At 39.7% G+C, this 227,705-nt stretch overlaps 3 protein-coding genes and 2 long non-coding RNA genes across 11 annotated transcripts; 3 read left to right on the forward strand and 2 right to left on the reverse strand.

The window, feature by feature from the left end:
* Nucleotides 1-32,978: 32,978 nt before the first annotated feature.
* On the reverse strand, nt 32,979-54,359 carry LOC121065656. The gene is made up of 5 exons (XR_005817228.1): nt 54,193-54,359; nt 53,460-53,610; nt 52,536-52,589; nt 37,102-37,302; nt 32,979-34,526 (listed from the first exon to the last, which is right to left on the reverse strand). It is a non-coding gene; the product is annotated as an uncharacterized LOC121065656 (long non-coding RNA).
* VWC2 (von Willebrand factor C domain containing 2) lies at nt 53,606-110,587 on the forward strand. 5 transcript variants are annotated; one of them, XM_040548588.1, is made up of 4 exons: nt 53,606-54,001; nt 54,962-55,743; nt 63,091-63,220; nt 110,122-110,587. In XM_040548588.1, exons 2-4 carry the CDS (start codon nt 55,030-55,032, stop codon nt 110,271-110,273), a joined length of 996 nt encoding a protein of 331 aa, XP_040404522.1. In that variant the 5' UTR covers nt 53,606-54,001; nt 54,962-55,029; the 3' UTR covers nt 110,274-110,587. The 5 variants fall into 5 exon arrangements, with proteins under 5 accessions (XP_040404522.1, XP_040404525.1, XP_040404523.1 ...); XM_040548591.1 differs by lacking the exon at nt 110,122-110,587 and adding an exon at nt 89,266-90,091; XM_040548589.1 differs by lacking the exon at nt 110,122-110,587 and adding an exon at nt 63,327-63,601.
* Nucleotides 110,588-118,947: 8,360 nt separating this feature from the next.
* LOC121065728 (zona pellucida binding protein) lies at nt 118,948-147,804 on the reverse strand. 3 transcript variants are annotated; one of them, XM_040548716.1, is made up of 8 exons: nt 147,686-147,795; nt 142,714-142,794; nt 138,283-138,408; nt 132,469-132,618; nt 130,078-130,296; nt 127,313-127,389; nt 124,391-124,568; nt 118,948-119,140 (listed from the first exon to the last, which is right to left on the reverse strand). In XM_040548716.1, exons 1-8 carry the CDS (start codon nt 147,765-147,767, stop codon nt 119,049-119,051), a joined length of 1,005 nt encoding a protein of 334 aa, XP_040404650.1. In that variant the 5' UTR covers nt 147,768-147,795; the 3' UTR covers nt 118,948-119,048. The 3 variants fall into 3 exon arrangements, with proteins under 3 accessions (XP_040404650.1, XP_040404652.1, XP_040404651.1); XM_040548717.1 differs by lacking the exon at nt 118,948-119,140 and adding an exon at nt 122,054-122,783 and having other exon boundaries at nt 147,686-147,804; XM_040548718.1 differs by lacking the exon at nt 130,078-130,296.
* A 1,852-nt stretch (nt 147,805-149,656) lies between these two features.
* SPATA48 (spermatogenesis associated 48) lies at nt 149,657-177,190 on the forward strand. The gene is given in 9 exon segments (XM_040548714.1): nt 149,657-150,508; nt 156,981-157,063; nt 158,780-158,853; nt 159,500-159,638; nt 160,134-160,201; nt 161,245-161,286; nt 161,829-161,936; nt 173,655-173,762; nt 176,943-177,190. Coding segments are annotated over 9 exon segments (1,260 nt in total). The 5' UTR covers nt 149,657-149,994; the 3' UTR covers nt 177,067-177,190.
* Nucleotides 177,191-188,029: 10,839 nt separating this feature from the next.
* Nucleotides 188,030-202,037, forward strand: LOC121065150. The gene is made up of 3 exons (XR_005816925.1): nt 188,030-188,110; nt 199,941-199,946; nt 202,027-202,037. It is a non-coding gene; the product is annotated as an uncharacterized LOC121065150 (long non-coding RNA).
* Nucleotides 202,038-227,705: the final 25,668 nt, after the last annotated feature.

Here is a 227,705-nt window from a genome sequence, read left to right on the forward strand (position 1 = left end):
ACTAAAACTTCAGCATGTTATCAACACTATTCTCATCCTAAACCCAAAACACAGCACCATACTGGCTGCTATGAGGAAAATTAACTATACCCTAGGTTAAACCAGAACAATGATATAAAAGATGTCAAACTTTAACCTAATATTTCTAAGATGGGACATGATTTTTGACAGAGAAAACAACAAAGGCAAACATTTATTTAAAAACAAAGTATTCTGACATGCTCTAGAGACGTGCTACCAACATGATGGCAAATCATTTCACTTCTTTTTCCTTTTAGTTAGAAACCTACAAATTGACCAAGCTGCTACTTAAGACATCTTTCCTTGTAAATTGCTTTAAGGTTTAAAACATTTAAAAGATTCACAGGGAGATTAAATAGTAATTATCATTGTAGACGGCTCAAACTGAAGAGAACTCTTCACTTCACAGCAGCAATTAAAGAAAGCAAACTTGGTAAGATGCATAATGAACAGGATATAAAGCACATAAGTATAATATTGGAAATCAATGGAACACTCCCTGCAGATTCGATCCCAAAAAGAATGAAGAAATAGAGCGTGTTCAGAAACAAGCAATGAGAATTATTAGGTGTATGTCATATAGAAAACTGTTTTATGAAGAGATGTTATGAGATCAAGTTTGACTAATTTTGGAAGATGATTCATATAAGTTACAAGCTACCCATTTAAACACATACAGCAGAGAAACACGAAATAGTTTAGGCTGAGGGGATCTTTGAAAATTGTCAGTCCAAGCCCCCTGTTCAATCATAGTAACCATGACCATTGAGGGGAGGAGGGAGACATGTATAGATACAGTTCTGGTATATAAATACATGCATATATACTTATCCTCATCCTGCAATCCTGGTATGTGTGTACAGGTAAGATTAAGTTTATCTAGGAATTCCTGCCTACTGAATTTTTGTTTCTTCCCGTCATTTTATATGGGAAACAGGTTATAAGCAGCTGTGCGTTAGCTAAGAAATTATTTTCAAGTTCCACTACCTATAAAGAAATATGATTTGTCAGAGGTGTATATTAATTAAATGAAAATATGATTGCTTGTTGAACTCATTCTCAGAAGATAACTGAGGTCAGAAGCATAGTAGGACACTAAGCAAAGTCATTGCTGATTTTATTATCATTTTGAATGGACGTTTGAATTGATAAAAGAACGTGTTTCAGAATCAGATTTAGAATTCTATTCTTTTAAGTTTGAAGATGAGTTCACATATTTTGAAGATAGAAGTAGTTTTTTCCTTAAAGCAGATCTCTCTGTGACTGATTACTGAAGGATTTCAGAATCTTCCCCTAAAATATCAGGTATACTTTACTACCAGAGGTTTGTCACTGGACTGTGAAAATGCTGTCTCTGCTCTGTTGCAGTCATTCCTAGAAAAGCACAAACATCACTGTGTTTTTTTTTTTTTTTTTCCAGAAAAATGTTCTATGTTACCACTTCTCTTAATTTCTGTCTGTAAATAGTGAGTTTAAAAAATATAACTATAAATTTTGCATAATGAGAAATGTCCAATGGCCACCTACCAGCATCTATTCTTAGTTAAGTATATGGAATTGGTTTAGCAGAATAATAAAAAGAAAGTGTACCTTTTTCAGTATTAAAAAAAAAAAAAATTCTCTTGTTTTGTTTTATGTTTCTTATGTATCCAAATTTATCTGGCCCAAATTCATCTCTGCAACCTCTCCTATTACTCTCAGGTCCTCTTTCTGACTCAGGACACATGAACATTTTCTTTAAAACAAATGTCCTGTTTGCAGTTCAGAAAGATGGAAAAGTATCCTGGGGTATTCCTTGCATATTAATTATACCTTTGGTTGGTTTCCAGGAACAGCTGTTTTAGAGACCTGCCTGTTGAAAATGACAATGGTGAAAGAATTTGTATTGAAAATACTACTTATAAAAAAAATCAGGTGGATTACTTTCTGAGAGGAAATAGAATAGTGGATGAAGGAATTTAGACATAATAGTAATGAAGAAAAAAGAAAGAAAGAAAGAAGAGAAACACTTGATAAATCTTTAGTGACTTAACAGGAGATGGATAGATACAAAGCATATACATAAAAACACACATCCACTCACACAAACATATCCTTCTACTTCTATTATTCTCTGGGTATTACTTATTATCTTGTCAAACATCACTGCAAAAGTCATGCAATATATTGTGTACTAAACTATCCTTTAGTCTAGAACTGTGTCATCAAGCTTGGTTACGTATTAAAATTTTTCCAGAGCAGTCTCCAATTTTTATGTTTGTCTCAGATTTTCAGTGTGCTGTTCTGTTTGAATCTGATTTCAAAATATATATATATATATTCTTATCCATGGGTAAAAAAAAAAAAAAAAAAGTTGCAGAATCTTAGAAACAGACTTTTATTAGGGATCAAACACAGGCTGGTAAGAGAAGAGCTTCTTGGCCCATGGAATCACCTTGCCATGCCAAGGTAACCCTAAAAACACAGACTCATCCAGAAGCTGTAGAGTGGATCTCAAGCAGTTTATGCTTCAGTCATGATTATTCAGGACTTCCCTCTGGGATTCAGAATAACCATAAGCCTTGATTTTAGAAAAAATTCCAAAACTACCACAACAGCTGGTTTCATCATTGTCAGACTAATGCTATTGGAGTGATTCTGCTGTAAGATCTTCATTAAGGAGTTCATGATACCACTGGTGACAGAAGGAGAATGACCACAAGTACAGTTATTGCAGCTTATTTGTTGTAGCTCTGCTGCAACAACATAACTAAATGTTTTGGGTATGTGCACTTAGTGTGTATGTTCTTATGTTCTATAACTCCCATAGATTACAATGGAAATACCAACTTCCCAACACTTCTGTTTGATTTTTGTCTAATTTTTTTAAGAACAACAATCACCTTATGTAAGTAAAAAGTTATGTCCCTCTTTTGCTCAGTTTTCACGTCTGCTGTATGAAACAAAGAGCTCTTGTCTGCCTCTTTGAGGGAGGATGAAAAGGTATTTTAGTAATTAGTGTTTGCAAAGTTCAAATAAATGAGAGTCCTAAATTTCAGACACCATGATCAAAATAAAATTTTCTCCTCCAGAACTTCTTTAAATGTCCCCAAGTGTGCACAGCTTTTGATCAAACAGTCAAGATGGTTCTGACGCTTTTACTCATGTGCAGATTATTGCACAATATAAATAGTCCTGTAGAGATTCCACTGAAAGTACTTCTGGTTTGCAGTAGTATTTGATGCAAACAAGTTTCTACTACCAATTGATAATGAGTAAAGAGGGTCCACTTCAATTTTAATTAAATCAATAGGAGTGTTTTCATTTGTTTCAGTAGATTGACACTTCTCCATTTTTACAAGCTTTCTAATAGTCCATTTTAAAATATGTTTCTCTCTAGTGAGATTAAAATGCATCCTGTACTGCCATAACAGAGCACATTCCTACTGCCATTCTTTGGATCAAAAAGAATTTTCATTGCAGTAGCAGTCATTGTGCTATTTTACAGTGTAGCATTTACAGCGTTTGGCACTTCTTTGGTCATTTGTGTGCCACTCAAATAATGAGACAGCCACACAGTGTGACATGCAAATAGTAAAGAATGTTTTCCTAAGCTATGGAACAGATAACAATATGGTCAACTCCTCTAAATAAAAAGCATCACCGTTTTTAACCATAAAAGAACAGGAAGAAGAAAAAAAAAAAGTAATGATGCTAGGTAATGTAAAGGATGCAGTACCTCTACCCCCTAGAGAGTTCTTACAAACAGATAGCCCTTGTAGCTTGCCAGAGCTTCAAACTATTTCAGTACATGGTGGTTTTTCTAACAACTGAAAAACCTTAGAACAGACTCATTAAAATTCATGCAAGTATTCAAACAGAACCTTCACCTAGTAGAGCTTTCTCTTTAAAATGTAAATGCTTTGCTGCTCATGAGGTTAGCAGTTTAGAAAAACAAAACAAAACCCTTGAACATTTTTAATAAAGATCTATATTATCTGAAAGTGATCGAGATAGATAGTGCTCAAAAGGAAAGACATTGACGGTGTGTATATATGCTAATACTTGTGCTATTTTAGCTCATACACATTCCTGCCAGCAAATCCTTATATTGTCTTTTCATATAATGCTTAAAATCATATTTAAAGGGAACTCATGTGTTGGCCTTTCAGACCCCATTGTGAAATACTGAACTCTATTAGGCCATCCATGCAGCTTCTTACTGCTAGATAACAGCCTGGCAAACATTTTTAAAAATTACTATATTTTCATAGCCAACAGTTTCTCCATTTAAGGTTAATTATTTTGACCCAAAATTTGAGCTTGCAATATATGAAATACAAGTCTACTAGCAACCTACTATGGTTTGGACATTTCCAATTTCAATAATGGCCTGATTTACTCTGCCACAAGTGCTGGAGTGAATCACTCAGTGGCCCAGTGTTGCAAAAGTTGCATCCATGTAAAGGAAAGACAATCTGGCCTGACTTCTGGGCTTTGCAGCCTAGAGATATGGATGTTTTGTTAACACAAACCAATATTGTTTTCCTATTCCATAGCAGGCTACTTACTACTATAGTTATTCATTGTCTGTAGCAAGCAAATAATTTCCAGTTTCTTTAGAACAGATTCACACAGCAGACAGACTGCAGTTCTTCAGCATAAAACCTGGGGAGAAAGCTTGCAAATGAGTACATTTTGTATATGATCACTATGTGCAAGCAAAAATGCTGCAGGAAAGATGACTCTAGTTCCTTGAAAGTTACAGGAATTTTTCAGTATATTCCATGAATACTAGATTCAAGTTCTAAATCTGGCTGCCTGTATTATTTTGGTAATTTAATTTAAAGCTTTTTAGATAATATAAGACCAGATTCTACAAAGAGACAATCTTTAAGAATGTGAATACTTTGATTGAGCTCAAATGAAGTAGATTACTGAAAATATTAACTATATATGTTTGCAGAACAAATAAAATAAAATAAAATAAAATAAAATAAAATAAAATAAAAAACCTCATTGACTAACTTGGTTATGAATGTACTTTTTCATAGTTACAGCTCAAAAAATAGTCCTGATCACACGCTGTAGCACTCTCATAAACTAATCCAGCATAGGTATTCCTTTAAAATGGACAGTGATAGTTCTCTTTTCTCAAGATAGAAAAGGTGAAGTCAATGTCAGCAATGTCACTGTAGAACTTCAGACCATTTATGAAATCCATCTGAAAACCCTGAGCAGACTCTCAGGTGAGTAATCCACACTGATCTCTGTTTTCTGCAAAAACACAGCTAACCGTTTTTAAGGTTAGTCCAGCTATATTTGCGTGTGCTGCAGGTGTGCAGTATAAAAATCTAGATCTAAAATATGTAAATGTGTGCGCAATATTATTTCAAATTACATGAAGGATTCTGAGATAGATTTTCAAAGCTGCCCTGATTAATTTTGTGCAACTTAAACTACATCATTTACAAGAGAGCAGACAAGCACAACCCAAATTAATACAAACAACTGTGGTAGTTTGGGGGTTTATAATATACCAAACCCTCTCCATAATTTGTGGGGCTTATAAAAAAGAACTCTCTTTCCTTAGACAGAGTGCTACTAACTCTTCCTTTTCCACTTCTCCTTGTAGTGACATTTGCTAGCTCTTTAAAATTTAAAAGAGACTACCAGCTGCAGCCCACAGGGAGCTGCTACATACTCTTGCAATTTAGTGGTGGAGTCTGTGATTTCTTTTCTTTCTATGCCATAAATGCTTGGACTTTTGATTGTGGTGGGGGTTTCTTCTTGGTTCTTATTCCCAGCAGCTGGTAACTATTTATGTTTTGATATAGCTATTTGGAAGTTTTAGGAATGGATAAGATTTTCCCTAGGGTGGTTTGAAGGCTTTGTTACTCTGATACATTTGGGGCAAATCTGATAAAGAGTCTTTGCTTCACTTCACTTCACTTTGCTATGCAGGGAATGTCTTCCTGCCATTTATGCCTGTGGCTGTTCTTCTTAGAGGTGTTGGACACTTGCTCTTCATTTTAGTACGTGCATAATTTACCTTGGGTTAAAGTAAACCCCAGGTTACCTCATGTGTCTGCCTGTGGAGGGGGAAGCATTTCACTGCTCACAGTTCTCTGCAAGACTTTCTACAGATTCAAACCAAGGAATAAACTGTATCTGGTCTTACTACTCAGCAAACTCTGTAGAAATCTTTACAGCCTTAAGGCTGAATATTTATGATTGAACTCCCTTTGTGCTGTACAAAAGTAAGAGTAGGACTAAAGGAGGCATGTTTAGTGTGATCGTTTCCTTCTATTGATTGCATCTCCTTTGTAGTTTCTCTTTCAGTTTAGTGTGGTTCCAGGTTGGCTTGGATTTTTGCTGTTGATTTTTTTGTCTTGATTTGGCAGGCACTTTTTTATTGTCTTAATTCTGTAGTGTAGGTTTGGGGGTTTTGATGTTACATGGTTTTGTTATTTTACTGATACCCTGTGATATATAAGCAGTCAAAAGAAAAAGAAAAACAGTAACATGGGCAGTAACAGAATATGCGTATTTTATATTATCTTAACTTCTGTGGTAAATGCATAGAAGAAGGCTGTTTCATATATTCACTGATAAATAGCAGCAGCTACACAGGTTTAGGTTGTTTATAGAGCTTCTGAAAGGCCAGTTTGTTTGTTTATTTTTTGAAATTCATTGAAAAGTTATTTTTGAAATGAATGGGAATCTAATTTTTTAACACATATGAATAGGAATTTTAATTGATGGAGTTCTACTTACTACCCTCTGACAGGCCCAGCCATAGTTTTTTTTTTTTCATCAAAGATGACATATTTATTAAGCCATTATAAATAGTCAGAAAGCATCTGAAGACTTGATTTAAATTCCACGGTCACTTTAATCTGGCATCTGTTTGTGCTGCTGCTGAAAAGGTCATTCCTATTCTTCTCTTTATGATGGAGTTAATGTGAATGTGGCCACAACATAAACTGACTGAAACAGTGTAGGGTGAAAATTTAAGGGAGGGAGGGAGAAAAAAAATGGAGCAGAAAAAAGCCTGTTCAGAGTGAGCAGCAGTTTTCCAAAGTTTACTGTATGGCTGCACGAATGCTAGGCCTAGCACATGGGGGTGCAGAGAAAAAGTTGCAGGGCACAAAGGCTGTGACTGCTTGTTCAGGTACTCACTTTTCCAGGATGTAAACTGTAAAAATACTGAACTACTTAAAGGCTGCATTTAACCCTCAGTTTCTGTAGCCTGTGCTGTGTTACTCATTTACTCCTCTGCCTCAGAGATATGCCTAAGGTTCTTTACCACTTAAACATGAAAACAAACAGCAGCCTGCCAAGAAGCAATTTCTTTCAAAGAAAAATAAAATGGAAGTTTTAATGTAGCACAGTATATTCCCCAAACCCTTAAGCTGGCTTTGTGACTTGTGACCTACCAGACAGCACTCTGTGTAATTTTCATTAATTTATTTGGGTTTTAACCACATCAGTTTTGGTTCATGGTAATCTAAACATATAATTTAACAGTCCTAAAAAGGGGAGGATCTGCAGAAACATAGCTGATATTGCTGTGACTCTTCATGAAACAGTGAAGATTATTTCTCCTAATATATTTGGTACACTAATTTGAGATAACACCATCTCTGCCCTCTGTGCTTATTCTTCTTATAACAAGTATAACTGATTTTTTTAGCTCTAAACTATTTACAAATTACAGGCATCTTCCTTTATCTTCCTTTGACAAATGTGCTGTTGTTGTTTACATTTAGATGGAATGAATGTGTGTTCTTTTTCTAAATCCTAATCCCACTCTTCTCTCCAAGACCCTGCATAGAAGTAGCATAGAAGTGTAGCGTTTCATACATTAAGAAGTATTCCTTTATCTTTCACCATGGTCTTCATAAGAATGAAGAAAAATGCCTGTTCTCTACACACTAAAATCCCTGGTGAGCTACATTTTTCCAGTTATAGTGCAGATTTGGAATGATTTATGGTCTATGGTGCATGGGTGGAAACACACAAGCAAATGTGGCAAAAAAACAAACAAACAAAAAAAAACAGGCCTGTTCCAAAACCTGAGTAACATTAAAAGGACTCAGTATGGGTTGCATGTACCATGTGCTGTGGTCAATGTTTCATGTGATGTGTAACAAGAGCCATTAATTTATGACAGTCAACACAATGTGTCCTGACTCACAGAAGTAAGTTTGTGGATTTTTGTGCCCACTATTCCAATAAAACATCTCTTTTAAGTCTTGCACCATGAACATACTTCTGGCTATGCTGGCAGTAGAGGCATCATCAATATAAATTTGTTTAAGCAAAATTTTTTACATGGTGAGGAAACACATAGGTTTTTCTCCATGCCAGTGTCTCCCACTTGACTCTTAGAGCCAACACAAGGCACTGTAATGCCAGTGACGTAAAAACATGGTTCTGCTCCAGCATGCTTTGTGCTGCTCCTGTTAGCCATGGGACAGCCTCTCACTGCTGTTTCTGCACAAACCAGCAACATATTAAGTGCAACATTTTCATCACTTTCTTTTTCTTTAAAGCACTGTGAATACTTAAATTTTTCTGATTATCTCTAAGAAACTGAAAGAGCCAAGCACGTGTACTTCCTTCTCTCACAGTTATTTATGACATATTCAATGAAAAGAAATGTATTTTCCACTTGGCTTGTAGAACTGATGGTTAAGGCTATGTCTATGTTTTTAGTGTCAAAAGATAGTATGCCACATAGTCTTTATTGCCTTACACACTTTTTCCTTTTAATACAGCCTTGCTGAAAAGGACAAGTAGCACAATAGATGAATACCAAATCAATGACATCTGAAAGGTGTAAAAAGAAACAAACAGATCTTAATTCATCAATCAGTTTTAATCAATACTTATTCCCACAAAAGTTTGTTTACATGATATATTAAAAAATAACAAATGACACATAGCCTCTGGATATTAACCACTTTTCCTAAAATACGGTGAAGTAGGATATACTGTGGTGCTGCAAGGCTAAAATCAGTGAGTACTTTTTAGTCTTCAAATAGGAGGTGCCATGCAAAAGCAGTATAGGATCTTAGATCTTATACCTTTTATGTAACTTTTAATGTTTATAATTTTGTGCTTCTATGGACAATATAAGCAATCTGTGCTTACAGCTTGTTTCTAACTGTGTCCACACACAGACACCTTGGGTCCAGTAGAAGCAATCTGTTGAAATGTACTCCTAAGAAATGCTAAGGAGCATTAATGAAGCTGGAGAATTCTGGTATTAAATACATGAACTGAACCCTCAGAGCTGTAGCAATTGCAAGCCTGTAATTGGTATTTCATTGATGATGCCATTTAGACAAGAGCTCAGAACAGAATGCGCTTCCATACTGCTATCGGGAAACAGATTAAAGTGCCCATAGCTGAACCTTGATTTGGGCCCATTACAATTACATGTACCATTTGCTTTTGCTTTTTGAATACAGTTATCAAATTGCTCTGTACAGATGGGAGGGGTATGAGCGTGAGAAGGAATTACCCACATCATTCCAGCCCATGAAGATGATCTATATTAATTTAAAGGCAAACTATGCTCTCATATAAATGTTCTCAGAGCTTAGGAGTTTAACAGAGCCTCCGCACATACATCCAGGATTCACAGTTGGGTCCCTTGCTTCAAAATTATAGCCAGATCATATGATTATAACTAAATTATTTTTATTTCTACATCAACAACAAAAAAATCCCTCCTGCCTTATATTTTTGATAAAGATTTCACTTCAGAAAAGCAGGGCTTCTTAAAGGCCTCAATGGCAGATGTTGCTGTTAATGAAATATCCCAAGGATACACACATTACGAAACAATCACCTGGAAAGGATATAAAATGAGCAAGGGAATTTCACTGCAGAGTCATAAATATCTCATTCTACATAGAATAGCTGCTTGTTACTGCTGTCTTTATAAAACTACGGCTGTAACACACAAAGAAAAACAAAAGTAAAACAAATTAGCCATAGACACCTCATCAATTAGAGGTATTGCTCTCAGGGCTAAAGCTAGTAAAGCAAAGCAGCAGGCAGGCCAAGAAAACTACCAACAGACCAGACCAGACCTGACAAGCCTCGGTCTTGAGGCCTTGCAAGCTCAATACAAAGCTTTTGGCCAGCTACTAGCCTTGGCAATACCCTATTGCAGGGCTACCCAGTTACATATGCAAACTAATCATATTAATGGCTGATATTTAGAAGTGCGTCAGGAGACCACGGAAGGAGCACTGACTCTTTCATAAATTAAATGAACTGATGAATGTTTCAATACATAATTTTATTTCTTGTTAATGGTAAATGTGAGGTCTTAAATTGATGCACGGAATTCTGACCCTACTGTTATTATTACAGTTGATTAACTCCTTAATACAAGTCATGGTCTTTCTTAAGTCTCTCTAGATGTGATTGAATGATTTTGCTTTTTTACATTAGCACTGCTAAAATATCTGGGGAGAAACAGAAGTCAACCCCATCTGTATTTCAGTGGATCTAAATAAACACATTGCAATTCTCTCCACTTGACCTGGTTTATAGGTTTATATCCTGCAGAAAGAGTGGTGTTTCAAGGCCTTTACCAAGTCAGAGGGTACTGGGAAAGTAATAAAGAGACTAGTCCTAGTCAGCTGAAAGCAAATCATCTGAACAGGAACATTAGTTTAATCTCATTAGCCTCTGTAAGCTCATGGGTCCTTCATGAGCTCGAGAGACTTCCTCTTATTCTTTAGAAATCAGTGACATTTATGTAAGGAAGCTTTACCTCTGTACAGTGTCTCCTTAAAAAAGTGACTGAGTTGGCACTCTTGTGACACACCTTGTCGGCATGCAGTTGCAGGTTCATACCCTTCATAGTTGGAATGAAGGAATTAAACTACGTAAAAGCTCTATGATGTGAGTTATTCTTTCACACCTGTCATTCTGCCTCTCTTTTCTGTACATGCTTCGTGGTCCAAGTTCATTAGCTTCTAATAGAAACCATTCTTATTAATTCTTTCAAAACTGCAGTTCAGTCAAATAGATACAAAATCTCCTTCTACATTTTGGCACGTTGTAAGATACCAAGAAAATGCTATTGTTTTGGTGTTCTGTGGTCTGTTCTTCTGTATGAATAATTCCAGAGCTTAAATTAATTTTCTTAATAAACATCTAGTTCTTGGCCTCCATCTCTCACACCTCTCTGCTTTCAGGACTGTTTTTATTAATATTTCACCATCCCTTTCATTTGGATGTCAACACTCCAAATATCTGTAACCTACTTCTATAGAAGTGGCCCCAATTCTTGAGCATTCTTTTTGCTGTGAGCTGAAAGTCTAAATTCAGTATTACAGCAGAAGTCCCATACACCAGAGCTATGATAGGTGTTTTAAAGTAACATGTTATGTCTCATGCATTAAGCAGGAGACTCACTCTTCCACATACTGCTTTGTGCTCTCCCTCAGTGAGGCTTTCAGTGCAGTATCTCTGCCCATGCCTTCTCTGGGACTCCATGTGCTAGACGAAGTTAATCAGCAGATCTGTGAGGCACCAATCAAAGGAGGATGGTTCAGGGAACATGAAACAAAGCAGAAAAAGTTGAAAGAATGTTTTAAAGAAAGCCACAGTAGCTTTACACAGTGAATCCTAGATATGATGCACAAACTTTTTCTTTCTGTCTTTCTGCAGCAAGACACAGAGCATTCCAAGGGAAGCCAGTGATGTAATCTTTTTGGATTTCAGCAAAGCTTTCAATGCTGTTTCTCACAGTATCATTCTGGACAAAATGTCCAGCATACAGCTAGACAAAAACATAATGTGATGGGTAAACAATTAGCTGATGGATCAGGCCCAAAGGGTTATAGAAAATGGTGTTACATCAGGCTGGCAGCCAGTCACTAGTGGGGTTCCCCAAGGCTCCATTTTAGGGCAGTTATCTTTAATGTTTTCATAAATGACTTGGATACAGGACAAGAGCAAGTCCAGGATTCTGTACCTGGGATGGGCAACCCAGGATATATATACAGACTAGGGGAAGAAAGGCTGGAGAGCAGCCCTGCAGAAAGAGAACTGGGGATTCTGGTTGTCAGCAAGTTGAACATGAGTCAGCCGTGTGCCCTGGCTGCCAAAAGGGCCAAACATACCCTGGGGTACATCAGACACAGCATGGCTAGCCGATCAAGGAAAGGGAATGTCCCTATCTGCTCTGCACTGGTGTGGCCTTGCCTTGAGTGCTGTGTGCAGTTTGGGGCACCAGAATATAAGAAGGACATAAAATTAATTAGAGAGTGCCCAACGGAGGGCTACAAAGATGGTGAAGACTCTAGAGGCAAGACGTATGAGGAGAGGCTGAGGTCCCTTGGTTTGTTCAGCCCAGAGCAGAGCAGGCTGAGGGGAAGCCTCATGGCAGCCTGCAGCTCCCTCACGAGGGGAGTGGAGCGGCAGGTGCTGAGCTCTGCTCTCTGGGGACAGCGACAGGACCCGAGGGAGGAGGGTCAGGCTGGGTGTTAGGAAAAGGTTCTGCACCCAGAGGGTGGTCAGGCACTGGGACAGGCTCCCCAGGGCAGTGGTCTTAGCACCGAGCCTGCCAAAGTTCAGGAAGCATTTGAACAATGCTCTCAGGCATAGGGCTTGATTTTTGGGTGGTCCTGTGTAGAGCCAGGAGTTGGACTTGATGATCCCTGTTGGTCCCATGCAGCTGAAGATATTCTATGATGATTCTGTGTTACTCTTCCAGTATTTCAAGAAGCATTGTCTTATATTCAGTTCTGTAAATGGATCGGTAGTACCTTCATCACCATGAGAAATGATGAGTGCCTCTCTCATCTTTTATGAGACCAATTTAATCTCTCTTGCGTGGGGTTAACTCATCCTTTCTCCATATGAAGCTTTTGTGTTTGAAATAGGGAACTCCTCACTGAGCTCACTTGCAAAATAGAAAGATATGGAAAGTGGAAACAGGGACAATCTGCCCAGGAGCATTATAGAAACATTGCCTGAGCATGCTGAGGAGGTGGCATGAACCTATGTAAAGTGGTCAATGTCATCATAAGGCTTCTGTCTGTCATCTTTCAAAAGTCCTGGCAACCAGGGAAAGATCCCAAAGACTGAAAGAAAACAGTTGTTACAAACATCTCCAAAAAGAACAAGAAAGATCCAGGTCAGTTCCTGCAAAGAGCATGGAGTAAACCCTCCTTAAAGCCATTTTTAGCTACGTGAAGGACAAGATTGTTGTAAATGGCGATCATAGAATCTGTGAGAGTAAGTCATGTCTGACTAACCAGATTACCTTTTGCAATGAGTCCAATGGCTCTGTGAAGAAGGGAAACAGTAGATATTGTATGCTTTGAATTTAGAAAGGCTATGGTTTTCCATATTGCCAAAGCGATGAACTATAGTTTGGGTAAGTGCCAGTAAATGCCACTTGCATAAGTGGACAATAAGGCAGATGGGAAGTTGGCTGAACCGTCAGACTCAAAGGGTGTTCATTAGTGTCACAAAATTCAGCTGTGCCTTTTACAAGTGGCATCCCTCAGAGATCAATACTAATGCCAACACTGTTTAATGGCTTTACTAATGACCTGCATAATTTTGCAAATTTGTGAATTACATTAAAATGGGGGCGTCAGGTCGTTATCCTGAGGGCAGGACTGCTATTTAGTGTGTCCTCCAGAAGCTTGAAAAATATACTCATGAGAAGCTGTCAAAATTTGATAAAGGCAAGTGCAAAGTCCTGCCTTTGGAGATGAATGACTGCATGCAGTAGGATATGCTGAGGGCTGAATGGATAGAAAGCATCTTTGCAGAAAATGACCTTTATGTCTTGGAGGACAAGTTAAGCCTGGGTCAGCAACATACTCTTTCAGCAAAGAAAGCCAACAATATCCTGGGCTGTGTTATGACAAGTGTAGTCAGTCTCGACCAGCAGGTCAGGGAGATTATTCCCCTTCAGTTTGGCACTTCCGAGACTGTGCTTGGTTGACTGTGTCCAGGTACTCAAATCCAACTCTATACAATCTGTTGTAATGGGATGTGCTTTGAGCAGGAGGTTGGGCTGGATACCCCCCAACAGTCACTTCCAGCCTATGTAAATCTCTAACCATAAATCTGAGGTAATCTTTCTCAGCCTATGTAAATCTCTAACCATAAATCTGAGGTAATCTTTCTCTGCATATGTTAAAATGTACTAACTGGAATATGCTTAGTCAAAATACAAAGTCCTTTGCACTTGTTTTTAATTTTCTAAAGCATTTTGGCTGGGTCTTGATTTTCCAAAAGCAACTCACCAAAGAAGAGAAATTTGAGTATTTTACAGATAACAATAACAAGGGAAAACAGCATTGCAGTTTAGCAAGAGCTGAGTCCAAAGTCAGCAGCAAAATTGATCCAGTTGTAATCCCTGAGGAACTGTAAGAAATTGTACCAGCAATTTTGGCCCTAGGAATGAATAAAATATCCCCTACTTCCCTTCTTCTCTTGCAAACATGACTTACTATCTTTTCTTTACGTGATGATGTGATGGGAGAGAGAGGAGAGCAAAAGTTTTCAAGGCTTCTTAATCCTGACCATTAGGGGAACTGGCTCAGCTCATTTCCTCCACTTCCCTACTCTTCTTCTTAGTCTCTGCTACCAAGAATTTCTTAGACTGGGAAGACAAACAAAACAACAACAACAAAAACATAACGTCAGATGAAAAACCTCTGGAAAGACATGATCTACTATTAAGGCTCAGAATAACCAGTATTCCTGAGCTAAATTGGGGATGAGAATACGTTTCGCTACTTTTACCGTCTTATGCATGATATCAGCTTTGCTTGGTTGCAATTAAATTTGATTATTTCTCTGATTATATTTATTCACAATGCAGGAAAAATACTTCTAAAAACTTTTGCTATAAAATTTAATCTTTAAACCAGAAGAAAACAGGTGCTATCATCCAGGGACTGTGTATCCATTTCTGTTCTAGGAGAAGAATGTCCAATTCATTACAGCATGTTTATGCAGATCTGAAACAATACCATTTGCAGCACAGTTTCATTACATGAATGATTTTGAGTCAATTATTATTTACTCTTGGAATGTGCCATTCAGCTGAAGGTTCTGAAGTCAGCCTCTGGAGAAATGTTGCCTCCATTCCACTCGCTTGGTGCTTGCTTATGTTTAATTTAATCAGCTTGTAGCATGCACTGTGGTAAAAACAGCAGTAAAGGATTCATGACACACAATTGGGCAAAATTCCAGCAATGCTTAATATCAGCATAGTGATATATTTGGGGATCAGCATAGTCCCTGTGTACAGGGGACAAAGTCAACAAGTGATTAGTAGGATAAGTACGCAAGGTCTGGGAGGAAAAGTTTTCAGGTGTGAAAAGAATACATCTGCAGAAGAAAGAGAGTTATAGAGAATCTCTCTGAACTGATGATGACCATTGATTTAGAGATGGAGATTGCAATTTAAGAAATAAGTCTTAAGAGGAGTGGTTGAGAGAACTGGGGTTATTTAGCCTAGAGAAAAGGAGGCTCAGGGGAGACCTTATCACTCTCTACAACTACCTCAAAGGAGATTGTAGCAGTGTGGGGGCCAGTCTCTTCTCCCAAGCAACAAGTGATAGGACAAGAGGAAATGGCCGCAATTTGTGCCAGGGGAGGTTTAGGTTGGATATTAGGAAAAACATCCTCACTGAAAGGGTTGTGAGGCATTGGAACAGGCTGCCCTGGGAAGTAGTTGAGTCACCATCCTTGGACATATTCAAAGGACATGTAGATGTGGTGCTTAAGGACATGGTCTAGTGGTAGACGTGGCAGCGCTAGATTAATGGTTGGATTGATGATATTAGAGGTCTTTTCCAACCCAAATGGTAAATGAAAGAAAAATAAAAATAAATAATTTAAAAAAAAAAAAAAAAAAGAAGAAGAAGAAGAAAAAAAGGAAATTAAATAGCAAACACAATGAGATTGTAAGGAAGACCCCCAAGGGACAGCATGGAGTAGTATACTTTTCCTAAGTAGTAGATGCAATTAGTATCATCCTGGCCAGAGCCTGCAGGTAAGCATGTGGTTCCCAGGACAGTGTCAGTAGTGCAGCAGGACAATGCTCATAGCAGCTAGAATGAATGTAGTTAGTTGTTCCTGTAGACCTGGCTGTCGTGAACCTGTACAAAATGGTACGTGGTAAGAAAATATGGAACTCTTGGAGGTAGTAACTCCAGGGCTGTGCGGGTGCTTTGGCTCTGTCTTCATTCATGTGACTGTGTGTTGCAATGCAGCCTTCAGCTCTATGTGTGTATGTACTTGGAAAAATGTTAAACACTTTACATTCAGAACAGCATTTGTCCTGTGTTGTACTTTTTCATTTACATCAATTTTGCTGTCATGGCATCATAGTGATTCAGTAATCTGACTTTCTCAATGCTTATGACCTAAACAGAAATTCAGTTACTCTTGTAAGTCAGGTTCTGTGTGGTATGGACACTTAGAGACCTCATTTACCTCAGCAGAAAACAAAAATGCTCATAATTTGTCAACATTTGGACCTCTTATTGATTGTCTATATGCCTTTCTCCCTTCTGCCTTTGATTTTCTAGTATTTTTTAATGCATATTTGAACTCAAAAGGATACTTAATACACTTGGAAACATAATTTATGGAGTTAAAATTAAGACACTGTCCCATTGTGCAATATGTATGTAGTGGGTAAACTTCAAGTATTTTCTATTTTAATGAATTCTTTTCATTCCATCCAGACTTAGTTCAAAGTGCTAAATTTCTTCTCTTGGCTATGAGTACCTTCAGTCCTAATAGTTTCCCAACACTGATATAACATAGCAGTATTCAATTGCATTTTACTTAATTCAGCAAGCAGAATATATGTTTCATTATGTGAAAATGTTTGGGGGCAGAACACGCTCGTATTTCTGTGATGACTGAGCTCAATAATATTTTCAGGTCAGGTATTCTCGATCTTGTGTCACCTTCTCAGAGATGTGCACTCCATACTCCTCGACCCTTTTCTATTAACAAGTGTTTACAGCGGCATGGTGTCAGGGACAGTGCCAAAGCTACTGTGGCTTAGAAGAGTCCCCATCATGCCTGTGTGTGCTTGTGCCTAAAAAACCTCCCTGAGAGCCAGGAGCTGCTGTCACACTCCCCGTAGCATACAGATAGCCCATGGGGAGCTCCTGCTGCAAGCTGCAATACAGACCGAGCATTTCTAGTAGAGCTGAATCATTCTGCGGATGATGAGAGAGCTCATCACTTCATGGGATGAGATTCCCTTTCCAGTGCTATCTTCTGCTTAAGAAGTCAGAAACCGACTGTGATGCTGTAAGCGCTGAGCTGTGATTGGAAGCGCTTGCTACATCTGTGCTCAAGGAGGGATGGCCAATATTTTAGAGCACAGTGCTGCTGTCCTGGGAAACAAATGGTGAGGAAGAGCAAGGAGCCTGGAACAGGTCCAAGGCAAAGAAGGTTGCAGTGGGCACAGCATTTCAAAGACAGGTGGAACAGAATGGACAATAGCAAGCTACTAGGAGTTAAATTAAAGAGAGGGGGAGGAAGATGAAGAGAAGGATGCCCAAAAACTGAAGAAAGGTGGAGAGTGTAAGTCAGCAGGGGATCTTCCTGGGAAGTGCAAGCCCCCTTGCAAAAAGAGAAGAGACACAGAAAATATGTTAGTCACAATCCCAGTTCCACAGATCTGTATTACTCTGTTTTTTAAGGATTTGGCTAAACCTGCAAGGACATTAAGCAAGCTGAGAACAGTTCTTAGGATAAACACTGAGCTTGGAGATTAGAAAAATCAGTATTGACAGTAGCTGTGTTCCTGACACTCTCTAGTATGCTAAGATATCTGTTCTCCCTCCCACCCCCCAGGCTTTAAACTTGCTTCAACACTTATTGTAATGGGTTGAATTGTATCAGAACAAGGAATATATGAAGATTTCAGGGATTTGGCTTTTTTTTTTTTTTTTGTTATCTTTCTTTAACAAGCCTCTCCTCATTGCTTGAAAATGTCATTCTAGCCAAAGATATTCTATAATTAAAGAGCAAAGTTGTCTAATGAATTAGAAGTTTTCTCTTGCCCTGAGCATAGCTCTGGGCATAGAAACAGGGAGTTTAATGCAAACTGCACAGCAGTAGGAGTAATTGAATTATTTAAAATGAATATCTACTTTCTGAACCATGTTCAGTGGGAAAAACAACAACAACAAAACAGGATCAGGAACAAGTGAAAAACAACATGGGATTTTCCTTAGCAAAGTTATCAAATAAAAAAAGATACAAAAATCCTCCCAAAACTGCATTGATACAGTGGGATTTTGTCAAAGCCACTGGCTGTCATGCCCCTTGGGCTTCTGAGCTTGATTATGGAATTGCTGCACATGTGTGACTAGTTGCCAGCAGTGGCTTTCCCAAGAAAATACTGCAATAAAATGCATGTTTAGGTGCTTTTAGTTCAAAAGATACTGCCTGTGGTAGAAATCCTTGAGTTCATCCTCGGTTTCTGTTGATGGAGGGAGAGAAGCACCTTGTCTAATTAGGTATATCTCATCCAAGATTCCTTCTTGCAAATCTCCCATCTCTGATAATGAGGTGTTCCTGCTCCCTCTGCAGGGGCTAAACAGGCTGCAGTCATAAAGCAGGCAGCTTTTGCATGCCTGAGAACCAGGTGACTTCACAACCTGGACCATAGCTGTCCTCTTGTTAGTGCAGCACTGAAAAATTTGTTCAACTGAATGTCTAGGGCAAGTATTATTCAGGGTTTTATAGTTGCTTTTTTCAATGATTTTACACTGTGGTAATGGTGAGAACATAATTTAATGTATTTTGTGTTTGTGCTGATTGCATTTTCATTTTTTTCTAGGCTGATTTTTAGGGTATGGGATGGTATGGCATCCTTGGGACCAGCAACCTACCTTCTCTCACTGCTGGAACATCAGTGCTATCAGTGCTGCTTTGTAGAAAGGATAATGTTAAATATTACAAGAACAAAGACAAGCAATATATAAGCACGTTTGTGCTAGCTGCAGCAAAAGTTCCTCATGACAAACTTGGAACAAAACTCTGCTTTGTGTGAAGAGTCCCGGACTACACCCATGCATTCCAATAGATTTTTGTTCCTATAATGAAGCTGCACTTCACTTATTTACCTTAAGATATTTACATGGCTGTCACCCAAGCGTTTGAAATAGAGGTAACACCTATTCCTCTTTCTTCTTCCTTGGAGAGAGAAGAAATGGCTTGATTAATTTATTACTGGTTTTTGTTTGCTTTATGTTTGTATGGAGGACTGGGCACAACGTGTTGGAGGCTGGTGAGAATAAATTATCAAAGGAGAGCTGTAGGAAAGCTGAAAAAAGGGGAGATCTGTGAATGTTCATTTCACCTGAGGGTGCTTTCTGCAACCTGAAGTCCTTCTCCTAGTGAGTTCTGTTACTAACAGGATGTATTGCTGCATTTGCTAGCAATTTTGACTTTTCAGGCTGTCTGGCTTCAGGTCTAAATTTTGTTTCCTACCATCAGTTCTGGCACCCATCGCGCATATTTTATTAGTTTATACTCTTCCTCACACTAATCACAATTTATTTTTTTTGTCACTTTAGTTCTTAGAGCAATCAATCATGTCAATATTCTCAGGGTTTTCATGAGAAAAGTCTTGCAATTAAATTCTTATTTTCTATGCTGTAAATATGGCTAAAAATGTGTCCTTTCTTGTAACACTTCAGCTGTAAGAACTGAAAGGGGAAAATAATTTCTTACTCTCCTTCATGGGAAAGGAAGAGGAGGTTTCCAGTAGAGAATGAAAATATGCCCATCTCCTAAGGGAATTTTTAGCTGGAAAAGGGAGATTTGAAACTGCTCGTTAAATGATACACCACAATTATTTGGACCCAAACTGGTGGAATTTAGTCAATAAACTCAGTGAAAACTTCAGCCATGGCTTTGAAGAAAACCTCTTCATCCAAATCTAATAGATCTCTTTCCAGTGGTGAACAGGCTGTAATGATGCCTCTAGGGCGAAGAGAAGTGTAAGCTGGCCAGAGAGGCCTTTCCCTATCGTTTTGGAATTGCAATGATAATGGGGGGAGATGGGCATGACCACAAACCACACTGCTGTAAGGGGGTATTCACTGCACTCAGAAAAAAAAATGTAAAAAATGGTTCTTGGCATTTCTGATGCCTCGTATGTGTGTACTGTTATCAGCCAGCTAGACACATGTGGCATGAGAGGCAAAAAGCCTAATCTGGCACTAGGAAGAGCCTGGAAGTGAATTTGTTAAAACACTGCTGAAAATTAATATTTGTGTCTCTTGGGGTTTCATAACACTTTCACGTCCCAAAGAACATGCACCTAAATGTCTGCACTGGTGCAAGATTTTAACTGTTTTAATATTTTCCTAAAAGAAGAGGCAGAGAGAGGAACTGATAACTGTTCAATGAACTCTCTCACCTGCTTTTTAAGATAGCAAAGATGAATGATTAGTATGAAATGGAATCATGAAACCTTATTAAAAAATTAGGATTTTGTAGCCTGGTTTATCTTTGTATTGCCCTTCAGATTAGCTTGTGAAATCCTTTAGTTCTATCCTGCATCATCAGTGTGCTTGTGTTCACTCTTGCTGTTTTTTTTTTTTCAACTCTCCTTGACCCTGATCCAATAGAATACAGAGCAATAAAACAAAAACTGTAAAATTTCAAAAATTGCAAGACTAAGAAAAGAGGCAACCAATGAGTTAATCTGGAAGGATGAGGCAGAAAACAGTAAGACTGCAAAAAAAGAAGGAAGGAGAAACTAAAATCATATTTTATTGCTAAATATATATAACTCACCAGACAGAACTGTTTTTATTTTTTTATTTTTTTACTTGGAAGCAAACAAACCTGCAGACTATGCTGGTAATTTTAGATGACCAACTGGAGATACCAGATAAGGACACAAGTTTTCAGGGACTATTGGCTAGGACCTTCTGAAAGGTTCAAATCTGATATCTGCATATAGAATCCCTAATTCGTTCTGAAAGTTTCAGGCCATGTATTTCTGACAGTGTATTATTGCTATTATTTTTTCATGGGCTATAAGTGGATTGGGGAAAACTATTCTGGGACACATAAAGGTTCTGTGCTTCCCTTCAGCCTTTTGGGGCTCAGAGACACACTCCAATTCAGGATGCTCATTTAAACAGCCATATTGAAACAGCTTGTAGCAAAACAGTTGATGGAGTGAGGGAGAATGTGGCCAACAGCAGGTTTTGGAGAAGTCACTTTTCCTTATTTCTTTCACTGGGTCTGAAAGACAACATAACACAGCAAACTAGCCGAAGACATGACTGCATTGATCTTGAAGGATTATGAAAATGTAGGTTCAGTTCCTCTTTTGTCTGTTTTACCTTTCCAGAGCAGTGTCTCCTTTGTGCTATGGATTGAATTCCCCTGAGAATACACTATGCACACCCCTATGAGGAGAAATTCCTGATTCTTAAATGCAGTTAATTTCCTAAAATTAATGTAGATTAGGCAGATAGCCTCCTGAAAGTGCCTGTTTCTCTCTAGTGACTGCAAAGGGAACCTAAAGGAGAAGCTTCGATGTAGACCCATGTACCTCATCTGTTCAACACTACATGGGAGAATTCCCACCTGAGCAATTCATACATATCTCGCGTCAGATGACACCAAACCTGTTTGAGGTCAGTAAGTATTTTCACAATGGACCACCATTCTATCTTGTTTGTTAAGTATGCTGGAAATATTTTATTGTTGGTGGTGGTTTTAATCTTGGTCCATCTGTTGGCCTCATTTTGTTTCTTGATCTCAAACGACTTGGGAATCTTGAGTAGCCTATGAGTTAGAGTTGCCTGTGATTTTCTGCCTGTGAGTTTTCAGATGTAATTCAGCCAGTACGTGTTCAGTTAATCTTTCTCAAAGGAGTGGAGATCTGCATTAACTGTGCATTAGAACCCCTTTGTGGAGAATCGAGGCACTTTATTTCTGATACATTTATTTTTCCCCTTGAGGAGTCAAAAGAGATCTATAGATCTTTTGGGGAAGTGTCTGGATTTATAAATTATTGAGGCATAACTGCAATAATTAGCTGGCTTTTGTCAGCACCAGGCTCCATATATAGTAGACCTGCTAATCTCTTACTGTTTTTCAGTGCTTTTGTCTCCTTATTAAATTACATCTCTATGACTGTTTTTGATCACTTTATAATGAATATTGTATTAGAGAGCGCTAAGTAGACTAGAATCAACATCTTACTTATTTCTTTAGGATTAAAATGTATCTTTTTTTTTTTTTTTTTTTCCAGAAGACTGGAAAAATCCAATGTTTTCCAAACAATTAGATTCTGCAGATTAGGACAGTCTTCTACTGTCTGATGCTACTCTGATGTTATTGGGCATAGTAGATCCGTGTGAAGCTGTTTCAGATCCAAATTTGCTCACAAAGACAATTCATCTCTGTCTTCTGTCATCTATTGTTTGCTTCAGGGGATGGTAGCAAGTATTTTATTACTGCTTTACAGATAAAGAAACTCAACAATGAGAGTGAAACATATTTATCAGATATCATGGTACAGGCCAAGTGAAGCAAAAAATGTAGCTATAGGACACAGATATCCTAACCATTAGCAGTGTGGAAAAAGTTGCGTAAAGTTGCATCTTCATTTTATTTAATTAACCAGACTTAGCTTTTGAGAATTTCTGGCTGAGAAACTAACCTTATTTTTGTCAGCATACGAATAGCTGCAAGTGTTTCACATGTAACTCACTACATCCACTCTCCTGGCTTTTCTCTGTTGCTTTTTGTGCTATTCAGTATTAGCTTGGTTTAGCATACTAAAAACTCCTAGGGCACGTGCAATTTCTTTTCTGTGGCAGATGGTGCTAGGTTTGCACATTGCGGGGATGATCTTGCTGAGCATGGCTGTGTAATGTTTTGGTGGTTTGTTCCTCCAGCCACCATGCTCCAACTGGCCTGAGGAAATAGCTGTGGGTAACCTGCTGGCCAACCCTCACGTGCTGAAATATGGTAGAGGGTAAAGAGTCAAATGTCAGATATGATGCCCTGTAACCCCCTAAAGCACCTGACAGATAAAGATGAGGCCCATGAAACATTGGTTAATGTGTGCTGAACTGATCCTCCAGCTTGGGTATCTGGTTTGGATGCTTTTCTACTGCGTTGAACAGACACTGAATCCCAAACAGCAGAGCCACTTGTCACTATCATCAGAGCCATTCTTTCAGTGCAGAAAGCCTGCAAAATGAATCAAAATGCTGCACTCAAACTCTTGAAAGCATTTCACACACCAAGCATTGCTCTGCTTAACACATTTCAAACTACAGTAACTGCTAATAAGATAAAAAGCAGTGACAAATCAGAGAGTATTGCCTCCAACAATCATGCATGACTTACCATGGCAAACAAATCCAATCTGAGGAAAGAGAAAGCTCAGCGTCCGTATTGGGCCTCCTGCTGCAGCCTTTTATGCTTTTTATTTTTATCCTGTTTGTCAAAATAACAGCCCTTTATCACCACTGATTGCAGAGATTTTGACTCCTCGCCTGCTGGGTTCTCCCTTTGCTCCATAGGGGTTTCCTAATTGAATATTTCCCCTGTGACTAGAAAAGCTTTGAATAAGAATAGGAAAGAAAATTATAAGCAGAGTCTTGAAAACTCCCCTGAACCTTCCACCCTGGTCTTGCTCACAAGTTGTTTTTCTCTCCCAAAAGTGCAGAGCATTCTTCTTTCAGTGAGCAGCCTCAGCTGTTTTTCTGAAGCTGGTTGCATCTGTTATACACTGAACATTGTAAATGAACTGCAGCAGATCCTAACGTGGTGGGGAGTGAAAAGAGAGACTCATTCCACATAAGTTGTAGGAGGCTAGTGGCTTGGCTGGAATCACCAGTGCTTTCTTTCTCACCTTTTTGAGTCAAAAGCAAGGAACTGCTGACTGCCTGTGTTGAGATCTTGCATGAGCAACTTCTGCCCGTGTACTGGTGGATAGCATGGGATTTGGTGGATGGCTCAGAAGTTTGAATGCATTGAAGGATGAATGGTAAACTCTTTTTCCTGGCACTGTTACTCCTATTAAAGCACCAGCAGGCTGCAAGCCGTGGTTTACTGAAGGAAGGACCAAAAACTTGTGTTTCAGCTCTCAGTGAGTGTGGGAGCTGGTGTTCTGGATTGAGACAGAAGGAGGAGTTTATTTGCCAAGTTCTTATCCTGACTGTGCCAGCACAGCGCACAAGCTCACATTTTCTCCTGTCTCATCAGAAGCGACTGCTCAGGTGTTCTCACTGCACCCTTTAGCAGAGGGGTCATGAAAAGCTTCAAGACCAGCTATGCAAAGTGGAACCTGCCTGGCTTGCACATGAGCACACAAACAAAAGATGTCCATGGGGCTGTTGTACACACCTGGCTTCTTCAAGTCAAGGCAGACTTTTCTAGAAGAGGAAATATCTGCTCTATTGTTCCCTGAGATTTCTCAGCTAGGTGTTGCCAGAGTTTCAGAAAGCTCTCTACCCCTTTCCACACACACAAAAAAAAAATTGTAAAATGGATGGGGAGGATGGGTGAACAAGGAGGGAATCAGAGGGGGTAGATAAGCATGAGAAGGACTTAAATGGTCTGAAAGGAAATTCCCCTCTCTATGTCTGTACTTCCTCACTCTATACCATCATGGTTGTTTTTCTTATTTTTAAAGGGGGTTTATTCTTCAGATGCTCATGGAACAGAAATAGTCACAGATGTTGCTTGTTATTTTTAAGTTGCATTAGCTCGCAGTAATGACAAAACCCGAGGTCAGGCCAGTAATATGCCATTGAGGAAGAGCAGACTGTACATTTTGTTCCAGCTTTCTGACTTTCAGGGTTGTACATCTTTTAGTGCTTTTCCCATATAATTTTCCAAACGTGTGCAGCAGGTTGGTGAATCCAGTTGTTACCCAGCTGCATGTGCTGCAAGAAGACTGTAGCTGGGAGTCATCTCTCTTCGTAAGACCAAGTAAAAGGGCACCCCTCAGTACCAGCCTTCTAAAATCAGCTGCTTCCTTACCAAGTGACCTGCTGCTGAATTTTAGCTTTGAAGTAACAAAATCTTGAGAGGAATGCCTGTTAGGGATAGTCAGCTGGACTGCAGTGCTCCCCATAGATCCGTAACAGAAGGTTAATTTCTAATTCCTTGTACAAACTAGCTGTAAAAGATGTATTTCAGCAAGTTTTCTTCCGTGTGTACTTTAGTCTGCAAAGCCAATACTGGCAAAACAGAAAGGAAAGACCCAAACAAAACTGAATCGTCACCAGAGCAGGCTCAAGTGTTTTCAGGTGGGTAGACAGCATGGGATTTTGGATGAGGGGTGGATTCAACCATCACCCAAGGAGGAGGATGTCCTGGGTGGGGGTGTCCTACAGCAGCAGGCTGAAACTGCTGTTGACAGTCAGGTTTTGGGGGAACACCTGGACAGATGAGTCTGCTCCTATCCGCATGAGGGTAGGAGACAGGTCGTGATCGCTGCTGGGAAGCTGCCATCCTATTCCTCAGAACTGCTTCTGTCCCTTATCTGAGCAAGGCAGCAGTGCGTTTGGCTTTGTAAGGTGCTGTCATAAGCAATGGGAGAGAAGGAGGTCCTGGGTATTTAGCTGCTCCTGAGAGCTTGGTGCCAGCTTTCATTGTGCCTGGAAACAGCCCTGGCTGTAGGCAGTAAAACATGAATCATTCTTTTGTAAGTGAAGCAGCTGTGACAGAGCTAGGTACAGAGACTAAAGGTGGGACAGGAGCTGCTTGAATTCCCACAGCTGCCCTTTAGGGTAGCGTGCATCTTTTTATGAGGCCCCATCAGGTCCGTGGAAGAGCACAGCAAACATGTTTCGCACTGTGTGCTTGAATACGCTGAGTGGCAGAGAGATGGTTAAAGGCCGTAGCAGACGCGTGTGCAGCACTGTGTCACTGCCGTTCAGAAAGCACAGCACTGGGCCGCGAGATATTAATAGTTGTGCTCATCATGGCTGCTCCTGGAGCCACCATAATCCCAGCATGAGCTAACAGGCGAGCCACGGACCACAAAGCAAAAACTTCAGGCCCAGAAGGCAGCAGGGAAACTATGAAATAGTTAAAAAAAAGAGGGAAAAAATATATATTTTAGTAGCTGTTATTTGTGAAAATGCTCCTGCATTAAATGCAATCTAAATGAAGCTTTGCACCTGAGCCAGAGAGCAGAGTGTTCCAGCTCACTTTGCAAACGCATGTTTTTGTGAACAGATCAATTAAAGTTTTTGGCATACGGGTGCCTAATAAATATTGTATGTGCTGGAACACGTTCATCTCTTTTTGATACAAATCCATGTCTTCATTAAGGTTCATGTGTGCTACAATTTAATTCTACAAGTCATGTTTTTAGAAATTGCTGGCAGACTGAATTTTTGTCAAAAGCACTGATCAAAAATGCATATGCATTTAGTTTGACAGAGTCCTCAGATAGTTAGTAATTTTCAGCGAGTCAGTGATAAAATAGTATATCTCAATTATTTGCAGATGCCGAATGCTTACGTAAATACATATCTGATTTTAGTGCATAAAGGGTATTGACAATTTCCTGAAATTACCAGTGCTACAATCATGGCTCTCAGATAGGCAAGAAGAAGAAAACACTATTAGTGCGTTCCCACAGAGAAAAATGGTACATTTTGAACTAAGTAGCTATTGAAGACCTTGAAGATAATCTATGTAGGACATAATATTTGAGTAAATATCACAACATTTGTATGTGAGTTTTATGCAGCATAACTATGAAGAAACCTTCTCTGTTAAATGCTTATATCTTCATTAGATCCTGTGAAAAGTCTTAAGTATATTTCCAGACGTATCTCTATCACCACTTTACAACATTTGGATTACTTGTATTCAGAAGGTACATAAATAGCTTTAGCTGGTTCATCCTTAAGCTGGTATTTTTAACAAATATAATGCCATGGGGCATTCCTCTTGTCAGAACCCATTTAGTTCATCATCTGTTATTATGGCTGTATTATTTTCCTCAAATATTCCACCCTCATGATATGCTGAATTCTCAGATTTTCAACAAATGCTTATGATGTAATTGCTTATGATGCAACTTTTTATCAAAATTTACAAAATGGAAACAAATCAGTTATGGGTTATGGTCCTTCTACATAGGTAGAACTATTATTGATGTTAGGCCAAAATATTGTCATAAGTGTTAAAAAAGTGTATAATAAAGCATGGAAATCTTCACATAGATGGTGGAGAAAAGATAAAGCCATAGGTTATTTATTTCAATATTTCCATTTTAATTAAGAATAACGATTCTAATTTATAGGAAATGTTATTGTAGATGTATTTGTTTTGATTCAAGGTGTAGAAGAAAATGGAAAAACAATTTCTACCTTAGAAAAAGGGGGCTTGAATGTGAGCTCTCACCCTCTCAAGATGTTTTATTAATCAAGCCCCAGTGCTATTTCTATTACTGCTTTAACATGAACCATCACTGGGAAAAAGAAAGAAGCAGGTACTTGAAATCCTGTCTCCCACATCCTAGCTTACCAGCACTTCAGCTGCAAGGGTAATAACTTATATTTAGTGTTTCTCATGTTTCCCATTCTCTCAGCTTTCTAATAAGGTTTTGTCAAAATTGTTCTTGTTTTTATTTTTATTTTTTATTTTATTTCATTGTCTTCGCTCTCTAAATACATCAACACTGCAGTTTGAAAAATAGCGAGACTAGGAAGGAAATACATCAGTAGTGCAGATTGTAAATTATCTTCGGTCTGGTTTATCAGAATAGAAAGCACAGGATTATAAAGAATGAAAATTAAGAAGCAGAGTCTTTCTGAGTCACCATGATCCTCTGGAAATAGCTTATTTGTAATGAACAGGAAAAGAAGTGTAATTTAAGTAATGAATATCAAATTCACTTAAATCTTGTGTCGATAACTTCATAATGTGATTAATATACTGTAAATGTTGTTATGGTTGTGAAAAAGACCATCAAGTAATTAATCCTTCTATGATGAGTGATAAGCACAATGAGCCAAATCTGCCTGGACCAAAGCCTGGACAGTCTGGCTGCAGGAGAGGACCTGTCAGCAGGGCTGCTGTAGTGCCGGTGTGGGAGATGCTCCAAATGGGCACCAAACAACCGCTACCCTAATCCAGTGCTTGACCTTATAACCACGTCAGGGGGTTATTGGTCTCCTACATGGAAAATGTATTACATGCATATACTTAAACTTTGTCATTTTATGAGTACTTTGTCAGTTTGCTACAGACAGTATGAAAATACTGGGAAAAGCAAAGTGTGCAATGATATCAGAGCCAGGTGAACAATGCAGAAATGGATCCTGGGTGCCTGGATCTCTAACCATGACTGCAAAGCATAAAGGCTCTGTGGATGGTACCGCAAGGCTACATTTCTGGGCAATCCAGTCTCTGGCCTCAGCTACTGAAAAACATTCCTATAAGCAAGAAGAGTTATTTTGAATGTGCTGTGCTTTTTTTCACGTTGGTGATACTGCCATCCTTTTACTTCCTGAGCACCTCGTGCTGTTGGATTCAGGAGGAGCACAGAAGAGGACAAATGAGGATGTGTCTGTACAGGGCAGCACCTCTGTGGGTGGGGGACGATGCATGTGGCTGGCAGCATCTGGCTTTGTGCGGCTGCCCTGCATGGGCATGGTCCCTGGGAACTGACAGGAGAGGGGCTGTCACCATCTGGAAAGGGGCAGGGCATCTGGCAAATACCTGCCCTCCTTCCTTCAGTTGCATTTCCTTTTTTTTTTCCAGAAGAAAACTTTCTCTAGAAGAATACACAAGCCCTAAATATTCACCTGTTAGCAACATAATCAACAACAAAAGAATTATTTTAATAGTGTAGATGTATTAATACCAGTAGCTTAGAGTGATATCAGTCGTTTCCACACTTTATGGAGGGGAGGGGAGGGGAAGGGAAGGGAAGGGAAGGGAAGGGAAGGGAAGGGAAGGGAAGGGAAGGGAAGGGAAGGGAAGGGAAGGGAAGGGAAGGGAAGGGAAGGGAAGGGAAGGGAAGGGAAGGGAAGGGAAGGGAAGGGAAGGGAAGGGAAGGGAAGGGAAGGAAAAAATAAGCTATCAAGCTTGAGCCAATCCCTCTCAGCAAAGCTTACTGTTACGTGATGTTAGCCAACAAGGGAAGAACAGCCACAGAACTGCTTTAATTACTTGACCTGTTCACCTAAAACTCCAGAAAAACTGATGCTCCAAAGAGAAGGAAATCACTATTTTTTCTGCTACTGGAAAGGGAAATGTTGGGCTAAATAAAAAGTTCATTCTGGGTTTCTACCCAGATTTCCTCCCACAACAGTTGGATAGGGGAAGTGAATATACAAGAGGCACAAAAAAGGGATCCCATTTTTGGCAGGAAAGCTAATGCCAGCAGTACCTCATGTACTCCAGCCCTGATCTTCTGTCTTAAGGGGAGAAGAGATGTGAAGCTGGCACATCTGTGTGCTAACATGTAATACTGCTTTTTTTTTTTTTGTCACAACATTCCTGGATAGACTGCCCTACATAGCTGCTAAAGAAATTTGGAATCATGAGAGCAGGACTAGCCTTTTCCCAAGGGACTGGAGAGACCTTTGCCTGAAGGCACCTGAGATCTGGAGAACCATCTACCGTGGTCTTGGAGAATTGACAGAGGCCACCAGGGTGCCCTGCTTAGCTGCTTTGAGGTAAAAAAAAAAAAAAGCAGCCCAGCTGTTTCTGCTCTGCCTTTTATCTCTGACTACCTGGGGACCGCCCGTTCTCTGCTTGAGTCCATACCTTTCCTGCCTGCAGTCAGGTCATACTGTGTTTTCACAACTATTTCACTTCTAGCCGTAAACTTGGAAGAACAACTCTCCTTTTCTGTGTAGCAGTGCAGAAGTTACCAGTTGATGAAGATATATCAGCAGACTTCAGCAGACCAGGCAAGAGAGACATGATGTTGCAAGGAGACATTTATTTACTGTAAGATAAACTGTAAAAGGGGGAAAAGGAGTTAATTGCTCTAAAACTGCTTCCGGTAAGCGGAGTGTTTTATTTCTCCTGTAACTAGTTACTACGTTTCTGCAACTGAGGCTGCACCTGCCATAGCAGAGTATTCCTGGATACTCTAGAAACTAGTGCAGAATTAATTTCAAAGAAATAACAAGATGTGGGGAGCTGAAGGCTATTGCTGCCATTGTGAAATCCTGTTTTTGTGCAAAATTAATCAACGTGGCTCAGCCTTTGAGTATAAAGCTTCCAACTAACTTTTCCATCAGAAGATGCTAGAAAAGACATGTCACATTTTGGAAATCTGCTAAGTACATGTCCTGGTTTCAGGTAGGACAGAGTTAATTTTCCCCCTAGTAGCTGGCAGGGTGCTATGTTTTGGATTAGAATGAGAAGAGCGCTGATAACATGCTGATGTTTTAATTGTTGTAGAGCAGTGCTTACACCAAGCCAAGGACTTTTCAGCTTCTCGCTAGCGAGCAGGCTAGGGATGCAGCAGGAGCTGGGAGGGGACAGACCCAGGACAGCTGACCCAAACTGGCCAAAGGGGTATTCCATACCATCTGACGTCATGCTGAACAATATATAGGGGTGGCTAGCCGGGGTGGAGGGGGGGCCGGCTGCTCGGGGATAGGCTGGGCATCGGTCAACGGGTGGTGAGCAATTGCATTGTGCATCACTTATTTCGTACACATTATTACTATTAATACTATTATTATTATTATTATTATTGTTATTATTATTATTGTTATTCTTTTCCCTGTCTTAATAAACTGTCTTTATCTCAACTCACAGACTTCACTTTCCCATTTCTCTCCCCCATCCCGGAGAGGGAGGGGGGAGGGTGAGCGAACGGCTGTGTGGTGTTTGACTGCCAGCCGGGCTAAACCACAACAGTACAATGCACAGGAGAGACAATTTCAAATCAAATTCAAATCACAGAGAATCCTGACTCTGGGGCTGAAGGGTTATGCGAGGCAAACTACCGAAGCCTACTGAGTCCCTTTGTCCCAAGGAGGCTGCCAGAGAGTCTCCTAGGCTGTCAAATGAAGCAGGGAAGAAAGTTGTGTTGTTGCCTCTTCAAGTTGATTGCTGCGAGAACAGGGGTAATTTTCTCACACTTGACAAAACAGACGCAGAAGGGTAAGAGAAAGGGTAGGAAAAAGTAGGGAAGCATGTTTTTGCACTCATGTTTTCAGGGTACGTGGCAGCTGGTCAGTCACAGATGGATGCTCTGGGCTGGCAGGTTGACCATGACAGCTGTTGCTTTAAACCTTGGCGTGCTTCCCTGGTCTGCAGCCTCATCAGGACAGGTTGAATAAAGCTCTTAGGCTAGGTCACAATGAAGGTATGCTCTGGGCTACGGCGTTGGTGTGGTTCAACACAGTTCACTGGATAAGACAGGAATGACAAGAGAGGGAACAGGAGGAGGTGGGAGGAGTGAAGGATGACGTACAGCCATGGGATGATGGAGCAAGAGCTCATGCAGCTCAGGGCATCCAAGCTGGATATCCCAACAGCTGAGACTTGTGCAGACAGGTCAGAGTTATCCAAGCCCTTCCAGTCTTATGCCAGTGCATCCTGCAGCAACTCCACACCTCTTTGTTCTGGTCCACGGTGTTGTGTTTCTTTTTGTATGTGTACATACAAAGCTCCTCAGACTCTAAACTGATGACTGGCATAATTAAAGAACTACATATTCAAGTCACCAATTATAGCTTTTTTTCTTTTTCCTTCACATAAAGGTTTTGATAATACCACTGTCCTTAAAATTCAATAGCTTATTGTGGTTGAATTATCCTGTATTTTTCTCTTCTTTCTACTCCTTCTGTCAGTAGCTGTTAGAGACTGTCGTAGCATGTGATGAACTTTCACTGATTTCCTGCAAGTGAGCTAGCAGGTCAGTAGCATCGATTAATTCCAGTATTCTATTCTATAACACATTAGTGCTACTTAGAATCAACCACTTGTTCATAAAACTACATCCACAAAAGGAAGAGATAAAGAAAATGCAACCGATAGCTCTGTATTCCTCAGCCCAGACCCCCCCCCCCAAAAAAAGTTAATTACCAAAGCTCAATGAATGTCCATTTTCCCTCCATCTTTTCAGCCCGGCACCCCTAGATCCAGCAGCTGCTGCCTGGATGCCACCAGGCAGGACTGGCTAAATGATCAGGGTTTTTAAGTCTCAGCTTAGGGGGCTAAGTACATGATATGCACCTTTGCAGTCTGATGGGGATGTTTGATGTGAAGCCATTGCTAAAAATATCAGCTAGCTGTGCTTCCTGAGTAGGAATTCTCATGAGGAGAAACTTCCTCCTGTAGATGTAGAGCTGCAGCTTCTTTATTGCTTTGGGACCACAAGAGCAACTGTGAGCACCTGTGGCAGGGAAGATGTAAGGCAGAGACAACTAAATGAACCTTCTCTTGGAGGTATAAGACATTGATGTCCCATGTGTCGACCCCTGCTGAACAGAATCAGGAGGTATCTGTGCAGACTGAGCTCAACGTTTTATTCGGGATTTCTACTGATGTCTGAGAGCATACGCTGCAGAACAGAAGGAGCACTGTTGCCTCCAGGAAATTCCAAAAAACTTCTGGATCACAGTGAAATCACGACTGGGAAGTCTTGAAGGAGGTTTGCTTCAGTACTCTGTGACAAGGGACGAATTCAACTGTGGTGTGCTTACTTCCTCCACCTAAAAGGTCACCTGTCCTACTGCTCTGGTTGTACGAAATTGCTTGGGTATAGGTACAATCACAGTCAACATCTTATAAAAAGATTACACAGATGCCAATCTGCATATGAAACAGTGTGACAACATGTTTAGTACTGAATGAAATAATGTTCACAGTCTCGTGCTGGTTTGGAATTGGAACATATTTATTAATTTATATTATTTAAAACATTCTTTTTTACACAAATGCACTCATTAAAGATAGAACATTCTGTATGGCTGAAAAAATAAAAGGATCCTTAGCAATTAATTTTTAAAATGGGATACATATGTATCTAATGCATGTATGCATAATATTTATATAAGTTCATGTGTATACCTTTATTATATATGCAGATTTTAACATGGGTATTCAGCAATGACATAGTGGCTTCAGTTCAAATAGCATGAGCATATTACATCTGAAAGCACAGACTAGAGCAAAATACAGTATTTGGTCTTATAAACCTGAGAAAATATTCCAGTTAAAAGGAAATGAGGAGCCAAAGCTTTTCAGCATTTGGAAAATGCAACATATCATGTAGCTAATTTACTCTGCACAAATGAGCAGCATTTCCTAGAGGGCAGGGCCTCTCTCTAGGCTAAAACATGCACAGATTAGACCAAGCTTGCATTTATGAGAAGGCAAATTCATTTAGAAAAACATTATTTTTTCCTTGTATAAAGAAGACAACCCCTGGAATGCTTCTCACGGTGCTATTTGTTTACTGAATACAGGGATTTTCCTGCGCGCAAAGAAAGGATGTCTTCTACTTTCATTATGCACGCTCTTTGCTGTGCTGGGAGTCAGGAGCTAAGCAGTGTATTTCACTGCTGCTCCGGCCCTGGCCCCCAAGGCACTCGAGGAGATCCTGAGAACCTGTCAGCTCCTTGGGGGATGCTGCCGAGATGAGGGGCCAGTTTTGCAGCCTAGCACGGATATAATAAAAACGGAACAGCAATGTGGAATTCTTTGGAGAGCAAATTGGATAAGCTGGCCCTGATGACAGCAGAGATTTGTGCCTCCAGCATGTGTTACAGCCATGCTGCCCTGCAGCGAGGAAGGCAGGGACCTGCTCTTCACCCAAATATGCATGAGTTGCTCAGCATGGCTGCCCTGAGGAGCTGCCCAAACGAGGGGGTGCAGCTTCCACTTTGCCCTCTGTTGAGAAAAGCACACAAGGGATGATCAGCTCCTCCCTCCATGACTTCAGAGCTCTGCTGACAAGAAAAATAAGGCGTCAATGCTTCAGTTTGGCAAAGCTTTGGCTAGGCACCAGGAGAACGATGCTTCCCACAAAGCAAGGCCTCCTTTACCCTTTCTCTGCAGGTTTTGTGCGGAAAATGTGTTTCTTTATGTAAAAGTAAACCTAGATTAACTTTTGGGAAGAAAATGAGATTGTGCAGGGTTAATAGCAGTCTATTTCAGACAGGAAGATGAACTGAAACATGCTGACAGTGAATACATGTATAAGAATTTCTTCAGGGTATACAGCCCTCTATGGCAGATTGTTGTGCCAGGCTGTGTGTAGGACTGTGCCTGCTGAGGCTGTGCTTTTCTCAGTTTTATTTTCAGTAGCATCCATAGAAAATCTTTGCCAAACCAGCCTGTGATGCCAACTGATTTGCTGTGTATGGCCTGAGGTGCTGGGCTATCAAAGGTTTTGTTTAGGCACAGGGAGAAGAAAAACTTTGTTTTGGGTCATGCGCAGCATCCCCGGATCCTCTCATTTCTCTGAGCTTTCAGGAAATGAACCTCTTGGTCTTGGGTTGTGTCACCTGTAATGAGAAGAGCAGCTCAAAATGCAGGCAAGACATTCACATGCTTGTGCCTAGCACAGAAAGAATATTTTCAACATGAGCCAAAGGATTCAGGTATTTCATTCAGGAAGACAGAACTCAGATTTGGGTACCTGGCACTGCCAGCACCTTTTTGAAAGCCATGAAACAGCCTTGCGAGTAGAAAACAGCCATGAAATTGCCTTGTCAGTACTTCATGCGAGTTTAAACATGGAAGTGATAAGTGTAGGATGTGACAGATGGGCATCAAAGTATACACTTTTAGGCCAAGTGCACATGGGGCCAAATGCTACATGGGGCAGCACCAGGGAGATGACTGAAGATTAAACATCCTCAAAGTTGCCCAAATTGCGTGGGCACCAGAGTGGACTGAAACACCCAAGTATTTACACCCCACATTTATGACTTAATCTCAGTTTCAGAGCCTCAATGTTCTGCCTACCTATGGAAGCAGAATGAAACTCACTAAGATTTTTATTTTCCTATAGGGATTTTCTGGCTGGAAAAGGGAAAAAAAATCAAATGTGCTGCAGTATATTATGTAACTTGTTTTTTCTTTATCTTTTTTTTTTCTTTTTTTTTTTTTTCTCCCAGATGAAGAAGTGTTGATTCTTTCCTTTTTCACAGGCTGGCTTCCCAGCTGCTGGCTTCCCCACATTACAAAGCTCTGCCACTTTAATTTGATTCTTTCTCTGTGCTACACAATTCTCTCACTTTGTGAAGTTTTTTCCAAGTGGACTTCATTCTCTTTAAATGAATCGACTGCTTTCAGCTTTAACCCGATCAAAGCTGTGATTGTGTGTAGTTTACCTGCAGCATGAAGAGGAAAAAATCAGTTTGCTTGGTAGAGATCTGAGGAGATCATTTAGCCTGGACTGTCTCTACCCCCAGGACTTCCCTAGGTAAGACTGCTGACAAGTGGAACATCACTTTATTTACTCATCTGCATTTTTTCTTCTGTCTGTTTTAATACTATCTGTCAAGGTTATAAACTACTATCCTGAGATGTGCTTTGTTTGCTGCTGCAAATGGTTACAGGTTCTGCAACACCCTGCACTATTTCTTCATTCCTTTCAGACACAAGGTGGTACTTTTTTTTCCAACAGTTGTGCTGTTTTTTAGCTGAGAGCTTTCCATCAACACAGCTGCTTTCTGTGCAGCTACACACATTTGAAAGCATAAGGCTTATGTATAGCAGCCAGAGCCACTTGCGAGAGGTGCTTCATGGCCCATTAACAAAGCTGTCATATATGGCTTGCCTTTAATTAAATATTGATAGGGATTTAGTCTTGGTGTAACATCTCAGGATAATAAGGAAAAATCCTTTTAATCTGCATAACAGATCAACGTGCCACTACACCCCTATACTTCTGGCTGGCTGAAGATGACATACACAAAATGAGAAGGCCGCTCAGCTTCCAGTGCCAGCTGAATCCCTACTGTCATCACTAACACCATAATTAAGGATGCCAGTTAACGTCAATGGCAGTTTATATGAATGGAGGCTTATCCAGTATGGGATTTTCATTCCCACGATGAAAATCACCAACCTGTTTCACAACAGTTTATCAATATAGTGTTTTTTTTTCCTGAGTTTGAATCTATTTTTGAAAAAATTAAGACATCTGCAAAAGTCTCACAGCTCAATATTGACCTTATGCAATTCAATAAATAAATAGTTTTCCAATTGAACGGTTATCATCCTGAGAATTTCATTGCATGCTGCCCACTCCCTTGTCTACCCAAAAGATTGCACATCTCTGGAATGCTTGCCTGTAAGTTGTCTTTGTGTGCAATCGCCAAAATTGCCGAAGGGTTTTAAGTGCCTTAGATGGCCAATGCCATTGTGTATAAGAAAGACAGGTAACTACTTTTTTTAAGCTGTAGCCTTTGTATTTAGAGATTATTTCACTTTTAGCCCTGCCTTTTTCCATTAGCCTTTTAATAAGTACTTGTAACTAGTGAACTCTAAACTTCCTTTTATTGCTCAAATAAGAAAAAAAGAAAAAAAAGATAATGTGCTGACTGTCAATTTGAGTGCAGTATTTAAGACTTCTTTTCAGTTTTTAAGAACACATTTCAGGCTCAGGAGACATTCCACAGAATCAGCAAATTCTGACAAGTATGAATGATTCACTTACACTGTATTTTTCTATTGTGTGGTGCTCCTTTCTTCTGATACTCAATTTTACAGGCAAAATTGTCTTTGAAGAGTACAAATGAATGTCTACCTGGATATACAACAATCTTTGTATTGCAACATTGTGTGAATAGATTAGACTACTTCTAACATGGATTTCTTCTGAATTTAGTTTTCTTCACCACATTCAATATTACTTACATATTTTTTTTTCTGAATTGATAGAGAATGTAATGCAATAAAAACATTAACATGCTTTATTCTATCACTTAGACCATTTTTATTCCCTTCATACCTCATCCATAAGAACAGTATACTTTTCACACCTCCCTTCTTCCACCGAGGAGCCTAGTCTATTTAAAGAGACAATCTTTAATGCCATGGTCAATGGACTCTTTTTCTTTGTGCACTTACCATGTGGTTTTCAGTTGTATGGAATGAAAGAATCCTATAGCATTGGATCTTCTTCCAGGATCTAAGCACTGGCTGGAGTCAAATCCAGCTCTGAAGGTGTTTTCTTCTAGCCGGGCTTATATTGATAACAAGAGCACTTCAATTATCAGGGAAACTTCTTCCAGCACTCAGTTCTGAGTTTTTAGTTTGTGGAATCCTGTCCTAAGATAGAAAAAGTCATTACTTTATTGTCAAATCCTTGAACAATGGGTAGTCTTTGTAATTGTTTCCAAACACTCTCACATTTGTGCTCTGGAGTTATACAGAAGGGAAAAAAAAATAGAAACCCAAACTGAAATTAAACTAATCCAAAGTAGAACCGCCATCACCAAAATACAAGATGCTCCAAGCAACAAAGAAAATGGAGCAAATGAATAAGTGGTAGTTAAGCATTAGTTTTTGTTGGAGAATGGTTTGGAGAACAAGCATGACATGAACATATCTAATAATTCTGCAAGGCATAATGGTAAGGTTGGCCTATTTGGCAGCTATTGCAGAGCAAGAAAGCTGAAACTCATAGGAAGGAAAAAAAGTGGTAGCAAATTCTCCAAGAATCACAGAATCCCACCTATTCTACAAAAACAAACTCTATTGAGTGATGCTGAATTGTACCTTTACAGTAGAAGATTTTTCAGCAAGAAAGGATAAATGTTACAGCTTCAAGAATGTATTTATTACTGCAGCAACAAGAGAAGGCTGTGCCAGTGGAACTCTGATATGTTCACTCTTCTGAAACCAAATAATGGGATCATGTATTGTGTCTTTGCAGGAAGTATTTGAGCATATGTAACATTTACTAATCCGTCTCTGTCATCCTCAAACATATATGGGATAGATAAAAAATTTCCCTATTCTGTACGTGTAGAATTGAAATGTAGGCTAGATTAAGAGACTTGCCCAAGGGCATAGAGGAAGTCTGAGTCTAACCATTGCTCTTGTCAACTGAAGCACCATTTATCAGGTTGCTGATTAAGTGGAGGCTCCTACATTCTATTATTGGTGATGCTGGTCTGACAAGAAGGATGCATTAGTCCTGGTAAGGTGGCATACAAATGAACCATGTTAATTTAGGTACTATTAGAAACACAAGACAGAAGGAAAAAAATCAATGCTTTGTTTTATAGTAAAGAAAAAATCAATAAGGAAAGAAATGCTTTTTTTTCTAGTATCTCAGAAAATGTGCTGGACAATAGGGAATAGTTAGAGCAGATTAAAACTATTTAATATAAGTTGGTGGTGTCCTTTTAGAAAACAATGGTCTAGAGCTGACATTCTGTAATAAAAACCTGAGTAATATCCAAAAGTAAAAATCTGTGAGAAAGAAATAATATCAAGTACAGGCTGTTATTTTTTTAATTAAACTCGTAGCCAGCTGCAGTGAATCTGTGAAAATTGCAGAAAAGATGCTAACAAATAGAATTCAAAAATAAACATGTACAGCAAATGAGATGCCACATGTAATCCCCCAAACCATGAGGCAGGTTTACGTAAGAAACCTGACAGAGGTTCATTTCTAGTGTTGTTTTTCTGTCTCTGACAGTAGCTCATGGCAGATAGCAAGGGAAAAAAATGTAAAAACAGAACAGAAATGGAATAAAGTTTTCATGGTGTTCACTATTGCTCTTGGCAGTCTGCAGTTTAGAGACTTCCTAAACCAGAGGTTGCATCTGGGCCATCCTATTTAATAACCTTTGACATTTCTTTCATAATTTTTAACTGCTCTTTAAACACGAAATATTCTGTAGAAATTGACTCCACCATATAGGTATGTATTATATAAAAAAACAGTGGTTTGGGTTCACTTTAAACTTGCTCAAACTTGTTTTAAACTTGATCATTGGGTGTTCCTACTTCCTCTAGCACAACAAATGCAGAAAAATTGTTCCCTTACTCTTCCTCATATTGTTACATAGTTATCTGGCAGATTTCTGTTTCCCCTTGCTCTCTGTCATCTTTGATATTTACTTTCCCTCAAATTCAAATCATTCAATACCTCTAAATATCATTTTGCTCTTCTTTGCATCTTCATAGGTACTTTTGGTCAGAACCATACAAAACATTCAAGATGTAAATTTATGCACTGCCATGATGATAGTCTCCTATTTGCTTTCTACTTTTCCCTAATAGTTCCTAATATTTCTTTTTTTTTTTCTTTTTGACTGTCAGTTAGCCTGGGGCACTAGATTTCAAACTATGTCTGTATACCTAATGTTAAGTCTGTCAGCTGTTTAACTTTTTTTTTTTTAAACATTGATTGTCATATTATATGAAGCTTTGTTATTCCTCTTTTCACCCCGTTTCCAGATCCTTTCATATTATGGTTAAAAATAAAAAAGAAAAAGAAGAAATTAAAAAAAAAAAAAAAAAGCTGACTCTGGGGAATTCTACCACTCCTATCTGTCCATGGAAAAAACAGGTTCTTTGTTTCCCACCTTCCAGATAGTTTTCTGTACATGAGGGGATCTTTCTCCTGAATCACAACAATTCAATTTTGAGTGTCTTTTTGTGAAGGGCTTTGTCTAAAATTTTACGTAAAACTGCAATTTAGTCCATTTCACTAGCTGGGTCATTCTTCACCATATTTTCAGTGACTTAAGAATTTTAAGAAATTTGTGATGCATGGTTCATTCCTTGCTGTAACATATTTGCCATGCGTTTATAAATTCATCTATGTTTTATGGCCTCACCAAATTTGCATGTCAGCCAAATGAAAGTTGTTGATTTACAAGTACTTATTATTTCATAAGAAATGCTTCCTTCTCAGACATATTAAAGTCTTCTAGGAAAGAATTTTATAAGATCTCTTTCCTCTTGATTATTGGGTCACATTTATCCCCATACTTGTTGATTTCCTCAAAGAACACCAACAGGTTTGTGAAGCGTAAATGTCTTGCTTGACTCTCCTATAATATATTATTTTCTTCATATGCCTACTATTTTTATTCATCATTATTTTTCAGCCAATATGTATAAGTCAGATTTTCTTCTATAGATTTTCGCACTACAGATGTCATACTTTTCTGTAACTACTATCTCTGGAACCCCATGAAACCCTTAAATCAGTTGATGTTACATTCTTCTGATAACAAGGCTGATGTGAGAAATTGCACATTACTGTTCTATTTCAGTATTAAGCTAGATATCTTGGAAGAATCCTGAGAAATCATTGCTGATTTTTATATCAATTTTGTTTTAAAACCTTCAGTTTGAGACACATGCTTTGATGCACCACTGTAAAGAAAGATTCTCGCACAGCAACCAGACACAAAGAATTCATTTAGCTTCCCTGTTATGGCCTTGTTTCCTCCAAGAGCTCCTCATGTAGTTTGTTTCAAAGAGATGGCTAGGTTTCTTCTTCCCTTGCAAAACTAAAGTACGTTATTCTTCAGTGACAGGAATCAAAGAACAGAATATGTTGGGTAATATTTTCTGGTCGGTACCAAGAACATATGTGTACTGACACACACACACGATCTTGGGCTGCATTTTGGATACTGTGGAAGAGAAGCCCAGACACTCAAAGAACAGTGGAAGAGAAAAGGTCTGGTAGGTCTATCCTGAGCAAGAAGTGAAAGCAAAAAGAAGTGACTTTTCTCCTCCAAATCAAAGCCTCAAAAGAACATCCCAGATATTTCAACAGTCTTAGCAGTTATGATACGTACCAGTTGTGACTATGCTTTACTGGTGTAGTCCTTTTGAAGGTGGAACAAAATAAGCATGCAAGGACAAGGCTGTGTTTGTGATGTACTTTATTTGAAGGCAGTCCTTTGGGAAACAGGTAAATTCTCTAACTTCCTGTTTGCTGTATAGCTTTTAAATAGTTTTGTACACAGTTAAAAAGTCTGACAGATTTTTGTTTTGTTTTTATTTTTCACCTGGGATTTTAAGATTGATACAGGCTGCCTGTACTCTGCACTCTGCCAGATGGAAATTTTTTGATGAGAGTTTCTGTTAAGCAGTACCCCTTGAGGGAAACTGGACATAGCTATGGGAGTGTAGCTGCTTCACTGGAATTTTCAAAGGGGGCAATTGGGCAGCAGGACAATAACTGTTATCCAGTGGCTGAGCCAATTCAATAGGATGCAGGAAATTTCCACGTCTATGCTTTTGCCACGTCTATGCCTGTGAGTCATTCCCATTGGGTGATCTTTGATGGATGTATTTCTTTCTCCACACTTATGTAAATAATCCTTGACCTGGAGAGAGATGTTGAGATCTATAAATCATAGATACTGGGCTAGGCAATATAAGATGCAGCACTGAGAATGCTACTGGAATAACCGTGGCTTTTGGGAATGAAAGTTACATATTCTGGGCTCTTTATCATCAAATACAATTTAATATGAATTATTTAATTTGAGCACAATTCAACTTTCTACTCCTTAAAAAGAATGGAAAATCACTTTACTTATCATATGTCAGTGATCCAGAAACACTTCAAAAGTCTCTCTCAGATGTCTTCTCCCTCCTGAACACACCCGTTCATATTCTAACTCATAGTGTGATGATCTCAAATGTAAGTCTAAATCGAGAAAATGTAAAATCTCTGAAAGAAGATTGGGATAGTTCAGTAAATGTTCTAACCATACTTTACTATGGATCTGCACACACAGTGTAATGATGTTGAAATTCCAACCCAACCCATCCCCAAAACCTGCCACTGACTCTCTGAATTCTTCCCTGCTGTTCTCCTTGGCAGGCCACTTACTGCACTGCCAGAGCAATTCTCCAGGCAGAGCCGAGATATCTTTTATTTTTCATTCCAATGAGCCTTTATTGTGAGGGGGCAGGAACAGATCAGACGAAGGAAGAGGATTTATTGGCTTGGGTTTTGTGTGTACTTTTTTATTTTATTTTTATAGTGTGCAGTTCTGGGATGACATATACCCCTTTAGGTCTATTTTCCAGATTCTTCTTATATGCTTATAGTTAAAATGAATCATTATTTCTTTATGCTAGTTCTTTTCTGAGTATGTAAAACCCAAGTTTCGTCCCCCCCTGAAAGTTGGATACAGTGTTCCAGTTTTGCCTGTGTCACTACTACATTCTGTCCCTGATGCAGCATCAGTGCTGTTTGCAATATATTGCATATATCTGTGACGAGAAATTTGACCTGAGGCTCGTCATCAAGCTCCTACGGCCTTGATATAATCGACTGTTTGGCTTTTGACAGCCCTCTTCAGCAATTGTATCAATTAACCCTGTGGACTGAGGGATCCTCACTCCAGCACAACACTAAATTTCTCCCCTCTGGACAAAAAAATTAATGGATCATTTAAAGCAGGTTTCTTCCTGAGTCACCTACTGAAACCTCTGTTGAAGATGAAGAAGAATTGTGGTACCTATTTGCCATAAACTCAACAACCAAATAATAAAACACTTCTAATACATCAAGAGCCCTTGACTGTCCAGCTGCCAACTGGCAAGTAAAAGAGTAATGTATCTACCCATGTGGCTTCTTTATCCTGTGGCATGTTTGGCAATCTTAAATTATTATAGTGGTTTCACACCAGTAGGTTGCTCAGCACCACCATGCCACTCTCTCACTCCAACTCCTCAAAAAGGCCGGGGGAGAAAATATGTTGAAAAAAGTCAAGGGTTGAGACAAGGGCAAGGAGATCCCTCACCAAGTACTGCAACAGGCAAAACAGACTCAGCATAGGGAGATTAATATACTTTCTTGCCTATCACTCACAGACTAGAACAGTGAGAAAATGAAAGCAAACTAAAAACACCTCCCCTCCACAAGTGGTACAGGGGAACAGGGAATGGGGGCTGCGGTCAGTCCCTGACCCCTCGTCTCCGCCGCTCCTTCTCGGTCACTCCCTGCCCCTGCTCCAGGTGGGGTCCCTCCCACGGGATGCCGTCCTTCCCAAACTGATCCGGCATGGGCTTCCCGCAGGCAGCAGCTCTTCAAGGACTGCTCCAGATACGGGTCCTTACCACGGGGTCCATCCATCCCCCAGGAGCAAACTGCTCCAGCACGGGTCCCCCACGGGCGGCAGCTCCCCCCAGACCCCCTGCTCCTGCGTGGGCTCCTCTCCACGGGCTGCAGCTCCGGCCCGGGGCCTGCTCCTGCGGGGGCTCTCCATGGGCCGCAGCCTCCTCCAGGCCACATCCACCTGCTCCACCAGGGGCTCCTCCACGGGGGGGCTGCAGCGTGGAGATCTGCTCCATGTGGGACCCATGGGCTGCAGGGGGACAGCCTGCTCCACCAGGGGCCTCTCCACAGGCCGCAGGGGAACTGCTGCTCTGTAGCACCTCCTGCCCTCCTACTGCACTGACCTTGAGGTCTGCAGTTTCTCACGCCTCCCTCCCAGGTGCTGTGGTGCAGCAGTTTTTTTTCCCTTCCTTAAATCTGCTCTCCCAGAGGTCCAACAGGGTTGCTCCCTGGCTCAGCCCTGGCCAGCAGCAGGTCCCTTTTGGAGCCGGGCTGGAGCTGACTATGATCTGACTGGGCTCTACTCACAGAAGCCACCCTGCAGACCCTTGCTACCAAAACCATGCCACGTAAAATTAATACAATCATAAAGCTTGAGGGCAAAGTGGTATTCTTTAATTTGAACCCAAGTTCCTGGCAAATTAATATCTGTCAGGTACACATCAAAGTAGAGTAGGTTGATAGTGTAATCTGAGTATTGCAGCACAAAAGACTATAGAAATTAAATTACAGTTGTGATATGTGCAATGCAGACTCTAAAGTGCAATATACAACACCAAACCCGGAAACCAATCGTATGAACTAAGGCAGCAAAGGAAGCCGTGAACATATTCTCATTAAATTTTGCTTCTATCAAAAGCCCGAGTCAACCTGTCAAAGAAATCCCATTAGAACCAAAGCAAGAGCCTAGTGAACTACTACTGAAGTTTTGCCTCTGCTCCAGGGACTTTCTTCCATCTACAATTCACCATGGATTTGTTTAACAGCAGGAACTGTTTGTTTAAGACCTCAGGTGTGCTTGATATTTTCTTTTGCAAAAGCAGATATAACCTTCTCCATTTTTCTAAAGAAAAATTAATCCCAACTGAGAAAAAAAAGCACTGGAGAAAGAAGGATTTTTTTTCCTTCCTTTATCTCATTCAATTCTGATTAATTGAAAAAGTAAAAAAGTTCTGAGAGCCTATTCTTACACGTTTACACCTTACTTACAGCATCACTAGGAAAAAAAAAAAAAAGTTTTAAAATAAACTACAGGCAAAAGACTTTGAGGAAGAGAGTTGCAAGCCTGTGCCATAATCAGCTATGTCACTTCTGTGAAAGGCCCAAAAGTGTTTTTCACTAGGCTTTTACCCAAAGACAGCTAGCTAATATTAATAACATTCGTACTCTGGGAGAAATGCAGCCTAGGGGTCTGAGCTATAAGGGCTCCGGTCACCTGCAGCTCTGATCAACTTCAATGGGAAGTAGATATCTCTGTAGATCAGAATTTACTGTAACAGAAATTCAGCCTGAGGATAAAATGAGATTTTTTAAAGAAATTTAACTTACAGAGAGAAATGTGACTGGTTAAGGTGGCTGCAGGTTGCATGTCAGGGGGTCTCTCCAAAGGCCCCAGCTAGCGTTTGATGGAGTGGTGGCAAGGAATCTAACATTGTGACTACAACTCATCTCAATTATTCCTCTCCTTAATTAAAAAAAAAAAAAAAAAAAAAAAGCAATCGTAAATGATTGATTTCCATCTGATACAGGGGAAAATGAAACCCCAACAGAATATCAGACATAAAACAGTGAATGGTATGATAGCTTTATCTTTAGGGAATAACTGGTTCCCAGTTCTTTGAATGATCCTTATGTAGAAGTTAGTGGTGTGAAAAAAACCTAATTTCTTGAATAAAAGTTCTAGAATTCATCCCAATAGTCCATGAAAATTGTGAATGTGCAAATAAACATCTGTTCTCAAATCTGTCAGGAAATAGAAATTTAACTGGAGCATTGTAATAAAAGGAAGACAAAAGATGACATGAGGATAAAGAACTCTAATTATTTAAGTTTCAGAAATCAAACAGCTAGTGGAACAAAGCTCATTTCAACGTCAACACCTAGATTGCTTTCTCAGCTGATAGCTATTTTGCAGAAAATAGTGATGGGGGCTGAACTGCAGTTAAGAACCAAGGAAAAGAACTGGACAGTGTGCTTTTAGTGTATGGTAAGGGCTAAATTTTCAGAAGTCCTGGACATTCGTTTGTTTCCCCCGTGACACTAATTGCCATTTTTTTGAGAGCAGTTAAGTGCCCAGTAGGCTCAGGTTCCTTGACAATCTTGTTCACTGCTATCCTAGCTACCTGCTTGGCTAGGTAGGACTGTGGAAAGACTTCCCGAGTCTTATAGCCACCAGATTAACTGATTTGCTTGTTCTTTTTCTCTGCTGCTGCTGCTGTTTTTAGGCAGACCCAGGGTACAGCTCTTTATGAAATTACTGCACTTGTTCTACAGCCTGCGTCTGCTTGAGGAGTCAGTAATTGTGCTAAAGCCTCATTTAATTTTACTAATGGGGAAAGGAAGGTTTTATTTTGAAAACCTTTGAAGTTAAGAATTGAATGTCCTATGAGGATGGCCAAGTTAGGAGTGGTTGGTTCAACCAAACCAATTTATGGCTGATTTGGTGTAATATTCTTAAAGGTCTTCAACAACTGTTTTACTGCTAGAGCAAGACTTGACTTTTAACTTTTTTCAGCTAGAGCTTTGCTGGTTCGTGCTCTACGATAGCCTTTCTACAAACAAGTTAAATAGGCTTGCAGTAGCAGGGGCTGACACCTTGGAGCACAAGGCCCTGTTTATGTGAAATTTTGTTTGGGTCATGTTTAGGGAATACCTTCTAGTTAGGGTTAGATTTCACGGAACTATTAGGATTTGAGCCACGTTTTCTTCCATCTGTTTCTAAGCCCTGAACTGAGCTGTAGGGCAGTGTGAGATGAGGTTTGCTTAGTTCTTCTTGCTGGAGATGTTCTACTTTGAAAGTGGTGATGGCTCCTTCTCCAACAAAATGTGTTATGTGTATTAAACAGAATGGTATCATGTGAGAAATTAATTGCTGGTAGACCAGTGGTCAGGGTATTTTAATGGGAAGATGGGACCATGGGGTTAAATACGCTTAGGCAGGGGAGGGAGTGATCTTGTAGCTTGGCATGGCACATTCAATCCCTGATCTACTGGTCACCAGTGTCACAGAGGAGATCTTGGCAGCATCTAAGCTCTCCCCTTCTTCATTTATCTTATAACCACCTAATGCAAAAAGTCCATTACTTACAAGACTCTGCCGGAAATAACTCTCCGGCACGACTGTGGATAGCCAGGGAAATTGCTTTGTTTCTTATCTTCTTCCAACAAACAGTAAACTAAAGCAGCACAACCAACTTTCATTATCAAAATTACACAACGTGTCCATTTCGTTCCTGTCAGACCTGGTACCATTAGCACCCTGCTTGCTGCTGTTGTTCTAATGACATCAGTATAGCAAGGTCTGGTGATAACAACTGAACAAGGCATCAAGCTTTCGCATGAATGAACACCTAAATCTTGAACCCATAAAAGGGACCTAGTATATCAGCTATTCAGCTATGAACTCAGTATCTTACTAGGGAACAAAGGCAACGTGGAGCAAATGGAGTACTGAGAAGGGAAGAAGAGAGAGAACCGGGAGCTTTGTATTTCCCTCTCAGCTCTGTTACTGACCTGCTGTATGACTTCAGGATGCTCTCCCTTCCCTTCTTTCTTGATCACTGGAGGATGTGCAGTTCTAGGAATACTAATGCTTTAAGCATTTGTGCAGTGCCTACACATGGGGGTCCCAGTTTATTGGGGGTCTCTAGGCCCTGTATGCAAACATAGAAAAATAACTTTCATTTGTCTGTTTTCCAGCTCAAGTTTTAGCCCAAAGACTGCATACTCTGTTCTTTTTTTGTTGTTGTTAGTGGTGGTTTTCTTTTCCTCTGCTCTGATAGCTCATAGTCTAAATCATAATTTCTGAGCCATGTAACTTTTTTTCATTAAAAGCAGAGAGAAAACTATATCAGCAGCCTCTGTGATTGCAGAACTTACTGAATGTAATCATCTCCAGTAATTAGATCTAAAGACAGAACACTTGGGAATGTGCAATTCATGAAAGTTTCAATGTTACAAATTGTAATTTGTGCAGTTTTTTAAACTATGAAATTATCAAACTTATATGAATGACTTTAAAGGCCTTACAGGGCCTTTAATTTAAAAAAGGACAACAAAATAATCCATTGCATACCTGGTACCGTATCAAAAGTACTTGCTAAGAGGTACAGAGAATTCTATAATAATGTAAGGAAGGGTGATGTTCATAGAATCATAGAATCATAGAATATCCCACGTTGAAAGGGACCCATAAGGATCATCGAGTCCAACTCCTGGCACCACACAGGTCTACTCAAAAATTCAGACCATGTGACTAAGTGCACAGTCCAAACGCTTCTTAAACTCCGACAAGCGTGGTGCATGACTACTTCCCTGGGGAGCCTGTTCCAGTGTGTGACCACCCTCTTGGGAAAGCAAAGGGGTTTGAACAACAGAATTAGCAGAATTTTCTTATAGATTGATATCTTAATAATAGGTTTAAGTTCTGATTGTGTCAAGCATACATTGGGCATTAATGCAGGTGCTGCGTCGTACAGAGTCGCTGGTGTGCAGTAAGGGACAAGGTCACAGCACACCTTCAGTACCAACCAGTAAAAGGCTGTTCTTCTCTACCAAGCCATTTTTGTGAAGCTTTAAGGATTCAATTCCTCTACCAAGCTTGGCTGAGCCTGACCAACAAGTTCAAAAGGAGAGCAACAGGACCCTATGCATGTGCATTATATAGTATATGTCATTGTAAAAGATTCATTCTTTACAAACTACATAGTAATGATGAAACAAAGGAAGGGCAAAAAATAGGAAAAGTTTGAAGATGCACTCTGGAAAGCATTTCACTGAAGCTTTTATATCTAGAGGTGCACGCTCAGCGAGTTTTGGGGATTATCCCCTAAGATGCATGATGTTCTCTGAGTTTGCAAATCATTACATTACAGGATCAGCTGACTGGTGGTAATTTTAATTCTGTAAACTGTAGTGAGAAATGCAGGCTTTCACACACATTACTGTGAATCCCTAAACTTTCAAAGATTTGAATTTGCAATCTTCATTTCAACATATATTTCATTTGCTTCTCCAATACAAATGAAAAAAAAAAATCACTTGTGATACAAAGCATTTTACATGTTTGATGATGCAAATGCTGTAGAAGATAGATTTTTTTTTTTTTTTTTTTTAGATTTTAAGGGCTTGTCTTTGTGGGACATGAGTTATAATTACCACCTATCCATGGTCTTATTATACATTAATAACGTTGTCATGAGTATTTGCGTAAGAAAAAACATCTTTTTAAAACATTCTTTTTAATTTCAGATGCATACATATGTATGCATCATTCTGAAAATAACCTATGTTATTTCACAAATAATTTAAAGAAAAACAAATACTAAACCGTATAATTCCTGTTACGGAAGTTTTAAAGAAAATTAAAGAATGAAATTAAATATTGGTTTGAGCTATAATACTAAATCAGTTTTGACAATAAGAGCCTTTATTTTTCGTTATCTTCCTGTAGGGTTGAGAAAAATTTTTTTTTTTATTTCCACTTATTCATTAAGCCTAGTTCAATGTTTAATACCATAACAGTTGAGAAATCTTGTGAAAACTGGAGAGGAAAGTTGTGTTTTTGTCTGGGGGAGCAGGTGGTTGCTTCTTTTTCCTCCAGTAATATTAAAAAACTATGAAAGGATAAGATATACTGATTTAAAATGTCAAACAATATGGAACAGTGTTTGTTTTTTTTTCGTAAAACCTGTGAAAGCTGATGATTCTTCTATTGAAATTTACTGTGAGCACAAATGTATCTAGAGCAACTTGAGTAACAAATAAAATAAGGTAATTATAAATAATAAAGGCAAAAGTTAACACTGATCTGTACTTTCAACTGAATTTCAGATTCCATCCGAACAGAGCTAGGCACAAGCTTTAGAAATACTTCATTCAGTTTTGTAACACAACAATAATGCAAAAACAAAAACCAAAGTGCATCCTTTGGTTTGCAAAGGGAAAGAATGAGGTATACTGTTAATACTATGTTTATAGAAAATACTCTATTTAAATGTTCCATGCTATTTTGTACATGCCCATGCATATGTACACACAAACATGCTTTGTTACCTCTTTTCAAGCAAAAATGCAGTAACATCAAATAAGCTTGTGAGCTATTATTAAAATTAAATTTCCCCTGGGCAACTAAAATTGGGGTGAAAATAGGCGCATGAAAACCCATTCATAATCACTCTTGTGTCCCGTAATTACAAGCACAAAATATTGTGCTTTGAATACACAATTATTTTTCCTCAGAATGAGCCCATATGCACAGGTCATTGTTTCAGCTTCTCCTTCTCCCTCTCCAAAGGTTTCACTACTCAATTTTTAATATTATTTAGCTACTGTGGCTAAGATGGTAATAACACTTCTCTAAAGTTTACATTTGCAAAACCTCCATCAGTTTTGCAACAGGCATATAAAAGAAAAGTGATTTAAACCGGCAGAACTTGTACATGTTGTATAAAAAAAAGTAGCATGTATTTCCCTCTCTCTTTAATGATGCATTAATAGGCATAAAGGGAATTGTTGCTGAGTTGGAATATATACATTAGCTTCCTCTGAGCTTAAAGGGGCAGAGAAATTGATCTCACCACAGAAAGAGAGCTTTTCTCTTCATGATTTTACTTGAGCCATGAGTTGTTTTAAACAAAACCAATCCTCATTCCCACAGTTTAGAATAAGCCTTTTTATTATTTTTTTTAATTAAGAATGTGTTTTATTTCTATTTTACCCAGATTTTGCTAAAGTTTACTAGAGACGAATCATAAGGTAAAGGCGGGCTTTTCAGAACTTAAGTCAGTAGCAGCAAAGATCTTTTTTAAAAGACGTTTCATAAACAGATGACTTCTAAAGCTTAAATTTCCCATGGTCTATGGAGATGATTTTTGTATTGCAAGTAAAAATAATAATAAACAATATGTATCTCCAAGCATGTAAAAATTTGATTTGCAGAAGTGTGAGGAGAGTCCTTGTACTGAAGAGCCCACAGTCTAAACGACAAAGGGATTTTTAAGTTTTGTATTCTTGCATGTTAAGCAGAAAAAAGAATGTTGTAACATATCATTATATGATGAATAATTTAAAAACAATTAATGACAACAGACAATTGCAACTACAGCTTGTGTGATAATTCTTCAACAACTACTTATCAGTCAACTAAAGAGACGTCAGAGTAGTGAAAAAAGAAAGAACTAGAGCAGTGTGTGCACAGTAGCCTTTGAGAAGTGGCATGGCATAAAGAAAATAGAAGAAATAAAAATAAAAAGATGAAAGCTAACCTAGTTTTAAAATAGTTATGGAAGCTTGCTTTTTTTTTTCTTGAAGAGTTGTTTAAACTGCTTATTTATAATTCAGCCTCTCAAATATACATGAATTGTTAGAGTAATGTGTACCTTGGCTTTGTCTCTGTTTCCAGACTGACTGCTATTTGAAGGCCTTATTTTATACAGCTGGGCTAATACTATTCCACAAATTGCTACCTTTCTAAAGCTGTGATGTGAACCTGCCTGAACAACTGCCACTTTAGCACCACAATAAAAAATACCTTTCATATAACAACTCTCTTCCTTTCGGGAGGAATAATGAAACGAAGCAAAATAAAAAGGAATGATCATCCGTTTCCCCAAGTAGCAAATCTGACAGTGCACATAGCCGGAGGAGTCACTCTTTGAGGATATTTTCTCCCCTATAAAATTCTGGACATTCAGAGATGCTCAGTGGCGTACACATCCTGCTGCACAATTCACCCTGAGCATGCCCCATACTCACAGTGACACCACATCACCAAAGCCCACCCCGCCATTGCACGGGAACACCTCTCACTCCACAGGCTTGCAGAGGTTCCTCCTTTTTTGTCTCTATGTGTTCTCATTGAACACAGGGGGATACCAGGAGAAACTTCTTTTATTACAGTTGGAAAGATGGGGCATGCTGCCTGCATGAGAGCAGGTGAAGGGAAGCATGCGTTACATGTCCCCTGGTGAATGGAAGCTGCAGGAGGCTGTATGCCTGCATTGGGGTGAGCACGCACATACTCCAGGCCTCACTCTACTCATGTGTTAGGCTAAAGATGGTTGTCTTCAGTGCTCTTAGATGTCCAGATGAAGTGGCTGAATAGCTGTGAGGTTTTGTTTTCATGTGGCTATTAACAGGCAGACAATTGATTTTTAACTTCGTAAAAGATATAGGCTATGTTTGGGGTCTCTTTCTTCACACCAAGGCTACTCATAAAAAAAAAAAAAAAAAACAGTTTTCAAAATTTCAGTATCCCTAACCTTAGAGGGCAGATGTTTAATTAAGTCTCCTGTCTAACAGCCAGCTTTTGCACTCTCTCAAGCCTGGGCTAATGAAAACGGTCATCGTACCAGTTTAACTTAAATCATTCCCTGACACCACCATTTCTATTTCAGCTACTGAAGCCTTTTTGTTTTACCTTTAACTGCTTCCTAGCAGAATTAAGATAAACTAGTGTAGGCTGTTTTAAAAGAAGTTTGATGACTGTATCATGACTGTTTTAGCTAATGCAAGAATCTCAGGCAGATGAACAGAAGGGAAAGTGTCTTGAACAGAGATGCAGAGTTTGATTCTCATCCAGAGATGCAGTTGCTACTGCAGTTACAGATGCTACTGCTGCCTAGTGGAAGAGCAGAATGGGGAAACCTGGACCTGCATTTCTTATACCACAAGAAGTTGTTACAAGCGGCCTTGAAGTAAGGGTCTCATGTTTCTCTTTTCTAGTTCAGAACTCACATTGAAGGAAACACCAAACATTTGGTCCACTAGCAGATATGGAAGATTTTGACTATAGTATTCTTAAATTTTATACTACGACACTACGAAGTGGTCAGGTCTCAGTTCTGCAAAGGTCCTACCACTAGGTACCATCCATCACTTGATATATCTATGAAGCAGAATGCACAGAGGCTGAAGTTCAATAAGAAATCTTTAAGATGAAGAGAAGAGGCTATTCACTTCCCACTTGGCCAAGGAGACAAAGATGAGCTGCAGTTTGATCCTCTGAAAGCTCTAAGGGTTTGCCTTTCCTTTCACACAGCAGTATCTTGAACCTTCAGCCCTGGCTGATCTATGTGCTGAATAGTTAGATCAGGGAGAGGCAGAGGTCTCCTACAGAGAGTTCCGAATGCTCATGATCCTTTCAGCCTTCGTACCAGAGCTTCACATGGGAACATGTGAAAATGTCAGAACCATAAATTAGCTTTTCCCTCCTCTTCATCAGAGGCAGCGTTACTTTCCCAGGTCCTCTATTTCATTCTGTCTTGCTCTAGCCACCACTAGCTTCTGCCTGAAAGCAAAGTTTACACACTTGTAAGTGCAAAGTTCAAGTTTTTCTTACAGAATAAGTGATGTTGCATATTGGTTGCTCAGCCCATGTCCTGGTTTAACCTATATCAGGCATAAAGTTACTGTTTAAGAAAAAGCAAAGATTCAATTCATTATTCAGAGGTAATGATAGGATAATTAGAAGACAAATACTTCTTAATGATTATTAGTAGGAAATTAGAAAGGTCTAGCTTAGCTCTATGACATATAGTCTAGAAACTGTATAGCAATCTGGAATTTCATTCTACTAGTGTAACTATTTGGCTTCCTTGCATCCTTCAGAGCTTTAGTCTTGTATCTTAAAGTTTTAGAAGATTAAACCATTATTTGTCTGGTGAATATTCGACTCAGAGATATGAGATGGTGTTAACGGAAATAATTTTGTAAGCTAGGCCAGACTCATAGATGTTCAGAGAACCCAGCTGACAAAAGAGTTTAGCACCTGCATCCTCCCATGGAGCAGTTTAAGTGCCTGGGTTTTCACAAGTAACAGTCACTCGTGAAGGTACTTACCAGTGAAACATTAATATCCAGCAAATTTTCATTGCTCTCCTGAGTGCGGATACTGCAGTGCTACAGTTTTAATGAAAACATTTCTGAAAACATTGCCTAGCCTAAAAAATTCTTCTAGTGCCAAGTACTCAGGGGAATCCAGCCACGAGCAGGAGGAGCAGGGCGCCGCAGGCTGCCAGGGATCCACTGCAGCAGCGGGGTCAGCGCACCTGGGACCACTCTGGAACATCCATACAGCAAAACCCATAAATTATTGCACTGCTATGTCATCTAATGCAGGTTAACAGGGAATAAATAAGCGAGCAAATAAGAAAATAACCTTTTGGGTCCCCAGCCTTTGCCTGGCTCCAGAAGGAAAGCACCATGCTTACAGACCCCTCTCCAGCTTTTCTTTGGCGTTTCCGTCCCAGCAGCCGGACTGAAGGCGCTTCAGCCATTATTGCTAAAATAGCCGCTTCTGCCCATTTCCCCTGCAAAAGGGAGAAAACGTTGCCGTGCCGAAGCACCTGCCAGCCGCTGTGAAGCACAACCCCACTTCCCAACTCGCCCATCTCCCCCCCCGCACGGCGAGGGAAGGCTGGCGAGGCAAGGCGCCTCACAAAGCTCCCCGACCCCCTTCCATCCCTCTCCCTCCCGTTGCTGCGAGGCCCGGAGCCCCCCGGCCCCCCAAAAACCCCCCAGCCGCCATGTGAGGGAAGCGGGGCCGCGGCGAGCCCGCCCCCAGGGGCGGCGGGGCCTCGGCTCCGGCTGAGGGAGGGAGAGAGGGAGACAAGGAGGGAAGGAAGGAGGGGAGGAAGGAGGGCAGGCAGCCCGCAGCCCCGCCATGGCAGCCGGCCGGGGGGCCCGGAGCCGAGCCCGCAGGTAGGGAGGGAGGCGGCGGCCGGGCTGGGGGCCGCCCGGCGCCCAGCAGAGCCCCCCGAGGGGGCCGGGGCGGCGCTGCCCGGCCCGCCGGAAAGTTTGGGGCAGGGCCCGCGGGGCTCCGGAGGCGGGCGGGGAGGGAAGGAGGAAGCGGGGGGGGGGGGGGTGTCTTAAATGGCTCCGGGGAGCCCTACCTCGGCCGCGGGGCTGCGCCGGCAGCTGGCAGCGCCTTGGCTTCCCGTGGCCGGAGCAGGTATTTTGGTTTGCTTTGCCGGTTGGCGGTGCGGGAGCCGGGAGCGCCGCTAAAGTGCGGAAGGTGCGGGTGAAACGTGCCCCCCTGCAGGAGCTCCGTGGGGCTCTGCCTGGCCTCAGGAGCACGGGAGGAGGAGGAGGAGGAGGAGGAGGAGGAGGAGGTGGAGGCGGTGTGTGCTTGTGCGGGGAGTTGAGGAGCGGGGCGGCTGGGCTCTGCGCGCTTTAACGGGCTCGCTCTTAGTTGTCCGTAAAACAAACGTCCTCCCCGGTGGGTATGAAGCCGAAAAAAAAAAAAAAAAAAACTTCACTCTGAATAAGAGGTTAGTGAAAACCGTCGGGCGTGCAGTCAGCAAGCAGGGCTCAACCGGCTGATCTCGGCTCCGGACCGCGCTGCGTTTTGGGGAGCTCCGCTTAATTCGGCGCGTGCCCCCCCCGACGTGTGGCCGTAACCCCACGGCGCCCCGATCCTCGGCAGGCCGCCACTGCCCCGGGCTGCGCGTCCTGCTTGTACCGAGCCGAAGACGTCCGTGCCCAGAGCCCTGCAATTTATGAGACATCGCAGAGCCGGGCTGGAGGAGGGATGCAGCACCAGGCTGTTGTTTGCCTCTGGCGTGAGGTGCCGAGGCAGGTTGCGTGTTGTTTGAGATGTTGGAGGCGCGAGGGGGGAGAGAGGCGCGCGAGCTGAAGTGTTCCTAATCGCTCTCTTCCTAGGGACCGTGGATCTGCGGAGCGCTTCCCTCCGATGTGAATGCAGTGTCCCCTGTGGGATGCAGTAGGTGATGCCCAGCTCTACTGCAATGGCAATTGGAGCTCTCTCTAGCTCGCTCCTCGTAACCTGCTGCCTCATGGTTGCCCTCTGTAGCTCCACCATACCCGTGCAAAAACTGGCCAAGGCTCAAGACAAACAGGAGATAAAAGCGAGCCAGGAAAAGAGGGATCACACATCGACAAGGGACAGCCAGACAGGCCCGGGGAAGATGAATGAGATCGGCAGGAGCGGGAGGGAGGAGGGCACCAGGGACTGGAAGAGCAAAGGAAGCAGGACCTACTCGAACAAGGAGTCGTGGACTAAGCAAAAGCAGGCTTGGAATAGCCAGGGCACGGGAGGTAAATCCGGGAGTGTTCAAGTCCAAGAGCAAAGGGACGCGGCTGCCGAGGACCCTCGGGTGGCTGAAGACTCGTCTCTCCCGGCCGCTGTGGCGAGCGCTACTCCCGAGCCTCCGGAGGAGTATGCCTACCCGGACTACCGCGGGAAGGGCTGCGTGGACGAGAGTGGCTTCGTCTACGCCATCGGGGAGAAGTTTGCGCCGGGTCCCTCTGCCTGCCCCTGCCTTTGCACTGAAGAGGGACCGCTGTGCATACAGCCTGAGTGCCCCAGGCTCCACCCTCGGTGCGTTCATGTGGACACCACGCAGTGCTGCCCGCAGTGCAAGGAGAGGAAGAACTACTGTGAGTTTCGGGGGAAAACCTACCAGACCCTGGAGGAGTTCATGGTAAGGGCCGAAGCAGAAAGTCGTTTTGTGGGTCCTTCTGTCACTTGAAGTGACGTGGTGGTCTCGAAATGCTTTCTCGGAGGGTGTTTTGGGCCTCCCCCTCCCCTTTTCATTTCTGTGTTAATGCAACTTCTGCAGTGCTGTAAAATATTCCCCTCAAACATGACCTTTCTTGTTCTGTGATACTGTAACATTTTTAAATGAGGGGGCTGATCTTTATTAATTCCTCTGGTATTTACAGTAAAAAATACTACTGGAAGGGATGCTGCTTGGTGGTGAAGTAGATTTTATGAGAATTTCCAGTATTGCATGTGTTCCCTTAGTCTACTGTTAACAGTGAAACTTCTACCTTGCAGGGGTCAAGCAGGGTTTGGGGAGCTGACTCCCGCTCCTAGTAATCAGACAGTGGTGATACCTTTTTCCTAAGTCATTACTTTTCTCCTTGTTATTTGCTGCTTGAATTGGGCTGCCAAGGTTGTGTAATACTTGGTTTCAGAGAATGGTTATGGGCCTTCTTTTTAGTAAGAGCATGGTTTACAATCTGGATTACAGTAATGCTTAAACAAAGGACTTGAAAAGCTTTGTTTAGAGAAAAGCTTTCAGAGCAGGGCCTTTTAAGCATCACTGTGCAAGGTCATTATTGTTGAAAACGCAACTTGTTTATTACGTTGTACTGAAAAGTTCAAGAGTTGGGGCCAATTTCCTGGTTGCTTATCTTGACTCTTTCCCTTTTGTATTTTATAGTGGCTGAGATCTGCAGGCAGGCTCTAAGAATGTGCTTGGGAATGACTGTTAGATACGGGTCTGATTCAAAACCCCAGTGTGAACACACCTGAGATTTTAGAATTGAATAGGTTGAGGGGAGTGTGAAATCTAATTCAGAGCTCCGGCAGCTTGAGCCCCTTGCAAGGTGGAGAAAAAGAAAATGCATTTGTGAAGGCCATAAATAAGTTACCACCTCTGTTCTCTGTGGTACTTACGTGTTCTTAGAAACTTAGTTCAATTTGTAATGTCTTTCCACATTCTTCAACCTGCTGAGAAATAAATAAATAAAGGAGCAGAAAGACTCCCCTCAGAGTAAATAAATTCCAGCATTTCCCCATGGCCTCTTCAGGTAGGCAAGTGCAGAGCCGTGGTTTTCAAAGCGTGGCAGGGAACATGGTGTCCTCCCTTTTGCCGTGTTGCCCTCAAGGACTGCATTCAGCTCTGGGGCAGCAGTCTTCCAGTTTAAGAGGAAGAAGTTAGGTTTAACAGGGGCTGGTTGGTGTGACGTGACGTTTTCAGAGGTGGGTTTTGGGATCCTTTCCTTTCCAGCACAGCTAATTCTAGAGGGTGGCCAAAGCAGTCATGCTTCTGCACATGCTCTCTGTAGGTCTCCTTATGGAAGTTTTAAAGGCTTTTCCTCACTGTTTGCTCATGCTTTTCTGACAAGTTGCACTTCTTTATCTGTATACAGTGCTGTTGTATTAATGGCTGTAATCTGAAATACCTTAAGTGTGTGTCGAGAGGATAAAACCTTAGGGCTTCCTGTTATACTTGAACGTGGCTGGCAGCCTCGGTAAAAAGGGAATGCCCAACAGTGACACTTACAGCAATGTTGTTCTGCACAGGCTTTGGCTTTCAACTTCCTTTTTAATCCTATTTGGCCTTTAGCAGCTAGCTGTGTTGATGCCCTCCTGTAATGGGATATCATTTTCCTTACTTCTTTCTGTTAGACAGCTTTGGGAAGTAGGGAGAATAGGTGCCTGCTCCAGAAATTCAAGGGAAGTTATCAGCACAGGCAGTGGGTTTGCAGCCTGCTTGTTTCGGCATGTGGGGTCATTGGTTTTTAGTTGGGTTTCCACACTGGTTCCAATAATACGAGCACAAAAGTGTAAATGCAGGCATTTACCCCTGCCACTGCAATCAGCTGAGATGTCTGGCTAAGGAAAGTACCGATGTAGTCAGATTGCTGCTGAATGGAAGCAATTGCAAATGCAAATAATCACACTCAGTTTCAAAGGCCATTTTACACGTTTAAAGTTGACTGTCTTACAGAGCTTGCTAATATGCTACCTCTTGATTAAGGTCACGGAAAGAGTTTTAAATGGGTAGCAGTCTGATTTTTCTCTCTGCCCGTTTATCTTCAGTTTGTGGCCAAGAGTGTCAGACACCACTGAAGGAAGAAAAAGGTGACCTCCTAACCTTCAAGTGAAGTTACTTGCACAAACATTTATGTACAGATGTGTAAATACACGTGCAAGTTTGAGAGTTTGCTTATATAAAATTCATATATGGCTTGACGTAGCAAACCATTTCCTCGACAGGAGCCAGTGCTAACTCACCATCTGAGTTTGCCAGGGAATGGGAGGTTTGATGCATTTCTTGTTTGATTGGCAGCTCTTCCCACAGACTTTGTGTGTGTGTGCACATGTGTTTTTCAGCTTTTTAAAAAGGGCATGGATGTCAATACAAAACCATAACACAGGTGTAGCAGAAGGATGAGGTCTCATAAAGCTGTTTTCATCAGCAGCACTCTGCTCTCCGGTGGGTATAGTGATGCAGTATGGCAAAGGCATCGCAGGATCTGTACAGGTAAAACTGGAGCAAAAGCCTTAGCTGGTGAAATGCAATTAGGAAAAAATTGTGCACTACAGCTAGGGATTGCTGAGCACATACCCCACGAGGTGTTTTTCAGTCTTACAGTAACATTCGAAAATACAGACTGACTTATAAAGTAATAGTCTTAAAGGACCATAAATTATCTTCAGAAGTGTATTATCATTTGGGAAAGACATACATTTTTGAAAGTTGTTGCTTTGTGTGTTTTGTTTAGAATTTCTGTGCTATCAAGAACTGTTGTTTGTTTGTTTGTTTGTTTGTTTTGTGAATAACTTGGAAATCTGGAAGTCAACAAACCCAAGTGGATTTTGAAATGTCTGTGAAGAGATACAGAAATAAAAACAAGGCTGGTATGTTTATTCTTGTCAGCCTAATCCTGTTCATGTTCTCCTACATTGTATAAGTGGAAAGAAAATACTGATACATATCCCAGTAGAATAGTAAATCAGTTTGTGATTATGTTTTTTTTTGTTTGTTTGTTTGTTTTTTTTAAGCTTAGATGTTTTCAAGGCTCAAGGAGAAAATGTATGTTACAAATAATTTATAGATTCTTTTTTATTCAGCTTTTTTTTGTTGTTGTTTGGCATGTGGAAAGAGGGTAGACAAAGCTCAAATCACTTCAATGAGTGTAAATGACTTGTCACTTCTTAATTATGACAATTTTTACTAAGTTGCTGAATAAACCTACTGCCCTTACTAAGATAAAGTTTTCTTCATATCCCGGTAGCGGGAAATCTACCAGTTTACACATTTGTGTGCTTGCGTTTTCCCTACATCTGCAACTTCATAGTACAACAGTTATACATCTGTTTATAAACTTCCCTTTAAACAATTATAAAGAAGGGTGTTTGTTTTGTTTTATTTTTCCATCTGTACTCTATTTTCTACAGGTTTTTACAGCTGTCTGGTGAATACTTAAGACTTCTGTGCCTCTTGTTGTCTTTGCATGGTTTTTGCCTAGGCGGAGCTACTTGTGTTGTGTAGTTAATGTTAATAACTTCATCTGTAGACCACGCTTCAGAGAGAGGTTGCTAGGTCATATTGCTTGCAGCCCAGCCTGGTTATGTCAAATGTGCTAAGTGTGAGTTCTGCTAAACTGGTAGCTTCCCAAATGAATGAGTGGGATGCTCATTGCATTGGCTGTCATTAGAAACTGTGCCGCAGGGAATGTTCTTGCGTTATAGGAGTGGAGGAGAGGAAATGAAGGACCAAATGTGTCTTTTCATTCTGATTTATTTAACTGTTACACATACGCTGTCTTATTGTCTCTAGTGATGATTATGTCTCCAAGTATTAAGCTGCCATTAAGATGAGGAAAGAAATGGTGTTTTTTTCCAGTTCCCGCTACATCATGATGATATATGAAAAGCAGTGCTCTACCATTTAGTCCGAGGATGAACAGATAAAGGTTGACACTAATACCATTTTAGCAGCTACATTTTGCTTACATGCCTGAAAAGAGCTACGTGAAAACAAACATATGCAGAACCTCCTCGACCCTGCTGCCATTACTTGTCCTGGAGGGCTGCACTTAGACGTGTGATTCTGCTGACTTCAGGAAACCGCGCAGGAACTCCCTCAAGTATAAAAAGTGGCAAAGTAACAGTGGGGGGAAAACAGTAGTGTCAGACAAAATGGGATTTATGAGCATCAGAATCTGGTCTTTGGTTGTGGCTTGTACCTGGTTTGGGGTAACACCGTGGCTGGAGGTTTTGCTGTGCATTTCCCATGGATTCTTACGTGAAGTAACCGCACCAAGCGTACCTCTGGGTTTCGTTATGTTCCTAGATGAGTGGATGATGGGACCCTTGGGCCAACGAGTGGAGAGAGTCACAAACTGCTGTTTGTACAGCAAGCGTAACTGCCTGTGACAGAGAAGTCGGAGGAGAGTGTTCGTCTCGTCCAGTAAGAGAAAAGCTGGACAAAATAGTGCCTGACAGATGACAGTGCTTATTAAAGGTGTGCTATGTAAAGATGGAGAAAGAGTCATTGCCAGGGCTTGTAGTGACAGGACAAGGGGCAACAGTTTTAAACTAAAAGAGGGGAGAATTAGATCAGATAGAAGGAATAAATTCATCACTCAGAGGCTGGTGAGGCACTGGCACAGGCTGCTCAGAGAAGCTGTGGATGCCCCATGCCTGGAGGTGTTCAAGGCCAGGTTGGATGGGGCTTTGGGCAACCTGGTCTGGTGGGAGGTGTCCCTGCCCATGGCAGGTGATCTTTAAGGTCCCTTCCAACCCAAACCATTTGATGATCCTGTGATTCTGTCTGCATTCCCCTGAAGCAGCCCTTCATCTATCACACAGGAACTACTGTATCACATGGGTGGAGTGCTCAGTTCATGAAAAATGTCGTCTTCCTCCATATGTGCTGTGTAAGAGGGAAGGCCATTGTTCCAAATTATCATTATTAGACAAAAATTTGATCATTTTTTTTTCTCATTTTATAGCATTTTCAATGCTTTATTTAATGGCTTGTTGCTGTAGAAATTTTAGCCTTATCTCTGTTTGGAATTTTAGTAAACAACCTACTTAATTAGAATATTAAATATTATAGATGAGGGACTTTAGGAATGACATCTTTTTGCTGTTACTGTTTCCTGATTGTTAGTAGATGTTCTATTTTTTACATCATTTTCAATACTGAACAGCATAGCTACAAAGTAAAGTTGTGGGAGAGGGAATATCTGTTGTAGTTCCAGGCCTCACTGAACTGCGATTTGTCACAAATTTGCATGTTTTTCAAGTGATGCCATGAAATTTTGAAACCAATTGAAAGCTATAGATTTGCCTCGTTGAGCCATATCTGTGAAATTGAGTTCTAGTAGCATTGATCAAGAAGGTTTCCTAATTAAAAAACAAACGTGTTTTTATAATTTAGTAAGTATTTTTCTCTTCGTGTAACTCCAGAGGGAAGGAGTCTTACCAGTGACTTGCAAATAACGAGGGGCTCAGGTTTGCTTACATTCAAGATTTCACGTGGAATTTAAGTGATTGCCTGAGATAGCTGACACTGAACACTGGGTCAGAAATCTCCTCATCTGCTGATACTCCAGCACTGCAAGTGAACATGGCAGTTTATGAGCAATTACAAGACAAAGTTCTTGTCCTTAAGCCTGCAATAAAAATCTGCAGTACCGGGCTATCAGCCTGCTTGTAGCACTTTATAAACGCATGGTGTGTTTTTGTCCTGGGTAGAGTACAAAGCAAAGAGAAATCTGGAAGCAACTAGCTAGCGAAGGAAGTCTGAAATAAATAATAGCAATAAAAGCAGAAAGCAACACAGCAACAGACCCTATTTAGGCATTCTACACAGAGGGGCCGGCGTGAAAAGATACATGAGTGCATAAACAAATGACAGCCCTGGCAGGTGGGAAGAGAAGTGGCAAAGCATGGATGAGCATTTAGTTGGAGATGATGCTGTGCAAGCATCAGCATGTTTGGACTTTCGAAGTGAGAAAGATGTGAAAGTGGCGAGCAAGCGGAGAACGGACTTGAGGAAAAAATGTGACAGGCTGCTTCAGAGATAGGGGAAGATAGCAGATGATCTGCAAGTTAGAGGTCTGCATGACTTTTCACAGCAAAGGATTTTTTTTTAGGCTTGTGGCTACTCTGCTCGCGTTGGAGAAATGCAGAAGGTGGTTGTATGGCATCAGCTGGAATCTGGAATGGGAAGGAGTCCAAGCAAAATCAGCTTTGTCAAATTGTTGACCTTAAGTAAACCTAGAATGTGCACAGATTATGGATTTAGAGGATCATAGTAATAACATGCAGCCACACTGTCATCCTGCACTCTGAGCACGGATTGCAGCGTGGTTTTTGCAGTGCTGTGATGAGATTTACAGTATACCACTTGTTCCTCCTTAGCACCGTGGCTTCCCTTCACCTCCAGCTCCTCGAGTGGTACAAGGATGTTACAGATGCCACGTGCAGCACCTTCTCAGGAACACTGAAGAGGACATCTAGCAAATACAGGCGTTTTAAAGTCCATATTTTTCTTAAATACGGATTCTAATTTGTTTGGAATTAATTTCACTGAAGTAGGTCATTTAAGTAATTATCTCCTGGTACTTCTATTCTGTAGAAGTGTTCAAAAACCAGTAATGTTTCAGAAGGTAAAAAAGGGATGACCCTTTTCTGTGCTTCACCCCTTTCTTTGAATTGCAGTTTCTTTTCAGAAAGTTTCAAATATTGCAAAAAGAATAGGTAACTTCAGGGAAATACATGAATTCACAGAATGTTTTTGCTGACCTCTCTATGAAAATGATCATTTTCAATAAAATGCAAGTTCCTGCTACCAAAAACGTTCAAAACTGGAAAAATTGCAATAAGGTTTTACATTAAGTTTCATATTTCATTGAGGAAAAAAAAATCCTTTATTTTTAGTACAATATTTTTTGCTAAATTAATTTTTGAACTTCTGATGGAACTTAACCAAATTTCATCTGAATTATGAACCTGTTATGCTGGAATTTCATTAGAAAAGGGGTGGGGAATTTTTTGCTTTATTTGTGTTAAAGTATAAAGACTTCTTGTACCCAAGATCCCTTTGACTGATTTCTTTGGGGCACAGGTTCAGAGCAGAACCTGTGACTCATTCTGCAGCAGTCCCATAATTTTGCAGGAGCCTGGCCTTGCCCTTTGTGTTATTCAGGCTATAAAAAGCATTTGGTTTTTAAAAGGGAAGGAGAAGGAGATCGAGGAAAGAACAAGAGAGAATTAAAAGGCGAGTGGATTTGTGTTTCAGGTTTCTCCGTGTGAGAAGTGTCGCTGTGAAGCCAATGGAGAAGTGCTGTGCACTGTGTCAGCTTGTCCCCAGACCGAGTGTGTGGATCCGGTGTATGAGCCTGATCAGTGCTGTCCCATCTGCAAAAATGGTAAGTGACTGCTGGAAAACTAGAAGGGGGTTTCTCGCAGAGAGATCCAAATGGCTCTGTTCTGTTTTTGCAAAAAAAATTTCCATTGCTTCCTTCTTCCCCAAAGGGAGATGGAGAAGGATTGCGTCTGGGAGGTGCCTTCCCCATGTGAGGAGGCAGATCCCCTCGTGACTGGGATGGACTCAGTTATGACCTACATGGATTTTTGTTACCCAGGAGACAATCAGAGTGTTAATGCCAGATATTCATGTGACTTCTGGATAGAAAATCTGCATAAACCCACTGTGGATACATTTTATGTATCCACACTAAAATGCATGCAGGCTCTTCATATTATCCACCTTTCAATCTGAGCAATAAAAGTTACTTTTGTTCTCCCTTCTTATTTGTTCCCCTTTCAGAGATTCTTCTCTCTTTTTTTTTTTTTTTTTTCCCTGAGGCAAATCAAATGCACCTTACTGAGCTCATTTAATTTTCATAACTAAATGAATTAAACTCCCAAGTTTAATTGAATACTTTTCGTAACTAAATTAGACAGAAAGTCTCTCTACTCCCAGAAAGGGCTTGCATTAGATCAAAGTCTTGGTCTATTTAGAAGAAAAAATTACATGACACACTAGCTCATCACTTATAAAGAAGAAATGATAATTTATTAATAGAAATGAAAGCTGCAAAATCTCAAATGAAATTATATTTTAACTATATAAAAAAAAAGACGTTTAAAAATATTCAGATAATTTGCAGACATACATTATTTCTCTAGAATAGGTAGGTTCCGTTACATTAGCTAAAATAAACGGATTAAAACGGTGGAAAGGCTAGGGGAGGAGAGAGTGTACAGCATGTGCTTTCCCACAAATTCAACAGCAGATGATAAGGGACAGTTAATTGCATTGGAGGAGTTTCGTTTGTATGGGTACAGAAGTAATTGCCTTCTATCCCTTAATTGGTCATTACAACCCTGAAGGAATTTGTTCCTGGTGGTGCAGCTTAAGGGCACTCTGCTTTCAGAGGTGAAGAGAGGCATTTTTTGAGGCATGGAGGACAGAAGGCACTCTTGGCAGGCAGGAGGTCTGGTTTCAATGCTGGGGATGGAGCTACAAGCACACCACGTTAAGTCTGCGTAGTCTTTCCCACTGAAGGTCTCCAGGGGTGTTGCTGCTGTTTGGAGCTCCCCTGGCTTTCCTGTCAGTGCACGTGCTCCCGCACTGTGGTGGTGGCCATCTCCTGCGGTTGCTTGCCTTTGAATTAAGCTGGTACAACAGTGTGGGGCTTGGCTTGGCTGTTCCCATAGATTCCCTGATGCATTTCCCAGAAGGAGGGCCTGTTTCAAAAACCATGCATAAAAATGCCTTAGTTATGACACGGCTGCCTGCTCTCAGAGCACAAAAGCCGAATAACCTGAGCCCTGCCTGCAAGCAAAGGGTGTTCTCGTCCTCAGCATCTGAGTCCCCCCCATTAATTGCATATTCCTTCAGTATACCCACAAGCTGGCATCACTGACCCAGTTTCAAACCAAGGTGACCAGAGCTGACTGTTTCCATTGAGCTGTCCTGTCACTCCTGTGCATGTCAGAGAACCAAGAGTGGTTTTCCTTGTTAGCTTTTAGACAAGGGAAAAAAAAAAAGGCCATTAACAATAACAACAAAAACAAGATAGTTCAAAAGAAGCTTGGCTTTTCTGGTTCAGCAGCTTTGGTATAGTATAGTAAAGAAATTCCTGAGGAATCCTTTTCCATCTGGAGAGTTGTTTTTAAAATACCAGGCTGTTTGCTTTCAGAGCTTATTTTAAAGCATTGGATCTGTGCAGTTTGCAAGGAACTTCAGTGAATTGCTAAATGTTTTAATTAGATTGGAGCAAAAGCCTATTGAGCAGGAAAACCTAGCCTGCCTCATCCCCGTCATTTTCAAGCCTACTGGAACAAATGCACTGCGAATGTGAGTCACGGGAAACAATCCCAGCACTGTGCTTCAGGGTTGATCGCAGCAGAGATGACCTCGACGACATCGTGTCAGTAACCCAAAAGAGCGTAGGAGATGCACAGTTTGCTCAGCCACATAACCTGCGTGGTGGGAAAGGTGGGGCCTGCCTTACAGGGAGGCCATGGAAAGCATGCAAGGGAGATAGATGGCTGCTTTCGCACTCAGCATCCTGCCCTTGGTAGAGCAAGAAGAGGTAGGAGGTGAAGTTCGGGTTCTATGTGTTTACTAAAATCTGTGCACTAAAAATGCACAATTTTTGCTCTCAGATTTCCCTCCCATTCCTGGCACTTCATCACATGCAATGCTCTCCCAACTTGCCTGGCCTGTGGATTGCTGGTGGTGAACCAGCAAGAACTAGGAAAGTGCCTCCATCCCTAGCAGGACCACGGACAAATGCCCGATTAAGAATTGTAGAGGAAATCTCATGGAGGCCGCTCATTATTAGAAATGAGTGAATTCAGTCACTTGGCAGATGTGAGACACTGTGCGTTATCCCTTGTGGGAAGGAAGGGGTGTAGTTGACTTCTCTAACCTGATTCCACAAAAGTGCTGGCAACCCTTCAAAGAAGGGATGGATAGACTGTGGTGCAACAGTGCATCTGCATAGGTACTCACTTATTTTCAGCATTAGAAGTGAATGGAAAACTTGCAGAGTGAGGAACAGTCTTAGGTGTAGGAATTAATAACCTTCTGTATCACAGCCTGTCTGTCAAGAAGGAGCCTAGATACTTTCATAGCTGAAGATGTTTTCTTCTTTGTGAACAGGGACAGGTAGTAGTTTAAAGAAGTATCTGTTCAGAAAAGTAGCTTACAGAAGGGATAAAAGGTGCACTTCACTGAGAAAATCTTTGGGTAGGGGGAATTTTCATGCTTTTTATGTCACAAGTCACTACAAGTGAACCATTTTATGGTTATTTCATCTACGTGCCCTGCAAGGAAGCAGTGTGGGGACAGAGAGGAATGGAAGAGAGGATTTCTTTGTGTGGGGATTGAGCTTCATGCTTCAGGTAACCAACAGCAGCAAAACCAAGAAAAATCCTCCTTAAACTTCAATCTGACTTTAGAGAGCTACATGGAGTAACTAGTGCCCCGTGCCGATCTCCTTCCTGCTTTACAGTCCTGGCAGTGTAGTTAGCTACTCCTGTGGAGGCAGGTCCTATTTACAGTGATACCGGTGTGTACAGAATCTGGCACAAACATTTCTACAGTCCGTAGGGAGTGAAGAATAAAGATAATAAGCATAGTGCTCCCTCTCCATTAGAAAAAGGCTGGGCATTTGTTGCCAGTGATTCGTTTGGGTGGCAAGGGGAGTGGTTAGTACTGAAAGTGAATTATTTTCCTAAATTGAATTACCTTGGTTGTCCGTTCCACTTCTGTTTTCAGTGTCGGAGCCCCGGTAGGCGCGCACAGCTGGATGCAGCCGTGCTTGCAGCCTGCTGCCACTGCAGAGTGGGCATGGGAGCTGTGTGTGTGTGTAGGTATGTTGGGTTAAGCCAAGAGTCCAGACGGAGCCTGGAGGGGAAGAACGGTTGCTAGACCAAAAAAAAAACCACAACCAGATTGTTCCAAGGTCTCCAACAGGTTTTTGTTTCTCTATACGGCTGAAAGATTGCCCCAGATAAAGTGAAGTTGGTTCTGGTGGCTTCTCAGCACTTACCTGTTTGGGCACTGGTGGTGTTTCTGTGTCTGCAACAGATGGAGCTACAGGTCTCCTGTCAGTGAAGGCTCAGAGATGCTCAGTCTAAAACATGACCACATGTCATGGTTATTGTCAGGTCTGTGTCATCCACTGGGGATGTCCTGCCTGTTTTCAGTGACCATGTGGCGGGAGAGATGTTGCTCCAGATGGAGTCATCTCAGATGCCTTAGGTAGACTCCGTCAGGACCTCCTTTCATGTTTGGGGTTGTACTTAAATTGAAAATATGTGTCATGTGGCTGAAATGGCTGCTGCTAGTAAGGTGCAGGTCTATCATCGTCTGTGTGGGCAGAGGGAATAAGTGGTCATGGTTTTGTATACCCTTACTGTGAGGCTGGACTTACTGAAATTTGCCCTAGTTCCTTTATGCAGTATTACAACTTTAATGTAAGGTGGTTTGGGAATGCTTCTGAATAGCAGGTGGGGAGCTCCGTCTGTGTGAGGTGCTCTTAGGGGTACAACATGGCTTTGTCTTACTGTGGGACTCAAATCTATTTTAAAATGGTGGAAAGAGGGTGTGTTGTTGGCTGAGGGACCTGTCCCGCCATGATAAGGCCAAGGGCAGATCCAATGAAGCTTCACCTTGCAGTTCTCAAGTGAGCAGCGTGTTTGCTTTTCCTGCAGCCCCAGCCTTACTCAAGCACCATGGAGAATCTGACCTGTAAAATTTAATGTCCTTCTGCAGTGTGTTTAAATAAAATATGATATTCCCTCAACCGTATATAGCTTGGTCTCGGGAATGGAGAAAGTATCATAATGCTGTCCCAGTAGAGGTCGAGACAGGACTATTGCAAACATCAGAAATTTAACTGCTGTGAAATTTAAATAAGCAGTACCTTTGATTCTCCTCTCTTCTCTCTATTTACCTTCTTCAGTCATGCCTTGGCAGTTAATTTATATAAAGCAGAGACGACACAGAAGTTTCAAAGTCTGAGGGTGGTTCTTCAGTCTGCATGAAGCAAGGTATCAAATCGGGTGGTTGTGGTGGTCTTCTATATGTAAAATATAGGAATCCTAAACTGATTGTAAAGTCCAGTTACTAAGATTGTAATAGTGTGTCATTTATAAAAAAGGAATTTTCATTAAAAAATAACATAGTGAACAAGAAATCCTTTAACCCTGATTCCTGTCCCACCTGTGCTCTATGCACCAACATGGTGTGTTCCCTTTTCACGTGTTCAGTTCAGGCATTCATATGCCTGTGTGCGGAAGGTAGTATTTGTTCCATGTTTCTGTGTGTATCAGTCACTTAGCAAAAACTTCTGCACAAAGTTTCTGCTTTAATTGGCTGTATTTCATAAAATGATTTATAATACAGGACTGTTAACCAGGAAATATTAATGTTTCAGTGGGAAAAACACCATTAAAGTTGCATGAACAGCTGTATGTGATTAAAATTGCCTAGAGAATAGGTAGTTAGGTGAAATACTGCAGCAGGTATTTTGGCAGCTATATATTGAAAACAAAGAAATATCAGACTTGCTCCTTTATGGCTGCCTTGGGCATTTAGAGTGGCTTCCAAATCTGGTAGCTGAAGTCAGTAAACTAATAATAGTAATTTTTGGTGTTGTTTTCTGCTGTTAACAAAGTTGAGATGAAGTTCAGTCTGCATCATCTTAATTTAAGGGACTCCTTTAACTCTATTGTATCTCTGTGCTTGCCTCTCATTTTGTCTCTTTACTCTGGAAAGTTGGTGGCAACACAAACAACATGTGCTTCTAGCACAGAAATCACAGGATTTTGTTCTTGGGCCATATTTTCCTCTTAGATTGGATCTGATGTAATGTGCAACACTACAAAGTGGGCCTAGCAAAAATGTATCCCAAAATCAGTCTTTGTTGTTTCCAACTCACATATATGTGCAGGAATGTGCATGCATTTGATATACAGTGCTGACTTGTTTTCATGTTGAGCTGGCTAAGTAGTTGCAGGTGCTGTTGTTTCCTCTAAGGGCATTTCTCTAGTGTGTTTTGCTAACTTCCAAGTTATTTGGTTTATCTCATGATAAACAGCTATCAGAGGATGAGAAGGATCTGCCTGAAGACATGGCAAAACTACCCGTTTATACTGAGCCTAAATCTGTTACAAGAACAATTCTCTCTACATACTGTATATATATTTATTGCATATATGTACAGTGTATATACATTTTTTTCCACTAAGAAGCCAAAATGCTTTCAGCAGGGAGTTCTGTTGTTGAAAGGCAGCAGTAACTGCCCCTGAGTACATAGCACGCTGTCGTTTTGCTCAGGCACGTGAGGGCAATCAGAACTTATACTAGTGTTTAAAGTAGTACTTTTATATTAGGTAGGAGGATGCAGAAGAGCCTATTAAAATATAAAGGCAGTGTATCCTATAGGCATTCCAGAAATCACTCTGCAATATTTTCTCATTACAGGCTGCTGCAGAGAGCCTGAGCAGCTTTTCTTCAGCAGCCAGTTTTTCTCCTCTCTGCAGGCTTAGCTCATGTGTCACACCTAAACTCTGCCCTATCAGTCACTCATGGCAGCTGGTTGACAGGGCTGTTGCTTTGCTGTGGGTTGAAGCAAAAGACTGAGAGAACATGCCCCAAACAGTTGACTGGCAGGGATGGCCCCAGGTGACCATGGGGAAACAAGCTGCCTGCTCCTCGCAGTACAGTCAGGACACTGCTTCAGTGTGTCATGGCTCCTCTGGTCTTCAGAGGTATTTAGCTTCAGCTCCAGGAGCAGAAAGATGGAAGCCAATTTAAAAATACAAAACAAAACAAAACAATAACAACAACAACAACAAAAAACACTGAAATTCTTGGGGATGTGGGGGAGAAGAATAAAATTTCTGTCAACTTTCATGATTACAAAAAAGTTCTGATTTACCTTACGTACCTTACATTGTTGCTCACCATGGCAGTTTCACACACCTGCCATCCTGTTTAGTCCTGGGTGCTGGTTCTGGTTCAGACAGGAAAGTGACTTCATGCTAATATCCACCAGGGTATTGCAGTGAACAGTGTGCTGTTGCTTGATTTGTCCTGCCTGACAGCTTCTGTTTTACAGAGAGGCATGTTTGGGGATTTGCTTATTTTCCAGTGAATTGGGTATCCCCTGAGTTTGTATTGCAGTTTATTTATTTTTTTTTTATATCTTATCTGTCTCTCTGTATATGTGTAAATTAAAGATATCCTGGAGTTATATTGTGTCCCCTTTGGTCTCCACATACTTTATCCAGTGTTGATTCTTTGGTGTTTGAAGAAAGTTCTGAAAATGAATATTAAGGGAGGTGAAGTTTTCCTATACTCAGTCTTATTCTTTACGCTGGTTCATTAGAGAAGAAATCCCGGTGTTAAGGTTGCTCCCATGTTTTGCTCTTGGATGTCTATTTTGATTCTGTATACGTCACTAAGTGAAATTGTGGCAAAGATTCAGAGGGCATATTTAAAATATTTGTGTGCGTCTCACTGTATTATCCTTGGAATAAAATTCTGTACCAGTGGAATACCATAGTATTTGATTAAATTATGATCTCTTAAATTCTAAAACTCTGTCTTGTTCAAGATTGAGTTACCATAGGTTAATATATTGCCTGATATTAGCTGAGCCACAGCGTCTGTCCACGTGAGCTCTCAATTGTATTCTCTCTGCAAATAATCCCATTTGTAAATAGAAGCTATTTACTAGCTAGGTGCTACAGCAACACAGTAATAAGAGTACATGGCTGATTAGTATTTTGCAGTGTGCTTAAAAGGAGCAATGAAGAAAGACGTACACTTTGTGTGTTGGCTTTATATTCACTTGGTTTCTTACATTTCTATTTTATTAAGTTAAATCAGGCATCCAAGAATTTGTGTGGCTTTGAAAGGAAGTGGAGTCTTACAGTGAAGTGTGGTGGTATGTTAGTATAGCTGCTTTCACACTCCCCCCCCCCCCCAGAGGAAGAAGGGGAGAAGATATGATGGAAAGGGCTCTAGGGTTGAGATAAGGACAGGGAGATCGCTCAACAATTATTGTCACAGGAAAAATAGACTCAGTGTAGGCAGATTAATATAATCTGTTACCTATCACTGGCAGACTAGAGCAGTGAGAACTAGGAGCAAAACTAATGACACCTTTCCCCACCCATTCACCCTCTTCTAGCTACTTTCCCCAAATGGCACAAGGGAATGGGGAATGGGGACTGTGGTCGGTGCCTGATGCTTTGTCTTTGCTGCTCCTTCTCGGTCACTCCCTGCCCCTGCTCCACATGGGGTCCCTCCCACGGGATGCCGTCCTTCCCGAACTGAGCCTGCGGGGGCTGCCCACAGGCAGCAGCTCTTCAAGACCTGCTCCCACATGGCTCCGTACCACGGGGTCCATCCCCCAGGAGCAAACTGCTCCAGCACGGGTCCCCCACAGGCAGCAGCTCCCCCCAGACCCCCTGCTCCTGCTTGGGCTCCTCTCCACGGGCTGCAGCTCCGGCCCGGGGCCTGCTCCTGCGGGGGCTCTCCATGGGCCGCAGCCTCCTCCAGGCCACATCCACCTGCTCCACCGGGGGCTCCTCCACGGGCTGCAGGAGCAGCAGTTGTTTTATTTTTCCACTTTCCTAAATCTGCTCTCCTAGAGGCCCACCCAATGTCACTCCCTGGCTTGGCTCTGACCAGCAGTGGGTCCCTTTTGGAGCTGGCTGGAGCTGGCTCTGATCTGGCATGGGGCAGCCGCTGGGCCCTGCTCACAGAGGCCAACCCTGCAGCCCTCCTGCTACCACAACCTTGCCACGTAAATCCAAGACAATGATATGCTCAAAATCTCCCTTTACTTCTAAATGCAGTGCAATTTTCTGTGCTTATTTTTTCACAGAAAGTTAAGGTGTAACAGTTAAGGAAGATGTGAATTGATCCATGTGACTTACTGGTGAATGGAAGCAGAGAATTGGCTGATTTTGTTAAACCAAATTTTCCAAACTTCAGTTCTTAACACGTTGCTATTCCATAGTTTGTTCTGTTTAACCAAGGTGGCCTTTCCACACAATGCAGCACTAGTAATGCACATGCTGCCTTAACTCGTCATAACTCTTCCTCCCTTGGGATGTCTTCTATCTTAAATGAGCATGACAGCAATTTCAGAAGGTTTTTTTTTCCAGTCCTGTTTAAACTGTACACTTTAAATGAAGCACAGATGTGATGCAGAACAGGAAAATTTGTTCCCAACGTTATTTTAACTAGGGGATGACTTGTATGCCTCTTCATATGTTTGGAAAAAGTCCCTGAAGGAATAGGAGTGACAGGCTCTTAGGGAAGAGGCTAAAAGACTTTATTTTCATTAATGTTTGTAAGATTGCAGTGCTTGTTAATTTTTGGCTTGTTGCTGTAAATAGTGCCTTACTGTTTCAAACCACTGCACTGGGGAACTCCCCTATGTTGTGTGCTGTGAGAGTGCTGAATAAAGTCCCTGACGATAACCATTGCCCAGCAGGTCAAACATCTTTATCAGCTAGAAACTTGAGTGCTCTCCCAATTTAAAACCTTGATTTTTAAGTTGGAAGCAGCTTTCACTTCGTGAACCTTTGGATTGCTTCCATGAGGGTAATTATCTATGCAGTTTTGTTTCCTTGAGCATGTTCAGGTGTACAGATGTGATTCAAAAAATAAATAGAAAATAACAGTTTTAAAATAATTCCTTACCTTCACCAGCACAGTTATCATAATGGTTAGCATTCCAAAGATGATAGACAACCAAAAACTTTGATTGCTGTTTTTATTTAGGAAAACCTTATAATGTTTTCTTGCTGCCTACACTGGCGCTAGTTAAATTTTCAGTAGAGGAATGACTTCCTAATGAAAAACACCATTTTCTTCTAAATGCCCTTTTCTCCTGCTGAGTCTTTAGCTCTCTTTGCTTCTGTGCTGGTAGCCCTTGGGTGAGAGTAATTCCAGCCTGTTCAAAATTCCATGCATAAAACCAGCTTACCTAATAGTCTTGCGGATGATGAGTATTTTTCTCCTCTTGGTTCTTGCGGTGTTGGGGCACACTGCTGTGGCACACTGGCTACTGACCACCTTCCTTTGAAGCACTTGCAAGCAGCCCATCCATAAGTCACACTCAGTTTAGCAAATGAAGCACAAGGGAAGCAGCTTTTCACTTCATGCTCACCCAACATGTGATTTATTTCTTTCATTTTCCAATGGAATTGATCAGATGGACAAGTGGCAGGGGAAAAAAAAAAAGAAGCAGTGCATTGTAGCAGGACTCAAAACACTGTTGAGTGAATAGCATCGAGTAAAGAACATCTATATCCAAGCAATTGGCTTGGGGCCTCTCGTGTTTGAAATACTTACTCACCATGTGTCATGTCTTTTCTCAAAGGTAGTTCCACATGAGTGTGGTGTTAATTGCTTTTCCCAGAAAAAGTAAAGGTGTTGTCTCCTATGCTCCAAAATAGTTCCCATTCCGTTTTGATAATATGATCCCAAACCCTTGGTCTAAAGCCCGCTGGAACATTTTGAGTTCAAAATGGAAATCACAGGTTAAGCTGGGCAATTTGGGGGGAGATACGCAGTTTACTGAGTTCAATTAAAGATAGAACATAACGAGATTCACGACTGTTAGTGATATCTTATGAAGCCAAGCAGCAAGACAGCACAATGGTAAATGTAATTCACCATACCCATATGTCAGGTAGTGAAAGAAATTGCTTGGATATTTTGATGACCTCTTGTTAAGATTTCTGCCAAGGGGTTTTAGTTAAATATCAATGTGAAATGCTTTCTGTAAACATCTGTCAGGCTTCATTAAGAAAGGCGTGCATTTATTAGAAGTGTGCTATTATATAAAGACTGGTTCCTCCCACCTGATTTGTATAATGTTGTGTGTTTGCTGAGCACTCAGCAAAGAGAGGTTGCAGAAGTACAGAGAAGAGAAGCAAGAAAGCTCTGAACACTGCTGAATATTCTCCTGAGAGAACAGATTAGGGCTCTAGTATTCATAGCACTTGAATCAGAAATCACAGGGTAAAGTGTTTTACTGGGGGAGGGGGATAGTGCCAATAAACATTTTCCCTGTACTCATAAGGCAAAATCAAGGGAAAAGCAAGAAAATCAAAAGTCATGATGCATAAGAAGGTCTTTAATGCACCATGTAATTAACCCATGTAACACACTGTACAAGATAGCGCTGATACATATTTTCCCAGGATTAAAATAAAGATTGGATCTTTGATAGGGGGAATAAAATACCAGCCTAAATGTAGCTACAGTGAAACTGCTTGGAGTGACATGCTGTAGTCTGGAAGAAATCTGTTTACAGGAGTTCTTTTTTGCATGAGCAGAAATTCAGCATTACTGTTTCATACTGTCCACATCTTAGAATTTCCTTTTTGAACTGCCTCTTTGTAAAGCACTTTGCAGAAAAAGGGCTAGGCTACCTTGACTTTAGTCCACCCAGACACATCCTGGAAGTACACATATCTTCTAGTTAAGCCAAACCTAATTAAGAAATCTCTAAAACAGCGGCAATCCTTTTCCCGCACAACCACTGCACAATCATTTTGATGTTTGCTGGGACACAATAGTACCATCAAAAATTATGCTTTCAGGCTACTCAGTGCATGCAGATGATGGAGGAAAGAGCTAATGAGGATGCCTTTTGTCATGTTCTGCTTTCAGCTATTCTATGAAGCTGTATTTAAATGACCTAAAGGTAGGTCACCCATAAATTGCTTGTATAATAGCTATTCACGCTGGCTAAGACAGCTGTGGTTGGTCAAAGGGCTCTCTGTAGTTATAGTTCGCGTGTGTTGAAAGCAATCTACTAAAGGGTTAATTAAAAAAAGAGGCCTCAGAAGCAAAGAAATGATAGCAGTTTATGGAGTTACTTGTTATGTCAATGCAATAGAGAAATGTGCCACCCCACAATGGAAAGCTAATTATTTTCCTGCCATGGCAGCTTGCTAACCTGATATATTGCTAATGAACGGATTAGATAGAGGTTTGGCAGCCACTAACATGAGCGAAGGATTGTTTTTAAGACCAGTTCACCGATGCTGAAGTCCAAGCAGGTAATGATTATGACAACTTTCCAAGACAATTCTGCAACCGTTTTTTAGTGTATCACTCTCTCTCTCTTTCCCCATAGGTATTTATATCTAATTATCCATATACATGCCTAAGCATTCATGCATACATCTGGAATACGTCAGAAGATCTCATTACCTAGTTTGTAGCCTAAGCATTCAGTCCACAGGCTGAGTTTTCGTTTCAGTGTGCTTAAATACGGCATGTTCCCCTTCTGGTGTGGCTGTTGCGTTCTGTTGTGATCAGGGAAGCTGCTAAAACACACAAGACCACCAACATCCGAGCACTAGGGGAAGCGGGGTCTGTGTGCTGCCAAACACTGCCTGCCTTGCTGGCAAGCATGCCTTCCTAGAGCGAACCGCTTGTGTGCCTGTGATGCTGAAAAATAACTCGTCTTGATTTTCTTGCTGGCAGCTCATTCAGCAGAGGACTTTTATCCGTTGCGCAGTTTTCATTACGGGAAGGGGAAGCATTTGTCAGTATGAGAGGACTTCTTAATTTCACATCAGTGGAGGGTGTACTCTTTAGTCTTTTTAGTTAAGTTCATTCTGACAGCTGATTATTTCCAGGGAAGATGACTGGAGAGTCATGTCAATTATCTTGAAATATATGTGCTTGTATTGGTGCATATCTCTGACTGATTCAGTTTTGGCTCTGAGGTCTGCTGTGGTGTCTGCTCCTTCACAGGGCTTTGGTGCTCTCCTTCCTACAGTGCTGCTGTTTGTGCAGTCCCTTGGCTAAAACCATACACCAGCAGTAACTTCCATAAAAAAAACCATGATGTCAGCCAAGTGGAGGAGCAGTCTGAAACCTTTTGCTGTCTTTGAAGCAAGTTTCAAGGTACTGAGGAGGAGAGTGAATCTGCACTCTGATTTTGCAGACTGCTGCCAGAGATGAATATTCTGGATGGATAGGTGAAAGAAAATGAAAATCACCCTTGACAAAAGTCATGTTAGTGTCAATGAGATACATGGATTACAAAATCCAGACCATGCAAAATGTATAGATTCAGATGACATAAAACCTGCTCATATTTATCATATTTACCCCAAGCTGGGATTAGCTTCAAAGGTTCATCTTCCCCTTTGAGGTCCAGCTGGGAGATTTCCAGTGTGTATGTGTGTATATACACATACATGCACGTACGCTACAGGGGCTCGTCAGACACCATGCTTAGTGAAAAGCATTTGCAGCTTGAAGCTCCCTCTTGAAACACTTCCCTGCAGGGGTAAAAAGCCATCATCCCCTTAATTCACCTCCCAGAAATGCAGAGCCAGTAAGGTGGGTTGTGTGCTGGAGCAGCAGCTGTGCATTCCTCACAGGCTTTCTTGAGACAAGTTGGTTGGCAGCTGACTCTGATAGGCTAATTCTTCCATCTGGACTATATTGAAATGAATACAGGGGCAAAATAGCTGCTCCTGTGGGTGCATGGACCATTGCACCCTTGTTATGCAGAGAAAGCCCCAGGAGTACTGTACCAAGAGCTACAAAGCCACTTCTGCTACAGAGCATTAGAGGAGAAGAGTTTGCCTTGGTATTACAGTCCCTGAGATGAGAGTGTTTTGTCTGGCTGCCTGAAAATGTGGGCAGCTGCCATATCATTGGGTGTGCTTAGCTTATGTTGCAATTCATTTGTTAGGAGAGTTGAAATCTACCTTCTTTCCCATTTCCTCTATTTAATAAGTGAAAACAGAGGTCTGGATTTAATCATGAAATTGCTACAGGGAATGGTGCATCACCACCCATAATTCACCCATGACTGTACCTGATGTACCTGAGTTGGAGGTGCATCTGTAGCTGCTTGGTGTTGGGAAGGGGAGTAGAATTGTAGAATCATAGAATCATCTAGGTTGGAAAAGACCTTCAAGATCATCAAGTCCAACCCGCAACTTGACCTACTGAGTCCCTATGGATAGGAGGTTCAACTCTGCCCAGTTGGGCAGCCCCATTAAAAGGTAGATTCCCACCTCTTGTCTCTAGATGTCAGTGTTAAAGTAATTTTAAGGTCAAATCTCTTCTTACCATGTAGTGGATTGTCTGTAAATTCAGAAGGGCTTTGTCTGTGGCAAGGTGGGACTTGCATGTGCCATAGCTGTGCACAGATTCAGAATAGCAGTAGGGAAGCTTTTCTGTGAACGTGCTTTTCAGGAAGTTTAGCATCAAGAAAGAACTTTGTAAATGTCTTAATCCTGTGACTTCTGTGTCTGTGTAGTGTGATGTGACTGGCCTATATGCTGTGAAGTCTGTGGTAATGTTAAGTGTCTTCCAGCAAGTAAGAATGGATGGATACTGCTGCTAAGAGAACAGTGCACTAATGAGATCATGGAAGTCGTGTGAAATGGGTAAAACAGCGAGTTTAAATAGTGGGGTCAAGTCATTTCATACGTTCTTATAATCCCTCTTCTTCTAATGGAGTGACTTCTGATTTACCTCTATGTAAATCGCAAGATGATTTGATCTATTATCTTCTTTTTCCCTCCCTGCTTGTTTGCTTGCTTTATAATTAAAAATCTGTGTTCATTAGCAGCAATCCAATTGAATAGCCGTTAAAAACATTTTCAGCCAGGGGGTTGATAAGAGAAGTTACATACAGATACTGTTGTGATACTGTTGGGATTTGCTGTTCTTTACACGATGGGTGTATAGAGGGTGGTGTCCACACGTGTGAGTGCGTGTTGTGTGGAGCAGAAGGCATAAATCTTCCTTACCAATGCCCTGGCCCTAACTTGGGCATAGGTCACTTTTGAAGATCCCAGACAAGAAAGAACTGTATTTTGAAGTCAGAGCTTGCGATGAGTTGAAATTAGCTGTTTAGCTTTTTATTTTGATTTATTTAAATACGTGTGTTTTGTTAAAATAAGGACTAGTTTTTGATGCCCCATGTCCCTTGTGGATGTAGCTTATGTGGATATGTCTCAAATAACAAGATGGATCTGTTAATGCAGGAATGTCCAGTGAATGGCCAAGTGGAGCTGCATGTTTTTGTTGGGATATGTAATATGTTTGCAGTCGGTACACTTAAAGTCTCTGGATAATATTAATTTCTGGCTCCCTGAGAATGCCAGGCCACAGGGATACAGGAAAAGACGCTACCAGTCGCTGCAGCTCACTGAGCCAGCCCTAGTCTCTACAGGAAGGATGGGACTCTTGAGGAGTTGCTGTTACCTTCTGCCTGTGAACTCCTCCTGGAGTTGCTTGTCTTTGGGGTTGCAGTATGTGCTTAGTTCATAGCAGGTCGTGCTTCTGATCCTTTCTGGTTTTTTTTGGCTAGGAAAAGAATTACAAGACATGGAAACGCCTGGAAAATAGCAGAGTAGCCTCCCATGAAAGTATTTCTTCATCAGTGTGGGTCTGAACATGGAGGTACACATTGAGGAAGGAAAACTAGACTTGGTGCAGAAAGGAAAAGAAAGCTTCCCTTGATTTCAGGGAGACCATGTGGCCTTTGTAACTCTAAAATAACGAACTTATTTTCAAACAGAAGATTATTTGATTATATTTGCCTTTATAATTCAAGATAAAATAATATGATTTAAATGGGTGTCATGCCTTCTATTTAGGGAAGGTGAAATGATATTTGCATTTTGTGCTGTCTCAAAGCCTTGACTTCCCCAAAATTGTTTTACTGTGACAAACCAGCCTCAGTGATAATTAAAGAGAGAATTGTTTAGCATAAATGCATATATATGTGCTTTCAACATTTTCATAGAAAGACAGCTGAGTAGTTCCCAGCAGTGAACTCTCGGTGCTGTTTTCCATAGAGAAGATTTAAGAAATCCCGAATAATACCCAAACCCCAATGTTCCAGCCCTCACGAGATGCACCCGCAGGAACACCATGAGTCAGTACGGATGGGTTTCCATGGATTGTCTGGGAGTTTCATAACGTGACACAGATTTATTCACTCAACCTCCATTTCTGAGGTATTTTTCCTAGGAAGGTCAATGATCTGTCTGAGCCTAATTATCCCATCTGGCTAGTGCGCTTAAGGCACACAAGTTTCCTGCAGTTCATGTGCACAAAGAAATGATGTAGTTAGCATGTTATTTATTTAGCTCTGACTCCTCAGCTGAACTGAAAGGTATCTGCTGGCAGCTGCATTGCACAGGTAGCCTTGGCTATGGCTCTGGAAAAGGACACAAGTTTGCACCTCCCGCTTTATGGGGAGGGCTTCCTCTGCTGCTCTGCTGTTGTGACTCTCATTTTCATCATGGCTTTTTTACTCATTTGTTGGTGGTCTCAGAGGACAAGCTGTGAGTTGATTTGGATCTTTTTTCTTCAAATTTCCAGAAGTTTCTTATATTCTTCTGGTAGCAGTGAAATACTAGGTGGGATTTTCAGAAAGACCTTCAGACCTTCAAGCTGCAGCATTGTGCAGCTAGCCTTGTCTATTTTAAGTCTTTATATGGACCTCCACGAGCTCAGTATGTAGTCAGCTTACAATCTCCAAGGCAGTCCACCCTCACAGTGCCTTTGTAACATGTAGAATGGTACCGGAGAACACATGTAGAGGGGGTAGCATGTCCACGGTCACACACACACAGAGGATGTCGATGAAAAGGGAAATGATCGTGTTAGCTTTCAGGATACTTTATTAGCATGCAAACTGCTGAAACCCTCCATTCTTTCCTAGGGCATCCATTCAGAAGGCCTGCCAAAATGTATATGGATTACAGACAGGCAGTTTATTTAAAGTTCCACCAAGTCTACGTGCAGAACTGAAATCTTCCGAGACAGCGTTATTAATGAAGCTGCTCAGTCATATGCAATAATATATATTTTAAGACATCCATTTCCATGCTTTGTAATCCTATTTCGGCTCTGAAAAGCATGGAATATAATTCTCGCTGTAAAATATTTTAGATAAATCTATGGATATTCGGTCAAAGCCACATGTCCTTTATCTGCTGCTAAGCTCTTTCATTAGTGGCTCTTGACAAAACAGTGCTATGTAAAAGGTGACAGTCAAACTGATAAAAATCCAATTTTCTTTGTTTAACCAGAAACAGGTGTTCAGTCTTTGTGTTTTCTCTGGGAGCTTTGAGACTGCTGGCAGGATTGAGATAGGTCTGTAGGTATCAGGTTCGTAGCTTGAGTTCCATCACTGGCTATTTTCCCACTGGTATGAACTAATATCTATTAGCAAAGGAACAGAAGACAAGTGTGCTAAACAGTGATAGAGATTATATGTGCTAGAACTATAAAAGAAAACAAAATATTATTGTATCCTACGCATGTGCTGATATGTAGAGGAATAAGGGAGAGGAAACTCAAAGGAAAAGCTTGTTTTTTTTTTTCTTTTCCCCACCTCTCTGTAGAATAATTTCCTAAGAGTAAAACAGCAGTTTCAGAGATTCAGAGAGTGCTAGCCCTTGTCATGTCTGTGTCTGTAAACATAGATGTGCATGTAGAAACTGTGAGCCCATCTCTTTTGATGCTGGAATGAAAACCAGGGTGCATTTCTAATATAATAATTGAAAAGTGAAATTTGTCAACAAAAAACTTCTCATCCATTTGTTTGGAAGATGATTCAGAGGGAAAAAAAAAAAAAAGGATACCTTAGTTATACGTGACGTTGTTTTCGTTCCCCATAAATTTGGTTTGGCACATTGGTCCAGTAGATTGGAGCAATTGTAACTCCAGACATTTCTAGTTCATCTTTGCTGATCTTTTATTCTGCCAACATCTTAGTTGAAATAGTGATTAAGTAATTTAGGGAAAAGAGATGGAAGGTATGAGAATGAGGAAAAAAGTGAGAAGAATGAAGAGGAAGAAAGGGCGGAGAACGAGTCAAGAAAGATGGGAGAGGGAAAACCAGGCTCTGCCACACTGAAGAAAAAAGTTGTGACCTGTAGTGAGGTAAGCAAGAGGCATTCTCAACTTAGTCTGATGTATTTTCTTGTTTTCTACGTGTGGGGGTGGAGAGTATACCCAGCCACAGGGTCACTTCGAAATGTCTGCAAGTCAAGAATTAGGGAGTGTGAGGCATGGAAAGCAGGGCAGCGGTGGCTATATGTTGTGCAGAGCCTCTGTGCCTTCTTGGCTGGCTATACCCCGCAGAGCAAATTGCCTGGTAGCTGCTTTGCTGTCTTCCCTGAATTACTCCCATGAGCACCGTATCCAGTTCATTGTTTTCATCATCATCAACAAAGTCATCCATCAGCATCTTAAAACTTTCTTCCTTGGATAGGAGTTAAGCTGGCATTTTATTGATGAGCTTATTGAGATTGTATATGCATCTGACAGTGGCTTCCATCACAGCATGGTTCTGTTGCTTTGGCAGGAGAATTTTATCTAAAAAGTAGGAAACAAAGTGGGGGCTTGGCACAGCTAAATGTTTATTTTTAAAAAAAAAAAAAAGAAGTTGATGGTAGAAATCTGTAATCAGTAGAGGCACTGGAGTATTCCAGAAATAGAGCTATTAGCTGAAAATCCATTTATATATATATATTTTTAATTAGTTATTGCCTTTAGTCATCATAGATTTTTCATGAAGTTGGAACTAATTGTGAGAAGCAGAGGAATTTAAGGAACTTAGAAGTGAAATTATTCAATCTTAAGTTGTTTGTCCTGGGTACACAGACATTATGTTTTTCGTTGTTGGCATAAGGTGTCAGTCCTAAAGGTTGTGAAGACACCATTTTGTCTTTTGCAAGTACAAAAGCCACGTGGAAATTGTTCTTTGTTAGGAGAGTGGAGGAAGGAGAAAGGGAAGCTGCAAGATGCAGTCATACATGTAAAGTAAAATATCCTCTATCATACTGAAATTCAGTGATGTACTTTATGCACTCTTAGGCTTTTGGTGTCTAGGACAGGCATGCTCAACATGACAAACCCAGGCAATGGTGACCTGAGGCTATCTCATCCAGTAGGAGTCAGTGACATCCCTGTGCTCCGTAGTTTGAGGGAAGACTGAGATGCCTAATTCTGTTTGCCACTGTCAAAGCTGGTGTCAGCTGGAAAAAAATATATTTGAGGTTTGGGGAATGGTTTGCTTTTTCTTCCTCTTTAATTTTAAGGAAACATTGCTGTCTTCGAAGAGAAGTGCTGAAATAATAATTTCTGATCTGTCTTGTGACACCTATAGCTAATGTGAAGCTTTGGCTGTGGTAATGGACTCATTGTTTGGATAAAAGAACTCCTAGCTGTATTTGCATGGTTTTAAATTTGCTTATGTAAGTACATCAAGAAGGATTTGCAGCAAAGATTTCTTGACCAGAACAGGCAAATTCATGACTTCGCAGTGCCTCCTTCCTCAATAAACGTGGTCAAAAAAGTTTCTTGCTTAAGGAAAGACTTCCAGTTTGGGCAGCTTTCATTATGTTTGTGATTGTATTGTTTGCTTGTCAATAGTACTAAATACACTGAGTCCAGAAACTAGGACTAGATTAGGTCGCAACAGTTAAGTGAGTGAAGAACAAAAACCAAAGCCCCACTTTTACAAGTTTATAATCAAAATACGTACTTGCGATAAGGAGTGTGTTGCTATTTTTGTGAATAAAATTCTCAGTTCCATGGTGCCCAAATCATTAATCCCTAAACTATCAGTTGCATATCTTGTAGACATAGTGGTTTTCTCCCCCTGACATGTCACCTTTTATTGCCACAAAACAAAAGGAATTTGGCTACCTCTGGCAAATGTTTATCAAGATGGAAGGAAAATATCTGATTATTATTCATGAATGGGACAATTCGGTACAGTATGTTAGTATTCCTGCACCAACATAAAGCTTAAAAGTACTGCAAAAAATAGAGAATACCATCAATCATTAATCTGGAAGCTTGACCGGTAAATGAAGCAAGGAATATTCAGGACACCTTTAAACGTAATTATTATTCATTAAAATGCTTACTTCAGCTTAATAAGTTTGCTTATTTGACCCTTACTTGACTTTCTTTAATTGATTTCATTAAAGCAATAAAGAAGCTGTAGATGTTTAAGTAAATCAGGAACTTTCCACTTCTTTGTCCAATCTATTTAATAAGGATATGTGTACTCAGCATGTATTAATGACGTCTATATTGCCTGTCTGGTTTATTTGGAGGGAAAAAGAATAGAGGAAAAAAAGTGTAAGAGCTATTGTTAGATGAGGATTTACATCCAAATAAAGGTGAACTATCTCTCGGGTTGTTTTGTCTTTTTATATAACATTAATTGCCAACCTTCTGACTCCCTGGCTTGGACTGTAGCCAGGTTAGATTTGGGCCATTGCCTATTTATAGTGTTTTCAAAATAGATAGAGCAGGTGTTAAGTTGTGTGTACAATTATAAGTGGTTACTGTGGGCTTCTGCTATGTAAAATGAGGAAGTTCTGGAGAATTCAGATTGCCACTGTCATAATCTTACAGATTTTCTGCAGCACAACTGTAAGGAAGGATTTCCTTAATATATATATGGACATGTAGATAGAATAAAAAAGCCTAGAGTTATCAAGTCTGATTTGATTGTGTTTCACAGTCTGTGGGCATGTAGTCCTAACACGCTGAAATTAGGATAGACTGTTTTCTAAAGTTAATCTCCGGAGAAAGAGGAAAGAAAAGGAAAAAAAGAAAACACCAAGACAGCAGAACTGCACTGAATCGGGATCCTGATCTAGGAAATGGTCTTCTGTTGCTACCCAAAATAAGCATCAGCAGTTGCATTTCACCATAGAAAAACAATGAAATTATTCACGTCAATGTATATATTACACCCACTTTACAGAGAAGAAAAAGTTGTGTTATTTTATTTTGTGTTTATTAGTGATGTGGATGGCTCTGAACGGCTTAATGAAGAAGCCCCCGCTCCCTTTGAGCAAGGCTTCAGATTCCCTCTGTTGCTGCCCATTCTTCTCTGAGATGTTCAAGCCTCTTAGTTTCTTATCTTTGGCCTGCAGTTTTCTTCACTTTTCAAGCTCCTGCTCACCCTCAGAGATGCAGTGGGTAGCCAGGGCAGGAAACCCCTTCCCTTCAGCCCTTCACATGTGGATTGCTGCTCCCTCTTCTGCCTTTCAGGTGTCCTGGCTAGCAAATAGGGTGAACCTCAGTCTCTGTAGCTCATGTAGCTTGAAAGAATTGACGTTAGAGAAGCAACACCCAAGAGAAATCTAAATGGACTGTAGACAGTATTTGCATATGTGGCTGGAGCTGAAGGCGCGAGGAGAAACCACGCACCTGAGAGCTGTGGGAGGAAAGGAAGTAGTGGTTTAAGGACCTTGGGGTACAGAAAGATGGGCGATGCCCAAAGTGAGCACTTGCCAAGGAAAGCTTGGTCACTGAGATGCCCCCATGGGACTGTGCATAAGCTGTAGATCAGCTTTGGGTTATTTTATTTTAAAACAAGCTGCCAAACGTTTTGAAGCTTCCCTACCAACTGCTCCCTATTGTTCCCTCGTGAGCCGAACCCGAAGAGCACACTCAGTACCTAACGTTTTCCTGGCTCGATCCCTGGTGCTGTTGAGTTGATAAAAAGCAGGCCGCCCCTGAAAATGAGCATGGCAGGATTTCAGGGAGGAAAGCCAGCCTCACCCACGGTGCCCATTTGCCAGGTGCGGGAAGTAAGTGATCTGCTGCTGCGCTGGGGCTGAGCCAGCCTGGCTGGCTGTGCTCGGTAAGACACGGCTGCAGCACCGGGAAGCCTCGTGCACTTGCAGAAGTGTATCATCTTTAAAATGTCTTGCAATTTAAAGAATATATGTTAGCACGTTACAGGGTGACAGTCAGCTGTGGCATCAAGCCAGCTGGTACTTCAGTCAGTGGAAGCTTTGCTAACATCGGGTGGAAGTCCAAGAGGACCAAAGTGACAGTGGGGTCATAGAATCATTTAGGCTGGAAAAGGCCTGCAAGATCTTCAGGTCTAACCATTAACTACTGAGACACTTAAAGCCTGAATTGCTGCTCTGCAAGCATGAATGTGCACCTGAAGTACATGCCTCTCCATTGCCCTCCCTAGATGTCTGTTATTCCTTTCTTACCAGTACAGTGCTACCAGAGGACGCGTACTGTGGAAAACTTCCGTGCAGTTATTGTCCTCCAAAAGCTCACCAGCAACATACTGTTTGAGCTGAGGACATCAGTTCTCATGTCTGCAGGCTTCTCCATTCACATTTGGCATCCTTTGTAATATCTGAGCAATTATTTCTCCACTCGTAGCATATAAGGCTAGGAGAATTGGCATGCCAGGTTTGTCTGTCATTTTCTCTGCAAATGGAAGTCATCTTTGGATTACTGATAATTAGAGGATTTGTTGAATCGCTTTTCCTCACTGCAAACCTAATGGCTATTTGAAAAGGAAATAAAGTGGCCTCTGAGTGAAGCTGAATGGGAGGGAGTTACCACGGCAGGAACTGTGCCCCCAGCAGTAGGTTTAGGATTTCACATCTTTCTTTGCTGCATGTTCAATATAATTTAAAATAAATGGGAAAGTTGAATGGAGGGGGACAAAGGGGAAAATGGAATGGAAAAGTGGATGTCATTAAAGTGAAAAATCCTCTGTTAAAAAGTGTGCAGTCTTTGATGTCTTGGTTGTTTAGATCACATAGCATTAAAATTTGGATTAAAAACATGTTCATTTTATACATCATATCTCAACCATTCCCAACACTTTCAAGTCGAAGTCAGTTAGGGAACTTTAATTATAATGACCCAATTATTTTTAAGACTTGGTAGTAAACATATTGTGTCGACATTTTAAGGGTTTCAATTAATGATTTCAAATTTAAAACTTGATAAAAACTACTGTAAGAAATAAGTATGCAGTATGAAACTCAATTGGCCAGGCATACTTTAATCATACTTTATTGTTACATCAGGAAGCATTAATTAAAATTGGAAGCCTGTGAGTAATTATTTCTTTCTTTGCAGCTGTCTTTGAATGGCATTGCTATGTTCAAATCCTGTGTGAAGGTAATGGTTACGGTGATTTGAGTGTCAGTAAATAGTTTTTAGAGCTGAGGAACCACAAACATGTTTCCCTACATGGCATGTACAGTTGCACTGTTTATTTTTTTAATTTAATTATTAAACTGCTTCTTTATCTCCCTTAAAAGGAGATGAGGGAATTAAACTGTACACTTTATAATTAGCATAAGATGACCATAGACTCTTCTTTGTCTTCTGGGGATGATAGTGATTCTGGGTAGGTGGTATTAAGATATCATCTCTTCCGTATTAGTTGCCCATGAGTCCATGCCCAACTGTAATAGTGCTCTGGACCAGTTCATTGCTTTTCTTGAGTTTGAAGAGCAAGCAGCTCCACTGGTTGCAGGGAACAGACCCCACTCTTGCTTGGCAGCTCAAGAAAATCCTGAACCTATCAGACTCATAAGATGCCGTCTTGAACCAGATGGAATTGCTGCTCCTTGAAAAAGCTGTCAAAGCTGCAGGTTTTTTTCTCTTCTAGGCAAATGCTCAAGAGAAGGAGCTAAAGAACTAAGAACAGGTTTATCTAAGTTGCCCTTCTGTTACTCACTCAAGTGCAGTCAGTTTAGTTCCAGTATGACACAGTCTGTATGGAGGTAGCCAACATGGTGTGCTAGTCTAGCATAGTCTTCTCTAAACAAAAAATAAAAAGAAAAACAAGCCATGATAAAACCTGTAACTTTAAATTTCATTTAGCAGAATAAAGATTTGTCATTCTTTCTCTGACTTTCCTTTGCTCTGAGTTTTCATCCAAGATGAAGCAAGGCTGTTTGCTGCCGGTACCAAGTGTTCACCTTGCAGTGTGGACAGGTGCCTTCTGGCAGAGCTGAGCTCTCTTACAGTAATGACTTTACAGTGAACCGTGGAGAGCTGGTGGCCTGGAGCAACCTTTCCAGGGAGTCTGGTGTTCCTCTTCTCTGCCTGATTAGTGGGCAGCTACAGCACGTGTACGTCCCCTGCAACTTGCACACTGCTGTCGCATTAGAAAATGTTCCCGTTGTTTCTAAAGAAGCACAGTACACCACACCTGGATCTTGGCAAGCACGTAAAAGAAGAAATTATTTTCATTGACAGTGATTTTCTGACTGATTTTCTACTGTACTGTAATATTTTAACTGTATACATAGGTTTTATCTCTGATTCAGAAAATTAAAAAGACTTGGGACTTAATTAATTGGGACTACAATGCTGTCTTTCTCCTAATACTTTCCACAGTGTAGTCATAATATATAACGTACAGCATGTGATATGTAGTAATGTACTATATAATACACACATGTATGTGTGTATATACATGTAGATGTGTGCATACACATATTACTAGTTTTGAAAACCCTGCTCCTGCAGTGACTTTTGGTGTAATTTCAATACCTCTTTGACAAGGTGAATAAAATCACCTGCTTGTAACAAGTAAACACCAGGATCACAGCTTAGTTCCTTTAGTAACGTCCCATGGTATGTACTCCATAGTTGCTTTAAATGCTCTGTCTTCCAGCTTTCCTGAGCACAGAAAATGCCACCGAAAGGCTGCCATAATACATGGGGTATGTATTTCAGTCCATGGTTATAAAGGGCAGATGTCTTCCACCACTATTTTAGTCATTGAAATGTGGTCAGAAATTTCAGCTGTTGTTACATCCTGAGGTGACTGACTTACATGGTTTGTTAGGATTTTTGGAAAATGTCTGTTTGTATGTTCTGGTTTGGCTTTGATGGCCAGCTCTTGGTGGTAGCCTAGGACTGATGAATGCTTTCTTGGTGATGGCACCCACTAATATACATACCAGCGACATTAAACAGAAGTTTAATATGTCTTTTTTTAAAAAAAAAAAAAAGAAGTTCAATACAGGTATCCATGGATGACAACTTTGAAATACCAGGGGAGAACTAAATAATTCTGTAATGGATTTGGCAAGAGTGTATGCAGACTTCATTTCAAAAGTTTCAGGCTACTTTGGTATCCACTGAATTTCCATTCTTCCTTTTAGTATATAGCTATCCATCCATCCATCCACAACTTGTCGGTCCTGGAGGAGAAGCTTGCATTACAGTAGGTGTCTCCAACTGATACTTTCTGTTTCCTTTATGCTGGATGGGACAATCTTTGTATGTATGGTAAAGAGTCACTTTTTGTTTTGGCACAGCAGAGTTTGTAGCAGTTTTATTGGTAACAGTTTTACTTTTAGGGACCTGGAGGTGGCATATGAATTTCTGAAATTTCTGGAAATGACCAGTAGACGTACTGTGTGCATTCACATACATAAAAAGGAGTCTATTCACCAACAAACATCTGTCCAGATATTTTGAGTTCCCATTTTTCTTTGCCTGCAAGTGCACAAATCAAGTAGCACACGAAGAAGGTACTTGTCAGTGCTTTGCAAGTTTGAGCCCATACATTAACAACTTGATCAATCTTTGGGTAATTTGTTTTGCATGTTCTAAATTTTTTTTGCACTGGAAAAGTTAACATGTTTCTGAGCCTGAGTAGAACGTCATGTGTTTGTGGATTGAGCTCTAAATTACTGACCAGCGTCTGCTGCGCATAGGATGAAGAACAAGCCAAGTGATTCGTTCATTTGTGATAGAGAGATGATTTGAGAAGCTGGATTTTCTTGCGGTGTCTTTGGTTTTCTGGAAGCAAAGGAATTAACCGAAGGCATGGAAATCTTGTTTTCCAGCATCTCTCTACTGGTAGATTGGTCAGGATACCTTTCATTGACCCACACATTTATGAGCCTCCAGTAAATGTTGATGAAAGTTTTTTTTTTCCTCTGTTGTAACCAGCAGCTCCATATGAATGTTTTTGCTCCATCCTGTATTTTATGTCATGTCATTTTACCAAATCTCCTTTTAACATCATGCAAGCTCAAAGAATTTTTGCACTTTCATTTAGAGCTGATAATTGGATGCATTCCGCGAACTTTATAAATGTTTTGTTAACACCATTAATTATTTGGATCTGATGCATTTTATCAATAATTGAGATAGATGGCCTTGGAAGGTTTTCAGTAGGGCTCATACTGTACTATTCTTCTAAATAAAATTGCTCATTTTTGTGTTTTTTTTTTCTTTTTTTTAATTAAGTCCCATTTGTTGTTACCAGCACTGTAAGAAAAGGTCCAAGGTGAGTGTCAGAGACTTTGTTATGTTCGGTTCTTTCTGTTTTGAGCATTATAAATTGGTCTGAATTAATTTCTTTAGATCTTTGAAGAGCTCTTTCTGTGGTGCTTCGAACATGTGTTTTCTGTTGGGACACGTGATCATGACATTTAAGTGAAGGAAAATTGCTTTCAAAGTGATTTTTAGCAAAGTCACTGCATGTTTGCTTTTCTAGTTTGTGCAGTCAGTGTATCACTGGCGACATCTGGCAGGGTTAACAGATGATTCAGCAAACTAACACTGTTCAAGCAGTGCTTGTTGGTTTTCTTTTCTGTTCTTTTACAGATTTCTTAAGAACTATAAGGAAAGTGCCTCAATATCTGAGTGGTCTTCTTGGATCTTAAAATATCTGCCCAACTTGCACCTGTCCTTCGAGATTGTTCAGATACAGCATGTCCTTCACCAGTTTTGGACAAGTGCTTTGACATCCAAAAAAACTGTGGTATATCTGTGTAAATCCCTGAGATAGTCAATAATTGTTCACTAATAATTATTCACTAAAAATTCACAGCAAGAATTGCACTGTGTATGCAGATCTGGGCAATTCACTGCCCAGAAAATGTGGAAGAATATTCCACAAAGATATGTCCTGTGGTGACATTAGCAGAAATTTGCATCTTCTGTAGCTTGCGTTTTAATGTCTTGCAAGTCTGTTTGGAAAAATGGTTGTGTGATCCACTTCAAACGGGTCTCTTCTTTATTTCTTGGCACAAAGACTTCCCTGCACCTGTGGGCTGGTAGTAACCAAAGTACAACAAAACTGAAGTGATGCTATGGCATTCAACCTTCATCTCAGTGACATCTTGTGGCACCAAGTCCCCTTGTGGCAAGTAGAAGAGCGTGAGACCTAGGGATGCTGGCTTTCAGTAAAAGCTTTTTCCACAGCAAGGACCTTCACTGTGTACTTTGCTTTGTGCGTGTCTGTTGTGAGAGCACGATCCAGCACAGAGCTGTGATTCAGGAAATTACAAGCTAGCACCTTGAGAAGATCTGCGAGTACCTGCTGTGCCTGCAGAGCAGACTTTCTGCCTTTTGCCTTCTTCTGGAAGCGACTGGACGGCTTCCATGCTTTGAGCAAGACGGACAAAACTCATACAGCCAAGAGCAGTCCTTGAAGTGCTTTTAAAATGTGCTTTTCAGACATGTTTAATTACACATCCAGCTGAGTAAAACTTTCCTCAAGTTTTAAAAGTCCCTGGCCTGTACTTTGACTCATGCAGCTTAAGGGATGTGACATTATTTCAGTCATGCTAGTGTTTCTCTTCTAATCCTCCAGACAGTCTTTTCTCTTTTAATCCTTTGAGCAGACATATTTTCAAAGGACTTCTTTTTGTTTATAGTCAACCGCTAGAACTGCCTGGCATCTGTGCCTATTTGCATCATCTGAGCAAGCAGGAACTGAAAATCAAATACCACTGTGGTCCAGCATGTCCAGAGATGATGTCCTGAGTGATTACTGTATTTTTCTCTAAATTCCCATCCACTTTTGTAGAAGCTAGTGCTAATGTAGTTTCTACAGACACTGCAAACCTCTGATGGGGATAGGGGAATGATTTTGGGGGAAAAAAAAATCAGAAAAGTTTGTTTCTGCAATAAATTGTTCTAATAATAAAGGTAGAGCCTCAGAGGTTTAACAGCTCGAAATGTGTAAGTGCTAGTGAGACAAACATCCCGGTCCACACACATACATGATAAAAAATTGTCAACTGTAGATCCTAGAAGAATTTTTTGCAACTCATGTCTGCATCTGCTGTGGATAGAGCTGAGGTGAATCATCAGCCTGTGAGCTTCTCTGGCTTCTGCAGGTGGTCCAAAGTGTCTGAAAGCTTGACTGAGACTTTACAGGCTCTTGGTACCCAAAGCTCATCCCCCGCCTTTCTTCTGTTTTCTTAAGGAAATACTTAAATTCTAGCTCAAGTTTTTAATCATAAGTTATAAATTAACCCTTCCCTTCCCAGCTTCTGTGGGCTGCAGCTTTGCAAAAATGGTTGATATTCACTCTTTGCTCCTAGAGGTAACTGATAGTGAAGTCTCATCTCAAGCCCTTACCAAAAAAAAAAATCATCCTGGTGCTACTGCCTCACTTTCAGAAGCTATTGCAGACTTCTTTGCAGTCATCTAGTTCCTGCTAAAAGTTGTGGAGCTACTCAACACAGAGCATCCATAGTACTCTTAGCTGGCCACTGCGGGAAGCTCCCCATTGCTGTGTGCACTTGGTTTACCTCAGACTGGTTCTACCTCCGTCCAGCCCACAGCAGTTGTTCCTATTTTGCAGACTTCAGGCATAAAGCTGATGTCCCTGGTCTAACTCATACAAACCCATGGTGAAGGAAAGGAGTCAGTTTTGCTCACATATCTAGCTCCTCTGCTTGCACATCATTGCTTTTTACAGTAAAAGCAATGGCTTGGCTGTACAAACCTTCATTCTTTAAATCTCTGAAATGGAAATAGCCTGAAAACCTGGTCTTTTTTTTTTTTTTTTTTTGATTAGAGAACTTTCCAAATCTTTCACCAGATCAGTAAAGCTTTTGCAAACCAAAAATCAGGAAAATATCCAGGCAGGTTCTTCCTAGCTATAAGAGCTTGCTAATAAGTATGTCCTGAAGTATTTGTCTGCACAGGAGAGCAATCCTTATCACACATTCAGACAGCCTTGTGACAGTTCTGAAAGACCTTTGCAGTATGTGGCAGTTTGGGATATTGGCAAAGGAAACAGGTAAAGTGCATCCTGTCATTGCTAGAGAAGAGTTACCAGGAAAAGAAGCCTTCTCATCCCCTGATCATATTGGAAGGAAAGAGAGCCTCTGCTGCATCCTGCAGCTGCATTAGGAAAGGCCCTCCAAACAGCAAGAGGGTCCCCTGTCCAGATTCACATGGGCAAAGTTTGTTCTTACTTGAGTTCATCGTTCAGTGTTCTTTGTGCTCTCACACATCCTGCAGTCTGAGGTGTATTAAATTTATACCGAAAGAAACTTGATGTACTTCTTTTAAAAGATTGCATGTATCTGAAAGATGTTTTACAATCTGCTTGGTCAATCAATTGTGCAAGTATACCATTACTCTATAAGAATGAATTAGGAAAACATCCAAAATATTTTAAAATCATAGATCAGCAATGACCAAATGCCCGTAATTAATTACGGTGGTTTTTTTCAGTGTCGTTTTGTCTGGGAGAATAGATGGGAGTCCTCCTCAGTCGGTTAAACTCAGTTGGCTGAACTTGTTTGGAGTTAATATTTTAGTTTATACGAGTGTGTCCACATGTGCATGGATATAGCAGTTCCCAGCAGCACAACATCAACATTTTGGTTTGGAAGTTGCATGTATAGTCTTAGGAAATCCATGGGGAACCTTCAGATTGTTTAGAAAAGTCTCTCCAAAGACAGCAAAAATATGAGCAAAAATGTGAAGGGTCACAAGACACTTAGTGCCTAAACTAGTTGAGCTCATTCTGGAAAGCTGTAATAACTACAGGCAAAAAGTCAACAAGCACGGGACACCACCAACTATGAAGTTACATAGTATGTTGGATAGAGAAAAAATATATATTTTTTAAAGATATTCAGTTGGGTAGTCCTTTAAAACAAAATGTTAATGACAAAAAAAATGGCATGAAGAAATGCCGAATTCTTCCAGGGCTATCGAATGTCTAGCCCGAATTGGAAACATGGAAATTTCAAGAACCCAAAGGTTTTGTGGAAAAAAAAAAACAGTAGATAATATATACGGTGTGTTTTTCTAGATTTCCAGTAGTAGAATTCTAATACAACAATTTGTTTTGTGCTGGAGGAAAAAAAAAAAACTGTATGAGAAGGACACTTCCATGTTTTACATATTGCTGTTGGAAAGTACCAAAGTGGTAGCAGTGTTTTTGAGTCTGCATTAGACATACACGGATATGTTAGGGACAGCTGAAACTTTGGAACTAGCATTTTTATCAATATCCTGCAGGAGTTCAGGAGATGTGTAAGTGAATTCATGCAATGTGCACTCCTCTAATGAAAAAATGCAGCACCCATGGTGAGATAGCAGATTTCCTAGCTAAGACACAGTACTACTGAAATTGGTTTGCAGCTTGGTATGATTGCATATAAGATGGTATTTCTTGTATGCATGTGGTGGGCAGGGAATTTATGTAGCCAGAAAAATAATGCAGGTATAATAAAATGTATGCATGGGGTGACACTGAGGACTGTGATGCACATAGACCTGGGTCTGTTTTGCAAACCACAAAGGAAGTGGATTTGAGAAAACTCACTTAGATGTGAGGTGTTCCTGCCCTAATATCTGGAGGAAGAAAGGGCGTTCTTCAGTTTGATTTATATTATATGAACTTCTTTGAAATGTCTGTAATGCCCTGGGCTGGGTTTGGGAGCATGCAGACATGCAGGTTTCGGCGTGGGAGCCTTGCTGCTCGTGCTCCTGGCAGGTCATTCAGGCCAGGCTCCAAGCCTTGATGGGCTGGGTGTCCCAAAGGGGGTTGGGTGAGACCCCCCTCCCCCCTGGGAAGGTCAACCTTTTGTCTCCCCAAGCCTGTGCAACAGTAACTCCACAGGAAAATGCAGCACTTGTTCTGCTGTGCTGACTGCATTCAGGATGATTTTCTAATGGGAACATGTGGCTTTGCTCTATTTCCTAGATGCAGTATCCCAGGTATTTTCTTCATCATTAAAGGAAAGGGCTTGTTGGAAAGTTCTTTCATACCTTGAACATATGGGAAATTTATTTGTGTTTCAAACTGATACCCCATAGTTCTGTTGTTTAATTTCTTCACTCTTTCATTTTTCCACAATTTCTTTTAACACTCCCATTCCTCCTCCTGCCACGTGGCCAAGGTGCATACTCTTCTCTCTAAATCTAGATGGTTGAATGTCCTGCACAATCTTCTTGCAATTTGGCTATCCTTTTGTGGATCTCACATTTGAAATCCAAACACAGGGCAATGGAGCATCTTAAACCTAGACTTACGCTTGAGGGAAGACTCCTTGATGTATTTTACTCCTTGATGTAATTTGCCAGAACTGATATAAATTCCCATAAACACCAGGGATGAGGTGGGGAGCCTCTCTTAAAATCTATTTAATAAAAAACAAACAATTAGGAAACCTAGGCTTAGTAAGTCTGTCCATAATGGGAGACGAATGTTGTAAAATGTGGGTAGGCAGGCTAGTTGTTTCCCTTAGACATTTTTTCTCACTTTTTAACTGCTTGGAAGTGGAATCTGACTTCTCACCAGAATCCTTTGTTAGAAATGTTCTTTTAAAAGCAACGTCTTGTGCAGGAAGAACTTGTGATAGATGAGCTATTGCGAAAAAATAAGTGACTGAGTGTGGCTTTTAAAAGCTCCACTTTGAAAAGAAATGAAGGCTGAGAAAAGGAAGTACCAAAGAAATAAAAAAACAAAGTTTTTCCTGCTGCCTTCCATTGTATCTGACATTTTATCCTATTTTAGGAGTTTGCCTCTTTCTGACAGTATCTGCACTGAGTCATTACTTGTCAACATAGTTTTATTTAGCATGAATAAATATGACATAATTAGCTAAAATATGGGTCTTGTAATTACAGGTGTAGAGTTGTTTTATTTATTAAGACTTTCTGCCCAGGGAAAATGAAACAACATGCCAGGAAGGCTTAAAGTCTGGAATCTAAATTTATCAATTTAATTATTTAACTGTGGTTAGGGTATTTTCATTTTGTTGCAGTATCCTTTGACAGGTCTAGTATTTACAGCATTAGCTGAAGATGAAGATGCATTTAAGAGTAGCTTTTATGGCAGGCATTTTGAAGAGCAGTTGCTTCTGTTTGCATACAATTCCCTCAGAGAATCTTACCTTTCCAACTGGATTATTTAGTCTTGCTGGTGGTGTGGTGTTACCTGGAGCAGTGTTCCTAATACAGTAGAAATCAACACACGCTTCAGGGAAGGCTGCTTGATGTATTTTACTCCTTGATGTAATTTCCCAAGAACTATACAAATTCTAAGTTTCCATTCCAAAGTGCTTTAGCTTGTTTTAAAGCATTTAAGTGATCTTGTTTACAGCGTTATAGCCAGGGCTTCCTTTAAAAATTATTCTCTTTGTTTTTTTGTGATTGCAATTTAGAATCAAAATGATGCCTTGTTAGCCTGTAAAATAATTAAATAGAGGAAACATTATTTCCACTTGCACATTAGACAGCAAGCATATATTGAATGCTCGTTAGAAATCGGCTGGTGTCTCTACACTGCAATTTTATGGAAAACTGTCACTTTCTTCTAGAGGACATAAGCGATTTTCCCTTTTTCATAGTAAAAGGGGAGAAACGTATTAAAAATCATTGCTATTCTTGTGCTTAAGAAAGTGTACAGATCCTCAAAATGTAAATTCATAGAACTCTGGCTAATCTTACAGCGTGTAAATCCTGAGATATGGTTTGAAATCCTTGGCTAGAAGGCATCGTAAAGGAGAAAATCCTTATTATCAAGAACTTCGGTTGCTCATCCTCTGAATATCACCTCTGCTGTCTCTCACATTGTAAGAGCTAGTCTAGCTCAATGAAATTATTAGGTGAAGGCTCAAAGGAAGCGAAGGGCTGTAGGTGCCTTTTCATACAAGGCACGATGAAACTGTGGAACTCATTGCCACAGTTTCCTGTGACAGCCAAGAGCTTGCACAGATTTAAAAAATAGAGAAATTCATGCAAAGAAAATCTAAGGAAAACGTAAGGATCCTGTGGGTCAAAACATTCTTGTGTTGATTCCTGGGGGACTCAGTGTCTCCATCAGTGACCCAGTAAAAGGGAGTATGCAGCTGATTTCTAGCATTTTAGTTGGAGCTAAGCCCTTTCGGATGGTCACATGGAGCTGGCTAACAAGAAGTGACTGAAAAGGCTTCCTTTTGGAAAGAAAACAGAGGGGAAATATAATGAAAGTTCCTAGAGTCACAGAGTCTGTGAGGAAGCTCAAGACCCAACCATTATTTACCAGATCCCCCCACAGCACTGCAACCAGTGGCTTTTTAGTGTTTGGTGGGTAGAGATACCTCTGCAACTCCATCTCTGCAGAGCCACCTTCCTGTTACAGAGAGTTACCACGTGTGGGTGTGTTTGTATTATTCATGGTAGAGCCCTGAGTCTTCTTAGAGTCTTCTGACTGTAGTCATCCTTTGTTTCCTTCATCTCTAATGTGACAGAATTCATTTATGTTTTAACTTTTCCTCACTGTTCGATTAGATTTGTTACTTCACGATTTAATGGACGTGTCAAATAATTAGCATTTAGTATTTGGACTGCGGAGCAAACTCCTAAATGCTCTGATAGATAGAAAATTATTGATTGTAATTATTATGATTAATTTCCAAATTAGGATTGTGGCTCTGATATGCAAGGTCCTGTGCAAAAAATGAAAAATAAAAATGCAAGAAACAGTCTCAGACTTGAGGAGTTTACAATGCAATAAGCAAGAAAAGGTAAAAAGAAAAAGGGAAGGAAATCAGAAGGTACCATATGACTCTTAAACTGTTTGCTACTTGCAGGCTGAATCATTTTTCCTCCAGTCTTCATGCATTTGCTGATAGAAATGAGATTCCCCTTAAAAATCCTCCTCTCCTGACCACTTCTCAATTCTCTCTCAAAAACATATCCAAAGCTTTCATTTTGCAAAGATTTCTTACCAAACAGATTTTCATGCAATGTAATACACAGATTTCAGTGGCACATGCATATGTTGAAAAGTTGGAATAAAGAATTAGAGAAGAAATTACTGATCCATTAATGTTTGCAGACTTTCAAGTACATATTGGGCTACTAAAGCTTCTTGTATCAAGTGCAAAGGGAATATTTACAAGCTAAGTTCCTGAGCAAGACAGGGATAAATCACACGGTACAAAAGGGAATGAGTCAGAGGAGCTGGTTGTTTATTCCTCTTGGACTGATATTTGTTCTCCCTGCAGTAGGACATTCCTTCTCCAGAAAGCATTCCTTTTCCACAACTCAGAATCTCACGTATTTTACAACACTTTGATCCACTCTGTAATTAAGAGCTCCAGCTTTTAATTTAGTTTTGCCTTCTAGGGGGGTTATGTAAACTAATAACTTGTATTCCACACGAGCTTCGCTGGTTTTCCTTCTGATTGCGCTGTGTATGCTACAGGTGAGAAGTAATCGTTTTTATTACCACAGAGTAGAAGAATACCCTAAAGACAAATGGGGTGGCTAACATTATAATCATAAATTGAGCTCTTAATTGTTGTTTGTGGGATTTTTAGGAGCAATAGCTTCGGTAGAAAAGTAAAATGTAATTTCTAGTTTTGCCACTTCCATTTTATTTACTACTCTTTTTCTAGTGCACTAATCAGAGTTTTATGAAAATCAGTTCAAAGAGTCTTGGGAATCATTTACGATTTCCTAAGGCTCTGGTTTTGCCTAGAAGAAAACAAACATAGCTTTCAGATAAACATAAAAGCACCAGCTGTTTTTCCTCCAGAATTTTTACATCCATAATACTTGCATTTAGAGATAATTTTACAAGAAGAAACATATAATATGTGGAAATATTTAAGAATAGGTTTACAGTAATTCTGTTACTGTAAATACAAAGACTAGCTTTCATGCCTCAGTAACTGCTCCTGAGGTCCGATGAGCTGGGGGAAAAAAAAGAAGAGAAATCTTGGAAGCAGACCAGCTTGACCCTATGCCAGCTTGACCATCTTTGGGGTCCATTGCCTGGAAGCCAGTTTGGTTTTGCCAGGACAGTTTTCTGGACTATCACTTCAATAAAAGGCCTGATCTGATTTGTTATTTTTTCCAGAGCATCTTTGCTGGAGCTTGCTGACTACTCCTGTGAACAGTAGCTTCAGTAATACTCGTAATGCCAGCTCATGGCTTAGTGCTAGGACACATAAATGGTTCAGCCACTGACAGGGAGTACCCTGTTTCTTAGCAGTTAGAGGAAAAGACAGCTTTGCAACCTTCATATCTGAATTTCTGCTTCTTAGATTGTGAGCTTGCATTTACTAAATGAGCCCTGATTTCTTTTGAAGGTATGTTTGTGTCCTGCTGTTGACTGGTCTGCACTGTTGCCTCTCTCTAGCCAAGCAGCCCTCCCTGAGATGTTAGGGTTGATGGCTAAATATGCAAACTAGATTCATTGATATCTCTTAAAAAGTTGCAGTGGGAATGTTGATGGTAACTTTTGGTTTAACATCATCATCTTCAGTTTCCTTCACCTTACCCAGATTAAATGTATTCATGTACACACAAATGTGGCTAATCCAAGGGGATTCATTCCTCTGCTGTTTCCTTCCCAGTTTCAGACACCTGTGTAATGGAGAGAAAAAGTATGCACTAATGATGGGAGAAGAGAGCTGCAATATCAAATTGTGGTCTTAACTTTGCAGCACATGGAAGAATCACTGCTGAACTCAGACACCAAAAATAAGGAAGTTGAGCAATATTATGTAGAAGAATTCTTTTGGGTAGTGCACAACCTTTTATGTCAGCCCCTGTGAATGACATGCAATTTCTGTGCTGCAGCACTTCTCTAAGATGAAAGGGTTTGTATAACTCACAGAGACAATCTTTGCATTTAACAAAACCGGTTCCTGAATCTTTCATAATTCATGTCTCTCACTTCAAATCACCTGTCTTTCCATCTCCACAAAGAGATGATCCCTTAATATCATTTTACCAGTCACCCTGCCTGCTTTCCTGCCTTTTTCCTTACTGCTTGCACTCCCACTAATTTGGTTTCTTCCAACACCAGTGGATTCTGACTGTTTTACCTTTGCAGTGAATCATCCTTATATCTTCTGGTTTCCCCCTCTTCCTATGCCAAAGCATCCCCTTTGGATAGTTATTGATTCATGAATTGTGTAAGGGTGATACGAATAGAAACAGGAGAAAATTAACTTGTGTAAGACAGTGATGGATTTCTAAATATCCAACACTGGATTAAGTTGCAGTTTAATATGTTTAGATTAATTTAGCAATCGGTTGCATTTCTAAGTAGCTGTCTTGAGACATGGTCCTAATTTAAGTGAAGTCTTGTCAGGAATGGGGCCTTAAATTTGCAGCTCTGAATTGCTGACAGTTTCTGATTGACAGATTAATAGCTATTATTTGGTGCACCCCTTCCTGTCCTTCAGAGGAGGTTTAGATTGGACATTAGGAAGAATTTCTTCACAGAGAGGGTGGTCAAGCATTGGAGCTGGCTGCCCGGGGAAGTGGTGGAGTCCCCATGCCTGGAGGTATTTAAGAGACGTGTGGATGTGGCACTAAGGGAAGAAAGAAAGTGATTCGAGCCCATGTCAGAAATCGAAGGCTGATACACGAGGAGCAGCTCTGTGTGCCAGGGAAGGGGACAAGCTGTGGACCAGATTGGCGAACCGCCATGGCAGCACCTGCTGGTGGCCTGAGGCTGCGGGCAGCCATTTTACCCCTGCTGTGGCACGCTGGCTGGCACCACGGTCTGCGGGCATGGCTGGTGTGTGGGACGGTCACCCCTGAGGGGATGGAGGGCGAGATGGCACACACAGCTCCCCTGAGCTGGCCTAGCAAGGCTGTGAGCCGCTGGGTGGGCAGGCTGAGCTGCCATCTGTCCGGATGAAGCCATCACTGCTTCTCTCCATGTCTGAAGGCTGTGAGATGAGTGTCCCTCTGGAGTCACCTCTTCCTTGCCTTCGGCACACAGAGGGACAGGGGATGGCTGCCTTGGACTAGATCCCTCAATTTTAGGAAGCTAAAGCTGGGTGCCAAGCCACTTAGAGCCAGGCTGTCCAGCAGGGGGGATCCACGCCAGGCTTCCCCCAGGTTGCATCCTGGCCTCCTGTGGATGCAGAGCTGCTCAGGGGCACCCCTGGAAAGGAGGGTGCCCTTTCAGAGCATCGTGTTTGTTCGGTCCATGGTATTTTCTCTTCATCTTCCTGAGCGGGTACAAAATACAGTCTTTCCAAAGTAAACTGTCTTAGCGCTGTGTTTCATAACCACCAGGGGAAAATCATTAAAGTGGAAGAAAAGGTAGAATTATTGATTTAGCAGCATGGAAGCGTAGCATAACTTCTCCTTTGCTCATAAAAATACTGTGTTTTTTCTCAGCTGTGAAGTAATTTAGGTAGGTGCATCTTAAATTTCCCAAAGAATTTTTTCTTGGGAAAACCTAACATCTCTGTTAGTTACAGATACACATAATCTTGGCATCAAGTTAAAATGACCCACAATTACAACTGTACACCTTGAAAATTATCACAACTAAAGACAGTGGTAATTCACTAGGACTGGTGAGTAAACAGGTTCTTCATTTTCCATTCTGAATCCCATGCACTAGAACTGTTTTTCCAGTAGATTTTTGTTTGAGAAATACGGCTTTTTATTTCAGTGAATGAAGCTAAAAATGCATGGCAAAGGATGTTGTTAGAATCCATTATGTTTTAAATTGATGTATGACTTGCCAACAACTGTAAATATTTTTTTGGCATAGATCCATGTTGCTTCTCTCCCTGTAATAAAGGCTATTCTTTTTATCTATTCTTAGGAGGCAGATTTTTGGAAATACTGTAAATGAGAAAACTGGAAGTGGGAGAAAAAGTGGTCATCCTTCAGTATATATTAAAGGAAGCCTTTTGTGAAACTGTTTTGTTATACTTTAAATAAATCTTAGTCTACTTTGCTTTAGGACAGTTTTTCACCAGCGCCTTCTCTTTGCTTAAACTCATTCACTGCCTCCTGCACCACCTACTAGGAAAATTATGTAGTGTTAGCATTAATGTTACAGCTCTTGTCTCAAGAATGCGGTGGCAGAGGCAGAGAAGGCTGGTGGATGTCTGTCTGGAGTAAGACACGATGGGGAAATGCATGGCAGGCAGGGCCAGAATGTGTTTAGGAGTGTTTGTGGAGCACAGACAGAAGTGGAGTAACTGGGTCATGGAGAGAAGCTGCTGAGGGAAATACTGACAATGACTGAGATTACAGGTGCTTGAGGGGATGATGAGTAAAGTACAGTGGTGTCCTGAGTGGGGAAGTTTGGGTGGTAGAAGGTGACTGTGTTGTTTCGGCGGGGAATCTGTTGTGCAACTCCTGCTCCAGTCACACAGGCATCTTTTCAAAGAGATCATCACGGGCTAAAATAGTGCTTCATCGTACAAGTGTCCACAACTGAGCGATGACATGCATGTGCTGGAGTCAGTCTCAAAAGGGCTCTCACCTTTTGACATGCAACTCAAAGGAAATTGTTTAAGTGTGCACAACTCCATACATATATTCTAGAAACTGCCACAGGACAAGTCTCTGGGTATGAAGTTGACACTTCTGATGCTTCAGACCATTTATTTCTGTTATTGCACAAACTTTATTCCCTTTAAGAATCTGAACTTCTAATGCCTGTGTCTACAGCTAACCAAGTTTTGCACAGCTTGTCTGTGTGAGGTTACACCGCGAGTGGCATCTGTGACACCAAACTGCTGGTCCTCTGGTACAGCTGCCTTTTTCTAGTTTAGTCTGTGTCGCTTCAGTAGATTAACTGGAGACAGCCACCTCTGGGGAAACTGGACGAGGGACTAGAAATCTGTATGTGGAGACAAGCCCCTAAAAAAAAAAAAGTAACAAAAAAAGGCATACCAAACCCTTATAAAACACCTCATTTTGCAAGAGGACTAGGTGACTGGGAAAATTGACACAATCTGCTGTGACAGTCTTTCTGGAATTGAATACTCTAGACTCAGTATTTAGATGTAAATACTTCTCAGTAAGGAAAAACAACCTCAGATTTAACATTCAGGGTGTTTACTCTAAAGTAGGATTAAAAAAGTCTGACTCTTGACCAATGAAGTTTTGGTTTTGCTTTGATTGAATAATTCCTTGAAGCAATCAGTAACCATTGGTCATCCTTGTGTACATATTCTTACTCTCCAGTGGTTTATAGTGACTGGAAAAATACACTGATTTATATTCCACTTGATTGCCAAAGCAACATTACACTGTACTTCACTTCCATTTTAACTTTCAATTTAGTTGTAGTCTTTGGGGATTTTTCCGTAATAATTCTCAAGCACCCATTAGCATTCTGCATTTAGTACATTTGTCAGGATGCATGCAGTCCTGCGCCTTACCAGCTGGTTACTGTACACCTCTTGGTGACCTGACGAACCCGGCTGGTAGACTGTACGGTGAGCAGTGCTGCAGAGGTTTGTCTAATTAAAAGTGCTTTTAGTTCCAGCGTTTGCAACAGCACTCCGATGCGTTAAATTACTGGCCTGTAGCACACGCTTTTGGAAGTGCAAAGCCTATTTCAATCTGCATAATAGTTTTTTAGGATAACTTGCTCAGGATCTCTTGACAACGGCATTTCACACGGCTCTCTGAGTCTGAGGAACAGGCTGACGTGTCCCAGCAAGGCTGGCAAGGTTTGGCTGTGCAGCAGGGTGCACGGTCTTTCACCAGACCCCCGAACCTGACCAAGTCACTGGCGTGAAGGAACAGGTGAGATGGGGAAGGATTTGCCCCGTTAACACCACTGCTCCCGGCAGCCCCGAGCCTTTCCGTGTCAAAAGCATCCGTCATGCGTTTTCCCAGCACGCCTCTGATTTTCTCATCGCCTGGGTGGTGACTGAGTTGCAAGAAAGCTGAGAGCAAAATTGATACGCTGCTTGCTGGCTTCTAAGCGTTGATATAATTTGCTGTGAGATAGACACAATGTTCAGCTCATGTCTAATTGGTGCCAGTGTTGGGTGGAACACAATATCCCTTTACAAGCCGTAGGACTTCTGAAAATCGTTGTAAGCAGAGTATTAAAGTCCTTCCATATTTTCTCTGATAAAGGAAGTTGTTTGACGTAGTTTATTTTTGTGGCACTCAAACCCCCTATTTAATTGGGCCCTTTTATGCTCTGAGGCTTTCTGTTTGCCTCGTGCAGTATTTGATTGCAGAGTGTTCGATGTGCCTGAGCTGCTTTTTGTTCCGTACACAAAAAGCCAATATCTAAATTCCCTTTCTCTAAATACACGTGAAGATCCACGGGGACGGCACTGTTGTCAGGATTATGGACTGTTCCCTTCCTGCAAGCCATTTCTGTCTGTGCAAGAGTAATTGCACAGCCCTGTTCGCGGCAGCATTTTGCACTTTGCTTCCGTAGGTGCTAATGTCACTGCACAGGGCAAGGCAGTGGAGAAACGGACTTGGGAAGGGTCGCTGGTGGAAAGGATTGTCCCAGCGGCTGTGATTGCTGTGCTTCATGATCTGTTGAATTTTTGGACACTTCTCCCATTTCTAGGATTGGAGCCAGACCAAAGCATGATTCAGTAGTGCTCAGACGTATGATAAATTAAAAAGTAAACCGACAGAACGTGATCATATGCAGGGCTTGTGAGTCTCATAAGCAGAATATTAAAACCTAGCTGTAAACAAGATCGTAGCTTTTTTGCCTTCTGTATTAAACCACCCGCACACAGACTGCAGCGAGTGCCCCGGCTTAAAAGTGTTACCCCTTTCGTGGCAGGAGTGCCACTGAGGACACAGTCAGCCCGTTTTGTTACACAAGAACTTCATTCAGCTTCTTCTGGCTGTCCCCTTTCCACAGATGCTGTTGCACCCACCCTTCTAAATTACATGGCAAAATGCTGTTTTTAATTGTTTTGCCTTTGGCAGATTTTCTTGCAATCTGTCAGTTCCCTGTGCATCTAACAAAACATGACCCTAGAAAAGGGAGGGGGTTTATTATTCTTAAAAGCACAAAGGCTCTGTCTAGCGTGAACAAAACACTGCTTTTATGAAAGATAGCACATTATTCCCTGTCACAGCTAGGTAAAATAGCAAATGGATGAATACCTTTATTTTTATTCTCCCTGTCATATATACACACTTACTGGGAGTCTATTAAGATATTTGCCATGGTTCTCTGGCTGTCCGTATCTTAAGGTGCTGATAAGCCACAAGAAACTATTCATGGTTCTTCGGGGTCCCAAATTGCTCTTAAAATTGGGTCTACCCGAATCCTTCTTCTGTAATTGAAAACTCTCTTTTGGATTTGGTTCAGTAGCGTCCAAAGGTACCGAGACGAGTAAAAGGTTGTGCTGGACTGGGAGCCGTCAGCATACTGACAGCAGCAGGGGTGATGAACTTATTTTTGCCAGGGAATGAGAGGCACTGGCCACAGACTGCTTTTGCTAGCTGCTTTTTGTGCTTTATCTTCCAAGCTGAAGTTTCGCGGGAGATAGAGGCATTATATATATCCACACAAGAGGGAAACAAAATCAAGTCGGGGAGATACGGACCCTTTAGAAGAGATTAGAGCTTGGAAGGGCACAAAGTACGTGCAGATACCATCTGCAGAGGAGGTGATTAGATGTGAGAGGGATGAGGGAGGGAATGCCAGCACTTCAAAACCGGGCTGCTTCAGCACACTGCCGTGGATGGAGCAGCCGGGTTTTGGGGTGCTGTGCTGTGCTGGCACGCCTTGAAACACGGCTGGAATAGCAGTGGGAGGCAGTCAAGTGTTACTGCTGGAAAATGAAAGTTTTCCGTAACACAGAAAGGCAACAGGACAATTTCTCTGAAAATAATGAAGCATTTGTTTCTAGAAGTTTTATGTCTGATGTAAAACTGATAGTTTAATTAAAATACCAGCTTAACTTTGTCATCAGTTGATGGGATGATCAGGGAGAAGGGAACAGAACAGGGAGCACCTCTGGGACTGTAAAAGCCCATGGTGCTTCTGCCACTCGCTTGGGGTGGGCAGGGCTGGTCCTCAGAGCCCAAAAATGATGCAGGGGAATTGGCGGAGGGCTAGGGGAGGTCAGCAGGGGCGGCAGGGGGCAGGACTGGCCTCCTTGGTCTGCAGGCCTGCTGGTGGGACGGGTGGGAAGCCTGACGAAGGTCTACAAGATGAGGAGTGGCACAGCGGGTTGGGGATGGCTGTCATTGCCTCTCCCACTGTGGCAATTTGGGGAACCAAAGCCCAGGTAGCTGGCAGAAAGCACCAGGCAGTAAAAGAAAACTGTCTTACCCCGTGCGCAAGAGCTGTGGGCCTCCTTGCTACTGAGTGCAGTAGAAGGCTTTACAGGTTCACCAGGATTTTGGAGAGGCTGATCACAAAAAAGTCCAGTAATGACTACAAAGCACAGAGCAGCTTTTTACAAAGTCTCTGATTCAGAGAACTAGAAGCTGGGCGTGTATTTTAGGACCCGTGTTTGCTCTGTTCCCATGTACTGCCCTGCGCATCTTTTGGCTGCTGCGGTGTGGGTGAACCTCTGATCTCTCACAGCACAGCTATTTCTTCTGTGATGCTGTGGTTCTCAAGACTTCCCGGGCAAAGTGTAGGATCTGCCTTTTCATGTGGTAACTGTGGGAAATCTCTCTGTGAAATGTGAAAAACAAACAAACAAAAAAAAAAAACCAACATAGAAATAGTCGCTAAGCTAAATGTTGAGGTTATGTCCCTTACAAAGTGCTCTAATCCCCCAGTGATGAATGTAATATAACTATCAGGTCTTCTATCAGATACCTTAAAAGTGACCTATTGGACTGCTGCAAGGAGCTATTAAAAGGGCAGCTATTAGGGAGTTTAGTAAAAAACCCGAGCCCAGAGCAGTCTTACATCAAAGTGTTACATTGCAGAGGTTGTCACTGCACTTCTAATTGGCTAAAATTTGCCGTGACTTATTCTCCAGGCAAACACATTAACTTGCAGTTGAACAGATTCCTTTGTCCATAATTTGGTTTAATGCCCGATGAAAACAGTTGATTAAAACGTGATTTACCGAGTCACTGTATCTGACTTGTATTTTTGAACTAATAGGAAGATGGGCCTATGCAAAAGCAGGGGCAGGCTGCAGAGGGGCTAGGCACAGCTCTGCAGAGTACGGCTGTGCTTTTGTGGAAGGAGACGAGGAGGAGGAGGAGAAGCCTCCGACAGTCTCTTGCAAGGTTGTCAAGGTTACAGGTACTGTTGCTTCTGTAGGTGAGTGGCTTGGGCATTCTCTGTTGATAATTTGGATCGGCTGTTTTCTTCTGAGATAACAGAATTTGCATTTTAATTAAATTGTTGCATTTATCAACACTGAAGCGTAAAACACAAGTCACCGGAAGCTTTTCACAGTATCAGCATAAGGACTTTGGAAAAAAAAAAAAAAAAGACTCACAATTGTTGCATTTACCCCCCTAATATTTTTGAACTTTTTAAAATATTTAAGAGATGAGAAACCGTTTACAAATAAACTCTCGGTGCATTCACCACCGAATAGGCTCGCTCTCCTAGCTGCTTCGATCCCAATACAAATGTTGCTTTGGAAGCTAGGATTTGCCGTTTCAAGCAGGGGAAAACCTAGAGCCTCATTCCAATCTGGTGCTCAGTGTGATAATGGAGGATTTGCACTGAACCCGCTGCTTCAAGGCATCGCTGAAGCAGCAGCAGTTATGCCTTAGCCCTAGGAAAGAAATCTCTGTTGATACCAGCGTGGTGTAGCTCAAGCAGAGCCTGACAGCGCCAGGATATACTTTAGGAAAACAAATGATGTCGTGGTAGATTTCAGACTGTGCTTGGAATTGGTACAATATGTCATATTGAATTTTCTGCCAGATTTAAGAGTGATGCCGCAAGATCTTAATCTACTGAGAAGATGTGCAGCACCACGGACTTCCTCAGAGCTGTATACACATATGCAGCTGGGGATGTGGCCTGGGAGGTTTATACTATAGATCAAATGATCTCTAATAAGCTGCCGCTGCACGGAAGGAGGACCAGATGCGAAATTCGGGCAGAGAGGTGGTACCAAGGACCAGCTCAGAAAGCAGGCAGCCCGCTTTGTAGACTAGGGAGGAGAATCACTCTTCACTGCCCTTCCACCCCTAACATCTAGTCAGAAAATCCACCGCTGCTTTGGCATTAGAGCAGCCCCCCTTTACTTCGAAATGCTTTTCATGTGCTAAGTGAGATAGTTTTGCAGACTAAAACTCACAAAATGTCTTGCCCTTTGTGATGGGAAGCTGTTAACTCTTGCTAAATCAATATAAACTGCCCAGTTTTAAGTAAAGCAGAAGTTTCAGCAAATGCCATGCCTTCAGGGCAGCTTATCCACTTGGATAAGAGTTTGGAGGAGACACCTGCTTCTGTCTCTTCTGTCTCTCCCTCCTAAAGGAGAGTGAGCAAATGGCACTTTTTGATCTAAAACTAGCCCTCTTGTGCCCACTCTGCCTCCTCATCCCACTGCCTGCTTAAAATCTTCAATTTCTTGGCTTCCCCACAGTCCTCTTAGGCAGATGGAGAACGGCATCGTTAGCTGCTTCACTGACGTTGTCCCTCTGACTGGCAGCTCCTGCCTGGCCCTGCTGCCTTTCCCGGGACGGAGCCAGGGAAGGGCTGAGGCAGGCACAGGAACAGCTGGGGCAGAAGAAGAAGTCTTCGGGTTTGGAGGAATGGTACAAGGAGAGATGTGGAATTCTGTTTCAGTGTTTGGGCACTGTGTTGTACTGGCATTATGTGCATGGGGTTGCTGTAACACGGTTGGTTCAGCCTCTTCGTTGATGCCCTTTTCTGTAACGTTAACCACAACATCATGCATGCACAATATTGCAAAGAAAGAGATGAGGCAAGGATGCCAGTTGACTATTGCCAATCTGAGCACTAGACAGGATTTGCAGGTACAGTCATGATGGGTGCAAGTGCAGAACCAGAAAATTGCCAGTTTTCTGTAGAACGGTTGCATGAGACTAAAAAAATCTAGTTTGCTGGATTTAATGTACTTTGTTGCTGTCGTTTGGCTTTGTAGGGTCCCCTTCTCAAGTAGGTAGTTATTGCCCTTTTGTACATTTCTGAACACATTTCCCAACACATATTAAATAGTTTAGCAATTTAGGGCTAACTTGTTTTATCTTTACATTTAATAACTTTTTAATTTAGGAAAGACTGTCACGCACAGCATTAAAGTACTGCTGGTAGTGAGTGGAGGCATTTGCATTCTGAATCCTCGTGATTTATATTACGTGTGTTGCACGGTTTTTACTTCATTCCCTGTCTGATTTTTATAACCAAGTATAGCCTGTAACATTTACTTTCCCAGAATGAAATAAATCCTGCACATGGCATTGACATCACTTACGTTCCTCTTGTGCCTTTTAAATAGTGTTTAAATTTCAAGCGGTCTTGTAGGTCTCGGACAAATTCTCCATGGAAAATGGATTCCACTTTTAGTGTTTTAACTCTTTGTGCTGTACAGCTTTGTACACCAGGAGGCTATCGCAGGCCAGTTTGCAAAACACTCAGGTGTCGTTTTCTAATGGGAGGGCGAACCCATCTACGGATGGAAGAAAGCTTATTATGCACAAGAAGGTACCGTAGTTAGCTGAAACATCATTATATAGATTAGATTAGAGTAAGATTAGAGTAGGATCTCATTAAACTCCACTGAGTACAGTGTAGTTAATTAATGGTTCTGCTTTACCTCAGTTGAAGGATTCGGCACCTCCTGGTGCGCAGAGGGGCCCAGACATGTGTCTTTCCCCCTGCCCTGCTGAAGTCCTCCTCCCTGTTTTGTCCAGCCCAGTGACGCTTTGCACGGGCAGACTGAGGGGCCACAAACAGAAAAGCACCACAGTAAGGTTAGGGGAGTAAAGCAGGTAACTTTACCTGAGATGTGCTGTGTTGAAATCTGTATTTGCTATCCGTTCTGCTTCCAAAACCTCGAACAGATGAGAAGCCACCCAAAATTACAGGACAAGCCACATGTTAGAGGTATTCCTCAACATTCAGTTCTAAAACAAAATGCTGCCTTAAATATTCAGAGAATTCTTGGGTACAATCAGGTGAACCAAACTTCTGCAAGCCTTGCAGGTCTCTTCCGTAGAGGGGTAACTCTTCGGTGAGGAAGGGCCTTCGCTGCTGTCAGTTCGCATCTGCCTCTCAGGCAGCTTCATCAGTGCACAAACACGCCATCTGATCCGAAGAGAAAACTATTATAATTGATTTTTGAGCTGTGTAGTTTCTGCTTTAAAATGTACAGCTTGCACCTACCTTTGGTTTTCAGAGAAAACACTTAAAAACAAAAAAGCTTTAGAAGCTGCAACCACGCTGTTTGGCTTAGTTCTGACAGCAGATCCCTGGCAGCGGAAGGCTGAACCTCATCTATGATTTATTTACTAGCATGGCAAGCAGCTAGACAGTTGACAGGCTTTTGGCACACCCATATTCTGTCAAGAGTTTCAGCTGTATCACGTCAGTATACGCTAGCCCATGCTGTGTGTCCTGTCCTGGTGGTTGGTGGTGCCAAAGTGCTGCTAGATAGCCAGGCTCTGCCCAAGCCTGGTCTGTATTTGGGGAACAGCAGGACCAGTTCCTCTGAGAACATGCATGGATACGAGGCAATTTATGGGGTTTAGTTATGCTTTACAAGTGTGTGTTGATATTCAAGGCAGAAATACTTTTTTTTTTTAGGAGAACTGTAGGTAATACAGCATGTGCAGCCATCAGCAGCGATGTGAGGATGTCACCTTTTGAAGGAATCAGATTTGTCTTGTGAACACTGTGCCGGTGGCTTGTTCTCCCTCCTGGTCCTTGGAAATTAAGTTATTTTGGTGTACTATGAAAATAAGTGTTTGTAGACTTGCTGACTTATATAAAATGAATGCGTCATTTTATACCTGAAAAGAGACTTTATTCAGAAGAGGCCGGAGCTATTCAGTTCTGGTGGAAAAAAAGCCAATTTTCTCATGAAATGGAAAATAAACTAATCTGATACTTTGACTACTACATGAAATGCAGTGTATATTTTGAATGGGGAAAAAGTAATAACATTTATAATCCGCTCCCTAATAGCCTACAGTAGCACTACTTCATTGTTGACAGCCAGATTTTTCTGTCGCTTAAACGTGTATTCAGCTATCTGGCCAGTCTGTGCCCAGGTGCTGTCGTACATGGGTGTTTTGTACGAGAGATTTATTGCACCTTCACTTGCAGAAGGTAGGACAGCCCGTGCTGAAAACCAGAGGAAAATCAGAATGTAGCCAACTCAGAAGGCAGGGTTTCCTTATTCTCTTTGCACGATGCTCACGTTTGTTTAATGTGTCCAGTGTTACTGACTTTGTGTTAAGATTTTCAGGACTTGAGACAAACTAAGCTGGGCTGGATTTGCTGGATTGCAGTATGCTATGGGCATCACATAATAAACTCTTTCCTTTTTTTAGGCCCGAACTGCTTTGCAGAAACCATTGTCATTCCAGCAGGCCGAGAGGTGAAAACTGATGAATGCACTATATGTCACTGTACTTACGAAGAAGGCACTTGGAGAATTGAACGACAAGCTATGTGCACTAGACATGAATGCAAACAAATATAGGAAATCTACCAGTCAAAGTACTTTCGTGGTTTTTATAAACTGTCTCACAGCAGTGAGCACCCTAAGTGACCCAGGGAAATCTGAATGAGAAGATTCTGGTGAGGAACAAAGATTAGACTATTGATATTTTGCTTTTCAAAGTAACATAATACTGCAAGAGAAGGAAGTGCATATATTTAAAAAGTTTGGACATAAGAATACTTGTCTTAATAAATGTGTTATTTTCACAGTGAGTACACTAAAATACACTCTATAAATTATTCTATGTATTTCTATAATGCCATTATAGAGCTTAAAATAAATGTTTTATATAGACAATACAGATTAAAGTACTGTATCATTGCCTGTCCTGTTGTATACATGCACCATGGCTAAAACGTTACACTTCTGTTCTAGTTTTATAATTTTTTTTCTTTTCTCATTTTGTTTTGGTTTTTGTTTGCTTGTTTCAGTGGGCCAGGAAAGAGCCAGTTTGCAACAAAGTTTTGACATTCTCACTCTTGAAAAAAATGTCTTAAAATATGCTTTTAGAGAATATATGCTCACATATGAGTACTGCTGTAGTATGAAAGCTGGCCAGCCTTGTTCAAGTGGTACGTATTTCCTGATCCACAGTTGAGATAACTCGGAGCAGTGGGTTATATGAACTGGTTTCTTATAGCTGTTGCTATAAAAATTTAATCAGACAAAATCATTTTCTAATACTAAGTTCAGACATAAGACATTACAGCAGGGCACATTGCTCTGTGACATAAACAAAACAGCCTCGCCGAGCTGGTGGAAATGAGGTAAGTAAGCAGGTGGCATCGTTAATGTCATGCATAATGGATGTGGCAAAGTGCAGCTTGGATGGGCTATGGCAGCCAAGCACTGGCATGGCTGCACATTGCAAATCCTTGGATTTGCAGGAGAGCTGGTTCAGAGTTGCACCATCCCCTAGACCCTGCTCTTGATACCTTGCTGGTGCTTGTTCAGTATTTTGATTCAATGTCAGTCTGTCTGTCCGTCTGTACAGGGTGTGTGACACTGTATGTTGAAGAGAGAGGTTTTGAGCCAGCTCTTTGAATCCATCACAGGATTTGTAGCGCAGAGGCTGACCCTGACGACATGTGAAGTGAATCACATCTCCCCACTTCAGCCATTAACAAGCCTTGTTTGGATTCATGTTGGTTTTAATTTAGTTTATCTCCAACTCCTGGACTGCATCTGCTTTGAATACCTGTTAAGACAATGGCTCAAGAAAACACAAGCATGGGTGCTTACTTTTAAGCTTTTGCTAGAGGGAAGACTTAATGATTCAATACTGTAAAATGAATAATGTTGCTTGAATTCCCATTTACCCCTTGCGACTTACTGCCGTGCTGTAACCTATTTTCCATGTTTGCATCCATACCCAGTGTCAATTTCTGTTACTACTGAAGACCATGGGAGCGTTGCCAGGGACTTCAGTTGATCCCAGTTCTCTCCTCAAGTCTGTGTTTTTAGTGTGTGTCTAACATGTCTTCATCGCCTACTGAAGTTGAGTATCCGCACGGCGCTGAGAAGGTGCCAAGAGCAACGATTTTCTTCCATGGAGATCTCCTTGAGACGAGCGGAGGTACCCATGTAGGAAGCCACAGTGCAACATGGGTGAGAGCAGAGGTGGACTTGCAGCTCAGGGTGGGATTCCTTTCCGAAGTAGGCTGGTTAGTGTCTCCTTAAGAGACACATGTTTTCAGTGAAACTATGAGAAACTTGAAATTGCCTGTCTTTCAATGTATAGCCAATAATGTTTGACTTTTTATTAATCTCACCTTGGACTAGTTACGCTTTGCTTCTCCTTCACTGAAGCTCTTCTTAGGCTTTATGCTGTGCCTCTATGCTTGAATTCATGTCCTTTTGGGAAGTTCTGTCTTTACTGAAGTAGTGAGTACAAGGTTAAAGGATATTTTAGTGTGTGTTTCTAGTGTAACTTTTATAACTTTTCTATTGCATATTTTTCCAAAGGATTTTTCCATCTTTCAGTCCTGATACCAGCATATTCATATCATCTTTAGTGTTGATCCTTTCCCATTTGATACGGAATTTCTTAGGCAAATTCATGTTCAGAGCCAGCTCTGTGGGTGATTTCTTGAAGAGATATTTTGAGATATAATCAATCAATCTTTCTTTTTAAGGTATAATCTTCAAGTCTTTTGAGATTCAGATTTTTTTATTTTTTTTAATAGGTAGCAAGATAAAAGCTGTAATGAGCTTTGGACCTTCTGTATGCTAAGGTCATTGGCCACATCCCGCTTTGGCCTGTAGTATTACAACAAGAGCCTTTTGGCCATTCCTGATGATGAGGAAATGGGCTGAGTGACTCTTCGTGGGCAGATGTGACCAGGCTCACCCAAATGTGGAACCAGAGATTGCATGCAGTAAGCTCAGTGAATAACCCACTCTGTGCTACAGGTTAACCCCGGCAGGCAGGTAAGCACCGCACAGCCTCCCACCCACTGCCCCCAGTGGGATGGGGGAAGAGGAAAGGAAGAGCAAAAACAAGGCACGTCATGGAGCAAGATAAAAATCATTTAATAAGTGAAGGAGAAGTAGAAGAAAAAAAGGCAGAAAACAAAGCAAGTGATGCAAAGGCAATCACTCACCACCTCCCAGAGGCAGACTAATGCCCAACCAGCTCCTGAACAAAACCTGCCTAAACCTCGCTCCTCCCCGTTTTCATTGCCCAGTGTGGTGTTGTATGGTATGGAATATCTCTTTGGTTAGTTTGGGTACCTGCCTGGCTGCGACCCTTCACAAACTCTTGCGCGCTCCCGATCTCATTCACTGGGGGAGCAGAGTGAGAAACAGAGCAGGCCCTGACACTCTGCAAGATCTTTTCAGCAATACCTAAAACATAGCATGTTACCAACATTGTTTTGGTCACATATCTAAAACACAGCACCATACAAGCTACTGTGCAGGATAACCCCATCCCAGCCAGACTAGTGATACTGTCAGCAACCCCAGCACACAGACCCCAAATGACCCAAAGAGCCAAGCTCCCAACAGGTGGCTGCACCAAGCAGCTCGTGGGCCTTTGGCAATGGTGTTCGAGAGCGATTTGCAACCCATTTCATACTGTTACTTCACAGAGACAGACACTTGAAACAGAAACCTTCCTCTCTCTTTGTAGGAGTGGAAAGTGAAAATATGGAAAAGATTTAAATTTGAAAAATAGCCAATATAGGATGCAGTTAGAGACCATCCACCTTTAAACTCATTTGATCTCCAAGTGAAAAAAACAGATGTGGTGGCCATGTGTATTTATCTAAATGTTATGGCTTGGTCAAGTAATATAGCTACTCATATTTAACCCTAAAAAATGAGTAAAGCCATCTGCATCAGAACACTGTTTCCAGTGAGCCAAATTGCAGACAACACTGGCTGACCTACTGAGACATTCGTCTGACAACAGAGTAAAATGAAAAAAAAAAATCAAAATGAAAATAATTATTGGAAATTTTACATTTATTTATAAAGTTAAGCAAGTACGGTGCATGTTAGTGAAATAAAAAGCTGTTATAAATAAACAGTTTTTACAAAATAAAGCTAAGTTTTCTGGCTTTTGAGTATATTGTCCAAAAGGAGCCACACCTGAAGCCCAGGAACTCAGACATTTTTTTGTTTCAGTGCAAACATACGAGGATTATGTATCTGAATTTTTCCACTTTGCAGGTGGTTGTGTCCATAAAAGCCGAATTCCAGGACACACTGATAGCTCATGAACAATTTTGTATTTGAAGGTCTGTTGCCTGAAAAATGAATATTCTTCTCAGATGTGCTTATGTAGCTGCATTGACATGAGTATGAGATTTCTGCTTCCACTTCACTTGCTTCTGCTTATTTCCCAGTTGAAATCATGCCAAAGTATTCTTTTTTGGCTCTGGCCATTTTTGTAGGAGTGCACTAAACATGAATTTGGCTTCAAACCTGAGTAAGTAGGTGCCTGAAGAGATGATATTCTAGATGGTTTCAAGTAATTATAAAATTGCAGGTAGTGTGCAACGATAGTATTTATACTACTCATTTAAACCACAAAAAGGAAGTGCAGGTAATCACCTAAAAACTTGGGCAAGATTTTATAGGGAAAATGAGAAAAGAAGTGAGATATGAAACAGAGAAACTGAACATGACAGTGGGAATGTAAAAGAGGGAAAAACCTAACTACAATGTCATAAACGTGTTTTACAGGGAGATTTTCAAAGCATATCTTAAGTAAATAAGAAATGTAGTTGGGCATAAATTGAAATATAGGAAATTCAATTTGGAAATGAGAAAGAAAATCTTAGTGTAAAGGAGCCTGATACTGAAAGATGTTGCACAGATGGGTTGTGGAGTCTCCACCTGTGAAAATGTTCAAAACCCAAGTGGACGCAGCCCTGAGCAGCCTGCTGTAGCTGGTCCTTCACTGAGCAAAGAATTGGAGTAGGTGATCTCCAGAGGTGCAAAATTGAAAGCCAGATTAAAATGAAATTTAATTTAGCTCTTTAATACAAAAAAAAAAAAAAAAAAGTATGATGAAAGGTTCCACCTTGGAAAACAGTCTCTTCTGTTCACATATGGCCTAATAGAACCATAGAACCATTAAAGTTGGAGAAGACCTCCAAAATCATCTGGTCCAACCATCACCTTCTCACCATTGTCACCCACTAAACCATGTCCCTAAGCACCAGGTCCAACCTTTCCTTGAACACCTCCAGGGACGATGACTCCACCACCTCCCTGGGCAACCCGTTCAATGCCTGACTGCTCCTTCTGAGAAGAAATGTCTCCGCATTTCCAACCTGAACTTCCCCTGGCGCAACTTGAGGCCATTCCCTCTAGTCCTATCAGTAGTTACCTGTGAGAAGAGGCCAGCCCCCAGCTCCCCACACCTTCCTTTCAGGTAGTTGCAGAGAGCAATAAGGTCTCCCCTGAGCCTCCTCTTCACCAGACTAAGCAACCCCAGTTCCCTCTGCTGCTCCTCACAGGACTTGTGTTACAGGCCCTTCACCAGCTTCGTAGCCCTGCTCTGGACACACTCCAGGGCTAAACTATACTGTCAAGATTTGTAAAGTATTTTATACTACTTTTTATAGTAACTTTTGTATCTAAACTATAATACATATAATCCATAATATATAGGAGGCTTTTAAAGACACATATTATTTAATGATCTAATATAATCCAGCTGAACACCCCATTTATTTCCCTTATCAGCCAATGAATTTTTTTTTCACAGCCTACATTACCACAGGATTTCTGTCTACAAAAATACACATTCTGCCCTGTATTCCTGCTGCATTTAGAAACAAAATACAAACTGGGGAGACAGCATTGAACTGAGTATCACAGACTATTTTCCTGGCTATCCAAGAATTCAAATTATTCATCACTTTTTGAATTTGTTCAGTTTTTAGAAGACAGCCACTCCTCAGAGCCCCCCTTCCTCTCAGGAATCATAACAGAGAGAAAATAAATACAACCTACTATGTCTTTCCAATCGCTTGTATATTTTATGACTCTTTCATTTTATATCCTTTTAAAAATATGTAGAGGAAAAATCCAAACATGCATGTCATTTATCAGTTACAGAGAAGTCAAAAATTTTTATTAATTAATCAGTAATAGAAAAATATTTACATAATTAGCAGCACAAAAGCTAATGTTTAAAAACAATCAGCTGTCAACTTACCAGAAATGTTGTTATATTCATATTAGGTTATTTTTGTGCTATTAGCTAATAGTAATGCTATTTCTGTAACATGTAAGTTTTCTAATTTTAAAAAGACCTTTATTTTTAAGAAATACGCTGCATAAAAAAGCTATTGTTGAAAAGAATAGGCAGAATATAGTAATGGAATAGCAAGTTAGTCTTCTTGAAGTAAATGTCCACAATGTATCCATGGTAAATGTTGTTTGCCACTTATATCAGGTCAGCAATCTTCTTGTCAATTTAGAGCTCAGGATGATAGCCCACTTCATGTTTCTTTGGCAAAAGGGGAAAAATATCACGTATAACAGTAAACACCCCAGTTTCTGCAAATTATAGAGCACTGCTGCAGATTTTGTACAAACTGCAGGAACATCTCCAAAAGTGGAGTATGCCAAGTATTTCTGCATGCACGGATTTTACCTTGTTGGAAAGAGGTGAATTAATGGAAAGCTTTTAAAATAGGAATGCATATATCAGTTCATAGACAGTATGGAAAAACAGCAAACATATAGCAGATGTAACATGATGAAATGAAAGTAGGTTTTACATTCAATAATTTTGAGAATAGAAAAACAAGTACAACTTTTTTTCCATGGCTTTATATGCAAAGAAATTTCTTTCTTCTGTCTCCAACCATACAGGAGGGTAAACCTAAAATATTTTAGCAATGAGAGATGTATATTTGTATATATACAGCATGTATACATTGACAAATGAAAATTCTTTTCTTAAGACAGCATAAATCAAGAGTAATTTAGACATCTGGGTCAATACTGTTAACTGAGATCAGGATTTGTTCCACAGAATACAGGTATAATAAAGCATCTGAACTTGGCTGCAATCAGTGAATGAGAGAGAACATTCACAAAGATCATTTCAAGTGCTTTTCTTTGTAACAGGCAGAGTTAAAGGCAAACCCATATCACCACTTATTTTACTTTTTCCAGCAGGTCATAAAGGGTGTGTGAACTTTGGGAATTAAAGTGAATTTCACTTATTGGGAGGACCAAAAGATACTGTTTCTGTGCTCTGCTAAAATGCATAAATGTATGCTTAGTGAAGAAAGTCAAATTTGGTATGTATATTGCCCCAATTAAAAAGCACATCATTTTTATTATTCTCCCTCAAAGTACAGATACAATTCTATGAATGCCTTTAATTGTTGGAATGGTTGAAGATTGCTGGAAAGCCAACCAGAGCTTTCTGTTTCTGAAGTGCAATAGAAAGGTAAATATATAAAAATGTCAAAATGCTGCTTAATTTATATTTCTATTGCCTTAAAAAATCTGCATTCGAGAAGGTAGTTCTCAAATTAATTTGCTGCCCATACTGTAGGAAGCTCCATGTGCTTTTATTACTTGTTATGTTGTGGGTTTTTTTTTTATGAAAACGAAGTCCCTATTTTTGCAAAGGCAATACTGCATAACATGCTTTCTCTCTAGCCATTAGTAATTCAAACTAATGCTAACTAATTTAGTGCTGTCATGATTGGGAAATTGTGGAGATAACATACGGATGGATGTGCAGTGCTTCAATCTAATGTAATGACCCTTCCCATTTGCGGCCTGTTTATTTCTAATTACCAAATGAAAATAAGGAATGGGTGGCCTTCAGTCATTCTGTGGATTACAGTTAAATAGAGTTTAATTTCCTAACTAACTGCTAAATGTTTTTTTTTAACGTGCTTTTCCCCAGCTATTTGTTTTCAAATGACATTTGATAAAAATAGCTATTTTATATATTCTGCTAGTTATGCTGTTTATACTAATGTTCAAGCAGTAAACAGTGTCACTGTAGAATCCTAGTAATGTTTTTTTCCATTTTTCCAAATGCCTTAGTTGTGTCTGTTTTATATAAAATTTACTGTAGTTCACTCAAACTGGAAAAGCAAATCATAGTCATATTAGTTACTTTAAATGTGTAGGTTTCGTTTTTCATGTCCACATCAAAATATACGTGGAGCTTCACGCTGTCACATAAACAGTTTATTAGTGGGATGCTTTACATCTTTAATATCTTTATATTATATCTTTTTAGCATCTTTACATGATATGCCATATTTAAAAATTACTTCTTAATAGTAGCACAGAATTTTTTAGTCCTTTTTTGAGAATACAATACCTGAAGATGTACATATTTAAACCTGTGGTTCATACTTGTTCTTGAAAACACGAATACCTGCAAATCCCATTTTTTAGATGACAAAGAGCTAAAAATGACCTACAGATCTAGCTCATTTTCAGACATAAAGGGAAACAGGTATAAATGGGATTTTTAACAGAGTTCTGTTACAGAATACCAATTTAAATGAAGCTACTAATGAATGACAATGACAAGAAACGCATTGAGTGAACCACTTACTAATTCTTGACAATCATGCAAAAGTAATGAATGAGTGTCATAAAAAGCATCATGGTATTTTACGTTACTGTTTGTTTTCTTCAGGTCAGAGCAAAAGTGTTATGCTCAGAGTGGTGCCCTTAAAGACAGAACAGATGAATGACCTAAGTAAAAATTTACTTTCTTTGGGGTGAAGTTACCAAGAGGTCACTACTAATATTATATATCAGATGGAAAGGAAGTCTGGAGGATGTTTTTGCACTTGGGGCTACACTGCAACTTTCCTGACCTCCGAGTGTTAATGCACACCCTGAGCTGTTCACTACAATCCTGCTAACCAAAAACTGAATGGATGGACAGACAAAGCTACAGCACAGAATCCTTACGCTAGGCTGTGTCAAAAGGAGGTGAGGCCTACCAGCAAAGGACTAACTATGAAAAATAGCTCTACTTTTTATATTTTCCTCTTGTGATTTAAATAGTTAATTGTCTTTACTGATATTAAGCTGGTAGATAATTACAAAGACCTTAAAAATGAAGTAGACCTAAGTGATATGACCAAAAATATTTTAACAATATGCAGATTAATCATTATTTCTTAAAAACAAGTGTATCCTATTAATGTAACCACGACAAACTGTACACATGTAAAAATATTTATTAATATTACCACATTAAAATACATAAGAGCTATTGCAACACTGCAAATCCCTCAACCACTAGCACTTTGTTGCTCCATATTTCAAACTGCTGTCGCACTGAAGACAGTGAATTCCATTGCTAGGATTGTATGATCCTGGGCTGCAGATAACTATATGGACACCAAAAAAAAAAAAGAAGGAATTTAAATGGCATTAATACACAATTGTTTACATTTGAAATGATAAATTAAAGATGTATCTTTACCTATTTGAAAAAAATAATTTTATTTATTTTTTTACCCAGCATTCTGCTAGTTGATGAAAGCAGAATTTGAGCTATTTGGCTACAACTATCGTGAATCATAGGTCAATTTAGCAATGTTAGCCGTTCTTCAGGAAAGATCTTAAATGAACAGCATTAGTATTCAGTATGCAAAGGTATTTAAGACCTTCCTTCCTTTTGCAGAGTCTGTGTTTACCTGGGTATTTGGTTTTGCCTGGCTTAATAACGAATTCTTAGTCACTAATGCACAAACCTTCAGCAGGATTTTCAGTATTTGGTTTACCTTTGTTTGTTGAGGCTGGCAGGATTCACTTGATCCTCAGTGGGCTGTTATTATCTTGCCTAGCATTCTTTGCCACTGTTATTGACTGGAGAGGGCTTTAGAGGTCTTATGAAATGTAAGCAAGAAAGGTTCCTTTGCAGATGACATCAACACCTTGCATCTTTAGTACATGAGTAAAGGCAGACCAAGATGGCTTTACAGCAAAGAGAAAGCTTTACAAATACATGTAAGCACATTCCTCTGCTTGTGTCCCAGAGGAATAACTATATGCTTTTTATTTAAGATTATAAGTATGCTTCTAGTAAATTCTTCCAAATTTTCAGTTTAATGGGAGCTAGGTGGAATTCTATTGCAGTTACTATTACTTCTATAATTTCTCAGTACTGTAACCTGCTACCTAGGGGAAAGCATGAAAAGGAGAAAGGAACCTTAGCAAGGAGGTCTGTAGCTTACTTAGCCAGCTGCTGAAAACTAATTGGTAAACTTTCAATCTTTTTCAGTAACAAAAAACTCCTACCAGTATACCATTGCTTTGAAAGTATAAACATCCGAGCAAAATATTCTATCCTTACAGCATAATTTATATACTTGCCATTTCACACAAACTGAAAAACCCATAACATCTTAATTTGTTCTTATATTCTATAAACTGATACCTCATGTATCTGATAACTAAATATTTAATTCAATTGTCCTGCAATACTGTGGAATATTTAATGTAAAATGGGCTTTAAAAGCAGAAAAACAGTAAAATCAAGATGAAATTATATGAAAATTTCTAAGGTGTTTGTATTCACCAGTTCTGTATATTCAAGGCACTTTTACAAAAGGCAGGAGACTAAATGGAATTAGTAATCAGTAGAAACTCGTCTCTAAGTCATTGCCTCTACAAAATCACTTGTTTGGTACCTGATGAGCAAGGTTTTGATGTTTCACCACCAGTGTGTTTTGCCAAATAGATTTCTCTAGAGATAGATACATCACCCAGTGACTAATCAGGTTAACATGTTTAATTGAAATATATCAGAATAATAATTGAAATAAATCAGAATGAGATTTAGACTAGAAAAACGGTACAGAAGGTAAAGCAATATCTTGATTTAATGTCATTTTAATATAAAAGCAAATGGGAAAAAAAAAACGAATGATGACATAATGTTGTATAAAAGAATGTCAGAGTGGAGTATGGGGAAGAAGATGAAAGCAAGTTCTAATACAGGAGGTTTGGATTGGTAGATGATGCAGTTAAGTGAAAGGGTTATGTTTAGTGCATAAATTCTGTGATGGCAGTGTAAAATAAATGATGCATTGTGCACAGAGCACTACGCAATGACATGGAGGAACCAGGACTAGTAAAGTATGACATGAAATTAGGTATTATAAAAATAATAAAGGCTACAGAACAATGAAACTAAAATCCAGTTATTTTGATGTATCAGAACTCCAGTAGGTTTTTCCTTATGAATCCTGCAGAGGATATACATATTTTTTTTTTTTTTATTTCTCCATGTTCATGAGCCTATGCCGTAATGTTTCCAATTCTGTCACATCCATATTGAGACCAGGAGACTAGAAACATCTGGTTTCATATTCCAAAATAGAATTGGCATATGAAAGGGTAACACAATTATCTGAGGTTTTCAATGTATCTGTGGTGGTAAAATATCACTGGTGCTAACCTATGACTGGTAAGTAAGAAAGTATTATAAAATTGTCAGAAAGGGGAAAAAGAATCATAGAAACTATAGAGTAGCTGATCAGACTTAAATGCAATGTAAAGACTTCATGAACTCTGAAATACATGCAAGTAAGCAGAAAATAATACAATCTGAGATTGTTTTACCGTGAAGATAAATACCTAATTAATTTGAAAGCACCTGATATGGCAGCACATGCAAATTCAATAAACTGCAGAAAACTACGATTCGAAGGAAAATTAAAAAAAGGAGTACTGAATGATGCTTAAAAGGGAGATAAGAGTTGGAGAGGAACTGGTAAAGGGATTACTCATTAGCTTGCTCTTAGACAAATTTTACTAATTTTTTTCACTAAAAAGATTATCAGAAGTTCTTTGGACCAAATAAAAGCACTGATGACGTAAAAGGCACTCGGGAGAGCTCATCTGAAATACCCTGTTAAATTCTAGTCATCCCTGTGCAAGAAAATTAAACTTAAAATGGGGCATGGGAGATGAAGGTTTGTCAAATGCAGATTCTTACGAAAGCAGACAGAAAGTGGTTGACATGTTCCAATTATAAAATAGGAGAAGAAAAATCTATGTAAGCTAAAGGGCAGTCTCTACATCAGAGCAAATGAATATAAACTTTCCATGAATTTAGATTAAAAGCTGAATCTTCTTAACTACAAAGCAAGAGTAACAACAGAGATTAAAGCTCCCAAAATGTTCTAAAATGGATCTTAAAACTGTTTTAACTGGATTATATGAGCTGGTCCCTGCAACAACACAGGAAATTACTGGATAACTCTGCTGTTTTTTTTTCATGAAAATGTATTTATCAAAATGTTTCCATGAGTAAGTGCATGTTTTAGAAAAAGCTTTCCCACTAAGAAAAATAATGGGAAAATATTTTGTTTTCTCTTTTTGTAACAGATTTAGGGATTGTAGCAAATCACGGTTGATTATGAATCCATTTCATATTGCTGAAAAAAAAAAAAGGCATAGTGAGTAGTACTAGCCATGTATGTAAGATACACAAAGTAATTCTCCCATGTTAGCATGGTCTTTAGAGAACTACTCATGAAGTCTGAGGTATAGAAAAGAAACATAGAGAACCTGTAGTAGATAATAATATTGTTGAACAGAGGTCATGATCCAAAACATGACCCAAAATATGACCCAAGAGACTGAACTTAGTTCAGTGAAGACAGTATCAGAAAAAGAAAACGGTCAGTCTTCTAAGGATGTACAAAAGCTGTTGCAAAGATAGAGTTGACAGAATTGTTTCCAGATTCACTGAGACATAACAAGAAGTAGCAGGTATAAACTATATCAAGGGAAACTACAAACGTTTCTGAGAGAAAAGCTTTCCAGTAGCAATGATTTTGAGTACTGAGTTGTATGTCCTTTGGAGTCTGTGAAGTCTGTCCTCTGAGGTTTTCAAGATCATGCAGGACACATCTGTCAGGAATAATTGAAGCTGGTATCTTGCTTTGAGGTAGAATGATAGACTGGTCAATAGCAGAGGACCCTTTCAGTTATACTGCCTATGATAGGGTGTTTTGGATTCTGGGAAAGGAAAAGATGAATTTTACCAAGAGGTCAAGAAAGGAAAAGAATATATGTTTGAGTATGCTGGTAGAATGACATGTGCAACTATGGGAAGTAGTAAGTAGGCATGTTTCAGGACTGGCTGTTTCAGATTCTTGTGTACCTCAGATGTGAAATCTTGCCTCTGTATCAGCCAAAGATACGTCTGTTATGATCCCAGCTGAACAGGAATCAGCTTCTTGGGCTAAAATTGGTGTAGAGCTATGTAATATTTCTGTCTAGTGCAGGGGGGTATAAAAAAGGATGTCAGCTAGGAAAACACTATTATTTTTCACTGCTGGTGTTAAACGGCCATCAGAGATAAGACAAAAATTCCATTTTGAAGAAAAAAGAAATATAAATTAGTTTAGTATGGACTAAAGAAAGAATGGACTTAGAAAGCCGAAAACAAAACTGCAGTCTGTACATAACAAATCATCCTAAAAAGAAGATATGCTTTTCTAAAATTGATTCTCATGTACCTTTCCTTGAAATCAATGGTGCTTTGTGCAACAGGACCTTGTATTGCAATAAATGTACTAAATTGATATATATCTTGCCCTTCCATATATATATATATATATTTATTTATTTATATTTTTTTTTCTGGAATAAATGGACTAAAAATTCGTCTCTCTCATGAAGACAACAAACTGGAAAAAACAATAGCACATGGAAGCATTTGCCATATCCTGCAATTTTAGAATTGTCTCCTTCTGTTTTCTAATTTCTTCCATGTTCTTAATATTTCTTTTTAAAGTGTAGTCCATACTGTAAACTGTCTTTGATATGTAATCCAGTGTTTCTTTCACCATTTCTAGCTCTGTAGGGAATTATCCGTGTCAAAAGCATAACAACAGATTTATTCTCTACATGTCTGTCTTCCGATGTTCCCTTGAGACTTCAGTCTCAATATCTGGGAATCATATGAATAACCTTTTGCCAGGGGAAATGTAATCTGGCAAAGCCACTTTTCAAAACAATGATCCTGAACATCTAGGATAAAGGTTTATCACTTGTTTTAATATGAGGACTCCTATGAATAAAATCAACAGAATTCAATCAGTCCTCCCTTTTCTTTATACCAAATGGATCACAGATATTTACTAATTCATTATTTTAATCTCACTTTATTCTCACTGAGATCTCCACATCTCAGATCTGGAACAAAGCATTTAAGTTTGTAATTACATTAAAGCATTAACTAATATTCCTGCTTTTATAAATTTAAGGATAAACATAATTGTCTTCTTTGCCTGACCTGAAAAACAATACTTGAAACATACCTTGTAAGATTGCAGATTTTCTACACTAACTCATAAAAAAAAAAAAAAAAAGCCACTGGTATCTAGAGGTCTGAAATTAATTTGATTAATTTTAATTTAAATCAGTCTACAGAAATTGTGAGTCTGTCTTAAAGTCTAAATCCGTAAGATTTTACAAATGTTTTACCCAAGTATCAATCTGACCCAGTATTGGCTACCTTGACAGACTTGTCAGGATCACAGCCAATATTCTGTTCAATCGGAGCAAAAAGCATTGTAACTGTATTTAATGTTTGTATGATAAATGAATTTGTCACTTACCACAACACTCTGGACAGCCTGGATGTCTTAGAGCATTCATTCCGTATCCTGGATAGCAGCGATCAATCCACACCATTTGCAGAGTACCTTCAATGTAGTATATTTCAGGCAACGGTTCAGCAGTCTTCTTCCTAACTTCTACTTCTTGCTTAAAAAATCTCTCTATGAGGTATTTTGCCTAAATTGAAACAAATAATATTTTTTCAGAGTCTTTGGTGCAAAGAGGCAAGAATAGAAAGACTGAGGAATGTGGGTATGATTTAGGATTTAAAGGACATATTACTAAACTCTTTGTTTGTAGCAGGTAGGTGGAATGGTAACAGGATAATCTGATATTCCTGAATACATTGTTTTTATTTTAGGTAAACCTTGATCAATTAATGCAATATCTCTGAAAGTTTTCAGGATTATATAAATACAACTTTTAAAGCTAATCCATGGCAATTTTGCCAGCATTAAACATCTGTAGCTCAGCATCGATAGTTTTGCAGCTTTCCCTCCTACACAGGTACTATTATTTAGGTCCAATTAGATTTCATACTTTCCATCCATATTAGATATCTCTCTTCAATTAAAAAAAAAAATGCCAAAGGTCTCCTGCAACCAAGTTAGATAAAGAGATTATTAAATCAATCAAACATAACCATACAAGAATAATTCTGTTACTCAAAAAGATTTGCACAAATAGAATCCTATATAGCATAAATATTTGTTTCAATCAGTGCAGAACCAGCAGCATAGAGTCACAGAAATATTAGGATACAAGAGAGCTCTGTTATGTCTCATCTACTCCAACTCCCTAGACAAAAGAAACGTGTATTTTTAAAAAATCCTTATTTTCTCTCATTTTTTTTACTTTCTTAATAGGTGCATGACATTGGAATATCAAAGATTTTAGTTCATAGTAGTTAAACTAAAAATGTGACTTTTAAACTGAATAAATGATATAAAATCTGTAACAAAAAATAGACTGATTAGCAACCTGACAAAGTAAGAAGTCTCAATGTTTCATGTCCAGACAGCGATTCGTTTGTATACAGGGATTAATCATATATATAGAAAGCTGAACAGAAAAAGTGAAAAAACTTTAATAGACTTGCAAAGTTCAGTACACACACAGATTACAAAAAAGGCAAAACCAAATTTATTTATACACTCTTATTTTGATCTTCTTGTCTGCACAAAAAAGATTAGCTTTGACCATGAGCTTTCTCCACAGATTCATTTTTTTTCCTTCCAGTGGAAAAAGCTGCTTAACAAGGACTGCATATTTTAGCCTCCCTTGCCCCTTTAGTGGAATCCCAAAGGACAATTTGCATGCATATTCTTCACAATGGGGAGGTAGAGGGAGATGCTTCAGAACAACATTCAAATCAACACTAAACTGAATAGAGGGAGCACCTATAATTGGCATACTGTGAAGGATTTGCTTAGAAGAAGGCCTCAGAAAAACACTGGTCAAGATTGCCTTGAGCTCTCCTTTATATGTCCTGACAGTACTTTAATCCACGTTGTAGGTGAATATACTCATGATCCACAAAATTTTCTTCAAAATGTGGGCAAATAAAAAAGCTCTTTTATCCACCCCATCATTTCTTTGAAAACATGACCTATCAGACCCTAAATCCGTGAACAGTAGGGGACTTCATCAGCATGTTTCTGACATGAAACCAGTATCAAATTTCTATGGATGGGTGTTATGGAGCAGCTAAATATGGAAACGAGGCAGGAAAATGACTGCCAGTACAAAGATGCAGCGGCCTAAGTACTGCAACAGAAGCTCAGTGTGACAGCATCAGTGTTTATCTCCTATGTTACAACAGGTTCCTCACAGCATGAGTTGTTAGTTTCCTAACAACTCATTTCTCCTCTCCAAGATACCTTCAGCAAACATACACCTTTTCATGCCCTTCCTTCCAACTCCTTTCTCTTTGCTTATTGTAGAACCACAGAACCATAGAATGGCTTGGATTAGAAGGGCCTTTAAAGACCAGCCAGTTCCAACTCACCCGCCATGGGCAGGGACACCTCCCACCAGACCAGACTGCCCAAGCCCCATCCAGCCTGGCCTTGAGCACCTCCAGGGATGGGGCATCCATCCACAGTTTCCCTGGGCATCCTGTTCCAGTGCCTCAGCACCCTCTGAGTGAAGAATTTCTTCCTTATATCTAATATAAACCTACCCTCTTTTAGTTTAAAGCCATCGCCCCTTGTCCTATCACTATACTCCCTGACAGAGTCCCTTCCCAGTTTTCCTGTAGGCTCCCTCTAGGTACTGGAAGGTTGCTGTGGTGTCTCCCTGGAGCCTTCTCTTCTCCAGGCTGAACAACCGCAACTCCCTCAGCCTGTCTTCACAGGAGAGGTGCTCCCTTCCCCTCCTATGGCAGAAGGCATATCTTCCTCCTGTACTTCCCGTTCTCTTTTTCCTTTCCCCATTAAGAACCTCTGAATTAACAGTTAACCTGGTAAGCAAAAGGCTGGCTTCTAGTTCACTGCTGGAAGAGACAAAATTCTTAAAAAAAAAAAAAAAAAAAAAAAAGAATAAAATCTGCAAGCAGCTAAAATTTTACCAGATTAGTGATAAGATCACTTTGAAGTTATGGAAAGGCACTCCATTACAAATAACATGTTTAGTATTTATAAGACAGTGTATGTTCAAAGGTTCCTGATTATCTTGCTACTTCTCATACTCTGTTTAACAGACTTAATACAGACCAATAGTGTGATCTGCCTTAGCAACAAGGGCAACAGAATATTGACAATTTTAACCAAATTTGTATTTTTAATGAAATTTATATCCACTAAAACTTTTATATTGATTTCTTCATTAAACAAATTATGCTTCATATTTTATGTTGATATTATACTTCATTAGAGTAGCTTATTATGTTAGTTGCCATTTTATTCCTCCATCTACTGTACCTTGTTTAATCTGTGAGATGCATCACAAGCACTTCGCTTACATAGTCTGTTGTTTTCTTCTCTGTCTAAGCAAGTAACTGTAACAAAATACAATCTATTTACAGAAGAACAGTAAATGAAATCAACATTTTTTTATTTACTGGTTTAAGATTCTAGTAATTTCTGATGCAAGAATGTTGAAACATATCCACATTTCAGATGTCTGACTTGCAACATTTTAGCGAAACCATACAGTCTTTCCTCTTCCAGACATTATCAATATGTCTATGTCTAGTTTTCCATATACTTAAATATTTCACGGGAACTGCCATTTATTTGTGAATTCTGATGGCATGGAAATGTGTAATCCTAGATGCTTCCCAGATTTATATACATCTGAATCCTTTCAGAAGAAATAATCTACTTCTTCCCTAATTACTTAGCTATTATTACGCATTTATGAAGACAAGTTTTGAAACAGTTAGCCAGGAACCCTAACAGTTCAAGCTTCTGACTGTCCAAACAATGGACTCAAGTTTTATCTCAAGAACAACTACAGCAATATCTAGTGTTTTAAAGATTCCCCCCACTGGTCTTCTCCCCTGCACACATCTTAATTCCATGTCTTCACCCACTCAACCCTGTCCATCCTCATAGAAATCCCTATGGGACATTGAATAGAAGGAAAACTTGGAAGTATAGACTGAATGAAAACTGTAGTTACATTTTAGTAATCCATTTGCATGGGTCCACGTTCCTTGTCAACTGACTAACATGTTACATTAAAGGCCCAAGAAATAGTTTAGAAGCTGCTGGCCTACTCTCCAGAACTCGCATTAGATTAACCCGCCATAGTAAGAAGAAAATTATCTGTTAACATGTTAATTTCACTCCTTATATTATAAGCTTTACCTACCTCTGTCACAGAAGTAATTCTGAATGCCAAAAGCTGCTTAGAAATCAAAAAGTGCTAATACCTCCAGCTAATAAAGAATGTGTAGTTTACCACTGGGTTGTATCAAAGTTTAAATCGACCAAAGTCTCTAACTGGAGAATTTCTCCTCCTTGATTGTAGAAATGTTTCAAAGTATTGTGCAAACATTCTATAAAGCTTGCACATTGTTTAAATCTCACTTATGTCATCTCAATAAATAATTAACCTAAACTAGCTACACTCTTCACGTCAGTGCTATTTACTACAAATACAGTCTTCAGGCAAACACAGCTAACTAATAGTTTCATTATTTTTGTAAGTAGTTATATTTAATTTTTGAGAAAATTTAAATCGTAAAGTGGAAAGTGGAAAACATGCAATTGGTATTCTTTTTCAGAAAGGTATCTCCTCAAACTGCATGTCTGCAGTCTACATAGCGACTAATCTAATACAATATATGAAAACAATGAAAGAATAGCCTTTTTAGAGTTGAAATAATTAGAGTAAGCTCACAAAAATTTTACATATGCTCTTACATATATTCAGCTCAGCAATTACCAACTGCATCTCTTTGGGTTTTAGAGATCTCTTTTAATACAATAAAGTAATTCAAGTGAACTACACATATATAGGGACTGCATCACATGTTCTTTCAGACCTCATTCACAGCATAAAGGAGCTGAGACTTTCTTTTCATATGGTTTCAGTGTTCGGAAGGAATATTCTGAAAACAAACCTCAATAAAAAAAGTTTATATTAAAGTGAAAATGTATTTTTAATACATGAACTTTATGCAGGGATGATAAGTAACTAACACAGTGTAAGGTCATTTATGTATAAAGACACTCAAATATCAGTTATAACATTTTATAATTATTACAATATATAATGACACTCAGTAAGAAGCCTTAAACAAATCCTCCATAATTTAGTGACATCTGCCCTCCCCAGCTCACAAGAAGTAATGGCTTTAAACTAAAAGAGGGGAGATTAAAATTAGATGTAAGGAGAAAATTATTTACTATGCATATTATTTACTATAATTTGAAAATTATTTACAATATTTACCACCGCCAGTCGTGAGGCACTGGAGCAGGTTGCCCAGAGAAGCTGTGGATGCCCCATCCCTGGAGGTGTTCAAGGCCAGGTTGGATGGGGCTTTGGGCAACCTGATCTGGTGGGAGGTGTCCCTGCCCACGGTGGGGGCGGGGAAGGGATTTTTCAAGTCCCTTTCGACCCAAACCATTCAGTGATTCTGATTCTAAGCCACCTAATTATTTGCTTTGAATCGTGACTAAAGGAAACCGAAAATACCAAAGTCAACCCAGTATATTTGGTAACTTATTCTTACCTGGGTCTCCTTTACACTCCTACTGTTTTTTTGTTTTTAAAAAAAAACAACACTAAATTTCGCACTTGTATTATTGCCACTTAAAGAAGGAAAGATACTGAGATTCATCTCATTCAACCCCACAGCACATCCATGGAAGAATTTACATACCTATAATAGGTGCCTAGAGGAAGGTCGTCTAGGGAGTTATGGAATACACTGTATCACTTTTCTTCCCATGTTAGTGTGCATTAAGGAACATGATAAAGTTTTATGATAAAAAATAAAAAACATATTGATCTATCCAGAACCACAAAAAGTTCTGAAGCTGTTATGAAATAATGTAAAAGACACATTTTTGAGTACATAACTATCTTTTTTGACATTAATTTCACATGCAATACTTTGAACAATCGAAAAACTTTAATTTTAAATACTTACAATACTTTCAGCATATAAGCAGTAAATTCCACTAGCTATAAAAAAATCTAACTATTATTTAAAAGTAAGGCAGATTTTTACCTGAAAATGTAAAGAACATTTCATTCTGTAGACCTCCTCTCTGCATTTTTACATGATGGCATTCTGACTTAATTAACATAACCTCACAAGAAAGTTCAGCAACAAGCTTGTTTAGTATCTGAATCAAGGCCTTCTTGAAAGAAATATTATGAAAACTATTGCAGGGAGCTGCGTGATACCGTACTGTCAATTCATAGTAATATTGAGGATCAGAGTAAGCTGCAGGAAAAAAATACGAAAGATGATGAGGAAAATGTATGAAGTAAGAAGAAAGAAAAGTAATTTATATACTTGAAAATTAAATTATTAATTGAAATCCTTAATTTATAAGCAAAACCTACTTTGAACACCCAAAGATTTTTTAATGATACATAACATATACTGGGCTATTTAGAAACACTTGAGAGAGTTATGCAAGTCCACATTCTTAATTATATCCATAGGTAAGTCTTACTGTTTATTACTGTAATTTTTTTTTAAACCAACAGGAAACTACAGTAGAGGCATCAAGAATATGAAAGTTAAGGTTAAGAAGCATGTTACAAAATATCCTGTAGTTTGTTGTGCAGTATTTCATCTCATCCATTATCATTAGTTATAGTAGTGTATCTTACATTTCTTAGTCAGCTATCACATAAGTATATTAAAAGAAGTAAAAACTGAACAGAAATTCCTTCTCTATCAATGTAAGTACCTGAACAAGCTACCATACAGGTATGAAATCTACTTTTAAGGAAGAATTAGTTATTTCAACTCTACTGTGAAGCTAAATGCATACCCGGACATCTTTTACAAATATATTGATGTACCATAAAATGCATATTTTATTCATGGTAACCACTCTACTTACACAAAGCTTAAGACCAACAGAACAAAATGCTAAGTTGTTAAATTAAAAACAGGAGTGAAAGAATGAAGAAGAGAGGTCAAGGTGTGGGTAGAATCATAGAAATAAGAAAGCAGGGAGAGGTGCAAGGAAGAAAGAATGGAGGAAGAGAAACCAAACCAGCCGAAAGAAAAGAGAAAATCACAGGATGGCTTGGGTTGGAAGGGACCTTAAGGATCATCTAGTTCCAACCCCACTGCTATGGGCAGGGATGCCACCCACCAGATCAGGTTGCCCAAAGCCCCATCCAACCTGGCCTTGAACACTTCCAGGAATGAGGCATCCACAGCCTCTCTGGACAACCTGTTCCAGTGCCTCGTCACCTTCATCATGAAGAATTCCTTCCTTACATCTAATCTACATCTCCCCTCTTTTAGTTAAAAGCCATTACTCCTTCTCCTATCGCTACACTCCCTGACAAAGCGTCCCTCCCCAGCTTTCCTACAGAATCCCTTCGAATACTAGGATAGCTGCAGAACATCCAATTAAGACAGCTCAGAAGATCCTCCACCTTGCTTTTGCGTCCTCCTTTTCCTTTCCTTTGCTGCTGCATGTTCTAGACTTTTTTGTATTTGTATGAAACTTGAGTTTTGTATGCTAATATTTAGATTTGGATCCTTATTGAAAAATGTAAGACTGCATTACTGAAAACAATAAACTTTTCCATCAAAACTGCTTCAAATAAATTGCTTTCTATCCAATTCTGTCAAGCAAGCTAATTGCTAAAAGACATAGGTATTCTACATTAAGTCTACTGAGGCCAAACTCAAATTAATTTACATTGGAGGTTAATTTAGGTTATTGTGCTCTACCAAGCCTTTAAACGAGCACTGGTATGCATTTCAAATTTAAGATCAGACACCATTCTGTTTAAGGCAATAGGAACTCTTGCCTACATCTCCACAAGAATAAATTTCTATACTTCGGGGAAGAAAGAGAGAGCTAGTAATGAATGACATTGCCTTTATAATATTTCACTTTCACTTCATCAAAGACTTTACCTCCTGACAGACAACTATGTAATCAGAACAAGAAAGAATGAGCTACGAATATTATATAATTAAATGGTACATACTTTATATTTTAAAAACACAATTGGGTAATAATTAAGACATTAATCTGGTGTGAAATAAATCCATATGTCTGTGCTAAAGTTAATCTCCTAAAGAATAATTCAATTTAAAATCGGAGTATTTTTATGTTGTTAAGGATTACTGCCTGTTCAATTTGTTGCATTTCATTATGTTTTATGTTTCTTTTTTAAAAAGAATTGTGTTCATAAATTTCTCAGTACACCAGTGAGCTTCATGTAAGGCTCTGTAAATGCCATTAAATGAACTGCCTGGTAGCAAATGCTAATAAAAACAGTTTATCCAAAGAAACAGAATGTCTTTACCTCCCCAAGTTAAGTTCTAAGTAAGCACTACTTATTTATAAATAGCAACACATTTTAAAATAAAATCTTTTTCAATGTAAAAGCACACTTACCAAGGTTGATAACTTACCATAAATAAGATATTTTAAAATGAGTTTTTTATCAGGTTGCATTGCTGTTAACTTATAAAGAAGAGAACAATTGTAAACTCCACTCAGATGAGATTTGAAGTGTCTCAATATTAAAGTTCCCGTTGGTGATATTTGCACACTGCTATTTTCTAGTAAACATAGTAATAAAATAACTTTAGCTGTCATGATGAGAAAATGCAGAAAGTAACAGTCCAAATGGTTATTTACTCTTAAACCGTATAATAACATGGATTCAGCTGAAGGCATGGGAATCAGAAACTGGAGCTTAGAGGGTGTCATTTACTTCAGCTTTACACAAATATTCCTTATTGCTACTGTGTTTTTAAGTATTGGTTCATGAAGCAGTCCTAGAAACCTGTTTTTATTTGACCTACAGCATCTATTATATTCTCTACAATATCCACTTCCAAGAGCAAAAAACTCCCAGATAAAAAAAGACAAAGTAGTCAAATAAAGGTGCTTTTTGTTGTCGTGTTTTTTTGTTTGTTTGTTTGTTTGTTTGTTTTTAGTAATTTTACCTTTATATAGTTAAAGGGAGTAGTAGCCTCTCAGTCTTCAGTCTCAACCAATCAACTAATTACCAGCTGGCAATGTTTAGCATGCAGTAAACTTGAAAGTAAGTAAGCAGGACAGGAAGTTCAAGTTAAGCAAGTAGTGTATGACAGACGTTCCAAAAAAACATCGTATTTATATGCCAAAATTAGAATAATATATGCTTAAGATTGTAAAGTAATCTTTCTGTATGGAAAGATATGCACAGTTATAGTGGCCTAAGTCTTAACACCACTCCTTAGCTCAAGACAGAGAAGAAGTGGAATCCTTCTTTAAAGGACATATTATAAACATGACTCTGCTACAATTTTTTAAGGAAAAAGAAAAGCAATATTTGAGGTCAGACTTTGGGCACTGATGTTGAGCCATGCACTTGTCCTATGTAGTCGGCTTGTAGGTTACATGATGACAGCTGATGAGCCCTTTCCTGACTTAAGAGTCCTCAGGTAGTGCCAATACAGATAAGGGTTTCTCAAATAGTAGCATGCAGCCTATCTTGCTGGCAGCTGTCAAAGTAAACCTTGGGATTAGAGCAGATTAGAATAGACTTAAAGGTAAAATACTCACTTTGATAAAATATTTTGAGAATGGATTTTTTGTTCTATTTTTGGAGTAAAAAACAAACAAACAAACAAACAAACAAAAACCCCACTATATTTAGTATCTTGAGTAACTTAGACCTTTATCTAGTGCATGGAATTAGTGTGGTATGAAAAACATATTTTTAGACTGAAAAAAATCAATGCTAAGGACTTGAGATCTATACTACAGACATCTTAGTTTTTTGCTTCAGATCAGTCCTAGTCTGATTTTACAAACTGACCACGCGTTATCACTCAAAGCAAACCTTTCCAATTAGCTTCATCCAATAGGAATACAGTCTGTGCAATCAACAACCAGTCCACAATCCAAACAAAATGTAAGAGGGTAGGGTCAAGCAATTCACTTCAAAGCCACATTCCTATTCAAACTAACATGTTAGTGTGGATGCACACTGATTTTCCTGGGACGCAATGTTAAGAAAGATACTGAGGGAAAAAAAAAAAAAAAAAAAAAGAGAGAGAAAGAAAAAAAGAAAAAAAAAAAAGCAACCCTGATCTTTTTACACACTTGGCAGCAGGCTGTGGGACAACTTTGTTCCTCAAGAATCTATTTAAGCTTTTAATCAACTTAGTTTTGCTGCATGTATAACTATGTTTAAAATAAAATTTAAGCACTGGTAAAAAAAAAAAATAAAAAGAGTACTATTAAAAAGACTGGAAGTGCAAATTCTTTGACAAGAAAGGTTTGGGATTCCATATTAGGTTTTCACACTACTGAGACACTGTCTTTCATTTTTTTGGGTGATGAAGAGGTTTTTAATCCTTGATGAATTACTCAGGATGTAGTTGATATGTCTCTAAACTAGGATAACGTTTGCTACTGTAGGCTGAAATAGCTAACAGATTAATATTGTCAGAAAACCATCACAGATTTAAGAACTGTAGTTCTAATTGTTGGCATGTTCACCTGCCCTGTGTGGGCCAAAAGCAGCATCACCTTTAATTGACTGGATAGCAGGAGCACTTTTAAGATATATCACAGTTTTGCTATACTTACAAAATCTATTACTAAATTAAAAAGACGTCAAGAAGTTCACATAAGACAAAGTTTGGAAATTCAGCGAAGAGATTTGGTCACAAGTATTTTTTGAAAATGCATCAGCAGAAATAGTAAAGACTTCTTAGAAGTCTTCACTGATTTTATTTTAGAATTTTATTGTACCTTGAACAATGAATGCTTCACATAACAAAAAAAAAAAAAAAAGATTTTTTAAATATTAGTCGTTAATTATTTTAATTGTATGTCTGTGTGTAAAGGATCTCCTATTGGATCACAAAATCAAAAGCCTGTGGGTTTTTTTTTGTTTGGTTGGTTTTGTTGTTGTTTTTGCTTTTGTGTTTTTTTTTTTTGGGGGGGGGGTTGCTTTTGAGGTTCTCTGTTTTAAAAAAATATAGTACACACTTTTTTTTTTTTACTTCTTTTTTGGCCTGTCAAAGGACATAGTCGCAGTCTTCCCAAACTTCTTTGAGTACATTAGGTAGCAATGTGTATAAAAAACTGATCTTTAAGTCCAAATTCCTAGGTTCATTTTCACAAAACTAGAACAAGCTTTCAATGCTAATTTGCATTAGCAAATAGTCTAAGAATGAGATGCTTTCTCATCTTTTCTGTTCTATTTAATTTTTCAGGACACCACCAAAAGTGATGTTTTATGCAGTGAAACTTTAGGATGCAGAACATAAGAAGCAATTATTTTTAATCTTTTTCATCCACTTAAAGTGTATTTTGAAATACTCTTAATGTCAGCCAGCCCAACAGCTGATGTTTAAAAACTTCAAAGTACAATTTCCAGACCTTAATACAGAGGAGTCACTACACTAATTGAAGAAAAATAGCATGTTAATTTCAAAATTGTAATGATTTTAAATTACACATCGTGTAGTATTTAATTTTTCATTACTGTTTCAACAACACATAACTAGACTAGAACTATCTGTAATCAAAGCGACTTGTTCAAAAAATAGAACTGTTTGTTAATGGCCACAGAAAGAAAAGAGTGTTTACTGCTCTTTGTGAGTTTTTTATTTTAGTCATGATGTTCGATTTATATAGTCAGACAAACTTTTGTGGCGCCAAACACCTTCTTAGGGTGTGTGTCAAGGGCTTGTCTGCCTGAAAAAGAATCTTTTAGAATTTTTCTAACTATGACAGTTAGTACAATGAAAAATAGGCTCTCTGCCTGCAGATTTTATGCTTAAATAATTGTATTTATTTTGAAGCATTTTGAAAAGCATGATTTTGTTAGTCTTTCCTAAGACTGGATTCACAATTCCACATTCCAACTTTTCTGTGGACACTGAAAAATTATGAAATAAAATATCATGCAATGTTTATGAATCCTAATTTCCTACTATTATGGAGATTCACTATGCTAGATACTAGAAGACTAACTAGTCACACCAAAACCCATATAATTTTCACCACTTAGTGGGATTGGACCTATTCTAAAAGGCATCCAAGCAATCAAATTATTTTATACAACAAATACTTCATATGTTAGAAACTTAAGATAGCTTTTTGTCTGTTTAAACTTTCCTTGAATTGAAAGAAAATGAATGTGACATCCCTAGGAGACTAAGAACTCTCTTTGTGACATTTACCCAAAATTGTGGTGGCTGAAGGCTAAGTTCTCTCATTACCACTTTTTTAAACACTTTTTTTCTAAAACCTCTCCCACCTCTATAGAAAGCTATGTCAGGAAAACACAAGTTTTCTTCTCTTATAGAAATGTTTTTCGCCCTCCTGCTGCTGATTCTAGTACACCTAAAGTTTCTGCTGAGCCGAGAACCCCTGTCACTGTAACTTTTTTACTCGTCAACCAGGGTTGGCACAGCAACTTGGGATATTTATTACTGAAGCAATCTGCAGAAAGAGATTTAAATCTGTCCAATGAAAGTCTGAGGTCTCCATGGTTTAAACATTTTCTACATAGTTAATGCTGTTGAAATTGTGGTTTGGGTAAGCCAAAGGAGTCAAAAGGGCAATTTTTGTTAATTGTGAATCAGGAGGCTGCCCTCTGTCTGGTCAGAGACAGTAAGCTCAGTACTTATACACGACAATATACCTGATACTGCGTCTGCCATGCATCACAGACTGGGCATCAAGATATATCATTTACAATGCAGGACACAGCTAACCAGGATATATCTATCCCAAGGGAGATGAACAGTTCCACTTAAAATGACATAGACCACAGGTTTAATTATAAGCAAAAACATCTATACCTCACTGAAAAAAAGAATGCTAGAAATTCATACTGAGGGCTAAGCCCGTTGTCAGATTCAGAGCGAAAACACAGTGTAGTATCAGATGTTACAAAATGTGAAATGCTCAACTGTGAAGGCTGGCATGTAGAGGATTAAGAATGAAGAATCACTATGGTACAAATGGTACTTCAGATTGTGTAACACGAAAAGTTACTTGAAAACATATGAAAAACAAGGACAGAGTTCTGATAGACAACAATATAGACTAACAGGAAAGCAAACAGGATTTGGTAGCACTGCCATTGTAAAAGAGTGAATAGTTCATAACCTAAACAATAAACTAAGATAGGAGATTAAACAGATTAATAAATTCATCATAATGTACAATATACTTTAAAACTACAGGTATGGAATTTGTACTAAAGAATAAATGAGATATATATGGAAGGAAATAAAAAACATAACTCAGAACAGGTCATAACCTCTAAGGAATCATTATTATGTGAGAAAAGTAGTAAATGTACAAGTAGCCCAGCACACTCCATGGAGAAACAGTGATTAGTAGTTTTCATGCCATACTAGCAGATTAGGACAATGACTTCATTAGATGCATCAGCAAGAGTATAATCAGCAGTTTAAATTAAGTGATTATTCTCTCCCTACTCAGCACTTATTTGGGCACTACCGAACACTGTATCTTGTTTGGACTCCTCAGGACAAGATAGATACTAACAAAGTGGAGCAAGTCAAGCAGAAAGCCCGGGACATTGTTCAGGAGTTAGAGGACAAGAGGCAGAGGAAACTGGGATTTTTATCCTAGAGAAGTATAAGGAGGCAATTGCAGTGCTTCACCACCTAAGGGGAGTTACAAGAAAAATAAGCTGTACCTTTTAAGAGGTACATCACAAAAGGATAAGTAGCAATGATGACAAGTTGCAATACAGGAGATTATGAGTGAAAATAAGAAAAAAATGGAACAAGTTGCACAGGCAGGACAAAAGTCTCCATGGATAGAGGTCAACCCCATAAGCAACTTCATATCTGAAGGCAGCCTGTCATTGAGCAGGAGGTCAGGCTCAGTCTCACAGGCCATGACCCTATTGCTGTGTCCTTACAGAACACTCCCAGCTGTCTCTCAAGGCAGCAAAGGATGTCATCCTCAGCATCTGTTGTATCCAGCATGCCCTGCTCTGCCTTGTACTCTTTAGAGAAGGCAACATCTTCTACAGAGATCTGCAGATCTGTTTTATTTTGGTTATCCTGAATTCTGAAAATAGAAAGTTAATGTATCATACACATACAAGCACCAAGTATCCTCAGTTAGGTCTCCTCCATTTACATTCCACTTTTGTAGACATCATGCTTCTTTTCAGGTGAAGAGGAAGAGAAGAGAGAGGGTGCAGGGGGCCATGTAAGAACATAAGTCCTTACCCGAAGAAAGATAACCACTTGGTCCATTCCACCGGAATATCGGATCAATCAATTCTGAGTTTCTCAAATGATTTGTAACACATAAAATACGTGGACTGTTGTGATCCAGCTTGACATAAACTTTCACTGAAAGAAGTTTATCATTAGCATCAGATATTTACCAATGCTATCCTAACAGTGAGCTATACAATTTTAACACAGTAGTTCACAGATGATCTTGAATGTAGTTCTAATTTTGGCACTGGTCCTGTTATATCTACATCAAAATAAGATATAAAAATAGAGAGCAGTTTTTTTGTTGTTGTTGTTGTTTTGTTGTTGTTTTTTTTTCCTCCGGACAATAACATTAAGATAATTCTTTCTAGCTCTAGGTTTATATGGTTCTGTAAACAAGAACCACAGTGCACTGTAACATCCTCCTGAGTGGAGTATGTCTCTTAGTAGGCTCTCATAAGCATGGGCTTCTGCAGTTTACTGTCTCACTTCTAACACACACAGAGAGAGTAAAGATGCAGCATGTTAATCCAGAACTCTCAGACTTGGAAGCCTGCTGTTTACTGTCTATTCTCAATTGCCTTTTACCAATGCGCTACATACATACATATATATATATATATATGTTTACATATTTAAAAAAAAAAAAAAAAAGGTTTTAGTGCTGTACCTCAATAAATGGTGAGCTATTTTTCAATTCAGAGATGACGATTCAGGAAGAAAACTGAGTAAAGTAAGGATGTACTTAGTCTTTTCCCCCAGTAAAGGAGGTGTGCATGTCACCTGAGATTTGCAGTGTACAGGTGCTTCCAGATCTTTAATTGCTTCTAAAAATTTCAAGATCGGTGTGGTCATAATCACTCCCATAATATACATGATTTCAGTGTACAATTTGTTTTATCCCTTCCTACTGACATTCTGCAAAGCATTTGTGTTCTTCAGAAGCATGCTAGATATTTATGCTCTATAGTATTCTGAACTTGAATGTATCAGGCTATGCTAAAGCCATTGAAAAGCTACAATTAGTATAAAACCACTACCATTTTCTCCACTGTGGTTTAGAGAATCTGACTAATAAGTGAAACAGAATCAAATAAACAAATTACTGCTTATTTTACCACTGACTATTTCAGATTCCCCGCAGGTGGTGGAAAGCAGTTTAGCTATTTGTTGCAGGAAGGGATTAACGTTCAGAAAAACAGTTTCCACTTTTCCATTATGGCAAGTGGCAGCGATGGCACCAGTTTTCTCTCCCCTTCAAGTATGGTTGTTTCCTTTCATTGAAGAATGAAAAGCCACTTACATTCACAACATTAAGTTGCTTAAACAGAATACAGACTTAGATATTATCATTTAATATAGAAAAAAATAAATTTAGAATTTTGATAGTCTTAAGAACAGGAGGTATGTCCATCCCAGCTAATAATTCGCTTGTTACAGTAGCTTCTGTTGCAGAAAACAGAAGAATATCTTTTTAATTTCCAATAGCATATCATGGAAATAAATATCATTTACAGGTGCAATTTCAGGTTTTAACCCAGAAGCATGTAAATTAATATGAACTCTACATATCAATGCAATTGCAGGTGTGCTGAGCATTTTTCATTGTAAATCCTTAATACTTTTTCTCAAAATTTACTAACATACTGCAGAAAAATTATATAGATTGCATATCTCTCCCACCTTGTATTTTGTTTTTGATTTCCTCATGTTCATTTTGCTTTGTCTTATAGCAATCTAAAAAATATTTATATATCCATAATAAAAAGTAACAAACTTGTGGTGTCATTATTACTGTGACTTGCCAAATGGTAAATTTTTTCCCCACCCCTGTAAATTTCCATGACAGCTTTGTAAACATATGTTGTAGGAACAATATAGCAGTAGGGGATCTGATAGAAAACAATGACTGATAAAATATCTACCAGGTATAAATTTAGTCTTCTTGCTTTTAAAATAAATCTTATATTTTTAATTAAAGTTCTTTGCTTTTTTTCTTAATTGTTCATATTCTTTCTGTTATAAAAATAGAAATAGATCACTTTAGAAACTGATCAAAAAAAGAGCATTTATGTCAGGTATTTCCACAGTTCAGGATTTGAATAGTGTAGCACTGTATTTAACCACATTTTGGTAGTCAAAACTCAAAATACGAGATAATGCCAAGTATCTCATAGCAACACTGGAGCCAAGTCACGTGTACTCACAATGGGTATCAAAGGGAAGGTGTAAACAGTCTTTATTAATACAAAATGGTTTAGAAACAGAGTTGAGAAAAACATTTTAATCTTGCTTCCTAACTTTCAAATTTCCCTTTTGCAGTCACATTATAGCCAAGTTTACAGAATCAGAAGTCAGAATCAGAAGACAGAAAAACTAGACAAAAAGGATGAAACCTTCATACCACTCAAAAGAATACTATTTAATATTCATCTTTAATATTAATCTTTAAATAATTTCATAATGTAAGCTACTATCAGAAACCTTTAAGAAGAAATTATTTTCCAGAAATCTTTTACCTTTTGACAAAAGCTAATACATCTAAGAATCTGCGCCTCCAAAACAATATCAAAAAATGTAATCTTTTACATTCTCCTTATACAACAAAAGTTTTGGAGATTATTTGTGGGTATTCACACTGCTGAACTTGTTTACACAAACAGGTGCAGAACTCCAAGAGCTAGCCAGTGGTACAGGTACAACGATGTTATCTCAGTCAGGTAAGTTTGATTATCCAGTATGTTGCTGCCCAGCTATAGTACAACATCTCCCTGATATTAATATATTGTCTTTCGTTCTGGTGCTAGTTCAAATAGAAGAAACTTGACCCTTTCTCCATCTGGAATTTAAATGCAATAGTGGAAAAAGAGGGAAGAATGGAGGAAGGAGATGGAGAAGGAGAGGGAAACGGAGAGGGAGAGGGAGAGCAGAAGCTAATTTTTCTAGCTCTAAATACATGAAAAATGTTTTGCCTTACAGTACATTTTATTTTGTTTACCTTTGAAAGGCGTGCTTTCATTTGTTTTTGACATGTTTGTTCCAGATGTGAGAAAGGAACAGAAATTAGGAAAATATTCCAGAAACTATGCATGTTTCCTAACTACCAGCAGTATGATGAAAGAAACAGGTGGGAAATTAAAGGACTATACTTTCTGTAGGTGGAACTCACAGAGAGGAAAAAAATTACACAGGTTTCTGAGTTCGTCTACATTTGCATTGAGTGAGAACAAGAATTTTCAAAGTTTTAACCACCAGTTTGAAAATGTATCTCTCAATTTACACTTGAGCGCTATAATCACCAGGCAACTGCCTCCATTAAGGATAGCTTTTTCTCCATCCAGAAGTTCTTTCCTGAATCTGAAGAAATAGACACAGAAGTTTGCTTTTCAAAAAAGGAAAAAAAAAAAAGTATTTGTCTAAAGACACTTCATCGCTAAATTCCCAATTTTAAGTTTGTTTGATCTCCCTGTCTGACAAAAGTTATTCTGCTTTTTTTTGTATGGCTCAGTCTGAAAAAAATTACTTGTGTTAACTTCCTGTATGATAGTCAAGTTTGGAGGAATGTCCTGCAAAGACCAATGTACATTTTCTAGAATTGGACTTTGTTTTGTCTCAGTTTTGTTCTTCTTTCTTATACAGTAATAGCCCTGTTGAAACAAACATATTACTATTCTCATACTCACAGTAGAAAAGTGTTTTTTTGTTGGTGGTGGGGTTTTTTGTTACTTTTTTATATATTTTATACTGACTAGAGCACATAATTTCTTGGTATGCTACTAGTAAAGCTGTAACTGTAAAACACAGATAGAGAAAACTACGGGGAAGAGCCTTATTAAAATCAGGCAATGTGCATTACAGAGACAGCAATACAAATAAGCATATGGCATGAGGAACTGCCTCTTTAATCGAATTTTCATATTTTCCAATAATTGTTTAATTTATTAAGAAAAGAAAGTGATTATACTATATTCTGGAGTTAGATGGATTTAATTTAATGAACAATTAATTCTTAACACTTCTTCATTTTTATTGCAGAACATAACATAAGCTTCAAGTCTCAGGTTCTGTGTACAGAAAAAGTAAAATGAAGTGGGAATGCATACAGTGCAAGAAAGCAGTATTTCAGGGCAAAAGTCTTACAGCCAGGATGAAGAATACGAAGAACATTGTTATTTTTATAACAATTATGGAAAATAATTATCTATCTTGGTCTCATAAAATTATAAAATGACTATAATAAAAATACATTTCAATGGTAGAAATATGTGCTTTTATGACCTATTATTAAATATACTTGTCAGTTCAGAATTGTAAATAATTAAAACATTTAAAACAATTAAACAACAAGTGATATGATGGAGAAGAGCATTTCTGTGGTAAAAACAAAACTGGTATATTTTAATTGAAATTTGTTACGTTATGTTTAAAGAAAAGTACCTGGAAATATGATGGATCCCACTATTTTTAAGCTATTGTGTCTTGGCACTGCACTTCTTAAAAATCCCTGTGAGGGTTGAACTGTTAAAAGATAAAACAATGACATTAATACAACACAATTTCTCTCAAAAAGCCAACAGCATACTTCAGGCAATCTAAACCCTTTATCAGACTTGCTCTTCAACAGATTTAGTAACTGTCTAATGTCTTATGCAAGGCCTGTTCCTTACAAAGGCAACAAAAAGAAATTACCAAGGTTTGATATAGAAAAGCATTCTGAACAACACTTAAGCTTAGGCTTAGCTTTAACCATATTTGTAAGTTTTACAAAAGAACTATCACGATTTAAATTAAGGCTGTCCATAATGAGGATAGTGGGGTTAGGTGCTGTCCAAAACGGGGATAAAACTTAACTGCATTGTTTTCATGCACACCATCAGGAAGTCAATCAATCTGTATACTGACCATTAACGAAGTAATGAGCTTGGGTTTTGATATTATTGTGATTTTCCTCATTTCCCCATGAAATTAAAATACAAGGGGTTTTATGGCTACTTTAATTTGCATTTCTTCCATTTTAAATAGAGATTTCAAAAACTTCCATAACAACTGAGAAGCTTTACAAGGCACACAAGTCTTCCAAAAGAAAACTGTAAAGAAGGATCTTTCAGTGGGCAGTATCAGGTGGACGTTCTCGTGCAAGTCAGATCTGAGTTTCTTTTACAGATTTTCCAGATACACTGAATTTAAGGCAGCAGAGAGACCAGTGGCTAGCAGACATCTCAACATTTTGCGTTCTTTGTCTCCACCTCCCGTTTGGAAAGAACATGGGTTACTGTAAATTAAGGTATGCTTGTGGTTTCTAGTTCTTTAGAAATCTGTGAAAGAAAGTAAATAACATAGGACTCTAAAGTCTTGAACACAAAAAATGGCAACAAAATACCGAACATGTAATTAGTAGCCACTATTTTACAAAGATGGGCTAAATAGTTATGTGGCACCAAATCAGTGCTTGCTGCTAACTTAGTTTCAACAGTCACCAGGCAACAAATAGTCGGGTAAACTCATTTTAGATTAAGGCATTTGTTGAGGCACAAGAAAGATGATTTGATTTACCTTGACTTGAGCAATAACAGTAAATTATCAATTCACCCCATCTATTATAGAGCTGGTAATTCTACTCCTCTACCATACAGTGTTGCTATAGAAAACAGAAGCAAGGCAGGCTCTCTAGCTGGCACGTAGAGATAATCAAGGTAGGTTAAAAGAACTGCCTATACTCATCCTTTGAGAACATAAGCAGAATAGTCTATTCAAAAAACTTAGGGAGCAGGAAGAAATAAAACCTTGCTGGAGGAAAAAAAAATCGAGAGAAGATCATCATGAGTAGTCTCATATATGATGGATTACTGCGATTAACGGTTTAATTTACTTCATAATATTTCTTCACTAAGTACCACTTTTCAACTTTTTTGAGGAGCAAAAAATTTTTAATTAACTTCGCTTTCTCCAAAGACCTCCAAGAAAGATTAGAGGGGTTTTTGTTAAAAAACAAAGTGGATTAAAATTTTCTCACCAGAATATTTATACTGTCTTCCTGAATTCTGCTACACTGGCAAAAACTAAACTAAGTTTTCACTAAAATTCAGCTCACAAAAGAACATGATCTGATTCTCCATGGGCAAATATCAGCAGGTGCTTTTATTTCAATAAAAGCATACTGATTTATATCCATTTATAAATCCTGCCTGAAACACAGCCTGTTTTTAAATTCTGCCACTATTAACTGTCCACATGAACTCTACGTATCTAGAAAAGTTAAGTCAAGCACTGCAAACTGACAAGGCTTTTTATGGGATGTTTAGGCACTAAGCAGAAGAGGCAAGTAGTATATATATATTTTTTTTTTTAAATAATAATTTACACCCAAAGATGGAGCTCTTGAACTGCTTATATGAGAAGAACTAGAAAAAGCTAAAGGAACAGAGTTAGTTACTGGAGGAAGATAATGTAAAACTACTGAAATAATTTTTTGGTATCTTTAATGACATCACATGCTAGATTCTGAGATAGTCAACTTACCTGCTCTTTCATGTGTATACGTTTCATTTGCAGAGCAGTCCTTTCAGTCAATAAATGTTTCTGTCCACATATGAATCTGAATCCTCAAACATCCTTTCCCTCACTTTCTGATACTGAAAATGCCTTTAAACATTTTTCAAACCGTTTTTCAGGTTAACCTACTTGAATTCCTTTGCTCTTCTCCTAATCACTTTGGTAAAATGGCACTTCCTGCACCAATCTATAGCATAAAAGATCTTCTCATTCTCACTCTATTTTAAGAGTGCTATGATCAGTTTAAACAGATGCTTATCATAGAAAAGAAGTATTAAGAGGTCATTATGTTCCACAGAAAGAGCAGCAAAAACAATAAAGGACCAAAGAAGTGTTTCTACTGCATTTTAAAGACATTAAATGCACAACCAAATCTCTTCAAATTGCAACTGCACTTAACAAGCAGTGGGAAAAGCTAAGGTTTGGGGGTTTTGTTTTTGGGGGGTTTTCAAGAGAGAAAAATAAATGTGGCTTCTTAATTAATTCCCCATGTAAGTTTTTTAAGCATCCCAATGCACTAGAAATGCATAGCATAGCATGTGATTCTTCCTTGTACTGTACTTCTTACAGGAGTGTGCAATGGGCGAGCAATGGATCCTTTTGCAGATGAAAACAGATGATGAAAAATAGTTTTCTGTCACTATCTGACACAGGGAAATGGGACAATTCACCCACAAGTCCAGGGTGATTAAAGCCCCTCAGCTGCCTGAAGAGCCATTCCAAATGACTGGTTATTATTGGAATTCAAGGACGTATTTGCCACGTGAAGTATCTATGTTACTTGAGGATTCATTGGGCAATTTTAAGATCTTCTGGAGTTAAATTCAACAGCTTTACTGCTAACTTATGCCACGGAAGTAGGCCAAAGATTCCACAGGGAGTTCAATTTAAGTGTAAAATGCTAACCTGTTCTGATGCATTTAAAATCTCCTTGGCTAGAGTATGAAGTTGACCCAAAGAAGTAGCTACTACCCAAAGCAAGAGAGAAATGAAGCTCACATATTGCTAAGGGGGAAATAGCAATAAAGCCTATAGGGGGAAAAGTCTCTGCACCTGGTTGGAAGCAGTGGGCGACTACACTTACAGACCCTGAGCCCCTGCCCCAGGGGCGTTACAGAGGCTGGTTTGGTTAACACTGACTGCACGAGCAACAACTCATACGCCCAGCACGCCCAAAGAAAATGCCGCTCCCCAGCGCTGAGTGTCACATACAGTAATTCTGCGTTCTGTAACATATTTTATTCCAAACCTTTTAGTCTTCAAATGAATGCTACGGAATCAAAATTTGTCATCTTCAAAGTTAATTTGTCAGAAAATTAAATTTGGTCTGAAAAGCGCAGGAATTAGAGTTTAAAATGAGACTTAAGGAATTAATTAATCAATTTGCTAATGAATAAAAGACTGTATTGCTAGAATGTTCAATTGGCATATTTTCAATTCATTTATTTAGAAATGAAAATTCTACAATGTGATAGAAAAAAAAAAAAGATTTATTTAAGTTATGGTAATTGCTAAAAGTTTTTTCAAAGTAATTATGTTTTAAGATAATTTTTGTAAAGAGGTTTCTTCACCAAAAGACTATATAAATAGCAGTGCTACTTACTTAAGTTATTTTTGCTCAATCATGCTAATACTCAAGTGTTTTCCTAAATCCAAGTATTTTAATTACAGCTGGCATTTCCAAGCAGCCTATTAATGGTGAGTGCTATGCAGAAATATTACCATTTCTATTACTAGAAATATGAAAGTTATATAGGAAAAACTGAACTTCGGTTTTCAATCTGTCTCAGTGTGTTGAAACCTTTTGAAAAAAAGCCTGTAATACATAAAGTATACAATGTTTTTGCATGAACTATACTAAGTTTTTCAAGTTGGCCTTTATATTTCCCCTCTGACAGTTACACCACTAAAACATTTTATAATTTAGAACAAAAAGTCATTTTTTAACTAATTTTAAGTGAAGTTTCCCTTATTGTGGAGCTAGCAAAAGTTAAATATTCTATCCCTTCAGAAGACTCAGGCAAGTCAAATGTAATTTAGGCATTTTAGGAAACGTGCTCCACGTTGTCCTCCAAGAGTTTAATTATTCACTTACGGAAAAACACACCAGCCCAAACTGCAAGCGTTAGCAAACAAAACAAAAGGAAAATAGTTGAAAAGGTGTATATTCTTTACATCAAACTGTACTCAGGCTGTATTAATAACTCCCCAATGCAACAAAATTAAATGTCTGTTTTGGAGTTGATAATATCTATTATGCTTATTAAAACCATGGGCAGAAGAAATAATATGACAACAACGTTGCAGTGAGTATATACTGAAATCCTGCAAATGGTTTCCCCCCCCTTTTTTTTTTTTTGAGCACAACTTTGAACTTCACCCTTAATCTTGCTTATGGAAAAGGCCTTATAAAGGCGTTAGTGAAACTTGATCATAACTAGATTGGCAAATAAAAAGATCTGGCACGTATGCGTAATAATGTACAAATTAAATAAGCTAATGTAATACTAGCAGGAAGCCTAAGTGATTTACCACGTTCAAATTTCCAAACCTCACAAAGAACCAGAGACTGGCATTTTGGGGCAATCCCAGCCCTAGAGTCGAGGCTGTACAACCGAATTTCCCAGTCTGCACCAGCTGACAGCTGCAGTATTACACCAGAGATGTGCCGTCTTGGCATCCCCCTGCAGAGCTATTTCAGTTCCTCAGAGCTTTCGGCACGGAGATGCAGCTCTCTCGGCTCAGTACCGAGGCTACCAACTATTCACCGCCTTGCCAGCTTGCCTATGGTGTTGCCTATGGTTATGGCACCCGTAACCCGCACCGCCTCCCCACACGGGGCCTGGCCCCGCGGTACCTGCGGGGGCCGCCTGCAGCAGGACGAGGAGGAGCCCGAGGCGGAGGCGGCCCCGGGCCCCCGGGCGCCCCTCGCCGCCCATGGCCGCTGCCCCGGTGCCGCTGCCCGGCGGCCGTTAGCGGCCCCCAACGGCCGCGCGGCCCCCGCCTCCCCCCGGCCCTTCCTCCCCTGCCGTGGCGGCGGGGGCTTCCCCGGGGGCTCCCCGAGCTCCGTCGAGGTGAGGGAAGGGGGGAGGCTTTCACATCCTCAAAGCCCGGGGAAACATCTGCCGCGGCTGCAGCTCCAGCGCCAACCGCCGGGGCGTGCAGGATGAACCCCGGGCGGCGCTGGTCTAGGCGGTGTGGTGGGCGTCGGTAGCGGTGCTGTGACAGGACTGCCTCGTTGTGGGGGTTATCTAGGGAGGAGGTGAAGTCTGGCAGGAAAATGTCACTGGACTGGGAAATTTGGCATGTTGGTACTGTGCCAGAGAAGAAATACAGCTGTTCACGTCAAAGAAAGAAAGAAAAAGACTGCTCCGTAGGAATCTTAGAGTACGGTAAAAGGCAGACAGCCAGTAAAGAACATCTGCACAAACATCTCACCGCCTCCTACATGTCCTTTCTTCCATCACGGATTACTCCTGAAAATGTACAGTAGAAATCGTTCAGCCTCCTTAGTTGTCAAATTCGTTTCCCAGGATAATCTGGACAGAAACTCTGTCATCAAAATCCAGAGTAAAGCTTTAATTAACAAAACATGAGGTATCCTTGGAATGGCTTCCATCCCGTGCCTTCCCTGGGTCCTGTGTCTTCGCCTCTCCTGCCATCTCTTGCTAAACTTTCCGGAAAAAAAAAGGAAGCAGTGGGGAAACAGGTCAGTTTGCAACCCTGCGTGTTATCTCTAGTATATAAACTAAATATATTTGGTACAGAGATTACAAAGTATCAGTAAGATACTTTGTAAGTAACAGACACTAGTATGGCATTTTAAAGGCTTGTTACAGGCAAAAGTCGAATTTTGGAAGTATCATGTAACTAACTGGAATGTACAATTATTATAGAAGATGGACACAAGTTGGGTCAGACCAAGAGTTCTGGTTTTTTGTGTTTTTTTTTTTCATAGTTATCTGAGCCTTACAGTGCCACTGCTGCACATAGAATGATCTCAGCTGTGACTTTTTACCCATTTTAGTTCTTGTGATCAGTATATGAAAGCTGTCATAGTCAACAAGGAGCCTTTTTTTTTTCCCTCCATCAGCAAAAAAAATCAAAAGAAAACTACCTTAATTCTGCATTACGGAACACAACTTCTTATTGCTATAAACTTGTAGCGTAGTAAATGTTAGGCCCATTTCTGATTTCATGTTAATCAAGAGCAAGTTAGGAATTCCAGGAAGTTATATCCTTGGGATACTAACATAAATGAGAGAGTGATCAGAGTCTGTGCCCTAATTTATCCTGACAAGCCCATAAAATAAAGGCTCCATAGTGTGAAAGGAGCTGTCCAAATAAACGTAGTTGGATCTCTCTTAAGTGCCAGACCTTTTCAGAGAGCATTGAATTTATGCAGAGAGGGCTCCTATAAATCAGACTGCTTTATTTTGATTGCTAGATGAAGACTATTGAGTTTGGGATTAGGCAATGAGTGCTGCATTTTCTGACCTGGAATATTAGTGGGTTTGACAAATGATAGAACAACTGGCAAAACTGCAAGAAATTAAGCTGCACAGAATATTGTGATGTCCATCTGACTTATTCTAAGTTATAAGTTTCCTGTATTTGCATTTATCTGCAGTAGCATTTGATAAATTTTGTGTTAAATCTGTGTTTCAGTGTAATTCATATTTGTGGTCTAGATATGGACAGAACAGTTTATTTTAAAATAAATCAATGAAAACTCCAGCTAATCTGTAGTAAAATTGAAAGCTCCTTAATTTTGCCTCTCCTAGATGAATAAGTGATTGGTATTGTCATTTCAAGTTGCTATCTGCATCCCTGTGAGGGACGGGATAGCTGTGGGACACCTGAGCCACGTTACACACCAGGAGACATTTAATTGTGAGTCTGTTTCTGTTGTTACTGAGCAACACGAGGACTCATTGCTAATTCAGCAGCTCCATTCTTTTTGCACCTTACTTGATAAATCCCTTTCCAGGAAAGAATTCCCTACTTAAGCCATTGCCTTGCTCTTTGCAGTTGTTTTGTGCTGATACACTGGATGATAACCTCTAGTTTTACTGTGGTTTGTTGGCTAGGACTTCAGAAACTTAGAGAAACAGGAGCAAGTGGAGTCTGTTAAACTTACTGCCACATAAAGGGAGATAGAGGAGAATGACCACGGTGTCCCATGGAGCTGAAAGACAGGCAACTGTCTTTAAGAATTTCGCCATGTCAGCTGAACCACTTCACAGGATAGGTCACCAACAGTACCAAAACTTGTCAAAGAAGACGTGCATGCCTCTTGTGAGAGGTCCTGAGAACAGACATGACTTTGCCAGCTTCAAAGAGAAAGACAGCAATTCCTTTCTTAAATTCCATCCACACTCCCCTCCAGTCGGGCCAAATTACCCCTTATTCCCACACCAAGATGATGTGCCTTTAGTAGATCCCTGCTCAGGTTTTGTGAGTGCGGGAGGGGATGCTGATCTGCAGCCCCATACTGGAAGAGCTATTGAATCCCTGGTGGACTACATCGATGTGAAACCTCAGCAGCGGGTTCCCGTTGCAGGAAAGGGGGCACAGACTGCCCACAGGAGGCACATGATCCTCCAGGAGGAAACCAGCCAGGACAGACAGTGGAACTCCAGGGCTGTGCCAGCTGCTTCGGTCAGGGCACGACTTGAAGGTAAAGCAGGCTGCTGTTTTCTTAATCACTAAAAAAATCGGTGATGTTTAACAAATCGGTGATGTTTAACAAATAAATAAAATTCGTTTCTGGACACCATCCCTGAGGTTCTGAAAGAACACCATTATGAAATATATTTGTGCTGGATATTTGAACTCAATGCAGTAACTGCTGTAGAATGTTTGATTCGCTGTCATGGCTGTAGCAAAGAGGTACAAGTCAGCAAATTCTAATGAGCGTTTCCAGAAAAAAAATCTTTGAAGCTATATAATGTTTTAAAGAATGTGTGTAAATTGAGAAGCTAGGCACAGTAGCCATAATGAGTTTTAACCTGAAATAACAAGTCGCTGCAAAGTGTCAGGAAATCCCCTGAATACTTCCGGCATTTCCTGACAAATAGCAGTGCAGAGTATTTAAGACGTTGTTCAATGTCTAGTTGATGGGAGAACAGAAATCCTTTAGGACTTCTTTGACCATCACAACTTGGTCAAAGTACATATTACCTTCTTACTTTATTTCAATGTCAAGGTGGGTCTGATCATTTCATATTAACTACAACATCAACGTGGACATTTACTGTTTCTAATGTGAAACAAAATTGGGTTGATGGTTAATACTCAAAACCATGCTCTGATGAAAATTCTGGAAAGCTTGTATATCTATCCAGGGCTTCTAAAGGCAGACATCAGTAGTAGTAAGCAATGTGGTTGAATTTTTCTGAAGATTAGGCCAATTCCCACAATTTTCACAGAGAAATGGTTATTACAGCTAGAACAAAAGTTTAAGAGAACTCAGACAACATGCTTATGTCTCATAGATGGGGGAGGCATTTCTTAGAACATGACAAAGAAATGTAAATAAACTGTTTGGCTCCATTTTACCATACAGAGATAACACACAAACTTCATAGTTAACTGTACTTTGTTCCTATTATTGTCACTATGAAGTCTCTAAATACAATAAATTCGGGCACTGTTTTTGGTTTCTTGTTTCTGTCTAAGAAGTTTTCACTTTAAATTGCTTGAAGCCTATTGCAGTCCAGTAACAGAACCCAAAAGCACAGAGGATAGAAAAATAAGAGCCTGTAACTTTCTTTCTTTTTTCTTGTTCATTTTTTTTTCTTGATCATTCCATATCATTTTTGCTCTGGTTTCTCAGTTTCTGTGATTTCTATTTACTTAAGAAATTAGATCTCAGACATCAGTCAGAACTGATCAGGTTTTTTCTTCAAGCCTCTGGAAAAGTGAAGTGGAAGGAAGGTTTGAGGTATGTGTTTCTACCTGGTCATTAATTTTTCCAATTCAAAGAAAAGCAGACAGACACAGAGGTAGAGATACTGTGGCAGATGTAGAGACACTCCTGAAATGAACACAGACAAAATCTGAAACTGAATGTCATCAAACCAGTGATATGGGTTACTATCAAGAAAGTGGCCCAGAATGTAGAGTAGTTCCGGAAAACAGATAGAAACTGCCTGTGACTTTCTGTTGATTTGTCATTGGGTAAAGTTAACTATTAGAGTGAAATACTGACTGCACTGAAGTTGTCTACAAAAGTCAAACTTAACTCAGGTACAAAACCTTGAAACAGATAGAGTCCACCATAAATGTATCAGGGAAAGCTCTGCAAGTGTTCTACCAAAGCTAATATTCATTTACAAGTTTTCCTGCGATGCTGAGGTGTTGACTACAAATGTGTAAATAGAGATTAAAAAGTAGATGTGTTTTAAATTACTATTCCTAATGATACTGCATAAAAAAATTCCAGATTTCAGCTACTCAATTCAGAGCCTAGGTACCAACCCACAGGCACGTGATGCTTTAAAAGTTGCTAATCTCTCTAGACATCAGTCCTGAGACATTCCACTGCTAAGTCATTTAGGGAAGTTGCACTGAAAGAGAGATCAGTCAGGCATTTTGCAAGCAAATGGTACAGTCAGTTTCTGCACTGTCTTGGTGATGAAAGGAAAAAAAAAAAAAAAAACAGGGACAGAAGCAGCCTTTGGGGCAGATGAGCTGAGGTATATAGAACATCTGCAATATGCAGGAGGTTTTCTATAGTGAGAAAATGTAGAGCTTTGACTTTGGCAGTCAGCACTGTTACTCTGAATTTCCCCACCAGCCTTTTTGCATCTACTGAGCAAAGCAAGTTTATGGAGCAGTGAGGCTCTGTAATATCAAAGCATGAAGAGAAGCTGACAAAGAAGGTCATTTTAAGACCTAAGCCTACCAATGAAAGGAAATAACTTAAGAACCCAGGACCCATTCCTGGAGGTGCTCAAGGCCAGGTTGGATGGGTCTTTGAGCAACGTGGTCTAGTGGGAGGTGTCCCTGCCCTTGGCAGGAGGGTTGCAACTGGGTGATCTTTAAGGTCCCTTCCAACCCAAACCATTCTGTGATTCTATAACCAAGCAAGCATGCCATTGTTCTTCCCTGTTGTATTTTCCTATCATGATGATTTGTGAACCAGGGATTCCTGACCAGGAGGTGGTGTCCTTGTAGTTAGTAGTTGTGGATTCATAATTTGTCTTCATTGATTTATCCAGTTGCTTTTTGAATCCATAACTTAACTCCCAACCCTCTATTTCCAGATAATTTGTGACTATGTTAAGCAACAGAGTCCTAAGACCAGATGGGTTACCTCCAGGTCTCTCTCAGATATCTCCATCCCCCTCGAAAACTGGCCATTTACCTGTTCCCTCTTTCTCTGATCTAAAGAATTATCTTCATTCTAGTGTTGCTTTAAGAGGCTCTGTTCGAGAATTTTATGCAGAGCTTGTTGAAATAATTGTGGTCATGTTAAACTCCTTCCCAATGGCCTTTTACTAGGAAGAGTTCACAATGCTTCCAGCCCAGAAGCAAGAAGCATTTTCTCCAGAGCACTGATCATCCAAGACTAAGCCACGCATTGAGTATGAGGCACATCAGCCTCGCCTACCTTTCAAATGATGTTAAAAAATGAGTGTAACCAATGTTGGTGCTGCCTTAGTGTGTAACGTAGGTACTTAGTGAGACAGGACCTTTTACCTGCCTGCAGAAGGAAGAAAAGCTAGTCAGAGGCTACAACATGATAAGCAAAGAGCAAAAAAAAAGTGCAACATAAAAACCATAAAAGTGACAATTCAGAGTACTCATAACCAACATGCATAGCTCATAACTACTGCAGCATATAAACAAAGTCAACTAAGAATGCAAACTGGCCTGCAAGTAGGCTGAAAAATATCTGCCTGTGGTAAGAAGTTCTATTAAATAATTTTCCATAACACAGCCAAATAATAGCATACTGCCTAATAGACTGGTAGGTTATCCAGAAAATACTGCATAAAAAGCCCAAACAAACTCTTGAGGACTGACTGCCATTGTGTAAATGGTAACTTTGGTTTTGCTAAGGATTTTATTACTTTCTGTCTCTGCAATCATGTATTTCACTGCACATTTGTTTTTCACATGTCCAATAGCAGAGATGTTTGTTTATTTAACAACTTTGTTCTTTATCTCTTGCTTCTTCTGTCACACGTCTTTCCAATCTACACTGTTGTTTTTATGCTTACATAAAATCAGTTTTCAGTGGGTGGTTTGAGCCTTTTCTTTCACAGGAGTGAAAAAAAAGAGAAGAAGTGATGTTAATTGGTCATATTTATTTTTCATACATAAAGAGAAGTAGAATAATTCACCAAAGAATTTAGTAAAAGCATCTGCAAGAGTTATCTGTACACCCTTCAGATGGCATTATTGTCTCTTGCTAGACCCTCTGAAGTCATTATTACTACTAATTTTAAAATACAAAAAGTCAAAAAGTGAACAGTTTTCAATTGACAGTGAAGTGCAATGAAGCTTTTCCTTTAACAAACAAGAAAAAAAAATCTAGTTTTCATGGTTTGGGGAAAATGGCTTAGAAAAGTGAATGAGTATATCTTCAGTTCACTCAGAATCACTCAGAATCCAAACCAGAAAATATCAACATTCTTTATCTATCACTGAATCCTGCTTTGCCAGATTAGAGACTAGTCTAAGTAATAAATTGACACTGGCAACATTATTATGATCTTGATAGTTAAAAGTGACAAAGCCAAGACATTGATGGCCCAATTTGGACAAGAACAAATCATGCTGTTTTCAATCTAAAAACTAAAAATGTGGACTAAAAATCTAAAATGTGGACTAAGCAAATCACTAGGGGCACAGAAACCTCCTGAAAGTTAACTTAAAGAAAATAACTACTGCAGCTTTTATGCTAGAGTTTTCCACTGAAAGCAAAAAGAGAAGTAAATGTCAGACAACTAATCATCTCAGCAGCAGGACAGTAGAATCAAGACAGCTAATTACAGGATACAGTGCCAAGAGCAGAGATCTGTAGAAATTCATATGTACAATTACCAAAGCAAATGTAAAAATATATACAGATCCTCCTAAGGACACTATAGCTGAAATGAGTTTTACACATACAGCGCAAGGAACAACAGTTGCAACCTTTAGCTCTTTAATCAATGAACAAGAGGAAGACTACTTTTATGGAATTACTAAAATATACGCATATATGTGAGCAGTCTATCTATTTACTGTAGAGGGCACTAGTACACACATATCCATGAAGTAATTACAAAATTTCAGACATAAAACATAATGGAAGCATTCCCATATGAGTGCAAGTCATATATTTGCAGATAACATTTACAGTTTACACCAGGCCGATGCAGTGAAGATGCAGACGCCATCTTTACTGCAAGCACTTTGCCTATTTAAGAGACATTTTTCAATTGAATTGTTTTAATTGGAGAGGATTTCAGTTCAAAAGCTCTCTTCACAGTACAAATATCCATAAATTCTTTCAAGCTTCTCAAAAACAGCAACTTAAATTTATAGCATACTGGGCAAAAAGCTCTTTCAAAAAGCAAGTTGTATTATTTCGCTATCTACATATAGCATTTTGACACTAAACCTAGTGACTTTTGCCTGTGACTGTGATTTTCTTTTATACTTTTAGTGACTAGTTCTGCAAGAGCTAACTTTTCATTCTGTACAGTGGTTTCTAACTTTTAGACTTTGAACAATCTTCTCCAAAGTATACCTTTATAGGAGAAGTATCTCTATTATGGTTTAGCTTACACTTGCTACTTAGAGCTTCAGATGCATCAGAAATTTTTAGGGGGTCTGGAAGTGAAAAGCAAGTTGAAAAGGAAGGCATAAGTAAGTGTTCCTCTTAAGGGAGCTGAAACTATGGCATTATACCATCTTTCTGTTTGGCTGCAACTCTCTTGGTTTCCAGCAAGTGTATGCTGGCTTACTAGTCAGTACATATGTGACTCAACGCTAACTGCTAACTGCAGACTATGGCCTCTTGATGAGTAAGCCTAATTTACAGGACCTGATCAGGGAGAGCTCAGGTTATTGGAATATGAAGCTGGGAGGATGATGGAGGGAGGGAAATACCTTCAGGAAATCATTCACCTACTGCTAATGGAATAGCTTGTCTGTTACTAACAAGGTTGGCAAACACCATGTAATTGTAGAAATGCAATATGTAATTACTAGTTTGGGTTGCATTAGCAAGCTTTTATTATAATGGTTGTGAGTTTGGATATTTTCCTCTATACATTTCATAGAACCATAGAACCACCAGGGTTTGAAAAGAGCTCCAAGATCATCTGGTCCAACCGTCCCACAAATTTAATTCTGTACATTTAATTCTGTACATGACAATATGTGAAGTTGGCCAAACCACAGCAAAGTATGTTGTGATATTATCTATCTTTTACTTTCAGCTTCCATGTAATTAATTTAATGTAGAATCATAGAATCATAGAATCATGTAAGATCCTGAATTGGAAGGAACCCACAAGGATCATTGAGTACAACTCCTGTCTCCACACAGGACCACCCAAAAATCAGACTATGTGTCTGAGAGCCTTGTCCAGATGCTTCTTGAACTCCAGCAGGCTCGGTTCCATGACCACTGCCCTGGGGAACTTGTCCCAGTGCCCAACCACCCCCCGGGTGCAGAACCTTTCCCTAACACCCAGCCTGACCCTCCCCTGTCCCAGCTCCATGCCGTTCCCTCGGGTCCTGTCGCTGTCCCCAGAGAGCAGAGCTCAGCGCCTGCCCCTCCGCACCCCTCGTGAGGGAGCTGCAGGCTGCCATGAGGCCTCCCCTCAGCCTGCTCTGCTCTGGGCTGAACAAACCAAGGTGCTTCAGCCACTCCTCAAACGTCTTGCCCTCTAGACCCTGCACCATCTTTGTAGCCCTCCTTTGAACACTCCCTAATAGTTTTATGTCTTACATGTATTAAGAATGTAGAATATGTATACATGAAAATGCATTTTTATGGACATTTGTAATTCCTTTCAGAGCACTAACAGGTACCTGAACATCGGTGCATCAATTTTTATGGGAAATTGTTTGAGTTATTTTCATCCAGTGTAGAACAATAGGATTGCTGCAAAGGGATTAACACAACAGGAAGCCCTTTCTTTCAGGTTGGACAGCTCCAGTGAAAGTTTTTCCTGCTTTACCTGACCAAAACCATATTTTTGCATTTTGTATGGATCCCAATCTCAAGGCAAGTATCTGGTGCTCTTGTTGTAATAAAGGAAAACATAGCCAAATCATTTCATTTCTAACCCTGATTTCCATGTGACATACTTTTAGCAGTAATTATGATAGTGTAGTGAAACTGGACTTATTCATTTCTTCATCTAATTAGAGCAAATAAGTGCATGCCTGTAGCATGATCAAATTTTAATGGGAGCCATTTTTCCAATAATATTCATTTTTGTATGTAAATATTCATTTAGACTGTAATGTGAGACTGATATTACTCATGTCATATGTGTGTAACTAAAGACAGACTGAGAGCAAAAATACCAGAACATACAAAAGATACCAAAACTACAATTGAAATTATATTATTACTTTAAAAATTAGGCCAGCTCATATTTGCTATAAATACTCATATATTTAATACATAAGCACTACCTATGAGTGCAGCCCTGAGGAGAAGGACCTGGGGGTGTTGGTGGATGAGAAGCTCAACATGAGCTGGCAATGTGCACTCGCTGCCCAGAAAATCAACCATATCCTGGGCTGTATCAGAAGCAGCATGGCCAGCAGGTTGAGGGAGGTGATTCTCTCCCTCTACTCTGCTCTCCTGAGACACCACCTGGAGCACTGCGTTCAGCTCCAGGACCCCCAGCCTAGGCAGGAAATCAACCCCCATCAACCTATTAGAGTGAGACCTGAGAATGGCCACAAGGATGATCAGAGGGCTGGAGTACCTCTCCTATGAAGACAGCCTGGGGGAGTTGGGGTTGTTCAGCCTTGACAAGAGAAGGCTCTGGGGAGACCTTATAGCAGCCATTCACTGCCTAAATGGGAGCTACAGGAAAGGTGGGGGGGGTGGCGGACTCTGTGTCAGGGATTGTAGTGACAGGACAAAGAGGAATGGCTTTTAACTAAAAGAGGGGAGATTTAGGTAAGATATAAGGAACTCCTCTCCATGAGGTGGTGAGGCACTGGAACCAGTTGCCCACAAAAGTTGTGGATGCCCAATCCTTGGAAGTGTTCAAGGCCAGGTTGGATGGGGCTTTGAGCAACCAGATCTAGTGGAAGGTGTCCCTGCCCACAGCAGGGGGGTTGGAACTGGGTGATCTTTGAGGTCCTTTCCAACCGAAACCATTTGATGATTCTATGATTCTATGATTCTACCTTATTTGGTGCAAGACCCGAAGAAAAAAGTAAATAAAAAGACATCAATCTGTCCATAGCACAAGTCTAATTAAGTCTTTCCTGTACTGAAAATGTAATGGTATCTTTCATCCTTCTACACTGATAAGAGTATTCATAGCCCTTAAAGTGTTGCACATGCTTAAATAGGTCTTTAAGTTGGACCCCCTCTAATAGCTATGAATATCATACAAATATATCAGGCAAGTGTGAAGGACTACAAAGTACATTTGCTATGCCATTTTATAAATAACATAACAAATGGAAAGCTACATTCCTGACGGGTAGAGGGGCAAGGACATTCTACTAGTTTTTAAGCTTACATCCACTTTATTAAATTTTCCTTCCTAAGTAAAACTTTTCAGAAGTATATCCACTCTCCAAATAAATCTCCAGTGCTGGCTGGTGAAGAATATGAGATTGCATGTTTCACTTTCTTACATGAAAGAAAATATTAAACTAGGAAAATACAGATACATTCAATTCACTTTTTAAACAAGAAATCATATTATCATATACTATTGCTTTCTGCCATTTCTTTGATTTCTCTTAGGAATTAAATGATCCTTCTGTGAGCTGGAGAGAAGAAAAAGCAAGGAACTATTTCTACAGGTCACGTACTCAAAAGTGAGGCACCATTTCTTTTAAAAATATTTTTGTTTGTGTTTTGCTTCATTTTTTTCATGTTCTTTTTGCTTTGATGCACCTTTAGGTAGCAGAGCCTATGAGATGACAAACAATTTTTCCATCACTCAGGACTTCTTGTCTTGCAACAGCAATTGCTTATCATAGGACTCATCTCATTACCTGTAGTTATCTAAAAGTTTGCGCCCAGACTGGCATTCATCTCCAGTTCCTCTATAGGCAGTGAAGAGAAACTGGAGCTTCCTAAAGGACATGCTGTACATCTATCTTGAACAACTGCCACAGGCATGGTGTCTAATCTCTGTTTATATCACTTAACTGATTTTTCAAGCTTAGGCAAAATAAATCCTATCATCACCATAAGCTTTTTGGAAGATAAACATTTTCTTTCAATTAGTAAATGAGAAATCTTTAAAGAACAGAAGCCTGTGAAACTCTGCCATAGCTGCATGTTCCCCAACAGGCAACATAGAATTCCAGTCTTTACATGTCCCTTTAAAATAGAAATATACACCTTTGTTTTTTACCACATTCTTCTTTGTCACAGAATTCCTTATTATCTAGCTACAGATTTCTTTCAGTAATGATTATATTAGAGCATTTTTACCTCCTTTTTATTGTTATCCAGAGCATATGAAGAAGTTCCTTGGGATAATATGTTACCATCCAAAATCCAGCTTCCGGAATCAACTGTGGAAGTGATGGCTGATCCTGTTTCCCAGTGTTTCACAAAAAGGAGATACAATCCTGAATCTGAAATAAGCCAAGTCAGTGAACAACTTCTTGCCAATTCTTTTTTTGGTTTTGCTAGTGAAATGTAGCCTATATACTGTATAGGTCATGCAGTCAAACCTCCAATAATGATTTCAAGTAAAAACAGTCCCAAGTGAGCATTTATGGTCAACATCACTCTCAAGTAATTTCCTCAAATTGTTTCATATGTTTTCCCTTTTTCCCTCTGTAAATTGGCACAGAAGAAGATACTCATACATATTACCAAAAGAGAGGACAAAGGTATTGATTATAAATTGGTTGATAGGAATGATGCTGTAGCACAGGAAGTCTTAAGTTAGATTATTTGTAATTACTATCTGTAATAATTATTATTTTTACTAAATTAAAATTCAGTCCTGCAATTGGTTCTGCACAGGTCATCCTTTCCCTAACAGTTTATTTCACTGGTGTATTGCCGCATAAGAATTTATTAAGCTAAATTAATTAGGTAATGATGCCTTACAAGAAGCCTCTATTTATGATTTTAGGTTATTGGAAACCTTTGGGACAGATTTCAGACAAGATCTTTTACCTCTCCACAGAAACCAGTTTGTCTGTAAGTTTCTTTTTGTTTTGTGTGTGTGAATATCAGTGTCCTCTGAACATTTCCTTTAGGAAGTCTGTGTACAGTTAATTAATTCTTAAGACTAAATTCAGCAGCATTCTATAACTAGGGAAGTAAAGATATTCAGTCAATACCTATATTAAATGTACCCTCCAACATGTTTTTCCTGTGAGAGAGTTAAGTAGAAAAAGCAGAACAGAAGAATTCTGCAATGTAAATGAGTGTCATGATTGCATACATCTGATGTTTTCATCGAGATTTGACATTTACGAAAATCCCACAGTAATCATACACATTTACAAACTTGAAGTTTTATCTGCTGAGTAGAATCCCAAACAACCTCAGAGTTTTAAATGAGGCCAATAAAAGGCTGACAGGAAGTTCAGAAGGGCTTACTCAGATAGTGAGCCAAGTAGAGATGGGGATGAAAAGTGTGGTCAAAGCAAGGCAGGAAAGCTAGAACTTGCCTGTTTTCAAGGCCATGGCAAGCAGTTTTGCTTGGCCAAACTCAATGGACAGGTGCACTGCTAGGCAGTCAGGCATACAAAGTCAAGCAGGCACCTCTCCAGAGTGGAAAAGAGATAGCATACTATCACTGGCTTCTTGGAATTTGCTCTTTCAGAGAGCATAGATGTGGCCAGTGAGAGCAGCTTTCAGAGACAAAGCAAGAGAGTAATTCAGACCTGATGTTAAGGTTTCCCATGTTCTCAAGAACTGATTAAAGTGTTACAAGTAGAAAAGCAATTCATGCTTAAATAAAACTTGCATATACAGATGTAGGAAATTGCCTGAAGCCCCAGCATCTGAGGATGAGGGTTAAAAGGCAAAATTCTGCATGCTAAACTAAGTCGTTTAGCATATATGCCAACATAATCATTTACCAGTCTTCTACCACAATTCAAATGAGCATTGCATCACTCCAAGAGCAAAACTTTGGCTTGTCACCACATCTCTTTTGGGACCTCATAAATATTCTGTCAGAATATTCTGCCTGGTGTAAAAAAAGGTGATTGATGTGTTTTGTCTTTTAACAGTGTAAGCCGAAGCTCTCGAATCTGTCATATCCCTTTGTATATGTGAGTACAATGTCCTCGGGTTCTTTCTACTTTCTACATTTTTGATTTAGCCCAAGCAACAATTGTAGATGATGCAAGAAGCAGGATATAGACTGTGGGTTCTATTCTTAAGGTGTTTTCTGGTGCCAAGGGGGAGGGTGTGCTGAGTCTTCTCTGCTTGTGGGTGACTCCAGCCTTTTACCTGTAAAGTGTGAAGTAGGACCCATTATGTCCTCTTTGAAAGAATATCCCAGTCTGATCATTGGCATAGCCAAAAGCACAGGGAATGACAGATTTCAATGTTGTTTCTGCTCTTCACAATCCTCTTCTCTGCACATATGTACTATGTGCTGTCATTTGTTATGTGCTGCAAATTCAGCAAATGATTGCTTTCATCTTGGGATATGCCAAACACACAGGGCAATTCATCTCCACATTTTTTTCTTGTGGACCATTTTAATAAATAACTAGAATTTTGGAGTATGCAGTATAAGGTTCATCTGCCTCCACCATCTGTTTTATGAATAATGTACATATCTTTGATTTCCTTTCTATCCAAACAGTAGCTGTGTTGGTGCAGTACATTTTGAAGACACTGACAATGCCAACGTAGACTTAATCATGTTTAACTGTGTGTGAACTTCAAAGCCTTGCTACACAAGCACTGCACAGTATGTTTCTCTTATTATCATGATTTTGATACTGTGTCTTGAGTTCTTGTTACTTGGGAAAGGTAAAGAAAGTATTAAAGATCTAGCCTGGGTTCAAAAGAATTTAAAAACTTGGGAGGAACACTCCTTATAGTTTTGAATAATTTGAATGAGGTTCTGTTAACGCAGGAAGCACAGTGGATTTTCAGGTTCAAGACTGAGCTTGAAAGTCTTTTTTAATAACTGAGTCAATAGTAAATGGCCTACAGTGGTAACTTCTTACAGTGATCAATGTAGGTCTATATAAATCTAAGGGACCTATTCAGTCTAGATACACAAAATTGCCCAAGGCAGCTCTTACAAAATGAGCAGAGAGATGTCTACTGAAATGATGGTATAACCAGTTTTATACATCTACTTGTATTATGGTAAACTTAAATGCAACTTATTCTGACTCTATATGAATTTTTCATAGAACATTAAGACCTGATTCTATACTGCATTGCATTAGTGTTACAGTTTCAAGGAAATCACAATCCTAACACCCAGCATCATGCTTTCTAACCAAAAATGTTGATTAGGTTTTTCTTCCATTTTTTCAGAAATTCAAAACATTTTTTTTTTTTTTTTTTTTTTTGTCTCCCCCCAGCTTTCAGGGAAATGTCCTTGTCACAGCAACATATTGGCAGTAGTTAATGAAACTTGTATGTTCACATATGCTTCCATCAGTGCTATTTTTCTGATGTTGAGGCTAGAGTTTCAAAATCTGGTAGCTGCGCTGTGGCCCAAGTGGCCCTGACATCCATCTAGTACAGCATGGTCATAATGGCCGACCAGTAATTGACTGCCAGATGAAAATCTGTCCTCAGTCTGCATTATCCTGGGAAGTACAGGCTATCTGTGGTAACACCAGTGCAATATACTGTCTTGGTCAAATGAACTCATCATGATCAGCAGGCTCTGACGTAGGCTGGGATGAAAATTGGAGTATTCTCTCACTTTTGCTGTTAACCTTGGTAGACTAATTGCACAATCGAGGTTTAAGAACTGGGCAGATATCTTTCCCTTGTTCTCATTCTAGAAAGGATGTATGTGAAGCTACTCTGAACACATCTTCTAGATCACACCCAAAAACACCCAACCTGTGTTTCCTACTGATGCTCAGACAACCGAACACAGGCATTCCTATAACTGCCCAGCAGCAGAAAAGAGATTTGTGTTACATCCAAGGCTCACGTGCTGAGGACATGGAAGAGAATGTTCTGAGCTCAGTGGGTCCCAGGAACTTCTGCTTACACCATTATGAACAAAGTTCTTACTTCCAAAAAGCTGTGTTTATTTTCAAACTATGGGATATTTTGATACTTCAAAAACCTTTTTTTTTATTTATTTTTTATTTTTTTAGTATTTATGAATAAGGGACTACGGCATTCTTTGATGGGCAGTATGACTTTTGGAACGATAAAAATGTGATTTTTAACTTCAGCCACTAGATGGCCTTCTAGTTTGCAAAAGTTCTCTGAATGCCGTTAGGAACACCACATTAGTATTAGTTATATCACAAACTTTGATATTGAAAGGTTTTCACTTTAAGCCTTTCCTAAAGTATTCTTAGTAGCTTGAGATGATATGAAGCATTTATTTGCAAACTTTTGAGACAGCAAAATGGTGAAAGTAACAACATAATGGTAAGAGCTAAATATGGTGAAACAAAAGAGGAAAGAGACTTCTGTTTACCTTATCAGATTTTCTCTTTGCATAGGACTTTCCTTTTTTTTCCTTTCAGTGATCTTGCATAGCCCACGTTTGCATGAAAACAACAAAGGAGATATGTCATTGGAGAAAGCAGAGGGAGAGAAGCTGCAAAAATATTTCCCTCTCAGTTCTGAAGAAAAGGCAGAATGCTGGGCCTTACTCACATATGGCATTGTATGTGCTAAACGTCCCAGTTGCTGGGAACTGGCTTGGATGTGACTGCAATTTCTGAGCTCCATCTTGGGTCTGTTCACTTCCTTCTCACATCAGTTTCAAGGAGAATACCTATCCTTTTGCAATGCCTTACATGCTGCCACACTTTTTGGGAAAAGAACTTCATCATCCTTCATACAGCCCTACACATTATGGCAGTAGATTCACAGACAATGTAAGGTGTTGAGCATTGTAAGATAGCCAAATTTGACCCATATTACTGCAACCAAACCTATTAATACCAAGCTGTGAATGTACCTAATGCACCCTTCTGATTGTTTTATCTCACCTCCTGCACAAGGCATGGTTTCTCACAGTCTTCATCTAACTTGCAACTTCTGCTTGAACTAGAACAGAAAATAGTAGAAAATGATTCCTGAGAAATGTGCTTTGAAATACAGCACACATAGCACACACCATAGTACTGAACAGAGATTTCTGAAGTGAGCAGAGATATTAACCCTTAGTTCTGCCAGATCATGCAGTTGTTGCTGTTGAGCTTCGGAGAATAGAAGCTGATGTGTATGCTGGGCTGCAAACAGACAGACATCTTGGCTGGAGCTATTTTCAGCATATAGTATCATAATGGATCTACACATTTGAGCAACAGGTTCTGTGTTACTATCTCCAGTATTCTCCATGTCATTTTCTTCGTTTTTAGTGAGTGAGGCAATGAGTTTCATTGATTTCTGGCAAGAAGGAGACCAAGAGCACTGAGACCAAGAGCACCTTAAAGATTCAGAAATCTCAAAGGTGTGAAAAACTCAACTCCACCTGAAAAATTCTATTCCTGAAAGGTCTTCATAAAGTATATTTGTTCACTACGTCTATGACTGTAAGATATCAAGATTGCTATGATTTTAAGCAGAAGGAAGAAAAAAGTTAGAAAGAAGACATAAAAGTGATTCCTGTGACATATATTTATATTGTTTTGCTTTTTGTGTTTGACAGTAGTTCTGGACAGATATATAAAAGGCTTAAAGGCTACTAGACTCCCACTGAAATCTTAGACATATGTTAGATACATGGTTTGGATTTAGAAGCATAAGTATGCTTTGTAAATCTGTGAATTGTAAAAATCTCTTTGCAGATAGTCACTTTCGCTCTTTCATGGACTAGCAGTTGCACTTCCTGCCTCTAGCACTTAGGCAACAGCACTCAGGCAGTACTCAGGAGGGAGACACTCTTCTTCCTCAGACCATGCAAGAAAGTGGTTGCCAGTCAAATAATTAGCAAAGCTGAAACTTGCTAAGAGTCATCTGTCATGTTATTTTGCACAGACAAACAGGAAGAGTGGTGAACCTGGGCATGTTTTGTATGTTACCCTTGTGCCCACCCTCTCTTCCTTTTGGCAGAACAGGAAACCATCTTCTGTTTTTCTTCTTTTTTTTTTTTTCTTTTTCATTTTTTTTTTAAGGAATTAGAAAAAAAGATAAAAGTCATGACTTATGCCGCAGTTGAGCCTAAAAGCCTCCAGAACAAGATCAACCCTGTTTAAAGGCCCTGTGCATATACACAGTGCTCCGGATAATACACTGAAGTCCTTACTGTACAATTTGGAACTTTTACAGATGGGAATCTAGGTGGGTTTAAGTGGCTTGCCAAATGCCACTGAGAATTTATAGCACACTTAGGATTTAAACTTCATATATCCAGAGTCCCAGCCTGTGCCTTTTTTTGTTGTTGTTTGGTTGTGGCTTTTTTTTTTTCAAACTCTGATCTTTAAACTGAAACAGTGCTTTGCTTAAACTTCATTAGAAAAAATAATAATTAGCAGAAAATATTGACCACAGTTCTTAAAAGTTAGACTGACACACAAGCGAAGACTTCGGAATTTAAGTTATCTTTTATCCAGCCTTTTATCTCTGTGATTCAGAAACAGAATGGCTGGAGCCTTCATCACATGTAAAAAGCCATGTCATAAGTGTTGTGACTCAGCTGGAAGGGCTAAATTTATAAATCTGGACTTACTAATCAAAACTGTTTATGATCTGGTGGCAGTCTAGGGTGATCAGTGGGAATTTCCATAAGGGAGCTGTGGAAATACTTTTCTCAGGTCAGGCTCATCATCTTCATACTTAATCAAAGATCCTGGATGGTAATTTATTTCTTCTCATTCTTTCTCAGGCTTTCATTAAAGCCTGTCTTGGAGAAAGGGATTGATTGTATCATCTCTTGAGGTTTGTTCCAGCTCTGGAATGCAGCATCATTCTTAATATCTTTGGTTTGTGTATTGACTCCTAAATTTGCATTAGAATGAACTTGTTTGTCTCTTCCGTCCTTCATAATCTTGTAATGTGTGCCTAAAAGCTGCAATCATTCACAATCACAATTCGTAATCATAGAACAGCTTGGGTTGGAAGGGACCTTAAAGATCACCTAGCTACAATCCCCCTGCCATGGGCAGGGATGCCACCCACCAGATCAGGTTGCTCAGGGCCCCATCCAACCTGGCCTTGAACACCTCCAGGGACGGGGCATCCACAGATTCTCTGGGCAACCTGTGCCAGTGCCTCAACACCCTCTGAGTGACGAATTTCCCCCTAACATTTGATCTAAATCTCCCCTCTTTTAATTTAAAACCATTCCTCCTTGTCCTAGCATTATCTGACCAAGTAAAAAGCTGCTCTCCATCTTTTTTATAAGCACCCTTTAAGTATTGAAAAGCTGCAATGGGGTCTCTCTGGAGTCTTCTCTTCTCCAGGCTGAATATCCCCATCTCTCTCAGCCTTTCTCCATAGGAGAGGTGCTCCAGCCCTCTGATCAACCTTGTGGCCCTCCTCTGGACCCTCTCTAACAGCCCCACATCTTTCTTGTGCCGGGGGCCCCAGACCTGGATGCAGGACTCCAAGTGGGGCCTCACAAGGGCAGAGCAGAGGGGCACAATCACCTCAGTTGACCTCCACATTTCTATAGCAGCACATGGATCTGGCTTTATTACCACAAAAATAAATAAATAAATAAATAAATAAATAATTTCAAATACATACTTTACTGGTTTTCATCTTTATTTCACATTTTTGATAGTTTTATTAAATCTCCAGTTCTGTATCACTTCTTTACCAAGGATGTCACACAAACATTTTAAATAAAAAGCTAGTCAAAAAAAATAAGGAAATTAAGAAGGAATCCTCTGAAAATATCTTTTAAACATATTCCAACTCTAATAAAGTCTTTTTCACCAGTAGATCTCCAAAAATCTCTTATAAAGCATATCATGATCTCATTTTACTGCTCAAAGCTGCATCAACCGATCTACACTGGAGTTGCAGGCTTGAATCTTGTCTTTTCATGCCATTAACTAGCAAGCTTTCAAAATGAATACTTCTATACTTTCATGTATTTGCATTGAATGTTCCTTGCGCAATTTTTTACAGGCATACTGGCCAACATACTTCCAGAGGCTCAAGTAGCATTTTTTGTTGTTGTATTTTTGAACTTACTATTTTTTTTGCATAGTTTCTTTTTCTCGCATGTTTTTTATTTCCTACTTTCTCTTCTTGTCTGCCCACTTTAAACTCTCTCCTTGTATTTGCTTTCTTTTCCTTCAAACCCCTGAAGTATAAATTCCACTGGAATTAATGAGTTGAAGATATTTGCTTAACAAGATTTCCTGAACAGGATGGAATTAAGTATGTGTTCATATACTTTGCAGAACTGAGACCTCTGCTATTTTGTTTTAGAAGACTCTGGAATCTGAAATGATTATTCCTATTTTCCTTGGTCTGTTGTTGTTTCTTACTGATTTGATTATTAATTATTTGCTTATACTATTTATTCATTTGTAGAAAATGAAAAGCACACTTGATTTTGTATGTCACATAGCTAACCATATACCAGGTAGGGAAGCAACTGAGAGCTAAAGGTATGTTTTGTGCAGCCAAGCTTTTGAAAATAGCTCAGCAACCACACTTGAAAACCAGAATTCAGAAGGAGCTCACATTCTGGGTGTATGTTGATTGCTAAGCTCCTGTGTAAATCTGGCCACAAACACCACAATGAAACTTTTAGATACTGAGCGCTTGAAAAATCTGGTATGTAACTGCTGCTTCAACCCAAATTTGTATCAAGGAAGAGGAGGATAGTCAGAATTCAGAGGAAACACTGTATTTTCAGCTCACTTGGGCAAGTTGCACAGGAGAGGAGACTTTGCAGCACAGCTACAGTGACTTTCAGGAAGGCTCAGATGGCTAAATTCTCTGCGCACTTTTGACTTCATCTTATTAATAAGTGAAAATAAGCAGTGACCCAATCATTCTTTCTTGTTATTAACAACTACTTCGAAAAAAAAAAATCTTTCTTATTCAGAAGTGCATTTTTAAATCAGTAATTTTGAAAACCACACAGAACTTGGGTTTACTGCATCATATGGATTCCCAACGTAATCATCTGCTCTTCTCTTTTTCTTAAATATCCTCATCAGTATGTAATTTTGTATAATCCTCCTCCAGTCCATAGTCACCAGCTTTTTCCTTCAGTTGACCTCTTCCCCATTCAACTGCTGAAGCAAGGTTATGCTCGATGTGGTATTTTAGTTCTGCAGGTGTTTTAAGGGTCAATGGAAAAAAAGCCTCCCACGCTGGTGATGGGGATTTCCTCTGCAGCATTCATGGGCAGGGCTCTGGTAAGTGCTCAGCCTGACAGACGCAAATAACTCTCCTTCTTGGCGTTGTTAGTACTCCCTTACACCCTCTATGTGTTAGCAGTACTTAGTATAGTAATAGTGCAGTACACGTAGTGCATTCCAGCATACACAGCAACAGTTCCTATCGATCATTATATCTGCCTCGTGCTCTTCTCTTTTGTGTGTCTCTTCTATTACAGTACAGCCACTGCTTGATTTCCCACTGTGGTACTTACTGCAACCTCTTGAAATTTGACAGAAGCAGTTAGAACAGAGATTACATTTTCTTGTTCCACATTAAAAGCCTCTGCCTCCAGAGTTAAACAAAAATCTGGCCGTTATTTGCATTTTAAAACTTGCTACTTATAATTCATCGGCTTTCATAATACTCAGTAGAGGGCAGTGCTTACACAATACATGTGCGATCTACCAGAGTGCTGTTTTCTCAGCAGTACTTTTGAAGCATCAGCTGGTTCATGCTTTTAACACTGATAAAGCAGATTATGCCACTTACTTCTGAAAGATGAAGGCTGAGGAAGCTGAAGCGACTTGGCCAAGGCCGTGGAGGTTCTCTCTATTGGAGAGAGACTAGGATCTGACCAAAGTCCATTTCTGGGAGCGGTTGTTTGAAATGTGAACTTAATACACACAGTTTCCAGGAAGATAAAGTCCTAAGTGTTTCAAGTCCTGGTTCTTGCGCAAAGCTGTTCTCTGAAACTATCCTTTATTCTCAGTTTCCCAAGCACATTGGGCAAAATGCTACTATCACACCAGTGTATCTGTAGTGACTTCAGTCATATTTCTTCAGTGTACAGTCAGCTTCCAACTGACTGTGTGCATGCATCCCTTATCATTTCAAGTTACCACAGAAACCTCACAGGCCACAATTAGCTGGGGACAGGACCCTCTGCTGCCTTGCACCTTGCAAAGTCATTTACATGGACTGCCTAAGAGCTTTCCCACAATGTGTCTGTTCTTCAGAAACTGACAGCTTGTCCACCATGTACGTATTTTTAGTGGTTTTCCAATTTGAGTCATTCAGGGGGTGGCAGGAATGGGGGGGGGGGGGGAGGGGGGGGGTGGCGCAAGGGCGGGATGCTTAAATATCCTAATTTGACATTTTCCAAATTAGATTTTATTGCTGGCTGGAATTGATATTTTGTTTCTGAAAAATAGATATATTTATACTAAAAAAAGGGAAAATAAGGGCTTGAAAATGTTGAAAAACAATTAAAATTGTCCAAAATTGTAGAAACAAAATGGTCTAGCTCAACCTGGTCCAAAATATTTCTGGGAAATCACCATTTGGGTGTTTTAATCCTTTTAGAAATCTCAAATCCTTTTGTAAATTCCCTATACTGCTTTGATGGCTGAGGGAGAAGGGTACGAAATGCAGCCAAGAGTGCACTGTTCAAAAATCCTGTTGGTCCCATTCTTCACTCTACGTGGATCACCTTGTTTTGACTTCACAAATTCTCTCAGGTATATTCTTTCCCAACACTGGGTCTGTATGCATTGAGTTTCTTGACATAACATCACATCAGAGGTATTTTTACCATGGGTTATTCTACTTGGCAAATAGGATCATGGAGAGAAAGAGGAACCACAAATGAGTGACATGTAGATTTTCCTGCCAGGGAATTTGAGGTGGAAACCAGTTGCAAGTCTTACGTATTGTGAGACTCGCCCGTTTTGTAATTGCACTGACCAGAAAAGCTGATCAATGATTTTATCTGGTGATTTTGTTCTTTAGGATTTATGAAACAATGTTTCTAAGAAAGAGTAGGATGTTAGGAACTCCTTGCTCTTGAGTGCAAGATACGAATCTTCAGGGCTGCTTTCACGAGACAGAAATTTTGCACAACAAATTTGCATGCCTCACTCAGTTGCTCAGGTTGAAGTTCTAGATCCAAGGTTTTCAAGAATTAAAAAATGATTTGAGGCAATCTTGATTTTGCTCCCCTAAAGACAGCTGGGTTGCAATTTATGTGGCAAACCTGGGCATCCAAACCCTGTGGACCTTACAACATCTCTTTCAGCTGCTGCTTCATAACAGTATGGGTCTTCTGTGGGTCCTGTACTGTAGAGGGATATCTCAGATACCCTAAGGCATCTCAAGTGTTTCTGTCAGTGCAAGCAGGTAACTAAATTAGATCCACAATGTTTTTCCTAAAGACTACTAGGAAATAATCTTCAAAGACATCCAGAGTTGGACATACAAAACAGAAATACACCAAAGCAGAGGACATTCAGAATCACTACATTTCACTTGAAAAGTCTTACAGCTTATTCAGCTGTTAGCATAGTATGTTTCCTACCATTAGGACTAAGCTGCTAGGATGATAACAAGGAAGTATATGAACAAGAGAGATGTCATGGTTACAGAAAGAAAGCTTGATGACGACAGCATAACCACAGAGGAGTTTTGTATGTTGCCCAGTGGTAGCCTGGCACTTAGTTGTTTTCTTTAGCAGCAACAATCTAGTTTAGCAGCTCATCGGAGAAGACACACAAGAGCTAGACAGCATGATCCAAAAACAAAAAACCAAAGGGGTATTTTTTTAACCTCAGTTTCTTCTGCTTTATCACATACATAACCGCAGCACATTTTTGCATCTTCTTTGCAGGTTCCCAGGACAGCAGCTGCTTTACTGTAGTCTAAGCTTTCTTACTATCCTGGTACTTTTGGCTTCTCTCCGCACATCTCTCTTCTCTTTCAGAGCTACATCCTTTCCACATGTTGTGAAGCCAACAACTTCTGTGAAACCTTTCTAAACAGAGAGTCTAGAACAAATCTTCCCCTTTGGTCATCTCTCAGGCTTGATTTTTGGGTCACATTTTGTCATTTATTATACTTTTCTCTATTCTTCTTGTTTTTCAAGCTTTAAATGTCAGAAGATTTTATCAATCAGATGCCTCACAGTGCTTAATGTATTTGAATATCTCCACAGTTGTATAGTTATTATGTGAGTTAACTCCTAATAGGCTCATAAAATGTTGCAAGATAATATGGGGCTTCTTGTTGTGATCTCTTCTTTGCAATGCTCACACAATTTCAAAGAAATCAATGGAATTTCTTTATTACATGTGAGAGATATATCTTTATTATAACGCATTGCCAGAGTAGTAAAACTATTTACACCCTGACTCCCTCAGAATGATACCACATTTTCAAGTTTGGTTTGGCTGAATGCATGGCCTTATACTCACACACACTAAATGTCCATTGAGTACCTCAGTGGGATCCCTGTGTATGGAAATGAATTTTTCTACACAACGTTACTTCATCTGCACATAACCTGTCTACTTTGACATGAAAAGGCAACTCTGTCTGCAAGACATTTTGGCTAATTCTGAAAATATGTTTCACTTCTGTACCAGATTTTCAGGCCTGTTTTTTGCCACTGTGTGGCTGCTGTCTAGACAGACAGCAGGTCTGTTACTTGCTCAGCCAACTACTTGGGGATTCCCTATCGGGAACAGTTTCCTAAGTGCTACAGAACTGCTGTACTGATACTACAAAGCCATCCTCTCTGGAGGGTCACACAAAGTGTGCACACATGCAGTGTGACGCAGAGAATGTAGCAGTGTGTGGATATATGGGTTTGTGCAAGGTTACTCCAAAATTAATAATAATAATAATAATAATAATAATAATAAAAACTAGATTGTCCTTCTGCCAGCTATGGGTGCAGACTACAACATCTACTGCCAATGCTCCTGTGACAAGTGTAGTCCCTTGTAACTGTGGTAGGTCAATACAGCATTTTGTCATTACCTCCGCTATTCTGGTGAGGAATTTCAAAGCCAGGATTTGTAGTACACAAGTCAAAGAAGTATCTGATAAACTGCATCTCCCACATATGTCCAGTTTTGCATCCTGTGCTGAATTTAGTTGCAGAGAAGCAGATAATCAGCTGTACTGGAACAAATAGCTCCATGCACTTTATAATTAAATGAACTGTTTATTTTTGCCCAGAATACAGCAGAACCAAAAAATATCTAAGATTATTTACCATTCACGTAGTCAAATAACCCACAAAAAGTAATACAGGTGAGGTTTACAATCCCAACTATTTTCTTGATTCAGTGGATGAAACAGCTTGCCATGGGCACTTACCCCCATATGGGGAGGCTGAATGTGTTTATAATTCAGTGGAGTCCTATTTTGAGCTGTCAGTATAGAACAGTACTGATGGTACTCTCTGAATAACTGTGCTGCAAAAAAGCTGTCGTATTGGAGTATTAGATTGTTTTATTTTTAATCTTCATGGATTATCATTCTGTATTCATACTTTATTATTTATTTATTTATTTATTTATTTGGTATTGGTCCATCTCTGTTTCATCTTCCAATTTCTAGTAAAATTTTCTGTTGTTATACCTCAGATAAGTAGAATACTTTCCTTAGCCTCTTTAAGAAACTTTCTTTTTAGATTTCACATTAAAACTTAGGTTCAGAATTAACAAAAGGGTTTAGTTTTCCAGAATTTTGAACATACTGTCTTAGTCCTCTAGTGCACTCAAGCTAAATTTTAAGTTGATGTGTCTTAGCAGTGTTAGTAATGTTGCACATACATGTAAATAAATTCTAGAGGAAATTTAGAGAACTTTAGAATCATTGGGGAAATCATTTGTGTTTTAGGGCACAAGAAATCACACCTGTTGGCCTAAAGCCTACTATCTCAATTCCTTTTTTAATGGGGAATGTAATATCAGCTAAATCTGTATCACATTTAAAAATATATATATATTTCCTTGCTTTTCTGTGAACCACATGACCCCATATTTTCTTTGACATGAAGTGATGAAATGTGGCTTATGATAATGAATGATCATACAGATACTCCAAGTACTTAAAAAATTTGAAAAAAAAAAAAAAAAAAAAGATATTGCCATATCTAACACAAGGGTTTGGGATCAATCAATGAGATCAGAATAATGTTGTTTTACTTATCTTGAAGAAGCTATGCCAGTTTATACATTTTAAGGATTACTCATTATATTATGATGAATTTTTACCCTACCCATCTTTGATAGAGAAACACTAGTTATTTTAAAACTGATCTGTAAGTCATATTCCAAGCCTGTAGTCATTTAATTTACTCTTTCTTGCCCCCCGCTTTTTAACTTTTTTTTTTCTTTAGCACTCCAAATATCCCCGGATACACTGGCAAGGTTCATTGGTCAGCAACCCACCTTGCAAATTCTAATCTTCCATCAACATCCCCATCAATAATTGCACAAATGCATGGGTAGGTATGAGGTATATTTCTCAGCTTGTTCATAAAGATTACAGGGAAAATCCTAATTGCATTTATTTAGTTAAAGAACAATTAAGTGTTAAGTATGACATTCCCTTAGCTTAAAAAATGCAGAACAGTTGGCATTGGATCCCACCACATTATTGACGTGGTAATCTGAAAGCATCTTGAGATTTTTTAATTTTTATGGAATGTCATAAAGTATGTATGGGGAAGGTATCTTAATAAAGTAAATCATGATTTCTAAATGTTTCTACATTGAGATGTATTTTGCCTACCTGTGGTGGCTAAGTCACGGCTTAAGGGACATTTTTTTTTTTTTTTGATTGGTCTGTGTGTTCTGGAAGATGCCCATGAATGCCAAACTAAAAATTCCCAAAATAAAACTGTGTGGTATGGCATTTCCACAATGGTGTCACCAGACTCTCATGAAATGGGCATTTGCTATACAAAAATAGTTGTTAAAAATGGCTGGATTTACTCAGAAGGCAGTGAGATGCCATCATGCCATACCTCCACATTTAGGCAGCCCAGAACCCTGTGACTATAAAATCATTGTTCCCTCACATCACTTTTGTGACTACTTCATGAACTGAATTAATAATCTTTACTCTTTCTTGGCCTGCTCAAGGCCCGATAAAACTATGGGCCACATTTCCGAAGTATGTAAGTGTCTAACTCCTCTTAATTTAAACAGAGATGGACACTTCAGAACAGGTGAAAAACCCTAGTCCTTTGATGAGAACAAAGAGCTCCTAGCATAGCCATAGGTCCAAACCAGCTTTTCTCCCAGCTTCAGAATAGTTTAGTAACTATTTGTGTCCCCTCCCTCTTTTATGATATTGTATTTTCTCTTTAGATTCTGATTTCTTATTTTCCAGAATGATCTAGGACATGGAGACACTATCCAAGTTTCCATGTATTCCTGATAAATTTATCTTCCATTAAACGGTTTAATTGGCCTTAGGATTCTGTTCACAACACATTTCAATTTTTTTTAACACTGCCGGCGAAAAGTGTCCAGAAAAGGCTTGAGAAGCTTTAGGGAGCTGCCTGGCTTTTGAAGAATTTCACCTTGTCAACTATTCCATTGTTGTGCAAAATGCAATGCACTGACTTCCATTTCTGCTATCCATCATGCATTCACTTCAGCTCTTTTTCTCTTGTGGTTAGACTTAGAAAATAGGCAGTCACCTGTAGTCACAGTCCCTGTTGACAGGGAATGAAAATACGCAACAGTCTCGAGGCTGTATAGCCTAATAAAGCTGAACTCAGAGCAGCTCGATGCAAGAGTAACTTGCTTGTAAATGTTAGACAATAAAAAGGCAAAGGCATCTCAGCAAGGATCATTGACAGGCTTCAGACAGATACCAGATTTCAAGAGCAAAAAGACAGATGCCAGTGCGATCTAAGAAAGGAAAACACATCTGTTACTTCATTTTACTTTCTACAGGTGTTACTGTGGGTGCTGTTCAAAGTGGATGAATTTTGTTAGTTTTTGGTGGAGAGGAAGAGTAGGGTTCTTGTTTTGTGCTAATGGAGTCTTTCTAGAACCAGGACAGAATCCTCTGACTTTTTTGAAGGTCACACCCAGAAACTGCAGACCAGCTTTTACCACACTCTTTCTGAGCTGAATGGCACCTTCTCCTGAAATTAGTACCCCTGGCTGGAAAATTGCAACAGACATTTTTTACTTTCTCTGCAGCTACTTTGGGAGTACGATAGTGTTCACTGACTTAAGGTGGAGGATTATATCACTCTGTGAAACTGCTTTGTAAAAGTATTACAGATGCTGGGAATCTCCCTCCCTCTCCCCACCCCAACATTATTTAGTGATGCCCATAAGACAGAGATACTTAACATTTGATATTTTCCCTTTGTAAAATAAGTGATAAAAGTCCTGTTAATTTTAGTCGCCACAGGTCAAGCTAGACTATAGTGGAAAGGTGAAGAGCAGAGAGGTTATTCCTGGAAATTGGGGTCAGACTATACCAATTCACTTCTATATGGGACATTCATGTGGGACATCATGTCATTTTTACTCTTTTTTAAAATGGCAACCCCTTATTTTCTCACTTTGATAATTCTCCAGTCATGACCGTAATAATCCCTCAGAACGTAGCAAGTGATTGCACGTGGCAGATATTTCTATAGCTGCTTTATTTGACATGTCTATAATATATGGTCAGTCTCCTGGAGACAGTTGTGGGTATCACAGAGATTTGCTTGTCTACTGCTAAAGTCTAATAAATGTTCCTATGAAAAGTATCAGTGATATCACTTACAACAGGCAGCATGCAACCGCTTCTGTGCTGTATTTCTATTGCATGGACCTTCCACGCTATGTGGTACAAAGTTGTTTATACTTGTTTTAAACATTCTGAACTCAATGGTGTTGCATAGGATATAGAAATAGAACATCAGAAATACGGTTTCTTCAACTTGGAATATTAATGGTATTTTTATATGCCAAGCTTTATTGCTGTATTGTGTTTTTATTTCTAGGTAATCCCCAGATGAAGTCAGAAAATAAGGTTGCAAAGTTTTTTAGTGCAGTTAAATTCTGACAGCACTGTTTAGCTTTCTCATAGGAAGGAATATCTTATGTGCACCACCAGTTGTATGACCATGTCTTGGGCTTGCAGTAGTTAATATAAGATAGCACTGCATTTCATTTGATTTTAGAGAGAAGGGCTGCACCTTTTCAGCAAGTTGTTTTGGAGTTTTCAAGAGTAATCTTTAGCTTAAAATATCTATATATTTATTTATTTATGTATTTATTGGAGACTGAATGAACACAAGGTTCTGTGGTCAGTTCTGTGTCAGCCCTACTTCTGATTAGAGGTTTTGCAGCTGAGGAGATACACTACATAATGATGCAGTTATAAGACTATTTATAGTCCTTCTTCCTGTAAAAAAATTAGAAGAGTACAGAAGTCTAGAGTAAATTGTTCCTTCTCAGACTGTCCCCAGCATATTTTCTAAACCACACCACAGTACTCTGTATCACGGTGACTGGGCATCTAGAACAGGCGTTGTCCCGCCATCTCTGGGGCAAATGGGCATAAGTCTTTATGAAGAATGGAGTGAGGGGGAAGAAGAGGGAGTGTTCAGCAATATGAGAATGTGTTTTAAAAGTCTTTCTTTTTCTCTGTCTTTTTGTAACTACTGGTACATAGCAAAACATGGAAGCTCATCTCAGTATAATCACCAGGGACCTTTTTCACAAATGATGACTCCAGTTAGTCCTCAGAATTCTTTCAACAAGACTCAGCAAGAAACTGTTAGAGTTTAAAAAGTGTCAGTCTTTTTTACCAGCCTAAGTGAGCCTTAGTGCCCGATACTGAGGAGAAAGGAAATGTGTGAAGAGGTGCGGATACTTTAAATACAGAACAAAAATAAAATAGCAAAGAAGTGTGTGTTTGTGGTAGTCCTTATTACATTGTTCTCATATTTATGACTTACTAGTGTTGACAGTTAAAATCTTATTAAAAACATGGGAAGTTCAAGTCAAAGGCTTGAAACTTGCTCTCTATATTGGATTGCCTTGCTAACTAAGGTAGAAAATGATGCTGTAAAGGTTCTATCAATTGACACATATATGTATGTGGAGAGAGACCCATACAAACACATGTAGACACATCTATATACATGCATTATTAACTAAAAAAATATTACAGAGCAGGAGCCCCTCTCACCAGATGTCCTAAGTGTGCCTTGCAAAGATTCTGAAATGTTACAGAATGAGATTTTAATTTTTTTAAAAATTAAATACTGCTCTGTGTGTAGTAGTAAATAAAAGGAGCTACGTTATGTTCATTGTTCTGGAAGCTAATTAAGACTGTGTGGCCTGCATCCATGCTTAAACTCTCTCATGCTTAAACTGAAAGCGGTTAAATAGGGAGGATGGAGTGCCAGTATTCAGGCCTGTGTTTTGTACTATTTTATTTTCTGGTGTTGGTGTAGCCAACATGAGGGAGTTGCACCCCTGAGAAAGAGAAGACCAAATGCAACTTTGTAGTTGGGGAAGTTCTAATGTGCTCCTGGGGCCAAAATATTCTAAACAGTTTACTGTAATTTGAACAGCCTGGCAGCTTGCTCAGCAGTTTCTGTCTTGAGGTCTCTGGTGAGTTGTATTACCCAAATCATCTATATATCTATATATATGTATATATCTATATCTATCTATCTATCTATCTATCTATCTATCTATCTATATCTGCTCAGTTACCTCTCCTGCTTGCTTTTTCTCCAGAGGGCTTATGAGGGACATATGTGTGCAACAGATTTGTAAGAAATAGCTTTTTCCACAGTTAAGGGCTTTCTGTGAATGGTTATAAAATGTGCCTATGGCAAAAGGCCTTTTCAAGAGCAGAATGAAGACTCAGAGGGAATACTGAAAGGTAGGGAATATAAACCACAGAGCTGGAAGACAGCAAATCCACAGAAAAGAACTAACATCCATCAGTAAAAAGGTTAGATCCTCAACAAAAACAGTGGAAATTGAGCACCCAAATACCTGATGTTGCTGTGCAAATCTGAGTCATATGGGATATACAAGCCCCTAGCGAAAGGAAGCTGGCAGCTAAGCAAGGAAAGCACTGACACTAAGGTATACCATTTCTCCTAATAAGACTGCAGCAGATCGTTTATCCGAAAGTAGAGCAGAAAAACTCCAGTTCTTGAAGTGTCTGACCCAACACAGATACTCTGTCACTTCTGGCTGTCTGCATTTCCATTGTGCAGAAATCACTGATACCAGAATTTTTTAAGGAGAGGCTCTCATCCAATCCAAGTTTCTGTATGTGTTAAATTAGAACTTGCTTGTACACATACAAAAGTAAAGCATATGTACAGGTACAGGAAGGATGCAACCTGCTTTGGCTTTTTGTGCTTGTCTGTTCTGGAGCTGCACATAATATAAGTCAGTGAGCATTTTAGGTGACAACATAGTCTTTTCTGCAAATTTGGTTTACTATGTCCTATTAAATTGTTATGTACCACATAAAAATAATTGCATTTTTTTTTACTGGATACAATGGCTATGTTATATGCTTGAGAAGCACTCAAATCTTTCGGAGCCCCAACTCTGCAGCACAGAGTGATCTGACTTTGGGTAAGAATCTAGGAACTGTCTTTGTGCAATGTGATGCAGCATCACAGCTATATCTTGAACAGAAACTTAAATTCCATTCAAACTAGCAGATGAAAACTGATTACATTTTAAGCCAGCAGTGGGCCGAGAACATTGACTGCAAAGAGAGATGCCATCGCTTGAGTAAGTTCAGATTGGATGCTTTGTATAAAAACATTTTACACATGGCGTAATTAAAGAATAATAATCTAAAGATATAGGAGTTATATTTAAAATGGGACAGGTTTTCAGCTGGATAGCTCAGCATAGTTTGCTCTGAATTTAAAGATCGGGCAAGAGTCAGAATCTCTACATTTTATGAGTGAAAGATGTGTGTTAGAACTCCATTACATAAATCAAAATTGTAAAAAAACGCTTATCCATATCTCCATACTGCTAGATCAAGCTGAGGAAATTCTAAAAAATAAACAGAGGGGAGGAAAGGCATTTTTAAAAGTCAGTATCTAGTTACTTTCAGTTTCTCTGAGGCTTGAACAAAGAGCAACAAGCTCTTGGGCTTAAACAGCACATGGAAGGGAAATGCTTGTATACAAACTACAATGTCCCTCACTTAAAATAAACCAATTAAAGCCATAAAAAGCATGTTTTCAAACTGTGTTTTTTTTTCCCCTGAAGAAGTTCTTATGATTTTAACAAATATATATTTTCATCCTAATTGTGTAACCAGGTATTGAAACAGAAGATCTTACAAAAGTAGCAGTTAAAAAGTTATGTGACATTTTCAGTATAAGGCCCGTTTCTGCTTCTACCGGCTGCAGTGGTATTGCTTCTCTTAGTAAAGATGGTGACTTTTGACATCATGTCAATCCTATGAATAGCACAACTTGATATAATCTTAACCCTTCTGGATTCATGTGATTCATAGTATCGTGGACTGACTGTTGTTATCTTTAAGCTTTATGCCTTTTCTAAACTATCCTAAAGAGAAATAAAAATAAAAATAGTAAAAAATAAATATAATAATAATAATAATAATAATAATAATAAAAAAACCAACACCACCTAGAATATCCTTTCACTTGAGGCTCTGGCATAGGGTATAAAGTAAATGAAAGAAAATTGCTATTAAAGAATCTCAGATTTTCCTCCAACTGGAAACCAGAGAACAAATAGTTTAGTTCATGGACAACTGCTTCACATATTTTAAACACCTTGCTGGATCATAGACGTTGTTAATCTATATACGGTCCTCATAAAGCAGACAAATTTCAAGTCACTAAAAATCATTTTTGGATCTATTCCTTTGAGTTATAGCATCGACACCTAGATGAACAGGAACAGACGTGGCTTCCGCTGTGTAGTAAAACCACTGAAAAACAATGCTGCCGTGAGAGAACTGGTTTCCTGGGTAGAATTTATTTGGTTTTCCTTCTACAGTCTTCTAAAGACTTGTAAAGGTATAGTCTTCTAGAACAGATCATTTACACCACACAAAAAGTCACTACATCTGCAGCTTGTTTCACAGAATTTCTCCTCACATCAAGCAAGAGTTGGAAGTGAATTAATTTGAAGTTGTTTTGTGTAAAGTAGTCGTTAGAATAGTGACTGCTTTTAATATGATAACTTCAATGCGCATAGTAAATAAACTTGTCAAACTATTCTTTTTCTTTCTAAATATCTCTAAATAAAGTCTATATAATGTCTATATATTTTCTATATGCATATCTATTAAAAACTTTCAAATGCATTTTTGCATTATGGTGAATGGAATAATCACCAAAAAATATGACAACGTTCTGACATGGAAAAATAAGCTACATTAAAAAATTATCATAACTCTAACTGAAGTTTATATTCTTTTTAAACTAGATTCTTTTCCCTCTTACTCCTTTCCAGTCAAGGAGCAGAAATACACATTCTGAAAAATTGGTTTCCTTTGGTTTGTTTGTTATTTTATTCCTAATGCTTCTCATCTGCCATCTAGTAAAGGTCATAGAAATATTAATGTACTTCCAAAGCAAGAGGACCAAAAAGCTTAGCTTTCAACATAGCTTAGAGTATGGTGATGCAAATTGCAAAAAATCAGTGGCCTGTATCTTCTCACAGAATTATTTAGTAATGAATATACCAAGTGAAAGAGAAATGTCTGTTGGGTAAACAATACACATAAACAACTTCATGGTAGGAAAATAATATAATATAAAAAGGCTGTGGTGATCCTAGCCTGAAATCTTGAAAATGACTGGAGAAAATAAGTACTTACAGAAGAAACAGAAAACAAAAGCCTGTAATAACTGTAAACTTTGTCTTGTTTCACTGTAGATAGAAGCATTTTTTTGTTGTTTAATAAAATACAATTAAAAACAGAAAAACATCATGACCAAGTAGAAAATTTGAGCTGCTTTAAGTAATTGTCTAAGAGATTAAGTGATTTACTTGGAGAAGTTTTGTGGAGCAGAGGAGAAAACAAAGTTTAAGTGGGGTATTGCTCTCTGATTGTGGCTAAAAGCCCCTTGTTGTGGATCTCAACATCTCTCAGCTTCTTCCATCTTTTCTCTCCGCACAGCAATGCCAGGCTCAAGGAGCTTGTCGTATGCTTTAGGACTGCATTTTCCACAATGTGAGAGAATATAAAGCAGTGGTGCAAAGTGCGTATTGAGGCATTCCAGATGTGATTGTCCCCAAAATACTGACCAATCCTATCCTGTGAAGCAGGAGCTAAAGCACTGCCCCTTTGTACTTAGAAAAAATAATTGCTGGTTTTGCAGTAAGGACTGAGGACACTCCTTCCCCTGTGAATACTCCTACTCCTGTTGAATACTGTGAATACTTCTTACCATCTATTGATAATAACAAGTTAAGACTGCGTCTCATATCTTCTTCAAGTAACAGCAGCTCTGAGGTCAGTCTAAGGCAATGTGTCTCAGCAAAGTCTGAGAAGGAAAATAACCACCCAAATCACCCCTTCATTTATTAAATCTGATTTTCGTGATTTTTGTTGGTGGTTTCTCAGAGAAATAGAAATCAGGCCTAAGTGTAGTTGCTTATGGGACCTGACAAAGCCATTGTTGCTGCTGTGTGCATATTACTAAGTCTAGTAATGAGCATATGTATTATATTTATGGCATCTCTATACATATAGACCCTAAAAGTCAAAGGCCTTTAGGCATCCACTTTGCAGTGACCCATGGCCCTCTCTCTGCTACCATTAAAAAGATAATCAGGTTCTATCTCTAAATAAAAGGTATTGTACACCTCCCCGTTGTCATTCTGCATGAAACAATTCTGCATGTGTAAATGATATGTAAACTCATCAATTGTGAATTTTGCCATGTATTCCTTCAGCATTCTCACAATTGGAATACAAAATTAAATTTCCAAGACTTTCTAATAAAGGTCTGAAATACACAAGTAGCAGTAAGAAGAAATTCAATGGAACTATTCACATGAATAAAATTACATTTGTGCTTCTCCTGCCTTTGATGTGGCCTTTGATTCAAGAAATTATCCCTATATAACAAAGTACTTACAGACAAAGCAGAGCACAAAAACTTTGCTGGTTCTGTTTTAAAACAACATACACCTTGCTGAATCCTCTGGTGTAAACCTCTTCATTTATGTCAATGACCACTGAAAAAACTACAGATCACTTCAGCTCACTTAACACCACTTAAACTAGTTAACCGTTTTGTTGCTGACAGGAAATCTAATAAAATGCACATGTAGAAGTTACGCACAGATCTGTCTATTAAATCTGGACATTTTGTTCAACAAGAACTTCTGAGTATGGTTCATGTCCAATATATTCTGCACAGAGTGAAAGTAAAGTTCTCGAGTGATAAAATTGTTTGCAGCTTTCTATCATGTTCAGTTCATCAGTCCATTTAGGATAAAAAGCCTACCCAAAATAGGAAAGAAGTCTAGCCTAGTCAACCAGACATAGACCTGATAGTTAGGGCTTTCCAATTTACCTACATCACGCTCTCAGTTCTTTACACTCATCTTCCCTTCACACACACACACACAGTTTTTACTATGGGGATTTGTAAAGAACTAAGAAAATAGAGGAAGAGGGATAGACAAGACCTAAGTGATCATACATTTATTCTCTATTGAAATTAAAATTGAACTAATTTATTTTCTTGCAGGCTACACGTTCTTCCCACTATTTCTCTGTTTTTCTAATTCCAGCGCTAACCTGAAGGGCTGTTCATATGAAATCTCAAAGAGCTTTGTACGCTTATTTCCATTTTTTAATTTTTTTTTATTTTTGCTGACAGCCTTGTGTGGGACAATTAAATAATTTGGGTAAGCAGTCACCCCAATCAAAATATTTTCCAGTTAATTAGCAGATCAGATATCAGTGAAAAAAGTATATAATTATATTATCCACCATCAGTTTGACACAGTAAATACGCTAGTATGTACACTTCTCAATAATGACACAGTCAGCAGGCTGTAAATCTGACTAATTTATACTTAAAATAATTACAGAATAAAGGAGAAATGACTGGAATGACTGAAGATTTCTTAAAAGGCAAGTCACATCATGAATGTAAGTGATTAAAAAGAGAAGTCTTAATTAAAGCCTTGATAAGGCTGCCTAAATACAAGGTAACTTGAAGTAAACTATTTACTTTGTTGGTAAACTGGACAAGTGCCAAGAAAAACAAAACAAAACAAAACAAAAAAGCAAAATTGTCCACTGACTTCAGTGTTATGTAGATCAGGCTGCAGCTTCATAATGGCTAAGAATTAGGCACATGGAGGAGCATATATACCTATACCTGGATGTATACCTAACGCAGAAGTCAGGTGGGATGTAATTATTCAAATCAAAAACCGGGATTAACTTTCCTCCCCACAATACAGACCAGTCTGCACAACTGACAGTGCATCCTGAAGTTGACTCTTTGGCCTGCAAGTTCCTTAGACACTGAGGCTGTCCCCATCCTGTTGAATTAAAACATATCAAGGATCGCTTGATGGCACTTGGGCCAAGGGTCAAGGAAAAGCAAAAATCCGTACTATTACCTCTAGAAGACTCCAAAACAAGGAGACCACATGTAAGAGGAATCTGTGACTCTTTTCAATGTCCAAATTTATGCCTGAGATGTTTTTGGTTGGATGGAGGGGGATACTGTTGGGCATGAACTGAAAATATGCCAGCGACTATGCTAAACATTTAGCTGGACCAGTTGTACAGCCAGGAACATTCCCCAACAGTGTTTTGTTTGCTTATGCAGACATAACTAGAGAAATTTGCTTCAGAGATTGCACATAATTAGACAGAAAAGATAGAGTACCTACATAAACAAACAAAAAAAAAGATAGAAAAAGATAGAAAGATACAGTACATACATAATCCAGATCAAGTTCCAGAAACCAACAAGAACAGTAAAGAAACGGTTGCCCAAAACAGCCTGTCCTCTGGGAAATTAGGGTATGTCCTCAGGAAGAAGAGAGATTGGGTAGGATTCACAACTGGGAATGAGAGGGCCATAAACCTCAGAAAAGAATAATGTAGTCATAGAAAAATGTAGTTTGGAGTGGGGTTCTGGAGATCATCTATACAATCCCCTGTGCAAAATGAGGCCAATAGTAAATGAAAAGCTAGTTGCTCAGAGCCTTGCACAGCTGTAGTTTGAAAAATCTCCAAGAATGAAGTTTCCACAACCTCTATGGGCAACGTCTTCCAATTCTTCCTAACTCCTCCTGTGAACTCCTTCTCCTTGTACTTTGTTGTAGTTTGTGACTATCACCTGTTGTCCCTTGGCTTTGCACCTCACAGAAAAGTCTGGCGCTGGCTCTTCTATAACCTTTCTTTGGTTGGTTGAAGACTGCAGTTACATCCTCTCTTCTGATTCATTTTCTTCAAGCTGAATTAAACCAGGTTCTTAGTCCTCAGATGATGTGCTCCAGGCCCCCAAACACCTCTGTGGCCCTCCTCTGGATCTTCTCCTGTTTGTTGTCAGTAGCCTCCTGTATCCTCAGGTAGCTTATGGTTTGTCCTACTGAATCCTTTTAGCCAGGAGACTAACAAAATTTCCTACCACATAAGGTGGAGGTGGGAAAGAGGGAGGGAAGAGGGAAAAGTTGCTTCCCCAGGTTGTGTTTAACTGGAAAGTCTCTTGTTGTATTCTGTTGTCTTAAAGGCTACACTCCTTGGTAAACAACAGGGTTTTATTCAGACATGTATGTGTATATATCTATACATATACACACATATATGTGTGCTTGTGTGTGTTTATATATATGTATATATATGTGTGTGTATCTCCTACTGACTTGGTTAAAGTGGCTACATGCTATGAGATGGGTTACCTCAAAATTTGACCCTGAAACTTAAGGCACTTACACTCCTTTTTTCTGATTTGGCCCAGAGTGCTCATTATAAGAGAAATTATTTACATACTCTTCTTCGTATTGCCCCAGGAGCAATACATTCTTCACAACCCTAAACCCCTCTCCCGAGAGGCAGTTCTGTTGCATGGTTGCTATTTTTCAGCCCATGGCAGAGTATCAGTTGACTTGCAACGACTAAGCTACATCCATACACCACTCACTGGCAATGTGCCATGAATTTCCTTCATATCAGCTGCACCTCAACCTAATTTATCTTTGAAAGGGGTTAATTAAATGCAGTGCTACAGTCCAGCTTTATTAAACAAACAAAAAACAAAACAAAACAAAAAAGGAAACGAACAAAACAAAAAACAAGCAAACAAAAAGCAACAAGAAAAAACACCCCAAATCTAGAGTAATGAATAGCAGAGAAAAAGAATCTCATGTGACAGAGACAGGCTTCTGTCATATCTGTGAAACTTTCCCAGGAAGAAAATCCTGTCAACTTTCAAAAGTTCCTCATCTATCCAGACATTTCAGTTAGAGCTGTGTTTTTGTGTATAATAAATTGCTTCTAGTTGGCTGAAAATCATTTTTTAGCTCTTATCTCTGTGATCAGTTACCTCTGCTGTTCTTTAATGGCCTTCACCTCATTATGCAACTAGTCATTAAAAGCTTAGTATCCAGTACAATGGTAGCTTATGTAAAGTGATCTATGAGAGCTTTATATAGGCTTACCAGCCGCAGCCTTAATTTTACTCATTCGTCTTAATTTTTTGTAATCATTTTTTGTAAAGAGGGTATAATGTCAGGCATGCTTCCCTGCTACTGACAGATCCAATCTAGCAGATAATTACCATAAGGAAATTGATGCTTTAGTGTGCAGGGGAGAATTTAATTTACTCAGACATCCTACAGTACAATGCATTCCAAAAGATATGAGGATTTAAGTTTTTAAGAAATTAAATTTCACTATTTAACATGATTACTTATGTTGAACATCATTAACTAGCTTTTTTTTTAACTGTTTGATATAATTACAAGAACAGTTATTTGGTCTAAAATCCAAAGTCATCTTTAAATAAGGGTTAAGGATCCATGAAGTATAAAAAAGAGGGTTGCGTTCTTTCTCTCCCCCTCTCCAACACCAGCCTTCCAGTAACAGCATTAAAAAATCTATAGAGATTAACTGAGCCAATGCTTGAACTATAGAGCTTTTTCCAATGATGTTTTAATAGATCCTTTGTTATCAGCCTATTCCACTTCACCTCCATTGGTCAGGAAAGCTTCTTTAGTCCTATTCACAAACACAAATTGCTTAGAACATTTCAAAAATGATAGAACCATGAAGGAGTTGCTGAGATCCCAATTAAGCAAGATGAGTAACTTAGGTTTAATTTGTGTCATTTAATTACTTCCAGAGAAATCCAGGGGATTTAGCGTTAGATTAATTCATTTAATCTCTATAAAACTGTTTACTCTCCATGAGAAAACCTTCCTTCTAACCTACAGAATATATGTCTTGAAAGCAGGTAGCATAGAGCACAACAAAGAAGGCCCAAAAGATTGAGTCTTTTGAAAAACAAAATTTTAAAGTCCTGAAAAGCCTTCTTCTATGAAGTCTAGCAGCTTTGCCTTGATCGCTGAACTTGCTCTTTGATACTTCAGCCAGAAAATTAAAGCAATTGAATTTTGCAAGCCTGCTCCTTTTTCTTCTTCTCTGAAGTTTTGCTAAACATTTTAATACATTTTTTTTTCCTTTTTTCCATTTGTTATCAGCTTGTACAGAGAACACAAAATAAAAAACCGTCAGGTGTTTGACAAGTACCTGCAAGTTGCAAGATCTGTTACTAGAATTTAAATACCATCTGTGGCTACCAAATCCTCATAATTGTTGCACAAACAGAGCTAATACCGATTTAAAACATTTTTATGTGGCATATTTTCCTTTCTGGATTCAAGTGCCCTCTCAAAGGATAGGAGGCCCTCAACACATGGTATTTTAGATTTTATGCTGGTCAGAATCTTGACTGACACACCAAGAGCAGCACTGTCAGCATCGGAGTCTTTGCTTTAGTCTCCAACTGGACAAAGCCCATGGACTCCTGATCACAACTAGTCTGACTACTAAGTTTTTCTAGGTGGCCCACAAAGGACTTCTGATCAGGTAGTGTTTTCTCTTATTCTTTATTATTTAAATAAATAAAAATAATATATAGATATATAAAAAAATTTACTTCAGTAGGGATAGAGTAAGGCCAGCCGTTGGTGCCCTGGATAATCAACTCTAAAATAGCTTCTGTCCTTTCTTAAAACAGCTTTGTCAAAGGTGCACTTTTCATATCTGCAGAAGAGAAGGTAAGAAACTGTAAATAGGAGGAGGGAATTATATGACTCAGTATTATTTCTAAAAAAAGGGTAAAGCCATGCCATATCATAATGTCAGCAATGACATCAGTGCTCGCTTCGAAGTAGTTGTTTTTTAGAACTGCATTATAAGAATGCCCCAGAATGTAGAAAAGGTCCAGTAAATAACAGCGGAAGCACAGAGTGTGTGAAGCTGTGCTCTTACATGGTCTGAAGGGACTGCACATCACTTGAGTCAACATCCCTCACAGGTCACAGCTTACCATAAGGGGACAATGAACCAAGAAAGAGAAGGAAAGAGGAAGGGTGCATGGCTATAACAGACACCGCCTGCTGCAATGCTTTCCTTAGGTTCTTTCCTTTCAAAGTAAGTAGGTCCATTTACACTGGAAAGTATTTTCTCCTCAGTTCTGGAGTCCCCAGCACAAGAAGGACATTGACCTCCATTAACCTCTTTGAGCAGATCCAGAGGAGGGCCACAAAAATGATCAGAGGGCTGGAGCACCTGTCTTGTGAAAAAAAGGTTGAGAGAGTTGGAGATATTCAGTGTGGAGAAGAGAAGGCTCTGGGGAGACCTTATTGCAGCCTTTAAATGTAAAGATGACTTATAAGAAAGACAGAAAGACTTTTTTACCAGGGCTTGTGGTGATAGGACAAGGGGCAAATGTTGTAAGCTGAAAGAGGGTAGATTTAGATTGGATATAAGGAAGAAATTTTCATGATGACAGTGGTGAGGCACTGGCACAGGTTGCACAGAGAAGCTGTGGATGCCCCATCCCTGGAGGTGTTCAAGGCCAGGCTGAATGGGGCTTCACTTCCCGAAGCTTGCCAAAAGTCCAGTACCTTGCACAAAAATCCCTTGCTCTCAGGAGAGATCCTACCTAATAACTATTTGTCTAACACTGAGTTTGGCTTGTCTGTACTTCAGAAGGGGGCCTTAGCAGCTGAAGGAGTTTAGTGACTGGGGGAGGAACATTTATGATCTGTGCAAGTACACCAAGGCTTCTCTACCACAGGTGTTTACAGCTTTTTTTAAAAATCCCAGTTCTAAAACTTTCAAAATAAGTAGGAAGAAAATTATAAAATTCAATGGGCTCTAAATCAGTAGTCATAACCGTACTTTCTGAATCATGTTCCACCTTAGACAGTCTGGACATAAATTTGCCTAGCCCATGACATCCTAGCTGTGCCTTTGCTGGGCATTGCCCTCTCTCAAACCTGTAAGTCATCCTAGGCACTTAATAAAATTGTGTATAAAGTATCTGTATGGAACACGGTGCATAATTATACATACTAACACTCATTTTAACTATATATGTATAAGCATATATATCATATATACAATATAAAATATCGATACTTAATACAATAAATACATAAAAGTATATAACTACAGACACTCGTTTCAGTTGTTTACTAAAGCCTGCTCAGAGGTATGTTACTGTCAAATCTAAACCAGTAACCTTGGAACATAGGAAATATTCTGCTCTTTTATGAGACCTCCTTTTATGATGATTTTTTTTATCTTACACCAACCCCATAGCTGTGAAAAAAAAAGTGAGTTTTGTTTTTTTTTTTTTTTTTAACACAGAGAAATGTGTTTTCCTTTCCCCTTATACTCAGAAGACAGTTTTACCACACATTTCCAAAAAGTTGAACCTTCATATAGAGGCCAGGTGTGGAAATTTTTAACCTGAATGGTAAAAGTTTAAGAGAGTGGTTTAGGTGGGTGACTGACTGAGAAGAGTGGGTTAGGATGGAAATTATTACGCAACATTAACAGAGACATGTAGGGGGATACCACTGAAGTAATAGACGGATTTATTAATGAGAATATGTAACGGAGTATGCCATACCCTTTTAGCAGCTAACAAAAACCCTAACTTTGACTGAATAGTAATCACAGGTCATTTTTTAACCTGGTGAGTGCCCTTGCCTTCTTTCTTCTCTTTCTTTCTTTTCTTTCATTTCTTTCATTTCTTTCTTTTCTTTTGTTTTTCTTTTCTTTCTCTCTCTTTCTTTCTTCCTTTCCTTTTCTTTTCTTCTTCAATTCTCTCTTCCTGAAGGTGCAAGTAGTTCGATGTTCCTTTTTTTCAGTAAGAGAAGGAAAGCCCACATCCCCTGCACAGGGCACAGGTCCTGGGAGAACCAGGACAGGAGATGACATTGTCCTGGGACAGTCTGAGTCTCGTCTCACTGCCTGAGGCCTTTGAGATACTGGTGTTCAGGTTATCATGCGTGAAACAATCAAATAAAGTAAAAAACAGCAACCTTTTTGCCACTATGCCATCAGAACACCACAAAAAAATAGGGGGAAACAGTAAATGAAAATAAGAGATTAGCCTAAGGCTTCTCCTGGGTTTAACTGGTTGTGAACAAAAACTGTTGTCACACCCCTGGAGAAAGTGATGTGAAGGTCATCCTTCCCCAGAGAGAGCTAGACATATTTTGACTGTGAGCAGCTGAAGGACCATAGTCCAGGATGCTGTCTACTTAGAGCCATGTGATGGAGATGGTATCACTGCACACCACCAGCAGCCAGGGGACATCCACAGAAAACTCTGTTTCAGGTGGACCATGGGTTTGAAAGGCAGATTTGGAAACTGTAAGAGAGTTGTCTCGTGCTTCAGGGGAAAGGGCAAACAGCTTGTGATCTTGGTTTTGAACAAGGCAGCAAACGTGCTGGCTGTAGGATGAGCTGCCTCCCTCTGGGGCATTAGCAAACCTTCCTCCAGCTGTTCCACCAGGCTGCAGCCATACACCTCACCCAGCCCCACGGAGGTGTCAGGGCCGAGGGCACTGCTGTGTCAGTGGCATTTCAACCAGAGACACCACACAACCACTCCTGCCATGGGGGGGAGGGGGGGGTGCATTTGGCTGCGCTTGCAAACCCCTTGCTTACATTCACCCCTTGGGGCAGTCTCTGTAAAATGGTGTCTGCGCGCTGAGAGCACTAATGGGTCTTAATGGCCCAGAGGATCTTTACCTGGGGCCTCCTAAACACCTCAGTTTTAGGCAAAGGAAAGAGACAGGGAAGGGAAGGTTTTCTTCTCTGCAGCTTTCTTTCTTTTTTGACCTATGAATGATAGAGGATGACCATCATTTTTATTTACTTCAGCCAAATTCCACCTTTGAGACTTTGGAAAGAAGACAAAAATTGAGAACCGCCTTGGGGGTCCCCTCGTTCCTGCATGTCGCCTTGTCACCAAGTCAGGTCGAGGTCACAACACAGGGAGAGGCAGCCCTGGCCTAGGTCTGTGCCCAGCTGCCAGGTCTGTGTCGAGGGATCAGGGGGCTGGGACTTGGCCTGGGGCCTCCTCCTCCCCAGCTGGGCAAAGCAGGGCATGGTATGGGTGCAGCAAGTAAGGCCCTGCAGGTCTGGCTCAGGTGCAAGCAGAGAGAGGGTGGAGGGCTTCTTCCACCAGGTAAACACTGCAGATGGCACAGATCTTCATGCTCTCTGAATGTATGTGTTCTATATTGTTTTAAGTATCAGCCTGTAAAAATCTTGCTTAAAAGTTAATATTAAGTTAGTCCTGGAAAAAAAAAATTAGCCTATAACAGGTTTATCCTTAAGGCTTTCTCTAAGTTAAATTCGTATTTCGATTCTGTTTTTCATGTCATTAAGTAAATGAATTTGCAGTTTTTAGTTTAATAATTGTTTTATTATAGCTGAGGCTGGCTAGAATGATAGAGGATGAGATTTTTTTTTTTTTTTTTTTTTTAAATTCCTCCCAGAAATTCAACTGGGAAATCCGCATTTCTTCCCAGAGCCTTCTGCTGTCAGTATTTCAGCAGTGATGGTGCTGGAGAAGCACAGGATAACACAGGATAAGCACAGTGGTCCTTTTCCAAAACAATTGCAGTCACTGGCCCTAGCTCCACAAATAGTTATACGTATGCTAAGCTTCACCACATTACATGTTTCTGTTAATTGTGATAATGTTACTCACTGGGAACCATTGCTGCTTTCCTCCATGACATTATCAGCACAGCCAGGCTGACAAGCCTTCTCATGCCCCACAGTTGCTCCAGGAAAACCCCCAGAGGGGGAGAATTCGGCTATGTCCAACATTTGACATGGCCTTCCTCCCCAATTTGTAATTAATTGTCTGCAAATTCCCTACTCCAGGAAGAAGCAGTAAGGGAAGATCAAGGTTTGGGGCAGGACAGGAAATGAGCATGCTGACATTGTGGGAGAGATTGTAACCAAAACTGGGGACCTTGACAACTTTGAGAAAGATGCAGATGCGGTTGGAAAGTATAATGACTGGAGGAAGAAGTGGAGATGAGGATAAAAGGGCTGGTGACAGCAGTGGAACGGTAAAGGAAGGGGATGTAGAGGTGCTTGTGAGTTAAGGGACAGAGCGCAAACGTACCTTTCTCAAAGAGGAGCAAGTGCCTGGGTGTATAAATGGGTAGGAGAAGATGGGTGTAAGGGGGTATAAGTTTTATTCTACTAAGGTCAAAGACAAAAATTCCATGGTTTTGTCAGTAGATGGTCTTGGAATTGCAGGGAAAAAAAAAAAAAGAAAATGTACGTAGAAACTTTGCTACTACTGAATACGTTGATAATCAATGAGTGCAGAGCTGGGTAAATACTAACCACCTGAAAATCCCACATATGTTATCTAGAGACAACTACCAAAAAAATGGAGGGGAGAAAAAAAAAAATCACTAAGCCATCTGAAATGTAATGCAGCTAGGCACAGAAACTGGTCTGAGAGTTTGGTTTCTTTTTGTCTTTGGATATTAGTCTCAAGAAGTGGAGGAAAGGAATATCTAGGAACTAAAACTGAAGAAGACTGCTTCCGTCCCAGTAGCCACCATCCTTTTTGGTATGAACACCTATAGTAAACTGTATGCATAGTGTTTTGAACTCCAGCAGACGATACAAGCAGTGGGTTATTTGATTACCGCCTTGCTATTTTTAAGCTCTGTAGGTAGGAGCTGGAAAAAGAATTGCTCAGATAAAGTGTATGACTAATACTTTGATGTAATGTAGGCTTACATTGTTGTGGCCTAAAGCCTTACCTCTTCCTCATCCAAAGACATGATCAAGATCAGGCTGAAAAAAAGTTCCTGAAGAGAGAGATGCCTGTCCTTATTTAGCATTCTGATGTCTGGTTATATATTCTGGTTTATTTAAGTTAGGACTTGATCTAATTGTGATGTGGCCAACCAATAGAAAGGCTGTTGCTGCTTTTATTGGGCTTGGAACAGGCCCATTCGCTAGCACGCAAGTCTGCACTGAAATTGGAGCCAAAGGTATAATATCATGCTATGACACCAATTGATAAGGAAGACTGCCCAATTAGTTTCTCACTAAAGTTACTGAATTCAAGCAGTGAAATCACTGGAGCAGTCATTCTGTTGCAAGCCGTGCAAATAAGTGCAGTCGTTTGATACTGGGAAGGGAAAAAAAATCAAACAAGTGATTGATAGTTAGATGTTAGGTAACAGATAGAGAACTGCTTGGAATAGTTCTTCCATGGAAAACTCAGTTATTTTTTGAAGTTAGTATGCCTTCATAGCTAAATAAATTCAAGGGAAAAGATAAAAAATGTGCTAAAATCTCCTTGCTTTCTATTTATCCTACTACTTCTCTTCGGAAGAGGAAGAAAGTGAATATGAATATGTGAGTGAATTGTCATACTGAAATTTGATGTCCTAGTGATCTTAGATGTCTTTTATTTTCAAAGAAATGCCCTGCAAGTAAAGATGCTAAAGTGAAACATCGTCTTCTGTTTACAGATATCTAAAAGCACTCAGAAAGGTTTCTCGTGTGAACTCAAGTAGATAGCTTAGAGCTTGACGAGAAAGATCATGTCAATGAATGTATATTGAGTAGCCATTGACATATCTCTCTTTAGTCCACCAGTATTTCCCTAGCCCATTGAAAATGAAGCATGTGATTAAGACAGCTTTTGATGCAAATAAGAGACTGATCATTAAGGGACTTTAACCTGGCAAGTGGAATCAAGTCCTCACAGGTAGAAGAAAAGTTTTATGTTCTGGCAGAGTCCTGTAAGTATTTAGTTAGCAAGAAGGTTGCTCAAATTCTGCAGAGAAGCTTCACTAAGACCCCTGATTTGGAGCTAGGGGGTGCGCTCTGGAGGGCAGGGAAGGGGGTTGGCCAGGAGAGTGTTTTCTCCTTGTAGGTAAAATGCCTTACGCTCTCCTACCTTGAGGTTGTAGCTGAACTCCCCTCATTGGCAGTTTTTACATGTTCTAGACAGCTGCTGCTTTCTGTGGAGTCCTGTGCAAAAGCACCTTATTTCTCTGCATGAATGGTGTAGTGATTTTGGGTGGTTAAGTCAGAACAGTAAACTCTGCTACACTGAAATATGAGCATTGCAGCACCATTGTTCTGTAATTCTGTCAGTTCATCTGCGTGGTGTCCTAATTCTCCATCTGGTGATAGAAGTACTTCCTGGTATTGGATGTTTTTTGCAGAGATCCTAATTCCTTCCTGGGGGCTTGCAAACCGAAACTAGACTACAGATGTTGGATAAATGTCCTAGATAGTGACTCATTTCAGCTGGGTACACAATAAGGAGTAGCATGAAATTTTAAAGATCAGTCATTTGTGTCTAGTAATGAATACATCTAGTTTCAAGATTACTGACATAAGGGCATCTGTGTTTCATTCTAGAGCAAAGAGAATCAAAGTAATATAAAAGAACAAGAGAGAAAAAAAAAGATATATTTAGCAGTAACTCATTTCTCTTAATTTGACTACGAAAAAATTACATATTTATGCAAAGCACAAATACCCAGGGCCACCCAGCTTCACTACTGACCTAAACAGCTGGGGCTTCCCATGAAGCTGTTTTGATATGCACTTTGCCTTCCCGTATGATCCATTCTTGCATCCCATGTGATCAAGCTGGTTTGCATCCCTCTGCACCAGAGTGCCAAAGAAAGCCCAAAATCTTTACATCAAAGGAGACTTAGGTTGCAGTGGATCAGCCAGGGAAGGCAGGCTGGGAAGTACTGTGTAGAGTAGGTTTCTTCCTACTAGTAGAGTGAGTCAAGCCTGGTGCAAGCTGAATGGACCCTGTGCACGGCACTTGGGATGCGCTGTGCATGACTACAGCCCTAGTTGTCCCTTGATTCAGTCACCCAGTACCAACAAAACCAAGTCAGCATGAGCTTCATTTGACATGGGCTGTACAGCTCTGCCTTGAGTGCCAGAGGCAGCCAAAGGAAGCCTGTGCTGGAGTCCTGCCATTGTTGCTGCACTGCTGAGCTGAAGGTGCTTTGGTTGGCTCAGCCCGTGCTAGAGGGCTGTGTCTCCACCTGCAAATGCTAACATACCCTGTGAGTTGTTAGAAGGGCTGATGAGCCCCCGTATAACAGCAGATCTGGCTTACTGTCAGTCATTCCTCCTAGGCATAGTCTAGCATGATCAGACCCAAGTCCAGAGCCCGTATTACAGAATGTCAGCTGAGTTGGAAACGTACTGCTGTATCAGAATGAGGTGTGCTTATTATATATTTGTTTTATCTCTGAGATCTGACTTCTTTTTGTCGTAACGCTTGTTCTGGGTAAAGCACATGAATAGAAGCTCTTGGTGATGAATTTTCCTAGTCCTATTTCTAGTTTTTAAATACTAATTACCTCAAACTGCCTCTCTTTTTAAGATAACTAGACACAAGTTTGGAGTTGATAGTGAGTAGTGTAGTGTTTTGTCTCTATATATATTGAAAAGGAGAGAATTAATGAGGAAAGGCATAGTTAAGAGGTTCCTAGGACATTTATCTGAACCCTGTCTACATTTTGATAGCAGAAATCTTTCAAAATCCTGCTACTTACTGAGATTCTCACTACTTCCTTCTTTCAGACAGCCTGATATATTTCTAGAAAAATCTTTCCCACCATATTTTTCACATATACTTCCTATTCCAAACCACGAAGAATGCAGCACAGATTACTTCTTGATAAGTTTGTGTACAGGAAAGCTCTTTGGCCTTTCTTTTCAGGGAAATCCCTGCCTTTGTTAAAAAGCAAATGCTCTTCGAGCAGATAGTCATTTACACTTTCAGGGTACCATTGACACTTTATCTAATAACTCCAGGAAGTGACGAGGTACACATAAATGTTAGTGTTAAACTTTCAAAATTTTAATATATGAGTGGCAGGCTGTTCTGTCAGTGAAAATTTGAGCGTGTTTTTTTTCCCTTCCACAAACCAATAAAACTGCATTTTACCCTGGAGGTATGTAATCAAGTTTGATTATTATTATTGTTATTATTTTACATCATGTAGATAAGTATTAGTGATAAGCAGAAGTAGAACTGAACAAAGAAAAAGATTCATCTTGGTACTCAGTGTACTTGATCTTAATCTAGCAGATTCAAACCCTGCAATCAAACTTTTGTCTTTGGTTAGATTTACATTTCATCCAGTATCCAGTATTTAAAGAAGGCTTTGTTGAACGTAAATATTGTATATACACTTGTTATAACCACCATAAATACTACTACTAGAGTAGTAGTACACTACAGTAACTACTATAAAAGTTTCACAGCATTTCAGTTTGTGTACAACAATACATTTGTTGACTTTAATGCGTTGAAAAGGTGATCTAATTCAAAAGCTTTTTCTGTTTATGAAAGAGTCATATTTCCCTCTTCCATGTGTTTTAACATCCAGCCTTAGCAGCACACAAAGTTCAATATTGTGATTTTCCTGTTCTTAGCTCTCTCAACAAAACTGCTACATGTGAGAACACTTACCGTAAAACAGAGGTTACTGTGCTGAGCATCATCATATTCAAGAATTAGACATAGCTATATAACAAATGGCTTTTAGTGATCATTACTGTTGCAATGGAGGAAATTACTATATTCCTTACTCAAAACATTCCTACAAAGTCAAACTTGACTACCAACCATACATTTATTCATACAAAAGAAGTCTACAGAATGTAGGTGTTCCCCTTACATCAGCTTATATCCTGTTGACAACTCAAATGACACTAGGCCCATTTATTAGTTTCTGGTGGTTTAACTGACAACTTTTGGCCTCATAAAATGTACTATAAATACTATCTGTAGTACAGCTTTGCTGTTCAGTGGTACACCAAGTGTTCAGATGGCTGAAAATGCTGTTTCCCAATGGGAAATGTGGCATTTGGCGATCGTTTGTTCTAGTTTCCTTTGAGGACATGAAGGAAAGGTTTTACCGAAGTAATCCCTGAGTAAAAACAGGCAAAACGATGATTAATACCAAAGCATTGGATTACAGAATGAATGCTAAAGTACAAACTTTATTATACCTGAAAAGAAGATAGGGTGATTATATACTTTTATCTCTACAGGGAAATACATGTTTGTTCTTTCCACACACAAGGATGGTGGGAAAATTACATGGGATTGATTTCACGAGTTTGGAAATGGGCCCTAATGTTGAGAATCACTTCACAGCCCGAACTCTGGACGTATTTGGCAGTGTGGATTTAAGAACCTCTTGCTCCCAGCGAAGTCAGTTCTGCCAGTGGTTTCAACACAGAGGGGGTTTGGCTCGGAAAGGACAAGTTATGATATAATGAAGTCCCACCGTGGGGTGGAAAAAAGTGGACTTGTTTTCCTCTGGAACAGGATAGTTTATAGGGAGAAAAGAAAAAAACAGCCTGTGCAATTATTCCTTTTGATTCCTCTGCAGAGCTATTCAGAAAGATTGTAAAATGCAAGAAAATATATAGAAAATACTCTCTTCAGCCCAGAGAAGGGGAGACTGAGGGGAGGCCTCACAGCGGCCTGCAGCTCCCTCACGAGGGGAGCGGAGGGGCAGGCGCTGAGGTCTGCTCTCTGGGGACAGCGACAGGACCCGAGGGAACGGCATGGAGCTGGGACAGGGGAGGGTCAGGCTGGGTGTTAGGGAAAGGTTCTGCACCCAGGGGGTGGTCGGGCACTGGGACAGGCAGTGGTCACGGCACCAAACCTGATGGAGTTCAGGAAGTGTTTGGACAATGCTCTCAGATGTTTGGTTTAATTTTGGTGTGGTCCTGTGTGGAGCCAGGAGTTGGACTGGATGATCCTTGTGGGTCCCTTCCAACTCGGGGTATTGCATGTTTCTAGGAGCCTATGATTCTAAGTTTAGCCAATGTAAGATTAACACTTTGCTGCACATTAATATCACTTTTCCAGTACCTACATTCACCATCTTCCTCATCTGTAGAGATTTTATAATTGGTCTTTTGTTCTTCTCACCCTTCTCAAGGACAGGAAGATTCTAGAGCTGTGCTCTTATAGGACCTTAGGCAGTGTGTAGACCACTTGGTGACTATCAGCTAAACTTGACGTGATGTAGGAATCGCAATTATATTGAGTTCCTCCAGGCCTTTCTAGAGAGTTCATGCCTGCATAGAGAAAAGAGTTCCAGATTAGAGCCTGAACCAAAAGCAGAGAAAAGGAGGCCATAACCTCGCCTGGTGGCAGCAGGCAGACAACCACCTGGCACTGGTGGGCCGCAGATGTTGGTCACCCAGAGGCAGCCACCACACGTGCCGCCTCCCCTTGGAGTTTCTTTTTTGTGTGACCTTACCCTGCCTGCACATATTAACCAGGCATGTGACAACGTGGAGGTAGCAGCTTGGGTGGACTCTATGTTTTCCTTGGGAAGATTTAACCATCATTTGGAAAAATAAGTTTAAACTCTCATGTGTAGATGCAACGAACTGAAACAGTTAAATGCTGGTCTCAGAATAAGACATGAGACCACAAAACCTTTTTTTTTAAAGCCTCAGAGTAATAGCCTCACTGCTGAAGCAAACAGAAAATGTGTTGCCTGTGCAGATAAGAGAACCTCAGAGTACCTTTGAAACTGTGACTCAGCACATTGAAGTTACTACTGATTTACAAGAAGGTGCTGACTCATTTACTAATTGTATGTCAATGGCAATCAAAAAGTGTCACTCTTTTTCTCTGGAAAGACTTAGACGTTACTATTGGTAGTGATCATGAGCAAAGAAAGGTCAGAAAAGTTTTTTAGGAAGGCAAATGATTCTGCATTCTCCAACACTGGTTGGCCCATGTTGGGAATTACAGACAGCTTTCAGTAACAAAACTAATCATTAACAAGAGGGATGCTGGAGAATATTTGTTTGATTCTGGATGCTTGGGTTTTTGCAGGGTGGTAAGGAAAGTCTTTAATTTGAGCTTGATCAAACCTTGGATGTCGTCCTGAGGCACCGTTAGAGAAAAGGAAAGAAAGAAGTCAGAGGCAGATTTGAGTTATTATTCCTGCTGCCCTTTTTTTTTTTTTTTTTTTTTTTTTAAGGTACACTGACTGTTTAGATCAACAATCAGCTTTTTTTCTTCTTCACAGCAGCAAAAAGGTAATGTATGTCCCTGAAGAGATCTACTGAATTCAGTAAATGTCTATTCCAATGCATTTGTTAAGGTTTTTATGTGAGGTTAATGCTTTTCCATCAAAAGTAACTTGCTAAATATGAGTTATTTTGTTCAGATTTCCTAACAGTGCATGCACTAAAAAGCAGGGAAATGCAAATTAAGCAGCCATTAGTATCCAGACAGTCAGTCCCAGTTGATGTAATATTCAGCATTGTGCTCTGATTCTATCCAGGACAAGTGATGCTGCACTTCCAGCCACCCATAGTGCAAACCTCCAGTTACTTCCACACGCCCAAACTGACTCCAGCTTCAGTAATACGAAATGGCATATGGCTGATGCTGTGTGAACACAGTGTTCCTGGGAGTTCTGAGTTCAGCATTCAAATTGGAAAGCAATTCTAGGGAATCCTCCGTCACCTATGCCTTGCTTCCTAATTTCATGTGTCCTTACAGCTTAAATACCTGTTCAGTAATTTTGGAGTCTTTGTGTGGTTTCCTCGTCTTTTAGTAGAGAATTCAGTAGAATGGATGCCAGAGAAGCATTGCACAGAGATGTTGGCTAAACATTTTGAGCTTTGTAGGACTGGTAAGGGCACTTCTTAAGATCAACATTGTGTCTACATGAGATCTGCTATTCACTTCATGTACAAGAATGTCACCCTAACCAGCTCTTAAAAATGCCTTGAAGAGAGATAAGCTTGTTTCAGCCAAAGGGTTACCTGTAAAAGCACTCCAGGAATCTGGAGTGCAAAGACACAGGTTGAACTAGTATTGATACAACCTTCACAGATCTCTCAAGATGGGAACAGATGGTGCAGCTGCCCAATGCTCCCTCACCAAGAGTCTCTAAAAGATATTTACATCAAAATCACTTACATTTCTCCTCAATTAAACCAAGGCAGGGCAGGTATGGAAACCATGAGCAATGAGCAATTTGCATACATTGCATTCCTCTGGGCCAATGTATGTGCCTCACACATGGGGAAACTGTCTCCTCAGCAGAGTTGGGTAGCAGATTCAAAGTACTTGCTTTGCACCTCACAGAGTAGGCCTCAACCCTGAGTTTCCCATATTCTAGCTGAGCATTTTATTTAATATGTGTAAAAGGATCTTACTACCTTCATTTTTTTCTTTTGTTTAGGCCTCACTGTGCTAAGAGCTGTTGACTGAGAAGTAATATAAATACTGCCATGACTTGGCAGGAGTGAAGTGCTCAGCTGCTCAGAGGAATCAGGACCCTAGCAGTTGTATGGTATGCCTGGAGGACTGGGGTTTTTCTGGAAGAATCAAGAGTACCCATAGGTTTAGGCAGCTGCTGGGTGGATTGGATGCCACTGGCACCTAAATACAGGATTCACGCGCACCTCTTGCGAGAGTAGTCCAGAGCTTTTCCACGTTGCCCTGCCAAAATGCCTCAAGTCTAACCAACTGAGAGATAAGAAGCTAGGTCACTTTTTATGACTTTTTCTTACTGTTCCCTGAAGGGTTAATTAGTATATAGCAATAATAACTGCTTGGTCTGTTTACAGTACTTTTTGACAATAGAGCCCAACATTAGTTTTACAAATAGGGAAACTAAGGAAAAAGGCAGATATTTGCCCAAATTCACACATTTAGTGAGGCTTAACACTAAAGGCAGCTCTGCTTTGCCTATTGACTTTTCTTTCCACATGCCCCCAAAGTCCTTCTCTGGAACCCAACACTTAAATTAAAGTTGCCTGTACTGCACATTCCCAAAGACTTGTGCTAACTAAAAATGAGGAACATCACTGGAAGAAAAGAAAAACAAAACAAAACAAACAAACAAACAAAAAAAAAACACTTTCCATTGAAATCGGAAGGAACTTGGACAGCAAATGCATTGGAGCATCAATTTTATCCAAAATAAATGTAATTATTAAATAAAATAAATAAAATAAATTTATTTATCAATTTTATCCAAAATAAGATAAATAAAAATGCACTTTCCCATGAGTACTATATATGTGCTATATAACTGTAGTTGTATAACTGCATGGAATTACACAGCCACACAATACAAAATATAATCAACTAATCCACTATGAGAGATATTTATAGCAGAAGACAGTCTCTCATTGAAAGTCTTTCATGCTCACATATATGATAAGTCCCAGATGCTGTGATCTTCTCTGCATTTGGTTTTCATGGGATTTTTTAAGAGGCAAGAAAAAGGGGAATCATAGCCCGCCTCCAAGTCCTTAGAAGAGTCACAGATATACTAATAAATTTAGTATTAAAATTAATTCTATATTAAATTCATTGCATAACAATTTATTCTGAGGAAAGGGGAAAAAAAGAAGATCAATTTAGGGGTGCACCAATGTCCTCTTTCCAGAAGTTATTCTGAGAAAACTTATTAAGCACTGATTTTTGGATCTGACCTGTAACATATTGCTCAGGTGTCTGGCAATAACAAAGTTTATGCCATCATGCCCCTGGCTGTCTCTTCCTATGGCAAATTTACTCTTTTTTTTTTTTTTTTCCTTTGTTGCCCATCATGCAGTATTTCAATATTGTCTCTTTAAATATGTGAGTTCTGCTGTGGCTCTTGCAGTGCTTTTAACTCTGCTAGTTGTCAGGAACTGCTCTACACAGCAGCTAAAGCCTAAAACTTTCATATGTGCTTTGAAAGCAGTTAGTTACAGCCCTGTGGCTTCTGCACATGGTTTTTGTCATAGGAAGACCTAAAGGCACAGCATATTTTCTCCTCTAGTGGTCTGCTACTCAGCCTTTTCATTCTCTCTCCTTTTGAAAAGCTTCTGCCTCTGCTTCCTCCTCAAGGTGCTTCCTCCCCATGTCCCTTGCCCATATTTTCCCACTGTGTCTTGCAGCATTGGATCCAGTGCAGGAGGCAGTAAAGCTGCTGTGGGAACAGGAGAAGCTACCACCAGTACCCCAGTCATGGAGGGTCCCTGCAGAGAGGGGGATTCTCTGGGGAGGATCCGCAAGCACTCGTGACTCCCTCATGCTGCGCATGTGGTATCAGGGGTTGCAGATATCTTGTTGGAGGAACATCTGCTTGAGGAATAACGTGGTGGCAATTCAGAGCTTACCTCGCTCTACTGAGCTTGTTTGGCTGATGCCTTGCTGCTGAATTTTGCTTTCCCTACTCTTTCACATGGTCTTTATGTGACACTTACGCAGGCAAAAATGAGGTGTAGCTCGCAAAGAGTTTCCAGAGTAAGAGTAACGGGGGGGTGCACGAGGGGAGGTGTTTCCTGGAGATTAGTTTATAGCTGGTATGACTCAATGCTGATAAGATCAGCTTATAACAGGGTAGCTGATCATGATTTCTGAAAAAAAAAAAAAAAAAATTGCAATTTTATGTCTTGCATTTTTTCTTAGAGAAGCCATAACACTGTTGCAGTCAGCAGTTGATGATTTTAAAGAATGAGTCTTCAGCATCCATGTATTGCCTTGCCTTTGTCACCCAGGTCACTGAGGTGACATGGTTAACATGCTTACATACGTAGCATATCTGTGCTTCTGAGAACGTCTGCGCCCTCGCTCTGGTCTGCAGGTCACCGGAAAGGCTTTTGCTTTCTACCTCAAGAAAATGAGTTATGTTCAGAGACAAGGGTGCAAACTCAAGCTGCCTCAGAGCAGGGCAGGGTCCTCTGCAGATCCAGGCTAGGCCTCCTTCTCCCTCAGCATCACGTCCTCTAGCACTGTGCATATGAAGTGAGTGGTTAAAGCTCTCTGTGTAACACTGACAGAAGGAAGCTCAGACTGGGAAAGGATTCGGTGAAGTTGGTGGCAAAATTCACTTAATTTCAATGGGAGCACATCTGGACCGTGAGAGCAGTCACCACCACATTTTGCTGGTATTGCTACATTAGTTAAGGGTGAGAAACTAACCACAGCACTGCCACAGATATATGCCAGGGTGCTGCAAACAGCCACCACCATCCCTCTTCTGGCGACGTGTGTGGCGTTTGAGGAAGGTGGTTTAGAAGTGCTAGCACAAGGACTCCGTCAGCAGAGGCCGTTTGTTGTACAGCTGAAGTATTTACAAAGTAATCAAAGGAATTTTGGAGAAAGTGGCAGCTAAAAAGAAAAATGTGAATTTCTGCTGCTGAGAGAAAATACCTCTGCAAAATGTCAGTTTCTGGTAAATACCTGGGAGCACGGAGGAGGTGGGACAAAGATGGCTGAAAAAGGAAAAACAGAAAATATGAAACACTCCAAATTTTGCAATCTGTTATTAAAAACCTTTTGGGTTGTGCATGTGTGTGTCTTCTCACTAGTTCCTCAGGAGAAAAACAGCGTTCCCACTAAGATCTGTACTTGCGTGGTACTGAGAGAATTAGTGTTATGTGATATGTATAGCAAATGCTGGTTAAGATACGCTCTAAACAACAACTTCAAATTTAGAGCAATGCATGGCACACATAGGTACCTTTTCCTTTTGGAGGCCATAAAATATTGAGTTCATAATTAAAGGCCATATGGAGAAGCATAATGGTTACAGCTTAACAGTAGCTCAGCAGACAGGTGAACTCAGAAGTATTTACGGTAAGACTGCCAGTGCTTTGGAAGGGCAGCTGTGCTCATGAGGCACATCTGAATGCGCTACCTACCCGCTGGGGAGGAATGTTCTCAGCTCCCACTCGCTGCCCACCCCGGTGATGCGAGAACCGCTTGGGCACTTTGATATATTTAGCCAAGGCTCGGTTCTCTCCTGCCCAGGTCAGTGGGAGGTGCTGAAACCAAGATGGGGGAGGAAATGAGGCATGTGGGAGTAAGGTGGTGCATCCTGAAGCTGGGAGGCACTGGGAAGAGGTGGGTCAGCCTCCTCCTGCAAACCTCACGGTGGGAGTGGAAGGCAAGGAGGTGATGCAAAGAAAAAGCAGCTAGCGCTCGTGTGGAGGTGGAGTGGGGCATTTGCTTTGGGTGGGAAGCTTGATCTGTGTGAATGAAGCTGCAGGGGGAAGGTGGGACTGAAGGAGGCGGGTTAGAGGAAACTGTGAATACATTGCAGCTCCGCTTTGTGAGCTGGCAGGGCACGCACTGGGACCAGCTCCATACGGGCCGTGCGGGAATGACGTAGAAAAGAGTCACAAATTCCGCTAGCCATATGTGATAGAAAAGTTCCCATGCCTGAAAGCTTTCTCATAGCTTGGTTAATATTTCACTTGTAACAAGTGTTATTATTGTCATCTTAAGAGTTGATTGGACAATATTCCTCAGCTCTAAGAACTTCCCTCCCTTCAAGCTGAAATCTGATAGTGGAGAAGGACACATTTCAAATGAATGCTTTTCTTTCTGAACAGGTTTTTTGTTTGGGGTTTTGTTTGTGGTTGTTGGTTGTGGTTGTTCACTTTTTTTTTAACAAAGTAAAAGTTTTAAATTGAAAGTTTTCTACCTGCATTAATGGTTGATTCTTATTTGAACTGCGTTCTCCTAGCTTGAAGGGACAAATGCTTCACAAACAGGTACAGAGAAAGAATCCCTGCTCCAAGAATCTCTCTGCCTTTGAGGATCAGATAAACCATGCATCTATTCCAGGGGAAAATGAGTGGTGTGTCAATACTTTTTAAATAAGGATTTTGAATTAAAGACGCATTAAACAGTGAAGCTGCAGGGGAAAGCTAGCACAGTTTGAATGGGAACTGCAATTTATTCTCACTGTAGATAAGTTTGATGGATAATCATGACCACTGAACAAGGATTAAAGCAACTTCTATGTAGCCTGGCATGTGGTATTCAGAAATAAATTCTTTTTCTTAGGTAGATGAGATTCCTTCTGTGTGGAAGGAATGTGTATCATCTTAATTTTACAATGGGAAAATGCTTGTGATCACAGAAGAAAAGCTAAGTGAGGAATGACACAGGTTTTCTTAGCTGAAAAATGTTTCTTTGCTGGTTTCTTTTAGCATTCAAGGAATGTTTGTGAGCTGATATTTCAGCCAGGCTCCATGGGGTTGGATAGCACCCACTTTGAACTCAAGGAACCTTAAGTATCTTTAAGATAGAGAACAGGCAAAATGTGGGTATCATTTGTATTTCGGAAGAATATCTGTGTCTTAATTGCATGATTTTTTCTTTCATATCCAATGAATGAAAAAAAAAGAGTTGGTATACCGGACAAAACATTATGTTTTGGAATTACAAGAAAAAAAGGAAAAAATAGGGTGGAAAAGAGGAACCATTTTATTAGGTTGCAACTTGCATTCTTTATTTGGCATCTATTTCATTACCTCCTATTTCCTGCCTATAGCGTAATGTCCTCTCTTTTCCTGTTGCCCAAGCATTTTACAGAACATGTCTTGCATGTCTGTTGGCAATCAGGGACAATTTGACATTCTCTGCTATTTACATGACAGGTCTTTTTCAAAATAGCCCACCCCATGAGCAGAATGCACCTCCCCCTTTCCGTCACTGCATTATACATTTAAGAGCAGCATAAGTTGTCTGCAGCTAATTTTAAGGCTACAGATCCATTTGTGTGCACTCAGGCCAAGCTATCATCCTTGGCCATTTTCCTTTTGGGAGTCACCAGGTGCACTTGACAGCCTGTGCCACTCCCAGTACCACAAGGATATGACTTTGTGCCAACATCTTCCAAGTGTGAGTTTTAATCGCCAAAATTTCAACAAGCTGTAAGGTCTCCTGCAATTGCTCTGCATATTTCAGAGTGTTTCAGGGGCAGTCTGAACAGGTTGCTTATGTGAGACCAAGGGACATGTCCTCTAGCTCATGCCTGACACATTTCCAGATGTAAAGATAAACTGTAGTCACTTTTTGACATCCTCTCTCAAACCTGCAGGGGTGGCTTTGTCTCCCCTTGCAGACCCAGTGCCCTCTTGGGCACAGCTCCGTGCCCGGCAGGCAGCAGGGCACACTTTCTGTCCTGCAGATGCTTTGCCACCTTGGTTCTCCTCTCCCACCTGGCACTTGCTTGCTCTTTCCTGGCCCCTATGTGAGACACAGACAGATGCTGTCGCAAGATAATATACCCACTCTCCTTTTCCACAGTCCTCTGTTTCTTAACCTGGAAAGTGTGCCCTGCTCGGTATCTGCCATCGCTACTGGCTTAGCTAGGCATGGCCTCAACCGTGTATCAGAGCACTTTTGTTTCAAACCCATGCATTGATGCTGTTTGGGTCTATGCAGCAGGGACTTCTTCATGATCCTTTCTCATAGGCAGTGACCTGGCAGACACACCACTTCTGAGCTCAAAGGAAGGATGATCTTCTTTTCCTTCCAAAGGAAGGACCTCCTTCTCTGGAGGTATTCAAGGCCTGTCTGGACGCCTACCTGGGGAGCCTGCTCTAAGGAACCTGCTTTGTCAGGGGGGTTGGACCCGATGATCTTCCGAGGTCCCTTCCAACCCCTACAATTCTGTGATTCTATGACTGAAACTATTGCCCAAATCTATCCCTTCACTATCTATTTTTCAGGTGTCACCAAGCAGGTGCTCAGTATCTCACCCTCTCATCTCAGCTTGTCATCTTCTTTGGCATTACAGAGAAGATACAAGTATCTTATCATGGGTAACAATCAGTGACTTCTTTTTGATAATCAGTGGGTTTGGGTCAATGCAGCTCCGTAACCAACATAATATTTACTGACTGACAGAAGTTTTCTGAGTTCAGTGACGCATTTCTTGACAGCTTTGGCAGTTTGTTCTGCAGGAGCTCCAGTTAAGGCCATGAAGTGAAAGATTTCCTTTGTCATTTCCACTCCTGCCTTATGTCGGCATGTTTCCTTACATTTTTCACCATTTGTTCCACAGTATATACACACGACTGTCACACACACTGTCTTTGCCAGTCTCCATTTGCCTTGGTACCAGGGCCTCCTTTTTTTTTTTCTTTTTTTTTTTTTAATCTGGACTGAGTTAATCCCTATTAGGGTTTGTTTTGTGTCTTCTTGATCAGTAACGATAAACTTGTTACTGGAATTCCTCTAGAGTAAGGCTCGTTTCTTGTACGACTGAAAATTAAGAAGAGTCTCTTTAATGTCTCTGTGTGGGGAGCTGTGTAGAATGGTAGCATTCTTAGGCACCTAACATAAGGATCTAGTCTGCTTTTTTGGCTTTGGTTTTCAGGTAATAATAACAAAACCCAAATCCTGTGACTCAGATGTCTAATTCTGCCCATGGTCACTGTAGTGGTCAAACGGAGCTACCAGGATTTCCTGCTTTTCAGGCACTAATCCTGGCAGCGCTCACTACAAAACTGCTGTGGTGATTATTTAAATAACTGCCCATAGGCCCTGAGCTACTGAAGATTACACTTCTTGTAAGAATATTTTAAAGAATTAATATAGGGCTATCAGGTGTTACTACAGAGAACAAGCTGTGGTACCCATAGCTAGAGAAAATGATATTTTTTGTAATGTACAGAACATCTGTTAATCACCAAAGATTCACGAATTACTAGGAGGTGGAACTTAAAAATAATATATAGTGGGTTCTACTAAAGCCCCCAAGTTCTCCCTCTTTTAAGCTACTTTCTGGGGAAGGAGAGATGCAATATACACTCACATGGGTAAGACCATACTTTTATTTTGCTTACATAGATGTTAATAGATACCTTCTCACTTACTTTTCTTGTTAAATAAAGTGATTAGATGGGAGAAGTGCTTGTGTGAGGATGTGCAGAGTGACTTATTATCATGACTGTTTCCCAGGCAGAATCCTAGCAAAAAAAAATGTTATATTCCATAGATCCATAGATGATATCACTTTACATATCAGCTAAACTATCAAATGCCACTTTAACATGGCTTACCTGTGTAAACTTTTCATTATTTATTTTTTTAACACCATCTTGGATAAAAATTTTGTAAAGAAACAATTCTGCCACCTTATGATTGTACAATTTTTAAAATTCCTTTCATAATCCTGCCATGCATGAAATGTGCAGAACTTGAACACATGGACTTTAGCTGAGTGAGATTTATGCCCAGACAGTAAGGGTGATGGAAATGGCCCTCTAAGCGTATGCCCAGCCCTTGCAGCTGGGCAGCTTTCAGGGGTGAATCCTCCTGCCTTTGACCCCTGTTGGTGCTAGAAGGAACATGTAGGCGTGAGTTCAAAATGATCGGGCCTAAGAATAGAGACTGAAGAACAAGAAATTCCTGTTCATTGTTCACCAGAGGATTCTGTCTCTTTGGCTCCTGTTCACCTGGAACATCAAGTACCTTGGAGGGAGAGAAATACCATGGCAATAAAGGGTGGAGGAGGAGGGCTGTAGCTATATATGCTTTTTTTTTCCATAAAAGTACACCAGCTGAGTGCAACGATAGGAATGCAGGGGTCCTGAATAAAACAACCTCCCTTGTCCCTTTTGAACTGTATAAGCATGGATCTTTGGGTAGAGCACCTATTGTATTGAACAGTGAGCAGCTGCTGCTGATATACAATTGAGAACTGAAAGCTATTTAGAGAAATAATTGCTTTAGTTTCCAAGATGCTCCTGGAAATGAGATATAAATTTCTCATTATAGTCTTACCTGGCAAAATACAGTATGTTCTAAACAATAATTAAAAATTCTTAAATTAAAAATTCTTAAAGAAGGTGAGTTTGTCTTCCAGGTTTGTAATGGAGAAAAAAAAAAGTAGGAATAAACAATCCTCTTGTACAGGGGAGAATAGTAATCGCGTCCTGTTCTCTCACTGGAGTGCGAAATGGAACACCTGTGCTCGTCTTCTCTGGAATAATGCTTGGGAGCATATTCATCACCTGGGGTATTTTTCCTTGAAAAAAGGCAGCTGAAAAAGGAAGAGCGAGAATCTGGATACCTTTATTTTTACAGTCCATCCCACAGGATATGATGTAGTGTTTTATTGCTTAAATTTCCTGATTAACTAGTGCATTTAAGTAATTCTTTTGTAAGTTTTCTCTTCTCAAATTGCTTTTAAAGGATAGTGCTTTTAAAATGCACCCAAAAGTACAAGTATTGTTCAAAAGTGTAGGCAGCTAGCATATTTCTTGCATCTTGCTATTAAAATCCCTTCTTTCTTTCTAATGCTGATCGTCTTCAAGTTACTTTTTCAGAATGCCAAAACTGACAGCAAACACTGTAGAGGAACACAGGTAAACACACAAAAAATCATCATATAAATATTGACTGAGAGTCACTTCCTAAATACTATCTAATACTGGGAATCAGGACATTGGTTAAGAGGTTACTAATTCTGAGAATTCATCTCCTGCATTTTATAGTTAAGAATTTCTTCCCTTTTTTTGTACTTCACAACAAAGATTGTAACACTTGCAATCTCCCTTCTAAGTGTGGTTGCAGGACTAATAATCTTCTCTAAGGTAGTTCAGTTAAAAAACAAACTTTCCTTACATGCAACCAAATTCTGAACTAACCTTATACATGCTACCATTTCTATATCAAATAAGCATTGTAGGACTTCACCTTCTACCTTTTCTTTTTCTTATTTCCCCTTTTCCTACTACTCAAGATACGTAAAAATTGAGAACTGTGGGATTAAACCATGAGCAACAAGACTTATATCCAGAATTTTAACTTGCTCACACAGCTGTCCTTTTAAAAGTCCTTATCTTAAAATGAAAATCCCAGTGACTTCCTAGCAATCCTGTCTTAACACTGAGCGTTCACCCATTTTTTTTTCCAGAAGTACATCTCACTGACAGGCCTCATGGTTCTCAGCTGAAATGAAACCTTGTGAGTGAAAAACACCAGTTTTGTCCAGTAAAATGAGGAACGTTCAGCCTTCATCTCTTAACCTGCAGTCTGAAAGCCATGCAGAGCTGGGAACGTCCTTGTGCCGCATGGAGCACAACCATTGCCCCCAGTGTTTAGCATACAGGAGTCGTAAGAACTGCTGTGTTGTCTTCCTCCATACAGCGAGCCTTTTGCATGGTAATGGCCAAATGCTGGAGCTGGCAGAGGCCTTCGGAGGCTCCTCTAGGGGGAGGACTGGCTGGGGAGGAAGCCTTAATGTGTGCTGTCTGGATTGAGTTCTTTGAGATTCCTTTAAGTGCAAATCCTGCAACATTTTTCAAATGAACCAAACCTAAAGACAAACAAGAGGCAGAAAATCTCCATGTAGTCTAGGTAAGGTGAAGATACACTTTAAAAATGTCATCAGAAAAGCCATCTCCCACTGCAATGCATCCTGTTTCTGTGATGCTGTTTTGGAGAAGAGCAGCAACTACTCCTGTTTAGGAGTACAGCATCGATATCAGTAGATCTTAAGAGCTGTTGCTCCCCTGTGTCATATATCAAAGCATAAGTAAGTTCCTGGAAAAAAAAAAAAAAAAAAAAAAAAAAAAAGCAGAGACAATAATAGTACATTTCTATTGGTCGTCTGAGTTATGAAATCTCTTTTGATAGCTGAAATTGAACTCGTTTCCACCAATGCAGACAAATGAGATGGATGTCTCACTCATAGCCTGTCTCAAAAATTTCTGGAGAATTATTTCCTTCTGTAAGTAAAGTCAGTCTACTCAGTGACTCCACGTCTAGATAGGACAAGCAAGGTAGAAAATGTTTTGGAGTCCTGGTAAGTCTCCTTTGCCAGAGCTTGATGCAAGCTATGTGATGAAAGAAAGCTAAAAGAAACATGTGCAGACAGTTATGGGAGGTTGGTCCTGAACAGGGAAAATTGAAAGGAAATTTGGTCTTAATTTAGTGACAGGAAGTTAACCTAGCAGCTCTGTGAGCTCTGGTTAGCGTGAAAATCTGTTAGCTTACCAGCTGTCAATCCTGTCCTGTAATTTCTTTGTAATTTTTTAATTTTAATCTCTCATAGTGTTGGGACATATTGCAGGGGTGCCTGCAGGGGTGGTGAGTTGCATTAGCTAACAGTGAGAAGTGTGGGTGATCAGCACCTCATAGTTTGGGGCTCTTCTACCAAGGCTTTAATGACTGGAGACAGTGAGCAGGTGGAGACTGTTTTCACTACAACCTGACTAGGAGTGCGGAGTGCTTTGAGTGATGTTGATAGAAGGAAGAAAGCCATAAATCCACCCCTGTGCCTCACAACCCTAGTAGCAAAACGGCATCAATTTTCTTGGAACTAAAGAAGGCTCGGGAGCAGTTAATGTATTAGCAAGCTGATCTATAATTACCCTAAGAACTAGTTTGAGGTCATTATTACAGTTACAAAATGTAATAGCCGTATTACATAAGCATAATAACAATAGTACATCTCTGAATGGTTGCAGATTGCTTCTTTTGACAGCTGTGGTAGAAAATGGATCACTGGATGGTCATGAAATGAATATTTTCCCTAATCAGAATGGAGAGCTTTATTACCCTTATAATTACTTGTTTAGCAGTCACTTATTAATTTTTTTTTTAGGTCCATGAGTAATAAAATAGGCCTGTTTATTAAATAACATTTTAATTAGGAATCATTTTTAACATGTGCCAAGTTCTTAATGTTTTCTCCCGTGCAATTACGTAGATGAATGCTTGTATTTCTGATAACTTCATTGACACCATCAGCCAAACTAAGTCTTCCCTGGTAGGGAGCTCATATAAAATAACAGGCTCCATATGCCTTAGCTTCTCCAAAACAAGTAATTTTCAACATATGTGATAGAATATTGCTTATTCTATTTAATAGCTTTTGCAGCCTCCCCCTAGGTACTGTGTATTTACAGTTTGTTTGAATTCAAATGTACTGGGTATGCTTAGATAAATTTCTTATTGACCACCCGGGAGAGCTTGCATTTAAACTTTTTTAAATGAAATTTCACATTTTCATGAAAATGCACTACAGATACGATGTTGACAGATTGTTTTGCAAATGTATACATACTATTTGGCCATGCATAAAATCCATTAAAACATTATTAATGTTGATATAACATTGAGTAAATATTTTAAGTGTTGATCTAAGAATGAAATAGTAATGATCATTCTGATTAAAAGAAAATGCCTTTCTTTTGTGTCTTTCACAAGCTTTTTTTTTTTTTTTTTCCATATGAATTTTGAATGAGAATCAGCATCTTCAGAGTGCCTGCTTGTTCACAAACCAGATATTGGCATGGTTTCTCCTCTTATCCTGAGACTGAAACTCACATTCAGGTCAAGAACAGAGACAGCTGTCTTTTCACTAACGTGGAACATGAACAAATGAAATCCTCTATTACGTCAGCTACTATGACTAATTTTGGCATAGGAATTAGGCTAGAGAAGCATGAATTCTGGTGATAGCGTGGGACCTAGAGATTCCTTGCCCAGTGCCAGCTGCTTTAGTGAGCCTTTGCTAATATATGCTCACCAGTAATTTTGTTCTGTAAATACATACATCTTCCATGTGCTTATCTACTGCTTCCCTAGCTCTTCTGTACAGGTTGGAGGCCATAACAAATGGCAATACAAATTGTCTCATGAGACTCTATTTCAAACATGAGCCTATATTTTAGTCCATTGTCACTTTTAGGAATTTCAGTTGTATGTCACAGAGATATCTGAAATTCTAGCCATTCAAGAGTCAATGCAATTTCACCAGGACAATTTAGCCCCTGAGAGGCATCCCTAAATAAGGGATGTCATGTGGTCCCAGCTTTTCCTTAAAACCTCTTCTATGGAATTATTCTAGTGTGTAACAGTTGACATTTCTCAGTGAACAGTTGTGTGTAACTCCTTGTTTATAAGTTTAAACTCAGTTTTGAAAGAAGATTGGGGTGGGCTAAGTGTGCAAACTTGATTGTAAAAGAGAAGTGCATTCTGTTCTGAAGTGAATGTTTTCATTCACACGCAGGAGTGAAGGAAAGAAAAGAAGAAATTATTCTTCCTTCTGGAAAAATTCTAAAATATTTTTTCACTATATGACATTTTCAGGGATAAGATCTCCTGTTTGTGAAAAATCTACACTTAGGTCTTTTTATTTATGGATCTTACAGGGCTCAAAAGAGAGCGAACTTAGCTCACCTGTATTCCTTATTCTATACTATGAGAACAAAAACAAACAAATAAAAACTCCACGGTCACTTCTCCAGGTAGTAGAAGCTGGAGAAAGAAGCTTTTCAAAAACGTGGGAACTAGATGAATCTGGCTGGGGACTGGTCTGGCTTGTGGCCGCCAATTGGGTGACTTGTCTATACATCAGAGAAATTAAGCAATTTGCAAAATGGAGACATTTTCCTTGACTTTGTGCTGCATATTTTCCTTTTTACTGGGGCTTGATTCCTTTCTCATTTGACTTGGGATGCATTGTAGCTAGTCTTGGGTGGTCAGACTCACCAACTCATATAACTTTGCTCAAGTCATCTCTGCTTCAGTTGTATAACTTACGTGGGAGAATCTCTGGAGTCACAACATTTTGTCTGGCCACAAACAGAGTTTTCCCTTACCTTTTGCTTTGGTGCTTCTTTGACTTCTTAATCAATCTCTTATTTCCCCAGCTATGGATCCTGTTTCAAATTTCTGTGCCTGATTCCAGCCTTAACGCAAGTTATCAGGCCTATTCCTTCTCATCAAATTGGATCTTGTATGCATATTTAAGAAGAGTACATCAAAGCATGTAACCTGCTTTGCTAAAGGAAGGAAAAATACTCCCTTGCTCATCAGTAATGACAACAGTAGATCAGGTCAGATGGAGTCAGGGAAGCAACAGTGGAAATAAGCTGATCCTCATACCATGTAAGGGCCTGGCCCTCAGCAACACTTAGGCCCAAATTCAAATAAGCAAAGCCACATTAGTATATAAAGTCTGTTATAGGAGTTACTCACTGGTATCAAAGCTCTGGTCTGCATATTGATTCTATGATACTTTATTCTTTAACGTCTACATGCATTGATAATGCCTGGGGTTACACTTATTCCATTGATTTACTTTGTTAGCACCTAAGTTTCAAGACTTAAAATTTGATTTGCCCCATGGAACTCAATGAAAATTTCATTGCCTTTACAAGAATTAATTTGATCTTGTAATGAATTATTCCATTGTTAAACTATCTTCCCTCCCTGTAATTAGGCAAATCATACAAACATTTGAATGCCTGTTTGTATTCATAAACTTTGATTGTTTGTGCTGCTTTTTCCTCCCAGTTTGGTGACCAGTGTAACTCTAGCTGTGCAGTTGGTACTGCTCTGAGAGCAAGTGGACTTGATGACTTCCCGAGACCTTCCAGCCTAAGCTGTTCTGTTGTTTGGTGGCTCTCTGTCACAAGTTTTGACCAGCAGCAAACATTTTTGAAGAAAATAGGGAACTTCAGGAGAGTATTAATTAATAAAATTAATTTTCAGTGAGAATTTGTTACTATATGGAACAGTGTGAGAATATGAAAGGAAAGGACCTCAGTCTACTTGCAGTTCAAGATGTGAGAGAATTTCCACTACTTGTTAATTTACATACATGTAAAATATATGTGCAGTGCTACTTACATGTGCATGAAAAAATGGTTAAAAAATAGCTAACAAGAGTTTGTGCTGGTTTAGAGTTTGTGCTGTTTTTTCCTCCCAAGAGCCAACAGGCAGGGTGCTTTTAGTCTTCCAGTGCAAAAGTGCATGCCTTGCAGCTTCCTGGCACTCAGACAGCGAGTACCTCCCAGCTGTGAGGTGGCTGGGATGTGTGCACTTGCAGCATTTCCAGCGAAACTGTTTTTAGGGTGGTCAGCAGCAGAAAGGAACTGCCTCTTTGCCCTTTACTGGTACTCAAGGTTTGGCAGTTGAGATGATAAAAAGATGAAAGGATGGGGAGGTGAGATAACACAAGGCAGGTAGTTGCTGAGATAATAAAATACAGTGTAATTTAATGATGAAAACTGAGAGTCTTCACTGGCCCAGCCTCTTATTTGACTTTTATCTTTGTAATGTAAACTCTTGGAGTGTGAATAGATCACTGTTTGCTTGTGTGCCCAATACCATTTCCATGTACTAACTCAACTGAAACATGTAGTGGTAATAGAAGCATGTAGTAATAATTACTGGTTTGAAATAATGGCATGATAGAGGAGAAATTCAAAGTCTTGTCTTTGCTCTCCATAGTGGAAGTTACAGGACTTGTACAGAATCACAGACTTTCTTTCCAACCCACCCAATATAATTACCTTTGGTTCTCACAAAAGGATAATCCTTTGACTGGCACCACTTACCAGTGAAGACTTGATTATGTTGGTATTTCTGTGTAGTTTCTCCAGCTTATCTCATAGTAAAGGACAGTAGAATTGAGTGTGTGACTTTCATGTAGTTAGAAACTGGATTTGAGATCCACATCTGGTTCCTGGGCTTTCTGTGGCCTCACTGGAAATTCTCTCCTGGACAAAGTTATTGCAGCATTGAATTGAAATGACAATTTGGAATTTCCTTAGACTGTTGCATGGTAGAGAAATTATTGTTGTCCCTGGGCAATGCTTCCTAATTCCCAGGAGTAGGGAAAACTCTACCATGTTCTGGTATCAGCAGGGCTCTTTGAAGGCTGAACAAGGTGGGGAAGGTGGGGAACACAAGCTGGTGCTTGATAGTCACAGCCCTTGAAATCTCCTTTGATAGTTTAGTTTTACATTATGATGTCTGCTTTTTTTTTTCTGACAAAACACAGCAGAAGTTCCTCCTCTCAGCCTGCTTCCTGCTCTCCCACGCAACCTTTTATCTAACAGTCCTTGTTACAGCCAGCTATAGGAGACCTGGGCTCAAATTCCCCATCTGCCTGTAGGATGGAGCCCATACTTGCTATAAAAGGACCTTGCCAGTTGATTGAACGGCAGGTATATTGACCGTGCAGGGCAATGCTGTCTGTCTTGCCTGTTAAAACAGCTTTATGCAAGTGGGAAAGAGGCTTGAAGCTAGATTCTGTAACTGAGTGCTTTTCATGACTTTTTCACGGTAGTGCATGGGTGTTGCAAGCATTCAGCCAGCAGGGTGCACAAGTAAATTTGAGTTTGCTCAGGCAGAGGAGGGATGTGGATGTGGATGCATGGTCTGTGTGCGCACGCTGACTCCTGGCTTCTGGGATAAAAGGAAGGTGCTGACTTCTCTGGGGGAAGCACAAACTGAGGGGCTGCCAGATTTAGGTGGCAGATGAGGCTCGGTTTGAGACTCCAGGTTGTCCTACCGAGATACCTAAGCATGTAACTTCTTCATAAATGTCAGTTTAAGACCTTTTGTGCATCAGCTTCCTTGACAGTTGGATCTGAGGCTTGGACCCTGCTTGTATCTGTGCTACTTCTTCCTCTCTGAAAAAGCCTCCTGATGTGAAGATTGCCTTATCACGACAACCTCAACTCAACTGAGTGTTTGGAAATGTTCTTTAGGCGAGATAAGTTTCCTTTTTACAAGGAAAAAAAAAAAAAAAAAAGGAACATTAGTGCTGTAAGGATTAATAGAAGATTTTCTACCTAATCAAGTCTAAAGGGCTGCTACCATGTCTAGCCGTTCTGGTTTCAAGGACAGAGGCAAACAATGCTTGTCAAACTTGACTCTCTGAAAAGACACTAGCTTTTTCTGTGGTGGTACCCCTCAGTTTCTATTGCACTGGCTTGCCCTATTTTAAATTTGTAATGAAAGAAAAAAAAATCTAAAGCTGGTAATCATGTGCCTTCCTTGTATAAAAACACATCTTGTTTTTATCATCAGTAACCTGTACTACACGAGAGCTCTGACACATACATTTCAGGATAGATTAGGAATTGCCTGCTGCATTTACATAACATTAAAATCACTGTCTAGATACACAAAATAAAATGAATACCTTCCTGATTCTCTAGCATGGGCTTGCATAAAAACGATTTTACCTTGCTTTTTTTTTTTTTTTTTCATGAATGCAACAGCCCCTCTCTTTATTTAGTAGGTTGGAAGAGAAGGATTTGATAGCTGAGTGAGGGGACACCTAGGTAATTCATTTTTCTGGCAGACTTGGACAGCATGCTTACTGCATTTAAAAAAAAATGGGGGGAAAAAGTGTTATGAAAAAGCGTATGGAGTGTGTGACAGCTGGGCTCTATCTGACTCTCCATCATTCCTTGCAGCTGCCGGAAGCCAACCGCTCGTCTTTCCAAACCACAGGCTCATGTGGGTAATGATATGATTTCCTCTCTCTTGTGTTTTGTGTGTGTGCTTCAAGAAGACTAACCCCCAAAACTCTACACACCCAGTTAATCAGGACAGTAGTGGCTCCTCTCGTCCTCCTGAAGTGATTCTTGCAGTGCTGGGACGAGTGGTTGGAGGCTACATCTTCTGGCCCAAGTACGATGGTTGTCCTCATTTGCATTTTTCTTGCTTGCTTTGGGTTTTACCCTTCATCTCAATACTGAGTAGTGCCCTTACTAACTGAAAAAAGGAAGTGGAATCCATATAATCTGTTTTCAGGCTAGTATAAGATCTTTAATATTTGACTTTTGGAGGAAAAGCATTCCCATGCCACAAGAAAAAAAAATGCAAAATCAAGAGTTTTGTTTCATTTATCATCACTGTTCTCTACCGAGGACCTCTAAAATGCTACCTGTATGTCTATAAGTGTTGTAAATAATAGCTGTTATACCAAGGGAACTACGGTTACACTAATCACACTGGAAGTATCCATATACCTATTTCTTATGATCAGAAGTCTCATATAGTTTACTCTTCAGGTAACCATCTTGTAGTCCACATGAAGCCTTTCCTATGATAACTATAAATTCTAGTGCTTTTGTGCCTATTACAAACAGGTTGTTGGTTTTAACGTTAAGAAACAATAATTAAAATTTCACACAAAGCTGTAGCTGAGAACCTGGAAGCAGTGAAGAAAAGGGCAGAAACCCCATTGGCTTCTTGGGGGCAAGGATTTCACTCTAGCCCTGATCTGGTTTTGCCTGCTTAAGGTATTTCAGTGTTTGTAAACCTTCCAGTATTTGAAACTAGATGCTCGGAGTGTGGCAATAAGTGTTTGCAAACATGCTGTTAACTGGTTCTATACTGAAGAATGTATTTTGTGAATATAAGTAGCTATATGAGTAGTAACTTGCTCATAGTCATTCTGCCTTGACCCATGAGGTCTGTTTTAAAATGTGGCTCGTTGTTCCTAACCCTCTGATAAACAGCTTTATTAAATACTGTACCTAGCATTAAATGAGTTATGTTTGTTATATAAGATTGATATGGAATGTAGCAGAAGACATTGCTGTTTTTAACCAAAGATAAAGCTTTTTAATATTTAGAAGAACAGCTTCATCAACGGCATGTCTTTAACACACATTAATTTTTCTCATTTAGATTCTGTCCATTATAGACTCTGAGGGCTACCTCAAACTTAAATTTCTTAGAAAGGAAGGCCTTTTTCTCAGATGTTTTGTGATCTAAGTTTGGGCATTTGGGACTATTTATTTATTTATTTATCTATTAGAGTCAAAGAGGTAAGGGAGCACTGGGAAGTGATAAAACAGTAACTGTTTAGTGCAGTATCACTCTCAGCCTGCTCACAGCATATAACTATTGTCAAACCACCTGTCAAGGTGAGCACAAATCCCTGTTGGTGGAGTTAAAAGGAACATGAAGGATTTTAGGAGCCGTTCTCAGTGAGAGAAGAGATGTTCTTGTTCAAAAAATGAAACTGCAGGGTGGTGGAGGCATATTGCAAAGGTCCGTTGAATGTCAGGGCTTATATTTTAATAGATTGAGAGTTTGTAGGCCAGAAGAGACTCAAACAAAAAGCAAGTTTATTTATTTATTTATTTGTTATCAACTGATTGATAGAATGAATAGCTAGTGGAGGTATCTAGGAAAATATTTAATTTGGTCAAAGGGGCGGGCAAGGATGATGAACTCTGAAGCCATATTCTCAAAGAATATGACCGAACCTAGATGTCTTTTCTCATGGTTAGAAGAAAGAATATTGCAGTAATCAAGATACAAGGGGAGAGATTGAATTCAGCTGTTTTATAAGTTGGGTGTATAGCAAAGGTCTTTTTTAGCGATGTTCTAAAATAGGAGTTTTCAAGGATTGTCAGTAGTCTAAATGTGTAAAACACAAGAGAGTTTTGAGTTGAGGGAAAGGTTTCATGGTGACAGCCTGAGTAAAGAGGCAGGATGCTGGTTTTGTCTGCTATGATTCAGAGGAAGGAATGACACCTGTTTTGGCACTGTTGAACTTGGGCTTAGAGAAATATCCACAAAGACATGTTAGACAAGGCTGAAATTTCATTTTGGACAGAAAATTACTAGCCTGACGTAGTCTGTCAATGATCAACATGGAAATAATTGGTAACTGAACTTGTAATTGCAAGAATACCTTCCATCTTCATACTTGGGAGGGGAAAAAAAAAAAAAAAAAAAAAAAGAGGCCTAGGACTGAGACCAGCAGCATCCCCAGAGAAAGAGGGGCTTCCAAAAAGTGTGATGAAGCTAGGAGGAGAACCAAGAATCAGCACTGATTCTGAAGTCATCAAGAAAAACTAGTTTATGTAAAAGGATGCAGACAGAACAAGAAGGATAAGTAAGTTCTGGCTCTGAAACTTGGCTGGGAAATGATCATTAGAGATTTTGACCAGAATAGCTGGGGGTGGTGGGAAGAATATCACTGTATCCTTGCCTATACTGATAGCACTTCATCTGGTTTTGGCCACTGTGGAAGACAGAATATTGGGTTAGAGGATCCTTTGGTCTGACCAAGTTCATCTGTTCTTAATTTCAGTGGGAGTAAAAGGTGCAGAAACTAGATTAGATGTTCTGGGGTGCAAATGGAATACAGGAAATGTTATCAGTGCTTGCAGACAGTATGCTCAGCGTGCTCAGATATGAAAGGGAAATGTCGGAGGTAGCTGGACAGGCAAGGGAAGCCAAGGGTGGGAGAGAACTGCAGAACTGGCATGGGAACCATGGGGGAGATATTTTGTACAGAAAAGTAAAGAAGGGAGTGAAAATGGGGGTGAGGGAGATCAAGAGATGATAGGGTGGATGGAGCTACAGAGGTAACTGGAAGTGTTAGAGGAAAATAATTGAAAAAATCCTGTGCATGTGGGAGTGGTTAAGGGGAGTTGCACGACACAGGAGACAAAGTGGTGCTGTTGGGCTTGTAGAGGTCATGTTGGGCCAAGTTGCAGTTACATCTGTGTAAATTGTGAACTAGAAAAGCACAGTGAAGGGCAATAAATGTCAGCTGTTAGTCCTCACCCTTTTTGTTCATATAATAACAGTGAAATTATATGTGCAATATGAGGAATGTTACCGCACTTACACTGCAAGCAACTTACAGTGCTTTGGCCAAACAGCAACACACGGAGGTGGCCGAGTACTTGCAGCAGTCCAAATAGTTACAGAAAATGTGATTCCCTCAGTGTTTTCCCACTCATCTCTGGGGACTGCTGGGGGGTTCCCTTTTCCTAAACCCTTCCTGCAACAGCAGCAGCAGCAGCCGAAGCAGCCAGCTTTCCCTTCACTCTGTCTCCACCTGCCTGGTCAGTGGGAGACTGGGCGCACAGTTTGCTTAGTCCTGCAGAGCCTAAGAGCTCAAAAACCCAGGGTATAAAAAGGAAGAGGTGTCAAATCAAGAAAATTTTATGTGATCACAGAGTGATCACAGAGTGATCACGGGAAGCAATGTGGTCTGGGGAATAAGGCATCTGGCAAGGGCTGGAAGGCATGTGTTATATTTAGCTCTTCCATGGAGCAGCTTCCCGTTGTTGGTAAAACAAACAAAAAAACAACCAACCAACCAAACAAAAAACTTGTGAAACTTGTGGGGACTATTTTCCCCAAAATGATCTAAGGAATTTAGTCATTGTATGCCACTGTACACTGGCATTGATTTAAATGGTCTGAAAATTCCTTCCTGGCAAAAAGCTGCAGCTTAGTAATGCACTGGTCCTAACAAGAGTACCTTAATTTGCCACGCAGCAGTCTATCAAAACTATGCAAAATCCATCCAGTTCTAAACTCACTCAGGGAATACAAATTGTGTCGTAGCAGCATGCATACACTGCTGCCAGGTACACATGGTGGAAACTGAAAATCCAGCATTCCCCCCATGAGCCAAACTCAGCAGACAGTTTCTCACTTCGGTTGCATTTTGCTGTAATAGGAGAAAAATGAGAACTTTAATTTCAGTTCTTAAGAGGGTAAAAATAGTTTTTGATTATTTTACTTAGTTATGCATTTACTTATAAGGTATATTACAAGGTGTGTATGTTCAAGAATCTTTTTACTCCCCTTCCTTAATGTAGTTAATAATCTCAAATTACTTCGTCTGTAAAGCACTTCTGCTCTTTAATTTATAGAAATGGCAAAATGTGGCAATGCTTCTAATACATGTTTATCTTCCTGAATCTTCATGGAACAAGAAGAAGAAGAAGCTGGCAGAATAAACATAAGAAGTTTCGTTAGCTAGTTTTTGTGTTAGTTAGTTTTTGTATATTTAAACAGTATTCTTGACTCTGTTTCCCTATGTGCTCTTCCATTAAATATTACATTTTTTTTCAGACTGAGATCTACTGGGCCAAATTCTCACTTGGGGTAGATCAGACTTGCACTTTTACAACTGGTTAGTTTACCTCAACTGAACTGTGGATTTTATTTTATGTGATGGAGCTTGCGAGTGATGAGTTTGGTGGTGGTGGTTTTTACTAACAAGCTGTAGCAGCAACCACAAGAACAACAAAGTGGCAGGAAAATATTTTGTAGTAAATAAAATTTGGAATGTGGGATTTCTGCATGCGTTTGGAATGATATAAAAGTCAAAAATTCCCGGGTTCTGAAAATGCTGAGGTTCTGAAATAATAGCCAAATTCAAATGTCTCTTATTTCAAAATCAGTCTATCAGTTACAATCAAGCAACAATTAGGAAGCATGAGACCAAAGATGTATAATCATAGAGCAGATCCCATGATTCTTTGAATGTTCATGCCTATTATTTTAACTTATACACAAAAGAATACTCCAATAAGTTAAAAGTAACCAAAAAGCAGAGAGATGTAAGTGGAATATTGCCTGCTTTGGCTGAGTTCAGAGAGCACCATTGTCCTCTGATTAGAAACTTGGGTCATATATGTGGATGTTTACTCTGTTAGCTCAGCAATTATGAGTGATAGTATTTTCTGAACTTCAAACACAACATTCTATATGTTCAGTCTGTTTTTTTTTTTAAAACTCTGAGCCCCACAACTGTTGGAGGGAAGCAAGAAAAATGTTCTCATTTACTACATGCCTACTTTTATCCAATTATGAGCCAAACTTTTACTCTATGTAACAATAAGTAGTTATTGATTTAAGAACAAACAGACGTATCGATCCAAAGGGAAAATATACTGTACATGTTGATCAATACTTAACTTGTAGGACAAAACATCTTGATATTCACTTCAGGGCATCAATATATACATATTACTGCATGTTTGTGTCATTAAGTCAGGTAACTGGGCTAGATTTCCATCTAACGGTATAAACTCTCTTAATGATTATTTTTCTAGTCAAATATTAGTCTCTAAAGGGAAGAAGGAGTTAGAGGACCAGAAAAAGAATAATTGTTCACCTCCCTTGAGATAAATAATACTTTTCATTAAGCTCAGCTAATGCCTATCAAGAGCTACCAGATTGATTATTTAATATAAACTGTTATAATTCTGCCAAGCCCTATAACAGTATTTACCTGTACCAAGGTAAAATTGGAAATCTAAGTATACACCTGTGAAGATATTTAGGTGCCTAACTTGTAATTAGTTTGATGTCAATGTCAGCTTGTATGGAAAGGAACTGTTTCCTTTTAATTTTCGAAGATAGAACGCATCTAGGTTCCCTGAATACCTTTAAACACTCTGAGCAATCCGGGCATCACTGCTTCATTTCTTTCAGCCTCGTCATAAACCAGGAGTTTCTTCTTGCTGGAATTCATTGGCATAGAACTAACCATAAATTATACAAAGATAAACTAATTATGGAGTAATGGGGCAGTTGCAGTACACATTTTTTTTCTCTGACATTTCTTTTCTGTCCCATAATAGCTCTAACACTGGGTTAATCATTTTTATTTAAATGTTTTCTTTATGGCTAATTTCACCCCGATATCACCCGTCTCCATCTTGAGTCTCCTGAGGCACTTGCTATGAAGGACACACCCAGGGAAGGGGCAGGCTTGGGACAAAGAGAAGCTGTGACAGCTACACAGTTAATATTTATTCTTGACATGATCAACTCCATAATAAAAATGTATAATACATGTTGCTTCAGAGCGGAATAAATTACATGGCTCTGTCTTTAAACCGCCTTTATTGTCTTCTCCTGTAAAGGATAAGTCTGAAAGCTGTGGGTCCTTTCTGCACGACTTCACCCATGTGGGGCCTTTCTTACGCCTCCACATAGCTGAAATTCATGTGTAAATTCTCATCGTCTTGTGTCTCAGTCACCTCTGCCTCATTTCTTGCTCTTGACAGATCCAAGCCTGTCTTGCCCTCCTCATAACCATTCGTAGTGCTGGAAACATCATTGCCTTAGCACATGGTCTGAGGGGTTGTACCTGTTCCTGGCTCTCACTCCTCAGGTTAATTTAATATGTTCTTCACTTACCCATACTTCTCCTGGAAGCCCTTGTATCCCTGACTGCTCCCTGCAGCCTGCTTGTTCTCTTTTCAAATCAGCACTTTCTCTTTCCTCACTGGTTACCTGTGAGAGTGGGAAGGAGGTGTCTGCGTACCACCCAGGCTACTTCATTTTATTCCTTGAACCTGTTCATAGCTGTTATTCCTAGAAAACTTGATAACAACTGCAGTGACATCGCACTTCAAGCCCAGGCCTATTGGTTTGCCTGATAATATCTCACATTTTCCTCTAGTTCCCTGAGCTGTGCGCAGCTTTTGGTTCTCACTTGCCTGATCTATAGGTTGTGAGTTGTCTGCACACTGTCCCACATGATGGAGTCCTAATCCCTGGGTGGTACCTGCCCATTTTCAGGTTGTGCAAAAAATATAAATAATCCTAAGTACAGCTCTTTAGAAGCCCAAGTTGTAAAAGGTTGCTTGCCTGTCAAACAGACAAGTGTGAACCTAGATGAAGGGAATAGGTATGGCATGAATCCACGAGGGTAAGGAGCTGCACAGCAGGAGTCAGATAACCGCATTGGTGTCCTCAGGCTGGCATCCATGTGGCTATGGGCTTCCAGCTCACAGCTGGCTGGTCAGTGGGCAGCAAAATATGACAGCAGAGAAGCTTGAGCCTGCCTTGTAGACATGCCTTTATAATGGACTACTTTACCACGCTTCATGAACTTCTCAAAATGTTTGTGGTGTCCTGTGAACCGCCTTGTGAAATAAGAAAAGTGTTAGCATTGCCGTTTTCTCCAGGGAGCTATGGTTCCCCAAAAACTGCACAGCAAACACTGTCCAAGCCTCTTGCTTGCAAACCGATCTCTAGGGCTCTCCTTATCACTCTTGTTTGTTATAGAAGAAAGCTCCCCCTTGGATCCCTTAACAGAAAATTTTAACTGCTATTAAACAAAAAAAAGGTTTCCAACAAGTGATAGAGATCACAACGGCAGTCTGACCACAACGGCAGTCTGACCACATACCTGTCTTCATTAGCTATACACAAGATAACCAGGAGAGGAGACGTATACTCTCAGCTATGTTGAAATACTTTGGAACAGAAAGGCCCAAAGGTGGGTCTGTTTCCCCAGACTCAGGATATTTGGCACATCTGTGCAGCAAGGATCCAAAGCCATAATCCCTCACTAACTATACACAGGGAGCATAGTGGACAGTCTTCTGAGCAAGTGGGGCCTGTAAAAGATGGCAGACCTCATAGACACAAGTTTTGTTTCCTAGGACCAAATATGCGTGCCTGTTGTAAACCTGAATTAAACTTCAGTAATAAAAAGGTTCAGTGAAAGCAGATCTCTCACAGAATTAATACTAGATTCACACATGGATATTCTTGCCACTTTCAGGCAGTTCAGAAATGGTGTTACATGATTTATATAATCAAAAAAAGCAACTGAGTGTTGAACCACCATGCAGTGCAACTGTTCAGAGAGATTCACTGAATAATAATCTGTAATAAATTAACTCGAAACAATCAGGATTTGATATTGAGGCTTTCTTCACAGAATCACAGAATCACAGAATCGTCTAGGTTGGAAGAGACCTCCAAGATCATCTAGTCCAACCTCTGCCCTAACACTACAAGTCCTCCACTAAACCATATCACTAAGGGCTACATCTAAACGTCTTTTAAAGACCTCCAGGGATGGCGACTCAACCACCTCCCTGGGCAGCCCATTCCAATGCCTAACAACCCTTTCGGTAAAGAAGTTCTTCCTAATATCCAACCTAAACCTCCCCTGGTGCAACTTTAGCCCATTCCCCCTCGTCCTGTCACTAGGCACATGGGAGAATAGACCAACCCCCACCTCGCTACAGCCTCCTTTAAGGTACCTATAGAGAGCGATGAGGTCTCCCCTGAGCCTCCTCTTCTCCAGGCTAAACAACCCCAGCTCCTTCAGCCGCTCCTCATAAGACTTGTTCTCCAGACCCCTCACCAGCTTCGTCGCCCTTCTCTGGACTCTCTCGAGCACCTCCATGTCCTTCTTGTAGCGAGGGGCCCAAAACTGAACACAGTACTCGAGGTGCGGCCTCACCAGAGCCGAGTACAGGGGGACAATCACCTCCTTAGACCTGCTGGCCACACTGCTTCTTATACAAGCCAGGATGCTGTTGGCCTTCTTGGCCACCTGAGCACACTGCTGGCTCATATTCAGCCGACTATCAACCAGTACTCCCAGGTCCTTCTCCGCCAGGCAGCTTTCCAGCCACTCATCTCCCAGCCTGTAGCGCTGCTTGTGGTTGTTGCGCCCCAGGTGCAGGACCCGGCACTTGGGCTTGTTGAACTTCATGCAGTTGGCCTCAGCCCATCTGTCCAGCCTATCCAGATCTTCCTGCAGAGCCTTCTTTCCCTCAAGCAGATCGACACACGCACCTAACTTGGTGTCATCTGCAAACTTACTGAGGGTGCACTTGATCCCCTCATCCAGGTCATCGATAAAGATATTAAAGAGGACCGGCCCCAGCACTGAGCCCTGGGGGACTCCACTAGTAACCGGCCTCCAGCTGGATTTGGCTCCATTCACCACAACTCTTTGGGCCCGGCCATCCAGCCAGTTTTTAACCCAACAAAGCGTACGCCAGTCCAAGCCACGAGCAGCCAGTTTCTTGAGGAGAATGTTGTGGGAAACGGTGTCAAAAGCCTTACTGAAGTCAAGGTAGACCACATCCACAGCCTTCCCCTCATCCACCAAGCGCGTCACTTGGTCATAGAAGGAGATCAGGTTAGTCAAGCAGGACCTACCTTTCATAAACCCATGCTGACTGGGCCTGATCGCCTGGTTGCCCTGCAAGTGCCGCGTGATGATACTCAAGATAATCTGCTCCATGAGCTTCCCTGGCACTGATGTCAAACTAACAGGCCTATAGTTCCCCGGGTCTACCCTCCGGCCCTTCTTGTAGATGGGCGTCACGTTTGCTAGCCGCCAGTCAACTGGAACCTCCCCTGATAGCCAGGACTGCCGATAAATAATGGAAAGCGGCTTGGCCAGCTCCTCCGCCAGTTCGCTCAGTACCCTCGGGTGGATCCCATCCGGCCCCATCGACTTGCGTACATCCAAGTGTCGTAGCAGGTCGCCAACCATTTCTTCATGGATAGTGAGGGCCACATCCTGCTCCCCATCCCCTTCCACCAGCTCAGGGTACCCGGTATCCAGAGAACAACCGGTCTTGCCACTAAAGACTGAGGCAAAGAAAGCATTGAGCATTGAGCATTGAGCACCTCAGCCTTTTCCTCATCTTTTGTAACTAAGTTTCCCCCCGCATCCAGTAAAGGATGGAGATTCTCCTTAGTCCTCCTTTTTGCGTTGATGTATTTGTAAAAACGTTTTTTGTTATCTTTAACGGCAGTAGCCATCAGTAAAGTTGGATCAATCCTTCAAGTACTAGCAATCCCATTAGTTTACTCTTTCTAGAAGTCAAACACAATGCGTTTTTGGATCTTTCTAATCTGACTTCATTAGAACTTTGTGATGTGAAGACACAGCCAGGAGATTCTAAGAAATGGATTTAAAAAATAATAATGAAAAAGCAAACCTCTATGGCCAATACATTTGTTCATTAACACAACTTTCCATTGCTGTCTGCCTGCTCCTTACTAGACAGCAATGAAATGACAGTAGGCTTGTTTCATTTCACAATTGTCAGAAAATCCAACAGCTATATACTTTTAAGTTTTTAAATCTGTCCATATGAATTTTTAGGTAGTAATCATAAAAGTAATTGAGGAAGAGGATGAACTCTCCATTTGCCTGTCAACTATCATTCTGAATTTCTAATATCTTCCTTATTAAATCAAGATTAAAGCAATACAAAAAAATGGACCTTTATCTTTTTCCTACTTCCAGCTAATTTCTCAGGTAGGATTAAATTTTGTCAGCAGTCTCTCAAGAGAAACAGTTGCAAACTCTTTTACAACTCTGTTACTGAAGAAATGCCTGATGAACGATGTGGATCTTGGAATAGATTGAGAGTTTGACTAAGCTCAGGGTCGTCTTCATCTCTGCCTGGGTACCATCGTCCCTAGCCACTGTAGCCACTGTGATCTTCCACTGTATATGGTTGTAGACAGAAAACCAGAGCGCCTGCGTCATCTTCCATGATACAATATCCATGGGGAAAAAAATAACAAATTAGTTGAACATCAGATGCAGTGGATAATGTAAAGGCAGTGTGATAATCCCTCTTAGCCCCTTTTGTGTATGTTTTATACCTCCTTTGAAAAAGGACAATGACTTAAGAAATTTTAACTGAAGTTCAGCTATAGCTATACTTTAAGAATTCACAGGTTTGGAAGGGATCGGTAGCAGCA

This window comes from Cygnus olor, chromosome 2, assembly GCF_009769625.2.
Source record: "Cygnus olor isolate bCygOlo1 chromosome 2, bCygOlo1.pri.v2, whole genome shotgun sequence".
Classification (NCBI taxonomy): Eukaryota; Metazoa; Chordata; class Aves; order Anseriformes; family Anatidae; genus Cygnus; species Cygnus olor.

Coding starts and splice junctions, on each gene's coding strand:
- VWC2 (XM_040548588.1), top strand. CDS start 55,030: ATGCCCAGCTCTACTGCAATGGCAATTGGAGCTCTCTCTAGCTCGCTC. Junction 55,744..63,090: donor AGACCCTGGAGGAGTTCATG/GTAAGGGCCGAA, acceptor TTTGTGTTTCAG/GTTTCTCCGTGTGAGAAGTG. Junction 63,221..110,121: donor CTGTCCCATCTGCAAAAATG/GTAAGTGACTGC, acceptor TCCTTTTTTTAG/GCCCGAACTGCTTTGCAGAA.
- LOC121065728 (XM_040548716.1), bottom strand. CDS start 147,767: ATGGGCGGCGAGGGGCGCCCGGGGGCCCGGGGCCGCCTCCGCCTCGGG. Junction 138,409..142,713: donor GGGATCCATCATATTTCCAG/GTACTTTTCTTT, acceptor AACTTCTTTCAG/TGAAAGTTTATGTCAAGCTG. Junction 130,297..132,468: donor TTTAAAATATCTTATTTATG/GTAAGTTATCAA, acceptor TTTTTCCTGCAG/CTTACTCTGATCCTCAATAT.